The 288,358-nt window shown below is 45.0% G+C and overlaps 3 protein-coding genes across 19 annotated transcripts; 1 reads left to right on the top strand and 2 right to left on the bottom strand.

The window, feature by feature from the left end:
- Positions 1-2,343: 2,343 nt before the first annotated feature.
- On the bottom strand, positions 2,344-10,877 carry ZBTB9 (zinc finger and BTB domain containing 9). The gene is made up of 2 exons (XM_044305697.1): positions 10,746-10,877; positions 2,344-5,378 (listed from the first exon to the last, which is right to left on the bottom strand). The coding sequence occupies exon 2, from the start codon at positions 5,367-5,369 to the stop codon at positions 4,071-4,073; it is 1,299 nt and encodes a 432-aa protein (XP_044161632.1). The 5' UTR covers positions 5,370-5,378; positions 10,746-10,877; the 3' UTR covers positions 2,344-4,070.
- A 43,961-nt stretch (positions 10,878-54,838) lies between these two features.
- On the bottom strand, positions 54,839-252,844 carry SYNGAP1 (synaptic Ras GTPase activating protein 1). 12 transcript variants are annotated; one of them, XM_044305739.1, is made up of 20 exons: positions 252,739-252,844; positions 194,311-194,432; positions 169,123-169,228; positions 121,507-121,598; positions 117,752-117,873; positions 115,121-115,274; positions 113,207-113,305; positions 93,833-94,387; positions 85,830-85,974; positions 85,575-85,719; positions 84,948-85,187; positions 84,240-84,441; positions 82,603-82,787; positions 81,855-82,445; positions 74,631-74,904; positions 74,373-74,546; positions 73,914-74,135; positions 64,563-64,644; positions 58,352-58,437; positions 54,839-57,516 (listed from the first exon to the last, which is right to left on the bottom strand). In XM_044305739.1, the coding sequence occupies exons 1-20, from the start codon at positions 252,767-252,769 to the stop codon at positions 57,376-57,378; spliced, it is 3,768 nt and encodes a 1,255-aa protein (XP_044161674.1). In that variant the 5' UTR covers positions 252,770-252,844; the 3' UTR covers positions 54,839-57,375. The 12 variants fall into 12 exon arrangements, with proteins under 12 accessions (XP_044161674.1, XP_044161676.1, XP_044161678.1 ...); XM_044305741.1 differs by having other exon boundaries at positions 81,867-82,445; XM_044305743.1 differs by having other exon boundaries at positions 81,882-82,445.
- Positions 252,845-252,928: 84 nt separating this feature from the next.
- On the top strand, positions 252,929-266,483 carry CUTA (cutA divalent cation tolerance homolog). Of its 6 annotated transcripts, XM_044268632.1 has the most exons (8): positions 253,060-253,198; positions 253,280-253,353; positions 257,358-257,419; positions 260,219-260,361; positions 262,766-262,825; positions 263,040-263,085; positions 263,874-263,923; positions 265,911-266,483. In XM_044268632.1, exons 3-8 carry the CDS (start codon positions 257,366-257,368, stop codon positions 266,008-266,010), a joined length of 453 nt encoding a protein of 150 aa, XP_044124567.1. In that variant the 5' UTR covers positions 253,060-253,198; positions 253,280-253,353; positions 257,358-257,365; the 3' UTR covers positions 266,011-266,483. The 6 variants fall into 6 exon arrangements, with proteins under 6 accessions (XP_044124570.1, XP_044124565.1, XP_044124566.1 ...); XM_044268635.1 differs by lacking the exons at positions 253,060-253,198; positions 253,280-253,353 and adding an exon at positions 252,929-252,997; XM_044268630.1 differs by lacking the exons at positions 253,060-253,198; positions 253,280-253,353 and adding an exon at positions 252,940-253,032.
- The last annotated feature ends 21,875 nt before the right edge of the window (positions 266,484-288,358 follow it).

The following is a 288,358-nucleotide window of genomic DNA, read 5'->3' as shown; positions in this document are numbered from 1 at the left end:
AGAACTCATGTGTTCCTGGATCCAATCCATGACTCTACAACCCTTGTGGTATCGTGCATTGTACTGCTCAAAGTGTATCTACCATAGGTTCACCAGCTGCTATGTAGGGATGAACTTGGCTTAGGTAAGTTGTACCGTTCAAACATCCATCCACAGGTATCAGAGAACCCAGGGTATGCCAAGAGAACATTACTCCACCTACACCAGCCTGAATTATTGACACCCGACAGGACAGGTTCATCAATTCACTCTTTTTGTGCCAAATTCTGACCCGAAGAGTTGTGTATTCAAGCATGTCAGTTGGAGCACTAGTATTGCATTCGTGTTCACCAAAGCGAGTCTTGACCTCATCCTCTGACCCTTTTGTAAACGAGTTCCTCCACAGGATCTACTTTTGATGGATGTTTTTCCTTGAGCGCACCATTCTCTGTATACTCTCGACACTGTTGCACAAGAAGACCCCAGCGGGCAGTTTCTGAAACACTGGTCCTAAATGGTCCTGCACCGATGACCATGCCTGGCTCAAAGTTGTCAGATCACTTGAGTTTCCTATTCTAAGGTGGATTCACACGGAAACTGATCCATGGAAGACGTGCTCACTTGAATTTATGCTGCACTCTGAGGTCACTTTGTCTAATTTTCATAGAGGGAAGCTCGAGTCGTGAAAGTGCAGGGGTACCTGGTGTGTACATAACTGGCAGAGAGGAGGCCGACTGCCGGTTATGGCCATTCAGAACACATACTGCACTCATATAAAATGCCAGGGAGCCCCCTAGTGGTCAGTTGTAGCATCTTTCCCTGAAATGACAGTAACATGAACGCACACGCAAATGTTTTTGTTTTTTATTTCAGACACCAGAACTAGCAAAGATTCTATTTTACATACAAGCTCAATATAGAATACAAGGGGGACATTTTGTAAAAACGGACAATGCACATCGGTGGTAAAAATCTCGTTTAGTACAGTATTTATACATTAGTGTTGTGGCTTTATTAGACCTCTGGCGTTCTCAGACTCATCACCAACCATTACAAGATGTGGTCTTCTCGATTACGGAGCCGACTACTATAAAGACGATGGGAAAGGAGAGTGACCAGGAGATCTATATTGAATCCCAGAAGCTCCAAAAACGGAAGTCAATACATATATTATTCATGCGCTGAGTTATCAGTGCCCAGGACAACACTCGATGTTCTCAGAGGCACACAAACCTTACATAAGGCATCCGAAAGTCTCACTGTCTCTATGATAACACTGAGCTGCCAAAGTATGGGGCAGGAAGTATTGGCATGGGGCAACAAGGTTTTTTTTTTTTTTTTTGCACGGGAGTAGGGTAACTTTCACTTCTAAAATCTAGAAAGAATTGCTACAGATCATTTCTGTAGTTCTCAAGTAACGAAGGAAAAGATGAAAACAAACAATATTATTTCTGCACTAAGAGTCAATTCTTAAAGGGGCTGTCCATCCGCTAACAAAAAATAAGAAAAAAATAAAAATCACTGATTCCCCAAAACGCTTGCTGTTCCCTCTAGACGTGGGACTATGACCACTTGGCTAATCACTGGTGGGGTGTATCGGAAGGGGCCAGAGCCCCCTGGAAGCACGGAGGATTGTAAGGTTAGGATTATTTTTTTGTCTTTCTAATCCCTTTTCTAAAAGTATTTACCGGCTGCCGACCCCTTTAGGCTAGGGCTACACGACGACATTTGTCGCATGACAATTTTTATAATGGTAGTCTATGGTGTCGCACTGCGACTGCAACGCGACAGTCGCAGAAAAACATTCAAGACTGATTTTTCTGCGACTGTCGCGTCGCAGCATGTTGAAGTGCAACACCATAGACTACCATTATAAAAATTGTTGCGCGCCATTGACACATGTAGCAGTGTAGTTGTGCCACATGTCGTCGTGTAGACCTAGCCTTAAAGGGGTTCTGCAGTTTGTTTAAACTGATGATCTATCCTCTGGATAGATCATCAGCATCTGATCGGCGGAGGTCCGACACCCGGGACCCCCGCCGATCAGCTGTTTGAGAAGGCAGCGGCGCTCCAGCAGCGCCGCGGCCTTCTCACTGTTTACCGCTGGCCCAGTGACGTCACAACTAGTATCAACAGGCCTGGGTGAGGCTAAGCTCCATTTAAGTGAACCGAGTCTAGCCCCGCCCAGGCCAGTGATACTAGTCGTGACGTCACTGGGCCTGCGGTAAACAGTGAGAAGGCCGCGGCGCTGCTGGTCCCGGGTGTCGGACCCCCGCCGATCAGATGCTGATAATCTATCCAGAGGATAGATCATCAGTTTAAACAAACTGCAGAACCCCTTTAAGGCTAGGTCTAGAGCGCCGCTGCCTTCTCAAACAGCTGATCGGCGGAGGTCCTGGGTGTCGGACCCCCGCCGATCAGATGCTGATGATCTATCCAGAAGATAGATCATCAGTTTAAACTAAGTGCAGAACCCCTTTAATCACGAGGTTTCCCCAATTATCTCTACAATGTAGATGAACAACTACAAAATGACTACTGTTGATGAAGACCGGAGAAGACCCCACAGGATAAGGCCGAACTCACGCGTCCGATTTCTCTCATACATTTTAAAATGGATCCTAACACTGGACTTTCGTAAGGAAAATGAATCTCTCCTATTATGATGATGAAATCTTCTTTCCTCCAGAGACAGCAGATACCCCTAAACGTCCCCTCGCGTTGACCTCAGGTATAATGTCAGCCGTTCCATCCACAGTCTGTTATCTTGTACTGGAAAGGTATCTCATGTATCTAAAGTGATGAGACACAGCGCATGTATCAAACAGAACTTCTGTACTGGGTTGACACCCTGTACCCCTGATGGTAATAATAACCAGTACCATCACCACGTTAGCTACTACAACCAATGTAGAAATGAATAGGACATCATAGTTGGCCCTCACGTGCGAGTAATTGGACACACGGGGCCAAACATCTATCCACATCAGGTACTTGGTGCCCAGAAGTAGGGCCCCATTAAAACCTCTTTAAACCCAAATATAATATTAAGGGAGAATGAATTATGAAATGACTGATAGGTTGCAAGTGATACTGCCCGGTCTCTCCTGCCTAGACTGACACCAGGGCTGATGCCCGCTACCATGTCCCATTAAGTGGATAGAGGATCCAGGCACATTTCCACCGTATTGATGGGACCTTCCTTGAAGTTGCTCTCTGGCTAATGGCCCTGTCATATGGGCCGATAAAGAGCGTCACGATATGGAAGTTGTGCTCCATCCTTGGGTATAAAGGCAGAGACCTTTCAGGATAATTTTTTTTAGAAAGAACACTTAATGTATTTGCCGTACGACCGCACCTCTGGTGTCACTGTTGATGGTGACTGGACTTTGCTTCCGAGCCGTTTCTGGATGTAAATGTCCGTAGTCCCCCTCAATACTACCTCAGGCTCCTAAGCCCCCCAACCCCTAAGATTACAGGTGATGCCACCTCTCCATCGAGATGACACAGTATGGGCTTATACCTGTATATTATTGCAGTGGAACACATTTTCTACTCCTGTATATGAAGACACGTAATGACATACATGAGGGTTACAGGTGTATATTTACACAAAGACCTAAAGTCGAACTTGCCGCCTAAATGCTGATGCAGGATGTACATGGGTTCCGTAAAATGTTTGGGGCATCATTTGCGGGAACTCATCATTTTTTGTCTATGACAGTGTCAGAAGACTGACTAATCCGGTAACGCACACAGCCTCCGATTATGGGTCGTCTGTGGGTCCACAAGTTTCAGGACACCAATACAAAAAAACAGATCTGCACCTCAGAGGTCCCATGTAAAACAGTATAAAGACTTTTTGTTTATATAAAAAAAAAAGAAAAAAAAGTGATGTGACGCTGATATATCATAATATACCACAATAAAACCAACATTCGTATAGACCTCCAGCAAGCACAGTCCAGAAGAGGGCAGCACTCAATACATGGCAGCTCTAATTGCAGTCTCCAGGCTACAATAGTACAGATCTAGGACTACTCTCCTGGTTATGGGGACGTATTCATTCTGGGGACATCCAGAAAACTTAGCTAATAATCTGTAGAACAGATGGCCTCTGTTTTTTCCCCTTCGGTCATAGGGTTTGAGAATTTGTAAGTCCAGCAGGCCCCTGCCCACCTCTGTCCTTTGCAAACTTCCTTATGCTTTTGATAGCAACTTTCCACCCTGAATTTACGGCCACAGTCTTCACAAGAGAACAAGCTGCCGCCGTGCGTTTTCATATGTTCTGTTAGATGATGCTTCAGTTTGAACTTCTTGTGGCAGACAGAGCAGCCGAACGGGCGGAGGCTGAAGGTCAGCATGATATGGCGGTCACGTTTAGGCTTTACTGCAAATCGCTTCCCACACAAGCAGCCAAACTTTTTCCCATCTGGAGTAGCTATAAGCTTAACAGGAGCATGAACCGATTGAGCCTGAAGAGCTTGGGTTACAATCTCATTTCCATGAAGGTCCACAGGTTTGGAAATAGTGAAGGAAGTTGGTTCTGAGCTACTGTAGAGTTTCCGAGGGATGCAGAGAGACACATCGGAAGACGATGGCGATGATACTGGAGGGACGACATAGCTCAGCTCTGACGGATACTCAGCCTGCACCTCAGTGATCTCAAAGGCCTTCATATAACCTCCGTCCTCGTCAGTGCGCTCTTGCTTGATGTAGATGACTTTGGGGGTGTCAGGTGACGAAGAGGAAGACGGGAGAGCATAAGAGCAATTGGTGACTACAGAGTCGTCCAGGACATTTGCACCACTTTTTAAATCATCCTCCTCTTCTTCCTCTTCCTCCTCTTCCTCTGAAACTCGAACTTTGATCACCTCTTCTTCATCTGAACAAGCCAACGTGACCGTTGGAACTGCTGGTGGTGGTGGCGGGTCATCTCGTGGTAACTGGTAGCTGCTGCTCGGTGACTGGCTTTCACTGGCACGACTCGACCAGGTCTGTGGGACACATGCTTGCCGCTCTTTAAGAATCTCAGAACATCGGTCTACCACTTGCCACATCTGTAGACCACTGGCTACTAGGAGATGCGAGGGTAATGCTTCCAATTCGAGGCAAAGTCTCCCAGAGTAAATAAGTTGCAAAAGGTTCTCAAAAGTATCGGGCTGAATGACACTGGGCAACACCAGACAGTTGGTGTCATTCAAAAGCAGCTTGTCGTGGAAGTAAGGAGAGGAGGCGGCCAAGATGGTTTTGTGAGCTTGGAAGACACGATCTTGGACCTGGACAGAGAGATCGCAGAACTTTCCGTCCAATCGCTGCTTGTTCAGTGTATCCAGGAGCACAGAGCTGTAGTGTGGGAAGTTCAGCTGGACGCTCTCAGTTCCAGACATGGTGATGGTCTACAAGACATGAGAACAAACAATGAAAGGCAATAATAACATTTACAACGCACGGCTAAACCTAGAATTCCTGCAGCACATTTGATTGACTTTAGGGGTTATACAACGCCTAAAATGCCCCCCCCCCCCCCCCCCATATGCCCAATGCACTGCTCTGGACTACAGCTGTAGCTCAATAGTTAAAAATCAGTTAGTAGCACATCAAAAAGACTAGGTGGTCTGCAGCCTGAGGGTAGGGCCACACGGAGCACGCTGCAGCGGCATCACATAATGATAGAATATACTGGGGGTTACTGCGCGGCCATTAACAACGAAGACCAAATAAACAATTCAGTTCTAATCAGTTGATAAGATTCCGCTGCGGCTTGCATTGCTATGTGGTAGACGGTGGCCATGTCCCATCTGTGCTGTGCGGCCGTGGCCTTATGGCTCATTAAACTTCTCAATAGTAACTGACCCCTAACTGCTGGAGTAAATGAGGGTGGGAAAGCCTCTGGTGAAGTGGAGCCCAAGACTAAGGCTTCAGGCCGCCTTTACACGAAATGGAAAAACTGGATTTTTAGTTTTTTTGGAACGGCCATTTTCAAAAGCATTGCAGTCTACGGGGTATTCACAGCCTTTTCCTTAACGGCACATTAATACAGTCCGGCCAACAATAGAGCAATCCTATTTTTGCCCATTTTCATGGCCAGACGGGACGCAAGAGAAATCAACGGGCCTGTTTGTTCCCTGAGGTGAGGAATTTTTCTTTAAAGGGGTTGTCTCATCTCAGACAATGGGGGCATACCGCTAGGATAGGGTGGGACCTGCACCTACATCGAGAACGGAGGCCCAAAAGTGATGAAGGGCGCATGCCCCGCCGCACTCCATTCATTTTCTATGGGGCAGACGAAAATAGCCAAGTGCTGGCTCGGCTATTTCCGTCGGCCCCCAAAGAAGCAGGATGGGAGCAGGGGCCGGTCAGGCGCGGTGCGCTCCGTATCACTTCCATGGGGAGAGCGCTTGGTGGTGGCCGGACTGGAGTCCTCCAGCCACCACTTTGTGGGTCCCAGCGGTTGGACTCGCACCTATAAGACAATGGGGGGGGGGGCATATCCTGAGAGGAGACAACCCCTTTAAATACCAGTGCGTGCAGGAGTGGAGGTAAAAAGATATATGGACGGCTGAGGATGCACATGCTCAATAGGGGGCTTATCTCCCCTAAGAATCAAAAGATTGGACATGTCCAATATTGTCTCCTCCAACATCTGCCAGCGGAGTGTCAGGACCCCATACACCTTAGATGGTCTGTCTGTCCCACCAAAATTGCTGGGTTTGGACGGTATTCATCTCATATGCATGACCGGCTAAATGGAAGCTTGAGGCACCAGTGCGAGCAGAAACCTGTAATAGGGGGCAGAGTGTCCACTGGCGCTTCAATTACTGAAGGATTTTGCGGAATCTGGAACGCCCCTGCCCCGCCACTGTAGTGTGCGGTCCTACATCAGGTGCTTGTGGCGGATGCCAGACTTTTAAACACAGTTCTTCTATTAAAGGCTACGTAATTTTTAGTATTTTTGCATTGTACTAATTTTGAGCTAAAAATAACTTTTTCAATTGATCTTTATTACAAATATGGAGCCCTTTTCTCTGTACAGGGCTGAGGTGCTCTAGTAGGAGCCTCTGAATTTTCTCTCTCTTCTGTCAGCCAGCTCACCTGACGGCTCCTTATTAGATGACTGGCACACTATGAATCCGATTCGTTGGTCACAGTGATTTTCCTCTGGTAGCAGGATCGCCCCTCTACCGCCGGTAAATTGCATTTTTCCGTATACAATCAAAATAATATGGCTGCAGGTCTCACAAGAAAATCTTAAAAATCGCGTATGAGCATTTACTGTGAAAAGCAGCAGATGCGCGAATATACTTGATAACGAATCGGAGATTGTGTCACACGGCACAATCAATTACAAATTGTTAATAGGTATATTTGCGCATGTGCCACTACTCGCAGGAAATGCACACGTGCGAGATTAAAGGTGTTTTGGGAGAATTGCATACTGATGACCTATCTTTAGGACATGTCATCAGTATCTAGTCAGTGGGGGAAGGGGGGGGGGGGAGACCCCGTTGATCAGCTGTTTGAGAAGGCAGCGGTCACGTGGCCTAGGAGCAGCTCAGCCCCATAGAAGTTAATAGGGTTCAGAGCAATACCAAGCACAGCCACTACACAATGGACGGCGCTGTGCTGGATGAGCCGAGAGAAGACCGCGGCCCTCATAGGAGAAGCAGCTGATCATCAGATACTTATGACCTATCAATCAGTGTAAAACCCCTTTAAGATTTTCCTGCGAGACCCTCGGCCATATTATTTTGATCGCATAGGAAAAAATACAATTTACCGGTGGTAGAGGGACAGTCAATTACTGTGATGAGCGAATCGGAAGTTGTACGAACCTACACCTATAGTATTACTGTATATACACATTACACCGGATCCCCGCACAGGGTATATATCCCAGGCACGCTGAGTAATAATAATATCTGCGCTCCGGTTGTAGAATTTACTTTAATCAGATTTCAGAAAAGACAAATCCATCATTTTTCTACATCATCTCCCGGCTTTTCAGTCCATTTGTCCACAAGCTTTCGTCTTCCCTCATTAAACAATGTTCCCGGCTGAGCTGTGAGCCCCGAATGCACCGCTGTCTTCTCCTCTTCATCAGACATGAACCTTCGTCCTTGTCGAGCCACATAATCCACCGCCACTCGCCCGTCCAGCAGTTCACATTCAGTGATGTCATCAGTGGTGGCTCCTTCTTCGCGGCCTTCTCTCTCCGTTCGTACACTCTTCTCCGAGACACTCAACCCATACCGAGCACAAAGTCTCGGATAAATGTCAGCACCAGGCGCGCTCAGACCACAAGAAACCAATCACCGCGCGCTGCTCTGCTTTCATCCGCATCACAAGTGCAGGGCGGCCATTGTTTCTCGTACCGCGATCACAACTGAAGTGACGTAACGCGTTCAAACCTGCACAGCAGCGACCGGGAGAGGACGTCGAAAAATGAAGGAATTGTCTTTTCTGAAAGCTGATTAAAATAAATTCTACAGTCAGAGTGCAGGTAGTTATAGACTCTCCCTCGTATACAGCAGTATCAAATACAGGGTACAGGGCCGGGCAATACTACTATATACAGTGTGCCCGGCCCGGTGCCCTGCATCTAATACTACTATATACAGTGTGCCTGGCCCTGTACCCTGCATCTAATACTACTATATACAGTGTGCCTGGCCCTGTACCCTGCATCTAATACTACTATATACAGTGTGCCCGGCCCTGTACCCTGCATCTAATACTACTATATACAGTGTGCCTGGCCCTGCATCTAATACTACTATATACAGTGTGCCCGGCCCTGTACCCTGCATCTAATACTACTATATACAGTGTGCCCGGCCCTGCATCTAATACTACTATATACAGTGTGCCCGGCCCTGTACCCTGCATCTAATACTACTATATACAGTGTGCCTGGCCCGGTGCCCTGCATCTAATACTACTATATACAGTGTGCCCGGCCCGGCGCCCTGCATCTAATACTACTATATACAGTGTGCCCGGCCCTGTACCCTGCATCTAATACTACTATATACAGTGTGCCCGGCCCTGTACCCTGCATCTAATACTACTATATACAGTGTGCCCGGCCCTGTACCCTGCATCTAATACTACTATATACAGTGTGCCCGGCCCTGTACCCTGCATCTAATACTACTATATACAGTGTGCCTGGCCCTGTACCCTGCATCTAATACTACTATATACAGTGTGCCCGGCCCTGTACCCTGCATCTAATACTACTATATACAGTGTGCCCGGCCCTGTACCCTGCATCTAATACTACTATATACAGTGTGCCTGGCCCTGTACCCTGCATCTAATACTACTATATACAGTGTGCCCGGCCCTGTACCCTGCATCTAATACTACTATATACAGTGTGCCTGGCCCTGTACCCTGCATCTAATACTACTATATACAGTGTGCCTGGCCCGGTGCCCTGCATCTAATACTACTATATACAGTGTGCCCGGCCCGGCGCCCTGCATCTAATACTACTATATACAGTGTGCCCGGCCCGGCGCCCTGCATCTAATACTACTATATACAGTGTGCCCGGCCCGGTGCCCTGCATCTAATACTACTATATACAGTGTGCCCGGCCCGGCGCCCTGCATCTAATACTACTATATATAGTGTGCCTGGCCCTGTACCCTCTATCTAATACTACTATATACAGATATTAGATGTAGGGTACAGGGCCAGTCACACTCTATATAGTAGTATTAGGTACAGGGAGGGGCACACAGTAGTAGATACAGTGTACAGTGACAGGCACACAGCAGTAGATACAGGGCCGGGCACACAGCAGTAGATACAGGGTACAGGGCCGGGCACACAGCAGTAGATACAGGGCACAGGGCCGGGCACACAGCAGTAGATACAGGGCCGGGCACACAGCAGTAGATACAGGGTACAGGGACGGGCACACAGCAGTAGATACAGGGCACAGGGCCGGGCACACAGCAGTAGATACAGGGCACAGGGCCTGGCACACAGCAGTAGATACAGGGCACAGGGCCTGGCACACAGCAGTAGATACAGGGCACAGGGCCGGGCACACAGCAGTAGATACAGGGCACAGGGCCGGGCACACAGCAGTAGATACAGGGCACAGGGCCGGGCACACAGCAGTAGATACAGGGCACAGGGCCGGGCACACAGCAGTAGATACAGGGCACAGGGCCGGGCACACAGCAGCAGATACAGGGCACAGGGCCGGGCACACAGTAGTAGATACAGGGCACAGGGCCGGGCACACAGCAGCAGATACAGGGCACAGGGCCGGGCACACAGTAGTAGATACAGGGTACAGGGCCGGGCACACAGTAGTAGATACAGGGTACAGGGCCGGGCACACAGCAGTAAATACAGGGTACAGTGCCGGGCACACAGCAGTAGATACAGGGCCGGGCACACAGCAGTAGATACAGGGTACAGGGCCGGGCACACAGCAGTAGATACAGGGTACAGGGCCGGGCACACAGCAGTAGATACAGGGCACAGGGCCGGGCACACAGTAGTAGATACAGAGCACAGGGCCGGGCACACAGCAGTAGATACAGGGTACAGGGCCGGGCACACAGCAGTAGATACAGGGTACAGGGCCGGGCACACAGCAGTAGATACAGGGCACAGGGCCGGGAACACAGTATTAGATACAGGGTACAGGGCCGGGCACACAGTATTACATACAGGTTACAGGGAACACGGTAATAACAGATGCAGAGTACCGGGCCCGGCCGCCCCCTCCTCTCGGTTACCTGTCTCTCCCCCGTAGATCCGCACTGATCAGCTCTACACTGCGGCCGCCCCGGGACACGGTCACAAGGACAAACATGAGCTAACCCTGTGACACTGAACAAAGAGGCCCGCCTCCCATTCCCTTAATCATCCCCAGCGCTCACCAAGGGAAACCAATAGAAAGGACAAAGATGACCTAATCCTGGGTTAGCATCAGGTCACATGACCCATGCTGCTTCCTGTCACATGACTCCCGTGCCGCCTGACGTATAAAATCACCCGAAAGCACTCTCCTTTAATTATTTGTGACCGGCCCAAGGAAAGAGCAGAGGGGAGTCCTGAGTGGGGGAGCAGGCAGAGTGCGGGTCCGGTCACCGGGTGGCCCGCCTCATTCTGCCAGGACTGCCGAGTGGTTTTCTCGTTTTGTGATTGGCTGGGGACCAGCACGTGATTATCCGTTGGCGCCAGTCTGCCCTGACCCGGACTCCGTGTACTGTATATAGAGAGACCTCCGGACTGTATAGAGGGGCGGCCGGCGGGAAGTACTGTCTGCTGAGCTGTGTATCTAATCCCATCCTGTGTGATACTGTCTGCTGAGCTGTGTATCTAATCCTATCCTGTGTGATACTGTCTGCTGAGCTGTGTATCTAATCCTATCCTGTGTGATACTGCCTGCTGAGCTGTGTATCTAATCCTATCCTGTGTGATACTGTCTGCTGAGCTGTGTATCTAATCCCATCCTGTGTGATACTGTCTGCTGAGCTGTGTATCTAATCCTCTCCTGTGTGATACTGTCTGCTGAGCTGTGTATCTAATCCTCTCCTGTGTGATACTGTCTGCTGAGCTGTGTATCTAATCCTATCCTGTGTGATACTGTCTGCTGAGCTGTGTATCTAATCCTATCCTGTGTGATACTGTCTGCTGAGCTGTGTATCTAATCCTACCCTGTGTGATACTGTCTGCTGAGCTGTGTATCTAATCCTGTCCTGTGTGATACTGTCTGCTGAGCTCTGTATCTAATCCTCTCCTGTGTGATACTGTCTGCTGAGCTGTGTATCTAATCCTCTCCTGTGTGATACTGTCTGCTGAGCTGTGTATCTAATCCTCTCCTGTGTGATACTGTCTGCTGAGCTGTGTATCTAATCCTCTCCTGTGTGATACTGTCTGCTGAGCTGTGTATCTAATCCTCTCCTGTGTGATACTGTCTGCTGAGCTGTGTATCTAATCCTCTCCTGTGTGATACTGTCTGCTGAGCTGTGTATCTAATCCTCTCCTGTGTGATACTGTCTGCTGAGCTGTGTATCTAATCCTCTTCTGTGTGATACTGTCTGCTGAGCTGTGTATCTAATCCTATCCTGTGTGATACTGTCTGCTGAGCTGTGTATCTAATCCTATCCCGTGTGATACTGTCTGCTGAGCCCTGTATCTAATCCTATCCCGTGTGATACTGTCTGCTGAGCCCTGTATCTAATCCTATCCCGTGTGATACTGTCTGCTGAGCCCTGTATCTAATCCTATCCCGTGTGATACTGTCTGCTGAGCTCTGTATCTAATCCTATCCCGTGTGATACGTTCTACTGAGCCGTGTATCTAATCCTATCCTGTGTGATACTGTCTGCTGAGCTGTGTATCTAATCCTATCCTGTGTGATACTGCCTGCTGAGCCGTGTATCTAATCCTGTCCCGTATGATGTGGTCTGCTGAGCCGGGTATCTAATCCTGTCCCGTGCGGTGCGGCCTGCTGAGCCGGGTATCTAATCCTGTCCCGTGCGGTGCGGCCTGCTGAGCCGGGTATCTAATCCTGTCCCGTGCGATGCGGTCTGCTGAGCCGGGTATCTAATCCTGTCCCGTGCGATGCGGTCTGCTGAGCCGGGTATCTAATCCTGTCCCGTGCGATGCGGTCTGCTGAGCCGGGTATCTAATCCTGTCCCGTGCGATGCGGTCTGCTGAGCCGGGTATCTAATCCTGTCCCGTGCGATGCGGTCTGCTGAGCCGGGTATCTAATCCTGTCCCGTGCGATGCGGTCTGCTGAGCCGGGTATCTAATCCTGTCCCGTGCGATGCGGTCTGCTGAGCCGGGTATCTAATCCTGTCCCGTGCGATGCGGTCTGCTGAGCCGGGTATCTAATCCTGTCCCGTGCGATGCGGTCTGCTGAGCCGGGTATCTAATCCTGTCCCGTGCGATGCGGTCTGCTGAGCCGGGTATCTAATCCTGTCCCGTGCGATGCGGTCTGCTGAGCCGGGTATCTAATCCTGTCCCGGGCGATGCGGTCTGCTGAGCCGGGTATCTAATCCTGTCCCGGGCGATGCGGTCTGCTGAGCCGGGTATCTAATCCTGTCCCGGGCGATGCGGTCTGCTGAGCCGGGTATCTAATCCTGTCCCGGGCGATGCGGTCTGCTGAGCCGGGTATCTAATCCTGTCCCGGGCGATGCGGTCTGCTGAGCCGGGTATCTAATCCTGTCCCGGGCGATGCGGTCTGCTGAGCCGGGTATCTAATCCTGTCCCGGGCGATGCGGTCTGCTGAGCCGGGTATCTAATCCTGTCCCGGGCGATGCGGTCTGCTGAGCCGGGTATCTAATCCTGTCCCGGGCGATGCGGTCTGCTGAGCCGGGTATCTAATCCTGTCCCGGGCGATGCGGTCTGCTGAGCCGGGTATCTAATCCTGTCCCGGGCGATGCGGTCTGCTGAGCTCCGATGTGGCGTCGCCTCCTGTGTTGGGTGGAGGTCGATGGTCACGTGATGAATTTATTGACCAGACGTCTCCATGTGACACGTTGTCCCTGATTGCCCTTCTATCTGCAGACGGCGCGCGCTCTCCGTTCACTTCCTTGGCATCTCGGGCCGTGTTTTGTGTGATTATGAAGCGTCCACTCTGCGCCTTGAGGGGTTTGTTGACACCAGCAAATCTGTGGCGCGGCTGTTTACATGTCACACCCACTGGATGCATCTGATAGTAACATAAGAAAAGACATCCGTCCATCCAGTTCGTCCTGTTATCCGGCAAGTTGATTCAGAACAAGGCAAAAAAAAACTGAGGTAAAAGCCAATTTTCCCCACTTTAGGGGGAATAAAAAAAACTTTTTCCCAACTCCAATCAGAATAACTCCCTGGATCCGCGACTCCTCTCTAGTAGCTATAGCCTGTAATATTATTACACTCCAGAAATACATCCAGGCCCCTCCTGAACTCCTTTATTGTACTCACCATCACCACCTCCTCAGGCAGAGAGCTCCATAGTCTCACTGCTCTTACCGTAAAGAATCCTCTTCTATGTTTGTGTACAAACCTTCTTTCCTCCAGACGCAGAGGATGTCCCCTCGTCACAGTCCTGGGGATAAATAGATGATGGGAGTGATCTCTGTACTGCCCCCTGATATATTTATACATAGTAATTAGATCTTCCCTCGGTCGTATTTTTTTCTAACCTGAATAACCCTAATTTTGATAATCTTTCAGGGTCCTGTAGTTGCCCCATTCCAGTTATTACTTTAGTTGCCCTCCTCTGGACCCTCTCCAGCTCTGCTATGTCTGCCTTGTTCACAGGAGCCCAGAACTGTACACAGTCCTCCATGTGTGGTCTGACTAGTGATGTGTAAAGTGGTAGGACTATGTTCTCATCACGGGCATCTATGCCCCTTCTGATGCTGTCCTCACACAGTATAGTTAAGGCGATCATTCATCCCCCATACAGTTTGCATATTGTCGTCAGGACGTCCCCAGTTCTCGTTGACTTGATGCTGACATGCGATTTATTTTTATGTGAAGAAATCAGTGACTGATCCCTGTTAATCTTTACGTGGGACTTCTAGTTGGCCAGTCATTGACCCGCGTAATAAAGGTCATTAAGATGACACTTTATCGCTTTTTGAACAGATTTGGTTGACTTTCAGTGATGGCACGCCCGGAGAAGATCATTTTCATCAAGCCTGAGCTGCTGAAACCTGTCAGCTAATCTCCGTACAGCCCACGTTCCAGTAGCTCGTTTTCTTCTGCTTCCCTTGCTGGTTGGAGAATGAGCAATGGATCTTTGGGAAGTTGGGGTTGCACATGCACAATCAGCATCACGCTGCAGCAAATTACAATACAAAGACAAAAAAATGATCAACACATCCTGCAAAATATAAATACGGTGGATGTACAAGGCTGTAATTACAGGTGACTGAACATTGCAGAACTAAATGGAAAATCTATATGTATCTTTATTTTATTTTTTTTATTCTCTGTGCCCACCCACCACTGCAACGTAACCCCAGTCCATGTGGAAACCTGCTCTATTTAATACCTGTCTCTGTGCCACATGGGCATCTACATTCAGGAGAGCAGAACCCACACATACCCGGTGTTGCTATAGTTGTTACCTCTGGGGCCATCAGATTAAAATCTAACCTGTAATGACCCCCAGACTAGTGCCATAGATCTGTAATCTGAAGGGCTGCATGCTCATTCAGTGAGGCTGATCATCTGCCGATGCCACATGAAAAGCTGAAGCAAGTAACATGCTAGGTATTTCTGCAGTCCTGCCAAAGATCCTATGCATGGAAGTACAGTTGCAGAACCCCATTCACGTGCAGATGTGAAGTTCAATGTCTTAATTAGTTTACAGTGTATTCGGAAAGCCTTCAGATCCTTCCACATTTTGTCATGTTGCGATCTTGTTCGAAAATTTTGTAAAAAATTACGTTTTTCCCTATGAATCTGCACTCAGTAACCCATGAAGAGAAAGTGAAAACAGAATTTTGAAAATTTATTAAAAAGGAAAAACTAACATTTGGCACGGACACATTCAGAGCTTTTTGCTACGACACTAGAAATTTAGCTTTGGGGCTCCCATTTCTCTGGATCATCTTTGAGATATTTCTGCACCTTGATTGGAGTCACCGGTGGTAAATTCAAATGATTGGAAATGATTTGGAAAGACACGGCCCTGTCTATATAAGATCTCACAGCTGACAATGTATATCAGAGGAAAAACCAAGCGATGAGGAGAAAAGAACTGCCTGTAGAGCTCAGGAACAGGACTCTGTGGAGGCACAGGTCTGAAAAAGAGGAGTAAACATTTCTACTGCACTGAAAGTTCCTAAAAGCAGAATGACCTCCATAATTCTTAAATGGAATTTTTTTTAAATCAAAAACAGAATTCTTCCTAGACCTTGCTGCCCCAAACTAAGTAATTGGAGGAGAAGGGCCCTGATATGAGAGGTGATGAAGAACCTAATGGTCACTCTCTCTGAGCTCTAAAGATCCTGTGTGCAGATGGGAGAAACTTTCAGAAGTTCAACAATCACCGTAGTCTCCACCAATCTGGGCTTTATGGCAAAATGGTCAGAAAGAAGCTCCTCCTCAGTAAGAGACATGTTAAAGCCTGGAGTTTGCATAAAAGCACATAAAGGACTCCTGGACTGTGAGAAACAAGATTCTATGGTCTGATAAAATCAGTATCAAACTTTTTGGCCTCATTCATAAGTTTTTATGTCTGGAGGAAACCATACACCTTTCCAATACCATCCCTACAGTGAAGCTTGGTGGTAGCAGCATCATGCTGCGGGGGGCCGGAGACTGGTCAAGACTCATTGAGCTTATCTGAGGAAGGTGGTGGCATGCTGCGAAACCGTGTTATGAGCTGATCCACATTCCCCCCCCCCCCCTTTTTATCTTATTTGTTTTTTATTTTTATGTAATTTTTAGCTTTACTTTTGAATAAATAGTCCCCATTGTACAGCGCTTGCTTGAGTACCCTTCTTCTACTGACATTAGCATCATCTTCATAGATGTCCTTTGGACCATCTAGAGCAGGGGTGGCCAACCTGAGGCTCTCCAGCTGTTGCAAAACTACCACTCCCAGCATGCCCAGACTGCCTACAGCTATCAGCGTACAGCAGGGCATGGTGGGAGTTGTAGTTTTACAACAGCTGGAGAGCCACAGGTTGGCCATGCCTGATCTAGAGGGTCTGAGCAGCAGCCTGGGACTGAATTGATCCATTTGCAACTCAGTGTCAGTGTTGTGCACGTTCTGGCACAACCACTTATGGTAAGTCCCTCCAATTTGTGGGTCCTTTCTTACCCTGGGGATTATGTCTTAAGGGAACACCACCACCCCCCTCTATTAAATACATAAAACAAGAGGAGTGAGGGACTCATTTCCAAGAGCTTACAATATGCAAGGATATTATGGTGACCTAAGATCGTGGAAAACTGAATTTAAAATAATCCCAAGACAGTGGACACGCTACCTTGTGTTATGGTATTACAAAATACTGAAATGCAAACATCAAGTCTAGGTTGGTTTGTTGATGGCCAAAGTTCAGTTAGAAAAATTCTGTTTCAGATCGAGAGAGAGAACATACAGGTCCTTCTAAAAAAAATTATTATTTTCTGTAATGTACTGATAAACATTAGACTTTCATATATTTTAGATTCATTACACACAACTGAAGTAGTTCAAGCCTTTTATTATTGATGATTTTGGCATACAGCTCATGAAAACCCCAAATTCCTATCTCAAGAAATTAGCATATTTCATCCGACCAATAAAAGAAAAGTGTTTTTAATACAAAAAAAAGTCAACTTTCAAATAATGATGTTCAGTTCTGCACTCAATACTTGGTCGGGAATCCTTTTGCAGAAATGACTGCTTCAATGCGGCGTGGCATGGAGGCAATCAGCCTGTGGCACTGCTGAGGTGTTATGGAGGCCCAGGATGCTTCAATGCGGCCTTAAGCTCATCCAGAGTGTTGGGTCTTGTGTCTCTCAACTTTCTCTTCCCAATATCCCACAGATTCTCTATGGGGTTCAGGTCAGGAGAGTTGGCAGGCCAATTGAGCACAGTAATACCATGGTCAGTAAACCATTTACCAGTGGTTTTGGCACTGTGAGCAGTCTTCCTCCAGACTCTGGCACCTTGATTTCCGAATGACATGCAAAATTAGCTTTCATCCGAAAAAAGTACTTTGGACCACTGAGCAACAGTCCAGTGCTGCTTCTCTGTAGCCCAGGTCAGGCGCTTCTGCCGCTGTTTCTGGGGAATGCGGCACCTGTAGCCCATTTCCTGCACACGCCTGTACACGGGGGCTCTGGATGTTTCTACTCCAGACTCAGTCCACTGCTTCCACAGGTCCCCCAAGGTCTGGAATCGGTCCTTCTCCACAATCTTCCTCGGGGTCCGGTCACCTCTTCTCGTTGTGCAGCGTTTTCTGCCACACTTTTTCCTTCCCACAGACTTCCCACTGAGGTGCCTTGATACAGCACTCTGGGAACAGCCTATTCGTTCAGAAATTTCTTTCTGTGTCTTACCCTCTTGCTTGAGGGTGTCAATGATGGCCTTCTGGACAGCAGTCAGGTCAGCAGTCTTACCCATGATTGCGGTTTTGAGTAATGAACCAGGCTGGGAGTTTTTAAAAGCCTCAGCAATCTTTTGCAGGTGTTTAGAGTTAATTAGTTGATTCAGATGATTAGGTTAATAGCTCGTTTAGAGAACCTTTTCATGATTTTGGGTTTTTTATGAGCTGTAGGCCAAAATCATCAATATTAAAAGAATAAAAGGCTTGAACTACTTCAGTTGTGTGTAATGAATCTAAAATATATGAAAGTCTAATGTTTATCAGTACATTACAGAAAATAATGAACTTTATCACAATATGCTAATTTTTTTAGAAGGACCTGTATTAGCAACGGTGGATAGACAGTGACTGGGGTTTCATAGAAGTCAATTGCCCTTTGATCCAGAAAAACTCTAGTGCCCAGATGAGTAGCAGGCTAATAATGGCCTGAGGAAGAGGGAGACCCCTCGAAACGCGTCTGGCTGGTCCTGCGAGTGTTATACTACCCATCAGAATCCGAGGAAATAGATCTACAAATTATCGGCACTATTATCAGCGAATATAAGCCTCTGGATACCAGCAATAGAGGAGCTGATTGAAATTATCGCGAGATTACGCGATCCCTGCATGCTGCTTCCTGGAAGGTGACACGCATTAACATTAACATCACGTGGTAACGCCGAGACCGGAGAGCAACAAGCGGGAAGTTTAAAAGTTCTACAACTGAGCGCTATAAAGCACCTTACACAGGGATAAGCATTCTAAAAGTCAAGGTAAGAGGGTTTACAGTGAGGGGGACGCCCCATTCAAATAACCCGAATATTACCTTATATCCTTGTACTTGGAGTGCGGACTCTGGTTGCTGCTACATTTGTATGCTACATTTGTATCTTCACTCTGCTACAGCAGTGTTACTAAATACTGGACTCAAATTGATGCAGGGAAATCAACAAGTTGCTACAACAATTTTATATGGACACAGTTCATCACTACTATTTCTTTTCTTTTTTCTCACAAAGATTATTATTATTATTATAATACTTTATTATTATCAATATTTCACAATATTCACTTATTAATGTCACAATTAATTTATTTATTGATGTAAGCAATTTTCTGAATTCTATTAGCACTTGTCATAGACAAGCTAAATAAGCTCAGTGCAATTACTATTATGTTATATTCTATATGTTTTATAAATTTTATGTGATATTTTATTGTACATTTTATTATATAAATATTCTACTATAGACATACCAGCTGTTGAGTGCCTGTTTTATTTTTATTTTTATCTTAATAATGACTTCTCTTTTTTTCTTTTCCTCAACTCAAGCAGAAGTTTAGGCCTAGATCAAGACAAAATTAAATCTGGAAAGTGTGGCATGCATTTGCATTCACACCCCTGTACTCTGATACCCCTAAATAAAATCCAGTGTGACCAATTGCCTTCAAAGGTCACCTAATTGGTAAATGGAGTTCACATGTGTGTAACTTATTCTCAGTGTACCTACAGCTATTTCTAGAAGGCCTCAAAGTTTTGTTTGTGAACATTAGGGATGAAACAGCATCAGGAAAACCAATGAACACACCAGACAGGTCAGGGATAAATATGTGGAGAAGTGTAAAGCGGGGTTAGGTTATAAAAAATATATCCCAAGCTCAGAACATCTCACAGAGCACTGTTCAGTCCATCATCTGAAAATGGAAGAAGTGTGGCAAAACTGCAAACCTACCAAGACATGGCTGTCCACCTAAACTGACAGGCCAGGCAAGGAGAGCACTAATTAGAGAAGCAGCCAAGAGGCCCATGGTGGCACAACTGCAAACGTACAAAGACATGGCTGTCTACCTCAATTTATCTAATTCGAGAAGAAGCCAAGAGGCTATGTGTGGTGGAAAAGTAATACTGCACCTAACACTGAACACACCATCCCCACGGTGAAACGTGGTGGTGGCAGCATCGTACTGTGGGGATACTTTTATTCTGCAGGGACAGGGAAGCTGGTCAGAGTTGATGGGAAGATGAATGGAGCTAAATACATGGAAAACCTGGACGAGGCTGGGGCAGAGGTTTACCTTCCAGCAGGACAACAACCCTAAACATCCAGCCAGAGCTACAATGTAGTGGTTTAGATCAAAGCATATTCGTGTGATAGAATGGCCAAGTCACAGTCCAGACCTAAATCCCATTGCGAATCTGTGACAAGGCCTGGAAATTGCTGTTCACAGACACTCTCAAGCCAATCTGACAGAACTTGAGCTATTTTGAATAAACGAAAAAAGAGAGGGAGGTGCGCTCACCTGGCTGTAAATAATAGCGGAAGTACGGAGCAAGCTGGGAACATAGCGTGAAATCGATATCCAAAAAGAAGAGCAGAGATCCAGCTTCCAATGCAAACGTGGCAGCTTTTATTGAAATGACACAGACTTCCATTTTGGTTTTTAATGCACTATTTCAATAATGCTGCCACATTTGCATTGGAAGCTGGATCTCTGCTCTTTTTGGATATTGAGCTATTTTGCTAAGAATAATGGGCACCAATTTCACCTTTTAGATGTGCGAAGCTGGTAGAGATATACCCCAAAAGACTTGCAGCTGTAATTGCAGCAAAAGCTCGTCCTACAAAGTACCGACTTAGGAGGGCTGAAGACAAATGCACGCCAGATTTTTATTTATTAAAAGTTTTGAAAACCATGTATCATTTTCACTTCACACATACTTGCTACTTTGTGTTGGTCTATCACATAAAATACATTTGTTTGTGGGTGTAATGTGGAAAAGCTCAAGGGGTATGAATACTTTTTCAAGGCACTGTATATATATATATATATATATATATATATATACACACACACACACACACACAGTGGATATAAAAAGTCTACACACCCCTGTTAAAATGTCAGGTTTCTGTAATGTAAAAAAAATTAGACAAAGATAAATAATTTCAAAACTTTTTCCACCTTTTATTTTGACCTATAAACTGTACAACTCAATTGAAAAACAAACTGAAATCTTTTAGGTGGAGGGATGATAAAATATTAAAATAAAATAATATGGTTGCATAAGTGTGCACACCCTTAAACTAATACTTTGTTGAAGCACCTTTTGATTTTATTACAGCTCTCAGTCTTTTTGGGTATGAGTCTATCAGCATTGAAAATTTGACTCTTTGCAAAAACACTCCAAACCTGTCAGATTGCGATGGCCTCTCCTGGGCACAGCCCTCTTCAGATCACCCCACAAATTTTCAATCGGATTCAGGTCTGGGCTCTGGCTGGGCCATTCCAAAACTTTAATCTTCTTCTGGTGAAGCCATTCCTTTATTGATTTGGATGTATGCTTTGGGTTGTTGTCATGCTGAAAGGTGAAGTTCCTCTTCATGTTCAGCTTTCTAGCAGAAGCCTGAAGGTTTTGTGCCAATATTGACTGGTATTTGGAACTGTTCATAATTCTCTCTAGGTTAACTAAGGCCCCAGCTGAAGAAGAACAGCCCCTTGGCATGATGCTGCCACCACCATGCTTCACTGTGGGGATGGTGTTCTTTTGGTGATGTGCAGTGTTGTTTTTGCGCCAAAAATATCTTTTGGAATTATGGCCAAAAAGTTCACCCTTGCTTTCATCAGACCATAACACCTTTTCCCACATGCTTTTGGGAAACTTCAGATGTGTTTTTGCAGAATGTAGCCTGGCTTGGATGTTTTTCTTGGTAAGAAAAGGCTTTCGTCTTGCCACTCTACCCCATAGCCCAGACATATGAAGAACACGGGAGATTGTTGTCACATGTACCACACAGCCAGGACTTGCCAGATATTCCTGCAGCTCCTGTAATGTTGCTGTAGGCCTCTTGGTCGCCTCCCAGACCAGTTTTCTTCTCGTCTTTTCATCAATTTTGGAGGGACGTCCAGTTCTTGGTAATGTCACTGTTGTGCCATATTTTCTCCACTGATGATGACTGTCTTCACTGTGTTCCATGGTATATCTAATGCCTTGGAAATTCTTTTGTCCCCTTCTCCTGACTGATACCTTTTAACAATGAGATCCCTCTGATGTTTTGGAAGGCTCTGTGGACCATGGCTTCTGCTGTGGGATGCGACTAAGAAAATTTCAGGAAAGACCAACTAGAGCAGCAGAACTTTATTTGGGGTTAATCAGAGGCACTTTACATGATGGCCGGTGTATGCTGACTGCTATCTAACAGGATTGTCAATGTGATTGCTTAATTCTGAACACAGCTACATCCCCCAGTTATAAGAGGGTGTGCACACTTATGCAAACACATTATTATTTTTTGTTTTCTTCCCTCCACCTAAAAGATTTCAGTTTGTTTTTCAATTGAGTTGTACAGTTTATAGGTTTATAGGTCACATTAAAGGTGGAAAAAGGTGTACAGTTTATAGGTCACATTAAAGGTGGAAAAAGTTCTGAAATTATTTATCTTTGTCTAATTTTTTTTTTACATCACAGAAACCTGACATTTTAACAGGGGCGTGTAGACTTTTTATATCCACTGTATTTAAACACACTTCTCACAAAAAGTTTGTGTTCTTTAGCATGTGGGTGGGTGCAGGATATTCCAATGTGCAAGTCCGCGCATTACTGTCACGTGATACTCCACATGATCAGTGAAAGCATAGCGGCGTATCCTAGTAACCAGGTAGTAATATAGTAAATCAAGCAGTGAAATGTCACCGTAGGAAAAATGCTGAGGAAGTGAGAAGCGATGCGATAAAGCGCACCTAACCCAATCCCGTGTCGAGAGGCACATGTGTAGGATAACCGGCCATTACCCAACTCATACAGACCAATCAATCCAACCTGCTTCCCACATAGAATGACTAATTGCAAAGTATGATGTCCTAGTGACAGACACCTTGTGTATACACTGTAAGGTACAGCAGGCGTCGCAAAGTGTAAAACCACAAGGCGGCGTCCCCTGGGCCTCCCAGCAAAATCTTAAAGGTTATCGGAATCCATCATACATGTCATGCCTAATAATATAGAAAAACCATAATCAATCAAGAAAAAAATATATAAAAAAATCAATCCAGCCGACTGTTTCTTTCTATTTGGCGAGACGGTCATATGTTCACCATCCAGAACAACCCTAAAATAATAAAAAATAGTGTTATAAACCTAAAAACAACTATATACAGGCGCTGTAAGAGGCAGAAGAGAGACAGAGGGTTTGGAATGGACTAATCAGACAAATAACCAGGGTCTGAAATCCACATCGAGACCATTTGGTCTTAGCGTCTTAAGTTTAAATATCCACTCTGCTTCCCGTTTTTTAAATTATTGGACACGATTACCCCCCCCTTTCTTGGAGGGTAAACCTGATCAATAATCATGAATTTAAGATCACTTTCAGTATGTTTTTTTTGTCAACAAAGTGTTTAGGCAGCGGTTAGTCTTTGCTGTTTAGGCAGCGGTAAGTCTTTGCTGTTTAGGCAGCGGTAAGTCTTTGCTGTTTAGGCAGCGGTTAGTCTTTGCTGTTTAGGCAGCGGTTAGTCTTTGCTGTTTAGGCAGCGGTAAGTCTTTGCTGTTTAGGCAGCGGTAAGTCTTTGCTGTTTAGGCAGCGGTTAGTCTTTGCTGTTTAGGCAGCGGTAAGTCTTTGCTGTTTAGGCAGCGGTAAGTCTTTGCTGTTTAGGCAGCGGTAAGTCTTTGCTGTTTAGGCAGCGGTAAGTCTTTGCGCTGCTTTCTGATAGAATAGTGGTGCTGGTTAAATCGCCTTTTCAAATCAGGTTATTTCCCCAACATATAGCAAATTGCACGGGCACCAGAGAACATAAATGACTTAAGAAGAATCCGGATACAAAAGGTACACGCTGCCTATTGTGATCCCTAGTAATTTTTTTGTTACAGATCTAAAAAAATACAACAAATCAGACTGTAACTGAAACCAATCAATATGGCTAGAGGGACAAAAGCTCAGTCCTTTTTCCAATACTTGTATCTGTACTGGAGTAAGGACATGAGAATAAATATTTACCACAGTTTGTGAGGTTACGTCCTGGGTTTTTTCAGAATCTTCTGACTTCTGGTTTTTACGGAACGCTTCCTCTTGCGACCTCCACGTCTTGCTGCTTTTTTCTGTTGTGTCCTGTAGGGTCTTAAAAAACAGGTAAGTTATCCAGGTTAGACTCCTTTTTTACGTTTTAGTTTTTTGTTGGAACTAAAATCTCCATTTTCAGTCCATGCACAGAGACCATGTATGTATTGCTTGAGAACGGTCCCAGAAAGTGGACTGAAACGTTGCATGGATAAATAAAGGACTTCACATTTTTCACCTATTGGAAGGGCTGCAGTCTTTATTTCTTTTTGTATGCTTTGACGGTGGGTCGCGTCCAAACTGTGGGCACTCCTGACTTTGGCTACGGTTTGTGCTGCCTTGGATTTTTTCATTTTTGTATATTGAACCACAAGAGCTTGCACAATTTCTTCTGCCTTTTATACATAAGAACATGAATCCCCTAGGGGAACAGCCGAGGTTTTCACCTATACGAACGCTGATAGAGATAGAATTATAGAGACGTGTAAAGGTGACCTGGAGTTCTTATCTATTCCTTCACTGCTTGATACCAAGAAAAGATATGAACAAGAGACTAAACGATAAAGAACTATTTTTTACTCCACAAGAAGCTGGATTCTCTCTTTCTGTTTGGATATTCTATTGGGCCCAGTTCTGGCCTTTTTTCCGTGCTTCGTGGATTAAAGTCAGAGGTGAGAGCTTCAGCCATTTCTATCATTGTTAGAGACTAAACGATGTATCACTCTTGAACTGCATTCTACTACATTGGTGGAATATGTAAAAACTAACTGTATCCCTAGAGCCATCTATGTACTCACATGATCCTGACTTCCGTGTGAAATATGAACAGATTTCAAATAAGTACAGCCAGGTCCATAAATATTGGGACATCGATACAATTCTAAAATTTTTGGCTCTATACACCACCACAATAGATTTGAAATGAAACGAACAAGATGTGCTTTACCTGCAGACTGTCAGCTGTAATTTGAGGGCATTTACATCCAAATCGGATGAACGGTGCAAGAATTACAACAGTTTGCATATGTGCCTCCCACTTGTTAAGGGACCAAAAGTAATGGGACAATTGGCTTCTCAGCTGTTCCATGGCCGGTGTGTGTTATTCCCTCATTATCCCAATTACAATGAGCAGATAAAAGGTCCAGAGGTCATTTCCAGTCTGCTATTTGCAGTTGCAGATCCAAAGAGCTGTCACTATCAGTGAAGCCATCATTAGGCTGAAAAAACACAACAAACCCATCAGAGAGATAGCAAAAACATTAGGCCTGGCCAAAACAACTGTTTGGAACATTCTTAAAAAAAAAAGGAACGCACCGGTGAGCTCAGCAACACCAAAAGACCCGGAAGACCACAGAAAACAACTGTGGTGGATGACCAAAGAATTCGATTCCTGTTCACAACAGTTGGCCAGATCAAGAACACTCTCCAGGAGGTAGCTGTATGTGTGTCAAAGTCAATAATGAGGAGAAGACTTCACCAGAGTGAATACAGAGGGTTCACCACAAGATGTAAACCAGGAAGCCTCAAGAACAGGAAGGCCAGATTAGAGTTTGCCAAACGACATCTAAAAAAAGCCTTCACAGTTCTGGAACAACATCCTATGGACAGATGAGACCGAGATCAACTTGTACCAGAGTGATGGGAAGAGAAGAGTATGGAGAAGCAAAGGAACTGCTCATGATCCTAAGCATACCACCTCATCAGTGAAGCATGGTGGTGGTAGTGTCATGGCGTGGGCATGTATGGCTGCCAATGGAACTGGTTCTCTTGTATTTATTGATGATGTGACTGCTGACAAAAGCAGCAGGATGAATTCTGAAGTGTTTCGGGCAATATTATCTGCTCATATTCAGCCAAATGCTTCAGAACTCATTGGACGGCGCTTCACAGTGCAGATGGACAATGACCCAAAGCATACTGCAAAAGCAACCAAAGAGTTTTTTAAGGGAAAGTGGAATGTTATGCAATAGCCAAGTCAATCACCTGACCATGAAACCCAGCGTCTGGTGATGTCTATGCGTTCCAGACTTTAGGCTTTAATTGACTGCAAAGGATTTGCAACCAAGTATTAACCTCTTCCGGACACATGACGTACCGGTACAGCATGATGTCCTGGTACTTAAGGACACATGACGTACCAGTATGTCATGTGTATTTTCGATCACCGCCGCTCAAATAATTGAGCAGGCACCTTGAGTCAATGCGCGGGGGGGTCCCGTAACCCCCCCGTGTCAGCAATCGCCGCAAACCGCAGGTCAATTCAGACCTGCAGTTTGTGGCGGCGGTGCCATCGGGTCCCCATGCGGCTGTAGGGGGGGCCCGATGGCATAGAAGGCAGCACCTTCCGGTGATGGGCCTGTGAGATCCAGCCCCCTGGATCTCACAGGTAGGAAGCTGTATGAGTAATACACACTGTATTACTCATACAGCCAATGCATTCCAATACAGAAGTATTGGAATGCATTGTAAAAGGGATTAGACCCCCAAAAGATGAAGTCCCAAAGTGGGACAAAAAATAAAGTAAAAAAAGTTGAAAAAAAAAAGTTTCCCCCCCCCCCAAAAATTAAGTTTCAAGTAAAAATAAACAAAAACGTCATTTTCCCCAAATAAAGTTAAACAAAATTGGTAAAAAAAAAATAGGGGAAAAAATAAGTTTACATTTATAGGTATCGCCGCGTCCGTATCGACCGGCTCTATAAACATATCACATGACCTAACCCCTCAGATGAACACCGTAAAAAATAAAGAAATAAAAACTGTGCTAAATAATCAATTTTTTTCTCACCTTACATTACAAAAAGTACAACAGCAAGCGATCAAAAAGGCGTATCCCCACCAAAATAGTACCAATCTAACTGTCACCTCATCCTGCAAAAAATGAGCCCCACCTGAAACAATCGCCCCCAAAAAAAAAAATATGGCTCAGAATATGGAGACAGTAAAACATTATTTTTTTTGTTTAAAAAAAAATACTTACATAAATAAAAAAAAGTATACATATTAGGTATCGCCTCGTCCGTAATAACTTGCTCTATAAAAATATCACATGAAGTAACCCCTCAGGTGAATACCGTAAAAAAAAAATAGGTGTAAAAAAAAAAAAAAGCTATTTTTTTTCACCTTACATCACAAAAAGTGTAATAGCAAGCAATCAAAAAGTCACATGCACCCCAAAATAGTGCCAATAAAACCGTCATCTCATCACGCAAAAATCATACCCTACCCAAGATAATCGCCCAAAAACTGAAAAAACTATGGCTCTCAGACTATGGAAACACTAAAACATGATTTTTTTTTGTTTCAAAAATGAAATCATTGTGTAAAACTTACATAAATAAATAAAAAGTATACATATTAGGTATCGCCGCGTTGTTGACAACCTGGTCTATAAAAATACCACATGATCTAACCTGTCAGATGACTGTTGCAAATAGCAAAAAATAAAAACGGTGCCAAAACAGCTATTTCTTGTTACCTTGCCTCACAAAAAGTGTAATATAGAGCAACCAAAAATCATATGTACCCTAAAACAACAAAACTGCCACCCTATTCCGTAGTTTCTAAAATGGGGTCTATCTGTAAAGAATAAATCAAGGCAACTGGACGTACTGTAGATTTCTTGAAAACATTTCACTCGTTCTTCCGAGCTTTCTTAATTCTGAGTGACCTCAATTCTGGGGTCACTTTTGGGGAGTTTCTACTCTAGGGGTGCATCAGGGGGGCTTTAAATGGGACATGGTGTCAAAAAACCAGTCCAACAAAATCTGCCTTCCAAAGACCGTATGGCATTCCTTTCCTTCTGCGCCCTGCCGTGTGCCTGTACAGCGGTTTATGACCACATATGGGGTGTTTCTGTAAACTACAGAATCAGGGACATAAATATTGAGTTTTGTTTGGCTGTTAACCCTTGCTTTGTAACTGGAAAAAAAAATATTAAAATGGAAAATCTGCCAAAAAAGTGAAATTTTGAAATTGTATCTCTTTTTTCCATTAATTTTTGTGGAACACCTAAAGGGTTAACAAAGTTTGTAAAATCAGTTTTGAATACCTTGAGGGGGTGTAGTTTCTAGAATGGGTCATTTCTGGGTGGTTTCTATTATGTAAGCCTCAAAAAGTGACTTCAGACCTGAACTGGTCCTTAAAAAGTGGGTTTTTAAAAATTTCTGAAAAATTTCAAGATTTGCTTCTAAACTTCTAAGCCTTGTAACGTCCCCAAAAAATAAAATATAATTCCCAAAATGATCCAAACATGAAGTAGACATATGGGAAATGGAGAATAAAGTAACTTTTTTTGTAGGTATTACTATGTATTATAGAAGGGGAAATTTGCTAATTTTTCCAAATTTTTGGCAAATTTGGTATTTTTTTTATAAATAAAAATGATTTTTTTTTACTCCATTTTACCAGTGTCATGAAGTACAATATGTGACGAAAAATCTATCTCAGACTGGCCTAGATAAGTCAAAGCGTTTTAAAGTTATCACCCCATAAAGTGACACTGGTCAGATTTGCAAAAAATGGCCTGGTCCTTAAAGGGAACCTGTCACTGGGTTTTAGTTATAGAGCTGAGGTCATGGGTTGCTAGATGCCCGCTAGCACACCCGCAATACCCAGTCCCCATAGCTCTCTGTGCTTTTATTATGTAAAAAAAACGATTTGATACATATGCAAATTAACCTGAGATGAGTCCTGTGCCTGACTCATCTCACGTACAGGACTCATCTCAGGGTAATTTGCATATGTATCAAATAGTTTTTTCTCCACAATAAAAGCACACAGAGCTATGGGGACTGGGTATTGCGGATGTGCTAGCGGCCATCTAGCAACCCATGTCATCAGCTCTATACACAAAATCCCGGTGACAGATTCCCTTTAAGGTGAAAATGAGCCCGGTCCTTAAGGAGTTAAAAAGTGAAAGTTTGATTTATGATTATTATTCTGTCCCATTACTTTTGGTCCCTTCAAATTAAAGCTGACAGTCTGCAGGTAAAGCACATCTTGTTTGTTTCATTTCAAATCCATTGTGGAGGTGCATAGAGCCAAACATGTTAGAATTGTGTCCATGTCCCAATATATATGGACCTGACTGTGTGCACACAATCTAATGCTACTGAATATTGAATTTATGTATAGGACTTATCTACCACTCTGTCCAATAAACTTGAATCGGAGTAATTATTAAGAAATGTTTTACCATCACAGGAGTTTAAAGATGATACTGATAAACTTCAACCACATATGGATAAACTGAGAAAAGAGACACAGGACACCAAGAGGAACAAATGGCAAAGGGATGCAATGGACTATACCACTGGCCATGTATATACTGGGACTGAAAATTGACATTTTAGTTCCAACAAAAGACAAAAACGTAAAGAGGAGTCTAACCTGGATAACTTACCTGTTTTTTTAGACCCTACAGGACACAACAGAAAAAAGCAACAAGACGTGGAGGTCGCAAGAGGAAGCGATTCCGTAAAAAACAGAAGAAACCGAGGACGTAACCTCACAAACCGTGGTAAATATTTCTTCTCATGTCCTTACTCCAGAACAGATACAAGTATTGGAAAAAGGACTGAGCTTTTGTCCCTCTAGCCATATTGATTGGTTTCAGTTACAGTCTGATTTGTTGTATTTTTTTAGATCTGTAAAACTAAAAATATTTTTTCACAACAAATGCAATGTCATGTCTACTACTAAGGGTTCTGAATTATGTTTATCAGATTGGGGTCTGCAACTGAGAAGTGATTTTGCTCCGCAGATCACTTCCCAAGCTTCTGATGTATTCTCTACTGCTGTTCTGAAGGATATACAATGTCTGAGAGACACTGGGGTTGATAATCATCTAATACATCCTAATATGACTACACATCAGGTGAGGGCCTTAAATCCATTGATCCATGACCACTCCTTCACCATCAAGCCTGCTGATAAAGGTGGTGGTCGTGGATACGTCCATGTACCTGATGGAGGCCAATAGGCAACTATCAAATAAGAATGTATTCACCAGATTACAGGGTGATCCTAAATTCGAGATCCAAAGGAAAATACGTGATCTTGTGGAACATGATCGTCAATCAGGTTTGATTGACGACAAACATTATGAGTTTTTGTTAGTTCAACATCCCACTACTCCATTGTTTTATTTATTGCCCAAAATCGTAAAAAAAGAAAATATGTACAATGTCCGCCGGGCGGGCCCATTGTTTCTAACAGGGGGTCCTTATTGAGTAATGCCTCAATATTTCTGGATAAAATATTATGTTAATACGCTATAAAAGCAAAATCTTATATACAAGATACTACAGACTTCCTTAAAAAATTAACCACGGTTGACATACCTGAGGGGGCCATTTTGGCAACCTTTTGATATTGTCAGCCTACATACCTGAACCCAACATTACTTCGGCATGACATCAGTTAGGGAGGCCTTGAACACTTCTGATTTGACACCAGAATGCAGAAATTTTGTTTTATCTTTACTGCATCTGATACTTAATAATACTTATTTTTTATTTGGAGATGACTACTATATGCAAGTCAGGGGGACGGCCATGGGGACGAATGTGGCGCCTACTTACGCCAACATAGTCGTCGCCCACGTGGAGGAACACTACGTCTATGTGTCCCACCACTTGTGCTGAGGTGGTGGAGATACATAGACGACATTTTTGTCATTTGGACAGGGACGACTGCAGAATTGGAGTCCTTTCATCTCTTTCTTAATGGCTTATTTCCAGACATACAATACATTTTGGAATTTTCATTAAAAAAATATACATTTTTTGGTTGTGGATGTATCTCTTCAAAGTACTGCTCTACATACCAGTCTATAGGCTAAGCCGACCGACAAAAATACAGTTTTGAGATATGACAGTGCACAGCCCCGTAAGATGGTTCAATCCGTACCCTTTAGCCAATTTACTAGGGCTAGCAGGATTATCAGCAATGATAGCAAATTGGATAGAGCATTAAATACCACGGTACATTCATTTAAAGAGAGGGGTTACCCTCAGAGAATATTATGTGAGCAACGTAAACGTCTCTAATTGAAAGACAGATCTGAAACTTTACAAAAAAAACTACTAGGGATCACAATAGACAGCGTATACCTTTTGTATCGACTTATGGTGGTATCAGTACTCATATCAGCAGGATTATTCACAAACACTGGTCTATTTTAGCCAGTGGTAATGCTGATATTACAGAACTTAAATCTAAACCTTTAATGTCCTATAGGCGGTCCCGCAATCTTAGACAGGTTAGTGAAAAATGACATAGGATCCAGTAAGACCTCGCAACAAACATTTTTGACTTCAAAAACACTAGGGTGTTATCCATGCCTACACTGTGTGAACTGCAAATACATGATCAAGGGTATACAGTCCACACATCCGATCCTTCTTATGTCATTTATGTTCTCTGGTGCCCATGCGGATTGCTATATGTCGGGGAAACAACCTGTGATTTCAAAACACGATTTCTATTCCACCAGAAAGCAGCGCAAAGACTTACCGCTGCCTAAACAGCAAAGACTTACCGCTGCCTAAACAGCAAAGACTTACCGCTGCCTAAACAGCAAAGACTTACCGCTGCCTAAACAGCAAAGACTTACCGCTGCCTAAACAGCAAAGACTTACCGCTGCCTAAACAGCAAAGACTTACCGCTGCCTAAACAGCAAAGACTTACCGCTGCCTAAACAGCAAAGACTTACCGCTGCCTAAACAGCAAAGACTTACCGCTGCCTAAACAGCAAAGACTTACCGCTGCCTAAACAGCAAAGACTTACCGCTGCCTAAACAGCAAAGACTTACCGCTGCCTAAACACTTTGTTGATAAAACAACATACTGAAAGTGATCTCAAATTCATGATTATTGATCAGGTTCCCCCTACAAGAACGAAGGGGGGGGGGGGGGGGGTAATCGCGTCCAATTATTAAACAGGAAGCAGAGTAGATATTTAAACTTAATAAGCTAAGACCAAACGGTCTCAATGTTGATTTCAGACCCTGGTTATTTGTCTGATTAGTCCATTCTAAACCCTCTGTCTCTTTTCTGCCTCTTACAGCGCCTGTATATAGTTGTTTTTAGGTTTATAACGCTATATTTTTTATTATTTTAGGGTTGTTCCGGATGGTGAACATATGACCGTCTCGACAAATAGAAAGAAACACAATCGGCTGGATTGATTTTTTTATATATTTTTTTTCCTTATTTTTTTTGATTGATTATGGTTTTTCTATATTATTAGGCATGACATGTATGATGGATTCCAATAACCTTTAAGATTTTGCTGGGAGGCCCAGGGGACGCCGCCTTGTGGTTTTACACTTTGCGACGCCTGCTGTACCTTACAGTGTATACACAAGGTGTCTGTCACTAGGACATCATACTTTGCAATTAGTCATTCTATGTGGGAAGCAGGTTGGATCGATTGGTCTGTATGTGTTGGGCAATGGCCGGTTATCCTACACATGTGCCTCTCGACACGGGATTGGGTTAGGTGCGCTTTATCGCAGCACTTCCCACTCCCTCTGCATTTTTCCTACGGTGACATTTTACTGCTTGATTTACTATATTACTACCTGGTTACTAGGATACGCCGCTATGCTTTCACTGATCATGTGACAGTAATGCGCGGACTTGCGCATGGGAACCTCATACAAGTCATGCGATGTTTTGTCCAATCATGTGATTCATCACGCGATTATGACGCGCGGACATGCGCATTGGAATATTCTGGACGCTATGCAATTATGGCGGCTGATTGTGTTCTTCAGGTGAGCGGTCTCACCCTTTACACCTGATGATCATGTACACTAATTATCAATTATGGATAATGCTGGGTTTTACATAGGAATTACAAGTAGTTAGCCCTGCATCTTGATTCAAACTGGGGCACCTGTATCTCGTGTGGTGCATTTCAGCCAGTCGGATACATGCTCTTATCTATGAGCCTTATCTGTACGCAATCTTCCATTGCTAACCTCAGGTACCTATTTACATTCAATATTCAGCGTTATGGGCATTCACCCTTTGGTATCTTATCTGTACTAACCTGGGTCCTATATGTCTATTTTTGCAGTGTGTATGTAGGCAGTCGAGCTTACTAACCATGCCACCAAAAACCGTATGTAAACTGCCATTTGGCAATCATCTAATTACTCTGGGTCTGTTGTGTCAAAAAAGGATTGTTTAGTCTTGTATCTATTTACGCACGTATCATTGAACTGGGACGGCCACAATCACTGGCAAGGGTTCCAGGACCTCAATATACCTACCACACTTAACCCCCTGATGAACCCACTGTTTGGGTGAAACGCGTCGGGGCTTGTAGGTTATCTATCTCAATATATCTATGCTTTATTGTGCGTTTATTTATTTCCAATAACAATTTTATCCTCTTGGTGTGCCCTGTACCTCCTGGTTATGCCACGAGGGTAGTATACAGTGGACACCTCTTTAACTAATCTTTTCTATCTGTGCTAGTGATCCATTTAGACACCACGTATTACCTTCTCACTCCACCACTCACCTCACCAGGGATAGTCAGGAGCTGGAGATTAGGCACGTGGACAGGGCGCCCCCACCACCAGGAGACGTCCCTGGGCAGAGGACCAGTTAAGGGAATCAGTGCTAGGGATATGCTTCCCCGGCCTCCCGCTCCATATACCTTTACCCTAGGTATTTATTCATACTCTGGCCTCTCCTTGGATCAATTGCATAGAACCGTATATGTATGTGTATATGTAAATTCTTAACCTCCTATTAAATTTAGTTATTTAACGAATGAACAGGGTACTCCTGCTGGACTGTTTGTTTTACACACTAAATACCCCGTCTTAGTATAAGCTTGCTATCTGTATTGCTGGACCTCCTGGGTTTTACATAGGAATTAAAAAATATATATATTAACATGAGAGCACTTTATTATGTATACAATGAATTATCACCTATATTGTTGGTCTTTTTGTGTATATCATGTCAGAATTTTGTTTATTACTATCAAGTGATTATCAATTATGTAATTGTATTGACACCTTATAAATATGCACAGAGACTATGTATGTATTGCTTGAGAACGGTCCCAGAAAGTGGACTGAAACGTTGCGTGGGTGAATAAAGGACTTCACATTTTTCACCTATTGGAAGTGCTGCAGTCTTTATCTTTATATCTATAGATATATATATATATACTAGCTGAAGGACCCTTTGCTCGGGTATATTCAATCTATTTCATGTAATGTTTGTGTGTGTCGTTAAAAGATATCAACACTATCCACTATAACAGTGACCTCTACAGCCCCCCACCTCTTAACACTGACCCCCCCCCCCCACAGTGCCCCATCCCTTAAAATTGGACCTCCACAGCAGCCCCTTTAACTTTGACCTTTACAGCAGACTTTCCCTTTAACAGTGAGTTTTACAGCACACCACCCCCTTAACAGTGACCTCCACAGGGGCCCGCCCCCTTAACAGTGGCTTTACTGGATTGGGGGGTGGCCTTTTAAACTGCTCACTCTAAGACAGCAGCACTGTGCTGTCTGAGTGTGAGCTGCAGGGAGAAAGTCACCCTCCCTCCCACCTCTGCAACTGACAGAAGTTAATTTTTAACTTCATTTTTTCAATCCCTGTTGGCTGAGGAGTGGAGGGGCGTGGCTTAGCGGGACCTGGAAGGTTATTTTTAACTTCACTTTTTCAATCTCAGTCGACTGAGTAATGGGCGTGGCCTTTTGAACTGCTCACTCTAAGACAGCAGCACTGTGCTGTCCGAGTGTGAGCTGCAGGGAGAAAGTCTCTCTCCCTCCCACCCCTGCAACTGGCAGGATTAGCAGGACCTGGGGGCGGGGTTTTAAGTTCGTCTTTTGAGGGTGGACACATTGTTGCAGGAGGCGTGTCTGGGCTCCTTCCTGCAAGAGTGACGCCCCTCTGGGCACCTTACTGGCTCATTTGCATACCAAATCAACTGGATTTTCAGAGGATAAAGACATCTATTGCTGCAACAAAGGCACATCTTGAAATAAGGTACTAAGTGCTATTAGGCCAATAGCGATTATCCTGGTGACAGATTTCCTTTAAAGCTCTCCTACAGCAGTGAAGAAAAATGGCTGGGTTGTTATGGAAACCTGGAGTAAAACTGTGTATGTAGAGACTGGAGGACTGCGAGCTTCTATTGGCTGATAATGGTCATGTGACCAAGCTTCCATTTGCTAATGCATTTTTTTGGTCATATCTCAGGAACGGTAGATCCTAGAGAGCTGAGACCCGGTCTAAAACCTTCCAGGGCACCTGATGTACCTGTGTGCCACATTTCGTGATTGTAAATGCAACGGTGCGATTTCCTTTAGCGGACATACATACGCGCACACACACACTTAGCTTTATATATTAGATACTAGCAGAAGGACCCGGCTTCGCACGGGTATATTTCATCTATTTCATTGTATGTTTCTGTGTGTCGTTAAAAGATATTGACAGTTTCCCCATAACAGTGACCTCCCATTTAACAATGACCTCCACAGTGCCTGCTCCTTTAACATTGACCTCCACTTTAACATTGACCTTCACAGTGCCCACCCCTTTAGCAGTGCCTGCCCCTTTAACAGTGACCTACACAGTGCCCGCTCTTTAACAGTGACCGCAAATTTAGCCTTGACTACCCCTTTAACAGTGACTTTCACAGTGGCGGCCCCTTTAACAGTGACATTCACAGTAACCGCCCCTTTAACAGTGACCACCCCTTTAACAGTGACTTTCACAGTGACCGCCCCTTTAACAGTGACTTTCACAGTGACCGCCCCTTTAACAGTGACTTTAACAATGACCGCCCCTGTAACAGTGACCGCCCCTTTAACAGTCATTTACACAGTGAGTGCCCCTTTAACAGTGACCACCCCTTTAACAGTGACTTTCACAGTGGCGGCCCCTTTAAGAGTGACTTTCACAGTAACCGCCCCTTTAACAGTGACCACCCCTTTAACAGTGACTTTCACAGTGATCGTCCCTTTAACTGTGACTTTCACAGTGGCCGCCCCTTTAACAGTGGCCAACCCTTTAACAGTGACTTTTACAGTGACTGCCCCTTTAACAGTGACTTTCACAGTGACCGCCCCTTTAACAGTGACTTTCACAGTGACCGCCCCTTTAACAGTGACCGCCCCTTTAACATTGACTTTCACAGGGCCCACCCCTTTAACAGGTACTTCCACAGTGCCCACCCCTTTAAAAGAGACCTCCACAGTGCCCGTCCCTTTAAAAGTGACTTTCACAGTGACTGCCCCTTTAACAGTGACTTTCACAGTGAACACCCCTTTAATAACAGTGCCCGCCCCTTTAACATTGACTTTCACAGTGAACACCCCTTTAATAACAGTGACCTCCACAGTGCCCGCCCCTTATAAAAACCTGGAGAAAAACTGTGTTTATGGCAGTTTTTATGGCAGTTTTTTTTAGAATATCTCAGGAATGGTACATCCTAGAGAGCTGAGAGTAGGTCTAAAACCTTCCCGGACACCTGATGTACCTGTGTGCCAAATTTGGTGAAGATCAGTCCAGTCGTTTTGTCGCGCATAAAGAACGTCTAGACAGATAGAAACTCATTTTTATATATATATATATCTCCTGGCGTCCTGCCAAAGGACATAAAAGAAATGGAAAATATAGCTGAGATATTATCTGTTCTATTGAATCCAAAGGCAGCACAACATATCCTCCCTATTTGGTACAAATGTAGCTTTCAGCAGTACATGATGTGCCACTGAAATGTGATGGTTCCCTGCGGTGATGAGCCAGCCCTGGTCATTATATATATATATATTTTTTAAATATATATGCCTTTATTATTAGCCCTGGCCAGTGGGCTCGCCAACCATCAGTCAGCCTCAGCCAATCAGAAAGGATGATATAGACATATATCACAGACACGGATCCCAAACAAGGAAACTGTCATTCTGGGCTTGAGCACTGATGAAGAAGGATGTTCCTGCCACACATGAAGTAAAGGAAAAACACATCTTTAGATACACAGCAAGTTCAGGGGCTTATAGAGAAAGATTTAGAGATTGCATTAGAATGAGTCAAGTAATTGATAGATTTTAGCTAGTGACAGGACAAGATCCATTAAGTGTGCTATGCATTACACTGCTGCAGCCAGCTATTGACCATCATGTGCTTCAATTGCTATTTAAAGCTACAGTGCTTTTTTTTTTCCTCTGGACTCCCATCACCAGGTCCTACAGGATCATGCTATACAGATCCAAGAGATCCTCACACAAATGGATGATATAGAGAATAGGAGGAATAATTTACGTATCAGAGGCCTCCCTGAAACAACTTCAGATCTGGAGCACTGGGCACAAGAATATTTTGCCAAAATACTAAATAGAGACCCAGGCAAGCCCATTGAGATTGACAGGATACATAGAGCCATTGGGCCGAGGAATGGTGACCCTTCCAGACCATGGGACATTATATGTAGGATTTACTTTTACAAGGACAAGGAAGCCATTCTTTTTTTTAAATTTCCATATTTTATTTATAATGCAAAAATACATATCCACATAACATTTGTAATATTATAAAGTCTAAGATCATCCCCGGCCCACCCCACCTATCCCCCCCCCCCCTCCCAACCTTGCAGGAAGAAGAAAAAAAAAAAAAAAAAAAAAAAAAAAGAGCATATATAATAAGAAAGGAAAATTCCGAATTAATTAAACCATGTCCCACTCTTCCCACAGTTTACCCCATTTTGGATAAGATCCTCTTTGTTTGTGCAAAATCCTCTCATAGCTTTTCACTTTCTCGACCAGAGCCAGCCAATTGCTGCAGTCTGGAGCGGAGGAGCTAAACCATAGTCTAGCGACAAGAAGCCTAGCCAAGAACATAACCTTAATCAATAATTGACGTTTTATGGGCTGATAGTTAACCTCCGATAAGTCTCCCAAGACCCATATCCTGGGAGACAGAGGAACAACAATGTTAAGTTTACAAGCCAAGGTGGTCTGGACCGATCTCCAGTAACTATCCACCATTGGGCAATCCCAAAACAGATGTAAATGATCTGCCTCGGAGTCGCCACAATGTGGGCAATCAGAGGAGGCTCTAAGTCCTCTTCTATATAACCACATAGGTGTCACATATATTTTGTGCAAAATGTTAAATTGTACAACAGTGTGATTAAAATTATATGAAACATATTTTAAACTTTCCCCTATATTCTCCCAATCTGGGGGACCCACCTCTGAAAGTAACAAAGACCAGGACTTCTGTCCTGGAGAAAGAAGACCCAGAAAAAAATATTTCATTAAGTGTCTATAGCAATGTGATATTTTAATTTTCGTGGCAGCTTTCTTAATAATTAAATCGTGTAAGAATTCAGGAGTATCTATAAGAAAAAGGTGACTATTCAGAGTGCTAGAAAGTGCAGACCTCAATTGGAAATATGCGTACCAGGCCACCTCGCCCAAATTTGCCCTATGCCCTAATTCCATCGAAGACAGAATTTGTCCACCACTAACCACCTGATGTAAATACTGAACCTTCTTAGTCCTCCAATACTGGCAACAATTCAGGTCCCTTAAATTCACAAGCTTTGGATTATGCCACAATGGGGTGCAAATAAGTGATGCCTTAACTCCACACCAACTCCTAATAACCCGCCAGGTCTTTGTAGCCATTCTGCAGAAAAGTGTATACCCGATCTGTATATTTGATAGGTAGTCGGACTCCAATACAGTAAAGAAATCCGTAAAACCTGAGTCTTTCACCACTTTATTGCAGAAATGGCTATTTTCCCAGTCATTAAAAAAACTGAGTTGAGAGGCCATAAAGTAACCCCTAAAATAGGGGAGGTTAAGGCCTCCCTGGTTATAAGGCATGGAGAAGTAAAGCGCCTTCAATCTAACACGCTTCCTCCCCCATAGTAGGTCGTTAAGCATCCGCTCTATCAGTCTAAAATACTTATCTGCGATCCATACAGGCGAGTTGCGCAAGACATAAAGGACCTGGGGCAGCACTACCATTTTTATTAAAGAGATTCTATCAGCTCTTGTATGCAGAATTTTTTGCCATATCTTGATTTTAGCCCTCAACTTTATCAGCAGGGGAATCAAGTTAAGTTGTAGATATTCCTGAGGTTTGGCAGAGACTGAAATCCCCAGGTACTTTATTGATTCAGAGACTGTTAACTGATTATCCCAATCACCTCGCAGCTCGTCTATAGGGAGGAGAACAGTCTTCTCCCAATTGATCTCCAGGCCAGACGGAGCAGAAAAAAACCCAACCAAATCCATTATGCGAGGGAGAATGGTTTCTGTTTGCTGAAGAAAGACCAAGATGTCATCTGCATAGAGAGATACACGGTCGTGCTTCCCCATTATGCCGAAGCCGGCCACCTGCAAATCCTGCCTTATACTGGCTGCTAAGGGTTCAATATAAATATTGAAGAGAAGGGGGGAGAGAGGACAGCCCTGACGGGTGCCTCTTCCTAGGGTGAAGCTCTCTGTGATCGTATCATTAATCCTGATCCTAGCAACGGGGGAGCTATATAATAACTGAACCATCGCCATAAATCTAGGGCCAAAGCCCATTTTTTTCATCAGCTCCCAGAGAAAAGTCCACTCCACCCTGTCGAAGGCTTTGGTGGCATCCAGCGACAGGATGGAGCGGGCACCACACCCCGGGGACTGAATATTCATAAATAGCCTATGCAAATTATGATGGGTGCCCCTTTTTGGCATAAAGCCATTTTGGTCAGGGTGGATAATAGTGGATATGACCCGTGAAAGCCTCCTGGCCAAAACTTTAGATAATAGTTTGGCGTCTGTGTTTAGTAGCGAGATTGGTCTGTAGGAGCTCATTTCTATCAGGTCCTTATCTTTTTTAGGAATTAAAACAATAAGAGCCTCCATCATAGTGCATGGTAAGCTCCCTGCCTGTATTGCCTGAGAAAAGACCTCTAACAGCTGAGGAAGAATCACATCGCTATACTTGCGGTAAACCTCATATGGAAGGCCATCCATCCCTGGCGACGAATTCCCCGAGACAGATCCCAAAGCCTCCTGGAGCTCCGAAAGAGATAACTCCTCTTCCAGATATTCTATTTGGGCTTCGTTTAAAATGGGGAGTGAGATCCTTTCCAGGAACCGCGTCGCCAGGTCGGGTGGCAGGCCAGAAGAGGGACTGTGTATCTGAATAAAATATTGTAGAAAGGTGTCCCTGATTCCTTCTGGATCTGTTATAATTTCCCCCGCTGTATTGCGGATCGAGACAATAGATTGATTTTTCTTGTCTTGTTGTGTAATTATCCTAGCTAACAACCTGCCAGGGCGTCCAGACTCCGAAAAGTATTTTAAGCCCTTGAAGAATACTCTATGATTTGCTTTTTCTGTTATGTATTTATCCAAGGAGCAGCTGGCCTTCTGCATCTCTTCCCTGTTGTGCTCAGTAGGTTGACTGGTAAATCGCTCAGTTGTGCATACAACAGCCTTGGCCAGTTCCTCCTCTTTTTTTTTTAAATGTTCTCTTTACTGCAGCAATCTCACTTATGAAGACCCCCCTCAGATATGCTTTCAGGGCATCCCATACTATATTGATGTTAGCAGAGGGGCGATTCACCTCCCAAAAGGAGGATATCAGTAATTTAGTGGGCTGAAGATTATCCATAATAGAAAACCAATATGGATTCAGCTTAAATCCTAGCCCCCTATTGTCCTTGTTCTTCCCAGTGCAAACCTCAACCAGTACGGGTGAGTGGTCCGAGATTGTTCTTACCCCATATCGTATCTTACGGATGTTACTCAGATTATTCTCATTAGTAAATGCTAAATCAATTCTAGACATTGCTCTGCCGCCCCTGCTAACACATGAGTATACTCGCTTACCTCCGCCAAGATGTTCCCATATATCCGCCAATCCTATCTCCTGGCAGAATTGTGGCAGCGGGGAAGTACATAAATTCCTCGCGCGTTCTGCATCTAATGTGAATCTATCTTTATTGGGGTCCATGACTGCATTAAAGTCCCCCATCAGAACTAGCCGGCATTCTGATCTCCCTTCAAAAAAAAGTGTTAGCTGGATCAGTGGATACATTGAGAAAGGCGGAGGTATATAAAAGAAAGCAAGGATGTAACTATGGCCATGCAGCTTACCATGCAAAAAGATAAATCTGCCCTGGTCATCTATATAGGATTCAATAAGGGTAAAGTCCACAGAATTATGAATCAGAACTGAGACGCCTCTAGAAGAGCTGCTAAAAGTAGAGTGATAAGATTGAGAATACCATCCCGTTGTCAAGCGGGACACGGTTTCTTTAGTAAGATGGGTTTCTACCATACAAATAATTGCTGGAAGATATCTTTTAAGTGCATCCATAATAGCTTGCCTTTTGACCCTTTCCCCAAGCCCTCTGATATTCCAAGTTACAATTCTAGTGGACATCCTTCACTGTAGCAAGAAAAAAACAAAAACAAAAGAAAAAAGGGGAAAGAAAGAGAAAAAAAAAAAAAAAAAGGAAGCCATTCTTAGAGCAGCAAGGAACCCTGAGTCATCTGCCTCTGTAAATAAGGACATCCTCATCTTGCCTGATCTCGCCAGACAAACTTTAATGATAGGCAAGGCCTTAAAAACACTTCTGATAACTCTCAGAGACAACTCTATTGTCTACAGATGGGGATACCCTTTCCAACTGATTGCCAGGAAGGATGGGAAAACAGCAGTGTTTAAATCATTAACAGATCTTCCTAGACTATTGGAAACTTTGGACCTACCACCTGTGGAACTCCCTGATTGGCCAAGATCCTGTACGATCCAAGCACCAGATCTCCTCAAGATGCCGCAATGGCGTATCTAGAAGCTAATCACGCCTGGTTCCATTTGCGTTTGTTTCACTTCCTCAGAACTAAAGTTCACTCATAAATGTTAGAAGTTGTTGTATTTAAGGCTAGCCACTGTAGCCCATTACCGGTCTTATTCCAGTTACTGTCTGTTAGGGCAGTCGTTGTAACATTGTCCTGTTATACTTAACATTATTCAGATTGCATTGATGCTGGAAATGAGTAAGGCTACTGTCCAGCCCTTGACCTCTCCTACCCTCATCTAGGGATTACAGCACTGAGTGCTGATTTTGACTGCGGTCATTCACTAGTAGTTTTGTGTCCTGAGCCGATTTATTGGCTACCCCTGCTCTAATTATTTCATTTAAATTCCATGTCTCCATACTCTCAACCTGATTTGTGTTTCCCCCACCTTGTGTTCTTTCCTTCTGTTTTGTTCTCGTCTTGGATAGGGGACAGGACCAATATGACGAACTGGCCATATATACACCCACCGTGATGGAGCCTCTCTCATTTTGCACTTATAACGCTAGGGGCCTCAACAAACCCGAGAAACGTAGCCAGATACAGTCCTGATCAAAAGTTTAAGACCACTTGAAAAATGGCAAAAAAAATCATAATTAGCATGGCTGGATCTTAACAAGGTTCCAAGTAGAGCTTCAACAAGTAACAAGAAGAAATGGGAGTGAGACAAAACATTTTTTGAGCATTCAATTTAATGAAAACAACAAATAAACTGAAACAGGCTGTTTTTCTGCTGATCAAAAGTTTAGGACCACACCTCCCAAAAAAAACTAAAACCCCCCAAAACAGAAATCCAACCTCCAAACATGAACTCAGTAATGAGTAGCTCCGTCGTTATTGTTTATCACTTCAAAAATTTATTTCGGCATGCTTGATGCAAGCGTTTCCATAAGGTGAGTGGGAACATTTTTCCAAGTGGTGAAGACGGCCGCACGAAGGCCATCTACTGTCCGGAACTGTTGTCCATTTTTGTAAACTTCCCTTGCCATCCATCCCCAAAGGTTCTCAATTGGATTTAGATCAGTGGAACACGCAGGAGGGGCCAAAAGAGTGATGTTATTCTCCTGGAAGAAGTCCCTTGTCCTGCGGGCATTGTGTACTGTAGCGTTGTCCTGTTGAAAAACCCAGTCATCACCACACAGATGAGGGCCCTCAGTCATGAGGAATGATCTCTGTAACATCTGGACATAGCCAGCGGCCGTTTGACGCCCCTGCACTTCCTGAAGCTCCATTGTTCCACTGAAGGAAAAAGCACCCCAGACCATTATGGCGCCCCCTCCACTGTGGCCCGTAGAAAACATCTCAGGTGGGTTCTGCTTGTCATGCCAGTAACGTTGGAAACCATCAGGACCATCAAGGTTAAATTTTTTCTCATCAGAGAATAAAACTTTCTTCCACCTTTGAATGTCCCATGTTTGCAAAGTTCCAAACGAGCAGTTCTGTGGCACTCAAGGAGTCGAGGTCTTTGAAAAAGTTTTTTGTTTTTGAAGCCCTTCAGTCTCAGATGCCGTCTGATGGTTATGGGGCTGCAGTCAGCACCAGTAGGGGCCTTAATTTGGGTCGAGGATGGTCCAGTGTCTTGACGGACAGCCAATTGGATCCTCCGGCTCAGTGCTGATAAAGAAATTTTGGGTCTTCCACTTGACTTTTTTGTTCCATAACCCTCAGGATCATTTGATGACTGTCTTACTGCGTCTCACCTCAGCAGCGATGGCGCGCTGTGAGAGACCCTTCTTATGCAGTTCAACAACCCGACCACGTTCAAAAAGGGAGAGTTTTTTTGCCTTTGCCATCACAACGTGACTACCTGTCAGAAAATGACAATGAATCCACATCTTTGCACAGATTTGGCCTTTTAAAGGCATGTGGTCCTAAAAGTTTCAGTTTAATCGTTATTTTCAATTAATTTAATGCTCCAAAAATGTTCTGTCTCACTCTCATTTCTTCTTGTTGCATGTTGAAGCTCTACTTGGAACCTTGTTAAGATCCAACAATGTAAAATATGATTTTTTGCCATTTTTCAAGTGGTCTTAAACTTTTGATCAGGACTGTACTATACCGGTTTCACAAGAAAAAAGTTAAGATAGTCATGATCCAAGAAACCAATTTTAAAGGGGTTGTCCGGGACCAAATGTTTTTAAAAAAAACACGTTTACTCACAATGTACAGCTAAGTAAAGACCTCCATACATTTTCAGCTATTTTTGCCACTTCTATGTGGCTCCAACGGTCCCCCACTCATTGTTTATATATCTGTTTATCTTTACCTGACTTCCGGCTGCACTGCCCTGTGGGTCCTGGGGCAGCGCAGCATCAGGTAGTTACAGCTGTCTCTCTGCTCCGCTGTAACTCCGCCCCCTCATCAATATTCACCTCAATTCATTCTGCAGCTCACCGCACTGGAGGGGCGGAGCTGGGCTGGTTAAGGGGCGGGGCTTAGCGGGATGTCGGCCAGCCGCTGTAACTCCGCCCCCTCATCAATATTCGCCTCAATTCATTCTGAAGCTCACCACTGGAGGGGCGGGGCTGAGTGGGTTGTCAAGGGGCAAAGCTGAGCTGGTGGTTAAGGGGCGGGGCTTAGCGGGATGTCGGCCAGCCGCTGTAACTCCGCCCCTCATCCATATTCACCTCGATTCATTTGCTGCCAGTGACGTCACCGGGCTCCCTGAGCAGCGGAAGAGGAAGCTTTGCTTGCCTGCAAGGGACCCGGTACGTCACTGAGGAGAAGAAACCAGTAACTTCCGGCCAGGAATTTCAAAGATGAAAACGGGGCTGCAGAAATCTGTGCCAAAGGTACTACCTGCTTGTATGTAATGTGTATGCCACACTTGTACTATTAGAGTAATGTCCCCAATCCCGGACAACCCCTTTAAGGCCTCATCAGTGCCCCAGTGCCGAAGTAGATACTACCAGACTTGGTTTCATAGCCCCAACCCATCCAAAAAGGCAGGAGGTGTATCCATCACACTCTATAAACATTGCTACCCATCAGTCTTGTCCTCAGATATAGACCCTAGAGGTCGGTTTATATTTCTCAAGCTCTCAGTCGACCACACTACCATTACAGTTGCTAATGTCTATTTTCCTAACCAGGGACGGATCTTGATCACAAGGAAACTTCTCCTTCTGATCAGCTTAAAGAGGACCTTTCACTAGTTTAAAAACTAAAAACGAACTATATCAGTGGGCAGAGCCAGTCTATGAGCTGTGCGCTGCGATTGGCCAGCGCTGCAGCAAGGGACACGCCTAATGCAAAAAATCCGTCCAGTACAACAGAGGGAGCTGCAGACACCGGAGCCTATACCGGGCGAACGGAGCGGCGCCCAGACATACTAGTAAGTGCAGGGGGACCCCTGGGCGCCGCTCTGCCCACTGATATCGTTTTTAAACTAGTGAAAGGTCCTCTTTAAAGCAGATATATCCTCGACACGCCATCAAATACTTTAGATATTAGACCCAAAACATTTATGTACTCGAGACAAAATCAAATATGGTTTCTTTGAATATGGAGACAAATGTGGTAGATGGTTAGCGAGAGCACTACATCCTAGAATACCATTAACACATGTTCCACATATAAACACAACATCCAGAGGAGTAGTTTATTCTCCCATTTACAGGCTGGCAGGGAACCCAACTATAATCTCACCCCTGAAGGCATTCGTCAATATTTAGACCAGTTTGGCCCCACACGCAAATGCCTCATCATCTGACCTAGAAGATTACTTCTCCTCCCCTGAGCTCCTGAGCGCCATCAAAGTCCTAAAAAATGGGAAAAGCCCAGCACCTGACTCCGCGTTTTTACAAACGGTTTGGAGAAGAACTAGCTCCTATCATCTTGGGAGCATTTAACTCTATCTCAAGAGATTGCCCCTTCCCAAACCAAGCCTTACAAGCTCACATCACGGTTATCCCTAAGCCGGGCAAGGATACTTCCTTGTGTGCCAACTATAGGCCGATTTCTCTACTCAATGTAGACCTGAAGATATATGCCAAACTCATAGCCTTACGGCTACAACCCCACATTCCTGGGTGCATACATGGGGAACAGGTGGGCTTTGTCCCAGGTAGGGAGGCTCGTGATAATACCCTGAAATCCATAGGACTATTAGCAAGAGCACGACTATCGAAAACCCCCCTATACTTACGTCACCTGAAAAAGCATTCGATAGAGTCAATTGGCGCTTCTTAGAGGAGACGCTGGCCCATATAGGATTAAGTACTAAAATGATAAATAGGATCCTGGTGCTCTATTCATCCCTGTCTGCAAGAGTCAGAGTCAACGGCACGCTCTCTGACCCCGTCTTCATACGGAACGGGACGCGTCAAGGATGTCCCCTATCCCCATTCCTGTATATATTGGTTATGGAATCTTTAGCAAATGCACTTAGGAACAACCAATCCATCAAAGGGATACGAATAGGAAACAGTGAACACAAACTATCATTATTCGCGGACGATCTCCTCATTTACCTGTCCTCTCCTAGATTAAGTATTCCCTTGGTCCTTAAAGAATTTGAGATATTTGGGCGCCTCAGCAATTTTAAAGTTAATATTCAAAAGTCTGAGATACTAAACATCACCTTGCCGAGTCGGGAAGTCACTCAACTTCAAGATTCGTTCACATTCCAGTGGAAATAACAATCCATTGAACACCTAGGAATTCGCCTACCTTCGAACCCCTCTTATCTTTTTAACCTTAACTACAAACCCCTGTTGAGATCTGTTGAGCTAAGCCTGCAGAAATGGTCATCTCTCCAACTCTCATGGTTTGGTAAGATCAACGCCCTCAAGATGGACATACTACCCAGACTTTTATACTTATTCCAGATGATCCCTTGCGAGATCCCACTAACATTTTTAACGCGCCTTAAGAGACTTACCTCTCAGTTCATTTGGAAAGGCCAGGGGGTGAGACTGAGTTATGGTCTACTAACACGCCCAAAAAGCTACGGTGGAGTGGGTCTACCGAATTTTCTCACATACTACAGGGCAGCAATAGCAAACTGTGTACTTGATCTCGTACACAACTGTTCTACAAAATTGTGGGTAGAAATAGAACACAATTTACCACCACTTCTAGCTTCGGGCATTTTTTGGCTCCCCGCTAGTACACAAAGCCAGATAACTCAGCTCCAGACTTCGCCACTCATACTCACCCTTGCAAAGATTTGGAGTAAGTTTGCAACTAAGCTCAGCTTAGTCACTACACCGGGTCATATATAACAATAAGGGCCTGCGCCCCCTCAGAGACATATTACATCTCTTACCACCCCCTCTTGGGCGCTGGTTCCATTACTATCAACTGCGCAACTTCCTTAGATCCCTGGCACCTGGATTGCAGCTACATGCCCCCTTATCAAATTTAGAAAAACTATGTCTTGCGGACTCAGCACCTGAGCACGCTATTTTACTTAGATACAACATGCTAATCACCGGAGAGATCGGAGACAAAACAGTCAATGCCCCAGCCATTGCCCCTAAGTTCATGTTAGCTTGGGAAAAATAACTAGGTATCATTTTTACAGAGGAGCAGTGGCAGAGGTCCTTACTATGTACTCACAAAACATCGTCATGCAGATTACAGGAACTCAATTATAAGATACTAACAAGGTGGTACAGGACTCCGGTAAAGCTCCACCAATATTATCCCTCAGTGCCTGATACATGTTGGCGATGCTCAGCAAGTACAGGATCCATGTTACACATATGGTGGGAATGCCCAGGAGTCGCACACCTTTTTATATAAGGTGTTTTCGCCTTATATAACTCCCTTTACCGGACTAATGTACTTTCCTCACCTGCAATAGCTTTACTATCTGTCTTCACGGGCCGGCTCCAACAGGTCAAAAAAGGCCCACTCAGGCTCTTTATATTAGCGATGAGGCAAATTATACCTCGTAGATGGAGATTGACTGAGAAGCTTTAGAAGATAACTTGGGTACTGGCTCTTGACGGCCTAATTCGTATGGAGGAACTGGGTGCAGAAGATAAGGGTATGAGATCTGCTTTTGCATGGACATGAGAGCCTTGGTTTATATTCCGTAAATCTTCACAATTCTCGACTTGGCTGACCCCGAGCGTTACGTCCTCATAGGTTCTCTAATTGGTCACTATCTTTGCCGAATCGTCTCATCATATCCCTCTAATCTTATATACACCTACCTCTCCCCCCCCCTCCTTTTTTATGTCAGTCTATATGTCTTGTCTTTCCAACCCTTACTAGTTTGTCTTTGCTTTCGTACCACATAATCCTTATAATACCTAACGCAAGATATTATTTCATGATGAGACCTCATCTAGGTTGATTCACTGCCCGTTTCTCTCATACTCTTTACCAAATGCCTAGTTGATGTAATTTCTTCATTACATTGATATATGACAATGTTATTTGCCAAGCTATATTGTTAGAAAACTAATGTTGTCTTAACCTGTGCTTATTGGATGGTAAAAAAAATTCTAAAAGAGATTGAACCAAAAAGCCACAGTGTTTTTTTCCCCCTAATGTGTGGGAGCAGAATTTATATTTAGAAAAAAATCATGTGTACTGGGAGCGGATTATTATTATAATTTTTTATTAAAGCAAAGCATTAAGTTACTGGAAATCAAACTTGACCAGACATAACGTGCAGTGTCATGCTTAGATGTTTGTTGCAGAATGTGACCAATTACATGTTTTGTTTGAAACATTTTTGCAAATTGAATTTTTAAAAAATTCCATCTACCACAGTGTCCCTAACCTAACGTGTTATGTGAAACTGCCATATTGTATTGGACTCTGCTCAGCAATACAGTGCGACTATTCATCGTTTAAATAGGCTTCAAAATTAAATGTCTGGTAAACGACAGAATGGCGGTGGGTGAGGTAAAGAAAAACGAAAGATGTGCCATGTTTTTCGCAAGTGGTAATATGAATGGCTGTAGTAGTGCAAGCAGCAGCAGTGTAGTCTGCAACAGCCATTCGGCCAGTTGTAGTAGCAGGTCACAATCTTCCCTCTCTTCTGGTAGGTGATGGCTGATTATCATCGTGGAGGAAGAGGCTGACACCTCAGTCACAGCAGGGTGATATCGATTTCACCTCTTAGTCTGACATTTTGATTTTGAGTCAGAGTTAAGCTCATTTCTCCTGCTTTTCCTCATGGTGGACCCGAGGAAGCCTTTCATTAACATCTTCTGTCTTCACTGCCCCCTCATATTGGAATAACTTATTTTTTGAAGAAGAGACAACACCCGGGGTGCTATGTAAGAGAGTCTTTGTGTTGACGAGCTGTGTTTGGACTGCCATGAGGTGGGGAACCTGAGGACCAAAATGCATAGCACTTGTAGACATGTTGTTGGTGGCAGTGGCACTTGGGGCAAATACAGAGGAAGGAATCGTGAAGATGACGGTGTGTTAGACAGGACCTGTGAACCAGATAAGGATGATGAAGATGGTGACGTCAGAGGCGGAGGGTAGTGGTGGCAATAAGAAACCGACAACATACGACCAACATCAACAAAAACCAGAGGAACTACAGCTCTCCTTCAGCACATGAGTCGGCATTACCTGCACACGTGGAAAAAATTTACTGGCCAGCAATCAGAACAAGACTGTTCACCTCCGTGTAATTGTTCTAGTGGCAGGGCCACAAGCATTACATTTTTATCATTATCATCATCATAATAAACAGCTACTCCTCCTCCTTGTCCTTTGCTTCACTGTCAGTCCTCATATAACGCAATGTGTGGGCAGGGAACAAAAATAGGTGCCTAGTAAGCTGGTGCGCAAACAGAACTCCCACCTGGCAAAGTTGCTGTCGCTGCCTTATCACTTAGTGGACTCCACTTCCTTTAGTGAACAGATGGCATGCGCATAGCCTCTATGGATTATACTTTGTTACCATTAGTTAACAAGAAAAAGCATTCTCTACCTTGTCCTCTTATGTGGCACAGAACATGGGCCTCTACTTGGAATTGGTGCTCTGCAGTAAGGTGCACACCACCATGGATATGTGGAGTAGCTGTTACAGCCTGGGACAGAACATCTTTCGCGGCCCACTGGGTCAATACTTTACGCGGCAGTGGTGATGCTGCACCAGAGCAACTAGGCCAGATGCTGTTGACACTTTCACGATTTGTGCCGGTCTCAATCTCACACCACATACGTATCCACCTCCTCCACAGTGGAATCCTATGGTCAACAGAAACAGTGCAGAGATCTGCATCCATTCCATCTATCTCCTTTCATATGTGTAAACTGAAGTCTTGCCATGCTGTCTCACAACTGATGAGCCTAGGCAAGAAGCCACACATTGGATCCGAATCAAGCAGGAAATTCTCCATTGGCTGTTTCCACTGCCAACTGAAACTGGGCAATGTGGTCAGCGACTGTGGCTTCGCTGCATTTCCTGAAGGTCCTGACTGTGTCCAGATGACTGCCTGTGCACTTCATGTGGCTAACAATGCAGTGCTGGATAAAGCAACAGAATGATCTGCCTTTGCACTGCTAGATCTGAGATATTCCAACTGTCTGGAATTCCACCTTGCATACACTGTAGCATCTGTACAATCAGTGTTAAGTGGTCACTGAATACATCATGCCCTAGACCACCACAGCAGGGAGCATGTTGTCAGCTCATTAGGGGATGCATCTCGTATACTCAGGCCTTTGAAGAGGCCAACAGTGGCATCAACCATGTCATCCCCCTGATATTTATAACTGGAGCAAACTGCTGTTGCAACAAGGAATGGAGTAAGAACAGCTTCCAAATCTTCCTCTGTGCCCTGTGGTTGTTGGGGAACTGAAAGGACAAAGATGCATGAAGGAGGATGAGAACCTACGACTGCAGGAGTAGGAGAAGTTGGTGAAGACATGGAGTTTTCCCAGGCACAGCTGGGGGGACAGGGCTGACACTCATTAGGGCAGACATGATGATGGTCATGGCCAACCATAACAGTGCAGGGAAGGACCTTAAGCATCTGGGACATGCTGGTGAGCATGGCAAACTACATGCTTGGTTGCTTATGTACTGAAAATTACAGTGCATTCAGAAACTGTAGAGCTCAGTATTGTGTGGAGAAGTTTGTAACAACCAACACTCTTCCTAGAGCTGGCCATCCCACCAAAGTAAGTAATCGGGGAAAGGGCCTTAGAGGGGTAGCCAAGAGCCCAATGGTCTTCCTGGATGAGCTCCAAAGATCCTGGGTGAAACTTCCAGAAAGGCAACCATCAATGCAGCATCCCACCAGTCTTGGCTTAGTGTCCAGAAGGAAGCCTCTCCTTAGTAAAAGACACATGTAAATTAGCAAAATAAGAAAAATCTCAAGGACTCCAAGAGTGTGGGGGGAAATAAGATTCTCTGGTGCGATTAAACCATAATTGAACTTTTTAACCTCAATTCTAAGTGTCATGTTTGGGGGAAATCAGGCCCTGGTCATCACCTGCCTAATACCATCCATGCAGTGAAGCATGATGGTGGCAGCATCCTGCTGTGGCAGTGTTTTTCAGTGGCTGGACCATTGATGACAGCTGGTATTTATTGTTGGTTCAATGATGCCACTGTCTGCCTGTCCATCATGTTCCAAACTGTACTACTACTCCCTGTGAGGCCACTACTACCCATACACATTTACACATCTTCTGCCTCGTCTGTCAGGTTCCATACTGTTTATAAAAAAAGAAGAAGGAAAACAGGCATTCACCATCTGAATTTTGAATTAAAATTAAAAATATAGAAATATAGTGACCTCAATATACTGCTGCTTCCTCATTTTATGATCACTGGCTAAGAGAGGCAATTTCTTGTAAATCGGTAGATCTATATTGTGATAACATTTCAAATACGTGTCAAATTGACACTTTTTCAGTTTTTTGGGACAAACTTATTTTTACATATTTTTGAAAATGATTTTATGTACTCAGCATTTATTTTATGCACAATATTATATGTATTCAGCTCAGCTACCGAGCACTTATAATTCATGGTGAAAATATAGGCACAAAGTCTACTAGATTTTAGGTGGTATATATCTGATATATTTCCCCTAAAATTTGAAGTACCATTGGTTTACTGTTAATATACACGTATTTGAAACGTTATCACAATATACATGGACCGATTTGTGATCCACAGCTGAGAAACAAGAAATTGCCTCTCTTAGCCAGAGGAAAAGAGGAAGCAGCAGTATATTGAGGTCACTATATTACTATAGATTAATTTTATAAAGGTATCTGTACATTTTATTTCAAAATTCAGATGGTGAGTGCCTGTTTTCCTTCTTTTTTATAAATTTTATCTGTTGTGACGGGGTGAGTCACTTAAAACAGTGCACCATTAAAACGATTGAAAACGAGGGAGAGCCACTATAGATTTATTCCAGGTTCCATACTGTGTTTCACAAAGTTTGCTGCTACAGTTTTTATGGTGGCAATTTTCATTAACTTTAGATTATCATGAAGCGTGATCACATGAATTGCAATTAATTGCAACGTTATTCCTTGCCATGAAAATTAACTTAAAGGGAATCTGTCACCTGCTTTTAGCATTTTAAGCTGGCACCATCGCTATGTTGACTAAAGTACCTTATTTCCAGCAGTCTTCTTTTTACTTATTTTCGTTTGGTAGTTTTGATATAAAAGCGATTTTTATGTTATGCTAATTAGGGTCCAAGGTGCCCAGAGGGGCATTTTTTCCTTCTCCGGTGCCAGTGACGCCCCCCTGCAGTGCCCAAGAACGCCTCCTGATCATCAAATAACCTCCCACAGCCCGGCAAACGGTTCCGCCCCCTCCCCACGTCATAGTCTACCTTCTAGAAATGCCCCGTCCTTCTTCTCACTGGGCATGCGCCAAGCCCAGTGATGTCACCTGAGTGCTGTTGCCCTCAGGACGTTGATGATCGCGCAGGCCGCAGGCGGTACTGCACCTGCACAAGTTTTCTGGCCGCAGACAGGAAGAAGGACGGGGCATTTCTATAAGGTAGACTATTACGTGGGGAGGGGGCGGAACGGTTTGCCGGGCTGTGGGAGGTGTTTTGATGATCAGGAGGCGTCACTGGGCACTGGAGAGTGAAAAAAACGCCCCTCTGGGCACCTTAGTCCCTAATTAGCATAACATAAAAATCGCTTTTATATCAAAACTACCAAACGAAAATAAGTAAAAAGAAGACTGCTGGAAATAAGGTTCCCTTTAAAGGAGTTGTTCGGGTTCCGGGCTGAACCCGGATATAAGCTATTCGTATTCTTTTACTATATATGAGTGGTGTGTCTTGCTTTTCCTTGGTCCAATGCTCCCCCCTGCCTTGCGCTGCATGGCAAAGTTTGTTTTGTGCCAGGCTTCACAGAGACTTCCACCTAGCAGTGGGCCCGGTGACGTCCGCGGCACAAAACAGATCTTGCCTACGGCAGCGCTATAAACCACTCATTATTGCCGGTGACGTCACCGGGCTCACTGCTAGGCGGAAGTCTCTGCCTAGCCTAGTGATGTGAAGCCCGGTACTTCACTGGCAGTAAACAAACATACCTTGCCCTACACGATACGACACAAGGCAAGGGGGAGCATTTCCACTGACTATTTCCACTGCAATCAGCCCTGCCACAAAATGTAGAAAAAACAAGTATAGATCGAGCAAATCTTATTGTTCGATTGGGCCTGAATACAGCCAGGATCCGTGCGGACATATATTTATCATCAAAAGTTAAAAAACTTATGAAATGCCTATAATTGTACTTCCATACAGCATAGACACATCTGACAAAAAAGGTGTTGAAAGGGCTTTTTCTATTGATGACCGATCCTCAGGATAGGTCATCAATATTAGATGGGTGGGGGTCCTACACCCGGCACCCCCGCCGTCAGCTGTACGAGAAGACGGCATGCGCGCAGTGCGCTGTATTTTAATTACAAATTCTGACCTTAGGTTTAATGACCCAAATAGGGAATCTCTAATGGTGTACATTCAGATCATTGGACCCATGGTCAGGGTGAGATTTGCTGCCATACAGTGTCCTTCATACGTCCATGTGTGCAGCTGCTGCATGGAACTGCCGTAGATAGTTAAAAGCTGCTTCTGTCCCAATAGTGTGCATGCTCGACCACGGCTCCGCTCAGATGGGACACAGGACCTCCACTCTTTATGAACAATGCTGGACTCAACGGTCACAACCCACATATCAGACACCTATACATTGTCATTCTGGAACACGTGTTTGAGCTCCACCCACTGTCAGACATGTTAAAGGGGTTCTCCACTTTGAAGAGAATGGGAAGGAGAAGCTGTAATTCTCTCGTAGACTGTAACCCCTCGCGGGCAGGGCCCTCTCTCCTTCTGTACCCGTCTGTTACTCGTCTTGTTCATGCTTAGTGCAATTGTCTGTATGTGCTCCAATTCTATGTACAGCGCCATGTAATGAATGGCGCTTTTATAAATTAATTATTAATAAATAATAATAATTACACTGCAATGTTGAGCGCTGCGTTCTCTTCGTACAGCTGATGTGATATTAATGTCCTAGCCTGAGGATAGGTCATCAATATAGGATAAGCAGAGAACCCCTTTAACGCTAACTGTGCTCCCACAATGCACTGTTCTCTGGTAGCATAAAACTAGCAGAATTCAGAATTTACCTTTAGGAAAGAATGGAGGAAAATTGGTAACAATACAGGTCAAACAATACATGTGGTTTCTGTGAAATATTGTAAATCCGTGGTCTCCAACCTTTGGTTCTCCCCCATCCGTCAGGGTGGAAATTGGAAAAATAAAGGCTGGAGACCTTTTTGTTTATTGTTCTTCATAAATGGAGTTTGAAACCGAGCGAAACTCATCCTCATGAAGGGTAAAAACACTTTGACAATTGATTTACATATTTAACTTTTTATTTTATTTATTGTTTTAAAAAGTATACACCCAAAAATAAGTTCGGCTTAGTCACCTTCAGATATTGTGCCTCCTGTCACCAATAGGTTTTGATATGCAGCCACCTGGATTTTTATTTCTGGTCAAGCAAATTTCTTGCAGGGGTGCAGACATTTTGCTTGCCATGGATCTCATCAGAGGGACCGAGCTGTACGTTGTTAGAGAAAAATAATTGATATCACAGTTTAGAAAACACATTGCAAACAGGAATCATCGTTATATAGTAGCATCTGGAATGTGCCAATCAGATCCTGCTCGGCCACATATCAATGTTGGGGGCAAATGTCCAAGATCAAAGTATCAATCACAAACAGGCACTAGATAACAACCAACTGCATAAAGGTTCTGATCATAGAGGGGAAGTAGAATGTCATCTCTGTGTTGACCAGAAGAACAATGACAGCCTCAGCCTTGGAGGCTAAGACAAGGATAGGACAACTCACTCCAGACCCAATTGGTGATCTAATATCACTGTCGGGGTTGACTTAAAATGTGCCCTCCTCTGAAATAATTAATAGCAAAGGAGAAGGTGGACAACCCATTTCATACTGGAGGTCTTTAAAAAAAAGTGTTTTTAAAATTAAAGCCTCAAGTGTGAGGGCAGCACTTGACTCGGCTCTCAGTCTCGAGTGGTATGAGTGCCCTTGTAATAGTTTAGAGGGAGGTTTCTGCCCATGGATCTCATAGTCATATGTGGTATTACGACCGCTAAATCCTGACAGAAGAGGAGTTGACTCTTAAGGTGTGATATGTTCTTGACCAAACTTGGACAATATATGGTTTCCCACATGTTGTGGAAGCAGAGGTCTAAAAGATTTGTGGCTTTACACTAGATGGACTGATGTGACGCCTTTTAGATTCGGGAAGAGTTCTCCAATAGGGGGCATTTGGGGTCCTCCAGGCAAGTGAGTGACATTCTACTTCCTCCAGAAACTCTATCCAATCTCTGAAAGGATTGACTTTATGATGAATCACTTTGGTTAATCAAGGATTCTACATTCCTGTCTTATATAAAGAGAACAATGACCTTTAGTGGTGTAGTGGTCACCTCTGGAGATCCCTGTGGTGAGATGTTACCGGACTGTCTGATGGGAGATAGTGACATGTCGAGCAGACAATGGACGTCAGCACCTGTTGTCTTGTTCGGTAAATATATAAATATAATAAATAACAGAAATCAGCGGCTGTCTGAGCTCTGGACTCACAGAACGACTCTGAATTCTCTTTTTTTTTCTTTAAATGTTTTATATTTACACAGAACGTCAAAAAGAACCAAGTACAATCAAAATTATCTTTACTGACACATTCATTTCGGGCCCGGCTGCTCCTGTCACCGAGGTGAAGAGGGGCCCTGCAAATTTTATGGCACCAACCTCTGATATGGATGAAACTAACGCCCTTCCCACCTCCCTCCCCATCCAAACGCAAGTTCCATGCGACCTTTGAGGCCAAGTTATTTATAAACTCCCCGTGTCACAGGAAGTGGAGTTAAGATTGTAAGCTCTTTGGGGCGGGAGACTCGGGTCAATGGATTTGGCTCCACGCAGACAGATTGAGAGAAATAAATAAAGTTGTTCAATAATTATACTATTCAGAATAATAATTATAAATGGTCTCTAGTCTCCCAGAACAGCTGCCCATAGTAGGAGGTAAATGCACTATGTCCCCGTGTAACCAGCTACAAGAGTCCATCCCCCGGGAGCGCCTCTTGTTTCTAACTTCTCTATTTTTCAGACTTTTTTTTGGCTTTATCCAATCCTCAATTCTCCCGACCTCTGATCCTTCACCTCCCTATACCAACCCTGGATCCTGCACTTCCACCATGACCTCCATCCACATGGCCTTTATTGTACATGGTTGTGTGGCCCTCACTATTCCTCCGTCTTACATTTTGTAGGTCTCCTGATCTGATACTCAATTCTCCGTGTGACAGGAGTCACCTCTGCTGGTCGGCTCAGAGAGTTTTTGCTTGTTTCGCACAGAACAGAGGGATCGAGGGAGGAGTGTAAAGGAAATAAATGGTGATGGGTAGATGAGGAATGAGCAGAGGTATGTCAGCGGGGATGAACCGAGGGTGAGGGCAGGTGTACGAGAGTATGTAGACTGGAGTAATGGTTGGGGAGGTATCCCCTACAGTGCAGATCTGTCAGTGCGAATCCCAGGGCCTCAGACCTGAGACAGAGAGCTTGGGGGTGAACTGAGGGGGGATTTAAAGGAGCAATGAAAGTTGACAAGTTTAGGGGGGGACAGAGAAACTGATAGATTTAGGAGTCCAAAGTGAACAAAGATTGATATGGTCTTAGGATAAGTTCAGTGCGATATCCCCTTCTCTTTCCTCTCCACTTCCCACGTGTGTCCGGGGTCACACAGATTGTCTGCTGCAGGTCTGGACGGCACAGAGGAAGGGTTTCAGAGTCAGGGAGGAAAGGGGGTTCCCGGCCCCCTCCCCCTTAGGCCTCTGGACAGATGCCTCAGTGGGGGAATCCCAGTCCCCCTTCCTCCCTCCAGGCTCCTGGATGGACCCCTCAGCTCCGGTTAGTGATGGTCACTTGAGTTTAGAAAGTCTCCATTTTCTGTGATTTGGAGTCGAGGAGGCAGAGGTGGAAGGGCCCCATTCCATGGAGTCGCCAGCCTCAGACGCGGGTCTGCTGCACCCACGGAGGGAAACTTCTTCTCCTGTTGGGAGAGAGGGGGAGAGAGAGCTTACTTACACATGTAAGACACAGATTCTACTGACAATGTGCACATGTAAATGTCACATATAGACACACATCGGGTCACCTACAGACATGCACATACAAGCGTAAGACATCCTGCTCAATGCACTGGTGAACAATCAAGCGCGTCATATTCATTCCAACATTATTGTGCTCATTATTGCGCTATAACGCCCAACGACCCGATCTATTGACACTTGAGAGAAACGTGAGCAACCGGGAAAGCATTGCACATGACACAGATAAGTCAGGGTTAGATGCATAGTGGGTGCAAGGATGGGGCATGTGTAGAGCTCCAATGTACTAATACCTGTTCTGTTAACATTTGGTGCCCAAATGTTGTTCCTGAGGTTTGTGACTGAAGGGTGAGAGGAGTAAGTGTGTCTCTCTCGGCATGGATGTATGTGGTTTCTTCTGGGAGTATTGCACATATCCCGTCCATACAGAGTGCACTGACCAATTAAAGTTGCCATTACTTAATAAGGGGGGACCTGGTGCTTCTTCTCCGCTACTCCATCCTTCATCACCCCCCACCTGACCTGACCCTGGGCTGGTTGACATGTGAATATAGAATCTATACGTTCCTTCTGTGATGGTGTGAGCTTCTTTAAGGCACCACACAATATAAGAACAATCCAAAAACATACAGGTAAGCTTAACTGGCCTGGACGTGTTCTAATGCATGTGCCTATGGAAAGGAGCAGTAGGATTTTGTGGTTTAAAGCACACCTTCAGACAAACCTGACAAATACAGTAAATCGCAACTCCAACTCCTTCCTCCAATTCATACTCACAGGAGTCCAGGAAGCAGAGGTATGGGCTGCTGTATGCAGGGTCATCACACTCGAGAGCTCCTTAAACTGTCCTGGTGCCTGCAGAACTGATATGAGGGAGGCAGGTTGTCACCAATGAATGTCTCTCCCTAACAAATAATGACTTTGCAGGGCCAAAAAAATTACGTATATCCATGTTTAACTAAGGCTACTTTCACACTAGCGGTTTCAAATTCGCTATTGAGATCCGTCATAGGATCTCAATAGCGGATGAAAACGCTTCAGATTGACAATGAATGGGGACATAACTGTACTGAACGGAAAGCACCAAAATGCATTCCGTTCCGTTGAGCTCCCTTTCTGTCAGCGATGTGGTGCGGAGTAAGACGGAGAGAGAGACAGAAAACGGATCTGTCCCCATTGACTAACATTGTGTGTCAGGACGGATCCGTTTTTTCTCTGACACAATAGAGAACGGATCCGTCCCCCGTTGACTTTCAATGGTGTTCATGACGGATCCGTCATGGCTATATAAGACATAATACAACCGGATCCGTTCACGACGGATGCATGCGGTTGTATTATTGTAACGGAAGCGTTTTTGCAGATCCATGACGGTTCTGCAAAAACGCTAGTGTGAAAGTAGCCCAATTTGTCCTGCAGAGCCATTATTTCGTTTAAGAGGTTATCATTAAAAATAAAAATAAATAAAAACCTACAAATGCTATAAAATAAACAAAAAGTACTACTCACCTCTTCAATCCCAGGCAGCTGTCACGTGACCACTGTAGCCAATTGTGGCTTCAGTAGTCAGGCGCCATACTACTGCCATCGCTGTGTGGAGATGCCCTACCATTGAGGCCACTGATTAGCTGCACTAGTCATGTCATAGCCACAGGTTAGCAAATACGGACTGCCAGAATGTCTATGCTGGATCGGCAGTGGAATGAAAACGTGAATAGTATTTGTTCTGCAGCATTTGTGGTAGGGATGAGCGAATCAATGCTAACAAGTCAACCTGTCAAGCATTCTAGCTCATCACAAGTGAGGGGCTGGAGAAGGAGCGCCCCCCTGTCTGTTGATTGACAGGGCCAGATATCTTGCCCTTCTTTGACAATCTGGGTCCTACATAAGGGTGCCTAAGCACCCAATGGATTCGCTCATCTCTAATTTGTGGTCTTTCTATTTTTTTCTCAGAAATTGGATAACCTCTTTAATATGCTTTGGAGGAAATATAGTTGCGCTAGTAGGATTTTGGTGAAGGTGTGCTTTAAAAGTGTTGTTTGCTTTACATATGTTCTATTAGGATGTATGGATGTAACAGAGGGATGGGATATCCCCACTGAGGAACTGGTCTACTAGCAACACCAGAGAATTTCTGCAAACAGAGTCTCACCCTCTGGAGGGCTTTTCCGTGCATTACTCTGACAGCCCGGGGATTTTAGCGGGTGCTGTGTAATGCTGATATTTCCCATTGGGGGACCCATAGACAAGAGACTAATCCAATGTGGACAAAGGAATGGCTTCAGATATTAGAAATTATGGAACCCTCCTGGCATTGAGCTATACCTAAACATCACATATATTATGTGATTTCATAAAGTATAAATGGATGTGAAGCACGATAATGTAACGTTCTGTTTTTTCTCATCTTACATCACCCAAAGCTAACATTTTACTTCAAAATATAAATCAGACGTTCGGAGAAAAAAATGATTGTCATAACTTGCTTCAAGTATCTCCATTTCCTAAAATTTTTTATTGCCTTCTTAATCACAATAAGGACAGTAGGTCTCCAACCTTTGGTTCCCCGGATCTTGCAAAAATACAACTCACAGCGTCCCCTGATAGCCACCAAGCATACTGGAAGTTGTAGTTTGCAACAGCTCAGGAACCAGAGGTTGGAGACTACTGATATAGGTCGAGGAAGGTCTCTGTAAAACTAGAAAATGTGGTTAACTCACCCTGCTAAACAGATTGTCCAGCCAATTCAGTTTTTTTTTTTTAAATAAGCTCAAAATTATATAATAAAATGAGTCATGCTGATTTTACAGATTCCCCCACCAACGTTTTCTGGTCCACCACCGGTCTGACCACCTTGAGATAAGAAATTACTACTCAATCAATGACTCAGGCAGTGCTTTGCAGTGGTGTCATAGGAATCGGAGAGGCAGGGGATTGTCAGGCGAGTATTACTTATTTTATTATTTTACACCTTTGTAGAATTTTTAACTGGCCGGAAAACCTCTTAAAATACAAACTAAAAATATCAATAATACTGGAACAGTATAAACATCTATAAATATTTGAAGCTTATCTCCATCTACTACATAATGTCTCACCAAAAGTTCCATCTCAGTAGAGAGACTGCACATCATTTAAAATATTTGTCCTTCCCTTTACTTTCCCCTTGTTTTGATTGTTTGACATCTTAGAGCTTTGCAATTTTCCGTATTAAGTCCTTGTACTTCCTGTTGTTTGGATGGGAGAAGCCTAAAACAAGTCTGAACTTGATAGAACTTCGTGTGGGCCGCTTGTAGTCAAATGGTGGTCACCTTGACCTAATCAACTGGTTGCTAGGCAACCTGAACTCACACACCCCAGAGAACAGAGCAGTAATAGAATAAACTGTGTTCAGCATTAAAGGCCGAGGTGGCATGTCATGGATCAACAAATTTCGCAGTCACCAAATTTAGTGCAGATGTTCCACCCATAAGAACACTTGCCCAGATTTACTGGCTTAGGTCTTCCCCTGTCACATCCTTGTAAAAGAGCCGGATCTTGACATAGGGGTCACTTAATATGGTCAATCTGGTGATCTCTATAATGGGGACACCCCTTTGCTTGGTTTTTATTCCCTGAAGGGATATCTGTCTTTCACTGTGTCGAAGACCCATAACTGGGGCTCCACGGTTATTTTGCATATTACAGATTTATTGATGGAATTGGTCGTGGTGAGAACCATAATGCTATCGAGAGGAAATCACTGACACAACAGTGATGGCTGCTAACTGCACTCAGCCAATGGCCAAGTTATATAAGGTGCGATCTATCTACCAGCGTCATGCCAGATTCATGCAAATATATAATTGTCAGGACAATAACCTCGCAACATCGGAGATAGTATTCAAATGTGAACAAGTCAAGAGCCTCCAGCTTTAATATAGAAGAACTCTACTGGAAACATCTCATGTACCATACTGTCAACGCCAACCACAATATGGAGGCATCTCAGCTCTTCGGAAGAGTCCAACCTTGTCAAGGCCTGTCCATACTTGGGAGGTGTCATTTAAGAATTCAGGTTCCTTTTCGGTTCATGGCAAATCATGCCTCATTTTAGATTTTCTATTTTAGGGAGACCTTGCTGTGCGTTTCAGGCCCTTCACGAGTTCTTTGTTCCATGCTTAGTTCTCAGTAGAGTCTATCCATGTTTCTCTGTAACGGTGAGCTAAAACATCCATTGGGTGTCAAGTATAAAAACTAATGCAAACAAAATGTGGAGCGGTTTCCCACAGAAATTATGAAACTACTCTTCAAACATTAGAAAATGGGCATAACCTGAACTTATCGTTTGCTGTGGGAGCCTACCCCCACTTTTCAGCCCCTTGGGTTATTAGAAATATGAAATTCTGGTTAATGTCCAAATGTTAAAGAGGACCTTTCACCTGGATATCCTTAATCTAATTATTATCCTACCTTATAGTGCGGCCCCCCACTGATGTCTTGGCACTTTTTTTTCTCTCTAAAGAACCCCCCGTTCGTCCGCTGTGGTCCCCGTATCTTTTGGCGGCTCGTATGCTAATGAGGCGACTCGGTTATACTAGGCGTGGACTTGTATTTCTCCTGGGCGCGGTTATCTTCTCCCTGGCTGCGAGCTCATCCAATCAGAGCGCCCCGCTCTCAGCCAGCGAGAAGGAGCTCAAGTTCTCGCGAGAACTTGAGCTCCTTCTCCCGCGAGAACTTGAGCTCCTTCTCCCTGGCTAAGATCGGGGCGCTCTGATTGGATTTTGGATGCGCTCGCAGCCAGGGAGAAGATAACCGCGCCCAGGAGAAATACAAGTCCACGCCTAGTATAACCAAGTCGCCTCATTAGCATATGAGGCAACAAAAGATACGGGGACCACAGCGGACGAACGGGGGCTCTTTAGAAGAAAAAAAAAGTGCCAAGACATCAGTGGGGGCCGCACTATAAGGTAGGATAATAATTAGATTAAGGATATCCAGGTGAAAGGCCCTCTTTTAAACGATAATGCCACCTGAAGCAAAAACATTCACTATAATACAGTGGGGGCAGCATAAGTGCTCCATGCTTTCAATTTTTTTTGTGAGTCTGAATCTTGGAGAGCGGTCGTGGAACCGAAGCTGCACAGTAAGATATGTGAGCTCCCCAATGATAACACTTTATTTACTTTATTTTAGGGGAGGAGAGTCCATACCCACTCAACGCGGGAAGTTCCATTTTAGATGAGGTGGAGTTACGGGATTGCCAATGTGATGTGACTTTATAGACTCACTTATTGTACAGCACCCAATCACACAGTGAATATTAGGGTGGAGTTACCGTTTATGCTGCCCAAACCATGCATTCTTATAGTACCAACTCAGCAAAAAAAGAGCAGTTCCACCAGTATGGTTGTAATCGATACCATAGCATATACCAATGACAAACAACTAAATTTTTGGGCACAGCAATTGTTCCGAAGCTAGGAGGCCACCATTTCCCTTTTCTTCTCTGTGACAACCCTTGTGAATGTCAAGGGGTAGACAGGTTGTCACCTTTTAAGTCTTAGCATGTTATGATCCAATAGGGCAGTGTCCATGCTGCAGTTATAAGATTGGCTAATTTCCAAGAAGTTGGAGCTGCTCTTCATGAAACGTTGATATTATAGACAGATTATTTCTTTACATGGTTCCAGCATCTTATAACCAGATATGATCTACGGGCATTTAGCGTGTCATTACTGCTATCGGACGGGGTGATCATGAGATGATTGAGACAGAAGACAGGTGATATAATGAAATTTGCCCTTCTTACCATCCCTTCCTGTCTTCTTCATTAAGCATAAACCTGCGCACTTTCCCTTCCCAGCGAGAGGCATTACTGCGCTGTGGGATATGTTGGCGCTATATAAATAAAGGATAATAATGGTAATAATTCTTCATATTGGCAATCTTCCTCCTGTCCTCCCTCTAATGTGCATCTATTCCACTTCCTACTCCACATTGTATTATCATCACTTCCTCTGCACCTGAAGGGGTTTTCTGGGTTTATGCAAATGAAAGGGTATTCTCATCCTGGGCATAACCATAGGGGTATGCCATAATTGCCTTGTGGCAAGGTCCCCCACCTTTCAGACATTTATGGCTCTACAGAGGGACATATCTTTCAGTGGTATTTAACAGGAAACCTCCTGAGTTCCCCATCCACTACATGGTCTCCCAGGATCTCTATCTCACGTGGAAAACAAGGGACGGTGGCAAGTACTCAATTCATTCCGTCTCAGGTATAGGGGGATAAAATTGCTTTTAGCGGAGAAGCTCAACAGAGGGCTAGACCGATTCTCAGCGCTGTATACCCTGCGAAAAATGAAGAATCGCCAATGCTTCCCTCAGATGGGTCCAGGCTTTGGGACGGGCATTTGGGAAGCTTAGCAATAAAAGGCAAGAGGGACAGAAACATTGTGACTTGTGCCTGTCCCTTCAGCTACAGGACGCATCCTCCACATTATTCTTGTACTCTTGTTACATGTTCACCTCGTATTGCAGTAGGTATATAAGAAACACGTTCAGTATATTCTATATAATGAAGGTGTGCACATATGGTCCGGGCCTCATGGGTACCTCCAGTGCATGGGGGCCCAATCCTCTGTTCTCCAGGAGAAATAAAGAGGATTGGGTCATCGCACAGAGATTTTCCAGCATGTCAGAGAATCTGTGTGTGTGATATCGAGCACTTCCAACCTGCATGTATGGCCGGCTGAACAATCGTTAATAGAAACTGTCACCTGGGGACTATGAACCAATCACATTATAGGATGTCCCCCTTTAATATTATATCATTTGTATTTGTTCTCAGTCTCTTGGACTTTTTCTCGAAATCTGAAGATTTGGTCTTTGCCCAACTTTCTCTTAGCCCTTTTGTTGCCCTCCCTTCTCTTTCCCCAGATGACAGACAGGACAGGGTGTGATGGTGATGTCACACACAAAGGCACAATGACATTGTAATTTCCACCTGAGCCTCGATAAGTCTCCTCTTCATATCGATTGGTTCTTGCGTGTGGTCCTTCCGGATCTCCTCCTCCACCAGCATCAACCTGAGGAAAGGGGGGGTGAAACAAAAATGGCCGCTGAAAGCACCAAACCCACATGGACAAGATCATTGGAACCTTCCCAATAGTCTAAGGCTTGTGTCACGTGAGGAGATTTCTGAGCTTTAGATATTATAATATTAATATACTGTATAAGCAGTATATTCTCTATGCCGCAGAGAGTTTTCCATCCCTACAAAAACCCAGAGGAAGTCCTCAAGTGACACCACCTTGAAAATATCACAGAATACCCAGAGGAACATGTGTGTAATATAAAGCAGGACATAGTCAGGGGACATTAGTATATCACTGCAAGTTCAGGCAGACGCCACCAAGTTATGTGTAATCTCCAGCCTCAATATATCGCACATTTACGGAAGCAAGAATTTTATATTTATGTCTTAAGATGTAGCTAAATGGAGATTTTTCTGCAATTTGTAAAACATGTTTGACATATTCTCCTCATTAGGTAACATAAAAGTTTTGCAAACAGAAGCCGTAGCGTAGTCCCAGCCTAAAGGCGCCCACAGACATTAGAAGACCAAGCTGATGTCGTCAGGCTTCCTATCTACTGGCTCGGTAAGATATAGCAGAGCCCTCAGTGCTTTCTACTACCACAGGCGGTAATAGAATATTTACAGGCCTAGTCTAACTTTAATCCACTTAGAGTTTTAGAACAATCACCGGCGATCTGTACATTAGATATTTATAGATTTCCACAATTCAATGTCAGCGAGCGGTTCTCCCTTCAAGGCGGTGATAAACGTGTGCAGCCAAGCAGTAACCACGGGCATTTATTTCCCTTTTTAAATTAACAGCAGAAAATTGCGTCCGTCCACATGATGGTAGGAGAAGCTAGACGCAGGAGCCCAATTTATAGTGGGATCATTTTGTCATTCGAAAACAAAAAAAACACAAAAACATTTTCTCCGATGCCTGATAAAAAAAAATAAACGCCGCAGGGATCATCAAGTTACTAGAATTTTATCAAAATTATTTCAAACCATAAGAAATATATTACTCGAGAGCCGTGAAAATTGAGCAAGGATAAAAAAAGAAAAAATGAGGGACAGAAATGCTAAAGGGGCTATAAAAAACAACAAACTGATTGCTTCCAGAAATAATTCAGCCACAATACCAGAAACAGGCTAAGGACAAGCGTGGTGCTGTGTTTGGAAGGAAGCAGCCATGTTTTCCATGACTCTTATGTCAGTGTTTGATCAGTGATTTCCATCAGTGATTGTGAGCAGATCTTTCCATTATACCTTATCTCTGTGTAGGTTCCATTCTTGGTTTTGGCTTGGAATTACTGACCAAGCAGTGACTGTGTAAAAGTGGCCTTAAAGTGGATTTATGTGTCCAGCTATTGGGGCAGATAATCCGGAACAACGCTCGTTCTCGACAATCTGCCCATCTAAAGGTGCAGGAGATCACCCGATGAATGAGCGTTTCGTGAGATGATTGCTAGTGCGGGCACATTAACTATCATTTCTGGTCAGCAGATCGTGCTGTCTATACTGTGGAGGTGATTGCTGCATGTAAGTGCAGCGCTTCACCTCCACAGAACGAGTAGCCAGGCTCGGACTGGCCCACAGGGGAACAGGTGGGCCTCTATTCCCTTTTACAAGTGGCACATGGCACAGTACACTCACAGCACTAGATAATACTGGGGACATTATTTAAAAAGCACCCAGTTTATTATTATATACACATTGGGTGGCTGAGATGATATAGAGTCAGGCTAGCCATGTCCTCTTTCCCCAAGGACCTTCCCTCTCGAAGTCACTGCATGTGCCCCCATAATCATATCTTAGCATCTTGCTGCTGCCACCACTGTTTGGGTGGTTAATATTCGCATGTAGCTGTACGGTGGGCCCCCAAAATGAATGCCTGGTGGGCCCTAGGCACCCCAGTCCGACACTGCCTATCGGGAAGGAAGCCTTTAGCTCGTGCGTGTAAATGCACCTTTACACCATCCCTGTATCTTTACTGATGGGGTGTTCCTATGAGATGCCTTCAGTGGGGGTTGGACCAGTGGAATCCCCTATTGATGCCTACAGCAAAAAAGTACTATGACCCCTTCAACTTTTCCTGAAAATCCGAAAATGCCCTGGTTTCTCTGGGACCAGTTCACAGTCAGGGCCTCTTGCCCAGATTGGATCTGTACACCTCTTAGAGATGCGGAGGCTGGTTGGAGGGTTCAGCTGAAGGATAATGCTGTTGTTCTTGCCACCACGTGATGGGAAGGTTTAACAGCAACTTGCGGTCAGCTTCACCTGTAGCTAGTGGAACTTTCTATAACTTTACATATCGCTTAAGGATGACCCATGGTTAAGCTTGGTGGTCCCAATGTAGTCTACATACATTAGATCATTAGCAGCAGTTGGTTTCTCTGTGTTGTACCAGGTAAATCTTTTCCTAAACCTCAGTTCTCTTGCGGGCTACAGCAGATATTTCAGAACTTACATATCTTACCCTCAATATTCACAAGCCTTCTGCAGACCTAAGCATCCCAGGGCACAACGTTGCCACCTCTTTGCTTTATGGTGGGTATGTTTTCAGTGCTGTGCATCTATCCTTTGACGGGTACATTTCAAACTCATTGTCATTCGGTTGTTAGCACAGGGTTTTCTTCAAATATATACTACTTCACTAACATTTCCATGTGGTGTATTTGTGAATATTGGGGGTCATTTATTAAACAGAAATATGCCTTAATTAGACGTATTTCTGGTGCAGATTGCGGGGCAAAGGTCCTTTACGCGGCATCTTAAACACATTACAACCATCAGTCATAACATTAAAACCACCTGCGTTATTTTGTGTAGGACCCCCTTGTATTGCTGCATGGACCCTACAAAACCTCTGATGGTTCCCATGACGTTAGCAGCAGATCCCATTATGTCTTGTTAGTTGTGAGGTGCGGCCTCCATGAATTGGACTTGTTTTTCGCGGACACTCCACAGATGCTTGATTGGATTGAGATCAGGGGGATTTGGAGACGTGTCCTCACCGTGATCTCTGTCATGTTCCTCATTCTTGAACAATTTTTGAAGTTTGGCCGAGGCATTATCCTGCTGAAAGAGCATTAGGGGGCCTGCCATGAACGGGGGTACTTGCTACCAACACATCAACTTCAAGAACTGACTGTTCACTTGCTTCCTAATATATCCCACCTCCCTCCCCGACCGGTGAAATGTCACCGATAATCAATGTTGTTCACTGTACTGTTCAGTGTTGTAATCATTGACTGGTGTATATATGATTGTATATATGTATATTGTGTATGTACGCAGTTGAGTCCCATTATTATGACCGCCAGTTAATGCCCAGAGTAACCACTGTGTGCAGCACTGACAGCAGTTAGATGGGGTCCTGGTAGGTTGTCACAGGTATCTGGAGCCATGTTGACTGCAGTGCATCCCACAGCTGCTGGAGGGGGGGATCCATAAAGAGAACACGGCCATTGAGGTGGTCCCACAGATGCTTAATTCGGTTAAAGTCTGAGGAATTAGGGGGCCAGGGTAGCACTTGGAAGTCTTGGTCAGGCTCTTCCAACCAATATGGATATTTCTAGCCGTGTAACATGTTGCATTGTCTTGCTCTGCCCAATGGGGAGACAATCAGCATGTATGGGTGTGTGTCATCTGAAGATCAGTTGAGAATGCCTTCCATATGGATGAATGGGCCCAGAGAATGCCATGGAAACCTTCCCCAGACCATAACGCTGCCCCCATCAGCTTGTGGTCTGGTTCTCTGATCTTTCTCACCTGACACGCCAAAGTCCATCCGTTCCATGAAGCAGAAAACAATCAATGGAGGGCCCATTTCAATACAGCTGTGAAATTTGAAGCCTCTTCTTCCAATGCAGCTTTGTCAGCAGAGGTGCAGTGACCTTCCATCTGCTCCGGAGCCCCATACGCAGTAGGGTTAGCTGAACTGTGGTTTTAGACACAAGTCCGTTCGCCTCCTGGTTCATTTTGGCGCTGAGCTGCCCCACTGTAGTGTGCTGGTCTGCCCTCGCGCACCTTCGTAATCGATGTTCACCTCTCGCGTCAATGGCACGTGGTGCTCTTTCCACGTCACTCACAATGGTGCCATTTGCCCACTCACCATACACCACAGCAGCACGAGAACAGTTCACACTGCGCAGTTTTATAAATGCTTGGCTCGAAAGCCAATAATCATCCTGATAAATCGCTCTTTTTACCCATGACAGGAACGAGGGATATGTATGCACACCGCCTACCACACACCTTATATACCCACCGAGCCCTCTCAGCACACGGACTTCTTTTATGAGCTACGATCGAAAGTAGGAAATGGTCATATTAATGGGACTGGACTGTGTAGATACAGTTGTACAGGATTGTGCTTATACAGACGTGGACAAAATTGTTGGTACCCTTTGGTCAATGAAAGAAAAAGTCACAATGGTCACAGAAATAACTTTAATCTGACAAAAGTAATAATAAATTAAAATTCTATAAATGTTAACCAATGAAAGTCAGACATTGTTTTTCAACCATGCTTCAACAGAATTATGTAAAAAAATAAACTCATGAAACAGGCATGGACAAAAATGATGGTACCCCTAACTTAATATTTTGTTGCGCAACCTTTTGAGGCAATCACTGCAATCAAACGCTTCCTGTAACTGTCAATGAGACATCTGCACCTCTCAGCAGGTATTTTGGCCCACTCCTCATGAGCAAACTGCTCCAGTTGTGTCCGGTTTGAAGGGTGCCTTTTCCAGACTGCATGTTTCAGCTCCTTCCAAAGATGCTCAATAGGATTGAGGTCAGGGCTCATAGAAGGCCACTTTAGAATAGTCCAATTTTTTCCTCTTAGCCATTCTTGGGTGTTTTTAGCGGTGTGTTTTGGGTCATTGTCCTGTTGCAAGACCCATGACCTGCGACTGAGACCAAGCTTTCTGACACTGGCTAGTACATTTCTCTCTAGAATTCCTTGATAGTCTTGAGATTTCATTGTACCCTGCACAGATTCAAGACACCCTGTGCCAGACGCAGCAAAGCAGCCCCAGAACATAACAGAGCCTCCTCCATGTTTCACAGTAGGGACAGTGTTCTTTTCTTGATATGCTTCATTTTTTCGTCTGTGAACATACAGCTGATGTGCCTTGGCAAAAACTTCGATTTTTGTCTCATCTGTCCACAGGACATTCTCCCAGAAGCTTTGTGGCTTGTCAACATGTAGTTTGGCATATTCCAGTCTTGCTTTTTTATGATTCGTTTTCAACAATGGTGTCCTCCTTGGTCGTCTCCCATGTAGTCCACTTTGGCTCAAACAACGACGGATGGTGCGATCTGACACTGATGTTCCTTGAGCATGAAGTTCACCTTGAATCTCTTTAGAAGTCTTTCTAGGCTCTTTTGTTACCATTCGGATTATCCGTCTCTTAGATTTGTCATCAATTTTCCTCCTGCGGCCACGTCCAGGGAGGTTGGCTACAGTCCCATGGATCTTAAACTTATGAATAATATGTGCAACTGTACTCACAGGAACATCTAGTTGCTTGGAGATGGTCTTATAGCCTTTACCTTTAACATGCTTGTCTATAATTTTCTTTCTGATCTCTTGAGACAGCTCTTTCCTTTGCTTCCTCTGGTCCATGTCGAGTGTGGTACACACCATATCACCAAACAACACAGTGATTACCTGGAGCCATATATATAGGCCCAATGGCTGATTACAAGGTTGTAGACACCTGTGATGCTAATTAGTGGACACACCTTGAATTAACATGTCCCTTTGGTCACATTATGTTCTGTGTTTTCTAGGGGTACCATCATTTTTGTCCATGCCTGTTTCATGAGTTTATTTTTTTACATAATTCTGTTGAAGCATGGTTGAAAAACAATGTCTGACTTTCATTGGTTAACATTTATAGAATTTTAATTTATTATTACTTTTGTCAGATTAAAGTTATTTCTGTGACCATTGTGACTTTTTCTTTCATTGACCAAAGGGTACCAACAATTTTGTCCACGTCTGTATATTGCAGTATATATGCTTGCATATGTGTAAGTGGCGTGTATACCTTTAAGAAATACAGTATATTCTTTTACATGGCGGTTCCTGAGGGCCAAGTCTTGTCTGAAATCAGTAATGAAATGGACTCTTTTATTGTTACAATTTGCTCTTAAAAACGTTTTAGCTCTTGTCTAATAAAAGACACGCAGCAAATTACCCAGTAAAGAGATTAAATGCTAGGTGGCTTGGAAGCGACAGGAGAGATGTTATTATCAGGCTGGAACAGGTCGTACATTACAATCTCATTCCGATTAGAGAAATATGAATTCCCTGAAAACTCCAAATTATAGAAAATTTAAAGCAGCACTGCCGGTTAGTGCATCCTGTGATGGGTTCCATGCTGTGTCGGTGCAACTAGTGTTAGGCCTGAGCCATAGGCCCTAGCAAATACAACATCGAAGAAAACCGCAGTACTCCAGATTCAGGACTTAGACTGCTGCAGTTTTCTTCAATATACCAGTAGTATTCCCTGAAACCTGCCATATGGTGCACAGGGAGAGACTGATCTTGGAGGACAGTGGAGAAGCCCTGGATATGAACAGTGAGTGTATAATGTGATAGAAAAAATGAATCCAGCCAGAAAAGGAGGCAATATGGACAATCACAATACATTAGCAAGTGCCTTGTATTAGCTTTGTCTACACGATAAATGCCATTTGCTAAAGTGAGAGAACCCCTTTTAACTCCTTTCCAATTAAAAATGGCGCCAGCTCCTCATACTACCCACCGGCGGGACTAATGTCCGCGAACAGCAGTAGTGCTGGTCGTGGACTTTAAACCCTTCAGATGCCGTGGTCAAACATAACCACGGTCTCTGGATGCACTAAAACCCAGAGGTGCGTGCTTCCCGGTGTGCTCCGGCACCCTCCAGAGAGGATCGGGGGAGCTGGCTGCATTGTGCGGCAGCTTCTGTCTTCCTGAATCAACAGAAGCTGCTGCACATTAGCCTCTAAGCAGGTTTCCATAGGAACATATGGGGTAATTTATGAAGACCGGCGTTTTAGACCTCTACATCCTAAATCTATTCCAGCTCCCATGCTGGCGTAGATTTAGATAATTTTCTCTCCCTAAAACAGGCGTTGAAAATAATAAATGAGACGGGCCACCTGCTGATACATTGGAGTGTATGAGAGAAGCAACCTAATAATTGCTTGTTATAGTCCCCTATGGAAACTATAAAAAAAAAGTGTAAAAAATAAATAAATATGTTTTGAAAAATAAAAAAAAATATAAAAATTGAATTCACACCCTTTCCCCAAAATGTAAACAATAAAAAATACACATCATGGGCATCGCCGCGTGTGAAAAATGGCCGTATTATTTTTCCCATATGGCAAATGGCAAAACATTGGTCAATTCGCAGTTTTTATGGTCGCTTTACTTCCCACCAAAAATTTAATAAAAAGTGACCAGAAAGTCATAATCACCACAAAATGGTATCATTGAAAAGTGCAGCCGTGCAAAAAATAAACTTTCACACAGCTCTGTACACATAACTACAAAAAAGTTATAGGGGTCAGAATATGTTCATGAAAAAAAGAAAAAATGTTTTCAAAGTTGTTGTTTTTTTTTCAGTATTAAAACGCAAGAAAAACTAAACTAAACTGTGTGGTAATCGTACTGACCTGGATAATTAAAGTAACAGGTCAGTTTTACTGCAGAGAAAACTGTGTAAAAAAAAAAAAAAAAAAAAAAAAAAAAAAAAAAACAACATAAAATTGTGGCAGAATGGTGTTTTTTTATTTTATTAATTCCCCTCCATTTGGAATTTTTTCCCCGCTTCCCACCACATTGTATGCAACCGTAAATGGGGCTATTAGAAAGTGCATCTTGTCCTGCAAAAAAAAAAAACAAGCCTCATACGGCCATGTGATTGAAAAAATAAAAAAGTTAAATGTATACCCCCAAGTGGCCAAAACATTAAAAGGTGAATAACACGGAGTTTCTCATTACAATGGCACCTGTGGAGGGTGGGATATATTAGGCAGTAGCTGAAGAGTCCGTTCGTGAAGTTGAAGTTTTGGATGTAGGACAATGCGCAAGTCTAAGGATCTGAGTGACTGTGACAAGGGTCAAATTTGTATGACTAGACAACCGGGTCAGAGCACCTCCTGGTGTTTCTGGTAGTATCCTGGTAGTGGTTAGTATCTACCAAAAGTGGTCCAAGGAAGGACAACTAGTGAACTGGTATCGAGGTCATGGGCACCCAAGGCTCATTTGATGGGGAGTGAAGTCTAGCCTGTCCGGCCGATCGCACAGAAGAGCTTCTGTAGAGTAAATTTCGGCTGTGATATACACAATGTCAGAACACAAACGACATAGCAACTTGCTGTGTATATGTGCACTACACAATATTAGGTAGGTGGTTTTAATGTTATGACTGATTGGCGTAAGTTTCCTGGGCCGACCACTGCGTCTACGATCCTCAATGTTGCGCGCTTCTTTGTGCTTCTTCAAAAGAGCTCGATACAGGTAGAAACGTATCCATGATGCAATACCATAAGGAAAGCATCCGATTAGCTCCAAATGTATCCTGCAGCAGGGCAACGACCCCAAACGTACAGTCAATGTCATTAAGAACTGTCTTCAGCTTAAAGAAGGACACGGAGTCCTGGAGGTGATGATATGGCCTTCAGAGGGCCCTGGCCTCAGCATCATCCAGTCTGTCTGGGATCACAGGAAGAGACAGAAGGACTGGAGCAAGCCTACATCCACAGAAGATCTGTGCTTGGTTCTCCAAGATGTTTGGAACAACTTCCCTGCCAAATTCCTTCAAAAACTGCAAGTGTACCTAGAAGAGCTGATGCTGTTTTGAAGGCAAACGGTGGTCACACCAAATACCGATTTGATTTAGATTTCTCTTTTCTTCATTCACTTTGCACTTTGTTAATTGATAAAAATAAACTATTAACATTTCTTTTGCTTTTGTGGCATTTTTCCATGTCTGCCTAGTACTCTGCTAGTACTGTGAGGAGTCTGCTACTACAGAGCTTTCCTAAAATGTCTATTCACTGAAGCCAAGGAGAGACGTTACGGCTGAGGAATGCAATGGAGATGAGTTTATGTCCTGGTGTCTCATTACTGGTCATCTGCATACACATTATAGGTGATATTATTTGTATGTTTTCTCTGGATATTGCTGTTAGAGGGGATCCCAGTTCCAGAGGATCCCCTCTCCCACCTCCCCCCCAATCCCCAGAAGTAAGTAATAGAGTATTTACCATTTCTAACCTGTTTATGATGCTCTTGATTTGCGTGTCCTTCTCCATCTGCTGCTGCCGCAGCCTCTTCTCGCTCTGCTCCAGGCGGGATTGATATTGCTGCAGCATTTTATTTGTTTGCTCCTCCTGGGAGAGGAGACGGCGCTCATATTCCTCCAGCTTCCGGTTGGACATCATGAGTCGCTCTTTTAGGGAGTAGATCTCCTCCTCGTATTCCTTCACCTAAGAGGGTTGGTGAGACAGGGAGCAGAAGAGAGTGGAGGAAAGATGGAGGGAAAGAGACAGAGCAATGAAGGACTTCGAAAGATTAGGAAGACACAGAGAAGGATGGAGGAGAGAATGGAAGAACAATATGACATCAGACCATGGAGGAAGTGATAAAAAAGAAGAAAAGTGGTGCAGGAGGAGGAGAGATCAATATGCAATGTTCAGGGACTTGTCTATGGGAGATGTTCTCACCCTCTCGAGACGACTCTCGTCCATGGATTTGGAGTACTCTTTCAATTTGTATTCTTCTCGCTCTATGTGTGAACTCTCAATGTCAGCTGAGAGGTGAGGCATGTTTGACACCCAGGCAACTGTGCGTTCCGAGGCTGGAGTGACTGGGTTCAATGTGGCCTGTGTATGTGAGTGCTGTGACGAGACAAACCAAGGATAGAGTTAGAGGAACGGCTATAAAGTAAAATATGAGAACTAGAAGGTGGCCCAGCTATGTACCTGCTTGGTTATGCTGGGTTTAAGCCCTCCGGTGTCTTTCTCCACCGATTGCTGCCTCATTCTAGCTGCTCCGTACGTTGGTTCTGGGCTCTGCAGGAGGTTACCACTGCTTGGTCGGGGCTTATGGGCGGCCTGCACCGTCAGTTGTTGGGATTTGCCCCTATGTAGGGGAGGAGGCTGCGTTTCCTGCCTCCGCTGCACTCCTGGGCCGATGGTGATTTGTGGAGGGGACAGCATGTGTTGCAGATTGTCTTGGAGGGAAAGCTGCCTCTTGCTGCAATGTAAAGAAGACATTGTAATTCTAAAGTGCTAAATATGATGTGGAGGACACAAGGCCGCTGTCTAAATACACCACATCCGTGTAACAGACACAACAATACACAACACCAACACTATACTCAAGCATAAACGAACCCTCTCTGATTACAGGACGCAGAGGAGACGTCAGCTAGGATTCCAGAATGTCTCTAGTTTCTGATCCTGGGAAGGCCTAGAGCCCCTGTCTAAGGGCATTTCTTTAGAGAATTTTTATTAATTTCGTCCTTTGTCTTCTAAAAATCAACTTAATGTACCTATTGTTACTCAAACAAAACCCTAATCCCTAGTTGCAAATATTCTACATGTTGTACGGCCAGAAACTGTGTGTAACCTGCAGGTCTTAGGTCCTCCATGTTCCTTTTGCATCATTTGGCTAAATGTATAATTCCAGTGTTGGACTGAGGCCCTCTTGGACCCATCAGAGGAAGTGATTCTGAGGGCCCACCTACTCTGCATACAGGACCTTAATGGCCCTGTTTTGGTAGGGGTCCATTATTTTCAGGGCTTGGGCCCATCGGAGGATCCTCTGGTGGGCCAGTCCGACCCTGCATGAATCCTCGATCTATGTTTGCAGGCACTTCCAAGTGAGATGTCAGAAGTATGCTGTGTACCGATCAGATGTGTCCCGCTTCTGACCCCTCTTCCTTTCCTGATGTTTCATCTTGCAACTGAAGCTGCATCATCCCCCCCACACGCTAACTTGTCTTCTATCTACTCTTTTACACTAGATGGGATTTTGTGGTGGCCAAGGAGGTTTCTGGACATTTTGCAGGCAAGGAGAGAAGAGCTACAGGTTGCTTTAGAACATGGATGTCAAACTCATGGCCCTCCAGATGTTGCAAAACTACAACTCCCATCATTCCCTGATAGCTGTAGTATGCCCAGGCATGATGGGCGTTGTAGTTTTGCAACAGCTGGAGGGCCACGAGTTTGACATCCCTGCTTTAGAAGTTATGGACACCTCTGCATTTCATGTGTTCTATGAAAAAAAATATATACATTTTTTAACCATTTTCCTTCTGCAGCTTGCATGTAATACAATACACTGCAAAGTGCGTGATGCCATTCAGTGTCAATCCTGATAATTTCCAGCCCTCTTTTCTTCTCCTGAATCCAAGCCGAATTCATATCAAATATGATAATATCAAATATTAATTGCGCTTTGAGATGACAAGAGGGACAGGAGACTGAATCGACTGGGAGCCCGGGAGTGACACTGAATGGCACTGAGCTGTTTCCAATGTATTGTATTACACGCTTCTGAAGCGAAACAATTCAAATATTTAATTAAAGCTATTACAGAAAGGTTTTTGTCCGAAAATACATGCAATGCAATAAAAATAGCACACAAAAGTGTCCATAGCCTTAAGGCCACGAGCACACTGCAATGTATTACGTGCAGATTTTACGTGTTTATTTTCATGTCGATTTCTGCAACGAATCCATGTTAAAATCCATAGCCGTTTTCCTGGGGATTTGTCTTGTATTAGAAAAAGTGAAATTGTCACGCTTTCAAAATCCACACCGCAGGCCAAATTACGCATGGAAAATTTCTGCATCGTGTAGAGGAGACTTTTATATACAAATATAAATGCGCGTTTCAAACCTGCCCATATTATGCAATGTGTGCATTTGGCCTCAGAGGGGAATTTTCGGGATTTTAACCCCTTCAGGCCCTCTGCCATACACATACAGCAGTAGTCCTCACTTTAAAGATGGCACCCGCTCAGAAGCAGAAGCAGAGTGGGCGCCATAGCCACCAGATGCCTTCCCGGTGGCATTGTCCGTAATGTCCCTGATCATGGACATTCAACCCCTCAGGTGCCGTGGTCATTGTTGAGGGAGCCATTTTGTTGCTGTGGCAGCCCTGGGAAGCTCTGAAGGATCCAAGGCCTGCCACAGCGATGTTCCTATGGAGTGAATCTCCCATAGATTGCAACTTTAATTCAATGCAAGTCTAAGGAAGAAGCAACATAAAATATATGTAAAGTTATTAAAAAGCTAAAATAAATAAATACAAATAAATATATATATACTGTATATTAAAATCGCCCCTTTTGCCTATATTAAAAATAAACATAATTAGAATTACTGGCTCCCAAAATGCCTGTACTATTAAAATATAAGTATATTTATCCCATATGGCTAACAGAGTAATGGAAAAAACATCACAATGGCCATTTTTTGTCGCTTTACCTACCAAAACAAATTAAATAAAAAGTGTTTAAAAAGTCACATGCATGCTAAAATGGTATCAATAAAAAGTATAGATGGCCCCGCCAAAAATGAGCCCCCACGTAACTCTATGGACGTAACTGTAAACAAGTTATGGGGGTCAGAACATGGTGGTGAAAACAAAGTTATTTTTTTAAATATTAAAACACAAGAAAAAGTATATAAATATGGTATCGTTGTAATCGTACCTACCCACAAAATGAAGTTATCAGGTCAGTCTAACCGCATAGGGAATGTCGTAAAAATGAAACTCATAAAACTATGGTAGAATTGTGTTTTTTTTCCCCCCAATTCCAACACGTTTTTTTTCCAGCTTCCCACTACAATATGTACTCTATTAGATGGTGCCGTTAGCAAGTACAATTTGTCCCACAAAATACAAGCCCCGATATGGCTACATGAACAGAAACATAACAAAAAGGTTATGGCGTTGGGAAGACAGGGAGTAAAAAAATGAAACCGCAAACATGAAAAATCGCTGGGTCCCTAGGGGGTTAATATCGGTGACCTATCCAATATCTTATCGGCAGGGGTCCGACACCCTGCATCTCTTCCGATCAGCTGTTTGAGAGTAGCATGGATGCTGGAAGTTGCTGCCGACACTACATAGCTCCCTCCATTGTGTAGTGGACAGGGCTGGAACCTGCAGGACTGAATGGGAGCAGCGCTCCACTTACCAGCACCACAATGGACATAGCACCGGAGCTACTGATCAGTGGGAGTGCAGGGTGTTGAGCCCCCGCTGATCAGATATTGATGGTCTTATATGAGCATAAGCCATCAATATTAAAATCTTGGACAGCCCCTTTAAGCTGTGGAAGATGCCACTTACCCTAATAATATATATACCAAAGTTTAAAGGGTCACTGAATTTGTGATATGTCATAGAGACGTACCAAAGGTTTTTATATCAGTGAGGTGTGAGTGCTGAGACCCCCGCCGATTGCTCTTATATTGTGCTTTCTCTCCTCGCTGCAGAGGACGGACTCAAGACCGGCCCATAGACTTCTATTGAGCTGTCAGCACTCAGACCCCCCCACAGATCAAAACGTTTGCTATGTCTGTATGGCATATCAAAGTTTTTTTTTTGAAAACTCAATGTCTTCTAAGAAGAACCATAGAGCAAACTAGCTTTCCTCTAGAAGGAACATGTCTCTCGAGCGCCACCGTCTAGGTGACTGCCCTGCAGGTATCAGCCTAATCAGAGATACCCCCTAGTTGGGCTCATACGCGTTTCAAGGTTCTCAAAGAGATCGGACATTGATTTATAACGTAGACATTTTTTGATTTGAACTGGAGGAAATCTCTTTTCCATATTTTCCCGGAAGCGTTGCTTTTGACTCGATTTCCAAAAGTAAAATCAGAACCCTAGTGAGAAAGAAGCTTTAACATAGCTGACGACCATTACCCTCCCTTCTGTTACACAGGACTGTCAGACTGTAACTCGTCTTATACCAGTCATAATGACATGGTGCAAATCATTCTTTGCAGCAGTTGTAAAACAAGCTGTTCTTTACCATTCAGTGCTGCGGTGACATCTAGTGGTCAATATGCAACTGAACAGAATTTTATATTGTAAATCATAAAATAAGCTACTGACGAGTGTTCCTGGAAAGCAGAACACTTAATGCCCATTGATTCTCCTCGCTGCTTCTCTTCAATCAGAGACAACTCGTTTCTGCCTGCACACAAACAATTATACGGACAGTGCGCTCAGTCAGTCGTCAGGCTCGTTCACTTTTTCACATTTTGTTAAGTTGTGGCCTAAAGTACTAAAAAGTTCAAATTCTTCCCCATCATTCTGCACTCAATCCCATAATAAGAAAGTGAGGACAGAATGGGAGAAACCTTTGCAAATTTTTTGAAAAGGAAAAACTAAATTATTGGCTTGATTGACATAAGTCAGGACATAAGTATTCACCCCCTTTACTCAGGACATAAGTATTCACCCCCTTTACTCAGGACATAAGTCTTCAGCCCCTTTACTCAGGACATAAATCTTCAGCCCCTTTACTCAGGACATAAGTCTTCAGCCCCTTTACTCAGGACATAAGTCTTCAGCCCCTTTACTCAGGACATAAGTATTCAGCCCCTTTACTTAGGACATAAGTCTTCAGCCCCTTTACTCAGGACATAAGTATTCAGCCCCTTTACTCAGGACATAAGTCTTCAGCCCCTTTACTCAGGACATAAGTATTCATCCCCTTTACTCAGGACATAAGTCTTCAGCCCCTTTACTCAGGACATAAGTCTTCAGCCCCTTTACTCAGGACATAAGTATTCAGCCCCTTTACTCAGGACATATGTATTCAGCCCCTTTACTCGGACATATGTATTCAGCCCCTTTACTCAGGACATAAGTCTTCAGTCCCTTTACTCAGGACATAAGTATTCAGCCCCTTTACTCAGGACATAAGTCTTCAGTCCCTATATTCAGGACTAGGTTGAAGCCCCTTTGGCAGTGATTATAGCCCCCAGTTTTCTTGGAGATGATGCCACAAGGTTTGCACACCTGGATTTGGGGACTTATTGGCAGTCTGCTCTGCAGATCCACTCCAACTCTGTCAGGTTGGATGGGGACCATTGGTGGACAGCCATTTTCAGGTCTCTCCAGAGATGATCCTTTCCAGGTTCAGGGCTCTGGCTGGGCCACTCAAGGACATTCACAGAGTTGTCCCTAAGCCTCTCCTGTGTTGTCTTGGCTGTGGTCTGAAGTCCAGAGCTCTGGATCAGGTTTTCTTAAAAATATCTCTCTATTTTGCTCCATTAAGTTTTCCCTCAAGTTTGACCGCTCTCCCTGTCCCCACCAGCATGCTTCGCTGTAGGGATGGTACTGGGCAGGTGAAGAGCAGTGCCTGGTCACCTCCAGACATGATGCTTAGAATTGAGGCCAGAACTTTCATTCTTGGCTTCATCAGAACAGAGTTCTTTCTCTGAGAGCCCTTTAGGTGCTTTTTTGTTGTTGCAAACTTTCATGTCTATTACTCAGGAGAGGCTTCTTTCTGGACACCCTGCCATACACATTAGACTGAGTGCTGCAGTGATGGTAGACCTTCTGGAAGTTTCACCCATCTGCACACATCCGCCAGTCTAGATCTCCTTGCACTGGTGTGAGAGGTGCTTGATTTATTAAGAGGCAGAAGCCTGTTAACAAATCTCTGTCCTGTCGTGCACCAGAAACTAAAGCTTACGCCAGCTACAGGCTGGAGTAGACTTCAGCTATAACTTCCGCCACTTTATGGCAAAAGTTAAAGTAAAAACAGCAAATGGCTCAAAGCCCCGCCCACTTCTGCTAAGCCAAGCTCCTTTTGCCGCCACTTCAGAAAAGTGCTGAGAAGCCTAAAAATGCGCCATAATATGTGACTTTTTTAATGCAACAATAGAGGCTTAGTTAGCTTAAAGGGGTTCTCCAGGCTTTTAATACTGATGACCTATCCTCAGGATAGGTCATCAATATCAGATTGGCGGGTGTCTGATACCCGGCATCCCCGCCAATCAGATGTATGAGGAGACGGAGCGTGCACGTGACGTCTCCCATCTCTCTTTCTGCTGCTGCTATGTGTCCGACCCCGCCAATCCGATATTGATGACCTATACTGAGGATAGGTCATCAATATTAAACGCCTGGAGAACTCCTTTAATAAATGTCCCTCAGGATCTTTGGAGCTTAGTGACCATTGGGTTTTTCATCACTTGTCTTACCAAGGACCTTCCTCCCCAATTCCTTAGTTTGGAGGGGCGGATAGCTCTAGAAAGAGTCCCGGTTGTTCCAGACTTCTTCCATTTAAGAATTATGGAGGTCACTCCAGTGCAGCAGACATTTTTCGTCCCCTTCTCCAGATCTGTGCCTCCACCCAATCCCGTCTCTGAGCTCTACAGGCAGTTCTTTCCTCCTCATGGCTTGGCGCTTGCTCTGATATGCATTGTCACTTGTTTCACCTTTGAGGTGTAGAAACATCTCAAAGACAATCCAGAGAAATGGAAGGCCCCAGAGCTAAACTTCAAATGTCATAGGAAAGAGGCTGAATACTTATGTCCATGCAAAATGTAAGTTTTGCCTTTTTTTTTTACAAAAAATTGCAAACATTTCTAAAATTCTGATGGGGGAAAACTTCATTTTTTTTATTTTAGCGCAGGGTTGCAACATAACAAAATGTGAAAAAAGGGAAAGTGTCTGAAGACTTTCTGAATGCATAGTGAAGGCCTCCATTAAGCTCTGACCAATCGGCTGAGGGTAACTTGCTCATTTACTCTATACAGCCCTATAGTGTTAGATGTAAGATGCCACTCTCAGTTTGGCTGAGGGTTCTCAATTCACAATGCAAGTGATGGCTGTGCTACATTGACCTGCATCATGACCCCCCCCCCCCCCCCCCCCCCCCAAAAAAAAAGCACCTACAATAGGAAAGCTGCTCTCTAATGAGGCAGCTCCTAAAAGGGCTGAATGAGACCAAAGAAGATGTTTTCATATGAGAACAACGCCTTCGTCTGTGTTGTGTTATGTACTAAGTGTAGGACACGGACGTGGGACACAGATATGGTATAACTATATATAAATATATAGTGATATATACATATATGATTATATATGTATATAAAGTGATGTGTCATACCACCTCTCTACTCTTCCCACCTACACCCCAATCTTGCGCCCCCTAGCGGGGCTGGTACCTGAACTCTGACCCCTGCCGACTGAACTCGTCGCTGTAGCTGTGACTGTGCAGCAGATGCTTTCCGGAGCTTAAGTCCTCACTCTTGCTGTAGCCATGGAATGGGGCAAAGGCATCTACTCCAGGGTCCGGCCGGTGAGGAGGCGGGTGAGAGGATGGTGCAGCTGGGCCATCGGGGGCCATGTGGAAGAGCGGGTTCTGGAAGGACAAGGGAATGCGCAGCTGCTGAGCCGAAAGCCCATCGGTGGTAACTCCCATCTGACTAAGCCGCAGACCAGCCGCAATGCTAGACCCACTGCCCTGGGAGAGCCGGCCCCCTGGGCGAAGTCCCCCGGATATGGAGGCCTGACTGGAGTTGAGCAGGTCCCCTACAGCTTGCAGGTTGGACACACTGTTCATGCGGCTATCCTGCAAGTCTAACATGGAAACACTTTTGTTCACACTCAGCATCTTCTGGTCTGGCTCAGTGATGTCTGAGCTGCTGGTGCAATAAGCAGGTGAGGAACGGGTGAGTGGGCGACGCGACACAAAGAACATATCCTTGGAGGACTTGTCCTTGGTCGGTGAAGGTAGACGGGTCATGTCAATGGAGCTGAGGGGAGAAAAAAGTGAAAATGCAATAAATGCAACGATCAGGTAGGGTTGCATTCTTCCTCCTTTATAGACAGTGCAGTACTGCTGCTACAGCTATGACATCCGCCTGGGTTCCTGATTTCATTTCGGTATAGATATATTATGCAGGTACACACCTGTTGAGGTCTCGCACCAGGTAGCTCTGGAGCTCCGCTGATGGCCCCCTCAGGACAACGGGTTTTGGAGGTGGCAGCCTTTCTTGATGACTTGGCTGCCGCTGGATGTGGGGGTTCCTGAGCGCTAGGCTAATGTCGTTGAGAAGGCGAGGGAGGGGCCCCAGCTTTATAAGAGCGTCCTGATCCAATAGTTGTAAAAGAGCAAATGATATATTAGTAAGACAGGGCGTTCAGATAACAACTTTCCTATTATATGGTCATAATGAGTGCGGATGTCCACCATATTACATAGCCTACAATAATATGTTATATATACATTATATTACACAGCCTGGAATAATAGATCACATTACATAGTATAGCATAGTATACTACAGTATATTACATAGCAAGACCTCATGCACACAAACTTATTTTCTTTGGGCGTCCGTTCCGGGTTTTTTTGTGGACCATATACGGAACCATACATTTCAATGGACCCGCAAAAAAAAACGGAAGTTACTCTGTGTGCATTCCGTTTCCGTATGTTCGTATTTCCATTCGGCATTACGGACAAGGACAATACTGTTTTATTAGGGGCCGGCTGTTCCATTCCGCAAAATATGTAATGCACATGGACGTCATCCGTATTTGGCCTCATGCACACGACTGTTGTGTGCATCCGCGGCCGTTGTTCCGTTTTTTTCCACAGACCCATTGACTTTCAGGGGGTCCGTGGAAAAATCAGAAAATGCTCCGTTTGGCATCCGTGTCCGTGATCCGTGTTTCCAGTCTGTGAAAAAAATATGACCTGTCCTATTTTTTTCACGGACAACGGTTCACGGACCCATTCAAGTCAATGGGTCTGTGAAAAATCACAGATGCACACAAGATTGTCATCCGCGTCCGTGATCCGTGTTTCCTTTTTTTCCTATCATTTCAAAGGCAAACTTGACTTAGATTATTTTTTCATTTTTCATGTCCGTGGATCCTCCAAAAATCAAGGAAGACCCACGGACGAAAAAAACGGTCACGGATCACGGACCTAAAGACCCCGTTTTTGCGGACCGTGAAAAAATACTGTCGTGTGCATGAGGCCTTTGTTTGAGGATCCGTTTTTTGCGGACTGCAAAATACATACGGTCGTGTGCATGAGGCCTAACACTATGGGGGACATGTATCAATGTCTGTGGTGACGTAAAAAAGTTGCAAATTATGGCGCACGCCATATCTGTGCCTTTTAGAGGGTCTCAACACTGTTCAAATGTGGTGAGAAAAGGGGCAGGGCTTAAAGGGAGGGGCGGGCTTAGCACAGCACCCAGGATTTACTATAACTTATGCCAGGAGTTGGCATGAGCTATAGCTCCTAGCTGGTATAGACCTGAATTTCTGGCACATGAACTGCCAGGGATGCAACTACATTATTAAGAGGCATCTTACTCCAGCGCAGGGGGATCAGTACTGGCGTATGAGAATCTCCCCGCTGTATTCCAGAAAATAACACAACCTAGAATAGTACTTTCTATTACATAGTATAGTATAATATACTACAGTATATTACATCATCTAGAATACTGTAGTATAATATATTACACAGTATATTTCATAGCACGCATGCGCAGGCCTGCCTCCTCTGCCATAAATATCCTTATACTTACTTTACTCAGCTGGGGAATCACTTCCCATAACAGGGCGTGTAAAGTGCTCAGCTCCCGCCCCAGGTCGATGTAGCCCTCAAAGTTGCTGCTGTTGGTCAGCGCATCCATGTTGGAGATCTCATACAGGAAATTCTGCATATTGGCCAACTCCGTCTCCAGGAACTCATTCATGAAGGACATGTGCTCTTCCTTACTGCTGAATCTGATGAGAGCGGCATCTCAGTATTGATCCATATGCACAAAATAAACTCCTACCCGTCAAACTGATGGACCAGTCTCCGTACCCAAAAGTAACCACCCGTCAACTCAGACATCTTGTTGTCTCCAGTGTCACCAAGGGTGAAGTGTGTAAAGTGTGTTATCACGTAGCATTATATGTCTAAACAATGGATCCCTGAAGCAGTCATGGCCGTGCACTCGATGAAAAGGGACAATTTCAACCAAATTGCCGGCAATAATAGAATATGCCTATTCTTGTCTGCAATTGCGGACAAGAATAGGACACGTTGTATTTTTTCGGGAACGGAAATGCGGCCCCATAGAAATGAATGGGTCCGCAATTTCGTTTCGAAATTGCGTACGTGTGAATGGGGCCTTATGGTATTGTCCATCTGTAAGGTTCAAGGCGAGGATGTCACCCCAATGGACTGGGTCTAACGCTCCCCTCTCTCTCCCTGTGCCACTCCCCACCCCTGCCCCTACTCTCACTTGAAGTTGAAGTTGGCCAGGTTCTGGATGACCTTAGCGATGAGTGTGAGGGTCCTAGATGTTTGCTCATCAGGATATTCCTGCATCAGGCCGAAGAGGCTGGGGGACATGATGGCCGGACACAGGAAGCGGAGGAAGAGAGAGGCACTGATGAGTCGATCTGCTATGTCTTCACGGCCGCGCTCCGCACAGCGCATCCTCCATGAAGCAAAGACCTCTTTCAACTCCCGGGGAAACACACTAAGAATGGCAAAAGGAAGGAAACGGGTAGAAAAAAAAAAAGAGGAGTTAGAAAACAAGACATGACAAACACTTAAAGTGTACCTATCATCTACAGAAAGTGAAGGCCGCTCCGGTGTCCTATGAAACCAATATGGCTGCCTCCATTGTAGGTGCCAGGTAAACTTTAAAATGAAAAAGAAGAGGGAGTGGGAACACATAATGACCAACAAAGAGGAGGAAAATAGTCGTGAAGGTGAATAAGAATACAAGGATGGGAAATACAGAGAGGAAGGGATGTGAACAGCACGAAAAGAGACAGAGGAAAAGTCAAATGTAATGGATAATGACTAACATATAATGTCTTATTCTTTTCCTGGAAATGACATCACATGACCAGACACTGACCAATGGGAGTTGAAGACTTTGCAAAGCGCAAGTTCGCAGCACATCCTGAGATTGGCCTGGTGATCGGGCAGGGCAGAAGGTGGACAACGCATGGGGTCAACCTCGCAGTCCTCCTCTGATTCATATAGAGCCCGAATAAACTCACCTGCAAAGGAGAAGGGATGAACGTGGCTCTGAGCATACGACAAGCTTATTTGTAGCATTTTATGTATCTACAATGACACCAAGAAGAGAGGGAACGACGAACAGTCTTACCAATGGATTCCTTGAGGTATCTCTGTCCTATCAGTTTCAGATACTCCTCTATGGCTTTAGTTGCAAGTGTGTTCTCACGGAGAATAAGGTGCTCTCTATCAAGGAAGCGATCGACCTCTGTCATAGCCATGTCCGAGAGGAAGTCCTGCGAAGAAAGACATGGATCGTGTCTGGGTGGATGATATGCTGCCAACACATCCCATAGTCATCAAACTATACATTAAAAGCAAGCAAACGGTATGCAGTAAAACATAATACAAAGCCGTAAGTGGAAAATGATCTAAATGACTGCTAGAAGACATCAGGAGGGTTGTCAGTCCCATGCCAATGCCAAAAGCGGACGTGTTCTAGCATCAACAATGTAACTGCCTCCTCTACGGGTCTTATTCTTCTCATATGACTGCGTGCAAAGATACAATGTCTTTAAGGTTCTGGTCACATCTGTGGAAGCCACAATGTGTCTGACAGATTCCACCAAGGGGTGCGATGGCGCTCGATCAGAGGGGGACTGGGGTAGTGGGATTCAGTCAACCACTCCGAGGAAACGAGGGATCAAAGAGGAAAAAATCCAACCTGTTCAATCCTCGTTCCCCACTGGAAAAAGTTGCTGTATAATTATGTTGACCCGATAGGCCTGAAACTCTTGGCAAGTTCAGTTAGGCCAGTGATGGCTAACCTCCGGCACTCCAGCTGTGGTGAAACTACGACTCCCAGCATGCTCTATTCATTTCTGTGGAGTTCTGAGAAGAGCCAAGCAAGTGTGCATCTTGGGAGTTGTAGTTTCACCACAGCTGGCGTGCCGGAGGTTAGCCATCACAGGGCTAGGCTTGTTCTCGGGGATGACTTGTAATTGTCAAATCTCAACCCAAATGTCATTAAATCCTCTATAACTGTATTTAGTATTCTCTCCGGTGCGCAGTGATGGTGAGGTATCAATGAGCCACTCCGATCTCCTAATTACAGTAAGAATACAATGGAGGAGGCCTGGCCTCGAAGAAACAGAGGCTCTCGATTGAACAAACATTTAGAATCAGCTCCACTGGACGCACAGATCTCTGAACAGTTATGGAGACATTTATACGGCGTTCATACCCCTTGAGCATGATGCGCCTAAGTTTTGTAGAGCCGCCTGCCTCTATGTAACTTCAGTGTATCCACCACCGGCCTAAATTTACACAAGCTTCCTTGCTGACTTAGTGTTAGATAATTTTCTATCCCTAAAACAGAGAACATAGAAACTGATAAATGAGACGGCCCTGCCACCCTGCCTTTTTTACGACCTGGCATCAGCGGGAAAAAGTCGCAAATCTGAAGGTGTAAGCCAAAAATTGGAGTATCTCTAATAATAAATGACCCCCTTAATCTTTCGGGTTTAGAGAGGATATATTCATACCATATATATTACGCATGTGTAAGGTATTAAAAAAAATATATATGAGTCTTACTATAGCAACAATTAATTCCCCAAGAGAAAAAGACCCTTAAAATAACAGTATTAGTAATCATTAAAACCTAATGCCCAAACTATGGTTAGGATACCATGCCAGTCAATCATATAGAGATACAGATGGTATCTGTTTGTATCTATACTTGTTAAGAAGTGCCTGCATCATATAGCACTGCCAGACCCTGGCTATGCTGTTGTCACGTAGGGTAGGAAAAAGTGCAGCCCTGCACTCCACTGGCCCTACATACTTGCACGATCCACCCTAAATGAAGGCCCACAACTTGGTGACGGTCCCTGACTTGACTAAGTGCAGGGGCCTAAACCTAGAGGGGTAAAAGAGTAGTAAGACAGAAAGAGGTCAAAACCAGACAGACAAAACCAGTCAGCCGCGAGGTCAGGGACAATCGAAAAGTCATTATACCAGGAATCCAAACAATAGTACAATACACACTAGTGAGGCAAAGAAGACCAATCACAGGCATAATACAAAATAATAATAATAATAATAATATGAAAATTATAATAATAATAATAAAAAAATCTTAATAAATAATCATAATAATAAATAATAATAACAATACAGAATCATAAATATTAATAATAATAATAATAATAATAAAAAATTATCATAAATAATAATAATAAATAATCATGATAAATAATAATAAATCATAATAATAATTAATCATAATAAATAATAATACATAATCATAAATAATAATAATAATAATAATAAATAATAATAATAATAATAATAATAGGCACCTGATGCCAGCCGCTGCCTGTTTAAATATTCCACTGACAGGAAGCATGTGACACCTGATTGGCCTGACGTCCCTGCTCCCTGATAGGCTGACAGTATGTCAGCAAAGGAAAATCCCTGGTTGTGCCGACAGACCCCACATCATCAGACCTACAGAGGGAAGCCCACTTACCTGCTCCCCGCTGCACAGTCTCATTTGTCACCCGCTGCCACGCTGTGGTCCCGCTTGTGAATATTTGGATTGATGGAGGTGACACGATGCATGGGGGACACAGCCAATGACTGCTGCAGTGGGCACATGTGGCCCCCATCAAACCAGATGTTGAAAAGCGGGACCAAAGCACGCGCAGCAGGCTATTGAAGGAGCTGGAACCATGTGGCGCGGAGCAGGTAAGCACTTTTCCCTCTGCAAACCTGGCGTTGTGAGGGGAGGGGGGAGTTAGGCCAAAAGGTCGTCGATGGTGGATAAGCCCTTTAAAAAAAACTAAAAGAGCTTTCAAAATCATCACAAAGTCCTAATACCTAATATCACGCTGAAATCCTCATACCACAAAAAGTTCAGCAGGTCGAGATAAACCACCGACAGCAATATCTCTGCAGCCAACCAACAAGACCCAAGGCTCGAGGGGGGGAGGGGGGGGGTCATCAATACTTCAGTCAATACTCGGAAAACTTCACCTTTGTACCAGCTACAAATCCAGCCTCTACCGCTCCGAAAAGTATTTAATAATTCAGCCGGGATTTAATGTGACAGAAGATGGGAGATTAATTTCTCCTCGTAGGACGCAGAGATACTTTACCACCTGGTGCGCAGAATGTAGAACCAATACAAATCAGACTTGTTTCGTAAAGTCCAGTTTAACCAAAATATGGTAACTTTTATGGAGTTCAACAAAAGACGAAAAAAAACGCAATTCACAGTTAAAATGCTACGTAAAAATTATCGCTCAAAGGGCAATTCCTATGGGAAGCATTCATAGCCTATCCACAGGCTAGGTGTGAGACCCACATCTATTGGGAGCATCGTGGTCCGGTGACTCCCCATGGCTGCCTCCCTTCTCTATTGATATGGAACTCGAATGAACAGCTATCTCCACAGGTGAGGGCCACATAGAAGCATCTATCAGTATTTATGGGATTTCACACCATCTCCAGTCAGACCTATACATGTGTTATGTCCGGATTGCCGCATTAAAGGGGTTCTGCGGTTCTTTTAAACTGATGATCTATCCTCTGGACACTGACACCGACACCCGGGACCCCCGCAGATCAGCTGTTTGAGAAGGCAGCAGCGCTCCAGGAGCGCCGCGGCCTTCTCTCGGTTTCCCTCAGGCCCAGTGACGTCACGACTAGTATCACTGGCCTGGGCGCGGCTAAGCTCTGTTCATTTGAATGGAGCTTAGCCCCGCTCAGGCCAGTGATACTAGTCGTGACGTCACTCGGCCAGTGGTAAACCGTGAGAAGGCCGCTGCCTTCTCAAACAGCTGATCGGCGTGTCGGACCCCCGCCGATCAGATGCTGATGATCTATCCAGAGGACAGGTCATCAGTTTAAAAGAACTGCAGAACCCCTTTAACTTTGTTGTCCTAGACAGCAACCATCACCGACCGATATGAAAACTATTCATTGAGCGGACCCTCAGAAAACCAATAAATAAATGAACCCTGCAAAACGATAGAGCGGGCTCCCACAACCTCCGTGGCTTTCCTGCGAGCCCAGGCCTCGCTCCAGAGGGACATCCTGTCAGTCCTTCTCTATTCATATTGTGTGAATATACGGACAACGTTAAAACTGAGATCAAGGCTTTTTGTTCTGTTTCCAATTCTATCTCTACGCTTTTCTAGGATGTGAGCGATAATCACCTTCCATTCATAAAAATTAAAGTCATTCGAAAGAAAGAGGCCATCAGGAACATTTAATGTATGGGGTCTTTAGATCTTTGGAGTATTGTGCTCTACAAAACAGATGGTAGCACATCACGTCTGAAGAAGAAAGCCGGCCGTCTCTGGAGATCACTGACGAAGGACTAAGATGTTGGTCGGTGACGGGGTTCTCTAGATTCCTGGGGTACAAAGAGCTAGGAAGAATTTAACGATGGCAACCCAACCTGGTACATCAATGGAGGTCTCAGTGGGGGTCAAATATCAAAGCCTAGTTTCCAAGCACGACCACTGCTGCTAGACTTCAGAGTGGTCATAACCGTGGAAATGAGAAGTGTATAATAATGTGAAGGAACAATGAATCCAGCCAGCAAAGGAAGCAATATGGACAATCACAATACATTAGTAAGTGCCTTGTATTAACTGTCTCTACGTGATAAATGCTATTTGCTGAAGTGAGACGACCCCTTTAAGAGCTGTAACCTGTGCCCTATTAAAAATAAAATTCACCCGTACGCAATTCTGCCATTGCAGCGCCACTGCCCCACTTCCAGCAACTTCCGACCCCCACATCACCAGAATTAGCTTGGCCTCGTGACCACTGCAGCCAACCACTGGCCTCAGCAGTCACAGGTGCTAGAACAGAACGTCACTATTAGTACTTCATTAACAGTGACAAGCCGTTCTAGCACATCACATGTGACCACTAAGGACAATGAGGTGGTCACTGGACTAAGTCACTTCGTTCTAATACTGTACGGAGCAGGAGCTCAGTACAGTATTAGAATGTATTGGCTCCGATGAGCCGAAGTTATTGCTTTGTGAGACTTTGCGCAATAACTTCATAAATTAATTTGTACTTTATAAATAAACATTTCCCGAACTCGGTTTTGGTTCCAAGTGGAAGCAATAACTTCAGCTCATCGGAGCCAATACATTCTAATACTGTAGTGATCTCCTGCTCCGTACAGTATTAGAACGCAGCTTTATGCGAATCGACTTCGGATGTTTCATCTGAAGTCGATTCGCTCATCCCTAGTCATGACCATTTGCGTTGTCAGCTTCTAGGCCAGACGACCCCTTTTACAAAAGGATCGACTTCACACTATTTTATAATGCTGATTATATGTTTATTGTGTACCGTATGTCATAAAACTAGCTTTTTTGTAAAAATTTTAAAATATATAAATTAGAAAAAAAAGAAATCTGTAAAATACTGTTGATGTCCCAAACACCTAAATCTTGTAGGGCCTCGGTATAACCATCTAGGAAACACGGCCGCACGCCGCCAGTAAAAGCTGACACATCACTTTAGTATTTCGTATCCACGATACCAAGGGCCTTGTAGCATACCAATATGTGGGTGGCTTTAGACAGAGCCTATAACGGTTTGTATAAGGCCTCTTACACAAGATCGTATGGCTTTTTCAGTATTTTGCGGCGGTCCGCAAAAAACGGATCCGCAAAAAAAAAAGATGACGTCCGTGTGCATTCTGTTTTATGCGGAACGGAACAGCTGGCCCCTGATAGTCTGTTATGCGGACAATAATAGGACATTTTCTATCTTTGAATGGAACGGAAATACGGAAACGGAAGGCATACAGAGTACCTTCCGTTTTTTTTGCAGATCCATTGAAATGAGTGGTCCGATGACGCAAAAAACAGAACGCAAACGGAAAATAAAATGTTTGTGTGCAAGAGGCCTAAGAGTGCTTTGCTGGTGACCAACATGATTTAAAGGAACACTCCAGACATGTCAGACACCTGCCATAGACCATGCAGGGGGGGGGCTGGTTGGTCCTTTCCCCTTTCCCTTTGCTATTGTGTGGCAAGAAATCTTACTTTACAAGAACACAAGTTGGAGGGGAAGTGGCCCAAGGATCATGAAAATGGGTCGGAATGGAAGAACATATAACAGTTTCTTCTGCCCCGTGTAGTAAAACCCAGCATCACGATCAATGTCCCCTCCATTGGTGGTATAGGGCAGTAAATGGATTAAAGGGTTTTTCCAGTTTCTATATACCAAGGATAGGTCATCAATATCAAAACTGCTGAGCTAAGCTGTAGTATGCTGGCACGGCCACTACAAAAGCTGGACAGGTCATCAATATATAAAGAATAGAAAACCCCTCTAATGTCAGAATCCCTGGTGGTCTAGGGTGGCAAAGGGGTTAATGTCACTACGCATGCTTGTCTAGGACACTAAAAAAATATTCATGGTGGTCAAGGGCAGTAAAGGGATGTCAGAATCCATGGTGGCATAAAATAGTGAAGGGCGAATCCCTGGTGGTCTAGGGCAGTGAGAAGGTTACTTAAAATATCACAGGTAATTTAAGGTAGTAAAAAGGTTGAAGTAAAAACCCTTGGTGGTCTAGGGCAGTGTTTCCCAACCAGTGTGCCTCCAGCTGTTGCAAAACTACAACTCCCAGCATGCCCGGACAGCATTTGGCTGTGCTGGAATGCTGGGAGTTGTAGTTTTGTAACAGCTGGAGGCACACTGGTTGGGAAACACTGGTCTAGGGCATCAACGGGTTAATTTTAAGATCCATGGTGGAGGACAGCAGAAGGGTTAATACTGCATACCTGGGCACCAATGGGTCACTCACCTCTACATGCACCACCAACACCAATGGTTCTGCTTCCCGTTTCCTCCCTGCACTGATCATAGAGAGGAATACAAAGAGGAGAGAGATAACTCTGTATGATTGCAGCGCTCGGGAGCTCTCTGCCCAGTCACTAAAGGGGTTCTCCATGTTGGGAAAGAAAATTTCCCTGGAGGATGGGACAAAAAATTAAAACATATCATTCCCTCCCTTGGGCAATTTTTTTCTCAACTAATTTTTTTGCTTATTCCCTTTAAGGAGCGCTGAAAGAGTCTGAAGGGAAGTGCACTTTGCCTGAACAGCAGTGGCTTTTGGGCTCCTCAGTGGGCTAGGGCCATAGGATAAAAATACTCAGTGTCCGTTTCTTTTCTTTTCCGGTCAGTATGCAGAACCAAACACTTTCAAATTGAAATTGGCTGGCTCACAGTAATTTATTTGCGACTTTTATTACATCCCCTCAATACCTATAAAAGTCTCATAAAACATTCTATAAATTCAAAAAATTTCTACACAAAAATCACCATACAATTCATATATTATTAAGACTCCATTCACACGTCCGCAATTGTGGTCCACATCCGTTCCGCAATTGTGCGGACCCATTAATTCTCTATGGGGACGGAATGGAGTATGCTGTCCGCATCCGCATCTCCAGAGCGCGCTGCCTTTCCAGATATGCTGGATAGAGTCCCGTTGTTACAAGTGACTTGAAACTTGTATCTTTAACACGGCTACACCTGTGCTTCAGCGAGCTGTGTGCCGACTACATCATCCATCCACATATACTGAAATGGTAGATGCTAGGTTGGAAACACTGGGTTAGTGCTATTGACTGCCGTATTATTCTCTCAGTTACTGCTGTCCACGAGAGCGATAGCTGACCGTCGCGCCTCCAGCAAAGTTCGTGCACTTCTACAGATGTTTTGTAATCAAGGTGCGGATGATAGTCCGTCCACATATACTGAAAGTACTGGACACGGAGCTATAAACGCACTGGATTAGCGCCAAATGCGATCCTTTTATTATTACTCACGGACGCTTTGCTGTCTCAGTTGCTTGCAGTCTGTGGGCGCGACATCCGACCGCGGCACCTCCAGATGCACTCAGTGTTCCAATAAGGCGAGCGGGATGAGTCCGGAGACAAGTTCATAAATAAGCTGCTGTTCACAATATACACAATTTGCCGCCAATATGTGTGTTTCCAACCTAGCATCTACCATTTCAGCAGAGGTGGCGCGCTCCGGAAATGCGGATGCGGACAGCACACGCTCAGACGACCAGTACATGTACATATGTGGAAATGTGCATACCTTAGCCTTCCCCGTGCTTTGTAATATATGTACCAGCGCACAGGCCACCTCCTCTTTGCTCTTCACGCTCAGCACTGGCTCCAGCACAGCGCACAACATCCGGTAGTTGTTGGTCACGTATTCTGCAAACTCCTTATACAGCTCCATGGGGAGAATGCTCATAGTTTGGTATCGGGACTTTAGGCGGATGGAGGGACAGCTGCTCTTCCCCTTGTAGGATGTGGGCTGGGAGACTGGGTACCACTGCTCCACAAAATGGCGGCCGCTGATGCTGGCGATGGGCACGTTCACCATGCCCACATAGTTGCTCTTTTCTTTGCGCCTCTTTTTATCTGTGTCCTTGTACAGGTGGAGGCGTAGGTTCCGGACAGCTGGCAGGTTGTTAAACTCAAAATGCTCCCCCCAGAAAACGGTCTCACCCCGGGCTTTGCTGGTGGTGCGGGCGTACAAAATGTCATCCAGGCAGAGCTCGCAGTAGTAGCGCTTCTTGGGGGGGAGGTCACGAGCTTCAATGATCCACAGCTTGAGGACATTGTCCACTCTACGACTGTTATCCTACAAAAAGGACAGAACAGAAAACTCAGCAAAAATGTGAAACACAGATAAAACAAATAGAATTTAATGGGTTAATAGAGGGGGTTCCCCGTTTAGGGGCTGCATCTTTTGACCAGAGCGGATGCATCCTGCCCTGGAGGAACTTTCTGCACAAGGACCCTAATTGTCTTCCTAGACTCATCTGCACTGGAGGCTCCAGTCGAAGCCTCTGAGATATCTGCTCCAAAATATAGCGTAACATTCTACGGATTGGGCTCAAATGACACCACAGATGTGAACCAAGCCTCACATGTGATTCTGCCAGAACCCGAGGGCTTCATGATCTGAATAAATACCGCCATATGATGACACCAATGTGATAACAGTCTGGGCCATTCCCCCGAGCACAGTATACAGCACCTTACACCAGTGTCTACCTATAGAAGATCTTCGTAGATCATACATCTGACATGTCTCCCCGCCACCAATATACAGTCTTTATATAGATAATGACCGGAGTCTTAACGTATCACCAGGTGGATATAAAGCAATGATAAGTGCCAGCGGTCTATAATATGAGGAGGGGGAGGGGGGATACGTTTCTGCATGCTAGAATTCCAAGGCTCCATGAATATAGGGGCACACCGGTCTCCATAATTATAGGTTCCAGTCCTCAGGAATCTGTCCTGGTGTAGTTTTACACCAAGTGCCTCACGCCTCAGTGATCCCATTACCTCACCTACGTGTTAGCACCAGGTATATGGCCTGTATATCTCACACACGGCTCCTGATCTTTGTATCTGCTGCATAATTAGAGTTATATACTGTTACTTAGCAACTCGGAGAGCTTTGTGTTAATACCCGCGCTCACAGACTTCTTCTCCATGTTTGAGGAGAAATCTGAGAATTCAATGAGCTGAATGTATGAAGGAGATCGTGGTCTTACCAAGAAAAAGTGTAATTCACACCTGACTCCATACTGTCATCTCTATACAATACCTGACCCTATACATCATCTCTATACAATACCTGACCCTATACATCATCTCTACATAATACCTGACCCTATACATCATCTCTATACAACACCTGACCCTATACATCATCTCTCTACAACACCTGACCCTATACATCATCTCTCTACAATACCTGACCCTATACATCATCTCTCTACAATACCTGACCCTATACATCATCTCTATACAACACCTGACCCTATACATCATCTCTCTATAATACCTGACCCTATACATCATCTCTCTACAATACCTGACCCTATACATCATCTCTCTACAATACCTGACCCTATACATCATCTCTCTACAATACCTGACCCTATACATCATCTCTCTACAACACCTGACCCTATATATCATCTCTCTATAACACCTGACCCTATACATCATCTCTCTACAACACCTGACCCTATACATCATCTCTCTACAATACCTGACCCTATACATCATCTCTCTACAACACCTGACCCTATACATCATCTCTCTACAATACCTGACCCTATACATCATCTCTCTACATCACCTGACCCTATACATCATCTCTCTACAACACCTGACCCTATACATCATCTCTCTACATAATACCTGACCCTATACATCATCTCTCTACAACACCTGACCCTATACATCATCTCTATACAACACCTGACCCTATACATCATCTCTACATAATACCTGACCCTATACATCATCTCTCTATAATACCTGACCCTATACATCATCTCTCTATAATACCTGACCCTATACATCATCTCTCTATAATACCTGACCCTATACATCATCTCTCTATAATACCTGACCCTATACATCATCTCTACATAATACCTGACCCTATACATCATCTCTCTACAATACCTGACCCTATACATCATCTCTCTACAATACCTGACCCTATACATAATCTCTCTACAACACCTGACCCTATACATCATCTCTCTACAACACCTGACCCTATACATCATCTCTATACAACACCTGACCCTATACATCATCTCTACATAATAGCTGACCCTATATATCATCTCTCTACAACACCTGACCCTATACATCATCTCTCTACAATACCTGACCCTATACATCATCTCTCTATAACACCTGACCCTATACATCATCTCTCTACAATACCTGACCCTATACATCATCTCTCTACAATACCTGATCCTATACATCATCTCTCTACAATACCTGACCCTATACATCATCTCTCTACAACACCTGACCCTATACATCATCTCTCTACAACACCTGACCCTATACATCATCTCTATACAACACCTGACCCTATACATCATCTCTCTACAACACCTGACCCTATACATCATCTCTCTACAACACCTGACCCTATACATCATCTCTCTACAACACCTGACCCTATACATCATCTATCTATAACACCTGACCCTATACATCATCTCTCTACAATACCTGACCCTATACATCATCTCTATACAACACCTGACCCTATACATCATCTCTCTATAATACCTGACCCTATACATCATCTCTCTACAATACCTGACCCTATACATCATCTCTCTATAATACCTGACCTTATACATCATCTCTACATAATACCTGACCCTATACATCATCTCTACATAATACCTGAACCTATACATCATCTCTACATAATACCTGACCCTATACATCATCTCTCTACAATATATGACCCTATACATCATCTCTCTAGAACACCTGACCCTATACATCATCTCTCTATAATACCTGACCCTATACATCATCTCTACATAATACCTGACCCTATACATCATCTCTACATAATACCTGACCCTATACATCATCTCTCTACAACACCTGACCCTATACATCATCTCTCTACAATACCTGATCCTATACATCATCTCTCTACAATACCTGACCCTATACATCATCTCTCTACAACACCTGACCCTATACATCATCTCTCTACAACACCTGACCCTATACATCATCTCTATACAACACCTGACCCTATACATCATCTCTCTACAATACCTGACCCTATACATCATCTCTCTACAACACCTGACCCTATACATCATCTCTCTACAACACCTGACCCTATACATCATCTCTCTACAACACCTGACCCTATACATCATCTCTACATAATACCTGACCCTATACATCATCTCTCTATAATACCTGACCCTATACATCATCTCTCTATAATACCTGACCCTATACATCATCTCTCTATAATACCTGACCCTATACATCATCTCTCTATAATACCTGACCCTATACATCATCTCTACATAATACCTGACCCTATACATCATCTCTACATAATACCTGACCCTATACATCATCTCTCTACAATACCTGACCCTATACATCATCTCTCTACAATACCTGACCCTATACATAATCTCTCTACAACACCTGACCCTATACATCATCTCTCTACAACACCTGACCCTATACATCATCTCTATACAACACCTGACCCTATACATCATCTCTACATAATAGCTGACCCTATATCATCTCTCTACAACACCTGACCCTATACATCATCTCTCTACAATACCTGACCCTATACATCATCTCTCTATAACACCTGACCCTATACATCATCTCTCTACAATACCTGACCCTATACATCATCTCTCTACAATACCTGATCCTATACATCATCTCTCTACAATACCTGACCCTATACATCATCTCTCTACAACACCTGACCCTATACATCATCTCTCTACAACACCTGACCCTATACATCATCTCTATACAACACCTGACCCTATACATCATCTCTCTACAACACCTGACCCTATACATCATCTCTCTACAACACCTGACCCTATACATCATCTCTCTACAACACCTGACCCTATACATCATCTATCTATAACACCTGACCCTATACATCATCTCTCTACAATACCTGACCCTATACATCATCTCTATACAACACCTGACCCTATACATCATCTCTCTATAATACCTGACCCTATACATCATCTCTCTACAATACCTGACCCTATACATCATCTCTCTATAATACCTGACCTTATACATCATCTCTACATAATACCTGACCCTATACATCATCTCTACATAATACCTGAACCTATACATCATCTCTACATAATACCTGACCCTATACATCATCTCTCTACAATATATGACCCTATACATCATCTCTCTAGAACACCTGACCCTATACATCATCTCTCTATAATACCTGACCCTATACATCATCTCTACATAATACCTGACCCTATACATCATCTCTACATAATACCTGACCCTATACATCATCTCTCTACAACACCTGACCCTATACATCATCTCTCTACAATACCTGATCCTATACATCATCTCTCTACAATACCTGACCCTATACATCATCTCTCTACAACACCTGACCCTATACATCATCTCTCTACAACACCTGACCCTATACATCATCTCTATACAACACCTGACCCTATACATCATCTCTCTACAATACCTGACCCTATACATCATCTCTCTACAACACCTGACCCTATACATCATCTCTCTACAACACCTGACCCTATACATCATCTCTCTACAACACCTGACCCTATACATCATCTCTCTACAATACCTGACCCTATACATCATCTCTCTACAACACCTGACCCTATACATCATCTATCTATAACACCTGACCCTATACATCATCTCTATACAACACCTGACCCTATACATCATCTCTCTATAATACCTGACCCTATACATCATCTCTCTACAATACCTGACCCTATACATCATCTCTCTATAATACCTGACCTTATACATCATCTCTACATAATACCTGACCCTATACATCATCTCTACATAATACCTGACCCTATACATCATCTCTACATAATACCTGACCCTATACATCATCTCTACATAATACCTGACCCTATACATCATCTCTCTACAACACCTGACCCTATACATCATCTCTCTACAACACCTGACCCTATACATCTCTCTTCAGTACCTGACCCTATACATCATCTCTACATAATACCTGACCCTATACATCATCTCTACATAATACCTGACCCTATACATCATCTCTCTATAACACCTGACCCTATACATCATCTCTACATAATACCTGACCCTATACATCATCTCTACATAATACCTGACCCTATACATCATCTCTCTACAACACCTGACCCTATACATCATCTCTACATAATACCTGACCCTATACATCATCTCTACATAATACCTGACCCTATACATCATCTCTCTATAACACCTGACCCTATACATCATCTCTACATAATACCTGACCCTATACATCATCTCTACATAATACCTGACCCTATATATCATCTCTCTACAACACCTGACCCTATACATCATCTCTACATAATACCTGACCCTATACATCATCTCTACATAATACCTGACCCTATATATCATCTCTCTACAACACCTGACCCTATACATCATCTCTCTACAACACCTGACCCTATACATCATCTCTCTACAACACCTGACCCTATACATCATCTCTACATAATAGCTGACCCTATATATCATCTCTCTACAACACCTGACCCTATACATCATCTCTCTACAACACCTGACCCTATACATCATCTCTCTACAATACCTGACCCTATACATCATCTCTCTACAATACCTGACCCTATACATTATCTCTCTACAATACCTGACCCTATACATCATCTCTCTACAATACCTGACCCTATACATCATCTCTCTACAATACCTGACCCTATACATCATCTCTCTACAACACCTGACCCTATATATCATCTCTCTATAATACCTGACCCTATACATCATCTCTCTACAATACCTGACCCTATACATCATCTCTCTACAACTGACCCTATACATCATCTCTATATAATATCTGACCCTATACATCATCTCTCTACAATACCTGATCCTATACATCATCTGTCTATAATACCTGACCCTATACATCATCCCTCTATAATACCTGACCCTATACATCATCTCTACATAATACCTGACCCTATACATCATCTCCCTATAATACCTGACCCTATACATCATCCCTCTATAATACCTGACCCTATACATCATCTCTACATAATACCTGACCCTATACATCATCTCTCTACAATACCTGACCCTATATATCATCTCTCTACAATATATGACCCTATATATCATCTCTCTATAATACCTGACCCTATACATCATCTCTCTACAACACCTGAACCTATACATCATCTCTACATAATACCTGACCCTATACATCATCACACTATAATACCTGACCCTATACATCATCCCTCTATAATACCTGACCCTATACATCATCCCTCTATAATACCTGACCCTATACATCATCTCTACATAATACCTGACCATATACATCATCTCTCTACAATACCTGACCCTATACATCATCTCTCTATAATACCTGACCCTATACATCATCTCCCTATAATACCTGACCCTATACATCATCCCTCTATAATACCTGACCCTATACATCATCTCTCTACAACACCTGACCCTATACATCATCTCTATATAATATCTGACCCTATACATCATCTCTCTACAATACCTGATCCTATACATCATCTCTCTATAATACCTGACCCTATACATCATCTCTACATAATACCTGACCCTATACATCATCTCTCTACAACACCTGACCCTATACATCATCTCTCTACAGTACCTGACCCTATACATCATCTCTCTACAATACCTGACCCTATACATCATCTCTCTACAATACCTGACCCTATACATCATCTCTCTACAACACCTGACCCTATACATCATCTCTCTACATCACCTGATCCTATACATCATCTCTCTACATCACCTGACCCTATACATCATCTCTCTATAACAACTGACCCTATACATCATCTCTCTACAACACCTGACCCTATACATCATCTCTCTACAATACCTGACCCTATACATCATCTCTCTACAATATATGACCCTATACATCATCTCTCTACAATACCTGACCCTATACATCATCTCTCTACAATACCTGATCCTATACATCATCTCTCTACAATACCTGACCCTATACATCATCTCTCTACAATACCTGACCCTATACATCATCTCTCTACAACACCTGATCCTATACATCATCTCTCTACAATATATGACCCTATACATCATCTGTCTATAATACCTGACCCTATACATCATCTCTCTATAATACCTGACCCTATACATCATCTCTACATAATACCTGACCCTATATATCATCTCTCTACAACACCTGACCCTATACATCATCTCTCTACAACACCTGACCCTATACATCATCCCTCTATAATACCTGACCCTATACATCATCTCTACATAATACCTGATCCTATACATCATCTCTCTACAACACCTGACCCTATACATCATCTCTCTACAATACCTGACCCTATACATCATCTCTCTACAATACCTGATCCTATACATCATCTGATCCTATACATCATCTCGATATAATACCTGACCCTATACATCATCTCTACATAATACCTGACCCTATACATCATCTCTCTACAATACCTGACCCTATACATCATCTCTCTACAATACCTGACCCTATACATCATCTCTCTACAATACCTGACCCTATATATCATCTCTCTATAACACCTGACCCTATACATCATCTCTCTACAACACCTGACCCTATACATCATCTCTCTACAACACCTGACCCTATACATCATCTCTATATAATACCTGACCCTATACATCATCTCTATATAATACCTGACCCTATACATCATCTCTCTACAATACCTGACCCTATACATCATCTCTCTAAAATCGGACCCTAGTACAAGTTAACTACAATCATCCCCACATTTGGGGGATTTACATTTGGGTGTAGCGTGACCTGTGGTTTACTTTGGATCAACAATGTCTTGGAAAATGAAGTTCTTCATGATGGACATCCAGAGTTTTCACCCTAACAATGATGTGTATACGCCGCTGCCTCCGACAGAAGAAGAAAAAGTTTAGTCTCCAGAAGCGTCAAAGCTTCTTTACTGTGAGAACTGTGAATCTGTGGAATAGACTTCCTTAGGACAGTGGACAGTTTCAAAAAGGGTTTAGACGAATTCTTAAAAGTAAAAAACATAAATGCTTATGAAAACGTGTAGAAATCTGAGTCTCACTTCCTTCTGGGATTCGCGTCCCCACCGATCCCTTATGTCTTTTTTGCAACCGTATTAAAGAACTTCTGTCACCCCCCAAAAGTCATTTTTAATTTTTGGGCTAATTAAAATCCTTATAGTGTGATTATTCAATATATAGGGCTCTTACCTTTTTCTGTGGCTTAGTTTCTTTAAAATCCGCACTTTTATAATATGTTAATTACCCCTCTACCAGCAAGTAGGGCGGTTACTTGCTGGTAGCCGCCGCATCCTCCTTTAAAAAAAACATCCCCTCCTCCTGTTGATTGACAGGCCAGCGAGCGCTCCCCTCCTCCGGCGGGCCCTGTCAGCATTTCAAATCCCGCGCCTTATGTGTCTTCATTCGGCACAGGTGCACTGAGAGAAGGACGCTCACTTCCTCAGCACTTCCTCAGTGCGCCTGTGCCGATGACGTCTTCTCTTTCGGGTTTAGAGGTGACGTCATCAGCGCAGGCGCACTGAGGAAGTGCTGAGAAAGCGAGCGTCCTCCTCTCAGAGCGCCTGTGCCGAATGAAGAGACGTAAGGCGCGGGATTTGAAATGCTGACAGGGCCCGCCGGAGGAGGAGAGCGCTCGCTGGCCCTGTCAATCAACAGGAGGAGGGGACGTTTTTTTTAAAGGAGGATGCGGCGGCTACCAGCAAGTAACCGCCCTACTTGCTGGTAGAGTGGTAATTAACATATTATAAAAGTGCGGATTTTAAAGAAACTAAGCCACAGAAAAAGGTAAGAGCCCTATATATTGAATAATCACACTATAAGGATTTTAATTAGCCCAAAAATTAAAAATGACTTTTGGGGGGTGACAGAAGCCCTTTAACCACTTCAGCCCCGCTAGGTGAAACCCCCTTCATGACCAGGCCACTTTTTACACTTCGGCACTACACTCCTTTCACCGTTTATCGCTCGGTCATGCAACTTACCACCCAAATGAATTTTACCTCCTTTTCTTCTCACTAATAGAGCTTTCATTTGGTGGTATTTCATTGCTGCTGGCATTTTTACTTTTTTTGTTATTAATCAAAATGTAACGATTTTTTTGCAAAAAAATGACATTTTTCACTTTCAGCTGTAAAATTTTGCAAAAAAAACGACATCCATATATAAATTTTTCGCCAAATTTATTGTTCTACATGTCTTTGATAAAAAAAAAATGTTTGGGCAAAAAAAAAAATGGTTTGGGTAAAAGTTATAGCATTTACAAACTATGGTACAAAAATGTGAATTTCCGCTTTTTGAAACAGCTCTGACTTTCTGAGCACCTGTCATGTTTCCTGAGGTTCTACAATGCCCAAACAGTAGAAAACCCCCACAAATGACCCCATTTCGGAAAGTAGACACCCTAAGGTATTCGCTGATGGGCATAGTGAGTTCATAGAACTTTTTATTTTTTGTCACAAGTTAGCGGAAAATGATGATGATTTATATATTTTTTTTTTTTCTTACAAAGTCTCATATTCCACTAACTTGCGACAAAAAATTCTAGGAACTCACCATGCCCCTCACAGAATACCTTGGGGTGTCTTCTTTCCAAAATGGGGTCACTTGTGGCGTAGTTATACTGCCCTGGCAATTTAGGGGCCCAAATGTGTGAGAAGAACTTTGCAATCAAAATGTGTAAAAAATGGCCTGTGAAATCCGAAAGGTGCACTTTGGAATATGCGCCCCTTTGCCCACCTTGGCAGCAAAAAAGTGTCACACATCTGGTATCGCCGTACTCAGGAGAAGTTGGGGAATGTGTTTTGGGGTGTCATTTTACATATACCCATGCTGGGTGAGAAAAATATCTTGGTCAAATGCCAACTTTGTATAAAAAAATGGGAAAAGTTGTCTTTTGCCAAGATATTTCTCTCACCCAGCATGGTTATATGTAAAATGACACCCCAAAACACATTCCCCAACTTCTCCTGAGTACGGCGATACCAGATGTGTGACACTTTTTTGCAGCCAAGGTGGGCAAAGGGGCACATATTCCAAAGTGCACCTTTCAGATTTTGCAGGCCATTTTTTACACATTTTGATTGCAAGGTACTTCTCACACATTTGGGCCCCTAAATTGCCAGGGCAGTATAACTACCCCACAAGTGACCCCATTTTGGAAAGAAGACACCCCAAGGTATTCCGTGAGGGGCACGGCGAGTTCCTAGAATTTTTTATTTTTTGTCACAAGTTAGCGGAAAATGATGATTTTCTTTTTTTTCTCTTTTTTCCTTACAAAGTCTCATATTCCACTAACTTGCGACAAAAAATAAAAAATTCTAGGAACTCGCCGTGCCCCTCACGGAATACCTTGGGGTGTCTTCTTTCCAAAATGGGGTCACTTGTGGCGTAGTTATACTGCCCTGGCAATTTAGGGGCCCAAATGTGTGAGAAGTACTTTGCAATCAAAATCTGTAAAAAATGACCGGTGAAATCCGAAAGGTGCACTTTGGAATATGTGCCCCTTTGCCCACCTTGGCATCAAAAAAGTGTGACACATCTGGTATCGCCGTACTCAGGAGAAGTTGGGGAATGTGATTTGGGGTGTCATTTTACATATACCCATGCTGGGTGAGAGAAATGTCTTGGCAAAAGACAACTTTTCCCATTTTTTTATACAAAGTTGGCATTTGACCAAGATATTTTTCTCACCCAGCATGGGTATATGTAAAATGACACCCCAAAACACATTCCCCAACTTCTCCTAAGTACGGCGATACCAGATGTGTGACACTTTTTTGCAGCCTAGATGCGCAAAGGTGCCCAAATTCCTTTTAGGAGGGCATTTTTAGACATTTGGATCCCAGACTTCTTCTCACACTTTAGGGCCCCTAAAAAGCCAGGGCAGTATAAATACCCCACATGTGACCCCACTTTGGAAAGAAGACACCCCAAGGTATTCAATGAGGGGCATGGCGAGTTCCTAGAATTTTATTTTTTTTGCATAAGTTAGCGGATATTGATTTTTTTTTGTTTTTTTCTCACAAAGTCTCACTTTCCGCTAACTTAGGACAAAAATTTCAATCTTTCATGGACTCAATATGCCCCTCACGGAATACCTTGGGGTGTCTTCTTTCCGAAATGGGGTCACATGTGGGGTATTTATACTGCCCTGGCTTTTTAGGGGCCCTAAAGCGTGAGAAGAAGTCTGGAATATAAATGTCTAAAAATGTTTACGCATTTGGATTCCGTGAGGGGTATGGTGCGTCCATGTGAGATTTTATTTTTTGACACAAGTTAGTGGAATATGAGACTTTGTAAGAAAAAACAAAAACAAAAACAAACAAAAAATTTCCGCTAACTTGTGCCAAAAAAAATGTCTGAATGGAGCCTTACCAGGGGGGTGATCAATGACAGGGGGGTGATCAATGACAGGGGGGGTGATCACCCATATAGACTCCCTGATCACCCCCCTGTCATTGATCACCCCCCCTGTAAGGCTCCATTCAGACATCCGCATGATTTTTTACGGATCCATGGATCGGATCCACAGAACGCATGCGGACGTCTGAATGGAGCCTTACAGGGGGGTTATCAATGACAGGGGGTGATCAGGGTAATCAGGGTGATCACCCCCCTGTCACTGATCACCCCCCCTGTAAGGCTCCATTCAGACATCCGCATGATTTTTTACGGATCCATGGATACATGGATCGGATCCACAGAACGCATGCGGACGTCTGAATGGAGCCTTACAGGGGGGTTATCAATGACAGGGGGTGATCAGGGTAATCAGGGTGATCACCCCCCTGTCACTGATCACCCCCCCTGTAAGGCTCCATTCAGACATCCGCATGATTTTTTACGGATCCATGGATACATGGATCGGATCCACAGAACGCATGCGGACGTCTGAATGGAGCCTTACAGGGGGGTTATCAATGACAGGGGGTGATCAGGGTAATCAGGGTGATCACCCCCATGTCACTGATCACCCCCCCTGTAAGGCTCCATTCAGACATCCGCATGATTTTTTACGGATCCATGGATACATGGATCGGATCCACAGAACGCATGCGGACGTCTGAATGGAGCCTTACAGGGGGGTTATCAATGACAGGGGGTGATCAGGGTAATCAGGGTGATCACCCCCATGTCACTGATCACCCCCCCTGTAAGGCTCCATTCAGACATCCGCATGATTTTTTACGGATCCATGGATACATGGATCGGATCCACAGAACGCATGCGGACGTCTGAATGGAGCCTTACAGGGGGGTTATCAATGACAGGGGTGATCAGGGTGATCACCCCCCTGTCACTGATCACCCCCCCTGTAAGGCTCCATTCAGACGTCCGCATGATTTTTACGGATCCATGGATACATGGATCGGATCCGTAAAAATCATGCGGACGTCTGAATGGAGCCTTACAGGGGGGGTGATCAATGACAGGGGGGTGATCAATGACAGGGGGTGATCAGGGAGTGTATATGGGTGATCACCCGCCTGTCATTGATCACCCCCCTGTAAGGCTCCATTCAGACGTCCGTATGCTTTTTGCGGATCCGATCCATGTATCCGTGGATCCGTAAAAATCATACGGACGTCTGAACGGAGCCTGACAGGGGGGTGATCAATGACAGGGCGGTGATCAATGACAGGGGGGTGATCAGGGAGTTTATATGGGGTGATCATGGGTGATCAGGGGTTTATAAGGGGTTAATAAGTGACGGGGGGGGGGTGTAGTGTAGTGTGGTGTTTGGTGGGACTGTACTGACCTACCTGAGTCCTCTGGTGGTCGATCCTAACAAAAGGGACCACCAGAGGACCAGGTAGGAGGTATATTAGACGCTGTTATGAAAACAGCGTCTAATATACCTGTTAGGGGTTAAAAAATTCGGATCTCCAGCCTGCCAGCGAACGATCGCCGCTGGCAGGCTGGAGATCCACTCGCTTACCTTCCGTTCCTGTGAGCGCGCGCGCCTGTGCGCGCACGTTCACAGGAAATCTCGCGTCTCGCGAGATGACGCGTATATGCGTCCAGGAGGAGTAAAGCAACCACCTCCCGGACGCATATGTGCGTACAGCGGTCGGGAGGTGGTTAATACGGTTGCAAAAAAGACATAAGGGATCGGTGGGGACGCGAATCCCAGAAGGAAGTGAGACTCAGATTTCTACACGTTTTCATAAGCATTTATGTTTTTTACTTTTAAGAATTCGTCTAAACCCTTTTTGAAACTGTCCACTGTCCTAAGGAAGTCTATTCCACAGATTCACAGTTCTCACAGTAAAGAAGCTTTGACGCTTCTGGAGACTGAACTTTTTCTTCTTCTGTCGGAGGCAGCGGCGTATACACATCATTGTTAGGGTGAAAACTCTGGATGTCCATCATGAAGAACTTCATTTTCCAAGACATTGTTGCAGTTTTTTTAAAGGAGGATGCGGCAGCTACCAGCAAGTAACCGCCCTACTTGCTGGTAGAGGGGTAATTAACATATTATAAAAGTGCGGTTTTTAAAGAAACTAAGCCACAGAAAAAGGTAAGAGCCCTATATATTGAATAATCGCACTATAAGGATTTTAATTAGCCCAAAAATTTAAAATGACTTTTGGGGGGTGACAGAAGCCCTTTAACTATGTAACTAGAACTGAAGGGGATAGTGGGGCGTACAGCTTATACTTGATGGGATACACACATGACGTAGTAATGAAGACAAGGTGAAGATGTAAATGATTAATAAAAAGCTGTATATAGGACACAATATACATTCCAGTTATGTGGAGCAGCGTACCCATAGAGCTGACATTCCCAGCTTACACTTTTCTAATGGAGTCAGCCCTAAGCACGTCACCCCCCGAATGATTACAAGTGGTGAGGATATTGATTATGTCCTGCACTCCTGTAAAACCAAGTCCAAAACTGAGCAAGAATCATGGCTGGATAATGTACATAGGTGCTATATGTATCACATGGTAGATAACGTGCTGGGGATATGGGGAAATACATTTAGGTCTAGCCTACTAAAAGACTGACACATACCAGCCAATGCTGCAGCCAAAGTTGTTATTCACAATAATCCTTTTTTTTTTATCTTCCAAAAGTACCCTAAACACTGTATACATTTGCCCCATATACCTGTTTTTCAAGTTAGCCCTTTTCTTCCTCTGTCCTTGGCATCGCTGCATCCTGGCAGGATGTTTACATGCAGAACTTCCTGAGTCCCTGAGGTTTTCTTACCAAACCCAGCATGCTTTGCTCTGTAAAGTTTATTGGGGATTGCCACACTGCAGTAGCGATCTGCCCCTGTGAACGGAGCAAACCCTGTGAAATATTACAGAGCAAAGCATGCTGGGTTTGGATAGAAAACACAGCAGGAAGCTGATGGAAAAACAGGAAGTTCTGCAGGTAAACGCCCTGCCAGGATGCAGTGATGCTAAGAACAGGGAAATTAAAGTGCTGATGTTTAAAAAAGGTGTATGAGGCACAGATATGCAGTGTTTGGTGTACTCTGGGCAGATTTAAAAAAATAATACATTACGAAACCAGAGAACCCCCTTTATAAATTTTATAAAGAAAAATGGTATAACTCCAGGGAAAAATTTAAAATTGAACTTTTGCTTGGAGCTGCTGTTCTGTTATTATTAGTAATGTCAGTCAGGACAAATTCCCCCACGTAGTTCTTTGACTTTTATGTATATATTATAGCCTCTCCTTAGCAACAATGGATGGAGCCCAAAGGTGACAACTTAGAGCTCCAATATGGGAACTGTCACTTTCCTTTATATTAAAGGGTTGGTTTTATACACTCATCAGCACTCCTGGTGCCAGCTGGTATGGAGAAGATGGCAGCCGGGACCCAGCACTGAATTACACCGTGGACATTTTATACCTAGATGTCTGACCTGGTCTACAGAAAACCACTGAAGCAAAGTGCGAGCTTCTTTTGTTCATAATGAGACCAAAGACCTGAGAATGTTTTATGTAAAGTAAAATGATAATTGTCCATATTCCAGGGGATGGGAAAACATATTGTTAATTCATGATTCATTAAATGACTATTATATTTCATCTACTTAATGGGACTTCATTATAAGTAATAAGCCGGTCAAGAAGAATCTCATATCTATACAAAAATATCATTTAATTGCTGCTTCCATTTAGATATAAGTTGGTCACCTTCAAAAGACTTCAAATGGAGCTTGTGAGTCCAACTTTCTACATTCATCGCATTAGAAAAGACAGTGCCCAAAAGGTTCAACATGAAGAATCATTGCTTTAGAGAGAGGCCCTGGTCATGAGGCCTTGCATAGGAAGGGGTAAGGAGACCGTAGGAGAGGGTAGAAGCTGCTCAGATAGTATTTGTGGTGGCAGCAGGATTACCGTGAGTATTGCAGGCTTTCCTGAAAAGGGGAGTTTTCAGGTTGCTTTTATAGGTTTGGATGTCGCAGGGAGAGTCTGATGTGCTGGAGTGGCGAGTAACAGAGTATGGGAGACGATTGTGTGAGAAGAGCATAAATGGAGGTCTTGTGAGATGGCAGATTATGTGTGGGGAGGCAACAAGAAATTAGGTAAGATGTATGAAGGGGGCATATTGTAGATGGCCTTGTTTTACTGTTAGTATTATGAACTGCGTTCACTTCGTAAAGGGATTGGCATAGGGGAGAGGTGGAGGAGAAACAAGGGGAGAGGTAGAGGTAACCAGGCAGCAAAGTTGAGGATGGATTGGAGGGGTGTAAGAGGGTTAGATGGGAGGCCACAGAGGAGAATGTTGCAGTAGTCTAGATGAGAGATGATGAGGGTATGAACTAGCATTTTTGTTGAGTCAAGCCTGAGGAAGTGGACTTGTGAGTCTAGAGATAGCGTGGAACCATTAACAAAGACATGCTGGATTTCTGGATAGCTGGGAGGTAACATCTGGGCCACAGAGGTAAATGTGAATGTCATCAGCACAGAAGTAGTACTGAGACCATGGGTCTCTATGTCCCAGGCTGAAGGTATAGGTGGAGAAGAGCGGGGCTTCTAGAACTGAGCCTTGAAGGACTCTAAAGACATGAAATGTTCTTCTCTTTTGATATTACAAAGTTACATGCTGGACAGGACTACCACATGGAAACTTACTTTATGCAACTCAAGAAGTCACTAGATCCTCAAGATGGTCAAACATTTACGGAGTTAAAGAGGTATTCCGGTTTTACTGATTACATTAATTTCTTTAGACAACAGGATGTCGAACTATTTTCCTTTTTACATCTACATCTTGTCTCTAGGATCCATAGTGCTACAGAGGCCTTGTAACGGCACTTCGGCCCCACCACTGGTGCTTATTTAGCAGGTTTGGATATGGCAGCCTTCAGACAGCACACAAGGAGAAGGTACACAGGGCACATGTGTCTGATTCCTGTTTCGGTCATAGATCAGCGTCTACGTCTGCACCTCCATACCCCTCTTATAACACAGCAGCGTTGTGGAACATGGTCAATATATTTTAGCGTCTACCTGTGGGTCACATAGCGCTCTGTCACCCATATGGTTATAGTGACCTATACGTAACGTCTGTCTGGATTCATAATCAATCCTGGGCATATTAAAAGGGTTTGCCAGGATTTTCATAATTATGACTTATCCTCAGAAGAGGTCATCAATATGAGATTGGCAGGTGTCCAAGTCCTACCGATCTGCTGTATGAGGTGGCTGCAGCGCTCGGCGAGTGCTTAGGCCTCTTCCTAGACCAGTGACGTCACGTTCATCGGTCACATGGTTCAGGCGCAGCTGTCCCAGTCAAGTGAATGAGGATGAGCTGCGATATCGAGCACGGGCACTATACAATGGACAGCGCTGTGCTTGGTGAGCTGCGAGGAGGCTGCAGTCCACCTAAACAGCTGATTGTTGGGGTCCCAGGAGTCGGACCCCCGCCACTCCCATATTGATGACCTATCCTGAGGATAAATGTATTACTTTTGTATTAAAACGTCTTTTTGTCTATGTTTTCATATGCCCCTGTTCACATTGTTGGTGTTTCAGCCACACTACAACATCCATTTTATCTGATGTCTCATATGTTACTTTATTGTAATGCGAGATCTGGATCCTTATGCCCCTGTTCACACGGGTTGTGCTTCCGCCACACCATAATATTTACGTTAATTGATCCCTTACGAGCCCCTCTATTGTAGTGACAGATCCACGTGCCCCTGTTCACGTTGTTAGTGCCTTAGGCTACTTTCACACTTGCGGCAGAGTGATTCGGCAAGCAGTTCCGTCGCCGTAACTGCCCGCCGGATCCGGCAAAACGTATGCCAACTGATGGCATTAGTAAGACTGATCAGGATCCTGATGAGTCTTAAAAATGCCTGATCAGTCAGAAAAATGCATTGAAATGCCGGATCCATCTTTCCGGTGTCATCCGGCAAAACGGATCCGGAATTCATTTTTTTCACCTTTTTTTTCGGTCTGCGCATGCGCAGAACGGAAAGACGGATCCGGCATTCCGGTATTTTGAATGCCGCATCCGACACTAATACATCCCTATGGAAAAAAATGCCTGATCCAGCATTCAGGCAAGTCTTCCGTTTTTTTGCTCGGAGATAAAACAGTAGCATGCTGCGGTTTTATCTTTTGCCTGATCATTCAAAAAGACTGAACTGAAGACATCCTGATGCATCCTGAACGGATTGCTCTCCATTCAGAATGCATGGATAAAACTGATCAGTTATTTTCCAGCATTGAGCCCCTAGGACGGAACTCAGCACCGGCAAAAAAAAACGCAAGTGTGAAAGTGCCCTTAGCTACACCACAATATCTATTCTTTTTGATGCCTCATATGTAACGACAGATCCAGATCCGTTTTTCTCTATGTATCCCAAAAATGCACGGTCTGGTGAATGGGTGTAACCCTTTTTGCTTTAAAATAGTATGTACATGTATTAAGTATTATACCGTGAACAAGGAGTCCGAAATGCGTAGGTTACGGGTGAATTACTACTGTACCGCTCATTTTATTCAGAAGATGATCTAAAAGTTGGATGATTTTATTAAAGGCTCCAGATTTGGCTTTCTGAAACGGGTTTTCTGACCGTTGGTCTGCGTTTGCCGGGACCTTTTGAGCGGCAGGGAAAGCACATTATTGCATTAGGAGAAAGAAGTGCGGTGAGCGTCCTTTTATTATTATCCTAAGGATAGGTCATGAATATAATAATCCCAGAAAACCCCTTTTAATGCCACATGATCAAAACAAGGATGGCTGCAGTGTCCAGCAAAGTCCACAAGGGGCATGATTTCAGCAAAAGTTTTGAATGCACCTGTAATTAACAGTGAGACAATTAAGTATTGCGTAGAGAAGCTTTCCCTGGAGTCCTGGCCTGTCAAGCCACGTCAAATGTGCAAGTAGGACAACTCAGAGCAATGTACCACAGGGCGGCCCGCCACACCCTGTACAGCGAACTGCAGGACAGCTCCATTCATGTGAACGGGTCCTTGCTGCAGTTCCTGGCCCAGAAGGTAGCGCTGGTGTGTAGGGAAAAACAGTACATGGTTTGATTCAGCACCAAACCCAGCATAGATCCTCCCTGGTGGTCTAGTGGCTAGGATTCGTGATCTCACCGACATGGACCTGGTTTGATGTCTAGTCACCAAAATGTATAAAAACACGGCAGATACTGATTTTATGCTTCCATACAATGACCTATTCAGTACAATGCGCACTATCACAGTCTGTTGTTACTGACACAGTCCGTACCTTGTTGGGCTTCACAGCTCTCTGAAGGTTTTCTATCCACTTGTCTCTTTCAGCAGCGGAGCGGCAGGCAAAGCACTTAGTACCCGATGCGGTCGTCACCTAAACGGACACCAGAGAACCTGGTCAGGATAGCACAGTCTGTGATTACTGGCTTTAAAGGGTTATTCCACTATCAAGTTAATCTGCTGTCGGTTTTAAATTGTTCACGGCTGTCGATACCTCTGCTTGCAGTCATTAAAGGGTCACTAACTTTAAAAAAAAAGTTTGATATGTCATTCATATGCCATAAGAATCGAGCTGCGGATCCAAGATCCAAAGTCGATTCGTTCCCCAACTTCGTTTTAATGCTGTATGGAGACCTATTCCCATACAGCATTAAAATGTATGTGCTGCATGGAGGCAAAATTCGTTAAGTCCCTTGGGCTTCAATTCTAAACCACTTTAGAAACAGGAATCCAAAGTCGGCTTCGGTATCGAGGTACCAGCCGGTGCCGAAGCTGATACTGGATTCCTGTTTTAAAATGTTTTAAAAGTTATACAATCAAAAGCCGAAGTTCTTCACCAAAGTCTTGCGCGACTTGGGACTTAACAAATTTTGCCTCCGCAAAGCCCATACATTTTAAGGCTGGTCTCCGTACAGCATTAAAACGAATTTGGGAAACAAATTGACTTCGGATCTCGGATGCGAAGCTTGAATCGTTCACCCCTAGCCGGTGGGGGTCGGACCGCTGAGACCTCCACCGATCTCTAGAACAAGGAAATAGAAGCTGTAACACATCGCACTGTCCCTCCTCGCTGCATAAGACAAGTTCCGAGTCTATTGCCCGTCTTGATTCCGTCCTTGGGCGGAATCGAGGAAGAGAGCGATAAACGAGTGCTTCTCTCTCACCGTTCTAGAAAATCTAAACTTTTGGTATGTCTTTATCCAGTCGTATTAAAAGTTTTTTGTAAAGGTAGTGACGCTTTAAATGTGAGCGTTACTTTTTTACTTCCAGGGAATGCTGTCGCATAGCGGCTGAAAGCAGCAGGTCCAGGCGATTACCAATGAAAGAAGTGTCAATTCTTTGCAATTTGGCAATGTACGTGCGGTCTGGTGAGGAAAAAAAATAACTGTGTCCATTAACAAACACTGACAAGCGACCGCTTCTTTCATTAGTAATTTACAGGGACCTGCCGATCGTAGCCACGGCTGAGCCAGTGTGTGTGACAGCAAGTCCTGACCATGTGATCATCACACAGATGTCGCCCATCTGGCATTTGCACATGATTAGCATTAGGCCTTGTGCACGGATTCCCTTGCCAAAAGTTGTGCAGAAACTCTCCCACTGTTGCGAGGCCATGCTGCCGCCCATACCACCACATGCAGATTCCCAGACTGCGCCAAGAAAGGATAGGACACCGCCACAAACCACGGCAGCTATCTGCTTACGGATTAGCTCCACTGAATGGGGCTAAAGGCACAGGCGAACCCAACGCGTTCAAAATGTGAAACCACATCAGAAACCTGAGGGTCAACTTCGGGTTTCTATCGTGGCTTCTGCAGTGGGTTTTTTGAGTGGAAAACCTGGCTGTGTGAACTTACCCTTACGCTCCTTTCACACATGATCCACAATATAGCATATCCATCGACATTCACTTAACTCCATTTACATGAAGCAATCATAGCTGCTGTAGGTGACCGAACAATTGTTACTATAGTGCACCAAGGATGCCGTCACCTGAAAATGAACAGCATGTTTACACGGGGCAACGATAGGTGGTTTCCAATCATCGACCTGCGTAAAAGGTGCCCATTCAAGTGCCAAGTCCTCCAGGGTGAGAGACACTTGGTGCCGGATTTTGGCGGAATGGTCCAGCACTACAGAAGTAATGACTGCTGTGGATTGCTAAGAAGGTCAATGGGGCAGTTCTTACCTCAAAGCAAAACTCCTGTCCCAGGATGCTGCTGTGCACAGGTTTCACCACAGACTCTTCATCCAGATTCAAATCCAATGCCTCCGCTGCGCTGCTGGGACTGAGCAAGGACTCGTGGGAGTGCGACTCCTTAAAAGCCTGCATGAGACGTGCCCTGGGGATTACAGAATGGGAGACGTCTAAGAGCTGATGTACAAAATGGACCATGAATGGCAGAACCACATGAAATATGACCACGTAATCATTCAGAAGGGATCCGAAAGGAACACCGCGCAGGTGCCACCACCAGCCAAGCGAGGGCGACTACATATGTTTATCTCCACTTAAGCAGGGTGTCACACAAGGGGGTTGAGTTGTCAGGCGTGCGTGTAGCATTCCTATTAGATAGCATGTCATAGGAAGCCACTGACATGCACTGCGCAGGGCTGAGGACGGCGGTGTTTTTCCCTTTGAGCATTTGTCATGCGCCTGCGCGAGACGGGACAGATGCCATTTACCACTAAACTGTTAGATGCAGAAATGATCGGGAGCGTATAGAAAATCTCCGTATGTGACACCAAATATTTGTGAGGAGCAAAGCAAGACACGGAGAAAGGAAGGAGCATGACTGGGAACGGTTAGAAGTCAAAGCTGACCGTATACATCAGATAAGTGGCAGCTGAGCCCATCGTCCCGACTGTCCCTGATGGCAGATGTCCGGGGAGATGAAGATCAACTGCCCGATCCTTTTGTTCTCGGGGTGATTGGCCATTGCAAGATGAGTCTGGCAGCAACTTTCTACCCCCTCATTGTTCACGACAAATGTATGATGAGAAGGTCATGCATGTGTAATGGCTGACTGCTATCTCATGTGTATGCATGGCTAGCCTAAAGGCAGGTTTACACGGGCCGAGGGGTAGACAATTGTCAGGAAGGCTGCTCGTTCAGTAAAGTTGACTGCTACATTTACATTCAGAGATCTCTTCCACAGTATGGATCTCCTCCACAATCTGCTGCCCAGAAACGATAATTTAGGTGCCTGCATGAATGACAGGATAGTCATGACGAGGCGTGAGCGTTTTGCTCTTTCATCAGGTGATCGGTGGCAAATTTACATGGGCAGATTGTCAGTAACGCTCGTTCCCAATGATCTGCCCGAATATATCGGGCGGTGTAAATCCACCTTTAAACATAGTATGAGGGAAAATAGCTGTGGAAAGATGAGGAGATAGAAGACCATGGGATGTCACTTAGAATGAACAGTTGGCCTGATTTTGGAAAAAAATGAATTTACCAACTAATGTGTATGGGGGTGTCCCAACTGTCTCCCGACAACAGATGTCGGAGGAAACAACTGTGCTCTCAGATAAGTTGTCACCAGAGGTATCTGGCAGCAGCATACATGTATTGTGTTCTACCTGTTGAGAACACATGCACTAAACTGAGGATGCATGTGTATGGGTTTGAACAGCTCTCCGTCAAAGTACTATCTCATGTGTGTGGCCAGCTTTGGGGATGGGTTGAGTAGACACAAGAGTAGGAACAATCAGTAGGTAGGACAAGGCATGAGGGAACATGGTTAGGGAAGTATTGGCAGATAGGACAAAGCATGAAGAACAGATAGGGGGGGATTAATAGACAAGAAACCACTGGTAGTAGGGGAGTAGTAACAGATTTGGGTTCCGCCAATCCCCTCACCTTTAATCATCACTCCAGAGTGGAGGAGACCATGCATGTCTACACTCCAGATGACGGGCGATAACAGCCTTCGCTTTTTACAATGTCCATAAACTACAATGGAGAGCTCCATGCATAGTCGGCCGCCTGTAGCTCATCTACTGCCCTCTGTTGTGGCACCCCATTCTGCTGATATATGGGGGACCCAGTGCTCCACTAGTATTTTCCTGTCTGTGCCACTCATCTCTCCAATTACATGTAAGCAGCTGTGTCCAGAAGGTTGGGGGCCACACGCGATGGCTCCGCCGGCCACAGGCTGTGCACCCTAATATACACTGTCATCACTATATGTGTGAGGTCACTGGGGGTTTGGTGGAATGAACGGGGCACAGAGTCGGTATAATACAGACGGACTGACAGTGAAATCCAGGCAGTGTGAGGGGGTTTAAAAACAGCCTCAGCCGTCACCGGCGCTCCCTTCTCCTCTGATCCCCTCTACCGGCGCTCCCTTCTCCTCTGATCCCCTCTACCGGCGCTCCCTTCTCCTCTGATCCCCTCTACCGGCGCTCCCTTCTCCTCTGATCCCCTCTACCGGCGCTCCCTTCTCCTCTGATCCCCTCTACCGGCGCTCCCTTCTCCTCTGATCCCCTCTACCGGCGCTCCCTTCTCCTCTGATCCCCGCTGGACCGCAAGTGTGATTTACCGCCTATACGCACGTCTCTGCTACCGGCCAATTATTGGTCTCAAAGGTCACACTTGCAAGCTCCAGCGATAGGTTAGACTTTTTATTATATATTTGCAGCCTGCTTTCCATCTGAAAAGGGTACCCAGTCTCGGAGAACCCCTTTAAGATTTCAAAGTACATTATAATAATTTGTTTATATCAGGTTCGTTATCTAGGAATGTCATCAGTGAAGAGGACTGTGGGACTTTTACCACCTTGCACTGGAGCAGTACACATTGGCGACGCTTTACCTGTCATGGTCAGCGCTCCGGAACCGTGGAAGGATCTGCCGGAAGCTGCTGGTTCGGTCGAGCTTGGGCTGACTCTTTGTCCTCTTTATGGAGCTCTTCAAGCGACGGCTCAGGAATCCCTGCTGTAGAAAGAGACACGGAGGGTCAGGAAAGGACGGCACGCTATGACGCCACGACGTCACACATCATGGCTGATCGGACACAACTTATTACTATCCCTTACAGTCCCCAAAAATCCATACACATTAGATGAATGTTGGCTGTTGATTTCCGGCGGACCATTCAATCATCTAATGTGTATGGGGGTCTCCCGACCTTCCCTCCATGGCAGATTTGAGGCGAAAGAAGGATCGGATATGTTGAATTTCAGTATGGCGCCGGGCAGAGGCTTATTCCTCTTGCCCCATTGAAAACACATGCATGCTCACCCAGGCCAAGTCGTATAAATCCATTACCAGCAACACACAGGCTCATGGGGTCGGACCACAGGTCACCCGGCCTTGGTGGTGGCAGTAATGGTGGGCACACAGCTCTGGCTGGCACAGTCTTCTTCTTCAGAGGACTGCAACTCTCCCGTCTTCTTTATGCTCTAACTTTACTGTCAGAGGCTGAAACCCATTCTTCACTATACATGCCAACCTCTGAAGGTTTGTTACAATGTGTGAGCACAACACAGTGCCGGTACCAGTCTTCTGTCCTCGACTGTGAATTCAGCGCTATGAGCTAGACTGACACATTGTAACTAACTGCAGCTGTGTGGGTAAAACCTGACAGGAGTTGTTTTCAGCCTCTCAAGGTTTCCGCAAATTGTCAGCAAGCAGAGGTATTAAAAATGGTCGTAAATTGAAATATGAGGTATATTAGAGCACTGTGCAAGTTTACAGTGGTTAAAGGGGTCTATTGATCAGCTATCCTCAGGTCATCAATATCAGATTAGAGGGGCCCGACACCCAGCACCCCCATCGATCGCCTGTTTCAGTACAGTAGACGGAGCCAGAGGCAGACGGCTCCGTCCACTGTGTGTGGCCGTTCCAGGTACTGGAGCATTCAGGTGAATGGGCACTGAGCTGCAGTATGCACAGGGTATGGAGCCCTCTGTGCGGGCTGGTGGGGGTGTCGGACCCCCTGCTTATCAGATACTGATGTCCACTCTCCTGACATGTCTCTTTTAGTAAATGCTTATAATCTACATGAAATAACAATTCTGGAGCATCTTTCCTTACTGCTCTGCCTTGTGCTGTTCCTCTGTTATTCCTCCTAGAAATCTATGGCTAAATTGGGAGGGTGTTCCTGCACAGCCTGACACTATCCAAACAGTGCTGCTAGTGTCTGACTGTGTATGGACAGACGCCACGGAAAAGGGGAACCCTAAAGCCCTGTCGTCAATTTATGCAAAAATTTGTAAGAGGAATAACAGAGGAGGGAACAACACACAGTTATAAGATCAGATGCTCCAGAATTGCTATAACATGGGGAATGCAAGTCTTTACAGACGTGATAGGAGAGGATATGTCACCAATATCAGACTGGTGTGGGTCCCACCTCTGGATCTGCACCTATCTCAGGAACGGGGCCCTCAAAGTGAAGGAGGGCGCACCAGGAATGAGCGGCTGCCCTCCATTCGCTGCCATGGAAGTGACTGAAGAGCAGGCCCAATTCTAGGTGCAGGTCACAGCAGTGGGACCGCCACCTATCTGACATTAGGCCACCAATGTGTGAGGTAGGAATACCCCTTTAAGCTGTGTACACCATAGGACTGGACACCCCCCTCAGGTTTCCTTCAGACACAAATGATGTTTAGAAACCACTTGTGTATTTTTCCAATACTGTCTGCATTTTTATGGTTTTTGTTATAGCATTTTTTCATATAGAAAAGGAGCTGATAAAACCCCACTGCATCAACTTGCTTCGTTAAAAAAAAAATGCCACCAAACTGAAAAAAACGCTAGTACCAAAAACTGCTTGTGCGTCTGTGTTTCATATGTCCATAGACAACATCTAAAGATGGTGGTTTTTTATTTTTTGAGCAAAAACTAAATGTGCAAAAACCCCCACAAAAATGGTAAAAAAAAATATAAAAAACTAAAAACCTATGTGTCAGGATTCCTGAGAACACTACAATCTGGCAATGAGGGGTGCATTCAGTGCTGGTCTGATGTAAATATGTCAGTGCTTGTAGAAATGGTAACTGGGAATCACTGGGTAAACTGGTTTGGTGAAGTTGCCCACGTACCACACACATAACCTGAGCCACACATGTGAGGCTGCATCCGATGGTCTGGCAGATTGCGGTGTACCTCCGCAGGGCTGTACACCCTCTAGCAGTGACCCAAGGGCTGTACACCCTCTCGCAGTGACTCCAGGGCTGTACACCCTCTAGCAGTGACCCCACAACCTCATTTTCCTTTCTGCCTCTCAGTTTAGAGTAGTGGCCACCATAGGGAGGCAGAGCACCTACTATTACAGCGGTCGTCTCACAATACTAACTTATTCCCAATCCACAGGACAGAGGATAAGGATCTAATGGGTGGGGGTTCCAAAAGCTGAGACCCCCACCGATCCCAAAGAACAAGGGTCCCAAGTCGAGCATGCAAGCTGTCACTCCATTCATTCCCTGCCGGAAATTTCCATGTACTATCGAGAATGAATGGAGCACGCCTGCTCGACCACAACTCCAATTATACAAGGATACAGGACCCCTGTTCTCCTGATCTGAGGGGGTCCCTGCAGTAGGACCCTTATCCACTATTCTGTGGATAGGCGATAAGTCTGTATTGTGGGACAACCCCTTTAAGTTGTAGGTGAAAACTACTACTACTCCATCGTCCTTCTGACAACACTTCCTGTGCTTTGCTGGCTTTGTTTTCCTCATAGACACACTAGGCCTCACTTATCAAAACTGTCTAACAGGACGACTGGCCTTGTTGTCCATAGCAACCAATCAGAGCTCAGCTTACATTTCTCCAGAGCAGTTTTGGAAATGAAAGCTGAGCTGTGATTGGTTGCTGTGGCCAACAAGGCCAGTCTTCCTGTTAGATGGCTTGTGTGGATCTGAATCAGGAATGGGATCTACACAAACCAGAAGTGCACCGGACAGGAGGAGTAGTAGTAGTACTACTACCAATAACCTAGCAACAAAACACTGATAAACACATTTCAATAATTCTTCATGTCCACCAAAACGGCTTCTATATGACCCCGACAACTGTGGATCATTGATTCATCCCTGACAACTTTACCACTAAGAATGGAAATGGAAGTTTTTGGAGGAGATTAACTAAAACTGGTGTGAAGGAAAAGTGGAGCAGTTGCCCCTAGCAACCAACCAGTCCTTTTTTAATTAACTAATGCAGTCTGGCTGGTTGCTATGGGCAACTGCTCCAATTTTGTGCACCAGTTTTGATAAGTTCACATACCATGGAGGGAACAATTACATTTTATCAGAAAAGACCAACGTAGATGTTATGGGGCCGGTACCTAAAGAGATATATTGACCCTGAGCAATAAAAGCTTCATATCAGGACCCCCCTCTTGGACACACATATGCCCTCCTAAGGGCTTGACCGGTTATCAAAAAGTTGACTAGTTGCAAACTAGTTAGGGGGTCAAGTACTCATCTGATACCAAACTGGTAACCATTTTGACTTCTAAACGGGGCAGGGGAAGGATCTCCATCAGCTCACAACGGCCAAAACTTAATGACAAGCTTTGCGGCTCCATCAGTACATAGTATAAATTGACTATATATCACTTACCGACGGTCGGAACGGGGCGGTGGGAGGGGCGTCCATGCTGTGCTGTTTCCCTCCTGGGACGCTTTTCCTCCGGGAACGAGCAATGTGATAATCTACGGAGAAGATGGACACAGGGAAAGAACTTATGAGTAATCAGGCACCGGAACATCATCAAACGCCATAACTCCTCCGAATTTCACACCATATGATGTCCTTCCGAGACAATAACTTCTCAGTCTGGACTAGTCACAGTTCCAACTTTCTTATGTTCTTCCATCAAACCATCTACACCATCTCCGATATCTAATCTACAAAACACTTGTGTACTCCTCACCATGTCCTACAATACCGTCATAGGTTTCATGTCTTACGGTTCGGAATCCACAAGGAGCAAATCTTAAGGTAATTTCCACCACAAAATGGAAAAGTGAGCCACCACCTTCCCTTTAGGTTGTACTCATCAACCTTGATGTACTCATCATGGTTTCCTGGTGGGAGGATCAGCAGAAGAGTTTCTTCTTCGAGAAGCGCTACGTGACTTATTACTAGGAATGACCGAGTATGTCTGCCTGTGTCAGGTCTTTTCGAAAGGTCACTTCCATCGAAGGAAGTTTCTGGTGGCACCATCACCTCCAAGAAGCATGGGAGATAACTAAACACTCCACCCAAAGCTGGACACGTTTTGGTGGAGTTCCAGAACCATAAAATACAGCCGGGTCTATCTAAAACAACCAAAAAGTAAGAGTCAAAACCCATCGCGTCAGGAACTTGACCACTTAAAAGATGGTGGAGATGCAGCACAGGTCAAGGGATCAATCTGAACATTAAGATACCTGCATGGCTCCATCCTGGACTATAACACCATACTTGATCAGGTGCCTAGTGCAGTGGAAGGACCCGTTGCACGTATCTCAGTGGGTCAGAAAAAGTTCCCGCTGGTAGTACTTCCTGGCACCACAGGCTACACAGTATCCTAGAGATGCCGACGAATGGAAATGTGCCGAGTTTATGCATCACATTTTAATGAAGGTCAGAGCTTGCTGAACATATGTTTTTTTTTTTTTTTCAAAAGTAATTTCCTAGGCTGCGTTCCGACAATCAGCGGCCTGTGCGCCCAAAGCCTTGGTGCATACTGATTCACAGCAAAGAGGGAAAAAACAAACAAAAAAAACAGCAGAGAAGCTCCTTACAAAATAACTAAACCGCACATCGCCATATCTTAACGATACACCGGGACGCTGACATACGTGCACATTGGTGCACAGGAATCTCAGCACGAAGTGGCACACGTCCCCAGCAGAACGCACACACGGGAACACACAGGAACACACGCAAAGCTGTATATAAAACACACAGAGCTCTGTGCAGACGCCCACACAGACACATTGAAATGCGCCGGCTCACAGCAGTGAAATCATTCTATACAAGTATATAATCCACCCACACACAGCCATGCAGCCTGCAGAACATACAGGTACTGTATAGAGGAGGCACAGGCCATGTATGCACACAGCTGTGGATGCAACGTACGCTACATACATATATATATAGCGAGGGCGCCCACGTAAGGCATGCACATGCACTAATATACACCGATCCCCTCGCCCGCTCATTAATTTATGTATCAATCTGTTCATTACCATATGCTGCTGAATAAATGGTAATCTTGCTGCCTGTTGTAATACAAGCCCGCCCTCCCCAAACATCCCCGGTCACGCACAGGTACCCAGCGCTGCCAGCTCCACAGGGCACAATTATGCAAGAAGTTCCCAGTCCCCGCTGCAACCAGGAATAAGACGTACAGATGTCAAGACAGATAGACGCACTTCTCCTCCTGCCATAGGGACGTGGACACACGTGTGCACGCTCAGGTACAGCACACCAGGCTTCTCTCTCACCTCAAGACTCAGCGAATCTTTCAGATGCCATCAAATTTCATGTTCAAGACCTTGAGTAGGCCCAAAGCTGTGGATGGTGAACCCCAAACACAAGTGAGGACGGGGATGGGGTGAAGGGGAGAGGGCATAGGGAGGTGCAGAGCGATGGAAAAGTAGGTGCAAGGTGGGGTGCAGGGCATGCAGAGCTGCGTGCAGAGTTGATGAGTGTCCACTACAGGTTGGGCAGTGCAACATGAGCAGGGTGTGATGATCTGCAGTGTAAAGTAAGGCACTGCAGGGCATGCAAGGCAGGATGGTGAAGGCATGCAGGGCAGCGTGTGCGGTGCAGGTGAAGCAGAGTGTGCAGGGTAAGAGGCCTCCACGTTACCCAGCTCCCAGGACCAGCGAGCGCTGCATCCTTCCGTATTCACAGGGATGTCACTGTGAGCGTGGTAACCAGGCAACTGTGTGCACGCCCCCTCCTATCACAGGAACACGCACGGGGGGACTGCCGCTTAACTACTTCACAGACAGCGAGGGAGGGAAAAAAACGAAGAAGAAAATGGTGACGACGACGGGGAAGGAAACGCAACATAAAATGACGGAGGGGGGGGGAAACAGCAGCAAGGAGGGATGAGGAGAAGAGGGGAAAAAGTGAAGGGGGTGGTCAGGATGGACAGGAGATGGGAAGAGACGGGCAATGGGGTGGAGGGATGGACAGGGAGAGCGGAAGAGAGGGAGAAAAATAAAGAAGGGAAAAATGAGAGATTTGGAGAGAGAAGAGAGTTGAGCTGAGCGAGAAACGTCTCTGTTACTAAGCAACTGTGCGCGTACCCTGTCCTATCAGAGAGAGCGGCGAGAGGGAGAGACTGCCACACATGGAGGGAGAGACTGCAGGGTGCAGAGAGACTGACATACATGGAGGGCGAGACTGCAGGGTGCAGAGAGACTGCATCAAAAGGATGATAGACTAACACACATGGAGGGAAAGACTGAAGGATGCAGACAGACTGCACAAACAGGATGGAGGGAGAGAGACTGTCATACATGGAAGAAGAGACTGCAGCATGCAGAGAGATTCCACTGACAGGGTGAGGGGAGAAAGACTGCAGGATGCAGAGAGACTGCACAGACAGGACAAGGGGAGAGAGACTGTCACACATGGAGGGAAAGACTGCAAGATGCAGAGAGACTGCACAGACAGGACGAGGGGAGAGAGACTGTCACACATGGAGTGAAAGACTGCAGGATGCAGAGAGACTGCACAGACAGGACAAGGGGAGAGAGACTGTCACACATGGAGTGAAAGACTGCAGGATGCAGAGACTGCACAGACAGGACGAGGGGAGAGAGACTGTCACACATGGAGGGAAAGAATGCAGAATGCAGAGACTGCACAGACTGGATGAAGGAATAGAGACTGTCACACATGGAGGGAAAGAATGCAGAATGCAGAGACTGCACAGACTGGATGAAGGAATAGAGACTGACACACATGGTGTGAGAGAGTCTTTACGGGATGAGGAATGCCATGTGCAAGAAGAGACATACCGCCAATGATAACATATATAGGGAGGGCAGCAGATATGGGCAAACAGGCAAAAGAGGAAACCAGAGGGAGAACTCAGACACCCATACAATATATAGAGACCCCCCCTATAGAATGTATAGATTCTTTATAGAAAATGTGAACGACCTAACAGAATTTTTGGAGAGCACCTTTACACACACAGACATACTCTGAGTGTACAGCATAGAGAACCACGTATAGAATATATAGACACACACCCTATAGAATGTACAGAGACCTCCTTAATGGAATAAACAGAGATCTCCCTCCCACTCACAGAGAAATCCTGTAAGACCTGCCTTAACTGCCCACTCATAGAAAACGCCTGTGAGTCCTGCTTCTCCCTTTCATAGTGAAAGCCTATGAGTCCTAATTCCCCCTCTCACAGACAAAGCCTGTGAGTCCTGCTTCTCCCTCTCATAGAGAAAGTCTCAGTCCTGCTTCCCCTCTCATAGAGAAAGCCTATAAGTCCTGCTTATTCCTCTCATAAAGAAAGCCTATGAGTCCTAATGCCCGCTCTCATAGAGAAAGCGTATGAGTCCTGCTTCCCCTCTCATAGAAAAAGCCTATGAGTCCAAATTCCCTCTTATAGAAAAAGCATGAGTCCTGCTTCCCCTCTCATAGAGAAAGCCGGTGAGTCCTGCTTTCCCTCTCATAGAGAAAGCCTGTGAGTCCTGCTCCCCCTTCTCATAAAGAAAGCCTGTGAATCCTGCTTCCCTCATATGGAAAGCCTTTGAGTCCTGCTTCACCTGCCTTCTCATATAGAAAGCCTATGAGTCCTGCTTCCTCCTCTCATGGAGAAAGCCTGAGAATCCTGCTTCTCCCTCTCATAGAGAAAGCCTGTGAGTCCTGTTTCCTCCTCTCAAAGAGAAAGCCTGTGGTCCTGCTATCCCTTCTCATATAGAAAGCCTATCAGTCCTAATTCCCCCTCTCATAGAGAAAGCCTATGAGTCCTGCCTCCCCTCTCAGAGAAAGCAAATTAGTCCTACTTCTCCATCTCATAGAGAAAGCCGGTGAGTCCTGCTTTCCCTCTCATAGAGAAAGCCTGTGAGTCCTGCTCCCCCTTCTCATAAAGAAAGCCTGTGAATCCTGCTTCCCTCATGTGGAAAGCCTTTGAGTCCTGCTTCACCTGCCTTCTCATATAGAAAGCCTATGAGTCCTGCTTCCTCCTCTCATGGAGAAAGCCTGAGAATCCTGCTTCTCCCTCTCATAGAGAAAGCCTGTGAGTCCTGTTTCCTCCTCTCAAAGAGAAAGCCTGTGGTCCTGCTATCCCTTCTCATATAGAAAGCCTATCAGTCCTAATTCCCCCTCTCATAGAGAAAGCCTATGAGTCCTGCCTCCCCTCTCAGAGAAAGCAAATTAGTCCTACTTCTCCATCTCATAGAGAAAGCCGGTGAGTCCTGCTTTCCCTCTCATAGAGAAAGCCTGTGAGTCCTGCTCCCCCTTCTCATAAAGAAAGCCTGTGAATCCTGCTTCCCTCATGTGGAAAGCCTTTGAGTCCTGCTTCACCTGCCTTCTCATATAGAAAGCCTATGAGTCCTGCTTCCTCCTCTCATGGAGAAAGCCTGAGAATCCTGCTTCTCCCTCTCATAGAGAAAGCCTGTGAGTCCTGTTTCCTCCTCTCAAAGAGAAAGCCTGTGGTCCTGCTATCCCTTCTCATATAGAAAGCCTATCAGTCCTAATTCCCCCTCTCATAGAGAAAGCCTATGAGTCCTGCCTCCCCTCTCAGAGAAAGCAAATTAGTCCTACTTCTCCATCTCATAGAGAAAGCCGGTGAGTCCTGCTTTCCCTCTCATAGAGAAAGCCTGTGAGTCCTGCTCCCCCTTCTCATAAAGAAAGCCTGTGAATCCTGCTTCCCTCATGTGGAAAGCCTTTGAGTCCTGCTTCACCTGCCTTCTCATATAGAAAGCCTATGAGTCCTGCTTCCTCCTCTCATGGAGAAAGCCTGAGAATCCTGCTTCTCCCTCTCATAGAGAAAGCCTGTGAGTCCTGTTTCCTCCTCTCAAAGAGAAAGCCTGTGGTCCTGCTATCCCTTCTCATATAGAAAGCCTATCAGTCCTAATTCCCCCTCTCATAGAGAAAGCCTATGAGTCCTGCCTCCCCTCTCAGAGAAAGCAAATTAGTCCTACTTCTCCATCTCATAGAGAAAGCCGGTGAGTCCTGCTTTCCCTCTCATAGAGAAAGCCTGTGAGTCCTGCTCCCCCTTCTCATAAAGAAAGCCTGTGAATCCTGCTTCCCTCATGTGGAAAGCCTTTGAGTCCTGCTTCACCTGCCTTCTCATATAGAAAGCCTATGAGTCCTGCTTCCTCCTCTCATGGAGAAAGCCTGAGAATCCTGCTTCTCCCTCTCATAGAGAAAGCCTGTGAGTCCTGTTTCCTCCTCTCAAAGAGAAAGCCTGAGGTCCTGCTATCCCTTCTCATATAGAAAGCCTATCAGTCCTAATTCCCCCTCTCATAGAGAAAGCCTATGAGTCCTGCCTCCCCTCTCAGAGAAAGCAAATTAGTCCTACTTCTCCATCTCATAGAGAAAGCCTGTGAGTCCTGCTTCTCCCTCTCATAGAGAAAGCCTATGAGTCCTAATTCCCCCTCTCATTGAGAAAACCTATGAGTCCTGCTTCCCGTCTCATAGAGAAAGTCTATGAGTTCAAATTCTCTCTCGTAGAAAAAGCCTATGAGTCCTACTTCCCCTCTCATAAAGAAAGCCTATAAGTCCTGCTTCTCCCTCTCATAGACAAAGCCTATGAGTCCTGCTTCTTATTCTCATAGAGAACGCCGGTGGGTCCTAATTCCCCCTCTCACAGAGAAAGCCTATGAGTTCTGCTTCCCCTCTCATAGAGAAAGCCTATGAGTCCTGCTTCTCCCTCTCATAGAGAAAGCCTATGAGTCCTAATTCCCCCTCTCATAGGCTTTAAGCCTATGAGTCCTAATTCCCCCTCTCATAGAGAAAGTCTATGAGTCCAAATTCCCTCTCATACAAAAAGCCTATGAGTCCTGCCTCCCCTCCCATAGAGAAAGCCAATAAGTCCTACTTCTCCATCTCATAGAGAAAGCCTGTGAGTCCTGCTTCTCCCTCTCATAGAGAAAGCCTATGAGTCCTAATTCCCCCTCTCATAGAGAAAGCCTATGAGTCCTAATTCCCCCTCTCATAGAGAAAGCCTATGAGTCCTGCTTCCCCTCTCATAGAGAAAGCATGTGAGTCCTGCTTCTCCCTCATAGAGAAAGCATGTGAGTGCTGCTTCTCCCTCTCACAGAAAAAGCATGCGAGTCCTGCTTCTCCCTCTCATAGAGAAAGCCTATGAGTCCTGCTTCTCCCTCTCATAGAGAAAGCCTATGAGTCCTAATTCCCCCTCTCATAGGCTTTAAGCCTATGAGTCCTAATTCCCCCTCTCATAGAGAAAGTCTATGAGTCCAAATTCCCTCTCATACAAAAAGCCTATGAGTCCTGCCTCCCCTCCCATAGAGAAAGCCAATAAGTCCTACTTCTCCATCTCATAGAGAAAGCCTGTGAGTCCTGCTTCTCCCTCTCATAGAGAAAGCCTATGAGTCCTAATTCCCCCTCTCATAGAGAAAGCCTATGAGTCCTAATTCCCCCTCTCATAGAGAAAGCCTATGAGTCCTGCTTCCCCTCTCATAGAGAAAGCATGTGAGTCCTGCTTCTCCCTCATAGAGAAAGCATGTGAGTGCTGCTTCTCCCTCTCACAGAAAAAGCATGCGAGTCCTGCTTCTCCCTCTCATAGAGAAAGCCTATGAGTCCTGCTTCCCCTCTCATAGAGAAATCCTGTGAGTCCTGCTTTCCCCTCTCATAGAGAAAGCCTGTGAGTCCTGCTTTCCCCTCTCATAGAGAAAGCATGCGAGTCCTGCTTCTCCCTCATAGATAAAAGCATGTGAGTGCTGCTTCTCCCTCTCACAGAAAAAGCATGTGAGTCCTGCTTCTCCCTCTCAAAGAGAAAGCCTATGAATCCTGCTTCTCCCTCTCACAGAGAAAGCCTGTGAGTCCTGCTTCTCCCTCTCATAGAGAAAACTTATGAGTCTAAATTCCCTCTCATAGAAAAAGCCTATGAGTCCTGCTTTCCCTCTCATAGAAAAAGCCTGTGAGTCCTGCTCCCCCTCTCATAGAAAAAGCCTATGAGTCCTGCTTTCCCTCTCATAGAGAAAGCCTGTGAGTTCTGCTTTCCCTCTCATAGAAAAAGCCTGTGAGTCCTGCTCCCCCTCTCATAGAGAAAGCCTGTGAGTCCTGCTTCCCATGCATACTCCGATAAAAAGCCTTTGCCGCCACCCCCCCGCCCCAAGATGAAGAATGTGAGTCCTCATACTTTCCTGTCCACGCGGATTGATTGAAAACTTTTCCACTGTGAGTTTGCTTACAGGCAGAACAGTTAATCACTCTGTGGGCACTGGTTAGAGCAAGAGCAGGACTCGCAGGCTTTCACTTTTTAAATAAAAATAATAAAGCAATTCATGGAAAATTATATAACTCTGCGTCACTCATCTATGCCTTTACTGCCTTTATACAGGAGACCTGAGAGAGCCACTTTAAAGAATGTGCCATCAAGGGTTCAGTATACATATTGAGTATTATTAAAGTGGAGTCACTGTTACATACATTACTTATCCTGTACTGATCCTGAGTTACATCCCGTATTATACTCCAGAGCTGCACTCACTATTCTGCTGGTGGAGTCACTGTGTACACATATTATGTTACTTATTGTTACTCACCAGTCCAGGCTGTAGGGCCATGCACTAACTTGCTCCCACTTCAGCCTTGCTCTGTTACTTCTCCTGCACATAGGGTTGCAGCAGTAACCTAGCACACAGCAGTGATGTTATCCCACCATTTTTGCTTTTGCTGACCTCGATGAACTCACTGAATTGATGTCTGCTTCTAGTCAACGTGAGGTTGCCCAAGTTATTTGTCACCTCTCGGCATGGATGGTCACCCAGGGACCTGCTCCAGTGTCACCCTCTCCTGTTTGGAAGCACACTATATCTCACTGCATGGACCCACCGCTTGGGGGTCTTTAATCCATCTCGCTGCACCTGTCAGGTTTGATGGAAACCCTAAAGCTTGACAGGGATTTATTAACCAACGGCGGGGACATTTAGAAGTGTGTTTGCAGCAGTTCCACTCTGATCGTCGACAAGTGGCATACATCTTCTCTGTGCTCTCAGGAGAGGCATTGGCCAGCTTACTCTTTGGGAACAAGAGCCCCCCAATATGCACTTCTTGCCTTCCTTTCTGCATTTTCCAAAGTATCTGAAGAGCCCGGTTGCGCTCATTCTGCGGCTGATGCCTTCTAACACTTGAGACGAGGCTCCAATTCCATGGAACACTATGCCATTCAGTTCCCACACCCTAGCATCCAAACTCACCTGGAATGATAAAGCTCTGCAGGCAACATCTTATGCAGGACTGTCTACCAGATGAATTAGCTGGAAGGGATCGGCCAACCTGTGTTGACGAATTGGTCTCTTTAGCAACTAGGGGGGAATTGTGATTCAGGGAGAGAATGCTCAAGATTGTTGTTGGTTACCATAGGTTAGGGCTCCCTCCATGTCTCCACCCCAGGGAGAGACCTTTGGAACCTATATACCTTGGGAGCTACACATTGCCTCCCTCTGAAAGTGCTCATCACCTCAAAGAAGACCTCTTTACTGTGGAGAAGGTAGTGATTACTGGATGGACTGTCCTAGACCGACAGTGAAGTAAGGGAACTCCAGGTCCTGGGTAAGAATGGAAAGATCACCTTGGGGCTAAAGTTATCTTCCACCAAGGAAAACTATTCTAATACCAGTTTCTCTCTTCTTCTGGTATTCTCTTTTTGTGGACTCCAGGGCTATTGAAAAGTTTATTGATTCTTCTCTGGCCAGAATATTCTGCTGCTGGCTCTGCAGACATCTATAACTCACCTCTGCCAATGGCTCCACAATTACTCATTCGTTTTCTTACAGGGAAAGTATTACTCCAAGTGTGAGTTCTTCCTTTTCTAGTTCTGCCTCCAGTACAACGCCGCTGCTACTGGGACTGCCATGGCCTAAGCGGCATTCACCAGTGACTGGTCATCTGACTAAATTACCTGATGTGGTCCATCTTGTTTTAAACAATGTATTAAAGTAATTCCTCAACCTTCCCCTATGTCACTCAACTCTGTCTTCATTAATTGTGGCATACAGCCATCAAATCTAGACTTTGTGGATGAATTTTTTTTACCACAGAACCACGATGAGGTAGGGTGTATCCATTGCCTTTACCAGAAATGTAGGCCAAGTCATCCTACATCAATAAGAATTTGGACAGGGTCTTTATCTGTAAATCCACTTCCTCAACTGGAGCTGGGTTCTTCTTCGCAAAGAAGAAGGATGGTTCCTCAAGATTGTGTATCAACTACCGGGACCTAAACAAGATCAAGGTGAAAGATCGCTACTCACTGCCTCTCATTTCTGAACTTTTTGACCTGATTAAGGCCTCTTTGAAACGTGTGAAAAGTGTTCTGTCTGGATGTGTTGGGTGTTGTGACGGATGACATCTGGACTGAATCCTGACCCATTCAATTCAACGTTTTTTTTCACACAACATCTCTGCAGTAAGGAAGAATCGCAGGACATTCTATATGGTGTGTTTCTCACACAGCCCTGGCTTCATAGAAGTGAATGGGGCTTGTGTGAAAAACAGAAGGTATCCGAATGCAATGCATTTTTTACTGATGGTTGCTAGGAGATGTTGAGTGTTATTCCTCAGTTTTTCTTCACGTGCGTGAAAAACACATCAAAAACTGATTGCATCTGCACGAAAAAAACCTGAAACACTGAATGCAATTGCAGACAAAACTGATTCATCTTGCGTACAAAACCATTGTTTTTTCCCTCAACAGGTCCTGACTCATTCCATATCACTTGTGTGAAATAAGCCTAAGGGGGATCAATTTTTCACCAAATTTCATCTTCACAGTTTGTATCAAAGAGGAAGATGAATGGAAGAGGGAATTCAACACTAGAGAGTTCCACTATGAGTATCTGGTCATGCCCATCAGCCTGTGCAATGCACCTGAAATATTTCAACAACTTTGTACATGAAATCTTTTAGGATGTACTAAATCTGTAAGCACTTTTCTGCCTTCATGTCCCTTTGTTCTTACAAGAACTTCAGGAGAACCTGCCTATACGCTAAGTTAGAGAAATGCCTATTCAATCTCCAGGAGTTGCCAATTCTGGGGTACGCTATATCCTCTGAAGGACTACAGAAAGATACTGAAAAGGTCTCAGCAATCCTGAAATGGCCATAACCTGTGGGCCTTAAGGCTCTCCAAAAATGTCTTATCACTATTGGCGTTCCATCAAAAATAAATCCCAAGTGGTTGCTCCTTTAACAGCTCTTACCAATAAAGTGCCAAATTCTTGCAACTGGTTGAACTCTGTACTGAAAGCCTTTAACCTCCTCAAGTCTGACTTTTCTTCTGCTCCACTTCTACATCATCCAGATGTTAACAGACCTTTCATCGTGGACGTTGGTGCTTCATCCATAGGAGTTGAAACTATACGTCCACAACAATCTGATGAGACCAGAAATTTTACGTATGGCTTCTTCCAAAAAAATTCCCCTGCAGAGAAGAATTATTACATCGGAGTAAAACTTGCTGTAGAAGAATAGTGCCATCACCCCGAGGGGGCTAAGTTCCCCATTAAATATCTATATTGACCACAAAAATCTTGAGTAGCTACAATCAGCCTCATCAAGTGCATTGGGTGCTCTTCTTTTCTCATCTTGATTGCATGCTCATCTACCCGGCAGCTGGTAGAAACCGCAGTGCAGACGCTCCTTCTAGATCTTTTGATCTCTCAGAAGTCTCTGAAAAGATGCCGCCAGGGTATATTTTAGCAATTACAGATACATATCCAGTTGATTCTCCTAAGGGCCGATCCCTGGTTCCAGGACTTTGAGATATGTTATCGTGGACACAGTCTTCTTTACATTCTGGTCATCCTGGACTCAAACGACCTGCACAGCTAATTTTTCACTTTTATTGGTAGCCCAAATAGATAGTAGGAATTTGTTAATTCAAGGCCTCTTGGCAGCCACCTCTTGGACCTCTACAACCACTACTCACTCATCAAGAGCCATAGTCTGAATTATCCATGGACCTTATCACAGACCTATCCTCTGCCCATGGATTCACTACTATCTTGGTAAAGGTGGATCGATTTTCCAAGATTTTCCAAGGTGTGCTTTCTTCCTTTACCCAGCTTGTCTTCCACTCCTCAGTTGGCCCAAGCCTTTTTCAAAGAGGTTTGTAGTCACCATGACATTGTGTCCTATATTGTTTTGGAACGGGGAGTTAAATTTACCTCCAATTTCTGGAGATCTCTGTGTAAGGTGTTGAAGATCTCTCTGGATATCACCCACAAAGTAATGGTAGATGGAGAGAATTAATCAATGCATGGAGTAATATCTCTGAATTTTTTCGATTGCCCACAAAGAAAACTGGCCAGACCTTATTAGGATTGAATTTGGTGTTTGGTGTCCGAGTCCACTGGGAGATCTCTCTTCTACACTGTCTATAGATAAGAGCCTCGTATGCCTCTGCCCATGTGTTCTCAGTGAAAAATTCCAGCAGTAGAAAAGGATTGTTTAGACATTCATGAAATCTGGAAGAAGGTTCCAAGAAGTCTGGTGGCAGCATCAGCCTAAGGGTCCATTCACACGTCCTGTTTTTTTTCATCCTGAAAAACGGTCCGTTTTTTGCGGATCCGTTGTTCCTGAAAATGTTTCCGTATGTCATCCGTTTTTTGCGGATCCGCAAAAAACGGAAACATGTATACATTTCAATAATCAAATAAAGTTGTTTGGATTTCTTAGAAAAAAAAATGAAAAAAAAAAAAAAAAAAAATAATTTGTTATGTGTTTCCAGGAACGGAATCCGCAAAAAACGGATGACATACGGAATGACATCCGAATGTCATCCGTTTTTTGCGGATCCATTGACTTTGTATTGTACCAGGATCCGATTTTTCAGGACAAGAATAGGACATGTTTTATATTTAAACGGACATGCGGAACGGAACAACGGAAACGGACAGCACACATTGTGCTGTCCGATTTTTTCCAGGACCCATTGAAAATGAATGGGTCCAGATCTGGTCCTGATCTGTTCCTGAAAAAACGGAACAGATCAGGAAAGAAAAAACGGACGTGTGAATGGACCCTAAGGCCTCTTTCACACTTGCGTTGTCCGGATCCGGCGTGTACTCCACTTGCCGGAATTACACGCCGGATCCGGAAAAACGCAAGTGTACTGAAAGCATTTGAAGACGGATCCGTCTTCAAAATGCTTTCAGTGTTACTATGGCACCCAGGACGCTATTAAAGTCTTGGTTGCCATAGTAGTAGTGGGGAGCGGGGGAGCGGCATACTTACCATCCGTGCGGCTCCCGGGGCGCTCCAGAATGACGTCAGAGCGCCCCATGCGCATGGATCATGTGATCCATGCGATCACGTCATCCATGCGCCTGGGGCGCCCTGACGTCACTCTGGAGCGCCCCGGGAGCCGCACGGACGGTAAGTATGCTGCTCCCCCGCTCCCTGCTACACTTTACCATGGCTGCCAGGACTTTAGCGTCCCGGCAGCCATGGTAACCATTGAGAAAAAGCTAAACGTCGCATCCGGCAATGCGCCGAAACGACGTTTAGCTTAAGGCCGGATCCGGATCAATGCCTTTCAATGGGCATTCATTCCGGATCCGGCCTTGCGGCAAGTGTTCCGGATTTTTGGCCGGAGCAAAAAGCGCAGCATGCTGCGCTATTTGCTGCGGCCAAAAAACGTTCCGTTCCGGAACTGAAGACATCCTGATGCATCCTGAAGGACGGACTGTCCATTCAGAATGCATTAGTATAATCCTGATCAGTATTCTTCCGGCATAGAGCCCCGACGACGGAACTCTATGCCGGAAGACTATAACGCAGGTGTGAAAGGGCCCTAAGCTAAGAAAAGTATAGATAAACATACACTCCCCAGTCCAAACATCCCTCCAGGCGATACAGTTTGGCTCTCTACCAGAAACATCTGCCTTTATACCTCCTGAAAATAACAAGCTCCAAAATGTATCGGTCCAAACAAAAAGCTTGAATAAATTATCAGTCAGCTTACCTTCTTCTCTCAAGATTTCTAACAGTTCTCTCCCCCTCCCTCTGGTCCTCAACTAATTCTCTACTGAAGTCAAAACATCACCTGTCTCAGTCCACGATTTCAATACAGAATCTGAAATCAACCAAATCCTGGATTGCAAAAAAGGTTAACGGAAAAAAGTTTAACTTGATAGACTAGAGAAGGAATGTGGTCCTCAAGAGAGATGCTATATATTACATTACTTATCCTGTATTGTACTCCAGAGCTGCACTCACTATTCTGCTGGTGAAGTCACCGTGTACATACATTACTTATCCTGTACTGATCCTGAGTTACATCCTGTATTATACTCCAGAGCTGCCCTCACTATTCTGCTGGTGCAGTCACTGTGTACATACATTACTTATCCTGTACTGATCCTGAGTTACATCCTGTATTATACTCCAGAGCTGCACTCACTATTCTGCTGGTGCAGTCACTGTGTACATACATTACTTATCCTGTACTGATCCTGAGTTACATCCTGTATTATACTCCAGAGCTGCACTCACTATTCTGCTGGTGCAGTCACTGTGTACATACATTACTTATCCTGCACTGATCCTGAGTTACATCCTGTATTATACTCCAGAGCTGCACTCACTATTCTGCTGGTGCAGTCACTGTGTACATACATTACTTATCCTGTACTGATCCTGAGTTACATCCTGTATTATACTTCAGAGCTGCAATCATGCCATATATAGTAAAACATGAGAACAGTTTCAGAACTAAACTAGCCAAGTGTTTATTGAGAATCGGCATCCTCCAGTGGATAGTGAGAAGATGTACAAATGACTGTGATTAACATTTATGAGGCCTTCAGGTGGTGGGGATCGGCATACATTAAAGATTTTCTTTACAGCAGGGGAATTGCAGCCGACAAGTACCAATTCAGAGAGAAAAGATCCGACCATAAATCCTGACAACCCCTCCTGCACCATTCACTATAATAGACAGCACTGAACTGGGATATCTTGACATTGTTGCAACAATGTTTTAACTGCTTGCGAAGCAGGAATCCTTTACCTCTCCTAACTACAGGAGAAAGCATAAGAGTATACCGAACAGAAGGCCGCATCCATTTACACATCCCGTACAACGCAATGGCCACGTGCTGATACACACACTGCCTTGCAGGACGGCCGAGATCTTACAGTGCCTTTTGTTTTGTTTTTCGTAAAAAAAAAAAAATACTTTATTGTGACTCCACCAGCAGAATAGTGAGTGTAGCTCTGCAGTATAATACAGGATGTAACTCAGGATCAGTACAGGATAAGTAATGTAATGTGTGTACACAGTGACTGCACCAGCAGAATAGTGAGTGCAGCTCTGGAGTATAATACAGGATGTAACTCAGGATCAGTACAGGATAAGTAATGTATGTACACAGTGACTGCACCAGCAGAATAGTGAGTGCAGCTCTGGAGTATTACACAGGATGTAACTCAGGATCAGTACAGGATAAGTAATGTATGTACACAGTGACTGCACCAGCAGAATAGTGAGTGCAGCTCTGGAGTATAATACAGGCTGTAACTCAGGATCAGTACAGGATAAGTAATGTATGTACACAGTGACTGCACCAGCAGAATAGTGAGTGCAGCTCTGGAGTATAATACAGGATGTAACTCAGGATCAATACAGGATAAGTAATGTATGTACACAGTGACTGCACCAGCAGAATAGTGAGTGCAGCTCTGGAGTATAATACAGGATGTAACTCAGGATCAGTACAGGATAAGTAATGTATGTACACAGTGACTGCACCAGCAGAATAGTGAGTGCAGCTCTGGAGTATAATACAGGATGTAACTCAGGATCAGTACAGGATAAGTAATGTAATGTATGTACACAGTGACTGCACCAGCAGAATAGTGAGTGCAGCTCTGGAGTATAATACAGGATGTAACTCAGGATCAGTACAGGATAAGTAATGTAATGTATGTACACAGTGACTCCACCAGCAGAATAGTGAGTGCAGCTCTGGAGTATAATACAGGATGTAACTCAGGATCAGTACATGATAAGTAATGTAATGTATGTACACAGTGACTCCACCAGCAGAATAGTGAGTGCAGCTCTGGAGTATAATACAGGATGTACGTACTAACACAAATACAGGGACCTCTCAGCAAAGCTTATCACGTTTACAATATTAGTTAGCTTAATTCTACTTAGTCTCTTGACTATAGAACGTCTTTATACACTTGCTGAAATAATTAAGACGTAACTTTTATTTTTGTATTTCATTTAAACCTTAACAAACACACTTACATAGTCTCACATCGTGTGTTTGTTATGGTTGGAACGAAATAGAAAAATAAAAGTTGCATCTTAATTATTTCAGCAAGTGTATAAAGAGGTTCTATAGTCAAGGGACTAAGTAGAATTAAACTAACTAATACAGGATGTAACTCAGGAGCCGTATCTGGTTAAACCCCACATGCCATAGGCAGCAATGTAGACAGGAATCATCTATGTACCCGTCTCAGTGCCAGGCACCCTATCACTGGCATCATCCTGTCAGATAATCGCAGGTGCTCCAGATCAAAGGAGTTAAATGAAATCCTATTTACGTTCTGGGGTAATTAATCCTATAGAAAGAGGATGGCAGCGTGCATTATTTATGGCCCAGACACAGTCACCGGTCTTTCCCTTCAGAGTCCCGGTTCCTCCGTCCTGAGGGGAGGCAGAGACAATAAGAATTTTCCAGACATCTTCAGTACAGTTTGCGGGCAGAGCCTCTCCAGTATCCTGGGACTTGTAGTCTTACAGAGAAAAACGAGGAAAATCAAAAGCAACAATTTCCTAAAGTCTGAACTTTTCAAGAGCTGCGAATTATCAGCAGGGCTACTCTACCACGTCCAATACTCGTCCTATACAGAGACATGTACTACACACGGTGCGTCGCTCTTCCTACATCAGGTTGCCGGGAGTCTCGCCACATCTCTCATAATGTACCAGTCAATATCAAATCTATAAAAAATCTGGATCTAAATAGTTAAAGGACTCCTATTAGATCACTGCCCGATCAGGACCTCCCTCTAATAGCAGAGCAGTTAGACCTGGAAAGAGCTCCCTCTGGAGGCCCCTGGTGTCTTTGCATTGCTCTGTGCAACCCTTCACTTTCCCTGCAGTGGGAAGAGTCTTGCTCTTAGGGGTCTCAGCAGCCCTCCCCATCCTCCGTACATGCCAGATACTTATTCAACAAAAAGGCTTTTTCCCAAAAGGAATGGTCCCTTTAAATTCATTGCTTATATTCTATTTGCGAAGTACCGTGCCAGCAGGGCGATTACATCAGTTGGCATGGTGATGTCACACGAGGGGGGTTAGTCTGTTCTGAAATGTTCCCCTTGGACTCTACAGGAGCCTATTCATAAATATCCGCAGATCTTAGTGAATGGAGTGGGCTGTCGTGTGGCCTCAGTGACACGGGTCTGCCCATTTGACCACATTGCACTACTATTTGAGGACTCAGAGTCTTTGCGGGGGTAGGGGAAGTGACGCCCCATCCGGGTGCAGCAGAAAGGAGCTGGAATGGGGTAGCAGGTGACGTTCACCTCATTTTTGGCACTATCTCCAGCAACGACGATCCCATGCTCGGTGCAGCGGCGGGATCAGGTGTACATGGCAGCAGTGAGGCATGTGGAGAGTTAATAGCCGCCGTCTGCCACGCTCGGTTGTGCCCGTCAGTACCACCAGGCTCCCTGCTGCCCAGCAGGAGTGAGAGGGTCAGCTAAGGAAAAGCTTCACGATGACAAGGCTTGAAGTGTTCACTGGCGCATAGCACGAGCTGGGCATGACTCTCAACACATAAAACAGGCCACCTGTGCATCGGGTCAATGACGAGGTGGAGAAGGGGCAGCTTACTGTGCCAGAGGACATGCCACGCTGGTACCTGTAGTGCCAGGGCATGCCAACCTCTGGTAGGTAACAGCTCAACCTGTTCTCACTTCGTGCTTGGTACATAACATGCTGAGAGCTGTAGTTCTATAGACAGGGCTAGAGTGTTTATAATCAACCTGCAAGAAACCAGCGCCCCCTGAGGCCAACACTAGTAGTACAAGTAGCAGAGCAATGTGTTCTTTGTGCTCCGGTAAAGTCTGTTCACGTGGACTTTAGTTTGTTTCTGCTGCAGGTTTAGAGTTTGCTTGACACAGATCTGGCCACGTATTTAGTCCCATGCGATGGGGCTAATCCATGGACACTGCGCCAAGGACGGACACGTTCAGAGTATGTGGGGATCCACGTCGCAGTTCATACAATGTGGAGTTCTTACAAACTACATCACAACTTCTGGATTTCGGCACAGAAAACGCACCAAAATCTGCAGCAAAAAAGCGTGGTGTGAGCACATCCTAAGGATACGTGCACACAGTGCATATTGGGCGCTGGTTTTCGTGCAGAAAATGTACAGTATAATAAGGGGCAGGGGCAAGTTTCCCGATGGGCCAATGCCAAGCAGGCAACCTGAGCCCTCCACACGGCTGCTGGCCGGGTACATAACGATCAGATGTTCTCAGGAGTTAGGAGCATGAGGCACTTATCTACCTGTCCAGCAGCAGGTGCTCTCCTGAACTCAACTGTATCGCTGTACTCAAGAATGCTGATACACTGGCATACTGTAGCGAGGGTGGCGGTATATTGTGCTGAACTGTGGTATTTGGTTCTGCAGGGGTGGTATATTGTACTGCACTGTGGTATTTGGTTCTGCAGGGGTGGTATATTGTACTGCACTGTGGTATTTGGTTCTGCAGGGGTGGTAATTTGTGCTGCACTGTGGTATTTGGTTCTGCAGGGGTGGTATTTTGAGCTGCACTGTGGCATTTGGTTCTGTAGGGGTGGTATTTTGTGCTGCACTGTGATATTTGGTTCTGCAGGGGCGGTATTTTGTGCTGCACTGTGATATTTGGTTCTGCAGGGGTGGTATTTTGTGCTGCACTGTGGCATTTGGTTCTGTAGGGGTGGTATTTTGTGCTGCACTGTGATATTTGGTTCTGCAGGGGTGGTAGTTTGTGCTGCACTGTGGTATTTGGTTCTGTAGGGGTGGTATTTTGTGCTACATTGTGGTAGTTGGTTCTGCAGGGGCTGTATTTTGTGCTGCACTGTGGCATTTGGTTCTGTAGGGGTGGTATTTTGTGCTGAACTGTGATATTTGGTTCTGCAGGGGCAGTATTTTGAGTTGCACTGTGGCATTTGATTCTGTAGGGGTGGTATTTTGTGCTGCACTGTGATATTTGGTTCTGCAGGGGCGGTATTTTGTGCTGCACTGTGGTATTTGGTTCTGCAGGGGTGGTATTTTGCCCTGTACTGTGGTAGTTGGTTCTGTAGGGGTGGTATTTTGTGCTGCACTGTGGTATTTGGTTCTGCAGGGGTGGTATTTTGTTCTGTACTGTGGTAGTTGGTTCTGTAGGGGTGGTATTTTGTGCTGCACTGTGATATTTGGTTCTGCAGGTGCGGTACTTTGTGCTGCACTGTGGTATTTGGTTCTGCAGGGGCTGTATTTTGTTCTGTACTGTGGTAGTTGGTTCTGTAGGGGTGGTATTTTGTGCTGCACTGTGGTATTTGGTTCTGCAGGGGTGGTATATTGTACTGCAATGTGGTATTTGGTTCTGCAGGGGTGGTAGTTTGTGCTGCACTGTGGTATTTGGTTCTGCAGGGGTGGTAGTTTGTGCTGCACTGTGGTATTTGGTTCTGTAGGGGTGGTATTTTGTGCTACATTGTGTTAGTTGGTTCTGCAGGGGCAGTATTTTGAACTGCACTGTGGCATTTGATTCTGTAGGGGTGGTATTTTGTGCTGCACTGTGATATTTGGTTCTGCAGAGGTGGTAGTTTGTGCTGTACTGTGGTATTTGGTTCTGTAGGGGTGGTATTTTCTGCTACATTGTGGTAGTTGGTTCTGCAGAGGTGGTAGTTTGTGCTGTACTGTGGTATTTGGTTCTGTAGGGGTGGTATTTTCTGCTACATTGTGGTAGTTGGTTCTGCAGGGGTGGTATTTTGTGCTACATTGTGTTAGTTGGTTCTGCAGGGGCAGTATTTTGAACTGCACTGTGGCATTTGATTCTGTAGGGGTGGTATTTTGTGCTGCACTGTGATATTTGGTTCTGCAGAGGTGGTAGTTTGTGCTGTACTGTGGTATTTGGTTCTGTAGGGGTGGTATTTTCTGCTACATTGTGGTAGTTGGTTCTGCAGGGGTGGTATTTTGTTCTGCACTGTGGTAGTTGGTTCTGTAGGGGTGGTATTTTGCGCTGTACTGTGGTATTTGGTTCTGCAGGGGCGGTATTTTGTGCTGCACTGTGGTAGTTGGTTCTGCAGGGGTGGTATTTTGTGCTGCACTGTGGTATTTTGTGCTGCACTGTGGTAGTTGGTTCTGCAGGGGTGGTATTTTGTTCTGCACTGTGGTAGTTGGTTCTGTAGGGGTGGTATTTTGTGCTGCACTGTGGTAGTTGGTTCTGCAGGGGTGGTATTTTGTTCTGCACTGTGGCATTTGGTTCTGTAGGGGTGGTATTTTGTTCTGCACTGTGGCATTTGGTTCTGTAGGGGTGGTATTTTGCGCTGTACTGTGGTATTTGGTTCTGCAGGGGCGGTATTTTGTGCTGCACTGTGGTACTTGGTTCTGCAGGGGTGGTACTTTGTTCTGCACTGTAGTATTGCTGGCCCTGCCTACCTGCGTTGCTCCACATTCTGTCAATTTGGAAGAGCAAATTTTACTCTGAGATCTGGGGCAAATCTGTTAGAAAATCCGCAAGTATTTGAGGATTCGTTGTGGAAACAGATCAAAAACTGTGCGTAAATCTGCACGTACCCTGCATGTATCGAGGACAGGCACTATCAGCAGGGTTACCGCGCCCGGAGATTACAGGGCTGGGTGGGGGTGGTCCTGGCATGACCCCAGTAACTGTTCATTTACTCCTGCCTTGATGCTGGCACCAATCCCTCATCCACAAGCCTGCCAATCAAGCAACGATGCCATGTGGCCATGAATTATGTGTGCCATTCTGCACGGTTCATATAAAGCATGTGGCATAGTAATATCCATTTCTGGGAAAGCTGGGTGACTACAATATGGCCACCTTCACAGGGGCTCAGCACCCAGCTTTCCCTTCTTCTGAATAAAATATCTGCACTGTGGGGAAATACGCCATATTGATCATCACTTATACAAGGAGGGGGCAAATATTTACTTGGCACATTTTCCTTTTTTATGGGAACAGTCTTTTACGCATTTTTTTTATGCAATATTCAGAAAGGTATAAAAAGGAAAGTAGAAATCGAGACATGATAAAAAATACCCCGAGAACTAGGAATATATTTGATATTAGGAGCGGCAGACATAAAATACTATTTAATTTCATTCACTTGTACGGTGCTAAGGGCGAAAAAATTTTTTTTTTTCAAAATCTCATCAGCCCTGGGAGTCTACGGGAGCTGGAAACGCGTTTCTTCCGAGACTATTCACATCGTCCTGCTTTGATCTCTATTCACTGGGCTCCTTCTTTCATGTAAAATGGATGAAATACATTAAACAATGTGACTTGGCGGCGTTCACGCACTGATGTGCTCTCGTAGGTGCTCATATGGAGGGGGCCGCAGCCATCTCTCATAATGGGTTAAGTGACACAAGAGACAGACGGATTGGACAGAGCGAACACTATTCACTTCCTGCTCGTTCCCGTTCTGTCGCTCCATTCTGCCTTCTGGTTACTATTAATACGGCTGCGGCTGCTGCACCCGTTCATTGTATTGCAGGTTATTATTACATCCATTGTATTACTATGTATAGTAGGGATGCTGCAGCCACCGCACAGCTAGCATTAAAACATTCAGCATGATCCACCCTGTTAAAGCAAACATACTGCCCTGTAGGGTTGATCCTGCCGATTAAAATGACACCTATCTTGCATAAATCGGTTGCAGCGTTCTCAAGAAAAAAGACTTTTCCTTCTTTGGGCAAATAAGAGCTTCAGTGCACCAAGGCTGGAAAGCTGAGTGCATTGAGGTGTCAGGCCCCGCCCCTTGGTGAACTGAAGCCCACAATTGCCTAATGAAGATAAAGTCCCTTTTCTCAGGAACGCCACAACCAATTTTCGCAAGACAGGTATCATTTTAATCATCAGGATCAACCCTACCAGGCAGAAAGCCAGTTTTTTTTTAGGGATGATACTGTTAAAATGTGCTCTTTAAAGGGGTCTCCAGCCTTTTTACAAAATCCATCCTTTTTTTCTGGCTGTAGAAGACAATTTGGTTATCATTTACCCATTCGTCACACCACCTATGCGGCGGTCACACTGCAGGTTCTTCCTCTCGGGTCCCAGTCGGATGTGTTCCCTTCTCTTCCGGTTCAGCTGCATAGTAGTAAAAACAGCAGAACAGGAAGACCCGAGGACACATCCGGTCACGACCTGAGCGGAGGAGCCCTCAGCCTGTGTCAGTGCAGTGGAGATGGCAGTGCGATGGATTAGTTTTAACCAAACTTTCTGAATAAAGAATGGATTTTGTAAAAACCCGGAGAACCCCTTTAACTATTACAGCAGCTGCAACTCCCTATAGCTCTACCCCTGATCACAACTGTTGCCTGTGACAACCAATAAAGTTTCTGCTTCATTTTCCAGGACACGTCAACTCGCCCAGTTTTACCTGCAGACACCCTATTTTTAGTTTCCTCACCCCAACAGCTTATCCTCCTCAGTTACACCTCTTGCTCACTTCCAGGTACTCCTCTGCTGCGCCCTAACACTAGACGACCGCTGGAAGTAGGGCGGGTAAGTACAGTATGTAATCCCTGGGATGGCGTAGGGGGTGTAAGTGAATGAATGAATACTAGGAACACCTTTAGAAAACTGAAGCTGTAATATGTTTAGTTGCATTAGGCAACTTTGATCTCATGATTTCTGAAGAAAGCCCCCTTGGCTGCTGGAAACTCTAGGGAAATAGCGGGAGGCCAGACCTCTCTGCAAGACTAATGCAGAATTACACAAAATGTAAACGGGTGAGCATTATATATATGGTTGCTTCAAGTCTACTAGAGGGGAGTAGGGACCCAGGCAAGAGACTACCACAATGAACGAACGGCTCCCCCGATCCTCCACGGCATTTGAGTGTCAAAGGTCGATGATCGGCATTATTGCCGAACACAGACATTAGCTCTGAGTGGCTTCTTTTCAAAACAGTGGAAACCCGGCAGATAAGGCGTTTCCTCAGTTTCTTAGCGGGAAAAATATTTAAATGCAAGTCTTCTGCCGTGTATGTATGGCAGAGGTACAGAAGGCGTTAAAGGGGTATTCTCATCTGGATATTTGCGGCATTGATAGGATATGCCATAAATGTCCTGCTTCTGGAACCCGTTCCTATCTAAAAAAAAAAAAATGTTACCTCCACCATGAACGGAGAACACAATGGAGTCTTCACCATTCACTGCTATGGGACTTCCCTAAAAAAAACTTTTTGGCGGCTTTTTTTTTTTTTTTTTACATATATAAGGTACTAGGATATTCCTATATGTTGACACATGAGGATACATGTCACTATGACACAGGCTATAGTTAGGGCACTGCTTACTGTGAACAGCGCTAATCTTCATGGTAATCTATCAGAACGTGTTCAATCCACCTGCAGCTCCCCCGGAGGGAAAATGAGGTATTACACAGAGAACATTAAAATCAACATACTGTCTGTATAATGCAAACACGTCTAGTTTTCGATAATGGTGTTAATTACCGACCACTTTTTTTTGGGTTATGTTCCCATACTGAGGTCATACAGATTTTCTGCACCCGCACAATGACTGCGATGTGTGAATACAGCCATCAAGAAGCCAAACTTTGGTTACTGTCTGGATCCTTGGCCATAAAATCCCAGGGGAGACATGCAACTAGTCCAATAAGAAAGAAAGAAACTTGTGCAGCAGCTTCACCCTGCATAATACGGTGAGGGAGCCTTATGGCGGTAAAGGAAGATTCAGCTGCAGTTACCTAGCAACCAAAACGCTGGACTCCATTGAGTAACAGGAGTGAAAGAGAGGTAACAGATAAATATATGGGCGGCAAAAGTTAACTCTCTAAAAGCACCGCAGCAGGACACACTTTGTGCAGACACTGAACCTGCAGAGTTCATGAAGTTCGCAAAAACGCAACGGGAATGAGAATGCAGCTCTGGCAGTGAATACAGAAGAGGTCAGGGTACAAATTAGGATCAAAGATTTGCAAAGTTGCTTGCCATCATATACAGTATTTTCACGTAGAGGTTTCTTCTCGAGCTCCAGTTACGTCGATGCTCAGCTGAGTCTTATTGTCACCTGAACCTGAAGGAGCTGCTGGAGCGTAAAGAAGGCAGTGAGCAGGATAAATGCGCTGTTTAATCAGCAATGATTCGGGGAGCGTCTGCCGGGCTGAAGAAGCAGCAGAGCAAAGAGGCCCTCATGTCCTACCGCCATATGGGTGCCATCAGCCGCCATCAATGCTTGCCTGGAAGTCCGTACAGGCTTGTGTATGTAAGGATGGTCTACGTAGGACAGTGCGAACCACCTCTCGGCCACTGCACCCGCTACGACAGTCACCCATGATTGGGGGGTGTCTTTCCTTGTGAATCCAAGACATAGGGACGAGGCTTGAAGAGTACTTCACAACATCACTCACTCCCCACAATTACACTACGTGCAGAATTATTAGGCAAATGAGTATTTTGACCACATCATCCTCTTTATGCATGTTGTCTTACTCCAAGCTGTATAGGCTCGAAAGCCTACTACCAATTAAGCATATTAGGTGATGTGCATCTCTGTAGTGAGAAGGGGTGTGGTCTAATGACATCAACACCCTATATCAGGTGTGCATAATTATTAGGCAACTTCCTTTCCTTTGGCAAAATGGGTCAAAAGAAGGACTTGACAGGCTCAGAAAAGTCAAAAATAGTGAGATATCTTGCAGAGGGATGCAGCACTCCTAAAATTGCAAAGCTTCTGAAGCGTGATCATCGAACAATCAAGCGTTTCATTCAAAATAGTCAACAGGGTCGCAAGAAGCGTGTGGAAAAACCAAGGCGCAAAATAACTGCCCATGAACTGAGAAAAGTCAAGCATGCAGCTGCCAAGATGCCACTTGCCACCAGTTTGGCCATATTTCAGAGCTGCAACATCACTGGAGTGCCCAAAAGCACAAGGTGTGCAATACTCAGAGACATGGCCAAGGTAAGAAAGGCTGAAAGACGACCACCACTGAACAAGACACACAAGCGGAAACGTCAAGACTGGGCCAAGAAATATCTCAAGACTGATTTTTCTAAGGTTTTATGGACGGATGAAATGAGAGTGAGTCTTGATGGGCCAGATGGCTGGATTGGTAAAGGGCAGAGAGCTCCAGTCCGACTCAGACGCCAGCAAGGTGGAGTTGGAGTACTGGTTTGGGCTGGTATCATCAAAGATGAGCTTGTGGGGCCTTTTTGGGTTGAGGATGGAGTCAAGCTCAACTCCCAGTCCTACTGCCAGTTTCTGGAAGACACCTTCTTCAAGCAGTGGTACAGGAAGAAGTCTGCAAGGTAAGAAAAACATGATTTTCATGCAGGACAATGCTCCATCACACGCGTCCAAGTACTCCACAGCGTGGCTGGCAAGAAAGGGTATAAAAGAAGAAAATCTAATGACATGGCCTCCTTGTTCACCTGATCTGAACCCCATTGAGAACCTGTGGTCCATCATCAAATGTGAGATTTACAAGGAGGGAAAACAGTACACCTCTCTGAACAGTGTCTGGGAGGCTGTGGTTGCTGCTGCACGCAATGTTGATGGTGAACAGATCAAAACACTGACAGAATCCATGGATGGCAGGCTTTTGAGTGTCCTTGCAAAGAAAGGTGGCTATATTGGTCACTGATTTGTTTTTGTTTTGTTTTTGAATGTCAGAAATGTATATTTGTGAATGTTGAGATGTTATATTGGTTTCACTGGTAAAAATAAAAAATTGAAATGGGTATATATTTGTTTTTTGTTAAGTTGCCTAATAATTATGCACAGTAATAGTCACCTGCACACACAGATATCCCCCTAAAATAGCTCAAACTAAAAACTACTTCCAAAAATATTCAGCTTTGATATTAATGAGTTTTTTGGGTTCATTGAGAACATGGTTGTTGTTCAATAATAAAATTAATCCTCAAAAATACAACTTGCCTAATAATTCTGCACTCCCTGTATAAAGTCACAAACTGAATTTTTGGGAATGAATTATCCCTTCGATGTCCCCATAACACTGCCAACCATAGCTGTCCCCACAACGATGTGCCACAGATATGCCCAAAATATTCAGCCCCGTAACATTGTCAGCCATAGATACCCCCTGAACAAGGTGTCAGCCACAGCAGCCCCCATAATATTGTCAGCCATAGATACCCCCAAAAAAGGTGTCAGCCACAGCAGCCCCATAACATTGTCTGCCATAGATACCCCCTGAACAAGGTGTCAGCCACAGCAGCCCCCATAATATTGTCAGCTATAGATACCCCCAAAACAAGGTGTCAGCCACAGCAGCCCCATAATATTGTCAGCCATAGGCACCCACAAAACAAGGTGTCAGCCACAGCAGCCCCCATAATATTGTCAGCCATAGGCACCCACAAAACAAGGTGTCAGCCACAGCAGCCCCCATAATATTGTAAGCCATAGGCACCCACAAAACAAAGTGTCAGCCACAGCAGCCCCCATAATATTGTCAGCCATAGATACCCCCAAAAAAGGTGTCAGCCACAGCAGCCCCATAACATTGTCAGCCATAGATAACCCCCTGAACAAGGTGTCAGCCACAGCAGCCCCCATAACATTGTCAGCCATAGATACCCCCTGAACAAGGTGTCAGCCACAGCAGCCCCCATAACATTGTCAGCCATAGATACCCCCTGAACAAGATGTCAGCCACAGCAGCCCCATAACATTGTCAGCCATAGATACCCCCAAACAAGGTGTCAGCCAGAGCAGCCCCCATAATATTGTCAGCTATAGATACCCCCAAAACAAGGTGTCAGCCACAGCAGCCCCATAATATTGTCAGCCATAGGCACCCACAAAACAAGGTGTCAGCCACAGCAGCCCCCATAATATTGTCAGCCATAGGCACCCACAAAACAAGGTGTCAGCCACAGCAGCCCCCATAATATTGTCAGCCATAGGCACCCACAAAACAAAGTGTCAGCCACAGCAGCCCCCATAATATTGTCAGCCATAGATACCCCCAAAAAAAGTTGTCAGCCACAGCAGCCCCCATAACATTGTCAGCCATAGGCACCCACAAAACAAGGTGTTAGCCACAGCAGCCCCCATAATATTGTCAGCCATAGGCACCCACAAAACAAGGTGTCAGCCACAGCAGCCCCCATAATATTGTCAGCCATAGGCACCCACAAAACAAGGTGTCAGCCACAGCAGCCCCCACAATATTGTCAGCTATAGATACCCCCAAAACAAAGTGTCAGCCAGAGCAGCCCCCATAATATTGTCAGCTATAGATACCCCCAAAACAAAGTGTCAGCCACAGCAGCCCCCATAACATTGTCAGCCATAGATACCCCCAAAAAAGGGTCAGCCACAGCAGCCCCATAACATTGTCAGCCATAGATACCCCCAAAACAAGGCGTCAGCCAGAGCAACCCCCATAACATTGTCAGCTATAGATACCCCCAAAACAAGGCGTCAGCCAGAGCAACCCCCATAATATTGTCAGCCATAGATACCCCCAGAACCAGGTGTCAGCCACAGCTGCCCATAAAACACTGTCAGCTCCATATTCCCGGTACCAATGTGTAAACTGATATTACATTATTATCAGCCGTGGTAGTGATCAGTGGGTGGAGCGGTGACAACCTCAGTCCTCTTCGGCAGGTATCACTCCCTTAATACTTTTGCATTTATCAACGCAAAGGTATTCAATATCACATAGTCCTGTTCAGCAAATTACAGGCTGAAGAAAGAAGACATTATGTATTTTCAACGGCACAGGGTCAGTATTATCAGGAGTCAATACTACCAGGGGTCAGTATTATCAGGAGTCAATACTACCAGGGGTCAGTATTATCAGGAGTCAATACTACCAGGGGTCAGTACTACCAGGGGTCAGTACTATCAGGAGTCAGTATAATCAGAGGTCAGTATTATCAGGGGTCAGTATTATCAGGGGTCAGTATTATCAGGGGTCAGTATTATCAGGGGTCAGTATTATCAGGGGTCAGTATTATCAGGGGTCAGTATAATTAGCGGTTAGTATAATAAGTATCAGTATGATCAGGCATCAGTATTGTCACGAATCAATGTTATCAGGGGTCAGTACTATAAGGGGTCGGTATAATAGGTATCAGTATTATCAGGGGTCAGAAGCCATGTGACCACACAAAGGAGTTTAGTGCCTCTCCAGACTGCAGCGTGTGGTGAGGCGCAGAAATTATAGGAAAGATACGCTCCATTCCTGAAAAATCTGCTTTTCTAGATTTCACCTTTACCCAAAAGGACTTCACCAGCAGAATAGTGAGTGCAGCTCTGGAGTATAATACAGGATGTAACTCAGGATCAGTACAGGATAAGTAATGTAATGTATGTACACAGTGACTGCACCAGCAGAATAGTGAGTGCAGCTCTGGAGTATAATACAGGATGTAACTCAGGATCAGTACAGGATAAGTAATGTATGTACACAGTGACTGCACCAGCAGAATAGTGAGTGCAGCTCTGGAGTATAACACAGGCTGTAACTCAGGATCAGTACAGGATATGTAATGTATGTACACAGTGACTTCACCAGCAGAATAGTGAGTGCAGCTCTGGAGTATAATACAGGATGTAACTCAGGATCAGTACAGGATAAGTAATGTATGTACACAGTGACTGCACCAGCAGAATAGTGAGTGCAGCTCTGGAGTATAATACAGGATGTAACTCAGGATCAGTACAGGATAAGTAATGTATGTACACAGTGACTGCACCAGCAGAATAGTGAGTGCAGCTCTGGAGTATAATACAGGATGTAACTCAGGATCAGTACAGGATAAGTAATGTATGTACACAGTGACTGCACTAGCAGAATAGTGAGTGCAGCTCTGGAGTATAATACAGGATGTAACTCAGGATCAGTACAGGATAAGTAATGTATGTACACAGTGACTGCACCAGCAGAATAGTGAGTGCAGCTCTGGAGTATAATACAGGATGTAACTCAGGATCAGTACAGGATAAGTAATGTATGTACACAGTGACTGCACCAGCAGAATAGTGAGTGCAGCTCTGGAGTATAATACAGCATGTAACTCAGGATCAGTACAGGATAGGTAATGTAATGTATGTACACAGTGACTGCACCAGCAGAATAGTGAGTGCAGCTCTGGATTATAATACAGGATGTAACTCAGGAGCCTCAGGTATATGAAATTGTAATCAAATATAAATGCCAAAGTCATAAATAAAATAACATCCACTGCATTAATGAAAAACTGGTACATGTAAAAACCATACAAGGAGCCCTCTCTTCCTGGTCTACGTGTTTTGGCGATTACCCCTTACTCATGATCCGTTATAGCCATTGGAAATAAATTCCAACTCAATCTATAAATAAATCCGGAAACAGAGAACATGGAGCAATATCGTCTGGTGAAAGTAGAAGGAGGAGGGGAGATTAGACTCACCTGACGCCGGGCGCACAACAGCCCAAAAGACCTTGAGAAATCTCTGGAGGGGCGGCCGCAGCCCGGTGATGTCCGGAGAGCAGTGCAGATAAACGTAGGCAAAGGGGAAACTTGAATTGGCGCTGCCGCCCAATGATGGATTCAGAGAGCGTACACACAACGCGTTTCGGGACTGGTCCCTTCTTCAGGTACTACACAATGTAAATATACCTGGGAAACACATAAAAGCCTGTCCCTGAATTCCTACGATCAGTGCTGCGCCCTTTATAGCGGTAGGATTCAGCAGTGAACCACGATTTACCGCAGTTGGGCTTTAAGTCTGTCAGCAGAATACAGGCTGCTGTATAAGGCGGGACTAGAGGCTGCTGGTGGGAAAGCCAGGGATAAGCTGTACTCCCTAGGGCCACGCGGTGCAAGTGAACGTACAGCACTGGATTAGAGCCTCCGCCATAAGGCATGGTTTGTAACCGCTCCGGTCTTCCCCGTGGAGATGTTCGGCAATGCTGTCGCCCCCTATTGGGCTTGGTGATCGTGTGATCAACGGGGTCTACTCTGGCAGGGGTACTGGACCAATGGGTGCTCCAGTTATAGTGGAAAACAAAAAAGAATGATATGACCTCACGGGGGACGGATTCAAATCATATAGATTTATATGCAAAAATAAGTAGAAAAAAAATAAATAAATAAAAAAGACGCCACCTACAATAGGACTAACAGCCACCCGGTAATAACGGACTATATGTATTACATATCAAAATGCTCAAAAGAAAACCGAGACCCATTTTAATACTTTATGTTAGCATACATGTAGAGAATAAAGATCTGCAAATGAAAAAATATATATTTTTTTTTACCTTTTGGTACACATTACCCATAATAAAAATAAAACAAATCATCTTTAAAAACAAACAAATAAACAGTGTATCAGTATTTTTCCGGCACATAAGGTTAGGCACGATTACTTTCAGGGGCACTCTGCTGCAATTAGTTTTGGGAACACTACTGTTGCCAGAGTTATTTGGGGGCATCATTAATGTGGAGGGCGCTATGCTGGCACTACAGTTGGGATCACCCTGCCTGTATGGGAGCCCGGCAGGTGGCCCAATTATCTTAAGGGCCACCATGTGGGCACTTACTGTAGGGGGCACCCTTCATAGCATTTCTTCTTCAAGGATGCGATAAGGCGGCATAGTGCCCTGTGCTCCTGCGGTGGGTTCTGTGTATCAGACCTTGTCATGATGAAGCCTGGGCGGCCTCGCTGACCTGGATTCAGAGGTGACAACATATCTCCATGTGGATCTCACTGACAACCCCAGAGACTCTCATTTTTCTTGAGGAGGTGAAGCAGGTTTGCTGTAAAATCTAGGGCACAGAATCACATAATGGTAATCACCGCCACATGGCCGCCCCACCACAACAACACGGACACAAGAAGGTCCTCCATCCACCCCCTCATTGTCTTCTACAGCCAACGGACCAGGGGCTGGAAAACCACATTATTCAGAAGGCTGCATCAGGACTGATAGATAGATAGATAGATAGACGAAAAGAGACATCCAGGGGTGGGGAGAGAGACAGAGAGAGATATATAGATAGATGATAGATAGATATCAGATAGATGATAGACAGATATTACTGTATATATTAGTTATTCAGTAACTTTCGGAGACATGGCACCGGGCGGCGGGGAGTTCAGGCACCGGAGCGTCAGCTGGCGATATATATATATATATATACCATTCTATCACAGAGCTGGGGATATCTATAGCCGTGTAGCGTGTGTATGTGCGTAACACACATATAAAGGGGTCTCCTGACATTTCGTGGGGATGTTCTAGGAAGTAGGCGGTCGGGAGACTAAAAATATTTTAATTAATATCTGTGCAAAGAATTCTCCCCGTCAGCTAAGAAATGTGTCAGCGGCTCCCTCCTCCACCTGAGCTCCCTCCTCGCCCTCTCCTCGTCTCCCGCCATCCGTCCTCCATGCTGCCGCTCTCCCTCCTCCACCTGAGCTCCCTCCTCGCCCTCTCCTCGTCTCCCGCCATCCGTCCTCCATGCTGCCGCTCTCCCTCCTCCACCTGAGCTCCCTCCTCGCCCTCTCCTCGTCTCCCGCCATCCGTCCTCCATGCTGCCGCTCTCCCTCCTCCACCTGAGCTCCCTCCTCGCCCTCTCCTTCTCTCCCACCATCCGTCCTCCATGCTGCCGCTCTCCCTCCTCACTTCACATTCACTTCTTTGTGTCATATTTAATTGCGGAACCGAGCCTTAATCTCTATATATAGCACCAGAGGCAGCGAGAGATCAGGACGGGTATTACTACACAGAGCACACAGGATACAGGCGTACACAGAGCACACAGGATACAGGAGTACACAGAGCACACACAGGATACAGGAGAACACAGAGCACACAGGATACAGGAGTACACAGAGCACACAGGATACAGGCATACACAGAGCACACAGGATACAGGCGTACACAGAGCACACAGGATACAGGAGTACACAGAGCACACAGGATACAGGAGTACACAGAGCACACAGGATACAGGAGTACACAGAGCATACAGGAGTACACAGAGCACACACAGGATACAGGAGTACACAGAGCACACAGGATACAGGAGTACACAGAGCACACAGGATACAGGCGTACACAGAGCACACAGGATACAGGCGTACACAGAGCACACACAGGATACAGGAGTACACAGAGCACACAGGATACAGGAGTACACAGAGCATACAGGAGTACACAGAGCACACACAGGATACAGGAGTACACAGAGCACACAGGATACAGGAGTACACAGAGCACACAGGATACAGGCGTACACAGAGCACACAGGATACAGGCGTACACAGAGCACACACAGGATACAGGAGTACACAGAGCACACAGGATACAGGAGTACACAGAGCATACAGGAGTACACAGAGCACACACAGGATACAGGAGTACACAGAGCACACAGGATACAGGAGTACACAGAGCACACACAGGATACAGGAGTACACAGAGCACACAGGATACAGGAGTACACAGAGCGCAAACAGGATACAGGAGTACACAGAGCACACAGGATACAGGAGTACACAGAGCACACACAGGATACAGGAGTACACAGAGCACACAGGATACAGGAGTACACAGAGCACACAGGATACAGGAGTACACAGAGCACACAGGATACAGGAGTACACAGAGCACACACAGGATACAGGAGTACACAGAGCACACAGGATACAGGAGTACACAGAGCGCAAACAGGATACAGGAGTACACAGAGCACACAGGATACAGGAGTACACAGAGCACACAGGATACAGGAGTACACAGAGCACACAGGATACAGGAGTACACAGGATACAGGAGTACACAGAGCACACAGGATACAGGAGTACACAGAGCACACAGGATACAGGCGTACACAGAGCACACAGGATACAGGAGTACACAGAGCACACAGGATACAGGAGTACACAGAGCACACAGGATACAGGAGTACACAGAGCACACACAGGATACAGGAGTACACAGAGCACACAGGATACAGGAGTACACAGAGCACACAGGATACAGGCGTACACAGAGCACACACAGGATACAGGAGTACACAGAGCACACAGGATACAGGCGTACACAGAGCACACAGGATACAGGCGTACACAGAGCACACAGGATACAGGAGTACACAGGATACAGGCGTACACAGAGCACACAGGATACAGGCGTACACAGAGCACACAGGATACAGGCGTACACAGAGCACACACAGGATACAGGAGTACATAGAGCACACACAGGATACAGGAGTACATAGAGCACACACAGGATACAGGCGTACACAGAACACACACAGGATACAGGAGTACACAGAGCACACAGGATACAGGAGTACACAGAGCACACAGGATACAGGAGTACATAGAGCACACACAGGATACAGGCGTACACAGAGCACACAGGATACAGGAGTACACAGAGCACACACAGGATACAGGAGTACACAGAGCACACAGGATACAGGAGTACACAGAGCACACAGGATATAGGAGTACACAGAGCACACACAGGATACAGGAGTACACAGAGCACACAGGATACAGGAGTACACAGAGCGCAAACAGGATACAGGAGTACACAGAGCACACAGGATACAGGAGTACACAGAGCACACACAGGATACAGGAGTACACAGAGCACACAGGATACAGGAGTACACAGAGCGCAAACAGGATACAGGAGTACACAGAGCACACAGGATACAGGAGTACACAGAGCACACAGGATACAGGAGTACACAGAGCACACAGGATACAGGAGTACACAGAGCACACAGGATACAGGAGTACACAGAGCACACAGGATACAGGAGTACACAGAGCACACAGGATACAGGCGTACACAGAGCACACAGGATACAGGAGTACACAGAGCACACAGGATACAGGAGTACACAGAGCACACAGGATACAGGAGTACACAGAGCACACACAGGATACAGGAGTACACAGAGCACACAGGATACAGGAGTACACAGAGCACACAGGATACAGGCGTACACAGAGCACACACAGGATACAGGAGTACACAGAGCACACAGGATACAGGCGTACACAGAGCACACAGGATACAGGCGTACACAGAGCACACAGGATACAGGAGTACACAGAGCACACAGGATACAGGCGTACACAGAGCACACAGGATACAGGCGTACACAGAGCACACAGGATACAGGCGTACACAGAGCACACACAGGATACAGGAGTACACAGAGCACACAGGATACAGGAGTACACAGAGCATACAGGAGTACACAGAGCACACACAGGATACAGGAGTACACAGAGCACACAGGATACAGGAGTACACAGAGCACACAGGATACAGGAGTACACAGAGCATACAGGAGTACACAGAGCACACACAGGATACAGGAGTACACAGAGCACACAGGATACAGGAGTACACAGAGCACACAGGATACAGGCGTACACAGAGCACACAGGATACAGGCGTACACAGAGCACACACAGGATACAGGAGTACACAGAGCACACAGGATACAGGAGTACACAGAGCATACAGGAGTACACAGAGCACACACAGGATACAGGAGTACACAGAGCACACAGGATACAGGAGTACACAGAGCACACAGGATACAGGCGTACACAGAGCACACAGGATACAGGCGTACACAGAGCACACACAGGATACAGGAGTACACAGAGCACACAGGATACAGGAGTACACAGAGCATACAGGAGTACACAGAGCACACACAGGATACAGGAGTACACAGAGCACACAGGATACAGGAGTACACAGAGCACACACAGGATACAGGAGTACACAGAGCACACAGGATACAGGAGTACACAGAGCGCAAACAGGATACAGGAGTACACAGAGCACACAGGATACAGGAGTACACAGAGCACACACAGGATACAGGAGTACACAGAGCACACAGGATACAGGAGTACACAGAGCACACAGGATACAGGAGTACACAGAGCACACAGGATACAGGAGTACACAGAGCACACACAGGATACAGGAGTACACAGAGCACACAGGATACAGGAGTACACAGAGCGCAAACAGGATACAGGAGTACACAGAGCACACAGGATACAGGAGTACACAGAGCACACAGGATACAGGAGTACACAGAGCACACAGGATACAGGAGTACACAGGATACAGGAGTACACAGAGCACACAGGATACAGGAGTACACAGAGCACACAGGATACAGGCGTACACAGAGCACACAGGATACAGGAGTACACAGAGCACACAGGATACAGGAGTACACAGAGCACACAGGATACAGGAGTACACAGAGCACACACAGGATACAGGAGTACACAGAGCACACAGGATACAGGAGTACACAGAGCACACAGGATACAGGCGTACACAGAGCACACACAGGATACAGGAGTACACAGAGCACACAGGATACAGGCGTACACAGAGCACACAGGATACAGGCGTACACAGAGCACACAGGATACAGGAGTACACAGGATACAGGCGTACACAGAGCACACAGGATACAGGCGTACACAGAGCACACAGGATACAGGCGTACACAGAGCACACACAGGATACAGGAGTACATAGAGCACACACAGGATACAGGAGTACATAGAGCACACACAGGATACAGGCGTACACAGAACACACACAGGATACAGGAGTACACAGAGCACACAGGATACAGGAGTACACAGAGCACACAGGATACAGGAGTACATAGAGCACACACAGGATACAGGCGTACACAGAGCACACAGGATACAGGAGTACACAGAGCACACACAGGATACAGGAGTACACAGAGCACACAGGATACAGGAGTACACAGAGCACACAGGATATAGGAGTACACAGAGCACACACAGGATACAGGAGTACACAGAGCACACAGGATACAGGAGTACACAGAGCGCAAACAGGATACAGGAGTACACAGAGCACACAGGATACAGGAGTACACAGAGCACACACAGGATACAGGAGTACACAGAGCACACAGGATACAGGAGTACACAGAGCGCAAACAGGATACAGGAGTACACAGAGCACACAGGATACAGGAGTACACAGAGCACACAGGATACAGGAGTACACAGAGCACACAGGATACAGGAGTACACAGAAAACAGGAGAACACAGAGCACACAGGATACAGGAGTACACAGAGCACACAGGATACAGGAGTACACAGAGCACACAGGATACAGGCGTACACAGAGCACACAGGATACAGGAGTACACAGAGCACACAGGATACAGGAGTACACAGAGCACACAGGATACAGGAGTACACAGAGCACACACAGGATACAGGAGTACACAGAGCACACAGGATACAGGAGTACACAGAGCACACAGGATACAGGCGTACACAGAGCACACACAGGATACAGGAGTACACAGAGCACACAGGAGACATGCGTACACAGAGCACACAGGATACAGGCGTACACAGAGCACACAGGATACAGGAGTACACAGAGCACACAGGATACAGGCGTACACAGAGCACACACAGGATACAGGAGTACATAGAGCACACACAGGATACAGGAGTACATAGAGCACACACAGGATACAGGCGTACACAGAACACACACAGGATACAGGAGTACACAGAGCACACAGGATACAGGAGTACACAGAGCACACAGGATACAGGAGTACATAGAGCACACACAGGATACAGGCGTACACAGAGCACACAGGATACAGGAGTACACAGAGCACACACAGGATACAGGAGTACACAGAGCACACAGGATACAGGAGTACACAGAGCACACAGGATATAGGAGTACACAGAGCACACAGGATACAGGAGTACACAGAGCACACAGGATACAGGCGTACACAGAGCACACAGGATACAGGAGTACACAGGATACAGGAGTACACAGAGCACACACAGCACACAGGAGTACACAGTACACACAGGATACAGGAGTACACAGAGCACACAGGAGTACACAGAGCACACAGGATACAGGAGTACACAGAGCACACAGGCGTACACAGAGTACACAGAGCACACAGGATACAGGAGTACACAGAGCACACACAGGATACAGGAGTACACAGAGCACACACAGGATACAGGAGTACACAGAGCACACAGGATACAGGCGTACACAGAGCACACAGGATACAGGAGTACACAGAGCACACACAGGATACAGGAGTACACAGAGCACACACAGGATACAGGAGTACACAGAGCACACAGGATACAGGCGTACACAGAGCACACAGGATACAGGAGTACACAGGATACAGGAGTACACAGAGCACACAGGATACAGGCGTACACAGAGCACACACAGGATACAGGCGTACACAGAGCACATACAGGATACAGGAGTACACAGAGCACACACAGGATACAGGAGTACACAGAGCACACACAGGATACAGGAGTACACAGAGCACACAGGATACAGGCGTACACAGAGCACACAGGATACAGGAGTACACAGCACACAGGATACAGGAGTACACAGAGCACACAGGATACAGGCGTACACAGAGCACACACAGGATACAGGAGTACACAGAGCACACAGGATAAGGGAGTACACAGAGCACACAGGATACAGGCGTACACAGAGCACACAGGATACAGGCGTACACAGAGCACACAGGATACAGGCGTACACAGAGCACACAGGATACAGGCGTACACAGCGCACACAGGATACAGGAGTACACAGAGCACACAGGATACAGGAGTACACAGAGCACACAGGATACAGGAGTACACAGAGCACACAGGCGTACACAGAGTACACAGAGCACACAGGATACAGGAGTACACAGAGCACACACAGGATACAGGAGTACACAGAGCACACACAGGATACAGGAGTACACAGAGCACACAGGATACAGGCGTACACAGAGCACACACAGGATACAGGAGTACACAGAGCACACACAGGATACAGGAGTACACAGCACACAGGATACAGGAGTACACAGAGCACACAGGATACAGGAGTACACAGAGCACACAGGATACAGGAGTACACAGAGCACACACAGGATACAGGAGTACACAGAGCACACACAGGATACAGGAGTACACAGCACACAGGATACAGGAGTACACAGAGCACACAGGATACAGGAGTACACAGAGCACACAGGATACAGGAGTACACAGAGCACACAGGATACAGGAGTACACAGAGCACACAGGATACAGGAGTACACAGAGCGCACAGGATACAGGAGTACACAGAGCACACACAGGATACAGGAGTACACAGAGCACACACAGGATACAGGAGTACACAGAGCACACAGGATAAGGGAGTACACAGAGCACACAGGATAAGGGAGTACACAGAGCACACAGGATACAGGCGTACACAGAGCATACACAGGATACAGGCGTACACAGAGCACACAGGATAAGGGAGTACACAGAGCACACAGGATAAGGGAGTACACAGAGCACACAGGATACAGGAGTACACAGAGCACACACAGGATACAGGAGTACACAGAGCACACAGGATACAGGAGTACACAGAGCACACAGGATACAGGAGTACACAGAGCACACACAGGATACAGGAGTACACAGAGCACACACAGGATACAGGAGTACACAGAGCACACACAGGATACAGGAGTACACAGAGCACACACAGGATACAGGAGTACACAGAGCGCATACAGGAGTACACAGAGCACACAGGATACAGGAGTACACAGAGCACACAGGATACAGGAGTACACAGAGCACACACAGGATACAGGAGTACACAGCACACAGGAGTACACAGCACACAGGATACAGGAGTACACAGAGCACACAGGATACAGGAGTACACAGAGCACACAGAATACAGGAGTACACAGAGCACACACAGCATACAGGAGTACACAGAGCACACACAGCATACAGGAGTACACAGCACACAGGATACAGGAGTACACAGAGCACACACAGGATACAGGAGTACACAGAGCACACACAGGATACAGGAATACACAGAGCACACACAGGATACAGGAGTACACAGAGCACACACAGGATACAGGAGTACACAGAGCACACACAGGATACAGGAGTACACACAGCACACAGGATACAGGAGTACACAGAGCACACACAGGATACAGGAGTACACAGAGCACACACAGGATACAGGAGTACACAGCACACAGGATACAGGAGTACACAGCACACAGGATACAGGAGTACACAGAGCACACAGGATACAGGAGTACACAGAGCACACAGGATACAGGAGTACACAGAGCACACAGGATACAGGAGTACACAGAGCACACACAGCATACAGGAGTACACAGCACACAGGATACAGGAGTACACAGAGCACACACAGGATACAGGAGTACACAGAGCACACACAGGATACAGGAGTACACAGAGCACACACAGGATACAGGAATACACAGAGCACACACAGGATACAGGAGTACACAGAGCACACACAGGATACAGGAGTACACAGAGCACACACAGGATACAGGAGTACACAGAGCACACACAGGATACAGAGTACACACAGCACACAGGATACAGGAGTACACAGAGCACATACAGGAGTACACAGAGCACACAGCATACAGGAGTACACAGAGCACACACAGGATACAGGAGTACACAGAGCACACACAGGATACAGGAGTACACAGAGCACACACAGGATACAGGCGTACACAGAGCACACACAGGATACAGGAGTACACAGAGCACACACAGGATACAGGAGTACACAGAGGATACAGGATTACACAGAGCACACAGGATACAGGAGTACACAGAGCACACAGGATACAGGAGTACACAGAGCACACACAGCATACAGGAGTACACAGCACACAGGATACAGGAGTACACAGAGCACACACAGGATACAGAGCAAACAGGATACAGGAGTACACAGAGCACACAGGATACAGGAGTACACAGAGCACACAGGATACAGGAGTACACAGAGCACACACAGCATACAGGAGTACACAGCACACAGGATACAGGAGTACACAGAGCACACACAGGATACAGGAGTACACAGAGCACACAGGATACAGGAGTACACAGAGCACACAGGATACAGGAGTACACAGAGCACACAGGATACAGGAGTACACAGCGCACACACAGGATACAGGAGTACACAGAGCACACAGGATAAAGGAGTACACAGAGCACACACAGGATACAGGAGTACACAGAGCACACAGGATACAGGAGTACACAGAGCACACACAGGATACAGGAGTACACAGAGCACACACAGGATACAGGAGTACACAGAACACACACAGGATACAGGAGTACACAGAGCGCACACAGGATACAGGAGTACACAGAGCACACACAGGATACAGGAGTACACAGAGCGCACACAGGATACAGGAGTACACAGAGCACACACAGGATACAGGAGTACACACAGAGCACACACAGGATACAGGAGTACACACAGAGCACACACAGGATACAGGAGTACACAGAGCACACACAGGATACAGGAGTACACAGAGCACACACAGGATACAGGAGTACACACAGAGCACACACAGGATACAGGAGTACACACAGAGCACACACAGGATACAGGAGTACACAGAGCACACACAGGATACAGGAGTACACAGAGCACACAGGATACAGGAGTACACAGAGCACACACAGGATACAGGAGTACACAGCACACAGGATACAGGAGTACACAGCACACAGGATACAGGAGTACACAGCACACAGGATACAGGAGTACACAGAGCACACACAGCATACAGGAGTACACAGAGCACACACAGCATACAGGAGTACACAGAGCACACACAGGATACAGGAGTACACAGAGCGCACAGGATACAGGAGTACACAGAGCACACAGGATACAGGAGTACACAGAGCACACACAGGATACAGGAGTACACACAGCACACACAGGATACAGGAGTACACAGAGCACACACAGGATACAGGAGTACACAGAGCGCACAGGATACAGGAGTACACAGAGCACACAGGATACAGGAGTACACAGAGCACACACAGGATACAGGAGTACACAGAGCACACACAGGATACAGGAGTACACAGAGCACACAGGATACAGGAGTACACAGAGCGCACAGGATACAGGAGTACACAGCACACAGGATACAGGAGTACACAGCACACAGGATACAGGAGTACACAGAGCACACACAGGATACAGGCGTACACAGAACACACACAGGATACAGGAGTACACAGAACACACACAGGATACAGGAGTACACAGCACACACAGGATACAGGAGTACACAGAGCACACACAGGATACAGGAGTACACAGAGCACACACAGGATACAGGAATACACAGAGCACACAGGATACAGGAGTACACAGAGCACACAGGATACAGGAGTACATAGAGCACACACAGGATACAGGCGTACACAGAGCACACAGGATACAGGAGTACACAGAGCGCACACAGGATACAGGAGTACACAGAGCGCACAGGATACAGGAGTACACAGAGCACACAGGATACAGGAGTACACAGAGCACACACAGGATACAGGAGTACACACAGGATACAGGAGTACACAGAGCACACAGGATACAGGAGTACACAGAGTACACAGGATACAGGAGTACACAGAGCACACACAGGATACAGGAGTACACAGAGCACACACAGGATACAGGAGTACACAGAGTACACACAGGATACAGGAGTACACAGAGCACACACAGGATACAGGAGTACACAGAGGATACAGGAGTACACAGAGCACACAGGATACAGGAGTACACAGAGCACACACAGGATACAGGAGTACACAGAGCACACACAGGATACAGGAGTACACAGAGCACACACAGGATACAGGAGTACACAGCACACACAGGATACAGGAGTACACAGAGCACACAGGATACAGGAGTACACAGCACACAGATTACAGGAGTACACAGAGCACACACAGGATACAGGAGTACACAGAGCACACAGGATACAGGAGTACACAGAGCACACACAGGATACAGGAGTACACAGAGGATACAGGAGTACACAGAGCACACAGGATACAGGAGTACACACAGGATACAGGAGTACTCAGAGCACACACAGGATACAGGAGTACACAGAGCACACAGGATACAGGAGTACACACAGCACACAGTAGTGTAAGGCAGGATGGTCGTGGAGGAGCGGCAAGGGGGCGCCGCTGCTCCCGGGGACTAGGAGATGGAGTTCTAAGAAAAATTATTTACTTTTGTGTCTTGCTCATTGTTCCCATGGAAACATTTACAGGAACGCTCCCATACAATTTATTATCATCCAGCTAAAGAGGGGAAGACGCTAATCACTGATTAACCCCTTCACTGCCAAGATTTCAACATTTTCATTACGGTGGACGAAACTAGCCAGGTCTTCGGTGCATTAAACCTGTGAGTGTTGGTCCTCAGGACTGTAGCAGAGGAACGGTGCTGCCTCCCATCTCTGCCAGCTCCACCCTGACCCTCCGTTATTGCACTGGCACTGGACGGCCGAAGCCTCCTGAGAATCCAAAAATACATCCCATCCTTTGCATTGTGATATCACTGAAGGAAAGGTGAAATCTATGTATCTGCCTCTTAAGAATGGAGCCTTCCGAGCTCAGGAGACAGAGCCGTCCTAGAGTCACTGACCCTCAGGACCATGAAATCATCCTCTTCATCACCTCTTTATTTCTGAATGACACGTCACATACGTGATGCCAGGAGGCGCAAGGCACTGGACAGAGAGAGGTGGACACCCAGGAGCAGAGGAACCGAGGACGATGAGCAATAGGAGGAAGGAGAAGAGATAGAAAAGAGAAGTGAGTGGGAGGAAGAGAAAGAAAGAGAGGAGCTGAATGAAGTAAGATATAGCCGAGGGGGGGGACTGACTCAGGGAAAGGGCTCGTTCACACGACCGTGCAGGTTTTTGCGGTCCGCAAATTGCGGATCCACAAAACACGGATGGCGCCCGTGTGCCTTCCGCAATTTGCGGAACGAACCAGGAGGCCCATTATAGAAATGCCTATTCTTGTCCGCAAAACGGACAAGAATAGGACCGGACTCATCATTTTTGCGGGTCCACGGAACGGAGCAACGGATGCGGACAGCACACTGTGCGCATCTTCTGCGGACCATTAAAATGAATGGTTCCGTATATGGACCGTATGCGGAACTCAGAAAACGGCACGTATACGGAATGCAAAATACGTTAGTGTGAACAAGCCCAAAGTGTGTGTGTGTGTGTATGTGTGCACCAGTGTGTGTATATAAGTGTGTGTATGTGTGTGTATATATGTGTGTGTGTATATATGTGTGTATATGTGTGTGTATATATGTGTGTGTGTATATAAGTGTGTGCATCAGTGTGTGTATATAAGTGTGTGTATGTGTGCACCAGTGTGTGTGTATATATGTGTGTGTATATATGTGTGTGTATATAAGTGTGTGTATGTATGTGTATATCTGTGTGTGTGTATATATGTGTGTGTACATCAGTGTGTGTATATATGTGTGTATATGTGTATGTGCGTGCGCATCAGTGTGTGTATATAAGTGTGTGTATATATGTGTGTGTGTATATATGTGTGTGTACATCAGTGTGTGTATATGTGTATATATCAGTGTGCGTATATGTGTGTATATATGTGTGCATCAGTGTATGTATGTGTATGTGTATATGTGTGTATATATCTGTATGTATGTGTACACGTGTGTGTATATATCTGTATGTATGTGTACACGTGTGTGTATATATCTGTATGTATGTGTACACGTGTGTGTATATATCTGTATGTATGTGTACATGTGTGTATATATCTGTATGTATGTGTACATGTGTGTATATATCTGTATGTATGTGTACATGTGTGTGTATATATCTGTATGTATGTGTACACGTGTGTGTATATATCTGTATGTATGTGTACACGTGTGTATATATCTGTGTGTATATATCTGTGTGTATGTGTACACGCGGGCTGAGAGATGAGGTGTCGCGGTCACCCCCAGCCCCCTGGGAAAGACCAGGAATCTCCCACCTCTCTGACAGCCTATGTAATAATTAGCTGTAATTAGACTGCAGCAGGGGAAGAGACGGAGGTGTGTGGGAGCAGGAGAAGGACAGAGGGAGCGGGATGAGGCGACACATCGATCTGTTCATTAGACCCTTATTTTGGGATCTTCAGTCTGTACATCTGCTCTTCATTCTTGTATCATCCCATCTGTCTCGAGTAAAATCACAGGCTCCGCGCACAGGCCGTCACTGGAAGCACTCCCATTACATTAAACCGCACTGCAAGCATCTCTGCATAATGCTGGGAGTTGTAGTTATGCAACAGCTTGGGGGGGGCATGCAAAAAAATGCCGTCTGCAGCCGTATTCCAGTTATATAAGTCCTAGATAGATGGATGGATAGATACAGTAGATACATAATAGATCGATAGATAGATAGAAGGACATGAGATATATAATAGATAGGTCATCATTCATGGACTGGGGCCGGGGGACGCACACTGGTTTTGGGCCCTCGGCCAGGCTGGGGACACCACAGTATTCCATGGTATTCCACGGGTTTTGTTTCTTGCAGCTGAGTGTTTGCCACAATTGCTTCCAGCTTTGACTGTGAGACGTATTAGGTCTGTACATGTTTTCAGGTCCTGGATATGAAGGATATTTCCATACACTGACAGCAAACACAGCTGGAGGGTACGATGTATTAGAAAGCTGCCCCCCCGTGCAGCTCACCCTGGTAATACATGACGCCCTCTTTGCTTCACTGACTTCTCTTCTGCTGAGCAGGTGCATCCAGGCACACGTGCGCGCTGCGGTCCCAGCAGACCCCACCGAACTAGAAAACCATCATCAAAATTTAATCAACCCCTTTTCTTTATTTTTTTTTGCATATTCTAGAAGGTCTGTGGAGCGCAGCCCGGGCGATGACCACGTTTATTCTATGTGACATTAATCTGAACAAAATTTACTCTGTTTTCATAAATCGCAACACATTACCAGCCAATATTATAGCACGTTCGCCTCCTGATCTTCCCGGGGGTCATGAATAGAATTCCAAAACTACAGTGAAGACTGACACAAGGATAAAGCAGTCAGGGATACTTTCCAGGTGCAAGAGCAGGAGCATCCAAGCAGACCCCACTGTCTCACAGTCTCATAGTGGTGAATGGAGGGGTGGCCATGCATGCGTGGCATGCTCTCAATTCACGACGGAGAATTGTATGATGCAAGAGGTGATGTAGCTAGCACATTAACCACTCAGGAGATGGTGCCATAGTGCGAATCCCACAGAATAGTATGCAACCACCCACCAGGGGTGTGTGCCAGAGAGGCCTGCTGCAGCAGGGGAGTGATCTTGTCATGGCTGCTGGAAGGAGCTGAAGGAGCTTCCATAGAGGAGTAAAGAAGCCTGTAGGAGAACTACCATCTACAGCTGAGGATGAGGGGCAGCTGCGGTGACCAGGGGGCGGCTGCAGCTACCAGTAGGGCTGTATAGAGAGACGTGGCAAAGATGGCCATTGTGACAATAGCCGACCATAGGGACTGTCGACCAAGCCACGGGCGCTCACAGGCTGCCATCCAGTTGCCACAAACCTCTAGGGGTTCTAGGATGAAAAGAGCCACGTCAGTCACAGTAAGATGGATGGCTGTCGGTGCCTTATGGGGACTTATGGAAACTAGGCTGAGTAGGGAGGTGGTCCCTAACTGCTCCCACGCCTGGTCAGGTGAATGGAAGCGGGTTGGGCCACAGTAGAGATTTCAGGAGTGTGGACCGGAGGATCCGTAAGGAACGGGGACCATAAGACACAGCAAAGTGGATGGGTGCCACAGAGCAGAGCAGGTGGGGACGCTGCAGAGGATCCTGACGCTGCCTTGTGACAACCAGTATGTGTGCTGTGTCTCTGTGCCCCAGATGTGAAACCTCCACAAGAATGTCGCTCTGCTGATCCCATCCATGTCCGACCAAACATTCCCCCATCGCATCCCTCCTGAGACGTGGGGCCAGTCTCAGCGATATGGACACATTTGGTAGATCACGTGTCTATCACGGGACGGATCTCTGCTGCACGTATGTAGATCATACTGTAATTCCAGTCACACAGGAAATTCTACACGGATCCATATTCCGGTCCATGTGTGAAGACACATTATGTCCAGACTATCCTGATCCATGTCCAGCTGACACTGGTGCAGAGCTCGTTACAATGTATCAGAAACCTACACTTCAACACAGTGTCTCCACACCGCCCCCTTGTGTCTGATAAACTAACAGCACTGACTTATTCCATGGCTGTGTGTACAGCCTGCTGATAGTCTAGGCGAGCGGGATACTGCGTTCCCATCCATCGGGGGATCACGTCTATATGTCCAGAAGCTGCAGGAGCCGGCTTCATCCGCTGCCATTATCACTGCGTGGGTCAGGTCACTCCATCACTACATAACCCTTACATCTCAGAGACATCTATGTAAGAGCTTAATGGAGTCTTCCCCACTTAGGCCTCTTGCACACCAACGTGTCTGCCCGTGGCCGTGCTGCGGCCCACAAATTGCAGGCCGTAATGCACGAACACCCAATGTGGGGCAGCCGCAGCGGATCGCAGACCCATTCACTTTAATTGGTCCTCAAATAGATCCATGTTCTATCGTTTTGCGGAACGGAAGTAGGGGATGAAACTCCATGGAAGCACTCCGTAGTGCTTCCGTAGGGTTCTGTTCCGTGCTTCCGTTCCACATCTCTGGATTTATGGACCCATTGAAGTGAATAGGTCCACATCCGTGATGCAGAATGCCCACGGAACGGTTCCTGTGTATTGCGCACACGTTTGTGTGAAAGACGCCTTATAAGGTGATTTTATATAGAAATGCCGCCACTTTATGATCCCCACGGTCCTTAGAATGAAGGGGCTGCAGGACTGGAATATCTCGTCCCTCTAAGCGCTCCCTGTCACTCCGCTCTAAAATCGGGCCCCATTCACTGCAGTGCAGAGCAAGTAGACAGATCGCCACTGTGCAGGCAAACACACTGATATAGCAGTCTATTCATTCTCAGGACTGGTGGGGGACCTAGAGGTCAGAGGCCCACCGATCGTAAAGAGATAGCATACTCTAGCGCAGTGTTTCCCAACCAGCGTGCCTCCAGCTGTTGCAAAACTACAACTCCCAGCATGCCCAGACAGCCTTTGGCTGTGCGGGCATGCTGGGAGTTGTAGTTTTGTAACAGCTGGAGGCACACTGGTTGGGAAACACTGCTCTAGCGATAAGGCGTCACTTTATCAGACAGAAAATTGGGTGGACTACTGTGCCGCCATATAAATAAAAAAAACTGATACCCTGCTTCATTTCTTTCTCACAACACAGCACAGGGGTAAGTGCAGAATCCGCCGTACAGGCACCAATTCTCTCTCCTAAACCGCTACGAGGAGATTAGCAGAAAATGAACCGAGCTCACATCATATGGAAGGCATGAAATGCGGCACAACACAGAGCACCACAAGTGCAGTTTCAGTCTGAACAGGGTTACGCGTGATACCAGTTGTTCACATGTGACTCTACCGTACAATAAAACAGAAGTCTGAAGTCATAAAAGGGTTAATATCCTGCTATTATGACACCTGGTCATTATATGTCCTCACCTCTGTATTATCGGTCTGTGTGGAGGGATTGATAAGCTGATTACTGTAACGCTATAACACAAATACATCATATAATCCATCATAGTGCATGAGGGAATCGTGTGCCGCCATGTCACCACATCTGCATGCTATAGGTTTGTCAGTACCGTGTTCGTCAGGATGCTTCCCCTCCACGGGGACGCTGACGGTGCGCCTCAAGAATTTGGTTCTGGTAGGATCACTTCTCCTCTCACGTACTAACAACGGGTGAACCTGAAATGAAAGGAATACATTATGGAGGTTATAATTGGCTGAACCCAGCTGAAATACCACTAATCCCAAATAATGATGGAAAAACAGAAAAAACAGACAGCACGGCACCATAGCAAGAGAGCAAGAGAAAACACACAAATATTAAAAGAAAAGTCTCATGAAGACACCTGGAGATCCCCAGAACAGTGCGATACTGTGCATCAGCGGCTAGCACCCTGGCGGATTCAAGACATCCCTGAATTACAAGGACAGCCACTCTTCTGAATGACTGCCATGTAATAAATCATTTCCCCCGTATTCGCCACAGCTTCCACTAACAAAAACAGATGATTTTTCTCCTGAGGATGCATACTAAAAGACAACGGGATATGTAAAAGAATACAATAACTGTAATAATGCATCATATGTAAACGACTTTAACTACTATAATTCTGCCTCCTATGCACAAGAATATAACTACTATAATACTGCCTCCTATGTACAAGAATATAACTACTATAATACTGCTCCTATGTACAAGAATATAACTACTATAATACTGCTCCTATGTACAAGAATATAACTACTATAATACTGCCTCCTATGTACAGGAATATAACTACTATAATACTGCTCCTATGTACAAGAATATAATTACTATAATACTGCTCCTATGTACAAGAATATAACTACTATAATACTGCTCCTATGTACAAGAATATATCTAATATAATACTGCCTCCTATGTACAAGAATATAACTACTATAATACTGCTCCTATGTACAAGAATATAACTACTATAATACTGCTCCTATGTACAAGAATATAACTACTATAATACTGCCTCCTATGTACAGGAATATAACTACTATAATACTGCTCCTATGTACAAGAATATAATTACTATAATACTGCTCCTATGTACAGGAATATAACTACTATAATACTGCTCCTATGCACAAGAATATAACTACTATAATACTGCCTCCTATGTACAAGAATATAACTACTATAATACTGCTCCTATGTACAAGAATATAACTACTATAATACTGCTCCTATGTACAAGAATATATCTAATATAATACTGCCCACTATGTACAAGAATATAACTACTATAATACTGCCTCCTATGTACAAGAATATAACTACTATAATACTGCCTCCTATGTACAAGAATATAACTACTATAATACTGCCTCCTATGTACAAGTATATAACTACTATAATACTGCCTCCTATGTACAAGAATATAACTACTATAATACTGCTCCTATGTACAAGAATATAACTACTATAATACTGCCTCCTATGTACAAGAATATAACTACTATAATACTGCTCCTATGTACAAGAATATAACTACTATAATACTGCTCCTATGTACAAGAATATAACTACTATAATACTGCCTCCTATATACAAGAATATAACTACTATAATACTGCCTCCTATATACAAGAATATAACTACTATAATACTGCTCCTATGTACAAGAATATAACTACTATAATACTGCCTCCTATGTACAAGAATATAACTACTATAATACTGCCTCCTATGTACAAGAATATAACTACTATAATACTGCTCCTATGTACCAGAATATAACTACTATAATACTGCTCCTATGTACAAGAATATAACTACTATAATACTGCCTCCTATGTACAAGAATATAACTACTATAATACTGTTCCTATGTACAAGAATATAACTACTATAATACTGCTCCTATGTACAAGAATATAACTACTATAATACTGCCTCCTATGTACAAGAATATAACTACTATAATACTGCCTCCTATGTACAAGAATATAACTACTATAATACTGCTCCTATGTACAAGAATATAACTACTATAATACTGCTCCTATGTACAAGAATATAACTACTATAATACTGCTCCTATGTACAGGAATATAACTACTATAATACTGCTTCCTATGTACAGGAATATAACTACTATAATACTGCCTCCTATGTACAAGAATATAACTACTATAATACTGCTCTTATGTACAAGAATATAACTACTATAATACTGCCTCCTATGTACAAGAATATAACTACTATAATACTGCTCCTTTATACAGGAATATAAACACGATAATACTTCTCCTATGTACAAGAATATAACTACTGGGGGGCGGGGCTTGGCCGCCTAACTGAATGGCTGCCTGTTGCTGAGCTCCTCCAACTAGCTGGCGATTAACCCAGTCAAAAGCACCCTTTCACCAGCGCAAATGGGCAAAGTGGGGAGAGATCGCACCAAGGACCCTGCAGAACCCACCCAGGTCCGCTCCAAACAGCCAGACATGGAGCAATACCTGAAGAAGCAGCCCAAGACCCGTGTGGCTGAGACTCCCAAGATGGCGCCGGCGGCATCTCAACATTCTGAGGGAGAAGAATATTCAGAGGCAGGAAGTGCATCTGACATCTCCGACTACAGAGCCCGAAAACGGAGTGGAACACTTTCAAAGAAGGCTCTTCAGGAGGTCCTGGACTCCGCTCTGGCTCCCCTGCGACAAGACCTAGCAGAGATCAAGGTAGATCTGCGCAGCATGGGGCAGTAAGTGGCGGAATTAGAAAATTCACATGACACGATTATTTGCCACGAGGGAGAAATATGCGCGGCACTTAAATCGCATAATGACTTGCTCAATGATGCTTTGCTGCGCATCGCAGACCAGGAAAATCGCAGCCGCAGATGGAACATTCGGATCCGTGGCCTTCCTGAAACATTCGCATCTGAAGCTCTGGAAAAATATCGCATGCAAAATTTTCGCTAATCTTCTGGGAACTGACAGAGCTGCGAAAATAACAATTGAAAGGATCCACCGAGCTTTGAGACCTAAGCCTAAAGGCTCTGATCCGCCGAGAGATGTTGTCTGTGGCCTTCTTAGTTATGTGGACACTGCGGCTCTGCTGAAAGCAAGTAGGGAGGCAGACCGCCTTGAATTTGAAGGCACACCGATCTTGTTCTTTCAGGACGTTGCTCCTTCTACGCTGGCGAAACGCCGGCCTCTACTAGAAGCCCTCAAGGCCTCTGCCATCCAGTTCAGATGGCTCTACACATTCGGCCTGGCCGTTATGAAAAACGGGAGACAGATTACTATACGCTCCCCTCAGGACCTACATGCTGCATGGGAACACCTGGGTATTTCACCTTTGGAGATACCATCCTGGATGCCCGCCGACCAAGGTGTACCTATACCCTCACCTCCGAGCACGGCTCAGTGGAACATTGTCACCGCGGGTAAAGCACCCAGATCCAACCGGGATCACCAACCTCCCGCTAATTGCGAACTTCCTCCGCATCGCTAAGAGGATATGTCACTTATGGGACAATAACCGACTCTACAGCCCTCTACAAGGGCACATCTTTCCGTGGCCACCCCGCCTGTGACCTCTGATGATACCCTGATGATGTCCATCGTTACGGCGCGAGAGAGACTTTACCTCTTCGTTCTATTTGGGACCTTGTTATTACTAAGTTCTATAGTTCATACTACCTCTCCCCCCACCCCTCCTCAGAAGCTGGGGTTTAGCCAGCATCTAATCTGGTTCACGACCCGACCCCCTGATGACCTCTTTCTGGCCCTCAAGTGCTCTATGAGACCCCCCGCCCGATGGATTCCGGCAGACCGCTGTTATGAGAAAGGATCACCTCAACATGTGGCGCTCTGTAGAGCTTTCATTTCCATGTGTTTTATGCTGGTTGTTGCATTTAACTTTCTTTTTCTTTAATTGCAGATGCTTTTTCCCTTTTGTCCTTCCCTCCCTCTTCCACGCTCGATTGGTCTACAACTGTTGGCATGCATTGTTCCCCTCTACCGCCCTGTGATGGCTGAAGTCATAGTATCTTCTTTCAACTTTAGAGGTCTGAATGAGCCATGTAAGAGATCGCAAATCCTATCTCTACTGCAGGAAGACAAGATCTCCATCGCATTCTTCCAAGAGACCCACTTCCGGTCGGGTAAGATACTTAACCTACCACCCAAAAAATTCTCGCAATGGAACCACAGTACCCATGGCTCGGCTAGCAGAGGCGTTAGCATAGCCATTCACAAACCGCTCCCCTTTGTAGTCTCGGCTTCTTCTTCAGACCCCGAGGGTCGGTATGTGTTTATGAAGGGCACAATTGCTGACACCCAGATCACGCTAGCCAACGTGTACGCACCAAACAGGGGATAGGTCCAATGGCTGATTCAGACCCTTTCGCTCCTATCCTCCTTCCAAGAAGGTATTGTCATTTTAGGAGGAGACTTTAATGTATCCCTAGACCCTAGCTTGGACTCCTCCTCTGGGAAATCGGCTATTACACACATACGCCTAAGGCGTTTGAAACTGGCCTTGAGAAAATTAGGTGTGTTTGACACATGGCGCACTGTAAACCCCTCAGGTAGGGATTATACCTTCTTTTCCCATGCCAAGTCCTCATACCATAGACTAGACCACTTCTTTCTATCCTCAAAACACACCCAATTGATCCTACACGCCAAGATAGGTAATATTACTCTGTCAGACCACTCCCCAATTTTTCTACATTTCTCATGGACTACTCTCCCGAAAATGGAATGGAATTGGCGCCTCAACGATACCCTCATTTTAGACCAAAACAACTCCCAGAAACTAACCTCCTCACTGACTGAGTTCTTCCAGCGGAACAATGCCGACCACACACCTCCCTCACCACCCATTGTCTGGGAAACCCATAAAGTGGTGATCCGTGGTGAACTTATCGCCCTCGGCTCCCACATCAAAAAACAGCGCTCTCAAGCTATTGCCACCCTTTTGTCCCAAATTGAGTCGCTTGAGCTTGTACACAAACAATCACAGGCACTTAGTTGTGCAGCTGAACTTAGTGATGCAAGAACTAAACTTAAAGAGGACCTTTCATCAGAATTAAACTTCTAAAGTAACTATGCAGGCATGTAGAGCGGCGCCCAGGGACCCCCCCTGCACTTGCTGGTATACCTGGGCGCCGCTCCGTTCTCCGGTAATTGCCTCCGGTATCTGTACAGTTAGGCTCCACCCAGGGGAACCTGCCGTCGGCTCATTCTCCCATGCTGCAGCGCTGGCCAATCACAGCGCTCAGCTCATAGCCTGAGAGAGAGCTGAGCGCTGTGATTGGCCAGCGCTGCAGCATGGGAGAAGGAGGAGCCGGCAGGTTCCCCTGGGTGGAGCCTAACTGTACAGATACCGGAGGCAATTACCGGAGAACGGAGCGGCGCCCAGGTATAACAGTAAGTGCAGGGGGGTCCCTGGGCGCCGCTCTACATGCCTGCATAGTTACTTTAGAGGTTTAATTCTGATGAAAGGTCCTCTTTAAGAACTTACTCAATGTAACATCGGCCAAATTTCTCCTACGATCCAGGTTTAAATCATACGCCAATGGCGATAAAGGGAACAAACTTATGGCAGCGCTAGTTAAAAAACAATACTCAGACTCTTTTATCTCTGCTATCAAAGATGCTAAAGGAACCCGACTTAAGTCCACTTCTGACATTGCGAAGGCCTTTAGCACCTTTTATACGGAGCTCTACAACCTACCACCCCCCTCGAATCAGTCACTTAACACCCTCACAGACGCCACAGAAAAATTTCTCTCCTCCCTGCATCTCCCTAATATCACCCAGGCCCAGGCTACTCATCTAATAGCCCCAATCACGGACACTGAGACGCGGAAAGTACTGGCCTCTATCCCCTCAGGGAAGAGCCCTGGACCTGACGGCTTCTCCATTACGTACTATAAAAACTTTCAAGATATCTTAGTGCCACACTTCCGCTCCATGTGTAATCACCTTCTAAACGGAGGCCAACTCCCTCCCCAATCACTATCGGCCCACATTACGATTATTCATAAAGAGAACAAAGACCCCCTAAACTGTGGCAGCTATCGCCCAATCTCCCTCCTCAATACGGATGTAAAATGGTGGGCTAAGATCTTGGCTCAGCAGATCCAGCAGATCCTCCCCGACATCATCCATAGGGAGCAAGTTGGGTTTGTCTTTGGCAGACAGGGGAACGAAAATACTGCCCACCTCCTCCATCTCATGAATTGGGCACGGAGCACTTCTACTCCGCTAGCCCTACTCAGTACCGACGCGGAAAAGGCCTTCGACAGGGTCAGTTGGCAGTATATACCTGCGGCCCTGTCGAAATTTGGCTTCCCTGATCAGTTTATCGCAGCTATCTTGTATTCGTCCCCCTCTGCCAGGGTCAAAGTCAACGGTACTCTTTCACCTGCCTTTGCCATATCCAATGGCACTAGACAGGGATGCCCCCTCTCCCCGTCTCTTTTTGTCATAGTAATGGAAACCCTGCTATGCAAGATCAGACAAGACCCATATATTAAAAGGTATCAAGATGGGTTCTTGTACCCATATCACCGCAGCATTTGCCGATGATATGCTAATTATGACCACAAACCCTACGATTTCCTTCCCACGGCTCCACTCTCTGTTCGAAGAGTTTGGATGGATCTCTAATTTCAAGATTAATTATAGCAAATCTATGGCCTTGAAAGTATCTTGCAAATCCTGTGTAGTCAAGAACCTCAAACGCACCACCTCCTTTGCTTGGGCCCCCCATGATATCACGTTCCTAGGGATACGAATCTCAGCCAACCAAGATGACCTATTTAGTCTCAACTACGCCCCCCTACTCAAAGATATTAGAACACGCCTACAGTCCCTTAAACTCACCTTTATCTTTTGGATAGGCAGGAAGAACTTCCTTAAAGCCTTCATAGTACCCAAACTCTTGTATTTAATACAAACACTACCAATTTGGCTCCCCCGCTCCTTCTTTATGGAGATACACCGTATGTTATCTGTGTTCATGTGGGCGGGCAAGTCCTCTAGGATAGCTTACTCAATATTGACGAGAGAAAAGAGATTTGGGGGCTTTGGTCTGCCCGACATCCAAACCTACTATACAGCGTCGCTTCTAAACAGGTGCTTTTCTCTCCTCTCACGCCAGCCCCCAAATCTTTGCGTACAACTGGAAGGTGCTCTTATCACCTATAAAGAAGGACTTATCCTGTGGGGAATCCGCACATGCACCCCAAATAACTCCTATACCTCCCCCATTTGGAAAGGCATGTTGGTGGAATGGGCCAAACTATATAAATCCCGAGACCTCAGGTTCCCCAATATCCACCTCCCCCTGCACCTACTACAGAACTACAAACCGGATTCCAAAAAAGTTGGGACACTAAACAAATTGTGAATAAAAACTGAATGCAATGATGTGGAGATGGCAAATGTCAATATTTTATTTGTATTAGAACGTAGATGACAGATCAAACGTTTAATCTGAGTAAATGTATCATTTTAAATGAAAAATACGTTGATTCAAATTTTCACGGTGTCAACAAATCCCAAAAAAGTTGGGACAAGTAGCAATAAGAGGCTGGAAAAAGTAAATTTGAGCATAACGAAGAGCTGGAAGACCAATTAACACTAATTAGGTCAATTGGCAACATGATTGGGTATAAAAACAGCTTCTCAGAGTGGCAGTGTCTCTCAGAAGCCAAGATGGGTAGAGGATCACCAATTCCCACAATGTTGCGCAGAAAGATAGTGGAGCAATATCAGAAAGGTGTTACCCAGCGAAAAATTGCAAAGACTTTGCATCTATCATCATCAACTGTGCATAACATCATCCGAAGATTCAGAGAATCTGGAACAATCTCTGTGCGTAAGGGTCAAGGCCGTAAAACCATACTGGATGCCCTTGATCTCCGGGCCCTTAAACGACACTGCACCACAAACAGCAAATGCTACTGTAAAGGAAATCACAGAATGGGCTCAGGAATACTTCCAGAAACCATTGTCAGTGAACACAATCCACCGTGCCATCCGCCGTTGCCAGCTGAAACTCTACAGTGCAAAGAAGAAGCCATTTCTGAGCAAGATCCACAAGCTCAGGCGTTTTCACTGGGCCAGGGATCATTTAAAATGGAGTGTGGCAAAATGGAAGACTGTTCTGTGGTCAGACGAGTCACGATTCAAGGTTCTTTTTGGAAATCTGGGACGCCATGTCATCCGGACCAAAGAGGACAAGGACAACCCAAGTTGTTATCAACGCTCAGTTCAGAAGCCTGCATCTCTGATGGTATGGGGTTGCATGAGTGCGTGTGGCATGGGCAGCTTGCATGTCTGGAAAGGCACCATCAATGCAGAAAAATATATTCAACAGAACAACATCTGCTCCCATCCAGACGTCATCTCTTTCAGGGAAGACCCTGCATCTTTCAACAAGATAATGCCAGACCACATTCTGCATCAATCACAACATCATGGCTGCGTAGGAGAAGGATCCGGGTACTGAAATGGCCGGTCTGCAGTCCAGATCTTTCACCTATAGAGAACATTTGGCGCATCATAAAGAGGAAGGTGCAACAAAGAAGGCCCAAGACGATTGAACAGTTAGAGGCCTGTATTAGACAAGAATGGGAGAGCATTCCTATTTCTAAACTTGAGAAACTGGTCTCCTCGGTCCCCAGACGTCTGTTGAGTGTTGTAAGAAGAAGGGGAGATGCCACACAGTGGTGAAAATGGCCTTGTCCCAACTTTTTGGGGATTTGTGGACACCATGAAATTTTGATTCAACATATTTTTCCCTTAAAATGGTACATTTTCTCCGTTTAATCTTTTGTTCCGTGATTTATGTTCTATTCTGAATAAAATATTAGAAGTTGCCATCTCCACATCATTGCATTCAGTTTTTATTCACGATTTGTATAGTGTCCCAACTTTTTGGGAATCCGGTTTGTATATTCACCCCGACATTCTCAGACCTTCCGGAGTCTGGAGCCTACTGTCTGACCTCACCTTACAAGACATTACTTCCCTTAACTGGGTACTTGGCATGGGACAGGATCCACACTCTGCCGAGGGTCAAAGCCCTCTCCTTTCTCTCTACCAGGGCATTTAGCCAAGATATTAACGCTCTTAAGCTACCTCCCCTTGCTACTGATATGCCTACTTGGCTAGAGAAAAAGCTTGGTGTTTCCGAGATACCGAAAAAAAAACTCTCGACACTTTACAAGGAGTTTCTCTCTTCTGCCCCTCCGACACTGCACTTTATGTCCGCCTGGGAAAAGGAACTCACAATCCATTTTACCGAGCCAGAGAAAGCCTTTATCTTATCTCACTCGCATGGTTTCAACCGATGCATCAAAATTCAAGAGAATTCGTACAATTTACTGACTCGCTGGTACAAAACGCCAGAATTCCTGCACAGGCTCCATCCGGACTTTCCGGAGCAGTGCTGGAGGTGTGGAACAGAAGTCGACTCCTTGTCGCACCTTTGGTGGTTCTGCAGTAAAATTTGCCCTTTCTGGTCTCAAATAGAGACCACAATTAACCAGATATGCGCCTCTAAGGTGCGTCTGGATGCAAAACTGGAACTCCTCTGGTGCCCCAACGACTCCCTTACCCCTGCCAAGACTGACCTTCCGACCATGCTTCTTACTGCGGCCCGTTTGTTGATACCCCTCCTCTGGAAGAATGACTCACCACCTTCAATGTTAATGTGGACCGAGAAAACAGACCAACTGTTTAGATTTGAGGAATTAGCCCACTGGGAAACTCGCACACGCTCCAAATTTCTCAAATTGTGGTGCCCTTGGGAGAAGTATCGCAACCCCGAGTGAATTGGAAGAACTCCCTCTGGCTCAAACCTCAAATCCCAGCACAGCCCTCTGTCAGAACGAGGTAAATCCACCACACCTGGCAGTGCTGGCTGTTTTTTTATGCCTGGCAAAACCCGGCTTGGAACATGGGGAGTAGTCACCCACCCAGCACTTTGACTACTCCCAGTAAGAGTCGTCCCATATCAACTCTGACAGCCATGCTAAATCTTCAAGGTGTCAATTAGCAATAGCTGCTGCTGACACATAAAAACTGGCTCTTACGTCATCGAGGCCAGGAACCTCGGTGACACATAACTTCCATCCACGATGATTCCAGGTACCTTCTTACATACCCCCCTCCACCCCTTTGTTCAACCCTGAGGGGGTGAACACCTGCCGTATAGTATACCCAGGACAGGGCATCCGCGTTTCCCTGGAACAGGCCTGCCCTGTGTTCCATGGAGAACTGAAAGTTCTGTAAGGACAGGAACCACCTGGTGACTCGGGCATTTCTGTCCTTGGCCTGGCTCATCCACTTGAGAGGGGAGTGGTCAGTCACCAGGCAGAACTTTCTCCCCAACAAATAGTAGCGGAGAGATTCTAGTGCCCACTTGATAGCCACCTTTGGTGGTTCTGCAGTAAAATTTGCCCTTTCTGGTCTCAAATAGAGACCACAATTAACCAGATATGCGCCTCTAAGGTGCGTCTGGATGCAAAACTGGTACTCCTCTGGTGCCCCAACGACTCCCTTACCCCTGCCAAGACTGACCTTCCGACCATGCTTCTTACTGCGGCCCATTTGTTGATACCCCTCCTCTGGAAGAACGACTCACCACTTTCAATGTTAATGTGGACCGAGAAAACAGACCAACTGTTTAGATTTGAGGAATTAGCCCACTGGGAAACTCGCACACGCTCCAAATTTCTCAAATTGTGGTGCCCTTGGGAGAAGTACCGCAACCCCGAGTGAATTGGAAGAACTCCCTCTGGCTCAAACCTCAAATCCCAGCACAGCCCTCAGTTCACAGCACACAGATTCCTGAGCTCCACTGTCAGAACGAGGTAAATCCACCACACCTGGCAGTGCTGGCTGTTTTTTATGCCTGGCAAAACCCGGCTTGGAACATGGGGAGTAGTCACCCACCCAGCACTTTGACTACTCCCAGTAAGAGCCGTCCCATATCAACTCTGACAGCCATGCTAAATCTTCAAGGTGTCAATTAGCAATAGCTGCTGCTGACACATAAAAACTGGCTTTTACGTCATCGAGGCCAGGAACCTCGGTGACACATAACTTCCATCCACGATGATTCCAGGTACCTTCTTACATACCCCCCTCCACCCCTTTGTTCAACCCTGAGGGGGTGAACACCTGCCGTATAGTATACCCAGGACAGGGCATCCGCGTTTCCCTGGAACCGGCCTGCCCTGTGTTCCATGGAGAACTTAAAGTTCTGTAAGGACAGGAACCACCTGGTGACTCAGGCATTTCTGTCCTTGGCCTGGCTCATCCACTTGAGAGGGGAGTGGTCAGTCACCAGGCAGAACTTTCTCCCCAACAAATAGTAGCGGAGAGATTCTAGTGCCCACTTGATAGCCAGGCACTCCCTCTCCACTATACTGTACCTGGTTTCGGCAGGGGTGAGCTTGCAGCTTAAAAAGACAACGGGATGCTGTTCCCCGTTGACCTCCTGAGAGAGTACAGCTTCGAGGTCTACTTCTTAGGCGTCCAGGGAGGTCTGAGAACACGTCCGTGTTCCTGCTAACGTACACTCCCTGGCCTCCTGAGTCTGTTTAGAGCAGAGGCTGTCAGCAATCTTCACTGTGGCAACCGCTTCCCTTACATCAGACCGAGGGGCCAGAACCTCTCCCCCTAGAAAACTCAGCCGCGGGCTATTGTCAGTACTGGTCTCCCAATCCTTCCATGGTTTGAGTAAACTCACATGGTACACCTGCTCCGGCTTCAGCCACCCTGGATGGTATACCTTGTAGTTTACTTCTCTAACCTTTTTGAGTACCTCGTAGGGTTCCTGCCACCTAGCTAGTAACTTACTGCCCACTGTTGGTACCAGAACCAAAACCCAATCTCCCGGGTTAAAGATCCAGACCAGAGCCTGCCAATTATACACCCGACTTTGAGCTTGCTGAACTGCCTCCATATGTTCCTTTACCAGCGGCAACACGGTTTCCATACGTTCCTGCATCTGGGTGACGCATTCAACAACACTTTTATATGGTGTGGGTTGTTGCTCCCACGCCTCTTTGGCTATGTCCAACAGACAGTGAGGGTGTCTGCCATATAGTAATTCGAAGGGCAAGAACCCAGTAGAGGCCTGGGGCACTTCTCGCACTGCAAACATAAAAGATAGGGCAGAAGGAGGCCCCAGCCCTTCCCATCCTACTACTCGTTTTAACATATTTTTCCACGTTTGATAAAAATTTTCTACTAGGCAGTCAGTTTGCGGGTGATAGACGGATGTCCGTATCTGTTTGATATTCAGCAACTTACAGAGTTCCCTCATGACCTTGGACATAAAAGGAGTGCCCTGGTCAGTCAGAACCTCTTTGGGTATCCCCACTCGGGAAAACATCTCCATTAACTCAGTTGCTATGAGTTTGGCCGATGTATGTCGCAGTGGCACCGCCTCTGGGTACTGAGTGGCGTAGTCCAGGATGACCAAGATGTGTAGGTGCCGCCTAGCGGTCTTCGGTACTGGGCCTACGAGATCCATAGCGATTCTCTCAAATGGTACCTCGATAATCGGGAGGGGCACTAAGGGACTGCGGAACAGGTGCTGGGGGCTAGTGGTTTGGCAGGTCGGGCAAGACTTACAAAAGTCATCCACCTCTCTAAAGACACTGGGCCGGTAAAACCGTTGTAGTATCCGGTCCTGTGTCTTCTGCAGTCCCAGATGACCTCCGAGAACATGTTGGTGGGCTAACTCTAACACGAGTTTTCTATAGGCCCCGGGCACCACCAACTGTTCCAACAGGTTCACCCCGCAGCTGGTTTACCTGATATAGCATATTCTGGTGGACCACAAAACGGAGAAACATCGACTCGGGCCCAGGTTGTTGGGGTACACCATCAACTAGTACCACATTCTCCCAGGCCCGGGATAGGGTTGGGTCTTGGCATTGGGCTGTACCGAAATTCTCCCCGGAGACCTTGAGGTCTGCCAACCCAGGACTCGGTGGCAACTCCTCCACGTCTCCCACCATTACCTTACGCGGTAGTAAATACAGTAATTCCAGTCCGTTAGTTTAGATGGAATTTGCAGCGAGTCTCCAAAGTGATGTGGGTTCAATTCACACAGAGCGTTTGTAGGTTAGCGAGACCGTGCGTATTTCAGTTTTCCCAATCACAGGTATAACCACTCCCACTGCGGCAAAGAGAAGCCAGGTACCACAGACGTCCTCTACTTTAGAACATCCTGTGGAGCATCAAAATGCGCCAATAGTGAAGCAAAGCTATTTAGATCTCAACTAAAACTGCGCTGATATACTCACAAGTGCACGCAGGTAACAGGCACATCAAGTGAATCTCCTTTTCTCTTCAATATGGTATTATGATCCTAGGAATAAAGTTCCTTCCATAGTGAAGTACCATCAATAACATTATGTAAAAGGGTTTATTGTACTCACAAGCGTCTTTAAAATCAAGCGTATAAAACTAAAATCCAGCGTCCTCAAACAGCCCGACCTGGGTTTCGCTCCATTAACTTCATCAGGGGCTGTCTCCCCCTCTTCCACTGAAGTTGCGGTCAACCCTACTGCTGGCCCTTCGGCCTCAGGTTCCCAGGGCTCTGGCCGTCCCCCTGAACAAGGCCAATCTGCTGGGCTTATTCCTGTCTCAGGGGTATCCTTAACCTCACAACCGGCCATAGGGCAGGGAAACCTGGAAAGTCTCTCCCTATTATGAGTTCATAGTGGAGATTTGTGACCACTGCCACTTTATGGGTCCACCTGCCGGCCACCGTGGTTAGAGACACCAGCACTATGGAGTAGTCTTTTAAGTCTCCATGAATGCACATCACCCCAACTTTCCAGCCAGCATACTCAGCGGACCGCACCAGGGTAGCCCTTACCAGGGTCACCAAGCTCCTTGAGTCCAGCAGGGCCCTCCAGAATATGTCAGCCAATAGTCTATCCAGCATAGCGTGGGACTCAGCACATCAGGCTGTAGCCACTATTGCAAAAGGTGGAGAAAGTCATAATACTGGAGTCTCGCGGGCTCAGCCGGCTCAAACCCCTACTGATGTACCTGATGGGCGCGGACCAACACATTCACACCCAGTCTTGCCAAAATCTCACCCTTTACCTTCGGGTAGTCGTCTGGCAAGTCGAAATACACCCACTGAGACTCTGATGCAAGAAAACGAGCGACGACCTCAGCCCACTGGTCTCGGGGCAGCTTTTCCCTGGTGGCCACTTTCTCGTACATCACCAGGTAGGTTTTGATGTAGTCTGCGGGTGTCATCTTAGGGATCGCTGAACGGACTGCTTTCCGGGCATCGTGGACGCTTGGAGTTGCTCCTGCTGTCTGAAAAGCCATCACGTGTTGTAGCAGCAACTGGTTGGTCTCTTGCTGCTGCTTATTAGCCTCCCATTTGTGCAGGTTTGTCTTTCGCTGTTGCAAATTAGACTCCATGAGGGCCTTCACAACAGCCTCCATTTTGTTGTGGGGCACAGGTTGAAATACAGCTGGTTTGATGTACGACATACAACTGTGCCCAAAAATGCAAACTCAAAAATATATCGGCGTTCACGCCAGCCTCACTGCTCTTGCTTCCATCCTCCACCAATTGTGGGGATTCGCTCTGGTAGTTAGGACTAGCGGATGCAGTATAGAGGCAAAGTACACCGTTTTGGAATCAAACAGCGGTGTTTATTCACACATTGGTGTATAACAAAATGCAGGTGGCTTAGTAGTTGTTCACACACAAGGAAAGTCCATAAACAATAAAAGTCACCTTTTCTCCTGGCTGTTAATTCACACCCTGTTAGCAGTTCAGCCTCATCAAGTCCATAGGCGGCCTGTTCAACTTTAGAGGGGCCTGAGTCCTCCAGCCCGGCTCAAACCTCAAATCCCAGCACAGCCCTCAGTTCACAGCACACAGACTCCTGAGCTCCACTGTCAGAGGGAGATAAATCCACTGGCTGGTTTGTATGCCTGGCAAAACCCGGCCTGGAACATGGGGAGTAGTCACCCACCAGCACTTTGACTACTCCCAGTAAGAGCCGTCCTGGATCAGCTATGACAGCCATGCTAACTCTCAAGGTGTCAATTAGCAATAGCTGCTGCTGACACTGGCTCTTATTTCACCGAGGCCAGGAGTCTCGGTGACACATACCTTCCATTCACGATGATTCCAGGTACCTTCTTACACCAAAAATATAACTGCTATAATATTGCTTCAATGTACAAGAATATAACTACTATAATACTGCTCCTATGTACAAGAATATAACTACTATAATACTGCTCCTATGTACAAGAATATAACTACTATAATACTGTCTCCTATGTACAAGAATATAACTACTATAATACTGCTCCTATGTACAAGAATATAACTACTATAATACTGCTCCTATGTACAAGAATATAACTGCTATAATACTGCTCCTATGTACAAGAATATAACTACTATAATACTGCTCCTATGTACAAGAATATAACTACTATAATACTGCTCCTATGTACAAGAATATAACTGCTATAATACTGCTCCTATGTACAAGAATATAACTTCTATAATACTGCTCCTATGTATAAGAATATAACTACTATAATACTGCTCCTATGTACAAGAATATAACTACTATAATACTGCTCCTATGTACAATATAACTACTATAATACTGCTCCTATGTACAAAAATATAACTACTATAATACTGCCTTCTATGTACAAGAATATAACTACTATAATACTGCTCCTATGTAAAAAATTATAACTACTATAATACTGCTCCTATGTACAAAAATATAACTACTATAATACTGCCTTCTATGTACAAGAATATAACTACTATAATACTGCTCCTATGTACAAGAATATAACTACTATAATACTGCTCCTATGTATAAGAATATAACTACTATAATACTGCTCCTATGTACAAGAATATAACTACTATAATACTGCTCCTATGTACAATATAACTACTATAATACTGCTCCTATGTACAAAAATATAACTACTATAATACTGCCTTCTATGTACAAGAATATAACTACTATAATACTGCTCCTATGTAAAAAATTATAACTACTATAATAATGTCTCCTATGTACAAGAATATAACTACTATAATACTGCTCCTATGTACAAGAATATAACTACTATAATACTGCCCCTATGTACAAGAATATAACTACTATAATACTGCTCCTATGTACAAGAATATAACTACTATAATACTGCTCCTATGTACAAGAATATAACTACTATAATACTGCTCCTATGTATAAGAATATAACTACTATAATACTGCTCCTATGTACAAGAATATAACTACTATAATACTGCCCCTATGTACAAGAATATAACTACTATAATACTGCCCCTATGTACAAGAATATAACTACTATAATACTGCTCCTATGTACAAGAATATAACTACTATAATACTGCTCCTATGTACAAGAACATAACTACTATAATACTGCTCCTATGTACAAGAAGACTATAACTACTATAATACTGCTCCTACATATAATAATACAAGTACGCTTTGTATATATGTTGGAATAATTCTATCTGATGAATGTTTACATTTTTATGGAATCTGTGAGCAAAAATAAAATAAAACAAGGCAATGCTGGAAACTTCAGGCTTGGTGTCCCTTTAAGGAAGGTCTCTTTGCCGTTGTGTGCAGGGTGTGAGGTAAGTACATGCACAGTCCCTGAAGGATGCAGGATGGAATAAGATGCGGTGACATATACGTCGGGGTGGGGCGGGCGGTGCTCGTAGAGTCTTGTGGTTTTGCAGTTGACAGATCTCTTCCGCCGCCTCTGGCACAGTGGGTAATAAGGGGCATCCTTTGCTTGGCACTCCGGCCCCCGTGTGTCAGCCTCCCATACGCAGCGCTCCTCAGCCTCTATACCAGTCCCACCCTCCTCCGCCCTCACTGCTTCCCTCTACATGTCTGCTACTCCTTAATGACTGTCCCTATGTGCCCTGCCACCAGTGTCAGACCAGCGCGGGAACGGTTAAAGCCGATGGCTTTGTTCTCTGCCTCCGATTGGTGGAACAGATCGGGACTTTCGGCTGATGGGTTAATTACAATAATTATCCTGTACAAGTAAAAGCAGCGGTGTGAATATAGACCCATACTGCTTTATTCCGCTCCCTCACCCACTCCATCTCTGTGTCTCTATCCGCTGTACGACCCCGCTCTCTCCCTCCTGGACCCTCCTCGGGGCATTTACATCCCCTATCACTTGAAATCCTGCTTTTTCTCCTCCTGTTTATTGAATAGAACAGCAGCCCAGCTGTGCCCATCCGTGCCCGTCACCCGTTTTCCCAGATTCTCACTTTACCCGTCCCCCATCGCTTCCCTGTCTCTATCTCTCTCCCACTCTCTCCCTCTAATGCTCAGAGTTCCTTGCAGTAACAATGACAGGACAGGATCTGGGAGAGCAGCTTGTAATCCTCCCACATACCCCCGTCCATCAGCTGCCTCATTCAGCTACTGAGGGGGGCGAGATGTTCCCACCGTCGTCGTATCACCTTACCTCCCCTCGTACTGCCGGACCCCTAGCTGTGTACTCCTCAGTCCCGTCCTTCCCTGTGACTGGTGGTGTAAACATACGAGCTGCTTGGGCCCTTACTACTCAGGAGTCTGCAGGGCCCCCTTCCATAAGTACTGCATCATACTACATGGGCAGTATAGCGCTATATACGATGCTAATGGCCCCTGATGCGACCGCGTTATGTGCAAACATCTCAGCTCTGCTAATGAACACTTAAAAGGGTTTCTTCAAGATTTTATAACTTCTCAGTGGAGGTCCAACACCCAGGACCCCCAATGATAAGCTGTTTGAGAAGACACCAGCGCTCCTGTGAGCGCCACGGCCTTGTTGCAGCTCACCAAGCACAGCGCCATACATTGTATAGTGGCTGTGCTTGGTATCGCGCTCAGCCCCATTCACTTCTATGGGGCTGAGGTGCACCTAGGCTACGTGACCGATAAACGTGTCGTCGCTGGCCTAGGAAAAGCTGAGAGAAGGCTGCGGCGCTTACAGGAGTGATCAGCAGGGGTCCCGGGTGTCGAACCCCCACCAATCAGATACCAGAGGATAGGTCATCAGTATTTAAGTAAGTCTTCCTCAACCCACTAATGCCCAGTAGGGTTTAGCCGTATTACAGCACTCATAGAAATCTATGGGCCCTACTGTACCACCACGTGACTCCAACTTCATCCGAAGTTTACAGAGGTGGGGTTTTTGTAGCACGTTTTGGAAATTTTGGTTACAAGTAAGCTAAGCAGCAGTACTCAATGCCAAGCAGCAGCTGCAAAAGCAAATAAGATTTCAGGGTGTATAAAAGGAAAGATAAAAAAAAAAGTGATCTCACTGTCTGTCGAGTATGGGATTCAGTTTTGGGGTCTACCTTAAGGGTCCATTCACACGTCCGTTGTTTCTTTCCTGATCTGTTCCGTTTTTTGCGGAACAGATCTGGACCAGATCTGGACCCATTCATTTTCAATGGGTCCTGAAAAAAAATCTGACATTGTGCTGTCCGATTTTTTCCAGGACCCATTGAAAGTGAATGGGTCCAGATCTGGTCCAGATCTGTTCCGCAAAAAACGGAACAGATCAGGAAAGAAACAACGGACGTGTGAATGGACCCTTATAATGAGGCTAGAGAAATGGGGCTTGTTGGAGGAAAGATGCCTAAGGGCCAGTAGAGTGGATAATAACTAGAAATGTATGTTCATAAGAAACCTTCATTCCTGATCATTGCCTGCTCACTTAGCTGTATGGGGATGAATGATCGTCACAATTGTTCCCCCTGGGATGACTGATCATTACAATTGTTTGCCCTGATGGACCTTTATGGGGATGAATGATCGTTACGATTTTTCGCCCTGACGGACCAGTATGGGGATGACTGATCGTTACGATTGTTCGCCCTGACGGACCTTTATGGGGATGACTGATCGTTACGATTGTTCGCCCTGATGGACCTGTACGGGGATGACTCATCGTTATGATTGTTCGCCCTGAGTATGGGGATTAACCATCGTTAGGATTGTTTCAATGGGAGAATATGATGCATAGGTCTCATATGGAACTATAGGGTCTTCTTGTGCCACAATTTAGGAAACGTTCACACGGCAGATTTTGACGCCGTCAACATCATCGCCTATACTGGGGCAGAAAGCACTGTGGTTTCTGCCGCGGTGGTTTACTTCGGATGCCATTGACCCACTTGCTGAACCTGCTACGGCTTCAAGCAGCATCTGTCCACACACCACACGTCCCTTCTTGGCGGAGTCGTGGCTTTAAATCGTTGGCCGCACAAACTGCAGTGCTGCCGCCCATTAAAAACAATGGGAGGCAGACACCATGCAGGCGCCCAATTTCCTGCGGCATAAGGCGACATGTGAACGCCCCTTAAGGTAATGACAATTCTCATCCGAGCCTCGTCTTAGCAGATGAGACCCGTACGCGCTAGTAAACCCAGCACATCACCCTACTAAACATATGTCATAGCAATCTGGGCAGATCTCCCTGACATCAAAGCTTATCAGTCAGCAGACAAAAGCCGGCCATATCAATTAGTGCTCATTCATACGTCCGTATTTTATACAGAGCTTTAGTAGGACTCCTAAAAAATGCGTCCTGTTCCATCGGAGGTATAAGGCAGTATTGCATCTAAGGGACAATATCTCCATAAGTACAGCACCCAGTGTGGTAGAACAGCGGCACACTGTTGCCTATAGCTTTAAAGGTGTGCACAATTTAGCTGGGACTAAGATTGTCATTGGGATTGTAAATGAAAGATTTAGGCAGGATCAAGGTTGTAGGAGAAATATTTATATGGGATGGAGGTCGTAGGTGAAAAATTTAGGCGACATTGAGCTTGTAGGTGAACTATTTAGGCAGGACAGAAATCTTAGGATTAAAGATTTAGGCCAGATCAAGGTCATAGGTGCAAGACCTAGGTGGGAACAAGGTTGGAGGTTAAAGATTTAGGCAGGATCAAGGTTAGGTGAAAGATTTAGGTGGGATTGTGATTGTAAATGATACATTTAGGCAGGATCAAGGTCATAGGAGAAAGATTTAGACAGAATGGAGGTCATACGTGAAAGATTTAGGCAGCATTGAGCTTGGAGGTGAAATATTTAGGCGGGATAGAATGCAGGTTAAAAATGTAGGCGTGATCGAGGTCATAGGTAAAAGATTTAGGTGGGATTGTGACTGTAAATGGAATATTGAGGCAGGATCAAGGTCATAGGTGAAATATTTCGGAGGGGTCAAGGTCGTAGGTGAAAGCTATATGTGGCACTGAGGTCGTAGGTGAGATGTAGGCAGGATGGGGGTCATAGGTGCAAGCTTAAAGTGGGATCGAGGTTGTAGGTCAATGATTTAGGCACTCGTAAATGAAAGATTTAGGTGGGATCAAGGTTGGAGGAGAAAACTTTAAGTCATCTCTAGGGAATAAAAAAAAGGCCCCAGTGTCTCAGTCTGTGTCAGAGTCTTGAAGTTGGTAGAAGTCTGATCTACATGGGATTTGTACCTAAACCACTGTTTAGTTAGGGCTCTTTCACACTTGCGTTCTTTTCTTCCGGCATAGAGTTCCGTCGTCGGGGCTCTATGCCGGAAGAATCCTGATCAGTTTTATCCTAATGCATTCTGATTGGAGAAAAATCCGTTCAGGATGCATCAGGACGTCTTCAGTTCCGGACCGGAACGTTTTTTGGCTGGAGAAAATACTGCAGCATGCCGCGCTTTTTGCTCCGGCCAAAAATCCTGAAGACTTGCCGCAAGGCCGGATCCGGAATTAATGCCCATTGGAAGGCATTGATCCGGATCCGGCCTTAAGCTAAACGTCGTTTCGGCGCATTGCCAGATCCGACGTTTAGCTTTTTCTGAATGGTTACCATGGCTGCCGGGACGCTAAAGTCCTGGCAGCCATGGTAAAGTGTAGTGGGGAGCGGGGGAGCAGCATACTTACCATCCGTGCGGCTCCCGGGGCGCTCCAGAGTGACGTCAGGGCGCCCCACGCGCATGGATGACGTGATCGCATGGCACGTCATCCATGCGCAAGGGGCGCCCTGACGTCATTCTGGAGCACCCCGGGAGCCGCACGGACTGTAAGTATACCGCTCCCCCACTCCCCACTACTACTATGGCAACCAGGACTTTAATAGCGTCCTGGATGCCATAGTAACACTGAACGCATTGTGAAGACGGATCCGTCTTCAAATGCTTTCAGTTCACTTGCGTTTTTCCGGATCCGGCGTGTAATTCCGGCAAGTGGAGAACACGACGGATCCGGACAACGCAAGTGTGAAAGAGGCCTTAGCGGCCAGACGGGCTAGGACTTTGATTTAATGTGTATGTGTTATTTTGGTGCAGTGCCTTCATTCCCAAAGGCTTGTAGAACTTGGATGACTTGTTTTGTGCTGGATACTAAATAAACTAAGGCTACTTTCACACTAGTGTTAATATTTTTTCGGTATCGAGATCAGTCATAGGGTCTCAATACCAGGAAAAATTGCTTCCGTTTTGTCCCCATTCATTGTCAATGGGGACAAAACGTAACTGAACAGAACAGAGTGCTCCAAAATGCATTCCGTTCCGTTCTTGTACCGGAGAGAAGTTTGCAGCATGCTGCGGTTTTCTTTCTGTCCTGGGATGCGGAGCAAAATGGATCCGTCATGACCCACAATGCAAGTCAATGGGGACGGATCAGTTTTCTCTGACACAAGCTGACACAATAGAAAACGGATCCGTCCCCCATTGACTTTCAATGGAGTTCATGACGGATCTGTCTTGGCTATATTAAAGATAATACAACCAGATCCGTTCATAACGGATGCAGACGGTTGTATTATCAGTAACTGAAGCGTTTTTGCTGAACCCTGCCGGATCCAGCAAAAACGCTAGTGTGAAAGTATCCTAAGTTTGGACTTTTAAGACTGCCGAACCCAGTGATGTCTGTCATCGCCGGCCCTGTTCACACACAGATCCCTACAATATCCATAGGGCAGGAGCTCAATGCTAGACTGGTAAGTGATCTGAGCGTTGGGACCCATCGATGGGTACCCGTGTCCTGGGAGGAGAGGGATATTTACCTATCTCCGATATATTTCTTGGTTCTGCATCAAATGTGTTCCAACTCCATTGGTCTCTCCTCTCAGACTACTTATAAAGACTGGTTGCCTTTGCACACCCAAAATCCCCAAAATGTACTAATTATCCCACATCCTCTAGTTTTTTTAATGTACTGGTTTTCAGTGTGTGAGCGGACACAAGGTGGAGATCATCATACTCAAGACGAAGTGAAATGTCCTGCAGAACCACTACCATCTGACTATGGAGCAGAGATCTCTGCGGTGCTGAATCATGAGGGATGAATGTACGTTTGGATGAGTTTGGATAAAGTGAGGGAATACAGATGTTTTTCATAGTTTGAGTCCCTTTGTTCCAGTAATGGCAAATTTAAATGGTCAAGCATACAACACCATTCTGTGGCTCTAACATTGTGGCAATGCAACATGGCAGGTGATAGGATGGGTAAATGTTTGATGGCTCGGATCCCACCAATCACGAGAACATGGGTCCCTCAATCCCCTGTGTAAATGGAGCGGTTCTGATATTCGTTGCTTTGGGATTAGTCTAATGAAATTGTAACTAAAACTCCATGGATCCTTTATATTCAGAGGAGTCCAGTGGGCGCCATTGGCGTCCGGCATATGCTCCTATACCAGAACAGAAATCCGTAAGATGTGATCCTAGCCTCATTTAGTAGAACTCACAGTGGGCCGAATTTATGCACGTTTTCTGGATCCAGTATATGACTGTACAGATACAAGGGTTAAACCGCTGATAAAACAGGTCCTTCCGTTTCTCACAGTTACAACGCCGGCTAAATGGCATTTGCTTTGCACCCGCTTTAGGACGACACAGACAACTGCGCAGGGCTTATTCTACGGCACCATAAAAAAGAGGTGCTGTAGAATAAGTCTCCTTAAAGGGGTTCTCCAGGCTTTTATAATTGCTGACCTATCCTCAGGATAGGTCATCAATATCAGATCGGCGGTGTGCCCGTGCCATTTTCCCTTTCTCTTCCTGCTCGCCAGAAACATAGCAGCAGCAAGAAGAGAGAAGGGAGATGGCACACGCGCAGCGCCAATCTGATATTGATGACCTATCCTATATATAGGTTATCAATATTAAAAGCCCAGAGAACCCCTTTAAAGGGGTATACTCAACCAGGGGCAGACTGGGAAATTAAACTGGCCCTGGAAAAAACTAAAAGTGGCCTCATGTTGTACGGGGGAGCCCAACACAAGTAGGTGGGCCGAGCAATACTATAGTGTTGCACAAAACAATACCCCAGCAGAACCTCACACCTATCTCTAGACCGGAGGACCCCCCAGCCTTCTCCCGCCTTACACTGTCTATGCTGGCTACCACATCCAGGCAAGATTTACTGAAACAGCAGAGCTCGCCGGGCTTCACTGTTTAAATATCATCCATTTGCTTCTATTAGAATCATGCAAATATCACGGTGAGCTCGTTCCCTTAAACCCAACCACCTCTGACAGCCTGGATGTGGCAGCCAAAGGGGTGGGCTTGGGGGTTCCCCTTTCTGGAGATTGGTATGTGCCCCAAATGTGAAATCTGCATCTATCCTGTGGATATGTCATAAGTGTCTGATTTGAGGATATCCTGCCTAGGCTATCTGCACACAGGCGCGTGTTTAAAAAATATCCATGCGGATTTCCATGCGAATGTTCCTGCATTTTCCCACCAAATCTGCATGTGTTACTTGCGGATTTTGATGTGTTTTTTCCCCCCAATCTCTTTACTTTGCAAAGGGCGAAATAAGAATCTGTGAAGGTCAATTTCTGCACAGAAAATATAGGCAAAGTGTACATGAAATTTGTACGTAATCCACAATGTGTTAAAGGGGTTATCCACGATTTTGATATTTAGGGCCTACCCTTAGGATAGACCATCAGAATCCGATCAGCAGGGGTCCAACACCCCGCATCCCACAGAGGGGTGGTCTCCGTTCAGCAAATGGCATTTATCATGTAGAGAAAGTTAATACCAGGCACTTACTAATGTATTGTGATTGTCCATATTGCCTCCTTTGCTGGCTGGATTAATTTTTTCATCGTATTATACACTGTTTATATCCAGGGGTTATGACTACCCTGTAATCCATCAGTGGTGGTCGTGCTTGCACACTATAGGAAAAAGCTCCAGTCTCTCTGGTGGCTGGGACCGTGGGAGCTCACATAGGCATGCATGCGCAGAAGCTCCTGTCCTGCCCACCTTATATCTGCGCTGCAGCAGTGGTCATAACCCCTGGATACGAGCAGCGTATAATGTGATGGAAAAATGAATCCAGCCAGCAAAGAAGGCAATATGGACAATCACATTACATTAGTAAGTGCCTTGAATTAACTTTCTCTGCATGATAAATGTCATTTTCTGAAGTGAGATGTAACATATAACCAGAACTACACCGCCCCAGTTATCAGCTCCACTCACTACACCATGGAGGGAGCTGTATAGTTCTGGTCGGTTGGAGAAACACAGTAACAGCTGATCCGCATGGGCTGGGGTACAGCCACATGGTTGGGATTCCCATTGCAGTTCTGGAAGCCAAAATTAGGAGTGGATCATAAAAAGAGAGAAACTATAAAGGACAGATAAGACTTTTCCTCTGTTGTTTAATTCATTCCTTGATTTGACTTCCAAAACTGCATCAGGAAAGCTGACTATGTGGCTTTACCCCCACTCCCCCACCGATCTGATATTGAGGATAGGCCAACAATATTATAATGTATTCCCTAACATACAGTATACCGCTTACATTTCCATAGGCCCACATAGGCTGCCTTACATCTGGTGGCATATAGTACCCCCCCAAATCATAGGCTCTCAGGCACCCTGCATATACAAAAGTAGTGTCTTTTTGGCTTCTGCTGGACTGTTGTGTATCTATTACACGTTCCTGCAGAGGGGAACACAGTAAAAAGACATACAAACGAGCAGTATGCATTTGTTTCCTACAGTAGGAGCCAAGTATCTCACTGTAGGTCTATACCAAGGGGATACGTCGCAGCCTACCATAAGACATATATACACATGCTTAGTTCCAATATTGTCTCAAACCGACGCAAACAGAGCCTTGTCTTGGTGCAACGTCACAGACATTGCAGATGGTGGTTAATACGACTTGTCTGAAGCTCTTACCTCCTCCTCATCGAGCATAAGAAGCTGATTTCCAGAGATGACACAGTATCGTGGGTTCCAAGCTGGGCGGTCATACGGAGAGGTGACATAGGGCATCCGATGCATGGGAGGTCCTCGAGCATCTAAGGGACAAATAGAAGAATGGTTTATTTCTCTTGGCATCCAGACGTTTGGTGGAACATTTCTACGATGTTTTACACTTTACTGCTGCCACCACCACACTACACCACAGTGAAAGGTCTGGTGGAGGTACTGCATTCACACCCCCGATGAGGCTACACCTAAAGGTAGTCAGAGAAGTCAAGGTTTTACAATTATGATGGTGCACACGAGAGGTGACATTTTGGTCGGCTCCTGGGGCGGACGGACTATTTTTTAGCTCTCTCCTAACATCAGTATTATTCCTGTCCTCCGAGGCCTCTTTTTTTACGTCACCTTCGTGTGTCTCACACTTTCGGAAGTCTAGCTCTCCCTTTGGCAGTCCACCTACATTGTGGTCGCACCTTCATAATTAAAAATATATATTCAATTTACGGCTACATTATCTCGCCTGCATTATAATCACAGTCCTCCTGCCGTCATCAGGTTCATCCTTTCCGAGAAAACCTTTATCCTCCCGACATCTCAACTTTCATTTTCCTCCATCCACATTGTATTTGTACCAGGTTTAGGTCATTTTTGGTCCTCCAAAGGTCTTAATTCTGCTTGGAAGAACACCACCAAAAAGCAGAGGAGGGACACAAAGCACAAACCAAAATGGTGTTAGTTCCTTCCATCACAGTCCTGTCACGAAAGGTGTACAGGAAACAAGACAACACAAAATGAATATACAACTCACTGGATCCAAAACTAAGGAACAAAAAGGGAGACCCCTGCATCAGACCTGGCTCTCTCCCTGACTGCTCAGCCTATGCAAAAATCCCAATGGTAGATGATCGCATATCCTCGTACCTCGACTGTATAACACCTGAACACCCTATAATAGTGAGGGGACACAACCACCGGCTCCCTACACTAGATACGGAGGGAGTCAGGTTCACCAGGGATCCAGCAAACAGAAAAAAACAAAAGAATGCACAACACTTATCTTGTAGAAGACTGGGAAGTAGGATCAGCATGCACACACACTCCAGGAAGAAATATAAACCGCACACTGATGGACTATGGGGAGGAATTTAAAGGGATGCAATCAGTACAACTACATGACAGCTGAGAGAGGCTAACGAGATGAGGGACTGAAAGCAAAACAAAGGAAGCTCAAGGAGGAGGTTCTGAAAGGCATCTTTCAGAGCTTCTCAGATGTCTGGTGGTGACAAGTCCTACATTTCTGGACAAGAATGGCTTAGAGCTTGTTACCCCCAAGCTCATTTGAAGCGTTTGAAGGAGGATAGAGTAGCATGAACCTCTGTTTGCGATTCTGAATAGAGGTTCAGGTGGACAAGGCCAACTTGAGCTGCTGTCTCTCCTGGGCCCCATAGCAGATACCGTATGTGAAGAAGTTGCACTTGTTTAATAGCACTGGCGCAACATATGCCAAAAAGGCAATAGGGGTCAGTTAATAAGACCGGCTTTTTATGCTCCCCCGCCGTAGGAATCGGCTAATTTATGAGGCGCACAAAATCTACAGAAGTCTGTGCACCTGGTGAAAAAACTACTCCCTGGAATACTTTTTCGCCAACATTAACGCCCCAGGCATAAATGTTAGCAAATTTGCCGGGGACAGAGTCCTGACCCCAGCACGGCCCCAGACACTCCTCTATCTCATCTAACTACCAGACACAATGTAAAACCGGCCGGGTTACTAAATACTGTCACAAAGCTGGTCAAATAAGGAACTTGCAACCATTTTTAAGTCCCTTAAAAAAAATGACCCTCACTGTTTTGGCATGCACTGGGTGTATGGGGGCCTATTGGGGTATACCTCAGCGAATGCTCCCAACACATAGCTCCAAAGTGTAAAAAGTCATGGCACAAACTTATTCCAGGAGTGTTCTCAACTCTAGCCACAGGATATGCCTTAAAGTGGCTCTGACATCAGGATCACCCCTATTATACCAGGCACGTAGCCTGGTAGGGGTGATCCTGCAGTTTAAAATGATACCTTCCTCCTCACTGTCAGTGCCACGGTTGTTGATAAAATTTTACTTTTATTCCTTTGCCGTCAGGCAATTTCGAGCACCAGGAGACGGGCTTTTCAGTACGAGCACCGCTATGCGACGCCTACCAACATCTAAACGCGCCCCCTCCCCTTGATTGACAGCGCTAGACCATGTCGAAGACGTACTCTAGCGCTGTCAATCAAGGGGCGGGGATGTGTTTAGACGTCGGTAGGCGTTGGATAGCGGTGCTCAGTGACAGAGCCGCGCTTTAAACGTCTGCTAGATGATGGTCCCACCTATAGGACTCACACCTATCTCTAGGAATGGGCTCCTTCATGGATGAGGGTCCCAAGACTATTTCTACATTGGGGCCTCCTCCAGCTCATCCCGCCTAAATGTCGCAGCACTGGTGGTCATCAGCTCATCGCTCCATGCCACACTGTTTCTGTAACTCTCATTCACTGTATGAGGCCTCCAAACTACCTCTGCTTGCCACGTCCAGGTGTGAAGAGGTGATCAGTAATGGTCTGACTCCCACAGCCCCACACAGTGAAGAAGCTGCACTAGTAATGCACTGCTGCTCAGTATAAACCTGCACAGAGACGCTCCCGGCCGCCCTATACGCAGGGAACTACAGCTTCATTTACTTCAAAGAAGTGATTCTGCTGTTCCTGGAGCGGCGCGTAGCCAAGGGATGCCGCTGGTCGGAAAAAAGCCGAAGGGACTTTTTTTTTCATTCTTTTGATAGCAGAGGTCGAAGAGGTCCGATTCCCACTGATTATAATCGGCGGCGTATCGGCTCCGCATCAAATTCCATGACAGGGCCCACCAGGGGCCTAGTGGTCCGAGTGATTACCACACTCAACTGTACCGGCGCCCCATAGGTCTGTAGTAGAACAGGAAGCCCTACCTTTCTCCATTTTGTAAGCTACAAATTATTCAGGCCTGCAGACCATGTACAAGATCTTAGCGCCCCAGCAGAGGCTTTGCGATTACATCACCACCATAGCGCGCCGCCTGAGCCAAGTCACCAGCTGTGCAAAGTATACTTGTTGCGCTTATGAAGGGTTCAAGATAAGGTGAGTGCAAGGTTTATTTTTTTCTGGTGGCAACGGTGGCTGTATTATGTATTCAGGGGGCACAGGGGCAATATTAATTATTTAGGGGCACAGAGGCATTATTATTCATACAGGAGGCATTATTATTTTTAGGGGGTATTCAGACTGTTACTGTATGGTCACAATAAGAGACATGTATCTGATACTTTCTTTTTTTTGGGACACTACTATTTTAAGAGGTGCTGTCTGTGTAGTATTATATTAGTGGGGTAGCTATGGTTATGACACAATTATATCTGAAGTACATTTGGGGACAACTGGCCTCACAGTAGGTACAGTAATAGGGTCAGGTGGGGCAGCAATAGGCACAGATTGGAGCTACCAACAGCATGGGGAATTTGTGTAGGTCGGCAAAAGTTATGGAGGATTGCAGTCTCTGCAGACAAGTTGTGGCTGAAAGAAAACATCATGGTGGTCCGGGCCAGATCGAAAATGTTACCTGGTTCTGAGCTTTGAGATAGTATTTTCATCTAAAATGCTGATTAACCACTTCAGGACCCATAGATTTTCCTTTTTTGTGTTTTCGTTTTTCACTCCCCGCCTTCCCATAGTCCTTTTTTATTTTTCCATGTCCCTTTTTTGCGGGACAAGATGTACTTTCTAAGGGCACCATATTCTGATCCCTATAAGGCTACTTTCACACTTGCGCTTGATCGGATCCGTTCTGAACGGATCCGATCATATTAATGCAGACGGAGGCTCCGTTCAGTACGGATCCGTCTGCATTAATCAATTTAAAAAAATTCGCAAGTGCGCAAGATGCCTGCGCGGATCCGTTCAGACTTTCAATGTAAAGTCAATGGGGGACGGATCCGCTTGAAGATTGAGCCATATGGTGACATCTTCAAGCGGATCCGTTCCCATTGACTTACATTGTAAGTCTGAACGGATCCGCACGCCTCCACACGGCCAAGAATTTTATTCTTTTTTTTTTTTTATATTTGTAAAAACTTTTTTTTTTGGGGGTGACAATAACTGGCAATCATTAGATTGCCCATAGTGTTCATTGATGGCTATATAGCCATCATTGAACACTTCTTTGCAATATAACAATACCATGCTGCCACCTAGTGGCCTGCATTAGTATATTCCTGAAATAGGCACCAAAGCCTGCTTGAGGCTTCTGGCTATTTCAGAGATGTAACAGGTTCCCCGATCTCAGCTGGGGAACGCTGTTACCGGAGCAGAAGCGGCATCTGAAGGGGAAAATTTATGCGATCAGCCTTATGGCTGATCGCATACATGTGCTGCGGGTCTCTGCTATTTAAAATAGCAGAAACCCAGCAGCTATGGCGCCTGCTGCACATGCGAGCGGGCGCCATGTTTAAAGACCGGACCTCCGCCGTACATATAGGGCAAAAGTCCTTAAGGGGTTACATTTTTCCAGGACTACAGAGAAATCCTGTGAGTCCTACTCCCCCAACTTATAGAGAAAGCCTGTGAGTCCTGCTTCCCCTGCCCACTTATAGAGAAAGTCTGTGATCCTGCTTCCCCAATCACTTATAGAGAAAGCCTGTAAGTCCTGCTTCACCACTCACATATAAAGCCTGTGAGTCCTGCTTCCCCTCCCACTTATAGAGAAAGCCTGTGAGTCCTGCTTCCCCACTCACATATAGAGAAAGCCTGTGAGTCCTGCTTCCCCTGCCCACTTATAGAGAAAGCCTGTGATCCTGCTTCCTCAATCACTTATAGAGAAAGCCTGTGATCCTGCTTCCTCAATCACTTATAGATAAAGCCTGTAAGTCCTGCTTCACCACTCACATATAGATAAAGCCTGTGAGTCCTGCTTCCCCTCCCACTTATAGAGAAAGCCTGTGAGTCCTGCTTCCCCACTCACATCTAGAGAAAGCCTGTGAGTCCTGCTTCCCCTGCCCACTTATAGAGAAAGCCTGTGATCCTGCTTCCCCTGCCCACTTATAGAGAAAGCCTGTGAGTCCTGCTTCCCCGCCCACTCATACAGAAAGCCTGTGAGTCTTAGGCCTCTTTCACACGACCGTTTTTTTTTTCCGTTTTGCGGGCCGTTTTTTGCGGTCCGTATACGGTCCGTATACGGAACCATTCATTTCAATGGTTCCGCAAAAAAAACGGAATGTACTCCGTGTGCATTCCGTTTCCGTATTTCCGTTTTTCCGTTCCGTTTAAAGATAGAACATGTCCTATATTTGGCCGCAAATCACTTTCCGTGGCTCCATTAAAGTCTATGGGTCCGCAAAAAAACGGAATGCATACGGAAATGCATCCGTATGTCTTCCGTATCCGTTCCGTTTTTTGCGGAACCATCTATTGAAAATGTTATGCCCAGCCCAATTTTTAATATGAAATTACTGTATACTGTATTTGCCATACGGAAAAACGGAACGGAACAACGGAACGGAAACGGAACCACAACGGAAGCAAAAAACGGAACAACGGATCCGTGAAAAACGGACCGCAAAACACTGAAATGGACATACTGTCGTGTGAAAGAGGCCTTACTGTCACAACCAGACAGCTGAGAAGCTCTGACAGAGGCCTTTCAGAACCTCCTCTTTGAGTTTCTGTGTTGTGGTATTCAGCTCCTCCTCTCCTTAGCCTCTCTCAGCTGTCATGTGTTGGACTAATTGCTTCCCTTTAAATTCTTCCCCAGAAGGCTTTTCTGGGCGGCTTATATTTCTTCCTGGAGTATGTGTGCATGCCCATCTGGTTCTCCTCTCCTCTACAAAGTTAAGTGTTATACTGTTATCTGTTATTTTCTGTTTGCTGGATCCCAGGTGACCCTGACTCCCTCCGTGTCTGGTGTAGGGAGCCGGTGGTCGTGTCCCCTCACTATTGTAGGGTGCTCAGGGGTTATATAGTCGAGGTACGTGGATATGCATACCTCCACCATTCGGATCTATGCATAGGCTAAGCAGCCAGGGAAAGTGCCAGGTCTTCTACAGGGGTCTCCCTTTTGTTCCTTAGCTGTTGGATCCAGCGAGTCATTTATGCATGTTGTTTTGCCTTGTTACCTGTACACATTCCGTGACACTTACTTCCCCACTCATTTATACAGAAAGCATGTGAATCCTGCTTCGCCCTTTCACTTATTGAGAAATGCTATCAGCTCTACTTTTCCTTCTGATCTATAGAGAAAGCCTGAGAGTCCTTCTTGCCCACTCATTTATAGAGAAAGCCTCTGAGTCCTGCTTCCCTGCTCACTTATAGAGAAAGCCTGGGAGTCCGGCTTCCCCGGTCACTTATAGAGAAAGCATGTGAATCCTGCTTCGCCCTCTCACTTATTGAGAAATGCTATCAGCTCAACTTTCCCTTCTGACCCATAGAGAAAGCCTGCGAGTCCTGCTTCCCCACTCACTTATAGAGAAAGCTTGTGAATCTTGCTTCCCCTCCCACTCATAGAGAAAGCCTGTGAGTCCTGCCTCCCCACTCACTTGTAGAGAAAGCATGTGAATCCTGCTTCCCCGCTCACTTATAGAGAAAGCATGTGAATCCTGCTTCACCCTCTCACTAATTGAGAAACGCTATCAGCTCTACTTTCCCTTCTGACCCATAGAGTAAGCATGAGTCCTGCTTTCTTCTCTCACTGACAGAGAAATCCTGTGAGTCCCCCTCCTACTTAAAGAGAAAGCCCACTCATACAGAAAGCCCTGCCTTCACACAGAGATTGACAGTTTTCTGCTCCAATAGCATAAACTACCTCCACAGAAGCCGGCCCTCTGTGTGGCAAGCTCCAAATACCACATTCTGTCCTCCTCCTCCAGTTGTTGCAGGACTGACTGGCTTTTTGTATGAGTCTGGACTGGAGAAGCAGGACTCACATGCTTTCTCTATGAGTGAGCTGAGCAAGCAGGACTTGCAGATTTTCTCTATGGGTAGGTTAAGGAAGCAGGCCTCACAGGCCTTTTCTATGAGTGGTCAGAGAAAGCAGGACTCACAGGCTTTCTCTATGAGTGGTCAGAGGAAGCAGGACTCACAGGCTTCCTCTATGAGTGGTCAGATGAAGCAGGACTCACAGGCTTTCTATATGAGTGGTCAGAGGAAGCAGGACTCACAGGCTTTCTCTATGAGTGGTCAGAGGAAGCAGGCCTCACAGGCCTTTTCTATGAGTGGTCAGAGAAAGCAGGACTCACAGGCTTTCTCTATGAGTGGTCAGAGGAAGCAGGACTCACAGGCTTCCTCTATGAGTGGTCAGATGAAGCAGGACTCACAGGCTTTCTATATGAGTGGTCAGAGGAAGCAGGACTCACAGGCTTTCTCTATGAGTGGTCAGAGGAAGCAGGACTCACAGGCTTTCACTATGAGTGGTCAGAGGAAGCAGGACTCACAGGCTTTCTATATGAGTGGTCAGAGGAAGCAGGACTCACAGGCTTTCTATATGAGTGGTCAGAGGAAGCAGGACTCACAGGCTTTCTCTATGAGTGGTCAGAGGAAGCAGGACTCACAGGCTTTCTCTATGAGTGGTCAGATGAAGCAGGACTCACAGGCTTTCTATATGAGTGGTCAGAGGAAGCAGGACTCACAGGCTTTCTCTATGAGTGGTCAGAAGAAGCAGGACTCACAGGCTTTCACTATGAGTGGTCAGAGAAAGCAGGACTCACAGGCTTTCTCTATGAGTGGTCAGAGAAAGCAGGACTCACAGGCTTTCTATATGAGTGGTCAGAGGAAGCAGGACTCACAGGCTTTCTATATGAGTGGTCAGAGGAAGCAGGATACACAGGTTTTCTCTATGAGTCCTACTAGAGTTTAAATTTTTTTTACATGAAAATAATGAATTCACCCACGGTAAAGTATATACAGTATGAATATACATATTATCCTACGCTGTCCTCAAATACCTGACCAGACAGAGCCACTTTAAAGGGAACCTGTCAAACGGAATATGTAGTCTGATCTGTGGGCAACTTGTAAAGCAGGAGATGAGCAGACTGATATATAGTTTTTTGGGAAGAGGTCCACTATAACTTTTTGTCTCTGGGCTTAGGATCCACTGGGTGGTTCCAGTAACTGCATGCAGAGTTATACAAGGACGGTTGCCGATCACTGTGTAGGACTACCCACTGGCTTCCTAAGCCAACAATGAACAGAAGTGAACATCAATGCATTACACATGTTCTAGTGAATCTTTTCCTACAACTACATATCAATCGGAACATGCTTGGTTTTCATGGCGACACGGTACCTTTAAGGCTACTTTCACACTAGCGGTTTTGCTGGATCCGGCAGGGTTCAGCAAAAACGCTTCCTTTACTGATTATACAACCATCTGCATCAGTTATGAACGGATTCAGATGTATTATCTTTAACATTGCCAAGACGGATCCGTCATGAACTCCACTGAAAGTCAATGGGGGATGGATCCATCCCCATTGACTTGCATTGTGAGTCATGACGGATCCGTCTTGCTCCGCATCCCAGGACGGAAAGCATGCTGCGGTTTGCTCTCCGGTATGAGAACGGAACGGAATGCATTTTGGAGCATTCCATTCTATTCAGTTACGTTTTGTCTCCATTGACAATGAATGGGGACAAAACGGAAGCGTTTTTTTCCGGTATTGAGAACCTATGACGGATCTCAAAACCGGAAAATATTAACGCTAGCGTGAATGTAGCCTAATGCACATTTCTGAACACCCAACCCATGAAATCAACATCAAAGCTTCTTCCTGCTCCAACAATCCCAGTGATATCTTCATCAAACGCAATCAATGACAATCAGTCTTCCATAATCAACACCAATGCTTCACTCAGATCCAACAAAGGCTAGGGATGGAAGATTTTGCAAAAATAAATAAAAAAATCTAAATTTCTTGTTTTTTTTCCTGGCCAGATGTGTTTTTATTTTTCTGTCGACATAGCTGTATGAGGAATGTTTTCTTGCAGGACAAATTGTATTTTTAGTGACACCCTTTTGGGGTACATATACCTTAGCAATTAACTTTTATTAACTTTTTGGGGTGGTAATTAAAAAAAAAAGCTTTCTCCATTTTTTTTTTTTTTTTGTACCTTCAATGTAAGACATTCCCTGTGCGGTATAACTATCGTGTTACTTTTATTCTATGGGTCAGGATGATTACCACAATACCAAGTGTGTGTAGTTTAATATGTATTTTACTACCTTTGCACAATCATTATACGTCTCATGTAAAAAAAAAAAAAATTATAAAAAATAAATAAATTAAGTCACCGCATTCCAAAACCCAGAACTTCCGTTGAAGTAACCGTACGTGGCTTGTTTTTTTGGGGAAACAATTTGAGGCACAATGGGCTTATTGATTAATACTTACAAATTTTGAGGGAATGAAAAAATATTATATTAGTTACATTTTCTTATGTCATTAAAATAGCAGAGTATCTTTATTATACAGTTTGGGCCAAACGTGTGCTGTGTGTTTTTTAACAATTTTTACAAAATAAATCCACTTGTTTGGATTTTTTTTTATTTTCTTTTAACTAAGGCTCCATTTACACGTCCGCAGAATGTGTCCGCATCCGTTCCGCAATTTTGCGGAACGGGTGCGGACCCATTCATTCTCTATGGGGACGGAATGGATGCGGACAGCACACAGTGTGCTGTCTGCATCCGCAATTGTGGAGCGCGTCCCCGATATGCGGGTCCGCAGCTCCGCAAAAGATAGAACATGTCCTATTCTTGTCCGCAGCTTGCGGACAAGAATAGGCATTTCTATGGGGGTGCCGGGCTGGTGTGTTGCGGACCCGCAATTTGCGGGTCCGCAACACATCACGGACGTGTGAATGGAGCCTAAGGCTTCGTTCACATCACCGTTCAGCCTTTCCGTTCTCCTGCTCCGGTTAGGAGCAGGAGGACAGAAAGGATGGATTCGGCACATAACTGAGCCGAACAGAACCTAAGGACCCCATAGTCTATTAATGGGGTCCGTTAGGTTTCTGCTCAGAAGAAGATTTTTGAAGGATGCACTACTTTTGTCTCCGCTCCAAAATCTTCTTCTGAGCAGAAACCTAACGGAACCCATTATAGTCTGTAGGGTCCTTAGGTTCCGTTCGGCTCAGTTATGTGCCGAATCCGTCCTTTTGATTCTCCTGGTCCTACACGGAGCAGGAAAACGGAAAGGCTGAACGGTGATGTGAACGAAGCCTAAAACGTTATTAACCTTTAACTATTAATTGTTCTAGTCCCACCAGGGGACTTCACTTTTATAATGTATTTGGTTGAATACTTACTGTATATACCAGTGCATTATAGTCTATCACTGTTATTAATAGCGACAATCTGTCTATTCGGCCATGCCTGTGACACAGTTTAATAGGCATACAGTCATGGCAGGCCTGGAGGTCCTTGTTAGACCCTCAGCTACCATGGCAACAAATTAGCACCCAGTGATTCCTTTTGCGGGAGGCTGATGGGAGACCCTGCCCTCTATTGAACTGTCTAGATGCTACAGACGCTATGGACCATGCATCTAGAGGACAGTCGCCAACAGTCACAAATTTGCAAGGACTTCCCACAATTTTCAGAGGCAGTCCCAACAAATTCAGGCGCTGTCCTGGGCTGAAATGGGTGGGGCTCATGTAAGCCCCACCTACAACTGGGGTGGTCCCTGATCAGTTTAGGGCGTCCTACCTTATGGCTTAAATATCCTGAAGTATAAGAGGGGACAAACGGTGGGATCTGAGTTATCACCAATCCCAACCATTTCCCCGCTTCAGTCAGTGCTGGGCTCCCACGTTGATATGAGCCCCCGTCCCTAATATTAAAGTTGATATGTGCTTAAAAGACGATTCATTTCCCCGCCCTACAATGAACTAAAGTATCAACAAACAATGAGGCCGAAATAATCCCCATCACCAACCAAACTACCATCCTTTACAAGCCAGGACCGACATCATGCTCAAAGAAGCCAGCACCTACTGAAATAAGTACCCTCAAATCTTCATGGAGACAACTGATCATCGAATCTTCCAAATACCCGATCTATCTGTAAGCGCTGCAGCCTCTTCCTAGAGAAGTGACATCACATTCATCAGTCACGTAACCTTAGTGCAGCTCAGTCCCATTCAAGTGAATGGAGCCGAGCTGCAATACCTAGCACAGCCACTATAAATTTACGGCACTGTGCTTGGCAAGCTGCGAGGAGGCCCTGGCAGACGAACTCTTCAAACAGCTGATCGGTGGGGGTGCCAGGTCATCAGTATTTAAAACCCAGACAACCCCTTTAAGGAAAATTTTATTTGATATTCTGATTGTAGGGTAATAAAACAGTCCAGGTTATATGTTAAGTAACCAAAAATATAATCTGCCCTAGAAAAAAAATAAAAATTAAAAGTAGTTCCATGTTGTAGGCAGGTCCAAACTGAAAAAAGGTGGAGCAATACAAGTAGGCAGGGACAACAGAAGTAGGCGGGGCCAGAAACACAGTAGTGCAGCACAAAATACTACTGCCTCTGCTGCAGTATTCAACTGTATCACCAGCCTGAGGACCTGGATTCAGGAGGGCACCTGAGGCTGCTGGCCAGTTGCATAAGTACCTGATGTTCCTAGTATTAATTAATGCTGAAAGCATCAAATCATTATGTACTGGGTCAGCAGTGTGAGGAGGGCTTGGGAGGCCCCCTGGGCATCGGCTCACCAGGAAATTTCCCTGTAGGGTCTATAGACAGAACGCTCCTGTTTATGATCCTGTGGATGTGTCCACTGTGGGGCTCCCCCTTTAAGTTTTGTATGGGTTAAAAAAGTTTGCCTGCCCTTACAAAGTAAAGTCTAACACTACCGTCCTGTGCAGCTTTAAACAAGGTTCCTTAATGGGTGTCCTCCTCCCCCTTCCATAGGTGTCCTCCTCCCCCTTTCCATAGGTGTCCTACTCCCCTTCCTTAGGTGTCCTCCTCCCCTTTCCATGGGTGTCCTCCTCCCCCTCCCATGGGTGTCCTCCCCCCCTCCCATAGGTGTCCTCCTCCCCCTTCCATAGGTGCCCCCCTCCTCCCATAGGTGTCCTCCTCCCCCTCCCATAGGTGTCCTCCTCCCCCTCCCATAGGTGTCCTCCTCCCCCTCCCATGGGTGTCCTCCTCCCCCTCCCATGGGTGTCCTCCTCCCCCTCCCATGGGTGTCCTCCTCCCCCTCCCCCTTTCCATAGGTGTCCTTCGCCCCCTTCCATAGGTGTCCTCCTCCCGCTCTCATAGTACTGTGCATATATGAACACCAGTTCCAGAGGATAGATCATCAGTTTAAACAAACTGCAGAACCCCTTTAAACAGACGAGGTGTGTATGTTTTGGGGGTTTTTTTTATGCCATTTCAGGTAAAATTGATTTGTCACCATGAAGCACGAGGAAATTCAGCTTTGCAACGATTTAACTATTCACCCAAATTCGGAACGAAGTCCATATTGGATACTTCGATTCGCTCAACCCTAATCAACACATACCGTATTTTTCGCCCAATAAGATGCTCCCCCCCCCAAAAGTGGGAGAAAAATGTCTATTATGGAAGTGCTCATTAGTACCGGAGGACTGGGAAGCGGTGAAGGCTCTGTACTCACCGCTTCCTGGTCCTCGGCACAGTGTGTGGGCGCTCTGTGACCTCACGCTGTGCGGTCGGTTCACAGCACAGCCGGCGGCAGGAAGAGCGCTGGAGGCGAGGAGCTGCGGCGTCCAGAGCAGGAGAGGTAAGTTTTTTGTTTTTGTTTTATGTGTTCTGTGGCTGATGAGAGGTATGGGGGCTGAAATAGGGCAATGGGGGCTGATATGGGGCTGAAATAGGGCAATGGGGGCTGATATGGGGCTGAAATAGGGCAATGGGGGCTGTTATATGGTAATGAGGGCTGAATTATGGCAATGGGGGCTATTATGGGGCCTAAAATATGGCAATGGTGGCTGATAAGAGGCATATGGGGGCTGAAATAGGGCAATGGGGGCTGAAATATTGCAATGGGGGCTGATATATGGTAATGGGGGCTGAATTATGGCAATGGGGGCTGAAATATGGCAATGGGGGCTATTATGGGGCCTAAAATATGGCAATGGTGGCTGATAAGAGGCATATGGGGGCTCAAGAGAAGCATGGGGCTCTTATATGAGGTCTGATTGGGGGTCATTCACATTGGGGTCTGAGCTGAGGTCTGATTGGGGGGGTCTTATCTGAGGTCTTATTGGGGGTCTGATTGGGAGTGTCATCTGAGGTCTGATTAACATTGGGGGTCTGATTGGTGGTCTGACCTGAGGTCTAATGAAAAATATTTTTTTTCTTATTGTCCTCCTCTAAAACCTAGGTGCGTCTTATATGGCAAAAAATACATTACCAGTATATAAAGAGGAAAATTAATCATGTCCTGGACTCTGGATTCAAAAAGTCATAAAAAGAGGGATTTGCGATTTTGTGAGCTTATTTACGCCAAAAAACTTGCGGCAAAAATTCCGGGATTCAGCTGGACAGAAACTGAGGCATGCACCGGTTTTTGTCTAGTCAACGCCCAGCATCTGCTCCCGATCAGGCAGCCAGTTCTCCGAAATGGAGATGTGAACGCAACCTTACTCTAAAAAATGGGGCGGCGTAGAAAGTGGAGTAACATCTCAAGACAGAAGTGTTAGACTTGAAATGTCCCCAAATTTATCAAACATCCTGCGATATGTGAAAAATCAGGGCCAAATTTACAGCAATGCAGACCCCTTAAAAACTGACTTTAAAATTCCTGTTGATAAATTCCCCGCCATTGTGTATTCAGATGTTATGCTACCACAAGCAGGCGCCCCTCCCTAAAACCGGCCCTAGGCACAGGCCTACTGTGCCCATACGCAACTCCTGCTCTGGTCACATGATGGTCGATACAGAACATTAACCAGGAACTTTTGGCTGCACATTGGTCAGGGGCCCAGGAAATACAAAGCCAACGACCGCAACAGAAACATGCCGGTTAATGGGAAGGGACACAGGCTGACGCCGCACATATGGTGACCAATGACAGAAAATACAGAAGGACGGCGACCATATGTGAACCATGTACGGCGTACAACAGGACACGTGAAGACTGGAAGTGGAGAGAGTCGGAGGACACAGACCAGAAATGATTTATCACGAGATCAGTTTATTAGAAGACGAAGCGACATTGCATAAGGAAGCAACATGCTCTGTACAACATGTGTGCCTATATATAATGTATAGAAAGGGCTATGTATGATAGATAGATATGAGATAGATAGATAGATAGATAGATAGATATGAGATAGAAGGATAGATAGATAGATAGCATACATAGATAGATACATAGATATAGATAGATAATAGCATAGATAGATAGATATTAGCTGAATAGTTAGATAGATATTAGATAGCATACATAGATAGATATATAAGATAGATAGATAATAGCATAGATAGATAGATAATAGCATAGATAGATAATAGCATAGATAGATAGATAGATAGATAGATAGATAATAGCATAGATAGATAATAGCATAGATAGATAGATAGATAGATAATAGCATAGATAGATAGATAGATAGATAGATAGATAGATAGATAGATAGATAATAGCATAGATAGATAATAGCATAGATAGATAGATAGATAGATAGATAGATAGATAGATAGATAGATAGATAGATAATAGCATAGATAGATAATAGCATAGATAGATAGATAGATAGATAGATAGATAATAGCATAGATAGATAATAGCATAGATAGATAGATAGATAGATAGATAGATAGATAGATAGATAGATAGATAGATAATAGCATAGATAGATAATAGCATAGATAGATAGATAGATAGATAAGATAGAGAGATATTAGATGAATAGTTAGATAGATATCAGATAGATAATAGCATAGATAGATAGATAGATAGATAGATAATAGCATAGATAGATAGATAGATAGATAGATAGATAATAGCATAGATAGATAGAAGGCTAGGTATGGCACATGCTATATACAGAATACAGACACGTAGAGACGGGCGCTCCTGTGGGGCTGTACATACATACATACATACGTGTGCGCCTTTGTGTACATTGGAAGAGAAAAGCAAACAGGATAGGAAAGAGGAATAAGGCAGAGGCGAGATGGCAAGGAGGAGAAGGAGGGGGAGAAGGAAGGAGAAAGTGTGGGAAGATGGGGAGATATGAGGGGGAGACGGGAGGAAAAGAGAGAAGATAAATTATAATAGACAGGAGGGGGCGAGAGGAGCGCTGGAGGGTAGGTGGGGGTAAGTGAGCGGGAGGCTAAGGGGTGATGGAGGGGAACAGAGACAGAAAACAGGGGGTTAAAATATAATACAGAAGAGAGCCTGAAATCAACACATCTGGCGTTAATAGAGAGACAGCACGACTGCTGGAGACATACTGGGGTGAGAGAGACAGCAGGATGTAAGGAGACATACAGGGGCGTCTCACCCTTGTCACCCCGAGAGAGCGCTCATTCTGCATTGTAAGAGACCGTCGTGTGATAAAAACTTCAACCTTATTCTGAAAACCCCTAAATATAGGAATTAAAGCAGCGACAGTTACCTAGCAACCGGCAGCACTGACACAACCAACCACACACAGACACACAATGACACACGCACTGCCATGTATGGGCCTGCTGCTTCCTGCCGCACACACAGAGCACCGACGACACCGGGGGACACACCACATACAGACTGGGCTCTGCTCATCCTGGCTTCTATTTTACAGTGGATCCATGACTCGTAGGACAGATCCATTATGATCAGTTTAAGAGATCCATCTATTTCCACCTTATAGATCCATTATGATCCCTATTATAAAAATAGTATGACCCCTTTTATAGATCCATTATGATCCCTTTATGATCTATTTTATAAATCCATTATTATCCCTATTATAGATCCATTATGATTTCTATTACAGATCCATTATGGCCCCTTTTATAGATCCATTATGATCCCTTTAAAAGATCCTTTATAATCCATTTTATAAATCCATTATTATCCCTATTATAGATTCATTATTATTTCTATTATAGATCTATTATGATCCCTATTATAAATCCATTATGATCCCCATTACAGATCCATTATGATCCTTTATTATAGATCCATTATGATCCCTATTATAGATTCATTATGATCCCTATTATAGATTCATTATGATCCCAATTACAGATCCATTATGGCCCCTTTAAAAGATCCATTATGACCCCTATTACATATCCATTATGAATACTATTATAGATCATAAATAATCTTTAAAAGATCCTTTATAATCCATTTTATAAATCCATTATGATTCCTATTATAGATTTATTATGACACATTTTATAGATCCATTATGATCCCTATTATAGATTCACTGTGATCACTATTATATTCATTATGATCCCTAATTTAGATCCATTATGACCCCTGATACAGATCCATTGTGATCCCTTTTATAGATCCATTATGACCCCTACTACAGATCTGTTATAATTCCTATTATAGATTCACTGTGATCACTATTATAGATCCATTATGATCCCTAATTTAGATCCATTATGACCCCTATTACAGATCCATTGTGATCCCTTTTATAGATCCATTATGACCCCTATTACAGATCCATTATGACCCCTACTACAGATCCATTATGATTCCTATTATACACATGTAGCAGGGTTAGCACTCCAGGTCTTAACTCAAATTTCTTAACTCATCGCGTCATCTTGAGACAAAAGCCATTCAAGAGCAATTAAAGGTGTTTGCTTAGATTAGATAACACAACTCAGAAATCTCAGAAATCAGGAGTTATAGATCCATTATGATCCACTTTTTAGATTCATTGTGATCAATTTGTCAGACCACTGACATAATTGATCCATAACGTCCCATTTTACTCCTTTTTTCCCCACACATTAGACAATTCAGTACTTTTCTATCGATGGCCCATCCTCGGGTTACAAGCTTATGTAGAAGAAAAGTAACCAGGATCCAGGGCTTCCCCTAAAAAACTTATTAAAATAAAAAAACTCCATAAGTCCATATAACACGTTTGTGGCTCAGCCCCTTCTTCAGACCCTGGGCTGATATCCTCCAGCGCCCGCACCCCCACCCATCAGCTGTTCAGGAGCAGCACCGGCAGTGCACAGCTCCATCCATTGGGTAGTGGACAGAGCTGGTAACTGCAGTGCTGCTCCTGTTAAAGTGAAGGCATACAGTCCTGCCATAACCAGCTCCATCTACTACACAATGGACCCAGCTCTGCCATTCCGGCGCTAGAGCTGCTCCTGATGGGCAGGTGTTGGGGGTTGTCAGACCCCACGATCAGATAGTAATGGCCCACCCCGAGGACAGACCATTAAACTAAGGTTATAGTAACATGTAGAGGATATGCTGCAAATATTCTGTCCACACAGTGAAAAAAAATAATTATGGCTATTCTTTCAAATAAGAATCTGCGCCGCCATAGTTCCTCTAAGGGGTTTTCTTTTTCTATTTCTGAAGCGCTGCCACAGAAGAGAAAAAGAACTGACATGTCGACTCTCGAGGCCAATTCCTTGCGTACACCGCAGCGGCTAGCCATGTGCGGACAGACCCCGCTGAATGGGGCTAATCTCCGTGTGGATCTGCAGCGGGGCACATAGCAGATCTGAGGCCGAAATGTTGCAGATCTTCACAGAGAATTTCCCCCATCACAATACAAAGGGTTAAATCTCCGCCAGCTCCGCATCTGACACATGCAGATTTTGCTGCAGATACATGGCTAAATCAACAGCGGAAAAACCCTGCTACATGTGCGACTAGTAAAATCAGCTTATGTGAATGAGCCCTCAGGGTTCCGAAACAGCTTCACACCAGTCCATGGGTGTCTTTTCAGTTGAAGTGAATTGAGCTGCAATACCAAATATAACCTGTGAACAGGCGAGGCGCTGTTTTTGAAAGAATGCAGCCATGTTGTTCTAATCCTGCTCCACTCAGAACTGGTCCAAATGACCCTGTTACATCTCAAATGGGATATCTAATGGGCTTATGCCCTATCCTCAGAATAAGTCATTGATATCCAATTGATGAGGGTCGGCTGTTCTCTGGAGCCTCCGGCGCTGGAACTGGCCCTTGGAATGGGACAGGAAGCACAGCTCCTATCAAAGTTTTGTGGCTGTATCGGGTTACTGCAGCTCAGGCCTGATGTGCCAGGTGCTAAGCTGCAGTAACCCGACACGACCACTACACTTAGAGTGGAGCTGTGCTTCCCTCACTGATCAGATATTAATGACTTAGGGCACAGGCACACAAACGTATTTTCTTTTCGTGTCCGTTCCATTTTTTTTTGTGGACCGTATGCGTAACTATTAATTTGAATAGGTCTGCAAAAAAAACCTAAAAAGTTACTCCGTGTGCATTCCGTTCCGTATTTCTGTTCCACAAAAAAAAACAGAGCATGTCCTATTATTGTCCGCATTACGGACAAGGACAGTACTGTTCTATTAGGGCCAGCTGTTCCATTCCGCAAAATACAGAATGCACACGGACGTCATCTGTATTTTTTGCGGACTGCAAAATACATACGGTCATGTGCATGAGTTTTTATTCTGTGGACAGGACATCAATATCAGGTGCCTGGAAAACCCCCTGCAAAAGACTAGGCTTCCATACTGCCTTCGGTCATGGTAAGAACATAGGTTATCATGCAAGCTTAAAGGGGTTGTCCACTCCTTTACAAGTGATGGCCTATCCTCAGGACAGGCCACCACTACCTGATCGGCAGGTGTCCGACACCCCTGCAGAAAAGCTGATCGGCAGTGGTGCAAAGTGTCAGACCCTCGAAGATCAGATAGAGATGGACTATGCTGAGGATAGACCTTTACTTGCAAAGCAGTGGACAACCTCTTCAATGTTTTTCTATTAAACCAGCAATGCAGTCAACATTTTTGCAACTGCTGCACTTTGCCCCATGAGGAAACATTGAGGTTGTCTGCACAAAGCCCTCATAAGTACAGCCAAAAACAATCAGGGAAAAATAGTAAAAGTACAAACAAAATATTTTCAAAAATGCTTTTTGCCAAAAGTCAGGTTCAGTCCTGCAGCACCACTAGTGGCTGCTGTGAACTTCATTTGCTTTCCATCTGTGTGTCATTTTTTTGCAGGGCACAGTGTAGTAGACTACGCGATTGTGTCACCCCAAGAACAGCTTCTGCTAAATTTTAACTCAATGATTCGATGATCTCACTTGTCAGTGAATGGAAACATCCGTTGCTTACATTCAGAGGGTAAAATCCTGCCCTGAAAATGTGCTGCTCACATAGGTTTATAACTGCATCAGAGCTCTTGAGTGACCAGGACAGGTTCTCATTCAGTGACAGGAAACAGAGGTCTTGCAGAAGAATCAATTCTATGCGTACATTAAGACCCCTGGGAAGTGCTTGGGTTTGGACCCTCACCAATTAATAAACCATAGAAGCTGTGACAGTTTGTAAATTGCCTGAAGATCTCTGCCACCGGAAGTCTCTGACGCTTCGCTGCAGTTACCCTACCATTGATTACGCCTCTCTTACAATTCGACATTTCTTTAACTATAAGAACAGCCCCCCACCTTCAAACAATCATACTCTGTGTTATCCAGCGTTTGTGCCCCCTTTCAACGAATTGTACAATGGATCCGAGCCTTGAGGGAAACGTTATTATGTTACACGTCCAACGTCACCCAGAATGGCCCTCGTTTCGGTGGCTCTGGATTTTATGTACTTTAATTAGCAGAAAACATGTTCTCTGCACCTTTCATTAAAACGTACGTCTATCCATCCATCATCTCCGCGGCTCCAGGAAAATTGCTTCAATTTATTCATGAAAAGCTTTCCAAAAATGTTGTCCTCCCATTATAGTACATGTTCAGGTGCTGGGTCAGGAAGACTTCACTACGTTCTTCACTAAGAATCCTTCTACCAAGATCTTTGGCCACTTTCTCAGCAAGGTTGGCCCTTGATTCTGGAAATCAAGGGTGGTCCTGAACGGTGTTCCTTTCATCAGTGATAACCTCTGCAAGGTGGCCCCTTCATTCTGGAAAGCAATGATGGTGCTAGATAGGTGAATCCTTCATTTTGGGTGTCAGTGTTGGTCCCAGTAAGGTGGCCCTTTTAGTCTGGGAATCAATAATCTCAAAAAGTGTCCCCTTCATTCTGTGAAAAAAACATGGTCCCCACCAAGGTGACCACTTCATTCTGGGGGAAAAAAAGATAGCCCTGGTAAGGTGGACCTTTAATTCTGACATAGCATTTAAATTGTGAGTGTGAGGGCCTGAGCAAGGTAGCGCCTTCATTCTGGGAAGAAAATACGTGCCCAGCAAGGTGGCTTCTTCATTCTGGGAATTAATGGTGATCCTGGCAAGGTGGCCCTTCATTCTTGTTGATGCTGATGGTCCTGGTAAGTTGGCCTCTTCATTCAGGTAATCAGTCATGGCGCCCCTTCAATCTTGTAATCTATGATGGTCATGACAAGGTTTCCCCTTCATATTGGGAATCAGTGATGGTCCTGTCAAGGCGCCCCTTCATTCTTGGAATCCATTATGGTTCCGGCAAGGTTTCCCCTTCATACTGGGAATCAGTGATGGTATTATCTCACATATTAGCATTCATGTTTTTCAGATTTTGATATGCATCTATGACGTAATGAGAAGATGAAAATTCCCTTTAAGCTTCACAGCCTAATCCCGATCAATGTCACCAGAAACTACCACTACTGTTTCTTGCTCCAGGTGCCATCACAAATAATATTTTACCATCGTTCTCCATTGAAATAAATGGGATTTGCAAAAACTACAAAGTAGATAAAGAGCCTGTATTGTCAAGAGACAGAGTCCTGTCACAGGAACATCAGAAGTTGTCTAAGACTACTCAAAGCCATAAAATAAAATGGAATAAAAATGAATTTAGCAAACTTGAAGAGTAGACCAACTAGCTTAATGTCATCAGTTTAAAAGAACACCCAACTACTTATGGAAAGTTTAACCCTAGAGTAGATACCAAAGAGAGGAACCTCCCTTCCTCTTTCTTGACCACCTGGCAGTCATTCACAAGGATAGAATCCATTCCTTTCCAGCCCCCTGGACAGAGACATTACTCAGTGTACACCTATAGAGTATGGAACATTTGGCGATATCAGCTGGGTAGTGCAAGTTTGATCGGGAAATGCTCCAGATCTGTATATAGATCCCTAAGGCCCAATGGATGTCAACTGGGTGTCGTTTTTCCCTGTCAGTACTTTCCACTACAGTCAGCCACGACTAAACACAACCAGACAATATACTGTATTATCTTATTTGCCACTTCAAGGCGTCAAACCCATGTTCAATTATGTTAATGCCTGATCAGCTGTGGGTGCCATAAATGGCAAATTATCAGTCAAAAAAAGACTGCAACATACCGTTGCTTTGGTAATTGGTCTAAAGAAGGTTAATAATTAAACGCTGATAGACCAGTCGAAAATACCCATTTAGATACCATATATCTCATGTCTATGACCAGCTCAAGGATGGGTCCTCACGTTGTAGATGTGGTACAGCTGAGTAAGTATATTCCCTGTGGTCCACAGTGGGCGTTAGACTGCTGCAAACCCCACCGATCCCGAGAAGAGGGATCTCCTTCCCTGAATGAAGCAGTAGTTTGTGCTTGTGTACTGCTGCTCTATTTATTCTCTATGGCTGTGCAGAAAAAATGCCAAGTACACATGGTCATTAACTGCAATGGGCTTTGACCTGCATGTCAAATATCATCTGGTGTCGTCTCCACTGTGCCGCAAAGTGTAACCCAGTCTATGGCTAAATTCATTAAGCTGAGTACATATATGCCAAATCCGAAAAGTGTGCAACCTCAATAATAATAGCAGCGCATGGGTGGACCAAGCATTGGGCTTCAGCTAATGAAAAGGAATTGTACAAACTTTAAAAAAAGAGTTTTGAAAGAACTGGACCTAATGTTCTTCAGAGTTAAAAAATATAAAAACTGCAATATACTAAACCTGTCCATATAACTTCAATAGCTATCGACCAAATGCTCATTTAGCCGCCAGGCAGGATTCCCGACTGCCCGATACACATATGTTTTTGGATGTGCTGAGTGTATATGTTTTTGATGGGGAGCTAGGAGAAAGCGCCGGAAATATCCTGAGAGAACAAAATGGACAGGCGAAAAAACATTTTTTGCAGTATTCTGCTTATTCGTAAATCCGTAACAATCTGGATGATAAACACATTATCACACAAGGTGAACACTGTTTTTGCTGGTTTTCATCCAGCCTTCTCCCAAAAAAGGGAATAAAAGTTAATCAATAAGTTGTAAATATCCACAATGGTACCAATAAGAACTACAGCTCGTCTCACAAAAAAAGTCTTCATATGGCATCTTTGACAAAAAATGTTTAAAGGTTACGGATCATCATGAAATTACACAACATCACGAACACTAAGCCCAAACTGAAGTCATGTCTTTAAGGAGTTAAATAGTGGAACATTAACCCAAATGAGCAGGACCCTTCTGAAATAGTTATTTTTGTGCCGAGCCTTGAGGTTTGCGCTGGTGGGTGAGGTTCCACGAGTCGTCCACATCATCTAAACCCATTCCTTCATCCAGTCCCGAAACTATCCTCTTCTAATTGTGGAAACAACAGCAGGCGAGCGGATGAGGTGAAAGGTGACGTGAAACCTCTGCCCTCTCTCCGGCCTTCCATAAAGAAGAAGTTGTAAGTACCAGCAGCGATGGGATTTGGTAAACTCTGCACAACACAATATTCTTGTCTCCTCCATAATGAAGAATGAAAATCATAACGGTTAAAACAATGGATTATTTCCACCTAAAATAAAACTTTACATATGGTTATGACTCTTCCTCTTGTAACTATTTTACTTGTTAGAGAAGGAGTTGTGCTCCAGAGCTGCACTGTAATTCAACACATTTCCATTTTGAGGTTACAGAGCTGAGTCTCCTGATCTTTCGGCAGCCCACTTTCTTACATGAATATGTAGCCTCCTCCTTGTTCTCTTGCCCTTCTTCGTCGTTCAATCTCTCAATCCTGTAATGTTCCTGAGTTTTATTAGGATTGGTGCACAAGAAGGCACTCTTCCATGATGTTCCTCAGTTTTCTATGCTCTCCTGGATTGGTACACAAGAATGCACTCTTCCATGATGTTCCTCAGTTTTCTATGCTCTCCTGGATTGGTACACAAGAAGGCACTCTTCCATGATGTTCCTCAGTTTTCTATGTTCTCCTGGATTGGTACACAAGAAGGCACTCCTCCATGATGTTCCTGAGTTTTCTGTGCTCACTTGGATTGGTATACAAGAAGGCACTCCTCCATGACCTTTCCTGAGTTGTCCATGCTCATTGCTGGATTGCTCCAAAAAAAGATAATCCTCCATGTTTGTTAGTTTTCTGTGCTCACTTGTATTGGTACACAAGAAGGCACTCCTCGATGATGTTCATGAGTTTTCCATGCTCTCCTGGATTGGTACACAAGAAGGAATACCCTGGGCGACCAATGAACACTACTGCTCTTATAATTTAGGGTATATGAACCTCATAGAGGGGCCTCACTCAGGAGCCCAGACTTTGAGCCAGAGAAGAGAATTGCTGAAAAGTGCAGCTCCAGCTGTGGTGGACTTCACTCAACCATATATTACATAAGCGCCATCTGCCACAGCCAATGCAGGAAATGTAAATGTCTGCCGAGGCAGTTTCATTCTAAGAAAAGGTTGCTCACTGAGACAGTGGTCAGAACGAGACAACAGGTACAAAATATATTTTTCAATAAAAACTTTTAAAACAACCACTAAAACTCTAAAATCAAGGTCTGAAACTTCTTGGATTATGTGCATTCCACTTTGCTAATTTATTTTGGGTGAATATAAGCCCCTCAAGGAACAAAGACCATTTTCAAGTTGAGGACCACAAATTAGACCACGATAGCCTTTAAGGTAAGGCTAAACATAATGACCAAGTTTGTGGTTCACAAAATCACAAATCAGAGCTGTTCTGTAATGCCTTTAAATCCACTCAGTTTTATTACGTAATTTTACATGGAGCAAAATTACCATGGAGATTGCACCTAGACCTTGCCGGTAAGTGAACCAAAATTTGGTGCGTTTCTGGCAAATAATGTTGCATCAAGTTGTAGACCTATTTATGAAGCAGATAAGTTGAAAAGAATAATCGACGCCAGCTATGAGCAAGGGTGTTTCTGCGCTATAATGTAAACCAGTTCACGGCATATATCAAAGAAAACCTAACAGGCACAGGGAGGCCCTGCCATCCCCTCTAAGCCCTGGAAATTTTTTAAGTTGAAAGAATGTTGTAAAAAAGAAAAAACAAGTCAGATATTTTTGTGCATTACTGGTGTGTGCCAAATTTTCGACTTCCCTATGCCAAAAAACTGGTGCAAGTCACATAATACTTGAATCTAAATTCACCTCTAGGCTTGTCCCACATCAGCCAAAAGCCTCGGAGTCTTGCACAATTGGGGAATTTTGAATATTAGGGAATTGTTTTAAGTCACTTTTGCTTGAGTCTGCGTCAACGTAAATTGTGTCAAGTTCATCAAACATCGCACGTTGTTTGATAACTTGGAATACCTTTACAAGTATTACTTTTGTCTATTGACATTAATCCACTTTTTTACACCACTCTACCACAGAAGCACTTGAGTAAGATATATCTGGCACATGCCCAATTAACATAATTAAATACACCCACTTTCCCACCTACTCTTCAAAAGGTGGTATAAAATCACAAAAAAACTAAAACATTTTTGCATAAGAATAGTAGGCACCGAGTTTGTGAATTTATTATGGAAAAAAAAAACATGCTAACCAAATGATAATACAACAGCTATACAGACCCTACTGCAGGTGAAGGACTAAGGCTCAGACACCCATCACCTAGATCACAGGCAGACCAGGTCCAGTGGACCCCTGCTGCCACAGGTTCCCCCACTGTATCTGTAAAACACATTTAAAAAAAGGACATTGTGGCAAAAGGGACATGTAGATATGTTGGATATTTTATAAAAATTCTAATAATGCGGCAATTGTGTAATAAAATAATTTGTATATGTAAGGCACTAAAAGCAAAAAGTCTATAGCACAGATTAAGGCCTCATGCACACGACAGTTTTTTTTCACGGTCCGCGGGTCCGTGATCCGTGACCGTTTTTTCGTCCGTGGGTCTTCCTTGATTTTTGGAGGATCCACGGACATGAAAAAAAAGTCGTTTTGGTGTCCGCCTGGCCGTGCGGAGCCAAACGGATCCGTCCTGAATTACAATGCAAGTCAATGGGGACGGATCCGTTTGATGTTGACACAATATGGTGCCATTTCAAACGGATCCGTCCCCATTGACTTTCAATGTAAAGTCTGGAGTTCTTTTATACCATCGGATTGGAGTTTTCTCCAATCCGATGGTATATTTTAACTTGAAGCGTCCCCATCACCATGGGAACGCCTCTATGTTAGAATATACTGTCGGATATGAGCTACTTCGTGAACCTCAGATCCGACAGTATATTCTAACACAGAGGCGTTCCCATGGTGATGGGGACGCTTCAGGTTAGAATACACTACAAACTTTGTACAAGACTGCCCCCTGCTGCCTGGCAGCACCCGATCTCTTACAGGGGGATATGATAGCACAATTAACCCCTTCAGGTGCGGCACCTAAAGGGGTTAATTGTACTATCATATTCCCCTGTAAGAGATCAGGGCTGCCAGGCAGCAGGGGGCTGACCCCCCCCCCCCCCCCCCTCCCCAGTTTGAATATCGTTGGTGGCACAGTGTGCGCCCACCCCCTCCCTCCCTCTATTGTATTAAATCGTTGGTGGCACAGTGTGCCAACCACCATCGCCCCCCCCCCCTCTATAGCAGTAACATTGGTGGCAGTGTGCGGTCTCCCATTCCCCCCCCCCCCCCCATACTTACCTGCTTGCTGCTGCGATGTCTGTGTCCGGCCGGGAGCTCCTCCTACTGGTAAGTGAAAGGTCTGTGCGGCGCATTGCTAAAGAACTGTCACTTACCAGTAGGAGGAGCTCCCGGCCGGTCACAGACATCGCAGCAGCAAGCAGGTAAGTATGAATCTTCTACTGTTGTACTATTGCTAAGTAACCATGGCAACCAGGGCTGCAGTAGCTTCCTGGTTGCCATGGTTACCGATCGGAGCCCCAGCGATTAAACTGGGACTCCGATCGGAACTCCGCTGCCACCAATGATGGGGGGGGGGGGGGGAAATGGGAGACCGCACACTGCCACCAATGTTACTGCTATAGAGGGAGGGGGGGGGGGCGATGGTGGTTGGCACACTGTGCCACCAACGATTTAATACAATAGAGGGAGGGAGGGGGGGGGCGATGGTGGTTGGCACACTGTACCACCAACGATTTAATACAATAGAGGGAGGGAGGGGGGGGCGATGGTGGGGGCACACTGTGCCACCAACGATATTCAAACTGGGGAGGGGGGGGTCTGCCCCATGCTGCCTGGCAGCCCTGATCTCTTACAGGGGGATATGCCGCACCTGAAGGGGTTAATTGTGCTATCATATCCCCCTGTAAGAGATCGGGTGCTGCCAGGCAGCAGGGGGCAGTCTTGTACAAAGTTTGCAGTGTATTCTAACTAGAAGCGTCCCCATCACCATGGGAACGCTTCTGTGTTAGAATATACTGTCGGAAATGAGTTTTCACGAAGTGAAAACTTAGATCAGAAAAAGCTTTTATGCAGACGGATCTTCGGATCCGTCTGTATGAAAGCAACCTACGGTCACGGATACGGATGCCAATCTTGTGTGCATCCGTGTTCTTTCACGGACCCATTGACTTGAATGGGTCCGTGAACCGTTGTCCGTCAAAAAAATAGGACAGGTCATATTTTTTTGACGGACAGGATACACGGATCACGGCCTCGGCTGCAAAACGGTGCATTTTCCGATTTTTCCACGGACCCATTGAAAGTCAATGGGTCCACGAAAAAAAACGGAAAACGGCACAACGGCCACGGATGCACACAACGGTCGTGTGCATGAGGCCTATGGCTACATGCACACGACAGTAAAAAAAAGTCAGTTAAAAACAGAATTTTTTTACAGACGTTTTTTTCACTGATGCCTTTCTAAGAAACGGGCGTTAAAAATTGACCCATTTAATTGTATGGGGGCAGTCTGTCAGTGAAAAACAGACAAGATAGAGCATGTTCTATTTTTTTTATGTCCGTTTTTCAATGACAGTCAAAAATACTGCCATGTGAATAACCCCATAGACTATCATTGGTCTTAAAACGGACATCACATGTCCGTTTTTCACTGTCGTGTGCGTGTAGCCTTACTAATGTGTTTGTCTAAAAATTTGCGCAAATAGTTTCTCAATTGTTTTCAACTTGTCAAAAAGCATATACAGCTCAGCAGGTAAGGGGCATGGCCTACCCTAGAGTGTGCCATTTTGCACCAAAATCATGCCACAAGTCTGGCACAAAATTCAGTTTTTTAAAGTAAGTGAAGCCTGTATTACACCTGCCGATTTTTCGGCAGATAATCGCTAACGAGCGTTCATATGAATGTTCATTAGCAAAGCCGCCGATAAACGAGCAAACGCTCAATCATCGGGCAATCCAAATCTTTTGACATGTTAAAACTATCGTTTGCAGGCGGCAGATCGTGGTGTCACCAGCAAACCACAATACAGCCTGGGGACGAGCGATGGCATAGCGATCGCTGAATGTAATAGCAGCGGTCTCCTCCGCTAGCGAGCAAGCGCCATCCTCCCTACAACTAATCTGCTGCCAAGATTACGGCCGTGAACAAGGTCTAGGTTAGACCGAAACGTTGGCCAACGGCTTCTTATTCATTTTGGATGGAATAAAGAATCTTCAATATTTTGCAATACAACTGAGTGCCGTGATTTACGATATCTGACTTTGAATACCATTAACCACTGAGCACCACCTTTAGCGACTAGGAGTGCCGACCAACTCCTTCTCCGTTTGAGAAGTCACTGGCGCTCTCGCAGTGTCGCTGCAGCTTTCCCTAGGCCATGTGACATCACGTTTAACGGTCACATGGCCTCGGCACAGCTCAGCCCCATTGATGTGAATAGGGCTGAGCTGTGATACCAAGCACGCCCACTATACAATGTATGGCGCTGTGCTTGGTGAGCTGAGAGAAGGTCACGGCGCTACTGCAAGTGCAGATGCCTTCTCAGACATCTGATCAGCGGAGGTCCCGGGTCTTGGACCCCCACCAATCAATAGGTCATCAGTAAAAACTTCTCTCCGAAAACCCCGTTAACATGGCATTTTTTGCTGCCAGAATTTGGGCCTAGATTACTGGGCTGAAATTTTGCCGGCAGCCGTATGGTTTCTGCCTCCCCTTCATTCTGAAGATCAGGGAGTAGTGGTTTAAAGCCGCGGCCGCACCAAGAATGGGCATGTCACTACAGCTGTTACACAGGGCAGAGAGCACTTCACAGTGAGCCGCGCCCCGGGCACTTGCAGGGGCAGAACCTGTCAGGGTGCTGGCACACAGTGCAGTTCTGACATGCATTCAGGATGCAGTTTTCAATTTAGCCAGTTTAGCAGCCTCGTTAAACCCTGGTGTTCTGCATAGTGGGAATGATTGAAATCATTTCATCTAGCTACAATAAAAAAAACTGCATCCTGAATGCATGTCAGAACTGCACTGTGTCCCAGCACCCTCAGAATAAAACTTCATATTCACACTCCTCCTGATAATAAAAACTTCACAAAAGGTAGATTTGTCTTGCACTCTCAAGCCCCTACCTAGTGCTGTCAGCAGTTTAAGCATGGTGAAAACTGCGGTCAGGCTCCCGTTTAAGATATTTCACAGTATACATGATCAGAATATATGTAATAGCAGGTTTTATACTAACCCATCACATAGACCCCCTGCAAGTTTTTGGAGTATCCAATAATTCAAAAAATATACAGTATTTGACAAACCTGCATCTGTCAGGTTTATGCGATGTTAGTTGGATTATAGGGGTTTTCCAGGTCTATGATCAATCAGCCGACTGAAGGCTCCATACATTTCGTAGCGGCTACACCCGGTACTGCAGCTTTGTCCCCTTCATGTGAAAGATCTGCAATACCAAGCACAGCCGCTACCAAACGTACGTCGTCGCGCCTTGAGGGGAAGCAGCGCTGCGTCTGATGATTGGCATCAGTGCCAGAAGGCAGACCCTCACCCATCTGATGAGGACGGAGTATCCTAGGGATAGGCCATCAGTATCATAGACCCAGGACCTCCACACACACCATGGTATTGTGCAAGAATCATTCACCAAAACAAATTTTTCTATATGAAAAAAGTGAAAATCTATAAAAATCATTGCTAACGTGACGGAGAAACGTATTTGTTGCATGAGAAAACTGGTGATGTCACATTCTGATGTTTCCCGAAATACTCCTCATTACATGGAGATAGTCCTGAGTCAGCGGGCATGTCAGCTACTATTAGTGCATCGCTGCCGGCTGCCCTAATTTCCATGGACAGTTCTACGATTTATAGAGAATCCGGAAATGTTACTATTTCTCACAGCGGAACAATCCCTCCTATTCTGCATGTAAAATAAAGCCGGCATGCTGGGAGTTGTAGTCTTACAACTGCTGGAGAGCCATATGTTGCGGATCTCTGTTGTAGACACAGGCTGGGACCAGACCTGGCCTGTCAGTAGCGCCTTCAGTTGATTTTAATGGTCTAGTGACAGCTGCAGGCAGAGGTTGCAAACAAGTCACTTCACTGCGCTACCGCTGATAAAAATCAATCAAAAAGTCTAAGGCCTCGTTCACATTTCCGTTTTTCCCTGACGTGTACTGTCCGCATTTTCCACGGACAGCACACGTGCCCATTGATTTAAATGTGTCTGTTTACATATCAGTATTTTTTTTACTGACCGTGAGTCAGTAAAAAAATAAAAAAATCATGGGGACATGCACTATTTTCATCCGTGATGTGGACCAAGCACGCCCATCGAAGTCTATGGGTCCGTGAAAATCACTGACACACATCTGTGTTGTGCCTGTTTCTACTGAAGACTGAGATTCTTTGGAAATTCATTTTCAGCTGATGGCACACGGATGGTAAAAACGGACCCACAGACCCACCAGGGATCCTTCACGGACATCTTCACGGATGAAACATGTACACTTTTTTTCACGGAGATGTGAACAAGGCCTTAGAGTAGCCGCAGCGGCTTTTTAATGTACGGTAGGTCCTACACACACAAAAAAAGGCGGAACGGTTCCGCCTCCCATTGTTTTCAATGTTGTTCATTAGTGTTGAGAGAATCGAAGTATCCGAAGTCGACTTCGATCCGAATTTCAGGAAAAATTCATTTTGCTGCAAAGCCAAATTTCCTCACGCTTCGTGGTAACAAATCGATTTTCCGATGGCGGTAAAAGAAAGCAAAACATACTCACCTCATCCATTTGTGAGCGAAGAGCCTGCTGCAGCCATCTTGACTGAAGATACCGCGCAAAATCTATCACGCAGTGACGCATGACGTCACCACGCCGGCTAGCGTGATGACGTCATCACTGTGTCTTCAATCAAGATGGCTGCAGCAGGCTGTTCGCAATCAAATGGATACTTTTTTTTTTTTTTTTAACTGATTAACTCCTGAAAGTCCTTATTTTTAATCTCTGAAGCCTCGATCAGCGATGACCACGGCATCTGAGAAGTTCAATGACAGGGGTGGCGCAATCGCCGTTCCCCGTCACTGCACCTGACATACAAAGAAATGCACTTCATGACAAAGTACGGTAGTTTGTCATGAAACGAATTTCCATGTGAAGTTCGGCAAAGTGGCCGAATTGAATTTCCATAACTTCGCTCATCTCTATTGTTCACATCTGTTCCTGGTGACACGGCAGCTATAAACCAACGCCAGGCAGTTCCCGCACAGGCTTCGACAGAATCTGCACCAAATGTCTGCTGTTAAAAACACACTGGGGCACATTTACTATGGTGTTTGCGCCTGTTTTTAGGTGTAAAAATGCTGTTTTAGGCTACTTTCACACTTGCGGCAGTGTGATCCGGCAAGCAGTTCCGTCGCCGATCTGCCGCTGACTGAAAGCATTTGTGAGACGCATCCGGATGCGGATCCGTCTCACAAATGCATTGCAAGAACGGATCCGTCTCTCCGCTTGTCATGTGGACAGACGGATCCGTCTTGTATCTTTTTTCACATTTTTACCGGTCTGCGCATGCGCATGCCGGAAGGACGGATCCAGCACTAATACATTCCTATGGGGAAATATGCCAGATCCGGCATTCAGGCAAGTCTTCCGGGTTTTTTTTTGCCGGAGATAAAACGGTAGCATGCTGCGGTTTTATCTTTTGCCTGATCAGTCAAAAAGACTGAACTGAAGACATCCTGATGCATCCTGAACGGATTACTCTCCATTCAGAATGCATGGGGATAAAACTGATCAGTTCTTTTCCGGTATAGAGCCCCTAGGACGGAACTCAATGCCGGAAAAGAAAAACGCAAGTGTGAAAGTAGCCTTAGACCAGGCATGTCCAAACTGCAGCCCTCCAGCTGTTGCAAAACTACAACTCCCAGCATGCCTGGGTAGCTTACAGCTATTAGGGCATGCTGGGAGTTGTCGTTTTGCAACAGCTGGAGGGCCGCAGTTTGGACAAGCCTGCCTTAGACAGTCTAAATTTTTTTTGTCACTTTTACTACTGAAATTGCACCTGTTTTGGAGGTTTTTGTGCCTCATTGGACTATTTAGACTAAGGCCTCATGCACACGACCGTTGTTGTGTTCCGTTTCGCAAAATGGTGTTCCGTTGTTCCGTGATCCGTTTCCGTTTTTGTTTCCGTGTGTCTTCCTTTATTTTTGGAGGATCACCAGACATGAAGGAAAGTAAAAAAAAGTCTAAGTCAAGTTTGCCATGCAAATGATAGGAAAAAAACGGACGCGCAGACGCGGATGACAATCTTGTGTGCCTCCGCGTTTTTTCACGGTCCCATTGACTTAAATGGGTCCGCGAACCGTTTTCCGTGAAAAAAATAGGACAGGTTATATTTTTGGGACGGACTGCAACCACGGATCACGGACGTGGATGACAAACGGTGCATTAGCCGAGTTTTCAACGGACCTATTGAAAGTCAATGGGCCCGCAGAAAATCACAAAAAAACGGAACAACGGACACGGAATGAAACAACGGTCGTGTGCATGAGGCCTTATTCAGAAGTTTTCTAACTTTTGTGACTTTTTTCATGCGCCTGTGAGGGAAATTATAAGGCGTCCATTTTGTATACATATTCTTTTCATATCTATGTTTAACCTGCGCTTACACACGAGGGGGATTTAGCCTTGGAAGGAAAGAGTACTAATTCCACAGTGGGCCCCTACCTTCTTTTTCTTATCTGAAACCAAACATAGAAACCCAAAGCTTGAGCACAATAGGACGGTTTCTATTGTGTCGGTCTGTGTATAAATCCGTGCATTGCTCATTTCAATCAAGAGGCCATTATGAGAAACACACTTTTGCATGTGTCTCTGCGTCGTGACCTCCCGAGCCGGCTCACTCAATTATAGAAAAATTAGGACACCGCATCACATCAGAAATGTCGGTTTGCGACAACACGCCTACTAATTAGACCACCCTTAGGCTACTATCACACTTACGGCAGAGTGATCCGGCAAGCAGTTCCGCCGCCGGAACTGCCTGCCGGATCCGGCCATCTGCATGCAAACGGACAGCATTTGTAGACGGATCTGTCTTAAAAATGCTTTGCAAGAACAGATCCGTCTCTCCGTTTGCCATTTTTCACATTTTTACCGGTCTGCGCATGCACAGACCGGAAGGACGGATCCGGCATTCAGGTATTTTTAATGCACTAATACATTTCAATGTAAATGAATGCCAGATCCGGCATTCCGGCAACTGATCCGGAATTTTGGACGGAGAGAATATCACAGCATGCTCAAAACGCCGTTCAGTGACTGAACTGAAGACATCCTGAGCGGATTACTCTCCATTCAGAATGCATGGGGATAAAACTGATCAGTTCTTTTCCGGTATTGAGCCCCTAGGACAGAACTCAGTGCCGGAAAAGAAAAACGCTAGTGTGAAAGTACCCTAAGTGAATATGAACCTGTCGTACTGAAGAACAACCACCAGGGGTCAGACTAATAGCAGTACGCCTAGTGCTGTGCAACTTGATATACAGGTGAAACTCGGAAAATTAGAATATCGTGCAGAAGACCATTTATTTCAGTAATGCAAATTAAAAGGAATTACATTAAGGCCTCATGTACACGGCCGTGTTCCGTGGCCGAGAGCGGACCGTGGAAACCCGGCCGGGATTCCTCCTGACAGTATGAGCACACGGCGTCATTGGTTGCTATGACGCCGTGCGCTCCCTGCTGCCGCCGCAATACAGTAATACACTGGCATGATCTATACCAGTGTATTACTGTACTGTGGCGGCAGCAGGGAGCGCACGGCGTCATTGGTTGCTATGATCTATACCAGTGTATTACTGTACTATTGGTTGCTATGATCTATACCAGTGTATTACTGTACTGTGGCGGCAGCAGGGAGCGCACGGCGTCATAGCAACCAATGACGCCGTGCGCTCATACTGTCAGGAGGAATCCCGGCCGGGTTTCCACGGTCCGCTCTCGGCTGCGGAACACGGCCGTGTACATGAGGCCTAAAGCAGCTTAAAATTAGAATTTTGTGAAAAGGCTCAGTATTCTAGGCTCAAAGTGTCACATTCTAGACAGCTAATTAATCCATACCCCTGAGCAAAAGGAAACCTGAGATTGTGACTTTGGTGTTTCATAAGCTGTAAGCCATAATCATCCAAATATAACAAATAAAGGCTGGAAATCTCTCGCTTCGCCTGTAATGAGTCTCATATGTTAGTTTCACCTTTTAAGTTGCATTACTGAAATAAATGACCTTTGCACGATATTCTGATTTTTCGAGTTTCACCTGTAGATAGTCGGCAAAAGAAAGACAGGTGAAGCAAATATGCCAGTCTAATAAATGATAAAAGTGCCCACGGTCTGAAGGAGACCTTAGGGCGGTCACATGTGATTTGTCAGCGTCATTTATGCTGCTCCCTGCGAGTAAGTATCCAGTGATTGTCCCATGTTTCCAGCGCTCTGCCAAATTCCACACACTTAGGCCTCATGCACACGACCGTTGTGTGCATCCGTGGCCGTTGTGCCGTTTTTTTTTCACGGACCCATTGACTTTCAATGGGTCCGTGGAAAAATCTGAAAATGCACCGTTTGGCAGCCGCATCCGTGATCCGTGTTTCCTGGCCGTGAAAAAAATAAGACCTGTCCTATTTTTTTCACGGCCAACGGTTCACGGACCCATTCAAGTCAATGGATCCGTGAAAAATCACGGATGCACACAAGATTGTCATCCGTGTCCGTGATCCGTGTCCGTTTTTTCCTATCATTTCAATGGCAAACTTGACCTAGATTTTTTTTTCCATTTTTCATGTCCGTGGATCCTCCAAAAAACAAGGAAGACCCACGGACGAAAAAACGGTCACGGATCACGGACCTACGGACCCCGTTTTTGCGGACCTTAAGAAAAAACGGTCGTGTGCATGAGGCCTTACCCAGCCATAAGCAACCACGGATCGACTGCGGGGGGTTAAAGATTAAAGAAGCCTAAAAAGGGGATGACATAGTAGGCTACTCCCTTAAAGAACATGGGGGGGGGGGGGTCATTTATCTAAACTGGTGTAAAGTAGAACTGGCTTAGTTGCCCCTAGCAACCAATCAGATTCCATCTTTCATTTTTCACAGCTCCTTTGGAAAATGAAAGATGGATTCTGATTGGTTGCTATGGGCAACTAAGCCAGTTCTACTTTACACCAGTTTTGATACATCTCCCCCATGGTGCCAGGATTATAAATAACCAGGCTTGGTTTTAGAGGAGTATCCAGAGTAAGAAGAGGTGGAACTAAAGTGCACCTTTTATCTCAAAGGGGTCGTCCCGCCATAAGATCTTACTAGTTCCCTCTAAGGGCTCATGCACACGACCGTTGGAAGTTTTGTGGTCCGCAAATTACAGATCTGCAAAACATGGCCCCCGGCCGTGTGTATTACGTATTTTGCAGAACAGAACAGCCGGCCCCTAATAGAACAGTCCTGTCCTTGTAAGGCCTCTTTCAGTCGGGCGTTGCGGGAAAAGGTGCGGGTGCGTTGCGGGAACACGCACGATTTTTCTGCGCGAGTGCAAAACATTGTAATGCGCTTTGCACTCGCGTGAGAAAAATCGGCATGTTTGGTACCCAACATTTTCACAGAAGTTCGAGCTTGGGATCGGTGTTCTCTAGATTGTATTATTTTCCCTTATAACATGGTTATAATGGAAAATAATAGCATTCTGAATACAGAATGCATAGTACAATAGCGCTGGAGGGGTAAAAAAATAAAAAATAATTTAACTCACCTTAGTCCACTTGATCGCGCAGCCGGCATCTCTTCTGTCTTCTTTCTTTGCTGTGTGCAGGAACAGGACCTGTGGTGACGTCACTCCGGTCATCACATGGTTCATCACATGATCCTGTTCCTGTACACAGCAAAGAATGAAGACAGAAGAGATGCCGGCTGCGCGATCAAGTGGATTAAGGTGAGTTAAATAATTTCTTATTTATTTTTAACCCCTCCAGCGCTATTGTTCTATGTATTCAGAATGCTATTATTTTCCCCTATAACAATGTTATAAGGGAAAATAATAATGATCGGGTCTCCATCCTGATCGTCTCCTAGCAACCGTGCGTGCAAATCGCACCGCATCCGCACTTGCTTGCGATTTTCACGCAACCCCATTCATTTCTATGGGGCCTGCGTTACGTGAAAAACACACAAAATAGAGCATGCTGCAATTTTCACGCAACGCACAAGTGATGCGTGAAAATCACCGCTCATGTGCACAGCCCCATAGAAATGAATGGGTCGGGATTCAGTGCGGGTGCAATGCGTTCAACTCACGCATCGCATCCGCGGTGGGGCTGTTCACATGAGCGGTGATTTTCACGCATCACTTGTGCGTTGCGTGAAAATCGCAGCATGCTCCTCTTTGTGCGTTTTTCACGTAACGCAGGCCCCATAGAAATGAATGGTGTTGCGCGAAAATCGCAAGCATCCGCAAGCAAGTGCGGATGCGGTGCGATTTTCACGCACGGTTGCTAGGAGACGATTGGGATGGGGACCCGATCATTATTATTTTCCCTTATAACAGGGTTATAAGGGAAAATAATAGCATTCTGAATACAGAATGCAAAGTACAATAGCGCTGGAGGGGTTAAAAATAAATAATAATTTAACTCACCTTAATCCACTTGATCGCACAGCCCGGCATCTCTTCTGTCTTCTTTCTTTGCTGTGCAGGAAAAGGACCTGTGGTGACGTCACTCCGGTCATCACATGATCCAAAACCATGGTAAAAGATCATGTGCTGTGCGAGCAAGTGGATTAAGGTGAGTTAAATATTATTATTATTTTTTTAACCCCTCCAGCGCTATTGTACTATGCATTCTGTATTCAGAATGCTATTATTTTCCCTTATAACCATGTTATAAGGGAAAATAATACAATCTACAGAACACCGATCCAGATTTTTCTCATGCGAGTGCAAAACGCATTACAATGCTTTGCACTCGCGCTGAAAAATCATTAAAAAGTTCCCGCAAGCACCCGCACCTTTTCCCACAATGCCCGTGTGAGAGAGGCCTAAGGGTGAATGCAACCTAGACAGTCACTGCAGCAGCAGGGGGTCCATACTCAAAAAGGGGGCTAGCTCAGGATCACTAGCTCCCATGGGCAGTGGAAAGCGTCACCTCCCTCCACACTGATGGAAGAATGGGATGAAAAGGAGAACAAAACCCATCTCTGAATTAAACTGAAGAGCACCATGAGCTGAGACCTCCACCACCTCCACCAGGAAAGTTATCAGTGATCCTTCAGTAAGACCCTCACCCATCATTACTTCATTTTTATCTTATATTCTGAACATACATTCACAAGGAAAATCCTAAGAAATACTTCATAGGCTTTGTCTCATCCACAAAGTCATGATGCCATTATCTTCTCACCTGGATTACTACAACCTTCCCCTTAGTTGACCCTCTGACCAGTTCTCAACCCAATATCCAGCACTCAGCTCTTCTTGAGCAGTTTGTTTTCTATCAACGCGTTTCTACAATTCCCAGCCAGAAAACTCTATCAAGCCTACATCACCTCATATTTCCTTCATATTCACGCACCCAGGTCATTGTCTTCAGACTTCCAAGGATGAGACACCTCTTCATGTTCCTTCCACAAGACTCTGGGTTCCCATGTATATGTGGAAGAACTCTTTAAGGGAATTATGACAATTTTTTTTTTCCCCACCAAAACTTTTCTATATATATAAAAAAAAAAATAATATTAAGTATACAGCGGTTTACGACCACATATGGGGTGTTTCTGTAAACTACAGAATCAGGGCCATAAATATTGAGTTTTATTTGGCTGTTAACCCTTGCTTTGTAACTGGAAAAAAATTATTAAAATGGAAAATCTGCCAAAAAAGTGAAATTTTGAAATTATATCTCTATTTTCCATTAATTCTTGTGGAACACCTAAAGGGTTAACAAAGTTTGTAAAATCAGTTTTGAATACCTTGAGGGGTGTAGTTTCTAGAATGGGGTCATTTTTGGGTGGTGTCTATTATGTAAGCCTCACAAAGTGACTTCAGACCTGAACTGGTCCTTGAAAAGTGGGTTTTTGAAAGTTTCTGAAAAATTTCAAGATTTGCTTCTAAACTTCTAAGCCTTTTAACGTCCCCCAAAAATAAAATGTCATTCCCAAAATGATCCAAACATGAAGTAGACATATGGGGAATGTAAAGTAATAACTATTTTTGTAGGTATTACTATGTATTATAGAAGTAGAGAAATTAAAACTTGGAAATTTGCTAATTTTTCCAAATGTTTGGCAAATTTGGTATTTTTTATAAATAAAAATGATTTATTTATTTTTTACTCCATTTTACCAGTGTCATGAAGTACAATATGTGATGAAAAAACAATCCCAGAACGGCCTGGATAAGTCAAAGTGTTTTAAAGTTATCAGCACTTAAAGTGACACTGGTCAGATTTGCAAAAAATGGCCTGGTCCTTAAGGTGAAAATGAGCCCGGTCCCTAAGGGGTTAAGGGACGGATCCGGTTTGTTCCATTTCGATTTAACACAACTGCATCTTAATGGAACAGATGCATCTGGATGTGCAAATCAAACTGAACCATTTTGGGCTGGTTTTGAGGTCCTCAAAACCGGAAACTAAAGCGCAGATGTGAAAGTAGCCTAAGTTTGCAGCAGTATAAAGCCTTGGCTCTTGGATGAAGATATCCCAAGATGAGTGCTGCATGATGACCACCTTTGTCTAAAACCGCAGCTTGCCTGTACAAGCGGCTGTGCCTGGTACTGCAGTTTATCCATACAAGCCGTTGTACCCACTACTGCAGCTCGCCCATATAAACAGCTGTAACTGGTACTGCGGCTCATCCCACCCATACAGACAAGCTAATGTGCCCACGTAAACAAAGAAGAGACCCTGAGCTAATATGTGTGGGTGCCGGAGGTGGGACTCCCACCTATCAAAGACGAATGGTCCATTCTGTCACTGATCAGGACGAACATGAGGAGATCCCCACATTCATCCTCAGCCATGTTGCTATTGTTGAAATACTGTATAATCTCCGTTGACAGTCTCTTCCCCCCCCCCCCCCATATGCCCCAATTCTCACTACAATCAGAACAATAAAATAATAAATTGTAATTAACAATAGGTCTCATCAAATATTTATAAATGTCAATTGTCAGTTTGCTAATGCCCAACCAAATATAATAGAGAACGGGATGAAACAGGAGATACCTGGTGAGATTTATCAAAACTGGTGCAAAGGGAAACGGGCTTAGTTGCCCCTAGCAACCAATACCACCTTTCATTTTTCAGAACTCCTTTGGAAAATGAAATGATCAATCTGATCGGTTGCTAGGGGCAACTAAGCCCGTGTCCCTTTGCACCAGTTTTCGTAAATTCTCTGACACTATGATACAAGACTCATGTACAGTGGTGCTAGAAAGTTTGTGAACCCTTCAGAATTTTCTATATTTCTGCATAGATTTGACCTAAAACGACATCAGAAGTCCTAAAAGTAGATAATTAACCAAATCAAACAAATGAATAACAAATATTAGACTTATTTATTGAGGAAAATGATCTCTAGGTGGCAAAAGTATGTGAACCTTTAGAATTAGCTGATAATTTGGAAGAAGAAGAAGAGTTGTTGATGCTCCTCCGATCCTCAGAAACCTCTTTTGTTCGCGTCATGGCAACTTTAATAAATCTGATGTGAAGATCAAACTTTGATAGATCCGTGCTCTTTAAATAAAACAGGTCGCCCACTCACACTTAATTGTCATCCCATTGATTGAAAACACTTGACTCTAATTTCACTCTCAGATTATCTGCTAAGCCTTACCCTGCTTTCACACCTGAGCGTTTCTCAAACGCGCGTAAAACGCACGTTTTTGTCGCGCGTTTTTATGCGCGTTTTTTGTAATAGTAAAAGCGCGTTTGTGTGATTGACTGCAGTGTCCTATGGCCACAAACGCGCGTCAAAACGCCCCAAAGAAGCTCAAGTACTTGATTATGCGTCGGGCGTTTTACAGCGCGATCGTACGCGCTGTAAAACGCCCAGGTGAGAACCATTCCCATAGGGAAGCATTGGTTTTCATGTGTTAAGCGTTTTACAGCGAGTTTGAACGCGCTGTAAAACGCTCAGGTGTGAACTTAGGGTAAAGGTTCACATACTTTTGCCCCTCACAGACATGGGATATTGGATAATTTTCCTCAATAAATAAAAGTCCAAGTCTAATATTTTTGACACATTTGATTGATTTGGTTATCTTTATGTACTTTCAGGACTTATGTAAAAACTGATGTAGTTTTAGATCAAATTAAGGCCTCATGCAGACGACGTATGTATGTTGCGGTCCGCAAAAAATACTGAGGATGTCCATGTCCATTCCGTATTTTGAGGAACGGAACAGCCGGCCCCTAATAGAACAGTTCTATCCTTGTCTGTAATGCGGACAGTAATAGGACATGTTCTATTTCTTTGTGGAACAGACATACAGAAACGGAATGCACAGTGACTTCGTTTTATTTGTGGACCCATTGAAATGAATGGTTCCGCATAAGGTCCGGAAAAAAAAATGGAACGGACACGGAAAGAAAATACATTCGTGCGCAAGAGGCCTTAAGCAGAGAGGCCCCTTTCAGACGAGTGAGTTCCATGCATCAGACTCGCAGCAGCACCCGTCCCGACCTCCCAGCACTGACGGGGTTGCGTAGCATTATATTGATTTAAGATGCTATGTAACCCTTAGGCCTGTTGCACACAAACGTTGTCATCCGTTCCAGGCATTGGGGACCGCAATTTGCGGTCCCAATGCCCGGGCGGCGGCCGGGACGGATCGAGACCCAATCAACTTAAATGGGTCCGTGATCCGTCCGCACCGCAAAAAAAATAGAACAAGTAAAATTTTTGGGCGGTGCGGAGGCACGGCCAGAAACACTACGTGCTTCCGTGGGGTTCCGATCAGTGCTTCCGTTCCGCATCTCCGTGGGCCTTAGGCCTCATGCACATGACCGTATGTATTTTGCAGTCGGCAAAAAATACGGATGACATCCGTGTGCATTCCGTATTTTGCAGAACGGAAGTACGGACATACAGAAACGGAATGCACACGGAGTAAATTTTTTTTTTTTTTTTTTTGCGGACCCATTGAAATGAACGGTTCCGCATACGGTCCGGAAAAAAACGGAAACGGGCACAGAAAGAAAATACGTTTGTGTGCGTGAGTCAGAGTTCTGGAATGTATTGGATAACATCGTAGAAGCCCCATCACCACACAAGATGACATAGACAGTGTCAATAATGTGATATAATTACAACACCCATTGGCCGGTAAGTCTAGAGCAGGTGTCAGCAACCTTCGGCATTCCAGCTGTTGTGAAACTACAATTCCCAGCATGCTCCATTAATTTCTATGATAGTTCTTAGAAGAGCAGAGCAAGTATGCATGATGGGAGTTGTAGTTTCACAACAGCTGGAGTGCAGGAGGCTGCCTACTCCTGGTCTAGAGAGATCAGGAGGAGACATGGTTGACTAGAATGTTACCCAGAACCACACATCAAGCCTGAAAGTATATGTTTCCAGCCATGTGCATCCCGGACCCATTCACTTGAATGGGTCCGCAACGCGGGAGATGCGGAACGGAGGCACGGAGCGGAAGCGTCCGTGGGTTTACTGTACGTGCCTCCGCACCACAAAAAAATAGTGCATGCACTACTTTTTTGCGGTGCGGACCGTAGGATGCGGATCGTGGACCCTATTCAAGTGAATGGGTCGGTGATCTGCTACCCCACGGTCGGTGCCGTGCATTGTGGACAGCAATTTGCTGTCCGCAGCATGGGCTCGGCCAGTAAAAGCTGAAATGACTGTGTGCATTCCATTTCCGTATGTCCGTTCCGCAACAAAAATAGAACATGTCCTATTCTTGTCCGTTTTGTGGACCAGGGAATGTCATCCGTATTTCTTTTTGCGGATCCATTTTTTGCAGACCGCAAAATATATATGGTCATGTGTATGAGCCCTAAGAGTGCGTGCGAGAGTCTTCACTGCTGTGTGAGATGATGTGTCGTTCATACTGATGACATCATATGACCGCAGCAGTCAGTCACCACAGGGTCACTTTAGATGACGCATCACCATCAGTAAGGAGGACACAGCTTGCACTGAAGATGGTGATGGACCATGTGATGAGCGCAGTGACGTCACCAAAGGTCCTTTTCTCCCAGGTCCTCAAAGAAGAAGAAAGAAGACTAGTCGGGCAGCGCGAACAAGTGGATGAGGTGAGTTTAATTATTTTTTTTTTAACCCTACCATCCCTAATTTACTAAGCATTCTGTATTAAGAATGCTATTATTTCCCCTTATAACCATGTTTTAAGGGGAAATATCAAAATCTACAGAACACCGATCCCAAAACCGAACTTCTGTGAAGAAGTTCGGGTCTGGGTACCACATTCAGTTTTTTCTCACGCGTGCAAAACGCATTGCATTCGCGCGATAAAAACTGAAGAACGCAACGCAATCGCATACAAAACTCACCCCACTCGCAGGCAGAAATCGCATGATTTCCCCGTTACGCACCAGCATCCTATCCGTGTGAAAGAGGCCTATGGCTCCACAAAGTATTACATTCCTGGAGATCCGACAAGCGCGCCCCACTAGGCCGCAGCCTGTGTCGACTGTGACAACATGGCTTCTCAGCAACACCGGCCGGCGCATAGGAATCGCTACAATGGCCAAACCCTGCCTGATGGTCCATGTCATTGGTCTGGTTATATTGTGAACATTCATTATGCATATCAGCACCTCAATTATGGTTTTTATAAAATAGCTGTTTTTCCAGAAACAGCACCGTATCTGTAGATGGGTTTTTCCTCATTCAAGAATTACTACATCACACAAGATTTTCGGGACTGAGGAAGTTTCTGAACAGGGTTGTGGCCCTGATGCCGAGGTGTGGGAACTACAGGCTTTTTAAAGTTGCCACAGTACAACAGTTGCTACGGTAACAGACAACAAACAGACCTCCTGTAGTCTGATTGATCGGTCATGCTCTCAGCTCTCTGTCCTCTACTACACCAAGTGTATGTTAGGAAGAAGTAATGGCATAGGACTACAGTATAAGGCCTCACTCACACAACCATAGCCCCACTTGAATGGGTCCGCAAACCTGGAAGATACGGTTTTCTGGCCATGACCCCGCACCATAAAAAAGTAGTGTATGCACTACTGTCGGATGCAGATCGCAGACCATGCATGGGCAAGGCCAGTACATGGCCGTGTGCATAAGCCCTAAAACTACTGACACCCTAGAGCCAGGATACAGTTTACAGCAGCTCAGAAAATATCATAACGCATCCGGACCCCGTATGTGGCAGATCCCTAAACTAAAGGCGCAACGAGGGAAAGCATATGGGAAGGTTTTGGGGTCTGAATTTACTTCAGTGTCTGGTCTGGATTAGTTATAGAGTCTGAATTTTAGGCCTCTATCACACGACCGTTTTTTTTTTTTTCTGTTTACGGGCCGTTTTTTGCATTCCGTATATGGAACCATTCATTTCAATGGTTCTGCAAAAATAACGGAATGTACTCTGTATGCATTTCCATTGAAAGATAGAACATGTCCTATTATTGCCCGCAAATCACGTTCCGTGGCTCCATTCAAGCCAATGGGTCCGCAAAAAAAAAAAAACTGAACAGATACGGAAATGCATCCGTATGTCTTCCATATCCATTCCGTTTTTGTGGAACCATCTATTGAAAATGTTATGCCCAGCCCAATGTAATTACTGTATACTGTATATGCCATACGGAAAAAACGGATCGGAAACGGAAACACAACGGAAACAAAAAAACTGAACAACGGATCCGTGAAAAACGGACGGCAAAGTACTGAAAAAGCCTTACGGTCGTGTGAAAGAGGCCTTAGGGGTCAAGAGTTGTGCTGCTATATAGGCAGCAATCTCTGTAGTGTCATGGAGAAGTCATCATAGCGGTCTGGGCACAATGGAGAAGACATCATAGCGGTCTGGGCACGATGGAGAGGACATAATAGCGGTCTGGGCACGATGGAGAAGTCATCATAGCGGTCTGGGCACGATGGAGAAGACATCATAGCGGTCTGGGCACGATGGAGAGGACATCATAGTGGTCTGGGCACGATGGAGAGGACATCATAGCGGTCTGGGCACAATGGAGAGGACATCATAGCGGTCTGGGCACGATGGAGAGGACATCCTAGCGGTCTGGGCATGATGGAGAGGACATCATAGCCATCTGGGCACAAAGGAGAGGACATCATAGCGGTCTGGGCATGATGGAGAGGGAAAGACAACTCTAATCAGAGAAGACGTCACCTGTGAGTCACTGGATTGAATTGTCGTGTACGCTGGTGAGTGTTCAGACTAGCACTTTAATACGGCACCTGCTCATACGTGTCAGGCCGTGTGGCGGTGTCTGCAGGATTTATGTGCAAGTGTGAGGTGTTTTTCTTCTAATAGATGCAGATGGATAACTTTTCCTCCCATGCATGTCCCCCTCTGTGGTGGTTTCCCCTACAGTCATCCTATTGCTCGTTACGTAAGCTATACATGATGTGACTTGCAGCACGATGACGCTAATCCCCATCATCATAGGTAGAGTCGGCGGATGAGCAGATGTTTTTATATTACAAGTGCACTGTAGCAGATAATGAACCCCGCAGTGACATATACAGACATGCATACATACATCTCCGAATTACGTTCATATTAGCAGTAAGCATGGACCTGGGACACCTCAGTAACTTCCTATATCACACCTCCCCACAGGGGGTTCATTATCCCATATATACATCATGTCAGTGGCAGCGTTCCAGTAAACCGCAGACCCAGGGCTTCTTACCGAATACATTCATCAATGTAAATTAATTCCATGTAATACAGCAAACGTGTGAGCTCTATAGTACTGCTCATCCGGATCCTCCGGGTTCATAAACAGAATTCCAGAACAGACGTCAGAGAGCATAAAGCAATTTTTTATATAGGCTGCAGAAAAGAAGTAATGGCGGCCTGAAAGGATGGTCCATGGACCTGTTCAGCATATGCCCTGGGAGTGCCTCATTGCACATCTCTGAACCTGGGGTGCACCCAGCCTACCATTCGTACATAAAGACCCATATGTGCCATCTGTGCGGCCACCACTAAGCAATAGGTACGGCATAAGTCATGGCTACAAGGGGAGTGCTACCAGTCAACATGGAGATGGCGCTCTCATCCGACCTGATGTGTTACATCACACGGGTCACAGCCTGAGCTGCCAAGAGGATCCCACCTGCAATCCCCTGAAAACTGTCCAGTGAATCACTGTGGCAAATCAAGGTAAACCCATCTGCAGATTTTTGATGCGCACCTCAGCTGCTAGGTCTGAATACACCCAAACAAACTGGTGTAGTAAGACGGGGCTGTCACGCAGGATGCCTTCACACACAGGCTGCGGGTTTTGTTGCAGAATTTTCCACGTCTGAAAACCAGTTCCAGGCATTTGAAAGGGGCGGCAAGAACACGGATTTCTGCAATCAGTTGTGGAAAGTTCTGCAACAAAATCCACAGCGTGTGAAGGCACTCCGGCCACCTGGACACACGTGGGGGGGGAACACGCATAGGATCCGCGCGATTTATCTGCCTTTCTGCAGCATATCTGTACCAAAATCGGCAATGTCTAATTATGGATTTTGGTGCGGACTTGATGCCGTTTTGCCAGAAATCTCAGCCTTTCACTGTAAAGTGTGAAATCCGAAACTGCAAACATATTTGACATTCTGCAGATATAGAAATCCGCAACGCACGGAACAAATCTGCAAAGCGCACATTAGGTTTGTGTAATCTTATACCTTTTGCTAGTGCTGTACTACGCGTTTTTTTTTGCACAGGAATCTGAAACCGCACATATTCCGCAACGTGTGTAGGTGGCCTTAGGGTGGCTGCATGTGGTGTGGATTACATACGTTTTTTCTGTGCGGAAAAACCACAGCTCAACAGAGTATCAGCAAACTGTATGAGATCAGACAAATATTGTGCGCACTTAGTTTTTTCCGCAGAGGATTTTGAGATCTGCAGCATGTCAGCTGTCGTATTTTTCTTGTAAGAATTGCACCCTTTTCAATGGAAAGGTGAGATCTGTGCATCAAATAACGCAGAAAAAATGCCAGAAATGTGATAAATAGCATACATTTATGTGGGTTTTTATTTTTTATGGATCTGCGCAGCCACCCTTAGGCTAAATGCCCACGATCAGGATTGTGTGCGGATTTTTCGCACAGATTTGCGTGCAGAAAATATGCACCGTAGGTCGTGTACATTGTATTCTATGAGAATTTGAAATTCTTAATGCACACGATGCGGATTTTGACCTGCGGTGCAGATTTTGAAATCCGCAGCATGTCAAGTTATTTTATTTTTCCTGACCGGATTTTCTTCATTCACTTAGTAAAATCTGCACCGAATCCGCATGCAAATACGCACCAATTGATGCAGATTGACCGCACAGATTTGCCTGCGAACACCTTCGGATTTTCCGCACATGAATCCTGAATGTGTGCATGTACCCTTAGGCCACCTGAACACAAATAATTTCCATGTTGATTTATGTGCATTTTTTGCAGCATATCCGCACCAAAATCCGCAATTCCTAACAGCCGTTTTTGGTGCAGATTTCATGTGGTTTTGCTGCAGACCCTTCATTGGAAAAGTGTGAAATCCGCAGCTGAAAGTGCAAACATAATTGACATGCTGCGGATTTGGAAATCCACGCAGCAGGTCAATTCCTGCACAGAAAAAAATCTGCACAGAGCACATGACATTTGTGTATTCTCATACCCTTTGCTGGTACTGTACTACGTTGTGTTTTTTCAGCCCTGGAATCCACGTGGAAAATACCGCAGCTAAGCCACAACGTGCGCAGGTGGCCTTAGGGCGCTGCAGAGACGCGGTAACCACACCCAGATTACTACTAACGCTGGGTTCACACCTGAGCGTTCTGAAAGGAGCGCTCTGTATGCGCGATTGTACCGGCGTTTGCAATCGCGCATACAGAGACAAGCGAACGCCCATTGTCGCGCGTTCCCGAAAGTCTATGTACAGGAACGCGCGACAAGACGCCCCAAAGAAGCTCATGTACTTCTTGGGGCGTCGGGCGTTTTACAGCGCGATCGTACGCGCTGTAAAACGCCCAGGTGAGAACCATTCCCATAGGGAAGCATTGGTAGGAACGCGCTGTAAAACGCTCAGGTGTGAACCCAGCCTAATTGCTGTACTTGTCGTGGTTACAAGATTTCCGCATGTGGTGACCGCAGCTCAGACACAATGTGTAATAGCGCTCTGAGGTCACAGCCACCCGGGGCGGATATTCACCAGGAATCCGTGGCAAAATCAGAATGTGTTACATGTGGATTTGTGGATGATCTTGCTTCAGAATTCGCCCAATGCATCGCACAGGGTAAAATCCGTAGCATAAATGGACAGGCTGCGTATTCGAAATCTACAACGCAGGTCAATTTACTCTGCAGACTCTTTCCAGTGCATGAGATTTGCGAAAATCTGGTCAACTCTGCCGGTTCTGTACTGCACCGAAGATTTTCTGTCTGCAAATCTGGATGGAAGATCCACTCCGCAGACCTCCGAATAAACTTGGTGAATTTCCAGGCAGTCCGTGTGCTAGAAGCCGCGTCCTTCCACCTAAGCTCCTCCCACTTTCTAGTCACCTTTGAAAAGTGACGAGAAAAGTCGCACATATGATATGCACCATAATTTGAGAATTTTTTACACCACAATAATGAGGAAAACAGGTTAATAAATGCTCTTTTTGTTCTTACCACTAGTGTTTTCTAGAAGGTGGTGTAAAAACACCAGCACAACGGCTAAAGCTCCAGGATGATGTGTCCTGCGTTTCCTATTTCCCATAGACCTTCAGCTAACATCTGGAGCTATGAAAAATGCCACTGGGCACTAAGGACTCGTCCACATTAACGTATTTTTTTTCTGTGCCCGTTCCGTTTTTTTTCTTGCAGCCCGTATGTGGAACCATTGACTTCAATAGGGCTGCAAAAAAACGGAAATTACTTTGTGTGTATTCGAAGTCTGTATGGTTGTTCCGCGTAAAAATAGAAGATGTCCTATTACTGTCCACATTACGGACAAGGATAGGACTGTTCTATTAGGGGCCGTCCCTTCCTTTCCGCAAAATGCGGAATGCACACGGCCGATAGCCGTATTTTGTGGATCCGCAATTTGCAGAGAGCAAAACATCCAACAGTCGTGTGCATGAGCCCTTAAAATAAAGAAAAAGCCACTAAAAACTGTGTGAACGCTGCCCTAAGGCTAGTTCCACAACTGCAATAAAGCTGCCCAGCAGGCGGTTTGGGCAGAGGAACAGCCTGCCAGATTTCACCGTATCCAGCCTAGCCATATACTGCACAGCTATTGGCTACAATGGGATTTGGCCACTTTCTGGCATGAGCGCCGAGTTTCGGACGTATAAAGTGAAGCAAAACCCGACCCTCATGCAGGAAAGAGGCCGGATCCTCACCACATCCCATTATAGTCAATGGGCTGTGGTGGTGCGTGGCCCTATCTGGTTATGCCGGGTGGTTCTTCCTCTGCCGAAACGCCTGCCTGATCGTTTACATGTGTGAAAGTAGCCCAACAGCATTTTTGCTCAATAACGTTGCAGCCAGATGTTATGGTAAATTCCATAGCAAACACATCCTAGAGATACACCCCCAATGTCTGAGATGGGGTACCCCTTTAACTTTCTCTACAGCAGGGATGCTCAACCTGCGGCCCTCCAGCTGTTGTAAAACTACAACTCCCACAATGCCCTTCTGTAGGATCATAGCTGTAGGCTGTCAGGGAACAATGGGAGTTGTAGTTTTGCAGCAGCTGAAGGGCCGCAGGTTGAGCATGCCTGCTCTACAGTATAAGGCCTCTTGCACACGAACGTGTGCGCCCCGTGGCCGTGCTGCAGCCCACAAATTGCGGGCCGCAATGCACGAACACCAATCGTGGGGCACCATTCACTTTAATGGGTCCGCGATCCGCAAAAAGAAAGAACATGTCCTATCTTTTTGCGGAACGGAAGTACGGGACGAGACCCCACAGAAGCACTCCATAGTGCTTCCGTAGGGTTCCGTTCCGTGCTTCCATTCCGCATCTCCGGATTTGCGGACTCATTCACTTGAATGACGCCCCCTGAGAAACCCTGGGGTCTCCTCCTCCCTGTATTGATGCTCAGTATTAGCATACCGGGCATGAAAACTGCAGGTGGGCACAGCGGGGCAAGCAAGGGTATTTTAAAAAAAGAACAATGATGGCAGCATCAGCGAAACGTGCCACGCAAGTAAAGGTACTTAATTAAACAAAATAATATTCCACGAAAGGTCCTCTTTAAGGCTGTTTCCGTACAGCAATAAAATATAAGGGCCCATAAGCATCCCATTTTGCGGATTCACAATTTGCAGATCTGCAAAACACGGATACCGGCCATGTGCGTTCCGCAATTTGAAGACCACACATGGTCGCAACCATAATAGAAAATGCCTATTCTTGTTTGCGATTTAGGACAAGAATAGGACATGTTCTATCTTTTCTGCGGAGCCGCGGTACGGAATAACGGATGCGGACAGCACACGGTGTGCTATCCGCATCTTTTGAGGCCCTATAGAAATGAATGGATCCGCAGACCTTCCGCAAAATTGCGGAATGGGTGCGGATACGTTCATACGGCCGCGTGAATGAGCCCTAAGTTCGTATAGTCTGAAGTTGCGCGAGACTTCGGTTAATTCCTACTGTCTGCGTATTTAAAAACAATTTAAAATAGGAATCCACAGTGGGTTTTGGTACTGGCTGGTACCTCGGGACCAAAGCCCAGTTTGGATTCTTATTTTAAATTGTTTTTAAATACGCAAATATGAATACAGTAGGAATTAACAGCGCGACTTTGGGCAAAAAGAACTTTAGCTTCACGGAGCCAAGACATTTTAATGATGTATTTGAACGAATCGACTTGAGATCCATGGTTTAAAGGTCGATTCGCTCAAGCCTAGTTTTGTGTGAAGGAGCCTTACGAATACGGCTGCACAGGGTGGATTTCCGGGAGCACTTTCAGGGCAAAACCTACAACAAATACTAGTCCACATCACACGCTGGTTTGTCATGGATTTTGGGGTGCCTTCGGGGAATTTGTGGCAGAATTTTCCACAACTGAAAATCAGTTCCATTCACCTGAATGGGGCTTGCAGAAATCCACGCGCTTGCCGCCCCATTATCAAGAATGGAAATTATTTTCAGTCGTGGAAAATTCTGCAGCAAAATCCGCAGTGTGTAAAGGCACCCGAAACCTAAGATCCGCATGGATTTCTATCCGTTTCTGCAACATATCCGCACTAAAATCCGCAGTGTCCAACAGCATTTTTTAGTGCGGCTTTGCTGCAGATCTCACCCTTCCATGAGAAAGGGTGAAATCCGCAGCTAAAACAGCAAACATAATGGACAAGTTATTAAATGTGAAACCCGCGCAGCCGGTCAATTTCTACACAGAAAAAATCTACAAAAGTGTACATGAGACTTGTGTAATCTTATACACTTTGCTGGTTTTTCTGCAACGTGTGCAGGTGGCCTTAAGGTGGAAATCCAAATAAATTATACCACTCCTGACAATCTGATATTCATGACCTATCCTAGGGTTAAGCAATCCATATTTATATCCTAGACTATCGAAGACTAAATAGCCCATTTAAAGGGATTGCTCACCCGTGGGGACCTTTTCTATAGACCCCTCCCTAGCGTGGCCAGACCCGTGGTAATATTCACACTTGACTGATCCCTGCCTCTGTAGTCCGGCTCCATGGCTGCCCCACCGGGTCTGCAGGTCCCGAGTCTCCCTGGGTCATGTGACACACGGTGACACGTCACTGCTGAGGGCGAACCGGGACCTGCGGAGCCGTGTGAACACAGCCTTGCGTAGCGAATTCCGCAGAAAAATTGCCCAGATTTTGCTGTGGAAATTCTGTAAATCTCACTCTCTACACAGCAAAGGGTGGAATTAGCGGCAGACATCTGCAAACATAAATTCAGATGCAGCAGATTTAAAATGTCGCATTATGTGCGGATTATAACACTCTCCGCAGCACATGGATGTGATTTTATTAACTTTTTTTTTTTTTTGTTAAGGCTAGATTTACAGATTGTGTCTTTGCAGAGGATGAAATCCCCTCGTGTGAACCGACTCGGTCTCATCCCCTCTGCCGCTAAGGTAAGCACAAGCAATTCCTCTTCAGAAAATCCGAGGCATACACGTAGCGACTAGCAGTGCTACTGTGGAGAACACCTCCGTACTTAACTGCGACTTAGGGCGGCACGCTAAGGGGGTTATTTACTATCCAGAAAGACACTTATATTAGGCGTATTTCTGGCACAGATTGTGGCGCAAAGGTTATTTCCACCGCAATCTGCAACGTTTCCCTGCTCAAGCCAAAAAGTCGGGGTGGGGCGGGCGGGAAAGGGTCTGTCTGGGAGGCCCGTCTCATTCATCATTTTCTACGTCTGTTTTACGTGTATAAAATGGTCTAAATGTAAGACATTTAGGACGCTGGATGCGCCAAAGTTATGTAGAGGCCGGCGCCTCTATATAACTCCTGCAGATCCACGGCCAGCATACGGGGTTATTAAGACCAATGTCTAAAACGCCGGTCTTAATCAATGAGCCCCCAAGTGCTTGTAGCATTCTGTACGCGGCTCCTGATCTGTGTGGTACGGCTCCTAAAGGTATGTTCAGACAGCAGATTCTTCCATCGGACATGACTGCCGTAGTGAACACACAAACATAACCTGCTGCCCGTACCCTGACCACCAGGAACCGCGCTGGGCAGCAGAATTAAGGGCCCGGGGCACTGATGGGCCTGGTGCTGCCACTCCATGTCCGCCCCAACAGTGACGGACCGCAGCTCCCCAGCAAGTACCACGACTCTAACCAAAATCCGTACATGGCTCCGTTCACATCTGCATGTTGCTCTATATTTTGCAGAACCTGACCGACTCACCGCCGCTCCATTCATCTCTATGGGAGTTCCAGAAATGGCCGAGCGCTGTTCTCCGCTGTCTCTGGAGCTCCCACCAAGATGAATGCAGCGGCAGGAACAACAGTGGACATGCCCGACCTACCGCTCTATACATTTTGGATGCTCAGAGGGGTACGGGTACCCATTCTCGTAATCAGTGGGGTCCTGACCAATCTAATAGTTATTCCCTTCCCTGTGGATAACTTTTAACAACCAGAATACCCCTTTAAGGCCATGTCCACACTGGACAGAACAAAAGTCCGTTGACTATTGTGCATCGGTTTCACGTCAAAACCCACATAAATTACATGAAGTTTTGCCACAAAACTGGCTGTGACTCTCACCCTCTTCATTGCAAAGGCTGCAATCTGTGGTGGAGAGGTCAATTTATATTGCAGATTTTTTATGATTTCCTAAGGAAACAGACAAAAAAGTAGACGAAAAATTACACCCATCCAGGGGCAGGCGTCGTTTTTGAGACAGATGCACAGACTTTAATAGGTTATGAAGAGTCACACCCCTCGTCATAAATTAGGCACATACTACGGCAGTGCAGGAGGAACTACTAAGACCGGTGTCCCCGACCAGTGTCCACCCGGATCGCCCCAATACAACCAGGCATACACCCTGGTAGGGCTGCTGACGCTGATTAAAATAGCTATCTTATCCGTCGGTGGTAGCGTTGTGGAGAAATTTGAACTTTTATGAATATGCAAATGAGCTATTTGGAGCACCAGGAGGCGGGCTTATGTGGCTCTAGCACCGCTCCAAACTGACGCCCCTCTCCTTCAAGTCACGCTCCCCTCCCTTTAAATTGACAGCCGGCACACTCGCTGTCTTCGGTCCGACTGCGCCGCGCCTTCTGGGTTCAGTGACGTGAACAGAGCGTGTGCAGTACAGTATGCATCTTCGCTCACCGGGATGAAGCCGAAGATGATGTGCGATGTCCATCTAAACAGAGGGGGCGCGAGTTGAAGGAGAGGGGCGTCAGTTTGGAGCACCAGGGGCGTCTCTGGAGCGGCGCTCAAACCGCATAATAGCTTATTAGCATATTTATAAAAGTCCAAGTTTCTCCACAACAGGTATCGTTTTAATCAGCGTCAGCAGCCCTACCATCTGGTTATATTGGGGCGATCCGGGTGACAGAGCCACTTTCAACACTTTTTTTTTTAATTAAGCTAAAACACAAAAGACAATGCAAAAAAACACAGTGAAAATCAAACATGGCCGACCTGTTTTCCTCCCAAGAGCGGATGCCCCACAGGGCGGTCTGACAATCCCGTTACACAGTAGATCTTCAGCTGTGAGAAAGCTAACAACTCCCAGCATGCTCGGACAGCCTCCGGTTATTAGGGCACGTTACATGGAGAGCCAAAGGTTGGCGTTAGGGCTCATGCACGCAAGCGTATCTGTTTATGCAAACCACAAATTGTGTTTCCACAAAACACAGATACCGGCCACGTGCCGTCCTGACCTCAATAGAACAGTCCTATCCTGGTCCGTAAAACGGTCATACGGATATGGAAAGCACACGGTGCGCAGTCCGCATCTTTCGCTGCCCCACTGAAGTGAATGAGTCCGCATCCGACCTGCAAAAAATGCGGATCAGGTGCGGACCAAAAACACGTTTGTGTGCATGAGCCCTCAAGGGGATGTCATTTCTGTCTGGCAAATTTGCAGCAAAATATTCAAGAATGACATGCGGTTTTGCTGTGGATCTGCAATGGACCTCACTTCGTGGGCTACATAGGGTTAAATCCACTGAAAATCCGGATCTATAAACTGACGTGTGTCAGTTTTAAAACCTGCACCGCTGATCACTTTCCGCAGCGCGTGGATGAGGTTTCATAAAATGGCATCCACTTTGCTGCTACCGTACAAGCTGAAGATTTTACGCCCACAACTCCACAGCGCGTCCGCCCCGCGGGACCGTGCTAGAATAACCGTAGACGCAGTCCCCATAATTCTCAACACACCCCAAGAAACATCCAAATAAAAAATTTTTTTTTTTTAGTTATTGGCGATAGGTGGCTTCTTTTTCAAAAACGCAGCACGCTGGGGCTTTTGGTGCCTTTTCAGGCTTTTTTTACATCACCTTCTCTATAGGGGAAAACGCTATCGCTAGACACGTTTATAACGTTTTACTTCTCTCGTCACTTTCTAAAAGTGTTTGCAGCTTAGCGGGAGTGGGCGTGACCTCCCAAGGCCCAACGGATTTACTATCATTGAAGTCCCAAACTGGCTAACATGATAGTTCAAATCTATGCCAGCTCATAGCAGGTGCAGATCTGACCCTCTGGCGCATGCACGGTCTGGTAATGCGCCAAGTTTATTCGGAGAGGACGGTGTCTCTTAATACATTTGATGCATTTTGCGCCAACAGACTTTATACTAAAAGCTCATGCACACGGCTGTTGTCCGACCATGCCCGCATTGCGGCCCGCAAGCAGTGGGACCTTGCACCGGTGTGCACCCATGCACTTGAACGGATCCGCAATCCGGAAGGTCGGTGCTTCCGTGGGGTTTCTCTCCGTGCCTACTCGCCCCCAAAAAATAGAACATGTTCTAATTTTTATTTGCCGCGCGGACAGATCACGGACCCATTCGGCTCTTGTTGCTGCAGAACGGCTGAACAACGGCCGTGTGCACGAGCCCTAAGACTGGTGTATCTGTCCCATAGTGAGCAAAAATGGCAAAATAAAAAAAACGTACCAAAAATGCAGTCAAAACTCAGGTGGCCAAAACAAAGACGCATGCAGTTAGTGCTGTACACATGGGGCGTCTACGCCTGGAATTACGTAGCATTTCCATTAGCAGCAAAGTGGATGAGATTTGGACCTCATGCACAGGATCGTGTCTTGTCCGATACCCTTTTTTTTGCAAATCACACACGGACCTGTTCATTTTCTGGTTTGCGGACTGCAATACGGACACGGTCGTGTGAATGAGGCCTTACACCAATGCAGATTTTGCCCCGTCTGGATGCACCCTAACCTAGACCAGTGCAAACCGCAATACTACATCTGCCTCTACTGGTTAATTTACGGCCAGGGCACCACATCACACTCCATCTGCATTACCGTATCAGCATCATGCACAGCCTGTCACCGAGAGCTACGACCAAAAGAGCCAGAGAAGACGGAAGGCCAAGAGGTGGACACAGGATGATGACCAGGGATGGACATGACTGCAGACCCCCCAGGAGCCAGGCTGATCACTCGGTGGTCTCTCAACTTTTCTACACATGAATAGAAAACCACCCACATTGGCTCCGGGGGCTTAGTCCTGCCCTGATGATGATGATTAACAGGATGATGGACCTAAGATTTCCTAACGGCTCCGAGACCTGTAAGCAGAGTTACTGCAGTGATAAGTTCTCCTCTTGGCTCTGAAATGATAGGAGACAATCAGCAGATCAGGAAACAGTCATCACTCTCCTCCATTACCTATCATTCAGAAAGGATTGTGATCATGGTCGATCGCACAGCCGCGATTACAGATTTACCAATCAAGTGAGAAAAAGGACAAAAAAAAAAAAAAAAAAATCCCATCATAGACACCACGTTCTCCGCCGAGACCTGGAACAGCAGAGCAGCCACCAAAACAAGGAACGGCAGAGTCCGGGAAGCGCCAGACGGGCGACACAGGGAGGCACACAGAAAGTTTGAGAAAGACGGCAACACAGTCCAGTAGACGGGCACCGGAGGCAAGTTCAGAGAAAATGGGGAACAGGGAGGGGGGTCAGAGAGGGTCAGGATTTGAGGGGGGGTTGAGGACACAGCAGGCAATGTTTACCTCTGAAGGGAGCATAGAACATCATTCCACAGCTAAGACGTAAATCTGGACATGGAAAGTCCCCCGGAGAAGACACACCGGGAGGAGGTAAGAAGTCTAATCACATTGAGGAGGGCTCACTGCAGGAGGAAGAGAGGAATGGAGACAGCAGGAAAGATGGATCGAAGAAGGAGACACTGAGATGATGAGGATGGGATGAAGGTGCCGGAGGTATCGAGCGATGGAGCATGGAGGGAAGAGGGATCGGGGAGAAGGGACCTATTTACAAACACTGGCGGAGAGAGAGGGAGAGCAAATTAAGAAAAGGGGTGTTCAATTAAAAGGAGGAAAAAAAATAAGGAGTCTTAATGGTGGGGGGGACGGAAAAAGGGAAGAAGACGGGGGAGAGAAAAAGGGAAGAGGGGAGGAGAAGAGGAGATATTGTCTAAAAAAAAAAAAAAAAAAAAAAAAAAGGAAAAAAAAGAAAAAAAAAAAAGGAAAAAAAAACCCAGGCCGTCAGGTTTTGCAGCTGGAAATGTAAAGAGAGGGAGGGGGGGAAAGAAGAAGAAGAGGAGGGAAACGGGAGAGATGGAGAGAGCGGAGGAGGAGGAGGAGGAGGATGCTCGGAATGAGATGCTGCATCAGATAGAGGAGGAGGAGAGAGGACGGAGAGACGAGAGGGGACGGAGGGACGCTGGATGCAAGTGTCACCTTAATCTGCATCCATTAGTTGTGCATCAGTGAGCCCAAGAGCTGACCCTCTAAGAAGGAGGCGGAAAAGAGCCGCAGCCTGGCTGCCTGCCCCGTCCTCCGCACAGGCACACACAACTTCTCCTGTGGAAACCATCCAGACGGCAATCATCTCCATGACACCGGGGGCTGGCAGCGCTAGCTACAGGCTGCTCCGCCGTCCAGAGCCCCTGCAAGGGCCACGGGGGTCCGACCGCTGAGCCATGGGGAGAACGTAATCATATGCAAATCATATGCGGAGCATTACAGGCAATGGGAGCAGAAGAGGCACCAAATACAACATGTAAAAGACACAGGGATCAATACATACATGACATTCACGTGTGCAGTACATACATTATATACCCCTGTGTGTGCAGTATATACATTATATACCCGTGTGTGCAGTATATACATTATCTACCCCTGTGTGTGCAGTATATACACTATATACCCTGTGTGTGCAGTATATACATTATCTACCCCTGTGTGTGCAGTATATAATTATATACCCCTGTGTGTGCAGTATATACATTATCTACCCCTGTGTGTGCAGTATATACATTATATACCCCTGTGTGTGCAGTATATACATTATCTACCTGTGTGTGCAGTATATACAATATCTACCCCTGTGTGTGCAGTATATAATTATATACCCCTGTGTGTGCAGTATATACATTATATACCCCTGTGTGTGCAGTACATACATTATATACCCCTGTGTGTGCAGTATATACATGATATAGCCCTGTGTGTGCAGTATATACATGATATAGCCCTGTGTGTGCAGTATATACATTATATACCGTGTGTGCAGTATATACATGATATACCCGTGTGTGCAGTATATACATTATCTACCCCTGTGTGTGCAGTATATACATTATATACCCCTGTGTGTGCAGTATATACATTATCTACCCCTGTGTGTGCAGTATATACATTATCTACCCCTGTGTGTGCAGTATATACATTATCTACCCCTGTGTGTGCAGTATATACATTATCTACCCCTGTGTGTGCAGTATATACATTATCTACCCCTGTGTGTCGAGTATATACATTATATACCCCTGTGTGCAGTATATACATTATCTACCCCTGTGTGTGCAGTATATACATTATCTACCCCTGTGTGTGCAGTATATACATTATCTACCCCTGTGTGTGCAGTATATACATTATCTACCCCTGTGTGTGGAGTATATACATTCTCTCCCCCTGTGTGTGCAGTATATACATTATATACCCTGTGTGTGTGCAGTATACATGATATACCCCTGTGTGTGCAGTATATACATTATATACCCCTGTGAGCAGAGTATATACATTATCTACCCCTGTGTGCAGTATATACATTATCTACCACTGTGTGCAGTACATACACTATATACCCTGTGTGTGCAGTACATACACTATATACCCTGTGTGTGTGCAGTATACATGATATACCCCTGTGTGTGCAGTATATACATTATATACCCCTGTGAGCAGAGTATATACCTTTATATTATATATCCTGAGTGCAGTATATACCCATACATTACATAACCCAGTCTGTGCAGTATATACACCCTAAATGATATACCCTGTGTGTTCAGTATATACCCCCTGTATACATATATACCAGTCTGTAGGCTATATACCCCTACATTATACACCCTGTATATATATATCCATGTCTAAGCAGCATATACCCCCTGTATACATATATACCAGTCCGTACACTATATACCCTGTGTATTCAGTATATACCCCCTGTATACATATATACCAGTCCGTACACTGTATACCCCCACCACTACGGATAGAAGCAGATGGAGAACGCACACACGCATGCAGCCTGCCACCCCCTGACATGTATGTGACGGATGACATGAGGATGCGGCGCTCCCGCCATCGTTCTGCAGCATTTCGGGCGCACACACGAATGGACATGACGCGGTCAGCCCCTGAACACACACAGACATGTACACATGTACGTGGTCGTAGGCGTAGCATGTAAATATACACACATGAAGCGTCACCCCGGGATACAACTCCCATGGTGCACCGTTGCCTCAGGCTGCAGCCTCTGTCTCTGCGTCAGTGACCTCAATAAAGTTGCGCGGAGAAGACAGAGTACTCGTTCCTATAGAAACGTTGCGATCGCCATACTGCTAGTGGCGGAAGTGGCTTGCCTAAAAGACGGAAGTAGGTGTGTAGGCCGAGAAGAGTCGGAGGACGGACGCCATGTTTGTGGTGGCAAAACTGTAAATTAAAGAAATCATCCGGGTGAGAGTTCAGTGGCGGCGTGCGGCTGCTGCGCGGTAATTGGGAACATGGAGGGGGTGTATGAAAACGACTGGAAACCTGCTTCCCTATCGGGGTCACTGACGGCATAGTGAGGGGTATCCACAGAAGGGAGGTATTATTGAACAAGTACTGCAGAAGAGACAGGCTGGGACTTGTAGTCCGCCTGATAGTGGTGCACTGGTATGTTTGGAGTCTAAGACTGCAGGAAAAATGCAAAGTAAAGGTGCAACACTTCACTGCAACTTTGTATTTCATTCTCAGGATCTCTGCTTGCTGCCAGTGAATGCTTCACATTCTGTAGTGACCCTCTATTCAGTGACTGAACCAGCAGAACAGTGAGTGCAGCTCTGGAGTATAATACAGGATGTAACTCAGGATCAGTACAGGATAAGTAATGTATGTACACAGTGACTGCACCAGCAGAACAGTGAGTGCAGCTCTGGAGTATAATACAGGATGTAACTCAGGATCAGTACAGGATAAGTAATGTATGTACACAGTGACTGCACCAGCAGAATAGTGAGTGCAGCTCTGGAGTATAATACAGGATGTAACTCAGGATCAGTACAGGATAAGTAATGTATGTACACAGTGACTGCACCAGCAGAATAGTGAGTGCAGCTCTGGAGTATAATACAGGATGTAACTCAGGATCAGTACAGGATAGGTAATGCATGTACACAGTGACTGCACCAGCAGAATAGTGAGTGCAGCTCTGGAGTATAATACAGGATGTATCTCAGGATCAGTACAGGATAAGTAATGTATGTACACGGTGACTGCACCAGCAGAATAGTGAGTGCAGCTCTGGAGTATAATACAGGATGTAACTCAGGATCAGTACAGGATAAGTAATGTATGTACACAGTGACTGCACCAGCAGAATAGTGAGTGCAGCTCTGGAGTATAATACAGGATGTAACTCAGGATCAGTACAGTATAAGTAATGTATGTACACAGTGACTGCACCAGCAGAATAGTGAGTGCAGCTATGAAGTATAATACAGGATGTAACTCAGGATCAGTACAGGATAAATAATGTAATGTATGTACACAGTGACTGCACCAGCAGAATAGTGAGTGCAGCTCTGGAGTATAATACAGGATGTAACTCGGGATCAGTACAGGATAAGTAATGTATGTACACAGTGACTGCACCAGCAGAATAGTGAGTGCAGCTCTGGAGTATAATACAGGATGTAACTCAGAATCAGTACAGGATAAGTAATGTATGTACACAGTGACTGCACCAGCAGAATAGTGAGTGCAGCTCTGGAGTATAATACAGGATGTAACTCAGGATCAGTACAGGATAAGTAATGTATGTACACAGTGACTGCACCAGCAGAATAGTGAGTGCAGCTCTGGAGTATAATACTGGATGTAACTCAGGATCAGTACAGGATAAGTAATGTACAGTCCTGATCAAAAGTTTAAGACCACTTAAAAAATGGCAAAAAATAATATTTTACATTGTTGGATCTTAACAAGGTTCCAAGTGGAGCTTCAACATGCAACAAGAAGAAATGAGAGTGAGACAAAACATTTTTTGAGCATTCAATTAATTGAAAATAACGAATAAACTGAAACAGGCCGTTTTTTCAGCTGATCCAAATTTTAGGACCACATGCCTTTAAAAGGCCAAATCTGTGGAAAGATGTGGATTCATTGTCATTCTCTGTCAGGTAGTCACACGTTGTGATGGCAAAGGCAAAAACTCTCCCTTTTTTAACGTGGTCGGGTTGTTGAACTGCATAAGCAGGGTCTCTCACCGCGCGCCATCGCTGCTGAGGTGGGACGCAGTAAGACAGTCATTTGGAATTTCTTAAATGATCCTGAGGGTTATGGAACAAAAAAGTCAAGTGGAAGACCCAAAAAAATGTCATCAGCACTGAGCCGGAGGATCCAATTGGCTGTCCGTCAAGACACTGGACGATCCTCGACCCAAATGAAGGCCCTTACTGGTGCTGACTGCAGCCCCATAACCATCAGACGGCATCTGAGAATGAAGGGCTTCAAAAACAAAAACATCTTCAAAGACCTCGTCTCCTTGAGCGCCACAGAACTGCTTATTTGGACTTTGCAAGAGAGAACCAAACATGGGACATTCAAAGGTGGAAGAAAGTTTTATTCTCTGATGAGAAAAAATGTAACCTTGATGGTCCTGATGGTTTCCAACGTTACTGGCATGACAAGCAGAACCCACCTGAGATGTTTTCTACGTGCCACAGTGGAGGGGGCGCCATAATGGTCTGGGGTGCTTTTTCCTTCAGTGGAACAATGGAGCTTCAGGAAGTGCAGGGGCGTCAAACGGACGCTGGCTATGTCCAGATGTTGCAGAGAGCATTCCTCATGACTGAGGGCCCTCGTCTGTGTGGTAACGCCTGGGTTCTTCAACTGGACAACGCTACAGTACACAATGCCCGCAGGACAAGGGACTTCTTCCAGGAGAATAACATCACTCTTTTGGCCCATCCTGCGTGTTCCCCTGATCTAAATCCAATTGAGAACCTTTGGGGATGGATGGCAAGGGAAGTTTACAAAATGGACAACAGTTCCAGACAGTAGATGGCCTTCGTGCGGCCGTCTTCACCACTTGGAGAAATGTTCCCACTCGCCTCATGGAAACGCTTTGCATCAAGCATGCCGAAACAATAACGGCGGAGCTACTCATTACTGAGCTCATGTTTGGAAGTTGGATTTCTGTTTTTGTTTTTTTGTTTTTTTTTAAGGTGTCGTCCTAATTTTTTGATCAGCTGAAAAGCAGCCTGTTTCAGTTTATTCGTTGTTTTCATTAAATTGAATGTCCAAAAAATGTTTTCTCACTTGGAACCTTGTTAAGATCCAGCCATGCTAAATATGATTTTTTGGCCATTTTTCAAGTGGTCTTAAACTTTTGATCAGGGCTGTATGTAGACAGTGACTGCACCAGCAGAATAGTGAGTGCAGCTCTGGAGTATAATACAGGATGTAACTCAGGATAAGTAATGTAATGTCTGTACACAGTGACTGCACCGGCAGAATAGTGAGTGCAGCTCTGGAGTATAATACAGGGTAAGAGGGCCCCCTGCTGAGATTTCCGTTGAGTGCATACATTTTCATTCCCAGAAAGGCATTCAGATGTATACTGTGACTGGTACATTCACTTTTTGGGGGCAAACAAAGCTCGACTAAATCATTTTTGGACTCCGTTTAACCTGCTTTTCTTCTTCTTTCTGGACAGAATAAAGGAGTAAAATCCACTATTCTTTCAGGTAAATAAGGTCAGGTCAAACAGGGTCCAGAAATGAATGGTTTGAGCTGTGAAGCGAATGTTCTGTCACGGTACAGGCCTGAATATTTTTCAGGTTTTAAAACGTACACGTATACCCCCGATGGACAGAATAATGGGGGCCTAATGCAGTATGAACCCGACTTAGAGGGGCAAGGCTAATTCGCATGAACTTATTTTTTGTCCGTTCCGTTTTTTTGCAGCCCGTATGTGGAACCATTCACTTCAAGGAGGCCACAAAAAAATGTGAAATACTCTGCGTTCCATGTCGGTTCCGCAAAAAATTAAATAAAACATGTCCTATGGTCTGCATTACGGACAAGGATAGGACTTTTCAATTAGGGGCCGGACGTTCCATTCCGTAAAATGCGGATAACACACGGCCGACATTCCATGTTTTGCAGATCGGTTATGTGCATGAGCCCTTAGAGAATGTTATCCCCTATACACAGCATAGGGGATAACTAATAGATCTGTGAGGGTCCTACGGCTGGGACACCCACCGATCAGGAAAATGTGATCCCATTGAGCCCCCCTCTGAAATGGACGGAGTGGCTGGTCGGAAATGCGTGCCGCCGCTCCGCTCGCTTTGATGGGAGTTCTTGAGATGGCAAGCGCTTTTCTCCTGTGGATAGGGGATAATTTTCTCTATCCGAAATACCCCTTTAAAGGGGTTGTCTCATCATGGACAATGGGGGCATATCGCCCCTAACTGCTATATCGATAATGGAGCCCCACAAAGTGGTGGCTAGAGGACTCCGATCCGGCCACCACCAAGCCGGCTCCCCATAGAAGGGAATGGGAGCGTACCACGCATGCGTAGCCCCCGCTCAGATTCATTTCTATGGGGCCGACGGAAATAGCCAAGCCAGCGGCAGTGCCCCCTTCTTCATTTGCGGGCCTCCGTTCTCAATATAGGTGCAGGTCCCAGCGGTGGCATCCGCACCTATAAGTCAAGGGGGGCATATCCCAACGATATGCCCCCATTGTCCATGATGAGACAACCCCTTTAACTAATGTTAGGTCGTGTGTGCGGAGTGATTACAGCTCATGTGTCTTGTCTTCTAGGGCGGTGTATGTATCCGGTCTCCTCCTCTCTGAGACTCGGGGCTTTGCTTACAGCAGGATTTGTAAGTATTACAACCCTAGAAATATTCTATGGAATAAGAGAAAAAGGGGCTGTTTTTTAATAGAAATATGGAGCAGGCTCAGGAGCTGAGCCCATACCATAGGTGGTGCCAGAGGTGTAATAACTCCCATTTAATGCCTCAAGTGTTACGGTCAGTAGCGACTGCAGCATCTAAGAGGTTAGACAAAGGGAGGGGGCTCAATCTGTCTTCTAGTGGGACCCCTATGGCAAAATTTCATGATTCTGAAGGCTCCCAAGCCTGTGATAGGAAACTGCCTGTTATCCAATTTCAAGAAAACCCCCTCACATGTGCCGGACCCCTCACTGGTAATATACTTACCCCGATCCTGGTCCCTGCATCGCCACTGCTGCTTCTCCCTGCGCACGGATGAAAACATCCGATGTTGGTGTCGGGGGGAGCAGCCAATGTCAGACGGGGACAAGACCTCCCTAGCGTCACCCGCTATGCTAGGAAGGCTCGTCCCTGTCCCCACCTGCCATTAGCTGCTCCCTCCGACACCAGATGTTTTCATCCGTGTGCAGGGAGAAGCATTAGCGGCGATGCGGGGACCAGGAGGGGAGGGGAGCGGGGTAAGTTTATTACCGTGAGGGGCTAGCACATGTGGGGTGGTTTTCTTGAAATTGAATAACCCCTTTAAGCACTGCCTGCAGCAGGGCTTTACATGAAGCTTGTAAAAATCCCATAGACTGTAATAGTATTGTAATGCAGTCTATGGTATAAATGTTTAGAGGATCACATGTTCAAGTCCCTCAAGGGGACTAAAAATTACAGTAAAAAATGTTTTTTGTTTTATCTAAACAAAAATGAAATCGCCCCGCCCCTTTCCCAATTTTACATCTAAAAATAAATGATAAAAAAGAGTAAAATTTGTAAAATGCTCATTCTATGAAAATGCAAAAATATTTATTATCCGCAGTGAATACTGTAATGGAAATGAACTTTGGTCACATCCCCACCCAAATTTTTTTTTAATACAAAGTGATCACAACATCGTCTGTACTCTAAAATTGTGAGCCTCTGTCTTTGTACAACCTTGAGTTTCTCTAGTAGCAGGCTCTGAATTTTCACTCTTTTCCATCAGGCAGCTCAGCTGACGGCTGATCTCTGACCTCCTAAACAGGGGCGACATAGTGTAATGACAAGTAATTGCTCCAGAAGTAGCGCTGGTACAGAGCACAGCCTCCCAAGCTGATCAGCATGGGTGTCAGATCCCCACCGATCAGACATTGATCCTGAGGATAGGTCATCAATATTTATGGCCGGACCAACCCTTTAAAGACTATGTACATCTTTGGGGGCATTTTTTTTTAATCATTGGAATTTACTCATCTTGGACCCAAAAAAAACTTATTTTTCAGTTGGTCTTTAGTTAAAATGTTCAGCCATTTCTGAGCTACAGGGGTTAAAAATCAGTCTGCTTGCAAGCTGACACCGGAGAATGGGATTCTGCCAACTACATTATCCCAGAATAAGCTTCAAATAATGCAAAGTCCAAATTTAAAAGAAAAATGGCTTATTGAATTGAAAGAATAAAATAAAATATGAACAAAGCAATCCAATAACAAGACAGATAGCAAATATTCCCTCAGTGTCCTATACTTGGGAAAAGTACAAAGCAAAACTGCAGTATAAACATATAACAACATATATTATCCTATATCCTACCTATATCTATACATCTCAACTGGCCCTGTATATATTCGAAATGAAACCACTGACACCCGCAATTCCACCCCTTACTCGGGTATCCTCCGGCCTTCTTTACGACGACCTGTCCAGTCAGTTTTTCGGTAACTTTGAAGCAGTGGTCGTCCTCTTCCTGCAGATGGCGCCCTCGCACTTCTGATAAACCATATACTTAACTGGGCCTGAGGCAGGGTTTGGTAACCCAGGGAATAATCACAGTTGGCCACTTTATTCGCCCTCCATAAACAAGCACCCCCCCCCCCAGCTTGTTGACCCAACAGCAGGCCACCGGGGTGATTTCGCACATACGAGGTCGCTGATTATCAGATTATTACCCCAAGCTGCCATGCCTCCTGTTGTCCATTTACGATCCACACATGCTGTTGTTCGTTCCGTTTTTTTTTTTTTGTTGTTTTATCCCATTTGGTATCAACCAGATCATATAGTACATAAAATCGATCATGTTGACTTCCAAAAGTCACTTTCTGTTTACTTCTAATCCCGTCATTTGATGGCTCATGTGTAGCTCTGATCTCCTGACCTCATAAACACTAATCTAAGCCATATTCTTATCAGTTTGATAAACTATCATGAGTGTTTAAGTTAGGAGATAAGAGCTACACATGAGCTGTCAGATAACGGGATTAAAAGAAAACTAAGTGACAGCATGCAAACAGACTGATTTTTAATCCCTGTATCTCAGAAACGGGTGAACACTTTTAATAAAGACCAAATGAAAAAATTATTTTTAGCCTAAAATGAGTAAAATGTATTGAAAGAAATTTCCCCAAAGGTGTCCATATCCTTTAGAGGGGTTGTCCAACGCTGACGGTTTTTTAAATGCCACCCCTCCCCGCTGGACTTGTGAAGGGAACTATACTCCACTGCTCCCCTCCACTGCTCGGTTTCGGCTCTGGGGGTCTACCGCTGTGTTAATTGCTCTTCGATTCCCACATGTCAGCCTCCAGCATGGAGTCCTGTACCGCTTGGGGAAACATCACCGCAGCAGCCAGTCATTAACCCCGGCGGTTCACTTATTGTACCGCATGCATATTGACATGCAGCGTCCACTGACTGACCCTCCATTCACAGGCTGCCGTGTTGTATATGACTCCTCTGCTGAGGACTGTAGGACTGCGGGCGTTCTCCATGGCCACCGAGGCGTATAAACCAGGATCCATTTCTGCTGCTTATGTCACCTGTCCTAATGAGACCGTGGCCAAGGATATCGCAAGGTAAGAGCGACCCGCATATTCCTGTACACAGGAGCAGTATTATAGTAGTTATAGTCTTGTACATAGGAGCAGTATTATAGTAATTATATTCCTGTACATAGGAGCAGTATTATAGTAGTTATATTCTTGTACATAGGAGGCAGTATTATAGTAGTTATATTCTTGTACATAGGAGGCAGTATTATAGTAGTTATATTCTTGTACATAGGAGGCAGTATTATAGCAGTTATATTCTTGTACATAGGAGGCAGTATTATAGTAGTTATATTCTTGTACATAGGAGGCAGTATTATAGCAGTTATATTCTTGTATATAGGAGGCAGTAGTATAGTAGTTATATTCTTGTACATAGGAGCAGTATTATAGTAGTTATATACTAGGAGCACTATTATAGTAGTTATATTCTTGTACATAGGAGCAGTATTATAGTAGTTATATTCTTGTACATAGGAGCAGTATTATAGTAGTTATATTCTTGTACATAGGGGCAGTATTATAGTAGTTATATTCTTGTACATAGGAGGCAGTATTATAGTAGTTATATTCTTGTACATAGGAGGCAGTATTATAGTAGTTATATTCTTGTACATAGGAGGCAGTATTATAGTAGTTATATTCTTGTACATAGGAGGCAGTATTATAGCAGTTATATTCTTGTACATAGGAGGCAGTATTATAGTAGTTATATTCTTGTACATAGGAGGCAGTATTATAGCAGTTATATTCTTGTATATAGGAGGCAGTAGTATAGTAGTTATATTCTTGTACATAGGAGCAGTATTATAGTAGTTATATACTAGGAGCACTATTATAGTAGTTATATTCTTGTACATAGGAGCAGTATTATAGTAGTTATATTCTTGTACATAGGAGCAGTATTATAGTAGTTATATTCTTGTACATAGGGGCAGTATTATAGTAGTTATATTCTTGTACATAGGAGGCAGTATTTATAGTAGTTATATTCTTGTACATAGGAGGCAGTATTATAGTAGTTATATTCTTGTACATAGGAGGCAGTATTATAGTAGTTATATTCTTGTACATAGGAGGCAGTATTATAGTAGTTATATTCTTGTACATAGGAGGCAGTATTATAGTAGTTATATTCTTGTACATAGGGAGCAGTATTATAGTAGTTATATTCTTGTACATAGGGAGCAGTATTATAGTAGTTATATTCTTGTACATAGGAGGCAGTATTATAGTAGTTATATTCTTGTACATGGGAGCAGTATTATAGTAGTTATAGTCTTGTACATAGGAGCAGTATTATAGCAATTATATTCTTATACATAGGAGGCAGTATTATAGTAGTTATATTCTTGTACATAGGAGGCAGTATTATAGTAGTTATATTCTTGTACATAGGAGGCAGTATTATAGTAGTTATATTCTTGTACATAGGAGGCAGTATTATAGTAGTTATATTCTTGTACATAGGAGGCAGTATTATAGCAGTTATATTCTTGTACATAGGAGGCAGTATTATAGTAGTTATATTCTTGTACATAGGAGGCAGTATTATAGCAGTTATATTCTTGTATATAGGAGGCAGTAGTATAGTAGTTATATTCTTGTACATAGGAGCAGTATTATAGTAGTTATATACTAGGAGCACTATTATAGTAGTTATATTCTTGTACATAGGAGCACTATTATAGTAGTTATATTCTTGTACATAGGAGCAGTATTATAGTAGTTATATTCTTGTACATAGGAGCAGTATTATAGTAATTATATTCTTGTACATAGGGGCAGTATTATAGTAGTTATATTCTTGTACATAGGAGGCAGTATTATAGTAGTTATATTCTTGTACATAGGAGGCAGTATTATAGTAGTTATATTCTTGTACATAGGAGGCAGTATTATAGTAGTTATATTCTTGTACATAGGAGGCAGTATTATAGTAGTTATATTCTTGTACATAGGGAGCAGTATTATAGTAGTTATATTCTTGTACATAGGGAGCAGTATTATAGTAGTTATATTCTTGTACATAGGAGGCAGTATTATAGTAGTTATATTCTTGTACATAGGAGGCAGCATTATAGTAGTTATATTCTTGTACATAGGAGCAGTATTATAGTAGTTATATTCTTGTACATAGGGGCAGTATTATAGTAGTTATATTCTTGTACATAGGAGCAGTATTATAGTAGTTATATTCTGGTACATAGGAACAGTATTATAGTGGTTATATTCATGTACATAGGAGGCAGTATTATAGTAGTTATATTCTTGTACATATGGGGCTTGGCAGTAATGGCTGTAATGCAGACCTCTACTTTAGTAACATAACCTTTATAATTGGACTGTAATGTCGTCTGAGAAGTGACGTTCAGGGTGGATTTCTCTATGTGACATTAGAAGTGACAGATATTATTTTCTCTCCAAACAGGGGCTTGGTGGAGCGGAAGCTGGCAGCCTGTGTGAATATCATACCGCAGGTCACCTCTATGTGAGCTATAGTACCCATGGTGTGTCATATGCAGGGAGTCTAGCCTGTCCCCTGTCTTACTCTTCCCACTTGTTACCTGTACTGTGTACTTTTCCAGCAGTCTGCTGCCATCTCCTCAGTGTGTGGTTGTTATAGTCTGGTGAGAGTTGTAGTCCTAGGACATCGCAGTATGCTGCATTCATTACATTAACTTTGTTGTTTTTTACGTCCCCAGATATGAATGGAAGGGGAAGATTGAAGAGGATAGTGAGATATTGCTGGTGAGTTGCTCTCCATGAGCCTCAGGCAGTTGCCCAAATAATCATCCTGTTTTTAGAAGTAGAGGCTATACTATGACATGTCCACTATTGTACGCTGATTTTCCAGGACAGTCCTTGTGAGCTTCATTATGGGGCTGGAGCTCAGTTTTTCTGATGCAGAGCTTCATATTCTTAATTCTTTCTTTTTACACATTGTCAAATTCTTCCTGCTTGTGGCCACCACTAGAGGGCGAGCTCTGCATGCTGATGTATCATTGTATTCAATTAGACTTTTATAAATAGCCGAGAGCTCCCTCTAGTGGTGACTACAGAAAGCTACAATTTTAGTATTTAAAGGGGTTTCCTGGTGGAATAATTTTTTTATATATATTTTTTTAATACAAAAGATACAGAAGGGCTTAAAAATAAGAAATAACGATTATTTATCTCACCAATCCTCTGCCGTTTTGGACCCCACTGCTTTCCTTGACACATGAGAAATGGCTATTGATAGAAAATTGCCGGTGACCACGGTGTTCCCTCAACGTCGCGGTCACTAACCCTGCAGACAGCTTCATGAAGAGGGCAACCGGGGGCTCGCCTGTGAATTTATAGGTTTCATTTCAGTGTACGCTGTCATACGAAATGTGATGAGTCTATTCATCCAACATGTGTGGCTGGGAGTTGTAGTACTGCTGGATAGAAGCGGTCAGGGCACACGTCTCCGTCCTGTTTGTGTCACCTACTTGAGATCAATACTCTCCATCTTGAAAGTCATTTTCACCTTCTTGTTCCCTGTCTCGTTGCAGATGATTAAGACCAGATCTTCGAAGGTTCCCGCTCTGACAGAATATGTCAGGTGAGAGGAGTGGGGGCTCCGCTCACTGCTCCATCCTCGTCCTATAAGTACTATGAGTAAAGGGCAGCTTTATCTTTACTATATGATGGTATTATGTTCTCTGTACATGACCGTGTTATCTGGCCACTGTATGGAAGTAACATCTTGGCACCATATGATGTTATTATGTTTGCTCTATATGGTAGTATTTTAGCCCATAAGACAGTAGTATGTTCACTGTACATGGCAGTATTATCTGGGCACGATATGGCGGCATCATTTTGGCACCTTATGACATTATTATGTTTGCTGTATATGGTAGTATTAGCTCCATATGATAGTATTACGTTCACTGTATATGACAGTACTATCTGTGCCCTGTATGACAGTATTACCGTGGCACCATTAGATGTTATTATGTTCATTGTACATGACAGTATTATGCGGGCACTGTATGACAGTGTTATCTTGGCACCATATTATGTTCGTTGTACATAACAGTATTATCTTGGCACCATATGATGTTATTATTTTTGCTGTATATCGTAGTATTATCTTAGCCCTTATTATATTATCTGGGCACTATATGGCGGTATTATCTTGGCGCCTTATGACATTCTTATGTTTGCTGTATATGGTAGTATTATCCTGGCTCCATATGATGGTATTATGTTCACTGTATATGGCTGTACCATCTGGGCGCTGTAGGACAGTGTTATCTTGGCATCGTATGACATTATTATGTTTGCTGTATATGGCAGTATTATCTTGTCACCATATGACATTATTATGTTCATTGTATGCGACTGTATTATATGGGTACTGTATGACAGTATTTTCTTGCTACTTTATGACATAATTATGTTTGCTGTATATGGTAGTATTATCTTAGCTCCATATGATTGTATTATGTTTATTGTACACGACAGTACTATCTGGGCACTGTATGACAGCATTATCTTTGCACTATGTGATGATATTTTTCCTGTATATGGTAGTATGATCTTTGCACTGCATGACTGTATTATGTTCTCTGTATATGACAGCACTGTATGGCAATATTATATTGGCAGTATGCTGTGGGTTAAAATTCGGAGAAAATTTTCCAAAAATAGTAATAAGTCACTGCCCCCAGCCTGCAGCGCTGTAAACGTATGTTCAGACTTACGCATGTGTCACACTGCCGCCGGTATATGCTCTCATCTCTTGTAGCATAGACATGCATGGCTAAGATCAAGGTGAACGTGAATATTACATGGGTCTGACACTTCAGAGGAGGCTCTGGAGATACAGCGCCACCTATGTCCATGAGCCGTGTCTGGTATTGCATTCGCCTGAACGGTGCTGAGCTACAATACCTGACACAACCTCTGGATAAGGGTGGCGCTATTTTGATGGGTTCTCTCCAATTAATCTCCTGCTTCTTAAAGTTTGGATCATACTGCGAGTACATGCTGAACTCAGAATTCGGATGTTGGATGAAATACATTTTGCTGTCGTGAGATCATATTTAAAGGGATACTGTCGGCACTAGGTGAGGACTGAGGAGAGCAGAACATGCTTTTCATGGAGCTTTTCCTGTCAGGAGTAGTGAGAATATAAAGATTTATTCTGCCCGATTCAGCTCCTGCAAGTGCCCAGAAGGCGGAGCCTCGCTGTGCAGTGCTCTGTGCATTGAGCTGCTTCACAGCCCCTCCCCTCTGAGTGACCGTGTTCTCCTGGCTGGATGCTCGGTTGTCACTCAGAGCAGACGAGGCGGGGCTTTAAAGCAGCTCAGATCGCACTGTACAATGAAGCTCCGCCTCCAGTGCACTTGAAGGAGCAGAACCTAGCAGAATAAAAATTCATATCCACACTACTCCTGGAGAGAAAATATCCACAAAACGTATGTTTGACCTGCTGTCCCCAGCCCCTACCTAGTGCTGTCAGCAGTATAGCATGGTCAAAACAGCTTTTCTCTCTGCTGCCTTACATCACGTCTCCATTTTTTATTTTCTTGCTCGGTCAGGTCAGTTCATCCGTATGAGGTCTGCGAGGTGATCAGCGTCCCCATAGAACAGGGGAACGCTCCTTATCTGTCCTGGGTCGCTGACAACGTGCCGGAGTGAGATCCGAAGCTGCGACTTGAAGACTGGGAGAAAGACGTTAAATTAGAATTAAATGCTTGTTCTTTTTTGAATGAATAGTTTTGGTTTTTATTTCCATTTTTACACATCCCTGTCGGGCTCTGTCTTTACATGTGACTGTTTTCTCGCTGCAGTATAATACAGCAGCGTCCAGATGTTACACTGGTGTGCATAGGATCCTACGGCATTGTGTGTGTGCTTCGTTAGTCGCCATTTTGTTGGAAATTTGATGCAGTTTTCATGTAACTGTTCAAATCAGAAAAACAGCGCCACCCCCCAGATACAGCTTGTGTCTGGTATTGCAGGTCAGCTCGATATTAGCAAATGATGCTGAGTTGTAATACCTCACACAACCTGTGGACAGGTGTGGCGCTGTTTTTGGAACAAAGCAGCCATGTTTCCCTTACCTTTTTATAACACCTTTAAATAAAATAAAAAAGTTGCACAAATTTCAAGTTTAAATCTTCCTTCGTTCATTTTCAGAGCCCCTTAAAGGGCATCTGTCAGCAGTTTTGTACCTATGACACTGGCTGATCTGTTACATGTGCGCTTGGCAGCTGAAGGCATCTGTGTTGGTCCCATGTTCCTATGTGCCCGCTTTGCTGAGAAAAATGAAGTTTTAATATATGCAAATTAGCTTCTGGGAGCAACAGGGGCGTTGCCATTACACCTAGAGGCTCTGTTCTTTCTGCAACTGGCGCGACCTCTGCACTTTGATTGACAAGACCAAGCAGTGTAAAAGTCATCACTGCCTGGTCCTGTCAATGAAAGTGCAGAGGGTGCACCGCTGTGATCCCGGATTGCTCCGTAAGGGGGCGGAGCCTTGCAGGGGGAGCGCGCCATCATGCGGGGAAAGCGGAGATGACGTCAGACGCCGTACTTCAACAAACAGCGCGGCAGCTCTCGGACAGCGTCTTACCTGTCTTCAGCAGTAATGTCCGCTCCTGAGGGACCTGTATGGACTGTGCAGACCCACCTTCGGCTACTCCATCCGTGAGTCTCCCTGTGGGAAACTTGCATTATTCCTCTAATAAAAAAGGGGGGCATACATGATGTCCGCGGATCTCAAGGACGCATACTATCACGTTCCTATACATCAAAATTCACAAAAATATCTTCGGTTTGCGTTAGAAAGATCACATAATACATCATTTTCAGTTCTGCGCCCTTCCCTTTGGCATAGTCCACACCAAGGATCTTCACGAAACCGGTAGTGGACATGTTACCCTCCCTCAGGAAAGAAGGACTAGTAATTTTTCCATACCTAGACCATTTCCTCCTACTGGGAAATTCGGAAGCAGAAACAGCCGCACAAACGCAAACCTTCCTACAGAAAATTTCCAACTTGGGTTGGTTGATAAATATAAAAAAATCTTCCCTAATTCCATCATCCAACAGAAGGTTCCTCAGTGTGATGCTAGACTCGGTAGTCATCATTACCTCAGGAAAAATATAAACGACATCGTAGAGAAATTCCAAACTCGGTACAGCACCTCGATCAGGAACGCCATGAGCTTCTTGGGTCTCGTGACCTCCTGCATAACAGCGGTTGCCTGGAGCCAAGCCCACACCGGGACCATACAGTCCTGGATATTAAACAATTGGAACAAAGATCAGTCATCCTTAGACATGATGATAAAAATCCCACTGCAGATAAAACTAGATTTAAATTGGAGGAAGATGGAAACAAACCTAACCAGAGGGGTAACCTGGCAAAAAGAACCAGGAATACAAATTGTTAGGCCCCTTTCACACGGGCGAGTTTTCCGCGCGGCTGCAATGCGTGAGTTGAACGCATTGCACCCGCACGGAATCGGGACCCATTCATTTCTATGGGGCTGTGCACATGAGCGGTGATTTTCACGCATCACTTGTGCGTTGCGTGAAAATCGCAGCATGTTCTATTTTGTGCGTTTTTCACACAACGCAGGCCCCATAGAAGTGAATGGGGCTTCGTGAAAATCGCATCCGCAAGCAAGTGTGATTGAGGTGCCATTTTTTTTTTTTTACACACGGTTGCTAGGAGACGATCGGGTTGGGGACCCGATCTTTATTATTTTCCCTTATAACATGGTTATAAGGGAAAATAATAGCATTCTTAATACAGAATGCATAGTACAATAGCACTGGAGGGGTTAAAAAAAAAATATATATAATTTAACTCACCTTAATCCACTTGTTCGTGCAGCCGGCATCTCTTCTGTCTTGTTGTGTGAGGAATTGGACCTTTGACGTCACTACGTTCATCACATTATCCGTCACCATGGATCATGTGACGGACCATGTGCTGAGCGTAGTGACATCATCAAAGGTCCTATTCCTCACACAACAAGACAGAAGAGATGCCGGCTGCACGAACAAGTGGATTAAGGTGAGTTAAATTATATATTATTTTTTTTTAACCCCTCCAGCCCTATTGTACTAAGCATTCTGTATTCAGAGTGCTATTATTTTCCCTTATAACCATGTTATAAGGGGAAATAATACAATCTACACTACAGCTAACCCAAACCTGAACGTCTGTGAAGAAGTTCGGGTCTGGGTACCACAGTCAGTTTTTTTATCACGCGCGTGCAAAACGCATTGCACCTGCGCGATAAAAACTGAACAACAGAACGCAATCGCAGTCAAAACTGACTGCAATTGGGTACCTACTCGCGCGGGTCTGCCGGGATGCATCCGGACCTAATGCGGACACGCTCGTCTGCAAGGGGCCTAACAGATGCAAGTGCAACAGGATGGGGAGCAACGGTGGCCTCCTCAAGCTGGCAAGGAAAGTGGCCAGAAAAAATAAAGAACGAGTCATTAAATTACAAAGAATTAAGGGCGGTCTGGGAAACTCTAAAATTAAATCAGAATGTATTCAACAAAAAGCACCTAAAAATATTATTTTTACCTGAAGCATCAAGGAGGCACAAGGTCCCAAAAATTGAGATCCCTAACAGAAGAAATATTTTCTTGGGCAGAAAAAAATGTTCTATCTATCACAGCCATTCATCTGACGGGATCAGACAATACAGAAGCAGATTTTCTAAGCAGACAGACTCTAGACCCAGGGGAATGGTCCTTAAATCCAGACATATTTCAGAAATTAATAACCAGATGGGGGCCAACCACAAATAGACCTATTCGCCTAAAAAAAAAATATAGAAAGGTAAACCGGTTTTGCTCCCTGAACCCCAGGGAAAATCCATGGGCGGTAGACGCATTCTCAGTAAAATGGAACTGGAACCTTGCATATGCGTTCCCTCCATGGGCATTAATCCCCAGGGTTCTGCAGAAAATCCTCACAGACCCAGTGACCGTAATATTCATTACTCCCTTTCGGCCCAAGAGAACTTGGTTCTCCATCCGGAAAAACTTATCTCTGGAAGATCCATGGCAGATACCTTTTCAGCAGGATATTCTCTCACAGGGGCCAATCCTACATCAGAACCCAGGTCTCTTCAAATTGTCGGCCTGGATCCTAAAAGCGAAATCCTAAGGAGTAAGGGCCTTTCAGATAAGGTTAGCAATACCTTAAAAGCCAGCAGGAAAAAAAGTCACGGACGCCATTTATCTAAGAATCTGGAAAAAGTACTGCTCATGGCTGGGAAAAGTCTCTCCCAATATATCATCTCCTTCCATACAAAAGATCTTGGAATTCCTACAAAGGGGCCTAGACTTAGGCCTAGTACCTTGAAGGTACAAATATCAGCCCTGGGGGCTTTCTACGATACTAACCTAGCGAACCATAGATGGATTAGAAGATTTATTAAAGCCGCTTCTAGACTTAGACCTTCTCTAAAACATAACACTCCGCTATGGGACCTAAATCTAGTCCTTAATGAGTTTACAAATTCTCCATTTGCCCGAGTAACAGATATTTCCTTTAAAACATCTCTCTTTTAAGACTGACTTTTTAATAGCAATTACATCCACTAGACGCGTAGGAGAGATCCAGGCCTTGTCATGTAGACAACCATATCTATCAGTTTTTCCTGATAGAATTGTATTGCGACTAGATCCGGGTTTCCTCCCGAAGGCAGTTTGAAATTTCCACAGGGACCAGGAAATTATTTTACCTTCCTTCTGCAGTGATCCAAAGGATCCTATGGAAGAAAAATTGCATCTTCTGGATGTCAGGGAGACAATTATCCAGTACCTTAAAGCTACAGAACCTTTCAGGAAGGATAATAATCTGTTAATTCAATTTGCAGGAAAAAATAAGGGGAAAAAGCTTTCCAAAGCATCCATAGGGCGTTGGATAAAAACAACTATTGCTTACTGTTATACCCTATTGGGTCAGGCATGTCCCACGGGTATTATGGCCCATTCTACTAGGGCTATGGCCTCCTCCTGGGCAGAAAAATCTGGGGTATCTCTCGATCAGATATGCAGGGCTGCAACCTGGTCTAGCATTAATACTTTCATTAGACACGATCGCCTGAACTTTTCTGCTTCAGCGGATTTAGCCTTTGGCCAAAGAGTGTTGCAAACAGTTACCCCCCCTACTTAGTAATCTGTTAGTTCTCTTCTGTAGCCGTCATGGTGGATGAAATGGAAAAACCGTAATTAGACTGAGTACAGGTGAGAGGAGATGCATCGTGAGCTGTAGCGCAGAAATGAAACTGTGCTGATACATGAGAACTAGTGAAGGCAGCAGCATCCTCGACACACAGATCTCGTATCCAAAATGTATTACTGGAAGGGAAAAAACGTAATTAGACTTACCGGTAATTCTGTTTCCTTGAATCCACCATGATGGCTATGGATGAGATTGGCCCCTTGACCTCTGTAGGGGCAGGAAATACACAGAGAGAGAGTTTAAGAAGCCCCTACCCACTCTCACCCTCAGTGTGTACCAGATATCAAAGTGGGTATATATATTTTATTATCCTCATAATATATATTAAATTTTATGGGAGGGAATATATGAGCCGTCAAGATGGATTCAAGGAAACAGAATTACCGGTAAGTCTAATTACGTTTTTTCCCTTCCAGTAATACATTTTGGATACAAGATCTGTGTGTCGAGGATGCTGCTGCCTTCACTAGTTCTCATGTATGAGCACAGCTTCATTTCTGCGCTACAGCTCACGATGCATCTCCTCTCACCTGTACTGACAGTCAGTACTGCTATGGATTGCATGCTTCCTCCTATCTCTCCTTGATGAGTTTGTTGTGGGTGCTCTGCTTTCTCTCTTTCCCTGCATAGTGTGTGCTTCCCTCGCCTACAGCCTGTGTGTGCAGCCCTGCTTGGATACTTTCCCTCCTCCCCACACTCTGATCCGCAGTGTACAACTTCCTCCCTCTCCACACTCTGATCTGCCATGTCCAACTTTCTCTCTGCTTAGGAGCAGGGCCCTAATGAATTCTGAAGTTCGGTAGACCTGAGATCAGATGGGAATTCACAGCATCATAAATCATTATGATGCTGTCGATTCACTTCAGCAGAGCAGTGTTCAGTCTGGTAAATAGAGCTCCAGCAGCGTGTTTCCTGGTCTGAACACAATCCTGTGTAACTCGCTTTTTTTTTTGTTTTTTTATTTCGAAAGGAAATTAAAAGGGTTTTCCATGAGTGTAATCCTCAGGATAAGGCTACATTCACACGAACGTATTTTCTGTCCGTTCCGTTTTGTTTGCAGAAAGGATGCAGACCCATTCATTTCAATGGGTCCGCAAAAAATGCGGACAGCACACCGTGTGCTATCCGCATCCGTATGTCCGTTCTGTAGCCCCGCAAAAAAATAAATAAATAGAACATGTCCTATTCTTGTTCGTTTTGCGGACAAGGATAGGCATTGTTACAGTGGATCCGCCAAATAAACGGATGCCATATGGCCGTCAGTTTTTTTTAGGTTTTTTTTGCGGACCGCAAAACGCATACGGTCGTGTGAATCTAGCCTAATCGTGAATATTGGAAAAGCTTACCATATAGTAGTGCGGTGCGACTAGAAAGGGTTCTTCAACGCAATTGCAATCAAGACTGACTGAACTTGTCTGCAAAACCATCCGTTTTTCACTGAACCGATCCTGACACAATCCGTATCGAGGCCTTACACCGATTACCAGTAATCGACAGGAGGACCACAGAATCCACCGCTCTGTACATATAATATTCCATGATTCACCACTAGATGGCGCACTTTTACTAAGGATAGGGCTGCTGAGCTATATTAACCAGTTCAGGTCCAGGGTATCTTCAGGGTCAGACACAGTTCAGTCTTTTTTTTTTTATGTTTTTTGTTTTTTCAGTAAATTCTGTTATGTTTTTCTTGTATTTTACTCTTTAATTTCTAATTACTTTTATTTTTGCTCCTGTTGTGAATGTGATTGCTGCTGTTATGCCAAAATGTCCCCACTGAGGGACAATAAAGGGATCTTCTTCTCCTTCTTCTCTTTCTTCTTCTTTCTCTCCTTCTCCTTCTTTGTCATTTTTGCTTTTTTTAAATGTGTTTTATTTTCTCATCTATAATGCAGGCTTCTGTTCTTGTTATATTTATTAAGACTGGCATTTTACAGTATTAGGCCTCATGCACACGGCCGTTTTGGGTCCGTTCCGTGCATTGGCGATTGCAATTTGCGGTCCCCAATGCACCCGCAACGTCTATGCGGCAGCCGGGACGGACCGAAACCGATTCAACTTGAATGGGTCCATGATCCGTCTGCACCGCAAAAAAAATACAAGTTCTATTTTTTTTGCGGTGCGGAGGCACGGACAGAAACGCCACGGGAGCACTACGGAGTTCCATAGTGGGGTTCCAATCCGTGCTTCCGTTCTGCATCTCCGTGATTGCGGACCCATTAAAGTGATCTGTGATGCGCAGTGCACACGGGCCAGTGTATTGCGGACCCGCCGTATGTGGCCAGGGGAACACAACGTTCGTGTGCAAGAGGCCTTAGGGGGCATTTATTAACACTGGCATTTTAGACGCTGGTCTTAATAAAGCCCCATAGCTGGCGGAGGATCTGCCGAAGTTATCCAACGCCAGTCTAAATGTAAGAAGCTTCCCCGCTGTCTTGCATTTAGACCATATTCTACACCTGAAACGGGCATAGAAAATGGTGAATGAGACGGGCCTGCCGGCCCAGCCCCTTCCTTGCCCACTTTTTTGCCACTACTCTTTAATAATTGTGTCACATCTGTGCAAGTCCGTTCATCGTAATGAAAATCTGTGCCACTGAGGGAGCTGATGTAGATTTTAGGTGTAAGGCTACTTTCACACTAGCGTTCATGGGTCCGTTCGTGAGCTCCGTTTGAAGGAGCTCACGAGCGGACCCGAACGCCTCCGTCCAGCCCTGATGCAGTCTGAATGGAGCGGATCCGCTCAGACTGCATCAGTCTGGCGGCGTTCAGCCTCCGCTCCGCTCGCCTCCGCACGGACAGGCGGACAGCTGAACGCTGCTTGCAGCGTTCGGGTGTCCGATTGGCCGTGCGGAGGCGAGCGGATCCGTTCAGACTTACAATGTAAGTCAATGGGAACGGATCCGCTTGAAGATGACACCATATGGCTCAATCTTCAAGTGGATCCGTCCCCCATTGACTTTACATTGAAAGTCTAAACGGATCCGCTCAGGCTGCTTTCACACTTAGAATTTTTTCTAAGTTATTAATGCAGACGGATCCGTACTGAACGGAGCCTCCGTCTGCATTAATATGATCGGATCCGTTCAGAACGGATCCGATCAAGCGCAAGTGTGAAAGTAGCCTAATCTACGTCAGATTCCCTGCACGGACCATAGGTGCCCAGCCACAGCCGCCCCTGCACCACCCACTCCCTGCCCCGTTCCGGACAGTTTTTATCGAGCGTGGCTCCAAACCCCCAAAAAGTCATAACACAACTTTACACATTTTGGAATTGTGTTAGATTTGTCCTCCTCACTTTCCAAGGCCCATAACTTTTTGTTTGTTTTTTTCGCTGACATTTGAGGATTTTATTTTTTTTATAAAAAAAAATTGACAGATAAGTTGCATCTTTAATGGCACCATATAATGTACCCCAAAACTATATAAAAATTTCTTTTGTAGGGTTAAAAAAAATCTGCTGTTGTTTGTTTGGTTTTCGTTCTCACTAGGCGATAAAAGTGACATGGCGACCTTATTCTGCAGGTCAGTACGATTACAGCAATACCAATTTTTTATGTAGCTTTTGTTATATTTTAGTACTTGAATTTTTTTTTTAAATGTTTAATAAAAAAAAAAAAAAAAAATGCACATTGTCGCCATATTCTGACACCAATACCTTATTTATTTTTATGTTGCCGGAGCTGTACGAGGGCTCGTTTGTTGCAGAGTGGGCTGCAGTTTTTATTGGTATCATTTTAGAGAACAGGCAGCTTTTGATGTTTCATTGCGTTTTCTGGAGAAGACCAAAAACAGCAATTCATTTTTTATTTTATTTTTATCACCATGTTGGATAAACTTTAATAGCGTGGACATTTTTTGATAGGCCAATACCAATTATCTTTATTTATTTTATTTTTTATATTCTCAATAAGGTTATTTTTGTTTTGAAAACCTAATTGTCCCCCTTTTTTTTTATTCTTAGGCCCCTTTCACACGGGCGAGTATTCCGCGCGGATGCGATGTGTGAGTTGAACGCATTGCACCCGCACTGAATCCGGACCCATTCATTTCTATGGGGCTGTTCACATGAGCGGTGATTTTCACGTAACGCAGGCCCTATAGAAATGAATGGGGTTGCGTGAAAATCGCATTGCATCCGCAAGCAAGTGCGGATGCGGTGCGATTTTCACGCACGGTAGCTAGGAGATGATCGGGATGGAGACCCAACCATTATTATTTTCCCTTTATAACATGGTTATAAGGGAAAATAATAGCATTCTGAATACAGAATGCATAGTACAATAGCGCTGGAGGGGTTAAAAAAAAATAAAAAATTATTTAACTCATCTTAGTCCACTTGTTTGCGTAGCCCGGCATCTCCTTCTGTCTCCTTTGCTGAACAGGACCTGGGGTGAGCATTAATTAGATGAACAGGACCTGTGATGACGTCACTCTGGTCATCACATGTTCCATCACATGATCCATCACCATGGTAAAAGATCATGTGACGGACCATGTGATGACCGGAGTGATGTCATCACAGGTCCTGTTCATGTAATTAATGCTCACCCCAGGTCCTGTTCAGCAAAGGAGACAGAAGGAGATGCCGGGCTACGCAAACAAGTGGACTAAGGTGAGTTAAATAATTTTTAAAAAAATTTTAACCCCTCCAGCCCTATTATACTATGTATTCTGTATTCAGAATGCTATTATTTTCCCTTATAACCATGTTATAAGGAAAAATAATACAATCTACAGAACACCGATCCCAAGCCCGAACTTCTGTGAAGAAGTTCAGGTTTGGGTACCAAACATGCGCGATTTTTTTCACGCGAGTGCAAAACGCATGACAATGTTTTGCACCCACGCAGAAAAATCGCGGGTGTTCCCGTAACGCACCCGCACATTTTCCCGCAACGCCCGTGTGAAAGGGGCCTTAGGCTACTTTCACACTTGCGGCAGAGTGATCCGGCAAGCAGTTCCGTTGCAAAACGTATGCCAACTGATGGATCCTGATCAGTCAGAAAAATGCATTGAAATGCCTGTCATCCAGCAAAACGGATCCAGCATTTATCTTTTTCACCGTTTTTCGATCTGCGCATGCGCAGACCAGAAAGACGGATCCGGCATTCCGGTATTTTGAATGCACTAATACATTCCTATGGAAAAAAAATGCCAGATCCGACATTCAGGCAAGAGTTTAGTTTTTTTGGCCGGAGATAAAACCGTAGCATGCTGCGGTTTTCTCTTTTGCCTGATCAGTCAAAACGACTGAACTGAAGACATCCTGATGCAAACTGAACGGATTACTCTCCATTCAGAATGCATGGGGATAAGACTGATCAGTTCTTTTCCGGTATTGAGCCCCTAGGACAGAACTTTATGCTGGAAGAGAAAAACGTAAGTGTGAAAGTAGCCTTAGGGGACTTGAACCTGCAATCGCTTGAAGGTCATAACCACAAATTATATAATGCATCTAAATATCTAAAAAATGATCATTTAACACAGGAACAACGAATAGCTATTTCTCAATTGAAAGATAATCGCAATCTCACCACTAGGGTTCATGCACGCGACCGTATGTTTTTTACAGTCTGTAAAAAACATGGATCCGCAAAAAATACGGATGACTTCCGTGTTTTGCGGAACAGAACAGCCGGCCCCTAATAGAACAGCCTTACCCTTGTCTGTAATGTGGACAATAATAGGACATGTTCTATTTTTTACACGGAAAGAAAATACAGTCGTGTGCATGAGCCCTTACAACGGCCGACAAAGGGGGGGGGGCCTGTGGTGCTTCTAAATACTTGTCTTATGACTCATGCACACGACCATGTGTATTTAGCAAAACACAGATCCGCAAAAAAGACCTGATGATGTCCGTGTGATGTCTGTGTGAGATCCGTATTTTTTGCGCATCCATTGTAACAATGCCTGTCCTTGTCTGCAAAACGGACTTGAATAGGACATGTCCTATTTTGTTGCGGAACAAACACGCAGACATACAGATACGGAACGCACACAGAGTCATTTCCATTTTTTTTGTGGCCCCATTGAAATGAATGGTTGCGCATATGGGCCCAAAAAAAAAAAGACACAAAAAAAATCTGTTTGTGTACATGAGCTCTCTTCAAATCTGCGTTCTGGATTCCGTTAAGGCTTTCCGTTATAAAATGGCTATAACGGAATCCATAAGATAGAAGTCAAAACGGAAGCCTTTAGAGGCATTCCGTTTTGATCCGTCTTATTAATAGAAGTCTATGGGGAATCATAACGGATCCGTCTGGTTCCCGTTATGCAAGACGGAAAACAGAACTTTTTTCTCCATTCTGCATAACGGAAACCAGACGGATCTGTTATGATTCCCCATAGACTTCTATTAAGACGGAAAGCAAAACGGAATGCCTTTTAACCACTTCAGCCCCGCTAGCTGAAACCCCCTTAATGACCAGGCCACTTTTTACACTTCGGCACTACACTCCTTTCACCGTTTATCGCTCGGTCATGCAACTTACCACCTAAATGAATTTTACCTCCTTTTCTTCTCACTAATAGAGCTTTCATTTGGTGGTATTTCATTGCTGCTGACATTTTACTTTTTTTGTTATTAATCGAAATTTAACGATTTTTTTTGCAACAAAATGACTTTTCACTTTCAGCTGTAAAATTTTGCAAAAAAAACGACATCCATATATTAATTTTTCGCTAAATTTATTGTTCTACATGTGTTTGATAAAAAAAAAATGTTTGGGCAAAAAAAAAATGGTTTGGGTAAAAGTTATAGCGTTTACAAACTATGGTACAAAAATGTGAATTTCCGCTTTTTGAAGCAGCTCTGACTTTCTGAGCACCTGTCATGTTTCCTGAGGTTCTACAATGCCCAAACAGTAGAAAAACCCCACAAATGACCCCATTTCGGAAAGTAGACACCCTAAGGTATTCGCTGATGGGCATAGTGAGTTCATAGAACTTTTTATTTTTTGTCACAAGTTAGCGGAAAATGATGATTTTTTCTTTTTTTTTCTTACAAAGTCTCATATGCCACTAACTTGCGACAAAAAATAAAAAATTCTAGGAACTCGCCATGCCCCTCACAGAATACCTTGGGGTGTCTTCTTTCCAAAATGGGGTCACTTGTGGCGTAGTTATACTGCCCTGGCAATTTAGGGGCCCAAATGTGTGAGAAGTACATTGCAATCAAAATGTGTAAAAAATGACCGGTGAAATCCGAAAGGTGCACTTTGGAATATGTGCCCCTTTGCCCACCTTGGCTGCAATAAAGTGTCACACATCTGGTATCGCCGTACTCAGGAGAAGTTGGGGAATGTGTTTTGGGGTGTCATTTTACATATACCCATGCTGGGTGAGATAAATATCTTGGCAAAAGACAACTTTTCCCATTTTTTTTATACAAAGTTGGCATTTGACCAAGATATTTCTCTCACCCAGCATGGGTATATGTAAAAAGACACCCCAAAACACATTGCCCAACTTCTCCTGAGTACGGCGATACCACATGTGTGGCACTTTTTTGCAGCCTAGATGCACAAAGCGGCCCAAATTCCTTTTAGGAGGGCATTTTTTGACATTTGGATCCCAGACTTCTTCTCACGCTTTCGGGCCCCTAACATGCCAGGGCAGTATAAATACCCCACATGTGACCCCACTTTGGAAAGAAGACACCCTAAGGTATTCCGTGAGGGGCCTGGCGAGTTCCTAGAATGTTTTTTTTTTTGGCACAAGTTAGCGGAAATTGATTTTTTTTGTATTTTCTCAGTCTCCCTTTCCGCTAACTTGGGACAAAAATGTCAATCTTTCATGGACTCAATATGCCCCTCAGCGAATACCTTGGGGTGTCTTCTTTCCGAAATGGGGTCACATGTGGGGTATTTATACTGCCCTGGCATTTTAGGGCCCTAAAGCGTGAGAAGAAGTCTGGAATATAAATGTCTAAAAAATGTTACGCATTTGGATTCCGTGAGGGGTATGGTGAGTTCATGTGAGATTTTATTTTTTGACACAAGTTAGTGGAATATGAGACTTTGTAAGAAAAAACAAAAACAAACAAAAAATTTCCACTAACTTGGGCCCAAAAAAATGCCTGAATGGAGCCTGACAGGGGGGGTGATCAATGACAGGGGGGGTGATCAATGACAGGGGGGTGATCACCCATATAGACTCCCTGATCACCCCCCTGTAAGGCTCCATTCAGACGTCCGTATGATTTTTTACGGATCCACGGATACATGGATCGGATCCGCAAAACGCATACGGACGTCTGAATGGAGCCTTACAGGGGGTGATCAATGACAGGGGGGTGATCAGGGAGTCTATATGGGGTGATCACCCCCCTGTCATTGATCACCCCCCTGTAAGGCTCCTTTCAGACGTCCGTATGATTTTTTACGGATACATGGATCGGATCCGCAAAACACATACAGACGTCTGAATGGAGCCTTACAGGGGGGTGATCAATGACAGGGAAGTGATCAGGAAGTCTATATGCGTGATCACCCCCTTGTCATTGATCACCCCCCTGTAAGGCTCCATTCAGACGTTCGCATGTGTTTTGCGGATCCGATCCATGTATCAGTGGATCCGTAAAAATCATACGGACGTCTGAATGGAGCCTTACAGGGGGGTGATCAGGGAGTCTATATGGGTGATCACCCCTCTGTCATTGATCACCCCCCTGTAAGGCTCCTTTCAGAGGTCCGCATGTGTTTTGCGGATCCGATCCATGTATCCATGGATCCGTAAAACACATATGGACGTCTGAATGGAGCCTTACAGGGGGGTGATCAATGACAGGGGGGTGATCAGGGAGTCTATATGCGTGATCACCCCCCTGTCATTGATCACCCCCCTGTAAAGCTCCATTCAGACGTCCGCATGTGTTTTGCGGATCCGATCCGTGGATCCGTAAAAATCATACGGACCTCTGAATGGAGCCTTACAGGGGGGTGATCAATGACAGGGGGGTGATCAATGACAGGGGGGTGATCAGGGAGTCTATATGGGGTGATCAGTGGTTCATAAAGGGTTAATAAGTGACGGGGGGTGTAGTGTAGTGTAGTGTAGTGTTTTGTGGTACTTTACAGAGCTGCCTGTGTCCTCTGGTGGTCGATCCAAACAAAAGGGACACCAGAGGACCAGGTAGCAGGTATATTAGACGCTGTTATCAAAATAGCGTCTAATATACCTGTTAGGGGTTAAAAAAAAACACATCTCCAGCCTGCCAGCGAGCGATCGCCGCTGGCAGGCTGGAGATCCACTCGCTTACCTTCAGTTCCTGTGAGCGCGCGCGTTCACAGGAAATCTCGGCTATCGCGAGATGACGCACGGATGCGTCCAGGAGGAATAGATCAACCACCTTCCGGACGCATCCGTGCGTACAGCGGTCGGGAGGTGGTTAAAGGCTTCCGTTTTGCATTCCGTCATAATGCAGGTCTATGGGCAGAAGAACGGATCCGTCCTTCCGTCTTATGGATTCTGTTATTTTCTGTTATAGTATAACGGAATCCCTAACGCTAGTGTGAACCCACCCTTCAGCGAAACTGCTCCTCCCACACACATTATTTGGAAGAGAAGCGCGATATGACCAATAGATTGACAATGCGAGGTTATACCGGTGAATCTCAACAGAAAGCTAAAAATATAACTAGGTGTAAAGAAAGGAAAAAACTGTTGAATATGACTCAAAATAATGGAAAAGTACAAACAAAATATGACAGTAATAAAGTTACTTTTGTGAATTCTATAAAATAACACATATCATCATGAGATAGCTTCATCTTCATCAGGAGGACGTTCTGGAGGAGCGCTGTCATTTAATAAAAATGTATTTTAAAAAATTCACACATTTTTGATCAAACGTGTGTCGGGCCCATCTTTAATACCACTTTAATTTAGAATGATCCCCATTTCTCAGTTCTGTTGTTTGCATGTGAAATGTTGTGCAGCCATGCTTTGATTAGTTCTCTGCACGCTTGCTTTAGGCCTCATGCACACGACCGTTTTCCGTGATTTTCTGCGGACCCATTGACTTTCTCTAACATAGAGGCGTTCCTATGGTGATGGGGACGCTTCAAGTTAAAATATACCCTGACTTTACATTGAAAGTCAATGGGGGACGGATCTGTCGTGTGCATGAGGCCTTATGGATATGCACCTGTGACCGTGAATGTGCTAGTCAAGCACATCCAGGACAACTGAGCTCCTTTTCATTCAGCGGCATAGAAAGAGTTAAGCCCCTTTCACACGAGCAAGTATTCCGTGCGGGTGCAATGCGTGATGCCAACGCATTGCGCCCGCACAGAATCCGGACCCATTCATTTTAAATGGGTCTGTGTACAGGTGTGTTGGTTTTCACGCATCACTTGTGTGTTCCGTGAAATTCGCAGCATGTTCTACATTCAGCAATTTTCACGCAACGCAGGCCCCATAGAAGTGAATGGAGCTGCGTGAAAATCGCATCCGCACTGGCATGCGTTTTTCACGGATGGTTGCTATGAGATGTTGTTTGCATACCTTCAGTTTATCACGCGCGTGCAAAACGCAGTAAATCGCATTGCACCCGCGCGACAAAAACTGAACAACTGAACACAATTGCAGACAAAACCGAATGACTTTGTTTGCGAAATCGCGCATTTTTAACTGAACGCATTAGCAGCGCATCCGGACCTAATCTGCACACGCTCGTCTGTAAGAGGCTTTAAGGTCCATTTACACTGGACGATATTACAGCAGATTGTCAGGAAGATAGCGTTCCTTCCCGACAATCTGTGGATCATTAGCGGAGAAGACTGGTGCATTTACATGCAGTGATCTCCTCCACAGTGTGGGGAGCAGGGATCGCTAACGCCATCGCGCTTCTCCATACGGTTTTGTTGTTTCCCGGCAGGAGATTGTGTTTACTGAGCGCAATCTGCTGCCGATAATCGATTATTTTTACGTGCGCACAAATGATCCAATTACCCAATGAACGAGCGTTGACCGGCAGTACATTTACACCACCCGATGATTGCTAACGAGCGTTACTATGAACATGAACTAATTAGCGATAATTTGTGCGAATCTTGGCCCGTGTAAAGGGCCCTTTAAAAGGGCAGGAAGAGGGAGAGATTGGAGAAGGTGTTTGCTTAAAGGGGTCGTCTCACTTCAGTAAGTGGCATTTATCATGTAGAGGAAGTTAATACGAGGCACAACTAATGTATTGTGATTATCCATATTGCCTCCTTTGCTGGCTGGATTCCTTTTTCCATCACATTATACACTGCTAGTTTTCATGGTTACGACCACCCTGCAATCCATCGGTGGTGGTCGTGCTTACACATTCTAGGTACAAGCACTGGCCTATGTGCGCTCCCACGGTCCCATCCAACATAGAGGCTGGTGCCTTTTCCCTGTAGTGTGCAAGCACGACCTCCGCTTGTAACAGCGACCTCTGTATGGCGCTGTTCCCCCCACTCATCACCGCGGTCCCGGGCGCCGCGCTCATCTGTGATCTCTTCTTCCAGCCTCTGTTGCAGCTCTGGACCCTGCCTGTGCGGTTGGTATTACCTATGTGGATTCCGCTCCACAGCTTCCATTTGACCTGGACACTGCTTGTACTCGGCTGCTGATGTGGCAGTACGCATCACTCGCTGGGCGGGGCTGAGTCATGTCATGTGATCTCGTTAACCTACCCTGGCTCTCCTGCAGGTATTTAAGTGGCTCAGCTTTACCCAGATGCCTCAGAGTCAAGGTCCTAATCTTGTGTTAAAGAGCTTGCTGACCACTCGTGTTCCTGACGTCATACTTCGTTCCTGGACTTCGTTTATCGTCTGATCCCTGCCTGCTTGCATCGCCTCTCCTGTTGCCGACCTGGATTGTCTGACCTTGTTCCTGTGCCGCCTGCCCTGACCCATTGCTTGTTCTGACTACGTCTCTGCCTCTTCCTCCGGTTCCTGTCTTGTTGCTCCTGGTAACGACCCTGCCTGTCTGACCACGTCTGTACCTTCTGGTCTGCCAGGACCAGCTGCCACTGACTGGTTTACGCTCTGGAGTAGCCCCTGGCAATTACCGACGGTCAAGCCTATCCTCACCATCTGAGGCTCTAGTGAAATCCGGGTAGTTGCTTAGTTACTCACCTTCAGAGTATTGCTAGTCAGTGGCACAGTGGGTTCACATTCGCTGATCCGTGACACCGCTGATGGATTGCAGGGTGGTCGTAACCATGGAAACGAGCAGTGTATAATGTGATGGGAAAAATGAATCCAGCCAGCAAAGGAGGCAATATGGATAATCACAATAAATTAGTAAGTGCCTCGTATTGCCTTCCTCTACAAGATAAATGCCCTTTGCTGAAGTGAGAGGACCCCTTTAAAAACCTCGTTTTATTTGAAAACTGGCAAAATACAGCATAGTCCAGTGGCATTAAGTCAGCAGTTTAGCGTGAAGAGCTGGCAGACGCGTTTCGGAACGTGTCCTGTTCCTTACTCGTAACCTCTTTAACCACCTCAGCCCCGCTAGCTGAAACACCCTTAATGACCAGACCACTTTTTACACTTCTGCACTACACTACTTTCACCGTTTATTGCTCGGTCATACAACTTACCACCCAAATGAATTTTACCTCCTTTTCTTCTCACTAATAGAGCTTTGTTTGGTGGTATTTCATTGCTGCTGACATTTTAACTTTTTGTGTTATAAATCAAAATTTACCGAAATTTGTGCAAAAAAAATGAAATTTTTCACTTTCTGTAATTTTTTTCAAAAAAAAATACATTTCTATATAAATTTTTCTCTAAATTTATTGTTCTACATGTCTTTAATAAATGGTTTGGGTAAAAGTTATAGCGTTTACAAACTATGGTACAAAAATGTGAATTTCCGCTTTTTGAAGCAGCTCTGACTTTCTGAGCACCTGTCATGTTTCCTGAGGTTCTACAATGTCCAGACAGTAGAAAAAACCCACAAATGACCCCATTTCGGAAAGTAGACACCCTAAGGTATTCGCTGATGGGCATAGTGAGTTCATAGGCTAGTTTCACACTAGCGTTCGTCGGTCCGCTCGTGAGCTCCGTTTGAAGGAGCTCACGAGCGGACCCGAACGCCTCCGTCCAGCCCTGATGCAGTCTGAATGGAGCGGATCCGCTCAGACTGCATCAGTCTGGCGGCGTTCAGCCTCCGCTCGCCTCCGCGCGGACAGCTGAACGCTGCTTGCAGCGTTCAGCTGTCCGCCTGGCCGTGCGGAGGCGTGCGGATCCGTTCAGACTTACAATGTAAGTCAATGGGAACGGATCCGCTTGAAGAGGTCACCATATGGCTCAATCTTCAAGCGGATCCGTCCCCCATTGACTTTACATTGAAAGTCTGAACGGATCCGCTCAGGCATCTTGCGCACTTAGAAAATTTTCTAAGTTATTAATGCAGACGGATCCATACTGAACGGAGCCTCCGTCTGCATTAATATGATCGGATCCGTTCAGAACGGATCCGATCAAGCGCTAGTGTGAAAGTAGCCATAGAACTTTTTATTTTTTGTCACAAGTTAGCGGAAAATGATGATTTATTTTTAATTTATTTTTTCCCTTACAAAGTCTCATATTCCACTAACTTGTGACAAAAAATAAAAACTTCCATGAACTCACGATGCCCATCACGAAATACCTTGGGGTGTCTTCTTTCCAAAATGGGGTCACTTGTGGGGTAGTTACACTGCCCTGGCATTTTAGGGGCCCTAATGCGTGAGAAGTAGTTTGAAATCTAAATGTGTAAAAAATGCCCTGTGAAATCCTAAAGGTGCTCTTTGGAAGTGTCACGCATGTGGTATAGCCGTACTCAGAAGTTGGGGAATGTGTTTTGGGGTGTCTTTTTACACATGCCCATGCTGGGTGAGATAAATATCTCTGTCAAATGACAAATTTGTATAAAAAAAATGGGAAAAGTTGTCTTTTAGAGAGATATTTCTCTCACCCAGCATGGGTATATGTAAAAAGACACCCCAAAACACATTGCCCTACTTCTTCTGAGTACGGCGATACCACATGTGTGACATTTTTTTGCAGCCTAGATGCACAAAGGGGCCCACATTCCTTTTAGGAGGGCATTTTTAGACATTTGGATCCCAGACTTCTTCTCACGCTTTAGGGCCCCTAAAATGCCAGGGCAGTATAAATACCCCACATGTGACCCCATTTTGGAAAGAAGACACCCCAAGGTATTCAATGAGGGGCATGGCGAGTTCATAGAAAATTTATATTTTTTTGGGCACAAGTTAGCGGAAATTGATTTTTTATTTATTTATATTAGTTTTTTTCTCACAAAGTCTCCCTTTCCGCGCTAACTTGGGACAAAAAGTTCAATCTTTCATGGACTCAATATGCCCCTCACGGAATACCTTGGGATGTCTTCTTTCCGAAATGGGGTCACATGTGGGGTATTTATACTGCCCTGGCATTTTAGGGGCCCTTAAGCGTGAGAAGAAGTCTGGAATATAAATGTCAAAAAAATTTTACGCATTTGGATTCCGTGAGGGGTATGGTGAGTTCATGTGAGATTTTATTTTTTGTCACAAGTTAGTGGAATATGAGACTTTGTAAGGAAAAAAAATATATATATATATCAATTTCCGCTAACTTGTGCCAAAAAAATGTCTGAATGGAGCCTTACAGGGGGGTGATCAATGACAAGAGGGTGATCAGGGAGTCTATATGGGGTGATCAGGGGGTTCATAAGGGGTTAATAAGTGACAGGGGGGGGGTGTAGTGTAGTGGTGTTTGGTGCTACTTTACAGAACTGCCTGTGTCCTCTGGTGGTCGATCCAAGCAAAAGCGACCACCAGAGGACCAGGTAGCAGGTATATTAGACGCTGTTATCAAAACATCGTCTAATACACCTTTTAGGGGTTAAAAAAATCGCATCTACAGCCTGCCAGCGAACGATCGCCGCTGGCAGGCTGTAGATCAGCTAGTTTACCTGCACTTCCTGTGAACGCGCGCGCCTGTGTGCGCACGTTCACAGGAAATCTTGCGTCTCGCGAGATGACGCCCCGGCGCGTCCAGGAGGAATAACAGGGCCCAGGCAGAGACGCAATCCTGCGTGCGGCGATCCTGAGGAGGTTAAACAACCCCTTTAAAAGCTGACCTGGTGCTGAGATCTCTTTTGGACTATTGAATGGGACTTTCTCTCGTGCACCAGACAGGTGAGCTGAATCATTTTCTACCTCCACACCCCTCAATTACGGAGGTGGACAGGGGGACTCCCCTTCCCTCTTTCTAACCAATCTGATGTTGCAGTCGCTATTGACCGTGGCATCTGAGGGGTTAAACAACGGTCGGTTGTTAGCTTCATAAGGCAGTCGGCACCCGCTGTGTACGGTTATGGACCGCGACTGCCCACTGTAAATATATATGGCGGGACGGCCTTTTAGTGATTTAAAAGTAATAGCTATAGAGTAATATAAAAATCACTTCTTAAAGGGGATGTCCAGTAAATACAGGGAATGGTCAAAAAATAATCAATACTCGTCTGTTTAACCCCTTTGCCGCTCCAGCACCGCCGATCCAGTCCCTACCCTACTTCCAGACAGATGATCACCTCATCCAAGCACATGACCAGCGCCCACCAATCACTGGCCGTTACTTCATTATTTTAAAGGGATTTTCCCAATAACATTATCCACAGAATAGGGGAATGCTGGGACCCCCACAATGATGAGAATGGGGGCCCCAAGTCTCCTTTGTGAAGGGAGCAGTACTGTTCGTCACACGTTTGCACCATTCATTCTTAGGGGATCCCCCTCTGATTATGGCTGGGGGTCCCGGCGGCTGGACCTCAATGAATCTGTGGATAGGCAAAAAGTGGTCCATTTCTAGCTTTCCTGCATTCACTGGCCATCTCCTCTCATTCTGCGCTCACTCAGCCCCATCTCCGATATATAATTGCCTCTTCTTTATTACGCTCCATCTCGCACGTATGCTTTCATCTTTTTTTGCATTATTATATATATATTTTTTTTGTTGTTGCAAGAATATGCTTTTCATATAACTGGAGGTTGTTGCATAGCAACGTCCCATGTGACACCGAGGAGACGAGAAAGCGGTGATTTATTCGCCTTTCATGGAGACCTGTAAGGAGGTTATTTCTGTACTATATGAAGTGCATTGTGCCCGGCTCTCCTGGGAGAACGCAGGTCACCTCCAGGATAGCCCTCGCTCCCGAGCAGCAATTGGGGGGGGGGGGGGGGGGGCGTGTAATCAGTGGATGGTCAAATATTCACAGGACGTAGCGATGACAACCAGTATGAAAACATCCCACTGCCTTAACACGATGGTCATCGGCCATAACATTAAAGCCAGCTACTTTTATCGCTTGTCTTTTTGGCTATGTCAAAGGAAAACATCAGAAATATTCCCCCGATATAGAAATATTGATTATGAATATTAATAAATAATACTAATAAGCAAGTATTAATATCTCCTCTCCTGCCTGGCTCGCCAATGTAAAAGGGGCTAATATTAAAGGGGTTGTCCCTTGAAAAAATTCTACAGTTTTCAAACCAGCACCTGGGTCTGAATCCTTTTGTAATTGCATATAATAAAAAATTTAGCATAGCCACAGAGCTATTCAATACAATGTATCTGTACAGCCATATCTGCTGTTAGTTTTCTTTCTTATTTCTTTGACCTGCTCACTGAGATGGCCGCACATGCTCAGTTTCATTCTTCAGCTGCCTCCTGAGCTGTGATAGGGAGAGCTGAGACACGCCCCCTGAGCTGTGATAGGGAGAGCATGGACACACCTCCTGAGCTGTGATAGGGAGAGCTGAGACACGCCCCCTGAGCTGTGATAGGGAGAGCATAGACACGCCCCCTGAGCGGTGATAGGGAGAGCATGGACACACCTCCTGAGCTGTGATAGGGAGAGCATGGACACACCTCCTGAGCTGTGATAGGGAGAGCGTGGACACGCCCCCTGAGCTGCAGCAGAAAAGGACACTCCCCTGAGCTGCCAGCTTGATATAAATCTAGCAGAGCAATGAATGTGGAGATCTCTGGATCCATGTGAAGTACAGGGCTGGTTCTGGCTTTGTTAGAAAGAGAGTGTCGTGTCCTATATGATGTCTGATTTTCATTTTTTACATTAGTCATGGGAGAACCCCTTTAATTATATTAAATATTAACCTCAATATTCAATATCCAAAGGCAATTATTAATTTTCAATACTAATATCAATATACCTGGGGTATTATGTGTCAGCATAGCTTTTTTAACCGTATGGGAAAGCGCAGTCTATACCGTGCTGTATACTGATTTTTTTTTTTTACAATGAAGTCTGTTGTCGTATGCCACCTCATGCCTGTACAGTGCCATATATCCGAAGGCTTCTGTCATAGGTATACATCTGGAATACTCTGACATATACCTCCTATATGGCCAAAAACAAGACAAGACCAGAGCCCTATATTGTATAGTTCCTCCTCGTGTCCCCAAAACAGCCCTGGACTCTTGCGGCATGGACTCCTCTGAAGATGTCCTGTGGTATCTGGCACCAAGATGTCAGCTGAAGACTTGTTGTAGTCCTGTAAGTCATGGATCAGACCAGACCATGGATGGGTTTTTCCAGCACATCGCCCAGATGATCATCAGTTTGGGTTCTAGGTAACTTGGAGACAAGTCATCTTCTAGAACTCTTTGTCTTTCGTCATGTTCCTCATTTTTACAGTGTGGCGGGGGCATTATCTTGCTGGAAGAGAACACTGCCATTACAGAATACTGCTGTCATGGAGGGGGTTAC

Source organism: Bufo gargarizans, chromosome 9 (assembly GCF_014858855.1).
Source record: "Bufo gargarizans isolate SCDJY-AF-19 chromosome 9, ASM1485885v1, whole genome shotgun sequence".
NCBI classification, from domain to species: Eukaryota; Metazoa; Chordata; class Amphibia; order Anura; family Bufonidae; genus Bufo; species Bufo gargarizans.
Note: the sequence above shows the minus strand (reverse complement) of the source record. Positions and strands in the feature narration are given on the sequence as shown.

Bases quoted from the DNA above. Each gene is read 5' to 3' on its own strand.
- ZBTB9 (XM_044305697.1), bottom strand. From the start codon at position 5,369: ATGTCTGGAACTGAGAGCGTCCAGCTGAACTTCCCACACTACAGCTCT.
- SYNGAP1 (XM_044305739.1), bottom strand. From the start codon at position 252,769: ATGGGAGTTGTATCCCGGGGTGACGCTTCAT. The intron at 115,275-117,751 runs GTAAAGCGTCGC...TGTAATCCCCAG, and splicing joins CGGAGCGCTGACCATGACAG to GGCACGTCTCATGCAGGCTT. The intron at 64,645-73,913 runs GTAAATACTCTA...CCCTTTCCTCAG, and splicing joins TCATAAACAGGTTAGAAATG to GTTGATGCTGGTGGAGGAGG.
- CUTA (XM_044268635.1), top strand. From the start codon at position 257,366: ATGTATCCGGTCTCCTCCTCTCTGAGACTCGGGGCTTTGCTTACAGCA. The intron at 262,826-263,039 runs GTGAGCTATAGT...TTACGTCCCCAG, and splicing joins ATACCGCAGGTCACCTCTAT to ATATGAATGGAAGGGGAAGA. The intron at 263,086-263,873 runs GTGAGTTGCTCT...GTCTCGTTGCAG, and splicing joins AGGATAGTGAGATATTGCTG to ATGATTAAGACCAGATCTTC.